Source organism: Zingiber officinale, chromosome 4A (genome assembly GCF_018446385.1).
Source record: "Zingiber officinale cultivar Zhangliang chromosome 4A, Zo_v1.1, whole genome shotgun sequence".
Taxonomy (NCBI): Eukaryota; Viridiplantae; Streptophyta; class Magnoliopsida; order Zingiberales; family Zingiberaceae; genus Zingiber; species Zingiber officinale.
The window spans coordinates 157,135,918-157,424,275 of NC_055992.1; the positions used below are offsets into that span (position 1 = coordinate 157,135,918).

Genomic DNA, 288,358 nt, shown 5'->3' on the forward strand with positions numbered 1-288,358 from the left:
TGAGTGTAAGTGGGTCTTTAAGAGAAAGATTGACATGGATGGACTTATCTATAAGGGTCGCTTGGTAGCTAAAGGTTTCAGGCAGATTCATGGTATTGACTATGATGAAACCTTTTCTCCAGTAGTGATGTTTAAGTCTATTCGGATCATGCTTGCTATTGCAGCATACCATGACTATGAGATATGGAAGATGGATGTCAAAACCGCGTTTCTGAATGGAAACCTGCTCGAAGATGTGTACATGACACAACCTGAGGGTTTTCTAGATCCACATCATATTAGCAGAGTATGCAAGCTGCATAGGTCCATTTATGGACTAAAGCAAGCTTCTCGGAGCTGGAATCTTCGATTCGATGATGCAATCAAACAGTTTGGTTTCATCAAGAACGAAGATGAGCCTTGTGTCTACAAGAAGGTTGTAGGGGATATAGTTGTCTTCCTCATATTGTATGTGGATGACATACTACTCATTGGGAAGGACATCCCTATCCTTCAGTCTGTCAAGACCTGGCTAGGGAGTTGCTTCTCAATGAAGGACTTAGGTGAGACATCCCGCATTCTAGGGATACAGGTCTATAGAGATAGATCTAAAATATTGCTTGGCCTAAGTCAGAGTACATATATTGACAAGGTACTCCTTCGGTTTGCCATGCAGAACTCCAACAAGGGATTTCTGCCGATGTCACATGGCATGAGTCTTTAGAAGACTCAAGGTCCCTCTTCTAGAGAGGAGAGAAACCGCATGGATCAGATCCCTTATGCCTCAGCCATATGATCTATCATGTACGCCATGCTATGTACTCGACCTGATGTCTCGTATGCTTTGAGCATGACGAGAAGATACCAGTCAGATCCAGGTGAAAGTCACTGGATAGTGGTCAAGAATATTATTAAGTACTTAAGAAGGACTAAAGAATATTTCTTGATATATGGAGGCAATGATGAGCTAGCTGTAAAGGGTTACAGTGATGCTAGCTTCCAGACCGACCAGGATGATTATCGATCGCAGTCAGGGTTCGTATTTTACATTAATGGTGGTGCTGTGAGCTGGAAGAGTTCGAAGCAGGACACAGTAGCTGATTCTACAACAGAGGCCGAGTACATTGCTGCATCAGAGGTAGCAAAGGAGGCAGTTTGGATCCGCAAGTTCATCACTGAACTTGGGGTGGTTCCTAGCATTGCTGACCCCATTGAGCTCTATTGTGACAACAATGGAGCTATAGCACAGGCGAAGGAACCTCGCTCACACCAGCAGACCAAACACATACTACGGCGCTTCCATCTCATTCGAGAGATTATCGAGAGAGGAGATGTGAAGATTTGCAGAGTACCCACAGAGGCTAACATCGCATATCCCTTGACCAAGGCTTTGGCACAGAGGAAGCATGATGGTCACACTAGGTCATTGGGGCTTTGAGCCTACACTGATTAGCACTAGTGCTAGTGGGAGATTATTAGCTAGAGCCCTAGAGCCAATCATTTGATGATTGTATTATGGACTTGTTGTATCATATTCTATATAAATAAAGACATTTGATTTTTGGTTATTATACTTACTTGTATTGGTGCCAAATTAACTAAGTATAATAACGTCCTTGAGTAGAAGGTTCTTACCTATATCAATCGATTGATTGAATCGATAGTGAGATGATATAGGGAACACTACTCTTAATCATTCCTAGTCGAGTATTAACATTCAGGGACAATGTTAATGCAATAAGACTAGCATGTAGGTCAACTCGATGACTTGATCTCACAAGTCATGGATATAGAGATATCAAGTTGACACATGGGTATGCATTAGAGAATGTATACTGAATGACCCGCCATGAGAAAGTATCATGGATCGTTATATGAGTGTCATATACTTTCTCATGTGGCTATTAGTATGACTACTAGTCCTTAGACCTGAAGTCACCATGGTTCCCTACATAAGGAGTTATGTACTTTGGTTTCGTCAAACGTCACCCGTAACTGGGTGGACTATAAAGGCGATTACCGGTATGTAACGAATTATGCAAAGGGATGCGAGTGATGTAGATGAGATCTATCCCTCCTATATGACGGGAGCGACATCGATATTCTTGATAGAGTGAGACCACGAAGTGCATGGCCATGCCCAAATGAGTCAATATGAGATATTGAGCTCATTTGATTTAGTGAGTCTACTTGGAGTTCAAGATTTAGATTGATTAGAGGATAACACGGTCTATGCCTCACATTGATCAATCTAGATGTCTAGGATAGAAGGACACTTGTCATATATTGTGAAGAGTCACAATTGGTAGTCACAAGGTGATGTTGGATCTCAACATTCTTGTAACTTGGGTAGTAATGATGTATTGCTAGATACCGCTCATTATTTATGCTTGTAAATGAGTTTAGGGGCATTGCCAACGTTACAAGAACCTATTGGGTCACACACAAAGAACAAGTGGATGGAGATTAGGTTCATATGATGAACCAAGAGGATTAGATTCATGTGATGAATCAAATTGGATTAAGAGTAATCCTAATTGGGCTAATTGAGTTGGACTCAAGTTGATTCATGTGTTCAATGAGTCTAATTTAGATTATGACTCATTGAATCAATTTAATTAAATGAATTAGATTCATTATATTAAATTGGTTTGAATTAAATGGTTGGATTAGATCAACCATGAGAGAGATTAAGTCAAGTTTGACTTGACTTGAGAGGAAGAGGAAGAGTCAAGTTTGACTTGACTTTATGCCACATCATTTGTGATTTGGCATTAGGAGAACTAATGCTAATGTGCCACATCATCACATGTGCCACCTCATGGAGGTTACAACTATTCTCTTTAGTGGCCTCCACATTAATTGTGATTAATGTGAAGGGGGTTACACCTCTTGTAGTGGTCGGCCACTCAAATTGTGATGTGAATGAAAATTTGATTATTCATTCAATTGCATTCATGTGATCTCTTTTCCTCTAGCCATTCTCTTCTCCCTCTCCTCTTCTCTTGGCCATGAGTTTCAAGGAAGAAACAAGGTGAGTGGTTTTGAGTTTAAAGAAGAAAGGTAGAGTGATTGTCACAAAGAAGAAGAAGAAGAGTGTTCTTGAGATTCATTCTTTTTCTCTTTTCTATCTTCTTTTCCCAATCTCATCCGAGAGCACCAAGAAGTGCTAGCACACTTGTGATGTTCTCTTCTCCATCCTTGTGTGTTAGAGAACACATCTTGTTCGTGTGGATACTTCTAGAGAGTTGTCTACATTGACAACTTCGAGATCTGGCAAGCCGTTGGACGAGCGAGAACGCGAAGGGCTTCGCTTCAAAGGTATAACCTTTTTCCCTTGTAGATCTAAGTGTAGATTTAGGTAAACTCGTACTCGTAGTTTTTCCGAAAATTTTTCTTTGCACGGATCCGTTGTCTAGGGAGTTTCGAGGTTTCCGCGATGCGAAAAAACGGTTTTCGTGGCCCAAAAAACCCAACAGTGGTATCAGAGCCACGTGCGAAGACGAATACGAGTTTATTTTGGTTTTTATGAAAAATAAACATTCTGTGAATTTCTGTAATTTTAAGTTTTTAATGGTTTTTATGAGTATTTTTCACGTAGAAGCGAAGCACAAGTGTTTTGACACTTGTAGGTTTCGACTACCGAGAAGAATTTTCAAAAACGGCATAGTTTCGCCCCAAAATTTTTTGGGACAGCGGGCTAAGGCGCTGTTGGATCGCAAAGGAACCCTCTCGATGGTTAGATCGCGGGTAGGGGCGCTGCCCCTGGCCTCGCAAGGGGATTCGTTCCGCGATTGCGCCCGAAAATCGCTAAATAGGACCGCCGGAAAATTTTACTCATAAAATTATAAAATTATGAAAATATATAATTTTGAATTATATATTATTTTTGTGATAGTCATGGCCCAAAAGGACCCAATATGATTGGATTTGTGTTGTAATTTATAATACGGCCTACGTGCCGTCATGTGTTTGTGTGTCCTGTATTTGATACGCGACCTGCGCATCGTGCCTCCCTATTTATATTCTGGTTGTAAATTAGATTTAGACTCAAATATAACTCGAGTTTCAAAATTGTAATGTAAATTTTGAAGCGGTGGAAGGTCCACTCAAGACGGAGTTACGAGGAAGGTGCGAGCAACACGAGGTGGTCAAAGGAAGGAGCTTGAAAAGTTGTCGACCATAGGTTGACCATCCGATCTTCTCATTGGCTTGAGAAGATCGTAGTAGGGCCATGACATAATCACAAAATTTAGTTAATTACTTGTGTATGTGATGCATGTTTAATTAAGGAATTAATTAGTGTCTAACGATTAAGATTAGATCTAAAGCGTGCACAAGATGCACCTTTACGATTATATTAGATCTACATCGTGTACAAGATGCACCCTATCGATTAGATTAGATCTATATCGAGTATATGATACAACATCGACGTTTAGATTAGATCTAAATCACGTCAACTCTAATGCCTACCGTGCCGTGATACCTATTACTACCTCGATCACATGTGTTGTTGAATCTGCTAAAGCAGAGCAACACATATTATCTTGGTAGGGTACGGAGGGACAATCTTGGTCCCGCCTATCAACGCATGGGTGAGTACAACTCAATTAGATTGAGTAACTAGTTAACTCGGTTGGATCGAGTACAACTATAGGCATTCTTCCAACGGTTGGAAAGGTAGGATAAAATCACGTTTATATTAATTCTCGGGCGTATTAGCCAAAGCTAACTCGAGTTTTAATATCAATGCGAATCTTGATCCTATAAACAAGAGTTGCATAGAGATGTAATTGGTAATCGTTACCTACCGATCATACTAAATCTTGGGCGTATTAGCCAAAGCTAACTCAAGGGTTAGTATGATGTGGATCTTGTCCCACATGAATTATAGAATTCAGTGGGAGCATCATTTAGTTGAAGGCCTAATTAAATGATTTAAAAGAATATGATATTTATTTCTACATTTATTTCTGTTATAGAATTTCCATGACGTTAAACACGAACAACTTCTCTCTGTGTTCTGTCCTTAAGAAGGACAAGCTCAACGGAGTAAATTTCCTGGACTGGTACAGGAACCTGAGAATAGTTCTCACTCAAGAACGTAAACTGTACGTTATGGAGCAGCCCATTCCGGAGGCTCCTCCTGCCAGCTCCTCCTGCCACTGCCACGCGAGCAGACCGAGATGCTTACAAGAAGCATCAAGATGACGCATTAGATGTGTCCTGTCTTATTCTCGCGACCATGAACTCTGAGCTTCAGAAGCAACATGAGTTGATGGGTGCTTACGATATGGTTGAACATCTTTGTCACCTATATCAAGGATAAGCAAGGCACTAGAAGAGGAACTCCAAAGAATACTTGGAATATCTTAAGAAGAAGAGAAATAAGATTTCTACTTCAGGTATACATGTTATAGAAGTCAACCTCTCTATTTCTTCATCGTGGGTATTAGATACTGGATGTGCTTCGCACATTTGTACTAATGTACAAGAGCTGAGAAATAGTAGGGCATTGATGAAGGGTGAGGTAGACCTACGAGTAGGTAATGGAGCACGGGTTGCTGCTATTGGTGTAGGAACTTACTATCTATCTCTACCCTCAGGGCTTGTACTAGAATTAGATGATTGTTGTTATGTGTCTACCTTGACTAAGAACATAATTTCAGTTTCTTATTTGGACAAGAAAGGTTTCTCGTTTACAATAAAGAACAAATGTTGTTTCGTCTATTTAAACGATATGTTCTATTGTAGTGCACCTCTGATAAACGGACTCTATATTCTAGACCTTGAAAGTCCTATCTATAACATAAATACCAAGAGGTTCAAGTCAAATGACCTGAACCAAACCTATCTCTGGCACTGTCGCTTAGGTCATATAAATGACAAGCGCTTATCCCAGCTCCATAAGAATGGTTTGCTGGACTCATTTGATTTTGAATCTTATAAGACGTGCGAGTCATGCCTACTAGGCAAGATGACCAAGACTCCCTTTAGTGGGTACAGCGAAAGAGCGACTGATTTGTTAGGACTCATACATAGTGATGTATGTGGCCCTTTCAATGTCGCTGCTAGAGGAGGTTATAGGTACTTCATCACATTTACTGATGACTTCAGTAGATATGGTTATGTGTACTTGATGACACATAAATCTGAATCCTTTGAAAAGTTCAAAGAATTCAAGAATGAAGTACAGAACCAGCTTGGCAAGAGTATTAAGATACTTCGATCAGATCGAGGTGGAGAATACCTTAGCCATGAGTTTCGTGACTACCTAGCTGAGTGTGGGATTCTATCCCAACTCACTCCTCCTGGAACACCACAGTGGAATGGTGTATCCGAAAGGAGGAATCGTACCCTATTAGATATGGTACGATCTATGATGAGTCACACAGATCTTCCGACATACCTTTGGGGCTATGCTCTAGACACGGCAGCTTTTATACTCAACCGAGTTCCATCCAATGTCGTAATAAAGACACCATATAGGATATGGACTGGGAGAGATGCCCAGGTGTCTTTCATGAGGATTTGGGGTTGTGAGGCTTACGTTCGACGTCAAGTCTCAGACAAATTAGGACTCAAATCCGACAAGTGCTATTTCATTGGATATCCCAAGGAAACTAAGGGATATTACTTCTATATTCCCAGTCAGCACAAGGTAGTTGTGGCAAAGACTGGGGTCTTTCTAGAAAGAGACTTTGTTTCTAGAAAGACTAGTGGGAGCATGTTCGATCTTGAAGAAGTTCAAGATGCGAACAATAGCACTGAAGCCTCGATGGAAGTTGAACTGGAACCACAAAGTGTTGTGGATGATGTTGTTCCACAAGGAGTTGAGAAATAACAACCAGTTCAAGTAGACATACCTCTTCGCAGGTCTGATAGGGTACGTCGTCAGCCTGAGAGATACTCATTTCTCTTGTCTGACCATGATGACATTGTGCTCATAGATGATGAGCCTACCACCTATCAGGAAGTTGTGATAAGACCAGATTCCGAGAAATGGCTAGAGGCCATGAGATCCGAGATGGAATCCATGTACACCAACCAAGTATGGACTTTGGTTGATCCACCTGAAGGGGTAAAACCCATTGGGTGTAAGTGGGTCTTTAAGAGAAAGATTGACATGGATGGACTTATCTATAAGGGTCGCTTGGTAACTAAAGGTTTCAGGCAGATTCATGGTATTGACTATGATGAAACCTTTTCTCCAGTAGCGATGTTTAAGTCTATTCGGATCATGCTTGCTATTACAGCATACCATAACTATGAGATATGGCAGATGGATGTCAAAACCGCGTTTCTGAATGGAAACCTGCTCGAGGATGTGTACATGACACAACCTGAGGGTTTTGTAGATCCACAGCATACTAGCAGAGTATGCAAGCTGCATAGGTCCATTTATGGACTAAAGCAAGCTTCTCGGAGCTGGAATCTTCGATTCGATGATGCAATCAAACAGTTTGGTTTCATCAAGAACGAAGATGAGCCTTGTGTCTACAAGAAGGTTGTAGGGGATATAGTTGTCTTCCTCATATTGTATGTGGATGACATACTACTCATTGGGAAGGACATCCTTATCCTTCAGTCTGTCAAGACCTGGCTAGGGAGTTGCTTCTCAATGAAGGACTTAGGTGAGACATCCCGCATTCTAGGGATACAGGTCTATAGAGATAGATCTAAGAGATTGTTTGGCCTAAGTCAGAGTACATGTATTGACAAGGTACTCATTCGGTTTGCCATGCAGAACTCCAACAAGGGATTTCTGCCGATGTCACATGGCGTGAGTCTTTAGAAGACTCAAGGTCCCTCTTCTAGAGAGGAGAGAAACCGCATGGATCAGATCCCTTATGCCTCAGCCATAGGATCTATCATGTACGCCATGCTATGTACTCGACCTGATGTCTCGTATGCTTTGAGCATGACGAGCAGATACCAGTCAGATCCAGGTGAAAGTCACTGGATAGTGGTCAAGAATATTCTTAAGTACTTAAGAAGGACTAAAGAATATTTCTTGATATATGGAGGCAATGATGAGCTAGCTGTAAAGGGTTACAGTGATGCTAGCTTCCAGACCGACCAGGATGATTATCGATCGTAGTCAGGGTTCGTATTTTGCATTAATGGTGGTGCTGTGAGCTGGAAGAGTTCGAAGCAGGACATAGTAGCTGATTCTACAACAGAGGCCGAGTACATTGCTGCATCAGAGGCAGCAAAGGAGGTAATTTTCATCCGCAAGTTCATCACTGAACTTGGGGTGGTTCCTAGAATTGTTGACCCCATTGAGCTCTATTGTGACAACAATGGAGCTATAGCACAGGCGAAGGAACCTCGCTCACACCAGCGGACCAAACACATACTACGGCGCTTCCATCTCATTCGAGAGATTATCGAGAGAGGAGGTGTGAAGATTTGCAGAGTACCCACAGAGGCTAACATCGCAGATCCCTTGACCAAGGCTTTAGCACATAGGAAGCATGATGGTCACACTAGGTCATTGGGGCTTAGAGCCTACACTGATTGGCACTAGTGCTAGTGGGAGATTGTTAGCTAGAGCCCTAGAGCCAATTATTTGATGATTGTATTATGGACTTGTTGTATCATATTCTATATAAATAAAGGCATTTGGTTTTTGGTTATTATACTTACTTGTATTGGTGTCAAATTAACTAAGTATAATAACGTCCTTGAGTAGAAGGTTCTTACCTATATCAATCGATTGATTGAATCGATAGTGAGATGATATAGGGAACACTACTCTTAATCATTCCTAGTCGAGTATTAACATTCAGGGACAATGTTAATACAATAAGACTAGCATGTAGGTCAACTCGATGACTTGATCTCACAAGTCATGGATATAGAGATATTAAGTTGACACATGAGTATGCATTAGAGAATGTATACTGAATGACCCGCCATGAGAAAGTATCATGGATCGTTATATGAGTGTCATATACTTTCTCATGTGGCTATTAGTATGACTACTAGTCCTTAGACCTGAAGTCACCATGGTTCCCTACATAAGGAGTTATGTACTTTGGTTTCAACAAACGTCACCCGTAACTGGGTGGACTATAAAGGCGATTACTGGTATGTAATGAATTATGCAGAGGGATGTGAGTGATGTAGATGGGATCTATCCCTCCTATATGACGGAAGCGACATCGATATTCTTGATAGAGTGAGACCACGAAGTGCATGGCCATGCCCAAATGAGTCAATATGAGATATTGAGCTCATTTGTTTAGTGAGTCTACTTGGAGTTCAAGATTTAGATTGATTAGAGGATGATACGGTCTATGCCTCACATTGATCAATCTAGATGTCTAGGATAGAAGGACACTTGTCATATATTGTGAAGAGTCACAATTGGTAGTCACAAGGTGATGTTGGATCTCAACATTCTTGTAACTTGGGTAGTAATGATGTATTGCTAGATACCGCTCATTACTTATGCTTGTAAATGAGTTTAGGGGCATTGCCAACGTTACAAGAACTTATTGGGTCACACACAAAGAACAAGTGGATGGAGATTAGGTTCATATGATGAACCAAGAGGATTAGATTCATGTGATGAATCAAATTGGATTAAGAGTAATTCTAATTGGGCTAATTGAGTTGGACTCAAGTTGATTCATGTGTTCAATGAGTCTAATTTAGATTATGACTCATTGAATCAATTTAATTAAATGAATTAAATTCATTATATTAAATTATTTTAAATTAAATGGTTGGATTAGATCAACCATGAGAGAGATTAAGTCAAGTTTGACTTAACTTGAGAGGAAGAGGAAGAGTCAAGTTTGACTTGACTTTATGCCACATCATTTGTGACTTGGCATTAGGAGAACTAATGATGATGTGCCACATCATCACATGTGCCACCTCATGGAGGTTACAACTATTCTCTTTAGTGGCCTCCACATTAATTGTGATTAATGTGAAGGGGGTTACACCTCTTGTAGTGGTCGGCCACTCAAATTGTAATGTGAATGAAAATTTGATTATTCATTCAATTGCATTCATGTGATCTCTTTTCCTCTAGCCATTCTCTTCTCCATCTCCTCTTCTCTTGGCCGTGAGTTTCAAGGAAGAAACAAGGTGAGTGGTTTTGAGTTTAAAGAAGAAAGGTAGAGTGATTGTCATAAAGAAGAAGAAGAAGAGTGTTCTTGAGATTCATTCTTTTTCTCTTTTCTATCTTCTTTTCCCAATCTCATCCGAGTGCACCAAGAAGTGCTAGCACACTTGTGGTGTTCTCTTCTGCATCCTTGTGTGTTAGAGAACACATCTTGTTCATGTGGATACTTCTAGAGAGTTGTCTACATTGACAACTTCGAGATCCGGCAAGCCGTTGGACGAGCGGGAACGCGAAGGGCTTCGCTTCAAAGGTATAACCTTTTTCCCTTGTAGATCTAAGTGTAGATCTAGGTAAACTCGTACTCGTAGTTTTTTTAAAATTTATCTTTGCACGGATCCGTTGTCTAGGGAGTTTCGAGGTTTCCGCGACGCGAAAAAGCGATTTTCGCGGCCCGAAAAACCCAACAATAACTACATTACAATCACTACAATCAATGCAAGTCTGCAAGACTATACACATGTACCCGGAGCTTACGAAACATCTATCAATATCAGGAGCTAATCCTTTAAATCGACATCTACTGTGGCCTTCCCATAAGACATATCAGTAGGGTGATGATTTACCCTACTGGACGAAGCGAATGGAGGTCTATCTGAAGACTGACTTCGACCAGTAGTTTAGCATCACCAGAGGATACAAGGCGCCGGTCAACAACTCCGGAAATCCACTGGACCCAGAACAGTGGAATCCTGACATGAAGAAGAAAGCCTAGACGGATTTCAAAGCACTCAACACTCTACGATGAGGGTTGACGAAGGAAGAGCTGAACCGGGTGGGCCCACACTAAAATGCGAAGGAACTATGGGACAAGCTCGTCGAACTACACGAAAGAACGAGCGACTCCAAGGTAACTAAACATGATCTTTTTCTAAATAGATTATTTAATATTAAAATGTAGGAAGGAGAAACAGCAAGTCTGCTCTACGCGAGGATCAAAGACATCCTCAACGGACTTTACGCGATAGGCCACCAAATAAAGAATCGCGAATTGATCAAGTACGCTCTAAACGCGTTTCCTCGAAATGCATTGTGGGCATCCATCGTGGATGCCTACAAGATTTCGAAGAATCTTTCTAAGTTAAAATTAGACGAGCTGTTTTGCGAACTTGAGCTACACGAGCAAACTAACGCTAAGACCGAGAAAGGTATCGCCTTGTTTGCAGGTTCCTCCAAGGAAAAGACAAAGGCCAAGTCTAAACCTGAAGATGAGTTTGGCCCAGATTCAGAAGGCGAAGAGTACCTAGTGAACTTGGCAAGGAAGATGTTTACCAAGAGAAAGAAGAGCTTCAGCAGAAAAGACCTGCAGAAGATCAACTCCACAACTGAACCAAGAAATGTGACCTGCTTCGGGTGCAACAAGGAGGACCACTACAAGAGCGTGTGCCCAAAACTAAAGAACGACAAGTCAAAGACGACCAAGAAGAAAGCACTCAAAGCAACGTGGGGTGACTCGTCTTCAGAAGAATCGGAGTTTGAAGATCAGAAGCACCAAAGTCACCTCGTGCTAATGGCCCGTGAATCAAAGGACAAATTGGAAGACGGGTCCAAATTCGAATCTACCCACGAGTCAAAAACAAACCATTTTAGAACCTACCAAATTAAAAGTCAAAATACAAACCTAGACCAACTAAACCAAAAATAAACTATTTTAGAACCTACCAAAAATCAGATTATCATCAAGTTAAATACAATTATAAAAGTAATCAACATAAACCCAAAATTAAAACCTAAATCAGATTAATAATTCAGGGGGAGGTTCCAAAATAGTTGGTACCTTCAAAAATAATCTACTCGACGGGGTAACCAAAAACTAACCTACCCGGTAGGGTAATTAGGACTAGTTTTAAAAGGGATAATAGTTTAACTTGACCTATGGTACTGGTGAAGTTTTTGGATGATAGTACGCTAGAGAAACTCTGTCTATGCATGTCTAGGAAGATATGACTTCGACCTAGTGTATTTTGGCTTAGTGGAACTAACCGAAGCTACCCTTTACGGATCCTAACTAGTTAGACCAAGGTTTTGTACTAAGTTCAGTGGATAGAACTATTTGGAAAACCTCGAAGGCATGGTTACTCTAATAATGTCCAAGTGACTCACCATAGCCCATAAGTTCATCCAAAAAATATCTATTTGTTAAGCTCAAAACTAAACCTGAATCTAACACAAAGTTAAACCAAACCAGAAAATTTGAACTTAACTTCATCTCACAAATATTATAGGTTTCCCTTATTGAAAATATAGATAGGGTGAGATTACTAAGGACTTCGAATCGAATCGAACCAAATCGAATCGAATCAAATCAAATCAAATCGAATTGAATCAAAACAAATCGAACTAAATTAAATTAAATAGAATTAAATTTAAATTAAATCTAATTAAATTTAATTAAATGAAATCAAATTCAATTTAATTGAAAATTCAATTTCAAATTATTTTAAACATTAATTTAACTTTAAAATTAATTTAAAAATTAATTTAACTTAAAAATTATTTTAAAAATGATTTTTAATTTAAAAATTAATTTAACTTAAAAATTATTTTAAAAATTAATTTAACTAAAAAATTATTTTAAAAATTAATTTAAAAAATAATTTAACTTAAAATTCTTTTAAAATTAATTTAGCTTAAAAATTATTTTAACAATTGATTTAACTTAAAAATTATTCTAAAAATTAATTTAACATAAAAATTATTTTAAAAATTAATTTAATTTAAATTTCCTTTTATAAAAATAATTAATTTTAAAAATTAATTTAACTTAAAAATTAATTTAACTTAAAAATTAATTTAACTTAAAAATTAATATAACTTAAAAATTATTTTCAAAATTAATTTAACTTAAAAAATATTTTAAAAATAATATAACTAAAAAATTATTTTAAAAATTAATTTAACTAAAAAATTATTATTTTAAAAATTAACTTAACTCAAAAATTATTATTTTAAAAATTAATTTACATAAAAAATTATTATTTAAAAAATTACTTTAACTTAAAAATTATTATTTTAAAAATTAATTTAATTTAAGAATTATTTTAAAATTAATTTAACTTAAAAATTAATTTAACTTAAAAATTATTATTTTATAAATCTTTTAAAATTTATTTTAAAAATCCTTTAAAAATTATATTAAAAGTTATTTTAAAAATCCTTTAAACATTATTTTATAAATCTTTTAAAAGTTATTTTAAAAATCCTTTACCTTGTTGCTAACAAAGATAACAAAAAAATACTAGGTTAAGGGGGAGCAAGTACCTTAAAAATATGTTGCACGTTTTAACATAATGAAACCCTAATATAAATTAAGGGGGAGTAATAAATTAAAGACGAGTAATAAATTCAGGGGGAGGATTAATATTTGTAACAAAATTATTTTCTCTTCTTTGAAAATATTTTACAAAATTATTTTTGAAAAGTGTTTTTCATCTCCTTGAAAATACTTTAGCAAAATTATTTTAAAATTGCTTTAATTTTGTAAAATTATTTTTAAAAATTATTCTGAAACTTACTTTAATTTTGTAAAATTATTTTTGAAAATTGGCTTTCACAAACTTGTTTTTTAAAATTGACTTTCATAAACTTATTTTTGAAATTTGACATTTATAAACTTATTTTTGAAAATTACATTAATTTTGCAAACTTATTTTTGAAAACTTAATATTTTGCAAACTTATTTTAACTTACAAAGTTAAGTTGATTTTTACCTTAATATTTTATAAAATTATTTTAGAAAATATTTTTTAAATTATTTTAGATGTTGAAAATTGTTTCTGATATCAAAAGTTTAAAGCTTACGTGTTTGCCTTAAAATGACTTTTTAAAATTATTCCACTAACTTATTTTTTTAAGTTTACTCCCCAGGTCAACCTGAATATTTTGAATTATCATAATTCTCTGGTCTTAAATTTTATTTCAAAGTTAACTTATTTTCCGTTGTCAACCTAAAACTTATCTATGCTTGCCATTTTTTTTTTTATGAATGTCAAAGGGGAGGGTTAAGTGGTTTAAGTTAGTTAGCAACAAAATATCAAACATAAAACAAAGCTAACTTAAAAATCATGTCTTATACTTGCTTATGTTTATGCATATTTTTTTTACTAACTTAACTCAGGTTGTCATTGCATCAAAAATGGGGAGATTGTTGGTGTGGCTAGCATTGACGGTCTAACTCAGGTTTTGATGAATGATAAAATAAGGTTAAGTTAGTTTCATTGTGATCTAACACTTTGACGAAGTGTGCAGGAGAAGCCCAGCTAGGTCGACGGATCGACCAAATAGCTGGTACGAAGCTCAGCTAGGTCGACAGATCGACCGGATAGCTAGCACGAAGCCCAGCTAGGTCGACGGGTTGACCTGATAGCTGGCACAAAGTCCAGACTGGTTGACGGGCTAACCGGATGTCTGGCACGAAGTCTAGTTAGGTCGACGAGCTGACTTGATAGATGGCACGAAGTCCAAACGGGTCGACGGGCTGACCGAATGTCTGGCAGGTAAGTTAAGGTAAGTCGTTGGAGGGGAGTGACTTGCTAAGGACGCGTTCCCCATTTGAGGGAACAATAGGCGTCGATCCAACTTAGAACCATTTCAGAAATCTAAGTTGAGATCTTGACTAGATTCCGATCTCAGGTGAGACGGAGTCTAATTACTACTCTTTTATTATATTTGTGCTAACTTTTGTTTTGCAGGGTAGTATAACTTTAATTTTGCCTCAAACTAACATTTTCTTGCAGGAGAAGAACTTTCTGAAAAATGGTGGTCCGGGCTCCCGGAACTGGTTCGGGCACCCGGAACGCAAAGACTTATCGCATCACAACGTGGAGCGCGCTGGTTGGCCGGACCTATGTCACAGTCCGAGCGCCCAGAAGGGATCCGAGCACTCGGAGCATCCTATATAAGGAGGTCTCACCCTGGAGCAAAACAACAACGTCTTCCAACGACTGCTCTACTACGCTGTGCTCCTGCGACGCTGCGACGCTGCGAAGCTTCTCCAACAACCTGCTGCTAAAAGTTTTCTTTCTTTTATTATTGTCGGTATTTCTTCTTTAAAGTTCTTGTACTTACATTTGTACCTATTTTGCGAACTACTAGTGAATTACCCAACGAAAGCACTCAACGAATGCAGGCCTTAGAGTAGGAGTCGACGAAGGCTCCGAACCAAGTAAAATTGGCTCTTGTTAGCATTGTTCTTTTTCTTTTCCGCTGTGCACTCGACTACAAATTTTTTCTGATCGCTATTCACCCCCCTCTAGCGCTTTCACGATCCAACACCTATAATCGTAGAAAGGGAGTAGAGTCCGTAGTGTACCTGATCGAGGAGTCGTGCCAACCGATTGAGGGTTAGTCTCGATCCCTTGACTCCCGAATACCCGTGGAGTTAGGGAAAATATATAATGGAAAAAACTAACCTGTCGGCCAGCTGAAGCTCCAACTCAATTCCTCGACTCCCAGCTGAATTCCTCGACTCCTGAATACCCGTGGAGTGAGGGTAGAAGATAATATTTTCGTCAGGATCCTCCAAGACAATGATAATAGCGAAGAACCTCCCGACGTCGTCCATCTTCACGTTCTAGAACAGGTGGAGAAGTTTCCCACAGATGGTGCCAAATTGATTCTATCTGAAATTTGAGTCAGATGGACCACCGGGTGAGGTGGATAAAATGTTAACCGAATCGTGATGTCCCGGAGGGAGGTATGCTGAGATAGCTTCTATGTTGACCAAGTCGTCAAAAGTCCTTTGGTCAACGCTATCTGCATCTAGGGACCGGGTCGCCCCGGTCCTTGGTACTCCGATGCTCGAGGCAGATCCAACGAGTATATAAGTAACAGACTAAAACATAAAATAATGAAATACGTATAGAATATGAACGAAGAACATACCCTGGCCCAGGGGGCACCCTCGGATAGGACGCTGCTCGAATTGTTATGACCCAGAAGAACAGATGACTATGAGCAGGCTGGATAGATGGGTCTAACGAAAAGGAGCCGGACACGGTGGTACGAAACTGGATGCGACCTCGGCACGCAGGTCGGGCTATGTCATCGACACGCATACTGGGATAAGATATCGGCACGCAGACCGGGAGAAAAATATCGGCACGCAGGCCAGGATGAGATATCGGTACGCAGGCCGGCATATAAAACGACATGAAGACCGCAATATAAAAACATCACACGAGTCAAGTTAGAACATAATGACAGCAAGAGCTCAGGGGCCCGATCAACATCGGGGGTGTACAACAATGTGGATCGAGAGTCGGAGAACTGGACTGACGGATTGGAAGGTGAGAATGTTGAGTGATAAGATCCAACAGTGGGGGTGTCGGCAGTGGTGCCGGCGACTGTGGAGTGAATGAAGACGCTGGACAGCAAAAGTACGGTCGGCGGTGTGCCTGACTGACGATGGTGGCTAGCCGTAGCGAGAGAGAAAGGTGGAGGCAGCTGCTGCGTGCCCCCTTGACAACGATGACCGGAGGCGATTGTGCAGGAGAGCAGGGAGAGGAGGTTGTCCACGTCGGGAGACAACGTTGCGTGCCTGGCAGCAGTTCCGGAGGCACGGGGTCGGTTGTGAAGCCGACGGTGGAAAGAGGCAGCCTGGACGCGAGAGAGATAGAGAGGAGACAACGCTTGCAGTAGGGGAGACGATGAGCGTGAGGTCCCTACGACGGAGAAGGAAACCAACGCAGCAACCCACTCTCTCTATGCGTGCAGCCTTGGCGGCGTCGGCCGGCGAGAGGAGAAGGAGAGAGGAAAGAGGTGGCGTCGAGTGGTGGGTTGTGGGAGGAAGGCAGCGCCAAAGGTAGAGTGGCCGACGATGGGCGTGCGGTGTGCATGCGGCATGGGCAGTCCGGTGAGCGACTAAGGCGGTCCAATTAGCGGAGAAGGCGGCGGGAGTGCCAACTCTCCCAATGCGCACAACCTTAGCTCGTTAGAGTGTGCTGCTGACCAGAGGAGTCGTCGGTGACGGCAACAGCATCCTCCCCCCTCCTGCTTGTGGCAGCCATGGCATCTAGCGTCCAAAGTGTTAGGACCAAAAGTAGCTAGAGGGGGGGGTGAATAGCTCGTCGCGTTCGCTCGGTGCTTGGCGTTGCTCGGTGTTGCTTGTTTCTTCAAGAATATGCAGCGGAAAATACAGAAACAAATACAACCACGCTAACACTAGGATTTTACTTGGTATCCACCTCCAAAGGAGGTGACTAATCCAAGGATCCACACCACGCACGCACCCTCCACTATGAAACACTCCTTTTCGGTAACTACCGAGGGTGGAGAAGCCCTACAAGACTCTCGGTACAAGAAGAAGGAAAGGGAAACAAAATACAAGCACAAAGCTTACAATGAATGCAGAAAACCCTAACCCTAGCTTCTCTTCTTGCCTTTGATCCGCCTCTTGACTCGGAGAGCTTCCAAGAACCTTTAAGAACTGGCGATCACGAGCTTTGAGAGTGCTGTGGAGGAGCTGGTGAAGATCTGAGATGAAACGGTGAAGTTCTACCGAAGGAATCGCACGGCTTAAAACGACGCTAACGGCCGAATCCCAATCGATTGGATTGCTCCCAATCGATCGGGAGGCTTTGGATCGATCCACGGATCGATCCGAGCTTCTGAATCCGGCGCCCGATCGATCCACGGATCGATCCGGCTCATGCGAAGCAGCGGCGTCCCAATCGATCCACCGATCGATTGGGACTTAGATCGATCCACGGATCGATCCGGAGGGGTTCTGCTCGGACTCACCGGATCGATCGGCGGATCGATCCAATCTTCTGGATCGATCCACTGATCGATCCAGATCTGCTGGATCGATCCACGGATCAATCCAAAGCTGCTGGATCAATCCACGGATCAATCCAAACCTGCTGGATCAATCCACGGATCAATCCAAACCTGCTGGATCAATCCACGGATCAATCCAAACCTTGGTTTTTGCCCAAAACCAAGTCCAAAGCCCCCTAAACCAACATCTAGTCAACCATGACTTGTTGGTACATAAGACCTAGCATCCGGTCACCCTTGACCAGCTAGGACTCTCTCACCAAGTGTCTGGTCAATCCCTTTGACCCACTTAGACTTTTCTCTTCTTGCCAAGTATCCGGTCAGTCCCTCTGACCTACTTGGACTTTTCTTTCTCGTGCCAAGTATCCGGTCAATCCCTTTGACCTACTTGGACTCTCACCAGATGTCTGGTCAACCTTGACCCATCTGGATTTCTCTTGCCTGGCTTCACTCACCAGGACTTTCCCAATTGCCTAGCTTCACTCACTAGGTCTTTCACCTGGCTTCACTCACCAGGATTTTTCTCCTGCCTAGCTTCACTCACTAGGACTTCCCAATTGCCTAGCTTCACTCACTAGGTCTTTCACCTGGCTTCACTCACCAGGATTTTCCTCCTGCCTAACATCCCAGTTAGGACTTCCCAGTCAAGTATCCGGTCATCCTTGACCTACTTGACTCTTCTTCAATCAACCTTGCATTGTCAAACATCGAAACCCAAACCAAGACTCAAGCTTGGTCAACTAGGTCAACCTTGACCTGAGGGATGTTGCACCAACAATCTCCCCTTTTTGATGTTTGACAATACCAACACTATCACTTACAATACCACATGTAAGTTAGGCTAATCCCATAGCCTAAACCTTCTTCATGCCACTAGGTAATGAATACATAAGTTAAGCCCTTCATTCTCCCCCTAAGAAGGCAAACTCCCTCTAGGTAATGAAAGCCTAACTTACTCCCTTTCATTCTCCCCCTATTGGCACACATCAAACCATCTTTGAGCACACATCAACCCGTGCCTCAATTTTGGGCACTCTTCAACAAATGCCCCATTGTTGAAAACTCTCCCCCTGAAGAGTTGCTCATCGTTGTTCACAACTTCACTCGTTGTGACCAACACGATAATGAAGGTCCCATACCCTTCAATAACCTTAACCCTACATTCTCCCCCAATGTAGGCAAATGTCCATCCTTGAGCATTATCCACTTGAAGCCACTTGAACAATGAGGATATCCACTCCCCATTAAAGTTCAAACGCTCAACCTTGAGCAAGTTCTTAACAGAAGGTTAACCACCTTCCAAGGTTCATGAAAATAATTTTTCATGTCTTTAAAGAGTCTCTCCCCCTAAAGACACGGTGGTAACTTCTGTCACTACACCAACAATGACTTGGAATCCCTAAACCTTTAGGAAACCCAAACTTTGAAGTTTTGAGGTTCAAATATTCAAAATTTGAAACAAACCTCAAACTAAACTTCAATGAAGTCTTCCTTAACCATTCCATCATTGTTTTCAACACGAAAACACCCTTTTTATGTATACAAATATATTTTGAGGGGTTTGGAATGGTTACATTGACTAAACAAGGTTCAAAGATGCTGAAATCAGGCCTTCCCAGCCAAAATCAGCAACTTGGATCGATTGGAGTTGGGATCCAATCGATTGAACCAACTGAATCGATCCACTGATCGATTCAGTATGTGTGGATCGATCCACTGATCGATCCAGCGAGCTTCTGCTCGCGAGATTTGCCTTCTGAATCGATCCACGGATCGATTCAGGCACTCCAATCGATCCATGGATCGATCGAAGTTCTGATAGTTGCTGAAATTCCATTTCAGTCAACTTCAGAGACCCCTAGAAAATTCTACAAAAATCCAAAAATCATGAAATTTCGTGTAGACATTATTTAGGGCATACTTAATCATGGAAAAATAGTTTTCTATGAAAATACTTCATATTTTCAAAGATTGACACAAACTTGAAAACTTGCAAAAACTTTAGTGCTTTCTTCAAGTTTGTGTCTAACTATTCAATGGTGATTACTATCAAAAGATAGCCTTCACCAAGGTTTTCCAAAAGCATTTTAAAAACATTTTCAAAACCAATATCCCATCATGTTCCTTGGGCATAATGCACATGACTTGTACATTAGCTTTCCCAATGATGGGAAAACACATAACTATGTGTTTTGATGAACCTAAAACTCAAAAGAATGCACTAAATCAACATCTTGAGTTTTGTTCATCATCCTAACATCTCACTTGTATCTAATGTGTACTAAAACACATACAAGTCATCTTATAGGTCTTTGTGAGATGTAGATTTTGGTTTTGCCCTAATCTAGGGATCATGCATATCTATCTAGGCATTTTGGAGATATTAGACACCCACCTAGGATGTCACTTGTTAATAAGTGTTGTTAAATGCCATTTGTCCTTAATTACAAGGAATTAAACTTAATGCATGATAATGTTATGGCATACATCAAAAGAAAATAACTTTCAAAAGAAAGATTCCTATAACTACATGATGTATGTATGACATGACATGGTATTTTTGAATTTTTCATAATAAAACATGAATGCAAAAATAGACATGATGTCATGGCATATGATGGGCAAACAATCATGGCAAGATTTAGCATAAATAAAATATACCTAGATTAACTATCTAAGTATCCTTAAAACCTTAGCCAAACTTACAACTTAAACCTAGATTGCCCTAAAGTGCTTCAAGAAAATGCCAAAGCCTAAATTGGCATTTCTAATTCCCTTGATTAATTTTTGCCAGTCGAAATTAAGCATATCCTCAAATGTTGGCATATTTCATTTTTCCACAAGAGTTGCACTTTTAACTTTAGGCCCGGATTGCCTTAAATTTCCGAAGAACATACCAAAATCCCAACTTGGTAGTTCTTATGAATTTCCCAATATGTGCCATTTAAGATTAAAATCAATTCTTCCACCATTAGGCACATTTTACTCTTTCAAGGAGTAAATAATAATTCCATTTCATTTTCAAAGGTTAACACAACCTTGAAAATGCTCCTTGAGTGTCAATTTCCTCAAAGTTGGGTTAACTACCCTTCTAATCGGAGTTGACACTCTCTAACCCATCTATGGGGTAGAGAAGATGCTCCTAGGAACCCAAAACCTATTGGTGCTCCTTGGATGCTCTAGGTATTCACTAGGGATAACCTCCCTAGATACCTTCCTAGTGACCTTGTTTTGCTTCTTAGAAGCCTTGGTCACTTTTTCTAGGTCAACCCTAGGGATTGCTTCCCTTGTGACCTTGTTAGTGACTTTCTTAGACTTCTTAGAAGTCTTAGTCACATTTATTGCAAAAATACTCTTAGGAATAACCTTCCTAGTATTTTTGACTTGACCACTAGACCTAGGGTTGGTTCCATAACTATATGGAACCCTATGGTAAGAGGGCACATCCTTCTTAGCCTTGGGTTTGTATCCCAACCCTCTATGGTCATTAGATGACCTTTGTGCTTCTAGAACTAGGCTATGCTCATGTTGCCCTTTTAGGATATTTTCCATCATTTTTAGGGTCTTTTCCATTTTATCAAGCCTTGACCTCAAGACTTGATTTTCTATCATTAAATCCTTAGATTTTGATTTTTCATTACACCCATGAGCATTTTTGTTTTTGGGTTTGTATCTATTATCCTTAGTGTTCTTGCCCAAGTGCCCATCTACCTTCCTAACCTTAGGTTGGGTAGTTTTGGCATGTAGGGCCACATGCTTTTCCTTAAAGCCCTCATGCTTCCTATTCTTATGGTAAATCGCATTAAAATGATAAAAATTAGAACTATCATGCTTTTTATCGTAATGTAAAGGAGTAGGCTCAATGAATGTTACCTTCTTCTTTACCTTGGAGGCTCTCCCTTGACTAATGCCTCCTTGAGCCTTGACCATCTTCTTCCCATTGAGGCATTGACTCCGGTAATGCCCCTTTTGATTGCAAGAGAAGCATATGATATGCTCCTTGCTCTTCTTTGTTCCGGGAATGGTCTCCTTGGGCTTCACCTTATCCTTTTGTGCCACTTGGCCCTTCTTCTTGGCCAATTTAGGGCATTTGCTCTTGTAGTTCCCACTTTCCCTACACTCAAAACATATTATATGATTTTTATTTTTAATTGAAACATTTATACCTTCTTGTATAGGGATGGCACTTGCTCCTCCATTTGATATTTCTTGAATTTCGGAGGTGGCACCATCTTCTTCTTCTTCACTTGACCCGGATGTAGAAGCTTCTCCTTCTTCTTGATCCGGCGTCACCAAGAATTGCTCCCCCTCAATCCTAGAGGTGGAGGCTTCATCATCTTGAACATGAAACAAGGAGTATGCTCCCTCCTTGTTCCCTTCGGTGCATTCCCTTGAGGATAAAGCTTCTTGGATTTCCTCTTCTTCGGAGGTTGAGCATCTCTCAACCTCGGAGTCCTCCTCTTGGTCTTGCTCCAAAGAGTCACCCTCTCTGGATTCTTCATGATCTTGTACAGTGGAGGGGATCTCTTCATGAAGCTTAGCCAATTTGCTCCAAAGTTCCTTTGCATCTTCAAATTCTCCAATTTTGCAAAGAATGGTGCTTGGCAATAAATTGACCAAAAGCTTGGTCACTTTGTCATTTGCCTCGCACCTTTGGACTTGCTCCGGGCTCCATTTGCTTTTCTTTAGAACTTTGCCCTTTGAATTTCTTGGAGCCTTGAAGCTTTCCATTAGAGCAAACCATTGCTCTATCTCCATCATAAGAAAATTTTCGATTCTTGATTTCCAAGAATCGAAACTCGTAGAAGTGTATGGTGGAGCCACCCTTGTGTCAAATCCAAGCCCATCTTGGAATTGCATCTTGAAGTTGAGCTTGATAAAGTCTTGAACTTGAAGAAATTGCTCCAACTTCTTCACCCTCTAGCTTTTCTTGATATGTTTGCCCCTTCCGGCGGTGATTCCGGTGAAGAGCAACCTCGCTCTGATACCACTTGTTAGGACCAAAAGTAGCTAGAGGGGGGGTGAATAGCTCGTCGCGTTCGCTCGGTGCTTGGCGTTGCTCGGTGTTGCTTGTTTCTTCAAGAATATGCAGCGGAAAATACAGAAACAAATACAACCACGCTAACACTAGGATTTTACTTGGTATCCACCTCCAAAGGAGGTGACTAATCCAAGGATCCACACCACGCACGCACCCTCCACTATGAAACACTCCTTTTCGGTAACTACCGAGGGCGGAGAAGCCCTACAAGACTCTCGGTACAAGAAGAAGGAAAGGGAAACAAAATACAAGCACAAAGCTTACAATGAATGCAGAAAACCCTAACCCTAGCTTCTCTTCTTGCCTTTGATCCGCCTCTTGACTCGGAGAGCTTCCAAGAACCTTCAAGAACTGGCGATCACGAGCTTTGAGAGTGCCGTGGAGGAGCTGGCGAAGATCTGAGATGAAACGGTGAAGCACTACTGAAGGAATCGCACGCCAACAGCTATAAACGACGCCAACGGTCGAATCCCAATCGATTGGATTGCTCCCAATCGATCGGGGAGGCTTTGGATCGATCCACGGATCGATCCAGAGCACCTCTGTGCTCTGGAAACATACCTGGATCGATCCACGGATCGATCCAGCGCTTATTGCGCGAAGCAGCAGCGTCCCAATCGATCCACTGATCGATTGGGACCTCTGGATCGATCCACGGATCGATCCAGAGGGGTTCTGTTCGCGGAGACTCACCGGATCGATCGGCAGATCGATCCAAATCTTCTGGATCGATCCACTGATCGATCCAGATCTGCTGGATCGATCCACGGATCAATCCAAACCTGCTGGATCAATCCAAACCTGCTGGATCAATCCACGGATCAATCCAAACCTTGGTTTTTGCCCAAAACCAAGTCCAAAGCCCCCTAAACCAACATCTAGTCAACCATGACTTGTTGGTACATAAGACCTAGCATCCGGTCACCCTTGACCGGCTAGGACTCTCTCACCAAGTGTCTGGTCAATCCCTTTGACCCACTTAGACTTTTCTCTTCTTGCCAAGTATCCGGTCAGTCCCTCTGACCTACTTGGACTTTTCTTTCTCGTGCCAAGTATCCGGTCAATCCCTTTGACCTACTTGGACTCTCACCAGATGTCTGGTCAACCTTGACCCTTCTGGATTTCTCTTGCCTGGCTTCACTCACCAGGACTTTCCCAATTGCCTAACTTCACTCACTAGGTCTTTCACCTGGCTTCACTCACTAGGATTTTTCTCCTGCCTAGCTTCACTCACTAGGACTTCCCAATTGTCTAGCTTCACTTACTAGGTCTTTCACCTGGCTTCACTCACCAGGATTTTCCTCCTGCCTAACATCCCAGTTAGGACTTCCCAGTCAAGTATCCGGTCATCCTTGACCTACTTGACTCTTCTTCAATCAACCTTGCATTGTCAAACATCGAAACCCAAACCAAGACTCAAGCTTGGTCAACTAGGTCAACCTTGACCTGAGGGATATTGCACCAACACAAAGGAGAAGGAAAAGGAGAGGTCGCGTGAGGAGCTGGCTGCAGAAGCCCAAAAAAACGAAGCCCCCCTCTTCACAAGCACCCCCTCTCCTTAAAGTCCTAATAGTGAAAAGACCTCAATGCCCTCCTTCTTCCCCATATTTCCACTGGGGGCCTTCTGATATCCGTATCATCAGGCATGCTAGCTTTATTGGTCATTCTCCCACCCTCCAATATACAGTTGGCCAGGTAAAAAAGGTGACTAATCATAGAGCTCGATATCCTTAGCCTCACTAAGCATGCCAGGAAATTTTTAGAAACCCAATCGAAATAATTGGTCGGGTCTTTTAAGGGCTCAGTTCCCTACTCTCCAGAAGCAAGGATCCCTCCACATGATCAGACAATCATAGAACCGTCCGGACCTAAGATACTTATTTCTCTACTATTTCACTCATCTTAAGCATCCCACCACATATACGCGGGTTGTCTTTATGCGGTCTTAAAGACAGTGCGTTCTTACAGAAAGTAGTGGCTCCATTATTCATTGATCTACCGCTCGATTAGGTGGTTGATCGGCTAAACTCCCGATCAAAAAGCATCCAGGGAACAACACTGTCAAAGATTTTCAACAACCTGTCAGAGAATAACAACTGTCTGTCAGAAAATATTCCTCTATGATAATATAAGTCTTCCATAGAACCTTCCTCGAAGGTGATTATGCTTTTTCACAGCCGACACATTATGATGGTATATTCCGTCAACTATTTCATTAATGATGTTAGTTATAAAAAGGGTGCACACGGGTAATAGAGATTCCTCGAACTACAACTACATGCCCTCCAGAGAGTATATATTCTGTTACCCGACAATTGACACTCAACATTCTCTATCATCTCATACTTACAGAGATTATAAGGGTAATATATAAATAGGGGATCTTCTCCGATAGAAGGTACACAAAAAATACTCTTCATTACACTTACACAAACTCTACTACTCAACTGTTGTTCTACTTTTCGCTCGGGCAATTCATTGATTTGAGCGTCGAAGGACCTTCGAAAGGGACCCCTTCCCTGATCATTATCCCTGACATTCTATTGGCTCGTTCAAGTCTATGTAGGGAGCTTATCACACCATCTCATAGTTTTTTTATTCAATCCGAAGGTCTTCGCACAGTCAACATTATGACCACCTACCCAATGCATCATCTTCGGCTTTCAGACAAGAACACCACATGATAAAGGTATTATTAGTTTCTAAGCTTAAGTTTTAGTATGGGTAATCATAAATACATTAGGAGATTAACTAGTCACATTTCCAATATGACTATGCTAATTAAATTATAAATTAAAAAAGGGTATTTCATGAAGAAATTAAAGGAACATAATAAAGTTCCTTTACTTGGCACACTCTTCCTTATGTCGAATGATACATTACTAAGGATAAGGGAGACAAGTTATGTAGAGGAGTTGGGATACGGAAGGGAATCCACTAGATCTATCTGTTAAAGATTAAGGTTATACGAGTGCTTAGGATTAAATTACGAGTATTTGAGGACTTATCTATGATTGTGAGGGAGTAGATGAACTGTTCCTACCCATTAAACCTTCAAAAGAAAAAGGTTTGTTGACGATGCTCGTTTGTCACAAGAAAATGGCGATGACACAAGGAAGGAAAGAGAGAATCGAGATTAAGTCACTAATGGAAATGCAATAAAAATTTATGCTTACTATGTGTTTTGTTGCCATGAGACAATATTCTATTGCACAAGTGACCAATGAAGAACAGGGCAGTCAATTTTTCCTCACTGTTTAGCTCACACACTCACTGAGAACTCACCTTCACCCAATTGAAAAGTCCCAAACTTATCTCCTTTTGCCACACAACATGTATTAATCAATTATATATCATCTCAAAAATTGATATGCAATTAAAAAAAAAAGTGTTCTTGTAAGTTCCATTAGCCTCACCTTATCGACGTTTTATTTATGAACAATCAAGAAGGGGCAGGCGGTCATCTTGTTTTCCGGCGATCTTGAAGCTTGATTTCTTCCGTCGGCGCGAGCACACTGCCACAGCTCTCTCGTTGACTTCCCTTCCGTATCTCCACAAGAAGTCCAAGCCGACGAGCAGCTCGACGATGGCTTCCTCCGTCTTCCTCTGGTTCGCGAAGTAGAGCGTCTGTACCAGGTAGACATTGTAGCTGGGGACCAAGCTCTCTTTCTCGAAGTTCCGCTCCTGGTGCCATTTGACGGTGTTTTTCGCCAGCGGCGCCAGCCACTCTAGTGTCCTGTCCATCGCTGCCCTCCGCTCCGCCGCCATGTCCGGATCGAGCGGAGTCGGGGATTTAGCTTTTGGCTTTAGGCTGACTCGCAGCGAGGTTTTCATGCTCGAGGTCAGCATGCTGTAGAGCTCGTCTCTCTCGTAGGGGTCGATCAGACATGGCGACGCAGCGTGCTTCTGGATCGCGAGGATGACGCGGGCGAAATGCGGTGCGAGGGCCGCGGCGCCGACGGTTGCCGGAGGAGCATTTGGCAGCCCGAGCCTCGGCTCCAATGTCGACGAGAGGATTTTGATGCTCCAGGGGGGAGGAAGCGAGCTCCCTCTGCCGGGAACGGGGAAACACTGGCCGGCGAAGACCTGATCCGCCGTTGCAACCGGCGAGCGTAATGAAACTGGAAGGCCGGAGGTAGAGGATTCCTCTGCTTCCAGCTGGCCGCTGAACGCGTGCCTGATCCGGCTGACGATGGAGAACAGAGAGCGGCACAGCAAGCGAGTGACGTAGTCGAAGGTACGAACCCAAAGCGAGTCGTCGCGAAGGAGCTTCACCTGCTGCTTCTGCCACAGGACTTTGTTCTTGAGTTCGGCGACGGCTCCGGGGTGGAGGCGGCGGCAGGCGTCGGGGTTGGCCACCGTCAGCCGCAGATTCTGCTTCAGTTCCGACATGGTCTGGAGCTCCCGGTGCAGGCAGACGCCGACCAACACGAACCGCTCCATCTTCTTCACCTTGCGCTCCATCTTCCGCCCGGCGTACTCGAAGCCGAAAGGGTCGGCGCCGTTCTTTACGAGATCGGCATACGCGGCGTCGAAGCCCTGGAGCAGGGGGTCGGTGCAGCGCCGGGAGAGGCGGGAGACGGCGCCGACTAGGAACGCGAGCGCGTCGGTGATCTCCGTAAGGACGAGCGAAACGAGCACGTCGTCCTGGTGGGAGACGAGGCGGCGGACGCCCTCCTGGCGGAGGGAGACATTGCGGAGGCAGGCGAGGCGGCCGTCCTCTAGGGCGCGCCAGAGTTGAGCGGCCTTCGACATGAGGACGGAGACCTCGAAGGCGAGAATCCCGACGGCGTTAGGCTTCTCCCTCCCGCCGGCGTAGCCCTTCCGCGGCCGGCGACCTCGCGCGAGGCGCCCCACCTGTCCCAGCAGCGACTCCGGCCTCCCCTTCCTCATGCACAAATCACTCGACCGATCGAGCAGAGGAGGCAAGCAGCGAGCAAAAGGCCCGACTATAAAGAATCGATCGAATCATTCGCCATGAGAACCAGCCGTCTTCTCTCGCTCGTATCGCTCGCAATAATCTAGAAACGGCCACGTGGTCGGGCGGCTCTGCCTGTGGCCAGATTCGTGCATGATCCAACAAACGCGATCTATGCAAGATTTTGTTTTCCCCGGGCCAACCAAATCGAAGCATAGATAGGTCCATAAACAATTGGCGAATATTCTCGGCATCTCGGTGCGGAGCAGGACGGACGGAGCTTGGTCCTTTCCGCAGAAGCAAGAGATGGAACGACGATGACGTCTCGCGTCGCGCCAATTCCGTTGCGCTTTGCTCGCGTCGCGTGCACGATCATGACGCGACTTCACGTCACCGATCGAGACTAGGGATGCCACGTGATATTTGTTCAATTATTCTTATAATCTTCTTTTGATACAAACTCGCCCATGAAACCACACAATCCAATCAATTGAAAAAAGAAACTCACTTCCAATCCATTAACGATACAATTGTCATAGATTTATCGAATAGAGTCGATTGTCTTGCTCAACTCCTCCAGCTTCTTCATCCTCAGTCTTTCACTCTCGCTGACCAACTACATTGCCATCAAGAGATTCAATCAGAGCTCACTCAGCTCCATGTTGGAAACAAAAAGGAAGTGTTAAAAGTTGAAATACAGGTTATCGATGAATTGTTCACCTCCATTAGTTTGTCGACTAGTTGCGCCTTCTCCCTGTTCTTGTCGCCGAATGCTTCGCGAGCTTGCATGTATTCTTTCTCCTTAATCCATGAGGTAATTAATATATGAAAAATGGCTACAACAGAAAGATGGAATTGATAGCAAATAAGAATTGGAATAATTCTGAACCTTCTTGAGGCAATTCTGGCTCAGAAGCTTCAGCTCACGGTTCACCATGTCGATCTTCTTGCGCATAGCTGACACTTGCTTCCTTGTTGGATCAAGCATTGCTTCGAGTTCCTGATGAAGAACAAGAGAAATGCTCATGGTCCAGAAATTTTATGTTACTTGTTGTAAAATATGCACTTACTTTTCTGATCACGGCCAGCCTTTTGCTCTCCTCCTCAACTCTGCCCAATTTCGCAAATACCCTCTCTTTGATCTCCATCTTCTTCCTCTCGATCTGCTCTTCCTTAGCTCGGAAAGTGGAGAGAGTTGTTCTGGATGAAAAGGCCTCGTCCTCATCTTCCCTCTCTTCATCTGATGTGCCATCTCTCTGGCTGTGTGTAGAACCCCTGATCCATAAACTCTGCTGCTGCTGCTGCTGCTGCTGAATTGGAGTTTGCATGGCTCACTTAATAGCCCTTGCCTCCTATCTTCTCCTCCTCTTTATATACACTGTTCTTCCTCATACAACTGGTTCTTAAAGCAATCCAAAGAACTGACAAGCCTCTACCTAATCACAAGTGTTCCAAATTCTTTCTTACTTGAAATCTTCTCATCCTTTAACAAAGTCTTGGTACAAATTAATCAATTTCAGTAGTGATTAAACGCCTTACAGTGAAGGGAATGAATGATGGTGTCAAAGTGTCTTGTGGAAGGAAATGAAAGGCTTGAGTGGAGTAGAATCTAAGTCTCTGTTGCCTGAGAACAAAACCGTAGAGGCCACGGGAAGCTGCAATCTGATCAGCTACCTAACAGATCTCGACACAGCTCCATAATTCCACTAGTGTACTACTCAAGTCTTTCAATTGTATCAAGCTTTACATCTTACTTGGGTTTTAAGAGAACAAACGACCTCACATAGATCGTTCATCTTTGTCTAATCGAGGACATAGATTCTGTTGGACAATCTGTTACAGGAGATATTAGGAAAATTATAGAATTAAAATTATGGAAAATTAATTCTAACTTATGTATTGAAATAATCTGAGCGGATAATCTCAGACTGCCAACGGGACTAATTTTGCCAAGCTCCTGATGGTCCGAGTTGCAGAGTTGATGTGGTGCATTGCAGAATAAGAAATCGATTACCAAATCGGGAAAAAAAATCGTTGACTAAGATACCGATGCTTGCGTTCAACACAGTTTCCTTGAAACAGATTCATCCCACCTCCGGCTGTCTTTCGAGGTTTTCTCAGGTCGTCTATTTCCCATGATACAACGATAAAATTACGTACGCAATCAAGCACTGGTTGTTCATGGTGAACTGAGAATGCACCCGAGTACTCGGATGCAGCCGAACGGATGCACAACTGAGAGAGTTTTGTGGGAGAACACAGGTGGACAGAGGTTCACTTCCTGCTCTTCCTCTCACTTTCTCTTTCGCCTATCTTCCGCTACTCTATATCCTTTGCTCAAGATCCAACCTCCTTATATAGGAGCTCTCACCTTGCCTGCAATGAATGACCAAATTATGGTCATTTAATGTTAAGTTTAATGTCGTCATTAATGAGTTTAATGTCTTCATTAATGTTAAGACGTTACGGAATCATTATTAATGGGTTTAATATCGTCATTAATACTAAAACGTTACGAAACCACCATTAATGAGTTTAATGTCACCATTAATGTCGAGATGTTACGAAATCGTCATTAATTTCATATAAATACTTCCGTTACCCTCTTGAGTAGTAACAAAAAGAAATTCAGGTGGCAAAATATTAGTTTATTTACTTGAGCAAATTTTGCCTTGACCGGTCCGGCATTCGAGGTGCACAGGTTATGATCGCACATGCGTCAACCTTGGTTTAGTACAATCTAGGCCCTGAATTTGCACTCACCTCTACATACCCACGCATGAGAGAGTCTCTCCCCATGCATATGTTTACAATATCAATGCATGTGTCATAATTTAAACCAATAATAAAGCCAAGAGACTTCTAATGTGAGACTAACAACTCATGCACAATAGAGCCTCTTCATCTCCACCTTTTTATTCCATTCATATTTCCAATAATCCCCCACATGAATGGAATACATGGTATGTGATAGCATTCAACAGTTGAGTCAAGTATAGGATAGGTAGGTTTTACTCTTTGAGCACTCTCTTGTGAAGTTCTGCTTGCTTACTGGCTGCCAGTAGACATGATGTCTTTAAATTGTTCTACTGTTTGTGTAAGTATTGACAAATTTCATCCAAGACTCTCCCTAATACAACTCAGTTCTCATGAGTGTGTTCGTTCTTGACCATGAATACACCTAGTTTTGTGAGAAACTCTAAGAATTGTGCCTCCAATTATTTTCAAAGCGACCCTACTTCATTCTCACATAGGTGATCCCTCGAGAGTAACCATTTACTCTTCTTGATCATTAAAAGTCCATTGGCTTAGCCTAGTCCGATCACTGTTTTATTGAGTTATCTCCCACAATGTGTCTAGTCAGTACAAATTAGTTGTCCCTTTGAACCTAATTCTTGGGATCTCTAGTCAGTATAGGTTCAGTGCCTTCTACACTGATCACTGACAATGACATCAAACTCATTCGTCATGATGAGCTTACAACTAACTCTTGATTTAACCCTTTGGTTAGCAGATCCGCTAGGTTATCCTTTGATTCACATAGTCAATAGTGATAACTCCCGTTGAGAGTAGGTGTCTAATGGTATTATGCCTACAACGTATATGTCTAGACTTACTATTATATAGATGGCTCTGTGCCCGACCAATTGCTGATTGACTATCAAAATGTATACAAATTGTCGGCACAGGTTTCGGCTATCTTGAAATATCTTCTAAGAATTGTCATAGTCATTCATCCAATTCACCACATTTGTCAAGAGCTACAAACTCAGATTCTATCATGAATTTGGTTATTACCGTTTGCTTAGAAGATTTTCAGGAAATGGTTGCACCTCCCAGAGTGAATACATATCCGCTCATAGACTTAAGAGTATTTTATGTCAGATATCCAACTCGCATCATTGTATCTTTTGATCATAGCAGGATATCTCGTATAGTGCAGTTTATATTCATGAGTATACCTCAAGTACCTCGATACTCTTGTTATCCCTTTCCAGTGCTCAACACCAGGATTACTCGTGTATCTACTCAGTTTACTTACTGCGTAGGTCAAGTCTAGTCGTGTACAACTCATCAGGTACATTAGACTTCCAATCACTTGAGAGTACTCTATCTGAAAGATACTTTCACCTCGATTTTCGATATATGTTGACTCGTATCTATCGACGTTCGTGCCAATACAGTATCACTCTTGGTGAATTTTTCAAAAAAAATTTCGACGTAATAGGACTAACTAAGAATAAGTTTTTCTATCATTCTAAGAATTTTGATTCCTAGAATTACATCAGTTAAACCTATGTCTTTCATGTCAAATCTTGAGTTCAACACATCTTTAGTGGATTTGATTATCTTATCATTACTTCTAATGATAAGTATGTCATCTACATATAGGTACAAGATGACATAGTCATTCTCTATGGCTTTCATGTAGATATATTTATACACTCATTGATCTTGAATCCACACATTCCTTTATGACATTATCAAATTTCTTATGTCACTATTTTGATGTTTGTTTCAAGTCATATAATGACTTTACCAATCTACAAACCTTGTGTTTTCTCTCCTAACACATAAAACCCTTAAAGTTACTCCATGTAAATTTTCTCTTCTAAATCCCCGTTTATAAAAGTTATTTTTACATTCATCTGATGTATTTTGTGATTCTATAGAGTGGCTATAGCCAACAATACTCTAATGGAAGTTATTCTCGACACCGAAAAATACGTATTAAAGTAATCAATGTCTTCTTGTTGTTGGTATCCTTTGATTACCAATCTGACCTTATACTTATCAATTGTGTCATTTGACTTCATTTTCTTCTTGAAGATCCACTTACAACCTAGTGGTTTACTTCCCGGAGGAAGATCCACGGGTTCTTAGATGCAATTGCCTCTCTCCAGTGAGGTCTGTCAGAAGAGCTTACGGCTTCAGAGTAACTTCGGGGGTCACTTTCTAACATGAAAGTGATCAAATCTAATCCATAAGATTTTTCCACCCGAGCTCTTTTGCTCCGTCTAAGCTCAACCTCGACTAGCTCATCATCATCTTCTTCACCTTGTATTTCATATGTCCGTTTTGAGGAGCTAGCATCCTCTTGGGTTTTATACGGAAACACATGCTCAAAGAACGAGGTATTTCTCGATTCTATTATCGAGTTCTTGTGTATATCTGGTATTTGTGACTCATACACAAAAAATCAATATACACTGCTATTATGTGCAGATCCAATAAATATACAATCAACAGTCTTTGGTCCTATCTTAATCCTTTTCGGATCAAGCACCAATACTTTGGTAGACACCCCCACATTCATAAATATTTATAGGACGGTTGTCTTCCATTTCATAACTCATAAGGGCTCTTATCTATCTTCTTTCGGGATACCTTATTTAAAAGGTAATTAGTTGTTAACACAGTTTCCCCCTACATGAACTTTAGTAGTTCAGAGCTCAATAGAAGAGTATTCATCATTTTCTTTAGAGTTTGATTATTTCGCTCAGCAACTCTATTTTGTTGAGGAGTATAAGGAGATGTTATTTTGTGTCTGATCTCATGTTCAGCACACAACTCAGTGAACGGTGATATATATTCACTGTTTCGGTCACTTTGAACCACCTTAATCTTCTTATTAAGTTAGTTTTCAACCTCATTCTTATATGGAGTAAATTTCTCTATAGCCTCATCCTTACTTTTGAGAAGATACACATAACAATATTTTGTGTTATCATCTACAAAAGTGATGAAGTATTTATTTTCACCACGTGTTAGTATACCTTTGAGGTCACACACGTCGGTATGAATTAGCCCAAGTGGTTCGTTGCTTCTCTCAACATGTTGAAAAGATGACCTTGTCATTTTTGCTTCAACAAAAATCTCACACTTGTGTTTTGGGCCAAAGTGGAATGTGTTGGAGCAATCTTGCCTCAAGATGGTCCGGGGTGACTATGGATTTTGATGGTTTGGGTAAAGGGTTTAAGTTATGTTTACCCTTGTATTTGATATGTGTATATGAGTATACAAGTTTGCAGGATACACATGCGACTCAACTTGAAGGCTTCAAGTCCGGTGAAAGATGGAGCATCCGAGGGACCGTGGACAAAACAGCAAGGACAAGAGCCGAGAGAAGCGACTTCGAGGTATACGCAAAGGATGACATTGGGACAAGCAAAGAGCTTGAATGCATCAGAGGGACAAAAGTCATAGGAAGTAGGCTTGAATGCAAGAGGTCAAGGTTGTAAGAAAGAGTCAAGTGAGTCGTAAGAGTGAGGGTCCGAGTGCTGAGAGACTGCACTCGGGGTACTAGTCGACTGATATTTTCATCAGTCGATTAGGTAGTCCACTGGGAGCGAACAGAATACTTTTGTTCGCTCGATCATTGTGGAGCAGTCGATTGATACTTTCACCAGTCGACTGGTATCGAGCCGTTGAGATGTAACGATAGAAATTCTATAGAGGGCAGTCTGTAGGACCGTTGCACCCGGCTAGGAGGGGATTGTTGGATAGTCTTGTAAACACAAAAGCAAACAACCCTTCTCGAACTCTTTAAGCTAACACTTACATAATAAAAGCAAAGCAGTAAATCAAAAATATAAAGGAAGAGACACAAGTATTTACTTGGTTACAACCGATGTGGTTGTTAATCCAAGGAAGATTAAACACTAAAAACTCCTTCAGGCGAAGAAGCCTCTTACAACGTTGAAGCGCAGAAACAGAAGCTTAACTACAACTCTAAAGCATACAAGCGTTAGAAATGATTACTTGGAGTTCGTTAAAAAGCTCCTGGACCAAAACTATATTTATATCCTTGGTCGGGGCGCCCCGAAGGGTTCCGAGTGCCCTAGAGGGGATAAAACTTTATCCCCAACGTTCAGATCGCATTTGACGCGATATGGTCAAGGTTCAATCTCCGGGCTCCCGGAAGGGTTCCGGGCGCCCCGGGCTGGTCCGGGCGCCCCGGGCTGGTCCGGGCGCCCCGGGCTGGTCCGGGCGCCCCGGACAGTTCAGGGCGCCCCGGACCTTAAGTCAACTCCGGTTGACTTTTTTCACCTCGGTTGGGTGATCTCTGCCATCCGGAAAAGGGCTCACCCGAACCCAACTTCCGGTCTTCTCGAGCGGGCTTCCCTCCGGCTTCTCGTCCCTCGGAATCGCCGCGTGTTTCCTTCTCGTCCGCCGGCGTACTCATTCGCAGTCTTCGTCCCTCGGACGCACCGCGTGCCGTCCTTCTCGCTAGCTGCGTCTCTTGCTCCCCGAGCAATCTTCCGCTCCAGCTTTCGTCCCTCGGAACCACCGCACGCTTCCTTCTCGTCCGCCGGTGTACTCTTCCGCAGCGCCTCGTCCCTCGGACGCACCGCGTGTCGTCCTTCTCGCTAGCTGCGTCTTCTGCTCGAGTACTTGTGCTCCTAAGCTCCTGCACACTTAGACACAAGGTTAAAACAACACAGGACCTAACTTAACTTGTTGATCACACCAAAACCACCTTGGGGTTCCAACAATCTCCCCCTTTTTGATGTGATCAACCCAAGTTAAGCTAGGGTTAAAATAGACATAAAAATGAAATAGTTTATATTGCAATAACATGCAACAAGATAGAAAAAAAATAATTTTCAAAAAATTCCAATTTTCAATTTCTTACCTCCCCCTAGACTTATATTTTTTCTTCTCCCCTTTTGATCACATAAAAAAATTAGGGTTGCAAGAAAAGATCTAAGGGTTGACACTTAGAAAAACATTGTGGAAATCTATTTCAATGATTTTTTGGAAAACATTTCTAAGTCAAGGAAAATTTCTAAGTTCAAAATATTTTCTTAAGCCAAAAACTTTATGCAAGAAAATTTAAGAAAAGTTGATAACATTTAAAAAAATTTCTATGTATTTATTTATTTATTTAATTTATTCTAATACTTTTATCAGAAAGTTTTAAATTCCCATTTTAATTTATCATAACTTCCTAGATCACACTTTTTCAGATTTATCGCAACCAATATTAAACATGTAAAAAATTGTATCATGTTAATTTCTATTATTAGTTTGTCGAAATTCTTTAATCGACAAGCTATTTCTTTTAACTTAATACTTTTTATTATATTTTGAATTTCATAAAAATATTTTGATAAGAAGAGTTCTAACTTGATAAAGTTTTTCGACAATATTTCTAATTCGTAAAATTCGTTCGACAAAATATTTTGTAATTTGCAAAAATCTTTCGAGAAAGTAATTTGTAATTCAAAAAAATATTCGAAGAAAGTTTTCAACAATATTTCTAATTTGCATAATTCTTTCGAAAAAATGTTTTGTAATTCACAAAAGTCTTTCGGCAAAATTTCTAACTTGCAAAGTTCTTTTGTCAAAATATTTTGTAATTTGCAAAATTCTTTCAAAATGATTGGTAAACCGAAACACTCTTTCGATAATTCAATTTTTAAATCGCAAAAATCTTCAGGCAACTTTTCTATTGAATTAACTAGTTGTTCAGAGGGTAGAGGTCATACCTTACTTACCTCGTCGGCCGTTGGTTCTCCCCCTGTTGAATCACTTGCTTCCGAAGACTCTTCCCCTTTATCGATGCTCATCTGGGATGAACTTTCTGTGGCTTTGGGATGGACTTCGGCTGTTTGGCCAGTTTCTTCATTCTCGGACTCTTCTGGCGATGAATCGGTGTTGGATTCAACTTTGACTTGTTCTTCGTAGAGTTTTAAGAACTTTTCCCAAAGTTCTTTTACGCTTTTATATTCGCCAACTCTATTGAGATCTTCATTTAGTATCACGGTTAGAAGATGAAATTCTGCCCGACCGTTTGCCATATAATCGTTACGTTGCTTCTCGTTCCAGAGGTGTTTATCGAGTTATTCTCCATTCGTTGTCTTTGGTGCTTCAAAACTATTTTTCATTATTAAAAGAATACCGAAATCAGAGTTTATATATACCTCCATTTGTTTCTTCCATAAAACAAACTCCCCCTCGAATGCTGGTGGGTAGACGCTAGCTCCGGCCATCGTTTTGTTGCTTCAGACGGTGGTTAGTCCTTCTGAGGCGTCTCGGCTCTGATACCACTTGTAGGACCGTTGCAGTCGGCTAGGAGGGAGTTGTTGGATAGTCCTGTAAACACAAAAGCAAACAACCCTTCTCGAACTCTTTAAGCTAACACTTGCATAATAAAAGCAAAGCGGTAAATCAAAAACATAAAGGAAGAGGCACGAGTATTTACTTGGTTACAACTGATGTGGTTGTTAATCCAAGGAAGATTAAGCACTAAAAACTCCTTCAGGCGGAGAAGCCTCTTACAACATTGAAGCGCAGAAACAGAAGCTTAACTACAACTCTAAAGTATACAAGTGTTGGAAATGATTACTTGGAGTTCGTTAAAAAGCTTCTGGACCAAGGCTATATTTATAGCCTTGGTCGGGACGCCCCGAAGGGTTCCGGGCGCCCGGGGGGATAAAACTTTGTCCCCAACGTTCAGATCGCGTTTGACGCGATCTGGTCAAGGTTCAATCTCCAGGCGCCCGGAAGGGTTCCGAGCGCCCCGGACTGCTCCGGGCGCCCCAGACCTTAAGTCAACTTCAGTTGACTTTTTTCGCCTCGGTTGGGTGATCTCTGCCATCCAGAAAAGGGCTCACCCGAACCCAACTTCTGGTCTTCTCGAGCGGGCTTCCCTCCGGCTTCTCGTCCCTCGGAATCGCCGCATGTTTCCTTCTCGTCCGCCAGCATACTCATCCGCAGTCTTCGTCCTTCGGACGCACCGCATGTCGTCCTTCTCACTAGCTGCGTCTCTTGCTCCCCGAGCAATCTTCCGCTCCAGCTTTCGTCCCTCGGAACCACCGCACGCTTCCTTCTCATCCGCCGATGTACTCTTCCGCAGCGCCTCATCCCTCAGACGCACCGCGTGCCGTCCTTCTTACTAGCTGCGTCTTCCGCTCAAGTACCTGTGCTCCTAAGCTCCTGCACACTTAGACACAAGATTAAAATAACACAGAACCTAACTTAACTTGTTGATCACACCAAAACCACCTTGGAGTTCCAACACAGTCGACTGACACTTTCACCAGTCGACTGGTAGGCAGGGTTTTTCAACCCGTGGCCTATATAAACAAAGCTTGGAAGCTTAGTTAAGGTTGACGAAATTAGTGGTGGGTAACCCTAATTAGTAGTCAACAAGTTCTCTAGTGCTCATTGTAAATTAAGAGTTTCTTGGTTAGTGTTGTGGTGAGATTTCTTCACTCACAAGGAGACTTAAGATAACCGGAGTTTACCGAGGGCTAATCCACCAATGGATAGGGATTGTTCACCTCAAGGATAAGCTGTGGAGTAGGAGCAAGCAATCTCTGAACCACGTTACATCGAGCGTACTAGTGGTTTGTCTTTCCTTTAGTATTTAGCTTGTTTGTTTTGTATTATTCCGCTGTGTAACTAACAAGTATAGGAAGAACCACAAATTTGGAGGTCAACGTCTATTCAACCCCCTTCTAGCCGACCACCAATTTCCAACAAAATGTAGGTATGCTTCACATATTTATTAATCTATGTAATACATCGTAGTTAACATATCCTAGTCTATCATGCCACAAACATGAAGACTCAAGCATATAAGTAGAAGAGCTTTCATCTTTATTTATCTTAGGCCTAATGGTCATAACATTGAGTTTGAACATCCCATCAGATACATAGCTCCTTCCTACAAACATTCCATTTTTTGACAGAACAACTCTATCTAACTCAAAAACAATGCGAAAGTCATACTTGCTTAACAATAATCCGGACACTAGAATCTTTCGAATCTCCGGAACATGCAACACATTGTTCAAAGTAAAATTCTTACCCGAGGTCATCTTCAGCACCACTTTTCCTTAGCCCATGATGTCCAAGGTTGCTAAGTTCCCTATGGATAGTTTGTCTCCATTGACTTCTTCAAAGTTATAGAGCAACTCCTTATTGCAACAAACATGTCTAGTGGCTCCAGTATCCATCCACCATTGTCGCTGATTTGAAACAACTAGGTTCAATTCAAAGACCACGGTGTAGAGGTGATCTATTTCTGGTCCCTCATTCAGGTTGGCCTCCTACTTCTTCGATTTTCTACATTATGAAGATTTGTCTAGCTTGACCACAGTTGAAGTACTTCCCAGAGAATTTCTTAATGCCTCCTCTGAGTCCCATCTTAGAAGTCTTTGGGTTCTTCCGCTTCGAATTTTGATCGTGCTTGACCACGTTAGCTTTCACTGCAGCCTGAGAGAATAGTTTTCTCTCTGAACTCTTGTTGTCTTCTTCGATGCGAAGTCTAACAATGAGTTCTTCCATATTCTTCTCATTCCATTTATGCTTTAGGTAGTTCTTGAAGTTCTTCCAACCTGGAGGCAACTTCTCAATAATAACAGCCACCTGGAAGATTTCACTCAGAACCATCCCTTCTGAGTGGATCTCGTGCAAAATCACCTGAAGCTCCTAGACTTGACTGATCACCGTCTTGAAGTCAACCATCTTGTAGTCCAGGAATTGACTCATGATGAACTTCTTGGCCCCTTCATCCTCAATCTTGTATTTCTTATCTAGGGACTCCTACAGCTCCTTAGTGGTTCTCTTCATACTATACACAACGTACAGCGAGTCGACAAGAAAGTTGAGGATGTAGTTTCGGCAAAAGAACTCAAAATGAGTTAATATCTCCACTACACTGATGGTCTACACATCAGCATCCTCAGCACACTTGGGAGAATCCTTGGTCAACAATTGGGCCATATTAAGCGTGGTCAAGTAGAAGAGTATCTTCTGCTGCCACGTGAACTTCTCTGGCCTTCCCCATGGTTGATTGGTATTGTTCTAATCGGGGTGGAGGGGGCCTTAAGGTGTTGAGTCTGTTGCATCTCAACACTTTGTTCTGAGGTCATCTCAACAGAACTCAACTCTATTTCAAGATTGTTGGACAATTTGTTGTCGGAGATATTAGGAAAATTACAGAATTAAAATTACACAAAATCAATTCTAACTTATCTGTTGAAATGACCTGAGCGGATAATCTCAAGCTGCCAGCGGCCAGCGGGGCAGGTTCTGCCAAGCTTCTAGTGTCCGAGTTATAGAGTTGATGCGGTACGTAGCAGAATCGGAAGTCGATCGCCAAATCGGAAAAAAAATTTTGCTAACTAAGATACTGATGCTTGTGTTCAACGCAGTTTCCTTGAAACAGATTCGGCCCACCTGGCTATGCTTCAAGGTTATCTCAGGTCGTCTATTTCCCATGATACAATGATAAAACTGTAGGACCATTATGGCTGGCTAGAAGAGGGGTTGGATAGCCTGCAAACATAAAAACAAAACCAACCCTTCCCGAACTCTTTAAGCTAACACTTGCATAATAAACAGAGCAAATAAATAAAACATTAAAAGACGAGGCACAAGATATTTACTTGGTTACAACCGATGTGATTGTTAATCCAAGGAAGATTAAGCACTAAAACTCCTTCAGGCGGAAAAGCCTCTTACAGCGTTAAAGCACAGAAAACAGAAGCTCAACTACAACTAGAAGTGCACAAGCGTTGGAATTACAAATAATGAGTTCGTTGAAAAGCTTCTGCACCAAGGCTATATTTATAGCCTTGGTCGGGGTGTCCCGAAGGGTTCCAGGCGCCCTGGGGGGGGGATAAAATTTTATCCCCAACGTTCAGATCGCGTTTGACGCGATCTGGTCAATATTCAAGGTCCGGGTGCTCGGAGCCATTCCAGGCGCCCCGGGCTGTTCCGAGCGCCCGGAATGGTTCCGGGCGTCCGGAGCACTATAGTCAATAGGGGTTGACTTTTCTCTGTCGAGACCTTCACTCCGGTTCAGTCCGCTTCGGTCCGGGTCTTCAACTCCGGATCTGCTTACTTGGGTGATCTTTGCCATCCGGAATAGGACTCACCCGAACCCAACTTCCGGTCTTCTCGAGCAGCCTTCCGCTCCGGTTTCTCGTCCCTCGGAATCGCCACGTGTTTCCTTCTCGTCCACCAGCGTACTCATTCGCAGTCTTAGTCCCTCGGTTGCACCCCGTGCCGACCTTCTCGCTAGCTGCGTCTCTTGCTCCCCGAGCAATCTTCCGCTCCGGCTTTCGTCCCTTGAAACCACCGCACGCTTCCTTCTCGTCCATCGGGGTACTCTTCCGCAGCGCCTCGTCCCTCGGACGCACCACGCGTCGTCCCTCTCGCTAGCTGCGTCTTCCGCTCGAGTACCTGTGCTCCTAAGCTCCTGCACACTTAGACACAAGGTTAGAAACACACAGGACCTAACTTAATTTGTTGATCACACCAAAACAACCTTAGGGTTCCAACAATCTCTCCCTTTTTTATGTGATCAACCCAAGTTAAGCTAGGGTCAGCATAGACATAAAATAAACTTAACTAAATTTGTAATTTAGTGCAAAAAGATAGAAAAAATTATTTTTGGTCTACCTCCTCCTAAACTTATACTTTTCCTTCTCCCCCTTTGATCACATAAAAAAATGGGGTTCTAAGAAGAAAATCTAAGGGTAAAAACAAACTTAGAAAATTTTGAGATAAAAAATATTTGCAATAATTTTCACATAAAACATTTTCTAAGTGAAATTATAAAAAGATTCTAACTTAGACAGTTTTGCAAAAAAAAAAAATTTAAGCAGAAATTTTTAATTTCAAAACCGTTTTTAACTTAGGTAAAAAATTATTTTCTGGAATTTTTTTTTAAGTATAAAAGAGAATTTTTCTAAGTTAAGCCTTTAAAAGGAATTTTCTAATCCAAAAACTTTATGCAAGAACATTTAGAAAACTTTTTTAAAAAATTTCTATGCATTTATTTATTATTATTATTTTTTAATTCTTAAGCTTTTAATAGAAAGTTTTAAATTTCTAATTTAATTTATCATAACTTCTTAAATCACACTTTTTTAGATTTAAAGCAACTATTATTAAACATACAAAGAATTGTATCATGTTAATCTCTATTATTAGTTTGTCAAGATTCTTTAATTGACAAACTATTTCTTTTGACTTAATAACTTTTGTTATTTTTTGAATCTCTAATTCACAATAATATTTCGATAATATAAATTCTAACTTGATAAAGTTTTTTGACAACATTTCTAATTTACAAAATTCGTTCGACAAAATATTTTGTAATTTGTAAAAATATTTTGACAATATAACTTTTAATTTGAACAAATCTGTTGATAATAGATTTTCTAATCCGAAAAACTCTTTCGACAATATCTTTAATTTGCAAAATTCGTTCAAAAAAATATTTCATAGTTTGCAAGATTTATTCGACAGAAGATTTTCTAATTCGAAAAATTCTTTCGGCGATTCAATGCAAAATTATTTCGGTGACATTTTTATTGATTTAACTAATTGTTCAGAGGTTGGAGTCCATACCTGACTTATCTTTTCGGTCATTGGTTCTCCCCTTGTCGAGTTGTTTTCTTCCGACGTTACTCCCCCTTTATTGATACTCTCGATGTTTATTGAGGAAGAGCTAATTGCGTCTTCTGGTAGATGCTCGGCGGTGAGAGATGTTTCGGCAATTTCCTTGATCTCTGACTCTTCTGTCGGTGACTCGATGTCTATTGAGGAGTTGGATTCGACTGCAAGTTGTTCTTTGTAAAGCTTCAAGAACTTTTCCCAAAGTTCTTTTGCGCTTTTGTATGTTCCGACTCTGTCGAGATCCTTAGCAGGTAAAACGCTCAAAAGACTGGATTCAGCCTTACCGTTTGCCATGAATTTGTCGTGCTGCTCGTCAGCCCATTGATGCTCCTTAAGTTCTTCTCCTTCTTTGCTTTTGGGCATTACAAAACCATACTTCATTATTAACAACATATTGAAATCAGTTTTAAAGTAAACCTCCATTCGTCGCTTCCAGAATGCGAACTCCCCCTCGAATGTTGGTGGATAGATGTTAGCTCTGGCCATCTCGTTGCTTCGATTGGCGGTTAGTCCTCCTGAAGCGCCTCTGCTCTGATACCACTTGTAGGACCGTTGCGGCCGGCTAGAAGGGAGGGTTGGATAGCCTGCAAACACAAAAACAAAACCAACCCTTCTCGAACTCTTTAAGCTAACACTTGCATAATAAACAGAGCAAATAAATAAAACATTAAAAGACGAGGTACAAGATATTTACTTGGTTACAACCGATGTGATTGTTAATCCAAGGAAGATTAAGCACTAAAACTCCTTCAGGCGGAGAAGCCTCTTACAGCGTTGAAGCACAGAAAACAGAAGCTCAACTACAACTAGAAGTGCACAAGCGTTGGAATTACAAGTAATGAGTTCGTTGAAAAGCTTCTGGACCAAGGCTATATTTATAGCCTTGGTCGGGGCGCCTCGAAGGGTTCTAGGCACCCGGGGGGATAAAACTTTATCCTCAACGTTCAGATCGCGTTTGACGCGATCTGGTCAATATTCAAGGTCCGGGTGCCCCGGGCTGTTTCGGGCGCCCGGAGCACTATAATCAACAGGGGTTGACTTTTCTTCGTTGGGACCTTCGCTCCGATTCAGTTCGCTTCGGTCCGGGTCTTCAACTCCGGATCCGCTTGCTTGGGTGATCTCTGTCATCCGGAATAGGGCTCACCCGAACCCAACTTCCGGTCTTCTCGAGCAGCCTTCCGCTCCGGCTTCTCTTCCCTCGGAATCGCCGCGTGTTTCCTTCTCGTCCACCAGCGTACTCATCCGCAGTCTTCGTCCCTCGATCGCACCCCGTGCCGACCTTCTCACTAGCTGCGTCTCTTGCTCCCCGAGCAATCTTCCGCTCCGGCTTTCGTCCCTCGGAACCACCGCACGCTTCCTTCTCGTCCACCGGGGTACTCTTCCGCAGCACCTCATCCCTCGGACGCACCACGTATCGTCCATCTCGCTAGCTGCGTCGTCCGCTCGAGTACCTGTGCTCCTAAGCTCCTGCACACTTAGACACAAGGTTAAAAACACACAGGACCTAACTTAACTTGTTGATCACACCAAAACAACCTTGGGGTTCCAACAAAAACCATGTACGCAACCAAACACTGATTGTTCGCGGCGAACTGATAATGCACCCGAGTGCTATCACGAGTAGTTCAGCCGAAAAGATGCAAGGCTAAGAGAGTTTTGTGGGAGAACACGAGCGGATAGAGGTTCACTTCCTGCTCTTCCTCTCGCTTTCTCTTTCGCTTATCTTCAGCTACTCTATATCCTTTGCTCAAGATTCAGCCTCCTTATATAGGAGCTCTCACCTTGCCTGCAATGAATGACCAAATTATGGTCATTTAATGCTGGGTTTAATGTTGTCATTAATGAGTTTAATGTTTTCATTAATATTGATACGTTACGGAATCATTATTAATATGTTTAATGTCGCCATTAATACAAACGTTATGGAATCACCATTAATGAGTTTAATGTCATCATTAATGTCGAGACGTTGTAGCAAAAAGATATTGACATTTGACGTGCGCAGGTCGTGCTCACACACGAGTCAACCTTAATTTAGTACAATCCGAGCCCTGGATTTATACTCACACCTGCATATCCATGCGTGAGAGAGTCTCTCCCCATGCATACGTTTACAACATCAATGTATGTGTCATAATTTAAACCAACAATAAAATCAAGAGACTTCTAATGTGAAACTAACAACTCATACATAATAGAACCTCTTTATCTCTACTTTATTTCATTCACATTTCCAACAGATTCCATATCTAGCCCACTATAGGCAAGAAGGAAGAAGGGCCTTACATGAACGTGTATGGGGAACTCCACATTTAGGCCAATGGATGGCTTAGTTTATCCCTATTCCTTGTTCTCTTCCAAATGTACTACATGATGGTATATCTATCCTGAACTAGTCATTTTATTCATTTACCAAGATAGCTCTTCAAAATTTAGCACAAGATATTCTTTCACCAACAAAGATCATACTTTCACAATCGTACTTGCACAAAAATATCCCTTCACTAATGAAAATTGTACTTGTACAAGTGCACTTACACGAGGTACTTTCAAGAGAAAAATACTACTAGGGAAGTGCCGGTTTTGTGTGTTAAACCAGCCATCCAAATTAATAGGATTGGAAAACAAAGTGGATGTTGACTTGGTACAGACATTCTATGGAGGGCAATATTAGTGCTCTACTTTTACCAACACACTGCAACATTATTCACTTACAGATACGAAGAAAATGATACTAATGCCCCTCACAGTGATGGTCATTGAAGGATGGGAAACACATGAAATTTTTGTACACACAGGCCAACTCTTTCTTGACTAAATTCCTATCGATCAGCTGGTATGTGCAAGAAGAGTAGGGTACAAAAGAGAACTGATGGAGCTCATTTTCATAAACGCATACGAGTTATGAACAAGGAATGAGAGCTTAGGCATACATTTTATAGAAGCAGAGAGGAACTGGAACACACCAGAACTCTTCCATTGAAAAGGACATCTTTTACTAAAACAACTCAAACTCCACATCATGTCTGTTCGATCTGAAATCGAGGCACTTGCCTTCTTTTTTCTTGCGAATAAGCACAGGCGTCCCAAAATCATTGCTTTGTGACTCGGGTGGTGGAGCGGAACGTATAAGTGCCCAATTTATCCCAGCAAAGAAAGGGTGTTGCTTAATCTCAGCTGCTCCTGTGACTGATCCCAACCTATTTTCTGGCTCCTTAGCTAGGAGAGCCCTAATCAAATCTTTAGCATGAAAGCTAACACATGGGTTCTCTGGGAAACTTAAGCTCTGCGTCACAACGTTGGTTAATGTTTCATCATTTCCAAGCCCTTTGAAGGGTGTTCTAGCAAAAAGTAACTCATATAATAAGATCCCAAAAGTCCACCAGTCCACAGCACTCCCATGTCCATCGCCTCGAATGATCTCAGGGGCTAGGTATTCATGGGTTCCAACGAAGGAATTGGAGCGTGCATCAGTGGGCTCCACCACAACTTGTGGAAGCAGTCTTACCTGGCCGCTCATGTCAGATTTTTGTTTTCCTGTACTTGCTGCTGTGGAGGCCATCAATCGGGGTGTGAAACAAGAAACTTGAACACAGTATGGCCGAAGACAAAGAGGGTCAATGCAGCTATTTTCCACACAGGGGCCTATGAGCTTCTTTGCGGACTCTTCTGAATCTAAGGATCTGAGCAGAGTGGGACTCACTGAGCATCTGAGAGACAAGTCAAAATCAGAGAGCATGATATGACCATCTTCACGGACCAGGATGTTTTCTGGTTTGAGATCTCGATAAATAACACCCAACATGTGCAGGTATTCCAAAGCAAGGAGAACTTCTGCAGCATAAAACCTGGTGTAATCATTGTCGAAATTGAGTGAGTAGTGTAAACAGATTCATGAAAACCATGATACTGTGAGCAAAAAAAGCAATGCGAATAAAAACTGCAGACTAACATCTGTCTTATATACAGAAATTGTTAGCGTAACTGCTCAGGTGCATCCAAAACTTTCAACTACAAGAAAAACTATGCTTTCAGGACCACATAAACAACATGATAGTGTTTCTCAACAAAAATCAGGTATAATTCCATGTAAATTTTCTTTCCAATCTAAGGAAATGGATACCACAGAAAAAGTAAAGATGGGCATGTAGTAGTTAAAGTTTTGAAGCAAACTGTTTGTTGCATGCCTGGATTTCTAGATGATCCATAGAGTATGCATTGTTAACAATGCAAATTAGGAATTTATTTATACGATATTTAAATTTGCAAAAAATTATGTTGGTAGATGCTATTATTGAAGGAAAATTAGTTGACCAAGATAGTTTTTGGTTAGATAATTATCTTTTTTAGATGATACAAGATTTAATTCCTAGTTTGATCATCATTTTAGGTATAATTCTTTCCTAGAACAATTTTAGTTTACTTAAAATTTTATTTGGGTTGGAGTCTGTAAAATGGGACACCCAAGCCCCATGTTAATCATCTTTTGCATAATAAAATTTCTTCTTCGTTAATTTGTTCTCTTGTGTGAGAATATTTGTTCTGTTTAAAGACTTTTGATCCTTGATGTTACAACAATTTTGGATCAAGGCGGCCTCATTCTACATCAAATGGTTTTAGGACCAAATTACTAATTCAGTTCATGATTTGGTGTTTGATACCTTCGACGTTCTCTTTTCTGTGTTCCAACTCCATTGTCATTCCACTTCCTGCTGCTCTAGAACCTACAAAACCTGCTGCCATCGTCTTCCCCATCAACATGCATCCTTCTCCTTTTGCATCAATCTGCAACTCACATCTTCTCATTCTCCCTTTGCTCATCTTGTCAGTTCCTCTCCTTTGCTCGTTTTGTTTCAATCGGCAATTCTCACAGCCTCTTGCAAAACCCATCACCAAGGAACAGACTCAAGACCCTCTTTTCCTTTAACCTCATCCACTTCTGCACTCCCGCTTTGGCCACCAAGCATCTGACACCTAAGGACTGGAACTGCCAACCCTAGAAGGGACCTTCCGCACTAGAGAGAAGGCTTCAACTTCCTCTAACTAAAAGTCTTCCAACTACACACGACAATCCGTGACAAATTACACCTATCCTCCATTTCAATCCTCTTCTAACCTTTTCCCTTCCACAAATCTGACTCACAACCAACTTAACCAAATTTGTTCATGCTCTAGTACAAACAAAGCCTTCCCAACTCTCAACTCATGAGAGGGGTGAAGGTTTCCTCTTTACGCTTCCCTCTACTCAAGGGAATTTTCCTTTTTCACTGGAAGGAAAGATGCAATTGGTAGTTCCTGCAAATCCACCATCTCCACTTTTGCAGCACCTGTAGCTCCCCAACAATCCATGCCTATTTTTTCCACTAATCTGTGCAACCCCAGTGAACCAACATCTCTATCGGACAGTTGTGGCCACCACCAGATCATCTCCACTTAGTCACCTTCTTCCTCCACAGCCTTTCCCTGTCAGGATAACCTGGCCCAAGAACCTTCAGTGTTCTTTGTTGGTGGTTGCACTCACAAGCAGCTTTTGACTATGACTGCAGACAATGAAACTAAAGGGCTCCTGCAACTACAGATTGATGTCAATGCTCACAGCTCCTATTGCAGCACCTTGCCCTCGATCAGAACCTTAGACCCCTACACACATCATCATGTAGTTGTCTACTACAAGCCATGTGAATCATCCCAGCCAAATCCACAAGATGGCATACCTCCATCCTTAATTGGGATCTTGTCCAAGATCAAAGATATATCCAAAATTTACTCCATTTAATCCCCAAGCATAGCATTATATCTTATTCATCAAGAAAATACCAGTTGCATATCTCTTTACCTTTGTCCAGTTTAGCCATCATCCATTATATTTTAGTACCAAAACTCATCATGTTGAAAATGAATTGACTGTCACTCTTAATTTATTGCACTATAGCGCCGATATTCTTATCCTGATATAATAAGAGAAAATGCCACCATTGCTAGTGAATGTATGAGAGATATAGCTTAACATTTAAGAGTGAGGAAAATAAAACCAATACAAATTATCCAGAGCAAGGATCATAAAACCAATTATACACTTGTATGAAGGATGAACCTAGATTCATGGGAACAATATTATGCCAGTAGACTGATTTTAATGAACACTATTATTTATCCACATAATTCAATGAATAGCATGCCCACCAGCTCACGATCACATTATTTGGTGTATTAGAGAAGAATCATATTATTGCCTAGAACAATATAGGCCTAGACATGTTAGGGTAAATGCCCCTAACTTTAATAGATGATTAAACTCAAATGCATTTCTTAACTAGCTATTTGAAATAGAAGACTATTTTAGAGATATATCATGACCCTTACTAACAAGCACAATGTGCCACTGTCACACTTATTACATCTTGTTCAGGCCTACCATAATAAGCTAGGAGTGGAACCCATCTTGTAATGGCTCGAGATTAAACATACTAACTGATAAATATATTCCAATTTTTTATGAGTCAATGCATAATAAATTGTAAATTTTTAAGCAATCATTTTTAAGTGTGACAAAATGTCATTCCTAGTTTTAAAAATTATATCACAATATTAGGGAAAGATGAAACCTCGACCATTTATTGATTCATGAGTGGACTTAGGCTACTAATTCATAAGGATGATAATTTAATTTCATTTACTTCCACAGAAGGCTACAATAAAGCTATAGATATTGAATTCTACCTTGAGTATAAGAAAACTATTTAAATAAAACATAAATTTTTACAAAACAAAAGAATAATGCTCAAATTGAAAAATATATCATCTAAAAGTGACACATATAAAATCAACACCCAAAGGCCCTTTGCCCCTCCAATTCACCTAAAAACAAAGGTCTTTAATTGAATCATGTGGTGAAAGTCTAAATACATCAAAGGATGATTTGGTCTTTTTTTACTAAGGTTTAAAGCATTATCTTGTACTAGATATTCAATCTGTATACATATTAGTACAATTACAATATCTTGTTATACTAACACTCAATGCACTTGAAAGGATACCAAGTTTGACTCAAATGAGTTTTAATTCTATAATCTCGCCTATTCAACTTATTTACCTTCAGTCCGGTGCATGACTTCCTCCAAAATAGGGTCTCAGGGAAGGCTCGGACCCCATTGGGTCTATTGTACGCAGTCTTACTCGTCTTACTCTGCATTGCAAGAGATTATTTCTATGACTCGAACCCGTGACCACAAGGTCACCCGGCAACAACTTTACCGCTGCGCCAAAGTTCCCGTTCGACTTATTTACCTCTACATATAAGCATATAACATTTAGAGAGTCACTTGAATTAAAATTTTAAAGCAATAAACTCGAAAAATAATTACATTCATCTCAACTAATCATTATCACCAACTAATATAGAATTGGTTCTTGTAACATTATAGTGAAATCAAAACCACAATTTTTAAAATTATTGTAATTGATTTCACCACATATCAATAAATACACCTTGCATAACCATTAGACATTGAACTTGGACTAACATCATTAAAATTAAAATAGGCATAGGTACAAGATATGGATACTTCTTGAATTCTTCAATCCGGTGTTACCTTTTGTTGGTGGTGGTGCTTTAGTTATTGTTTTTCCTCTTCTAATCTCCTCTCTTTTTATAGCATATAATGCCCTCATAGTGACCAATAGATGTAATTAAAGGACAAGACATAGGGCAAAATCTTTTGTCTCGTCGATTTTAAAGATGGGAACTATGTAAAAGCGGATGAGTGGCATTTATGGATGACAAAATGATACACCTTGATCAGCCAAGCGATATCAACCATAACTTAACTAAGAGCTTTTGGCCATAAGACCACCAACCTTATTATCCAACTAAGCAACTCTTCTCTAATAAGGAATAATTAATTAATTAAACCTCAGTACATTATCTTCAGAAGATCCCTCCGATGAATACATTGAATGAGTCCCTTAATGGCGTAATCTTAAAAGAACAAGAATATTCTATTTATGCTCACAAATTAGACTAATCTGCAATTCTTCTCAAGAGCTAAAAGAGGAAAATGGACACAATGAAATTAGACCCTATACCTCTATTTAATAATTACCAAATCAATTAAGACATTCATTCGTATATGTTCTTTATTATTATGATTCTAAAGCTTGTCATGCTAGAGAGTAAATCCTATTGTCCAATTATTTCAAACACTTGCCAAAACAAAGAAAAAAATAGATCAATTAATGATTATTATAAAGTACCTAGTGATATAGCAAACATTTTATGTTCATGATCTTAATTGTCTCATACAAATCACCTAAAAAAATCTTCTTGTCTAATTTATTTAGTCATATTATTAGAAAAATTAATATTAATGCATATTTATTTCACTTACTAAATTATTTTAAATATTAGTTTAATTTTCAACTAAAAGATAATTCATCGTTAATATTGTCATTTTCATACCATATGATTATCATGTGCAATGCATCCCACACCCTCTGACATTCGCATAACATAGCTTGTCTTCCTACTTGTTGTCCTCACCACCAACTACTTAGATGGTATGCAAGGCATGTTGGTGGGCACCTATCAACCTAAGACCCTTGTTGAGTGATTTTGTTCTTCTTTTCTTTAGTTTGTTGTGTGCTACTATATGTGTTGCCTCAAGAAAAATTCCAGTGGTGGGATTTATCATCTAGGGCCTTATCTCAATGCTTGACATTCCTTTCTTCTTTCCTTCTCTTTTTTCTATTGTGTGATGTTGTGCACACCATAGATTAAAATGTTAATTGAGTCTACACAGGCTAAATTTACCGTTCCCCACCAGTTGGCATGCAAATCATGATATTGTGACACGGTGGACAAAGGTGAAAGGTGAAAATTATGTCAGCACGACTGCGAGAACTGCATTCCTCCATGAGCGTTCATAGGTGACGAAGCACAACTAGGATTCCGCAACAAGACTTCTTCAAGGTACACCTTTGTACATCTCTTTCTCCTCCTTTGACACCAAGGCAATGACCATGACAACACGAGAAACCTTCCACTACCTCTTGTCCTTCCCCCTTCTTCTATCGCCTCTTTTGGTGTTTGACACACTTCTGGCACAGCACTCAGCACATATGGCACCATTTTGTAGAGAGTACAAGTGTTGTTAGGTTATTAGTGTAGTGGGTTTAGTCCCACATTAGGATTTAAGGTTTAGGGTTTTATATTAAGTGAAAACCAAATGAATAACATTGCTTCCATGGGTACCCATAAAGTACCAAAATGGTGATTGTTCAATATACTTTCAACTGGATTTTTCTACATTTTTTTTTTAATTTATGCAAATGATCTCTGAAGGAACCTTGACCAACTATTCTCTGTTCACATCTATGCAGAACATACATTTATTGAATTGAAGAAATCTTAATCAGATGGCATGTTAGAAAGACATCCATTCATGCCTAAATGCTCAAGTAGAGATGTGTCTATTTCTACATGTCCATCATGCCGTGGTTTAGATGAGGTTACATGAAAACAAAACAAAAACAATAGCTTTGAAGATGAAATGCATTACTGAAGTAAATCATGCACCAATTCAATCTAAATACCTAGCTGCTGGCTCAGAAAAACTCCTTCCAGGTTGTTTTTGTCGCAAAACATGCAAATCACCACCTGGACAATATTCCATAACTAAACATGAGAGGTTATCTGTTGTAAAATGAGAGTAGAGTGTAGGAAGAAATGGATGGTCTAGCATTTCCAATATTTCCCTTTCGTTTTGCGTTCTGAGCAATTTTTTCCTGCTAACCAGAAAGTCAATATCCATGACCTTCAAAGCAAACAAGCACTCAAAACCAACTAGTTCAGCAAGATAAACTGTTCCAATATCTCCACAACCAAGTCGCTTGAGGAGCTTAAAATCACTTAAATCCAATCTTGCTTGCTGATTTAAGATGTGACTAATGGCAACCCACCTCACATCCTTTGACATGTGAGGTCTACATCCTTTAACAATAATACCACTCTGATGGCTCTCTGCACTGAAGCTAGTGCTGCAACTATAATCGCAAGTGCTGCTTTTGGAACTATGGGAGCACTCCCCTTCCTCTTGTGACGTAGAGAATTCACTTACTTTCACTCCACCAACATGAGTACTACCGTAGGTATTTATGCTGGAAATAGTTATGTTTGCACCACAATCAATGTTTGTGGTGTTACTTTCTCGAACAGTATCAATCATGCCAAGTGCAGGGGTGATGGATTCTTTGGGACAACACAATTTCAATGCACATGAAGTAGTATCACTTTTATTAACTTCATTGCATTTGTTGGAACCACTAGGCACTGAAGTTGGTTTACACTTCGCTTTATTTGTAGTGAGAGTACTCCTATGAAATGAGTTTATTAAACGCGGAATCACAATAGGATTGCTCGAAGCAGTTACAGCCTGTGGGCTAAATATGGATGGTTTGGAAACTGATTTGCCCTTCTTATCCCTCTTCCTCGCTGCTGATGTACTTTCAAATGCTTCATCTGGTACAGATTGAAGTACATCTTGGATTCTGATTTTTGTTACAATAGGCTTATTGGGAACTACAGATGAGGATACTGAAGTAACATTCTGATTTCCTGACTCCACATGTTGCAGCTCACCATATAGAACTGGCTTATTTGATGAGTCTGCAGATACCTTCAGAGGTGTGATGGATATTTCAACCACATTTGTCTTTTCCCCATTTTGAGGAAAATCAGAGTCATTTGTTTGAACCAATACCGAAGCATAAAGCCTCTCAATTGTTACAGCTTCAGAGGCCCCTGATAACCTCTTCATAGCAGCCATCTCTGATGCCTGGGAAATGCATAATCTTCTCAAAGACTGTTTTAGGGTGACAGATTCCGGCATTCCTGTTCCTGAGGATCGAGGTGCACCAGCTCTGAGTGGCTTCTTTGAAACATTCTTATGCAACAAGTCAAACCCTGAATGACTAGAAGGACCAAGAACCCTTGATGTGGTCCTGAGATCTATTGCTCTTAAAAGTTGATTGAGTTCATCTTCCATATCTTGGCATTTACCATTTCGTAGATTTGGTTTGAGCTTAGTACTTGAAATCTTTGATTCCTCATAGTAACTAACCAAATTTGGGTCTTCATTTGTCTCAACAATCTCAGAAGTACAACCAGACATATTGGATAATGGCTCAACTGACTTGAGAAAGAACAACCTCAATGGCGAGATCAGATATCAAATGAATAGATCTTCTCCTAGTAATCCATCTTGCAGTGAAGTTTCGTTGTGAGAAACCAAGCAATGACCTAAATCTACTGTAAACAACGGTTCTGCAATAAGATAACACAGCATTAGTCACAAGAACATAGAATGTGGATCAAGAGATCCAGTGATTTTTTTTTTAAAAAAAAAGAGGCCTTTAAGTACATTTAAAAAAAATTTGTGGTAAACATGCGGCATGTGTACTTCCACACTTACCTTTCCAGTTGTCTGAATTGAGGCATTCTCACATCAAAAAGAATCTGAACAGAAGTCTCATAAAAAAAATGTAAAACGTCATCAAAACAAGAATCTTAAGCTTAGCTACAATAATAATGAAATTAGACGCCGAGATTTTTTTTCTCGATTCTTTGACAGATTTCCCCCCGAAATCTACACACAGAACAGCAGGCACCAAAATAAATCTACAGTAAGGCAAGCCGATTTTTCCAAACAAAATTTCCTTGTTTTGAACAGATCGATGCTGCAGCGGAGAATTTTTCATCGTACGAAGTTAGACAAATTACGAACAAATTGCAACTAACAAGTAAGGGTAGAAAAGGACTGCGTAGCCACTCACATTGCCATCGAAATTGAAACGAACGAGTCGAGAAGGAAGATATTGAAAAAACATATATATAAAACGAGTGAAAACCAGCTGGAAATAATCGATCGAGAGAGTAAGCGCAAGAAGAAAAGGAAGCATAAGCAAGAAGAATCCGTACAGATTCGCCGCCGATGCCGATCCTGGTACGAATCGAAGGGCCAACTCTACTGTCCCATCAAGAGCTCAAACCGGAAGCCGAGGAGGACTGCGATAGATCTTTAAGGAGCCGCTTGCTAGGGTTTTGGAGAGAGAGAGAGAGAAGCAGCAGGTGACTTAACGCATTTCACAAGGGCGAGCAGATCGCTGTGAAGGATGGAGAAGGGAAGAAAACAAATAATAATTACGAAGTAAAGAAGAGAGAGATGGTCCCTATATATATATATACATACTATTAATAATTACTAAATAATGTTTGCAAAATTATTTAACTATTAGTAAAAAAATGATAAATAAATTTAAGCATTCTGTTTTGGATTGACTAGTTTATCAAACAAACAGGGGCCGATCCGCAAAAGTGAAAGAAAATTTTATTAAAGGTGCACTTCAAATTTAATATTTTTCTAATATTCGTCAAAATTGTTAATAATTTCTTAAGCATGTGAATTAGTTCTTGATGAATTTAATGGTGCTTTTACATAAAACAGTTGAGAATATTTTAGTAGTCAAAATTTGACCATGGTATTTATTAATTGTTGGAGAAGAAAGGGGACGAGATATCATTTTTTTGCATTAAACATTGCATTTCACACAAAAACATTGATTGCTTGACTTGATTTAATTAAAAATGAATAAATGCAAAGTAAAAGGGAAGAGGTTGAAATGATTGCAATGTATGACACGCTAATTGTTTTTAGCTAACAGATAATTAAGTCCAACGAAGCACGAAAAAGACGTAATCGGCGGGACCAAATCAAGCCGCCGACTAAAGTTAATTAGGATCGTTTAGTTATTATTATTATTCATTTTATTAAATGAATTATGTGAGAGACATGATGCCCAAAGTTGTTATTTTTAAAATTTGAAAGAACCTTTTTGGAAAAGTTCATTTTCAATTATTTTTAAAATATCTTTAAATAATCAAACCAAAAAGTTAATTTTCAATTATTTTAAATACTACCAAAAATTTGTTGATACAGTGAAAGGGCCAATGATCAATAAGTCACACCGCGCAATGATCAATCAGCAATTATGGTTCAAATCTGTCGGCGCACAACAACTCGGAGACAAATAGCTTAGTTTCAACGAGCAAAATTAAAAACTAAGGACGACGAATTAAAATTTCACAATTTTTATTAATTTTTTTTTCCTAAAGCCAACAACAGTTTGTTTTTTACAAGACAAATAGACCTTAAATAAAAGCATGCTCTTCATCTATTGGTCTTCATTCTGAGTCATCATTTTTGAGGCAAGTCCGAGTTCTTGAGCTTCAGTTGGTCTACTTCATTTTTGCATAGTTGTATTCAGTCACATCCTAACCATCTGAAACCAAGCATAAAGAGATGGACTTTTTCAGTGTTCATTCTGAAAAGATTAGCTTGTGTAGCATGATAAAAGACACATAGAACATCTGTCAGTGGGGTACTTCCCTCGTACTTAAACTATCTTTGCTACACCTAATGAAACTTTTGAGTTTGGAAAGATCCTTCAGGTATCTTTGCCCGCTTAATTTCCGAAGGATCGACAAGACCTTCCAAGACGACAAGCTGATCCAGCAGAGCGAGCTTCTCATCTTCCAGAGACTTGACTTCTGCGTCCACCTCATCAAGCTCTTTATCCAGTGAGAAGCTTTCCTCCTCCAGGAAGAGATACCTGTGTTTCAATTGCCTGTACACATAACTCAATCCGGACGGATCAAGAAATGAAACAGAAGTTAATCGATCGGCCTGTCCGGACAGGTGGGAAACATCACTTTGCAGGCCTCGCTTGTTTCCCTTCTGTGGCCTTCTGGATAGATTGGATGCTTCTTTCGAGTCTCCCTTGACTTCAACTGCAGCAGAGCCATTTTGCTTCATTGATTTCTTCTTCTTTGCTGGCTTCAAATTGGAGGGTTCATCCATCATAATAATTGGTTGATCTTGCATCTGGCAGAAATTGATTAACTTAGTAGGGAGCTAAAAGCAAGCAAATGTCTAACAATATTAGAGAATGAACCCACACAAAGCTAAACCAGCATCAGCTCACTGCAAAATATCAAGCTGATGTTTTGATTTGTTTTCCATAATTTTGATAAAACAAATGGATTTATCAAAGGTTAATTTGAATCTGTTCCTTTAAAACATCTGATTTGCATAAGATCTAGAAAACTACACAGTACTTTTCCCTGCAAATACAAGAAGAAACAAAAAAACATCAGAGTATCTGCAGATAAGTACTGTGGTTTATTCAATTTGGTTTAGCATACCTATTGAAATTATCCAACTATTTGTCCCCCAAATGTACATTATTCAATTTGGAGCCACTCTCGCCCTACACCCATTTGAAAATTGCAACACCGATGAATCACCATACTAAGCACATTTGGGCAAGGAAGACACCCAGAATAAGAACAAGATAAACTAGTACTTCAAATTATCTACTCAAACAACTAAACAAGTAGCAAGTCCCAATCATTTGGGGTCAGTTACATAGAGAATATTGTTTGGTAAAAGAAACATAAAAGAAAAAAGAACAGCTAAGTTCAAGTGAACTTGTGTTCACTCCAACACATTTTTGCAAAAAAATAAAAATAGGAAAAAAGAGAATAGAGAAACAAGCGTTTCGTATCATATGCATTGCTTAGAGTAATAAGCTATTTCTATGAAAATATGAATTGGTTAGGACGATAAAGTTAAATATTAAGTGAGATATAATTTCATTGATATTGATTGCTTAGATTGATTGATTTGAAGTATTATATAATAAACGTGAAACCATATTTTTAAATACAGATTTTTGCACATTGTTGACAATACAACTACATTTGTATCACATACTGCATTTGCGCTATGAAGAGGCTCAACCACAAAATGCTTGCATAGTTTTTTAAGACCTTGACCGTGCTAATAATTAACAACCAAATACATGAATGGCTATTAAGAGAAATAACGATGAGGAATACAAACTCAGAAGGTAGATACAATATTTGAAGATAAACCAAAGAAAAGTTAGTGTACCAGTTGAAGGATCAGTTGACAGTTTGATCATGAAAGTAACATGATAGCAATGAGATTGTTATCAAATTGCACCGATGATATATGGAGGAGATTAAGCCAGCATTCATAATTAAAATGCAGCCCATGCCTTTTACTTTTTCCAACCCACTGCCATGCATACACATGAGCATTTGATATAGGAGAGGTTGCGACAACCACAGTGCTAAAACTTGAGCAAGGGCAGGGGTCCTCTTCATTGAAATAACCAAATCATGGCTATCAGTGTTACTTTTTCAGACCTTTTACTTTTCATCCATCATGTCCTTCCTTAAAATGGCATCAAATCTATAAAACTGCACCAACTCATTTATGGACTTTATAGGCAAGTAGTACAACAACAACAACAACAACAAGTCTTATCCCACTAGGTGGGATCGGCTAGGCAAGTAGTACAAAACAAAAAACAAAAATTAAGCTGTAAAACTCTATAATAGAATTCTCCAGGAAGTTTCATAATGCAGAAATGCAGCCACAAAAGAAATTTATTTATAAGCAATCTAGTGGAAGCAAGTTCAGAATAAATGTGTTTAAAGAGAACAAGAGTCTGTGAACTGAACAAGCAGTGGTAATAGAATACATACAAAAGGAGAAAGTAAAACCACTTTAGATTATGACAGATAGAAATGTATTTAAGCAAAAGTGGAAAGGTAGAAACGCAGTCATGTTATGAAATGCAGATGACACATTGGTAACTATCACTAAAAAACTAATCTTCAGGGTAAACCCTGCTTCATCAGCTGAGAGAAATATGTCATGCCTCATCCGATTTCAGTCCACCAAATAGTAGGGTAAACCCCACTCAATAACCAGCGTATAACAAGAGGTCAACAAAAACAAGGGGCATACAGTGGGCAACAATAGATATGCATGAACTTAAAAATCTACAAAAAGAATATCAAGTAAAATTATGAAGCACCATTTATAATCACTTCCATTTGAACTCTACAGCCATGTCCACAAATCAAAGTATCATCTAATACATTGGCAGAAGTATATAAATGGATGGAAGCCCCACTAACATTCATTCAGGCCGAAGACCCATCTCATAGACAAGAGAGAGTTTTTTTCCATCCCCAAGTAGATCTTTAAATGTCCATATGTATATGGCCTGTGTACCTGCATGAACCTCCCTCCATATCTGTGGGGCCGGCACTAGGGGGGCCGCTAAGATAGCGGAACTACCTTTTTTTTTAAATGTCCATATGTATGCCCTATGAAAAGCTAAAATTGTTCAAACCCAAGTGGATCTAAGCTTCAGAAAGGAAGATAAAAACACGCATAGAGACAAGAGAAGTGAAAAAAAAACCTATTAATAATGATGTCAGTGCATCTTCCACCTGTTTAGTCACCAGCAGCAACGCAATCAGTGAGTATGAGGATCAACAAACCAGATCAAGCAAGAAATAAGAATGGGGTAGGGCGGGATATCAATTTCCACCCCAGCTAATGCCGCCTAATATCAAATCATAGCCATAAAATCACAATGTGAATAGAATTACTATCTATTAATTTAGTTTCGACAAAATTTCTAAATTAGGTTACTATCTCTACTATTTCGGTCGAATGCTTTTTTCCTTATGAAAACTAAGCGAAACAAAAAAAAAAATGAAAGAACGCTGACAATCAGAATTCTTCACTTCTTTCAAAACTTATTAAGTTAAAAAAAACTATAGATATCTTAAATTTTGACTTCAAACCTCAATGTCTTCTCTCCATTCAGTTCGGTCAGAGGCCGCGTCGGATCCCCTCGTTCGGTGATCCAGCAGCAAGTGAGATCTGAAGAAGGCGAGGGAGGAGCATTAAGCTTTTGAGTGTGCGATAAACAGAAGAGGAACTGCAAGGATCTTGAGGAGGGGAATACAAAAACCTAGTAGATGGGATGAGGCCGAAAGGGAGAGGGTTTTTGAACAAGGCTAGGAGGACTCCGGCTGCGCAGCCACAGTAGAGTGTTCCCGTATTAGGGTTGCCCCAGACGGGTCCGTCAGTTTCGGACATAAAAAAAAAGAAATTGCAGTAAATTGAGTATTTATAGGTATTTTATGTTCAGGCAGGATCTCCTGCTCCCTACTTTTATGGACTAGAGGATGAATCACATAGAATTACGGTCGAATTATGACCGTGATCCGGTCGTAAATGGTTGTGATCTTTTTTTGGGTTCATCGTCCCCACCAGGTTATAGTTTTATTTCGGAGCGGACGGCCGGAGGCCGCCCGGAGGGCACCCTCGCTCGGTGCCCAGTAATCTGGCCCTTTATCCACCACCGGAGGTCTCCAAGCGGCCTTCGGCCATCTGTTCTGAACAAAAACTATAATTTGATGGGGACGATGAACTCAAGAAGGGATCGCAACTATTTACGACCGGATCGCGATCATTATCCGACCATAATTTTATATGGTCCATATCCTGGTACATAAAAGTAGAGACCAGGAGATCCCTGCTCTTTTATGTTGGCCTGTCATCTATGTTTTTTCCCGTATTTTTTTGTTATTTTAATTTACTCCATTTACTTAAAATAAATTGGGAGATGAAGTGATTTAAATTCTTCGGCAAATTACCGGATAAAGTTTTGAAATAAATCACGTACCCAAATGAGTCAAATTGATTTGTATTCAAGTGAGTCTTAAATCTAAATCCTAAAATTAATTAGTTTCAATTAAAATTAACTGATGAATCCCGAGCATTTGGAATGATATGGAACTATATTACTCTTAATCATAATTTGACATAATATATTCAGAACGATGATTTTTTAAATATAAATATATTCAAAAAAAATCTAATTTATATTAGAAAAAAACACTACTCTCAGTATAATAGGTTATTGTTATTTGAAAGCATAAATATAATCAAGAGAATTAAACGAATACATAGAACTTATTTTGTATCATTATAAGTTCTCTAGGTACATCAATCAATTTTGGTCGAAACGGATTAAAATCGACTGATGGACTTGAAGAGCTCGAAATGACATGAAATTAGATCTATGTGTTCATCTAATTCTTTTGATTATATGCATACCTTCAAACGTCATTTTTTTACATCATATGAAAGCAACAATTTTTTTAACATAAATATGTTCAAAAAAATTTAATTCGTGTTAAAAAATAACTGCTTTTAATATAGTGTGTTAAATTAATATTTGAATACATGAATATAATCATAAGAATTATATGGACAAATATGACAATTTATGTTATTCCAAATTCTCTAGGTTCATCAACCGATTTTAGTTAAAATCGGCTAACAGATCAAGAGAACTCCGAATGACATGAAACCAAGTTTTATGCGCTTGTCTAGTTCTCCTAATTATATTCATACTCTCAAACATCAATTTAACATACTATATTGAGATCAATAATTTTTTTTGAATACAAATTGAACTTTATAATATGTAGCCATCGATTAGGGAACCTATCATGCTGATAAATATTATCCCGAATCGATTACTATACTGTAAAAATTGATTAAGATAAACACATAGGGGCAAAATGGACATGGGATACATAATTTGGTAATTTTAAAACTTAGAATACGTGATTTTGAATATTCCAAAATTTTATGTATATGGTTATGTAATTTGTTGTAAATTCTTTAATGATAAACTATAAAACAATTGGTGAAATATCACCAACGTGTAAGCCCTAAATTTAGAGTTTGTTGTATATTACGATGTGTTGTATAAAAGGATGTCCACATATCTCCATAATGGTATGATATTATTCATTTTGGGCCTAAGCACTTATGACTTTGCTCTTGGGTTATCTCCAAAAGGTCTCATGCCAATGGAGATATCATGCATCATTTTTACCCCATGATCTTTACTAAATCTTTCCTACTTTGGGCCTAAGCGCTTATGATTTTGCTCTTGGATTATCTCCAAAAGGTCTCATGCCAATGGAGATATCATGCATCATTTTTAACCCCATGATCTTTATCAAATATTTCCAATGCAGGATTTAATTGAACCCAACAATTCTCCCCTCAAATGAAAGACCACAATTATTCTCATGGTTCGGGTCTCCCCGTGAGCATCTGGTCACACTGACCTGCTTTAGGCCTCCCCACAAGCATTCTTACCCGGTCACCTTGACCTACTATAGGCCTCCCCTGTGAGCATTTGGTCATCCTGACCTGCTCCCGGACCTCCTCGCGAGTATCTGATCACCCTGACATGTTTCGGGGCCTTTCTTGACCTGTTTCATGCCTCCCTGTGAACATCCGGTCATCCTGACCTACTTGCCTCCCTACAAGCATCTAGTTATCTTGACTTGCTCCAGACCTCCCCGTAAGCATGCAGTTATCCTGACCTGCTCCAGGTCCACCCTTTTTGCGAGCATCCGATCACCCTAGTCTACTTCGGGGTCACCCCTGACTTGCTTCGGGCCTCCCCGGGAGTATGCGGTCACCCTAATCTATTTCGGGCCTCCCTGCGAGCATTTGATTATCTTGACTTACTTCAGGTCTCCCCACAAACATTCAGTCATCCTGACCTACTCTAGACCCACCCTCAACTTCGTTCAAGGTCACCCCATATGTCATTTGGTCCGGACCATGACTCTAATACCATTTATTGTGCAAAAAGATGTCCACATATCTATAAAAGGCCTCATGCAATAAAAATATTATACATCCTTTTAATTTCATGATCTTTATTAAATATTTTTAATGTGGACTTTAATTGAACCCTAATGCCTACGCTTAAGTAAACCATTGGGTTCTCACTCACTTCCCATGACGTACCTTGATTGTCTAAGTCAAGTTTTCATTAAGTACATTGATTAGAAAACGATATAATTTGATTCAAAAGCTTTTGAATGCCCTCTAGAAGCAAGGACACTCTAAACTTAACCATGATGTTTAATGGTTTGACAATATGATTTAAGTATTATTTGACGTCGAGACATCAAATATATAGGATTTACCGATCCAACTTTGATCAACCAATATAAGTCGAAAGCTTAATAACTCGATATACAGTATAATTTATAGAACATAAAGGGTTATTTAAGTATTAAATTATGAATGAAGTCCTATTTTGATAATTTCTGAAAAAGAGATATTCTTTTAACAGAAGAAGAGTGTTATTCCGGTAAATTCCTGTTCTCTTCTCTCACAAATATCTGAGTGCCCAAATTATTTTCGGACCATCTATATATGATGACAAAAAATAAATACGTTTGTCTTTAGTGTTTTCGTCAATTCATCTCAGGCCAACATAAAGAAGATAAATTATAGACAGCTACTAACTTTTAGAATAGTAACTAGCACATAAGAGAGGTATTTATCTTGATTTTATTAGGATTCGAACTCCAGACCTCATAATGACAATACCTCATATGTTAATTATTAGACCGTCCCAAAAAAACTCGAACAATCTACACATCCAATTAGCAATAGGAGTAGGACGCCATATCAATCTCATATTCCCCTTAATCAGGACACTCTTAATTGTTTACCAATTTTAAATTGACCCAAAGAAAAATTATAAATATTTTAGAGTTCCATTAAAATTTACCATTTCAAGTGGCAAAAGGCGATTCGTTCGCTTCCAGCGCCTCCGCCAACTCACCCCTAGGGCAACACGGAGGAGGTAAATCACGGGTGACTACCATTTAAAGAAAAATAAACAGATTGAAATAATGAGGTAGAGTGAATCAGATGACTACAATTGAATGTGATACTTTTTGGGATTGACTTTGGCCTGCAGCTTGGCCACTTGCCCCACTCTCACCCAGCGTCTCGATCAAAATTATAATCTGACGGTCACAATTCAGCCGTTATTACGTTATTACGAGGAGCACAGATCTCCTGGACCACATTTTTGTGGTCCAGGGGATATGCCACTCGCATTTACTGTCGGATCACGATCGCGATTCGACCGTAAATAGTTGCGATCCCTTTTTGAGTTCATCGTCCCCAATAGGTTATAATTTTTATTCGGAGCGGACGGCCGGAAGCTGTCCGGAGGCCTCCGGTGGTAGATAAGTGATCAGATTACTAAGTGCAGAGTGAGGGTATCCTCCGAGCGGCCTCCGGCCGCCTGCTCCGAATAAAAACTATAACATATTGGGGACGATGAACCCAAAAAGGAATCACAACCATTTACGACCGGATCGCGGCCGTGATCCGACCACAAATACAAATGATACATCCCCTGGATCACAAAAAGTGGTCCAGGAGATCTTGCCTCTATTACAAGTGATCTATCCGTTTATTTATTTGGACAAAGATCTGGTCTCGATAAATAAGAGCATCTCCAATGGGGGATATTTGGAGGGGATATTTCTCCAAATATCCCTCTCTCTCAAATATCCCCCATTGTGGGGGATATTTGAAAGGAGAATAGAAATCACCGGGCACAAAGTTGTGCCCGGTGATTTCATTGTGGGTGGGTAGGAAAGTGGGCCCCACAAGTTGTGATTGAGAGATAAAAATATTTGGTAGGTGGGGCCCATAAATATTTGGTTGAGGGGATATTTTATTGTAAGTTTTAGGATATTTGATAAGTGAGATATTTGATTGATGATATGGAAGTGGGCCCCATAAATATTTGGAGGAAATATTTGGTGTCATTGTGGATGCTCTAAGGGGACGCAGGTGAAGGGGGATTGCCACTCTTTGTCACAGCGACTGAAGTCGTCAACGGGGTGGGAGGAAGGGAAGGGAAGTAGAGACAGCGAATCCATGGCGGGCCCTTCGCGGAAGATTTCGGCGGCATCAGCTCGATCTCACACTCGGAAGAAGGCGCGCGGTGGTTCCTCTTTCTTCCATCGAGGTATCCCTCTTTCGATCGGATTGAATACATCATTTTTTTGGTGTGTTTTGTGCAAGCTTCGTTTTTGTCACTTTTCGTGACCGAACATACTAAAAAGATGCAACTTGTTCACCCCGTTGTTTCGAATTGGTTTCTGTTGTGGATCGAGGTTGTGGCTTGTCAATCGGTGTAGATTCCATGACGAAACATCTATTTCTATTGCCTGTACGTTTCGTCTTGTTCATTGGCGACCGTGAGTTGGAACTTAACTAGTTCGGAAATGCTATTGATGGACCTTTAGGTTGATTCTAATTTGCCAGCCATGTCTTCTTTCCCATTCTTCTGATTGATGGATACTCAGATCTGTGAGATGCTTGTGTACATTTCTTTAAATATTTGCTTTGAAGCACATCCTTCGAGGTCTTTATCCAGTAAGTTTCATGTTGGATTTTATGTTTGCTCAAAATAAAAACAGATTTTTTGTGGATATGTAAGGATTGTGATGTCTGATTCCGTGAGTAAAAGTATAATACTTCTAAATTGATCTAAAATGATGAAATCCCGTTGAAATTTGGAAAAGATGCTAGATTCCCAGAGACATTATGACAAACTAAATTTAAGGAACAGATGCTAGATCCCTCATGTAAGATTGAACTGCTGATTCCACAACAACTTAACTGTATAGGTGATTCTGATGATACCATTGCTTAGAACTTGTGTTTTCAGATCTTCATTATCATCACCATCATCATCATCATCGTTATGAAGCCATATCTGTTGCAACTAGTAATATTCAAATTAGTTAAATCATCTTTATTTGATTTTTTTGTCACTGTCTCTACATCTCTGTTATTTTAATATATGTAACTATGCCTAATAGAATTTATTGTTGTCTTTGATCATACCCATACCTTCTCAATCTATTTCTTCCCATTTTATTATTTACTGGAATTACACAATTGCTCTTGAATATCAAGTACTTTTTTTTTCCTAGTTTCTCCACAATCATAATATTGTAAAATTTTCCTCATCCAACCCTACGCCTAATAGGTGCATACGACAACCTTGCTTATTGGTCATTTGGCTCGACAAATGCATACAATGATCTTAAGTCGGGTGGATGATCTAGTGCATAACTAACATTGCTTGCCTCATGTTCAACCTTGTGCCAACCACTCAAATAGCAACCTTGTTTATTGGCCATCTACTCTCAACGAGTGAATAGAGAGACCTTAAGCTGTTGGATTGATTTGACCAAATTTTGTGTCTAATCCTACCCTAGAGGGTGTGTATAGCGACCACACTTAATGGTCATTTCCCCTCCATGTACATACAACAACCTCAATTTGTTGAGACGGTCAAGTACGCACCTAACATAGTATCTTGCATCCAACCTTGCATTTAGATAGTGCTTAGAATGACCATACTTATTCAATGTATCAACCAAAGTTAGGTCAAGGATTGCCTTACAACCATGAATTGATAAGTGCATATTTTGCCCATCACTCGACATATATGTTTAGGTGACCTTGCTAGGTTGGCGGTAAAGTACAACATATGGTAGTGATTTCATGTTTAACCTTTCGCTCTTTGATGCCAACAGTGCCTCTACTATTCAACATACCACTTAAGTTAGGATAAGGATTCTCTAGGGATGAACACATTTTCATAAAAATCGAAAGGTTTATTGTGAGTATTTCTTCTTCATTTTGCATTCATTTTTTCCGTAGATTACAAATATTCCATGTTTGCATGATATTTATTTCTATGCTCTATTTGAGAGTCATACTCAAATTCCCTATCTTTTTATATTAATCATGGATGAACTCACGGGATACATACAAGATACAGTACTACAACTCATATTATTTGCAGATGATATTGTTTTGGTAGATGAGACACGTAAAAGAGTATATGTTAAACTTGAATCTTGGCGGGAAATGTTAGAAGTGAAAGATTTTAGACAATAGAGTAAAAATAAAATACATGGAATTTAAGTCTAACAATATTAGACGTAATAAGATAATTGTTAAGATAGAAGATAACGAGTTATCTACCGCTGAGAGTTTTAAGAGCATCCGCAGTGGGAGCTCCTTTGGAGCTCCCATTGCTGAGCTGGCACATGGGACGAACCTCCCTCCCATAGTGGGAGGGAGGTTCATCCCTTAAACGACGAAGCGGCTCCACATTTGCGGAGCTACTCCGTCATTAGTTTTTTAGTTTTTAATTATTTTTTTTTCTAAAATTTGTATATAAAAAAAACAAACGTTGAATATGAGATATTCAACGTTGAAGAAGATGAGATGTTAAACAACGACTAATTTGTTCAACGTTCAAAAAATTTTTTTAAATAAAAAAAATTCTATAAATACATCATGAACTCTTATTTTTTCATTCATCTCTTCATTTTCTATTTCTTTCATCCTTTCATTCTCAATTTGTATTCGAGATGGATGAAAATTTTAATACTTTTTTTACAAATCTTTTGAATTCTTCAAATGCGGAAGAAAATACATCTTCTCAAATTATCCGCATTTCTTCATGATGCCCAATATCCTCAATTTTTCTCTCACACGCAATATCGTCCAAATTTTCAAAATATTTCATATGTTCCACAAGGTCTTCCAAAATTTCCAAATTCCCAAAGTTCTCAAAATTTTTCACTCCCCCTTCAGAGTAACGCCGCCCTAGCTCCATTTGGTATGTATTCACGCCAAGATTGTTCAGCCATGAGCAACCAATTTGGGATGTTTTCTCTGCCTTTCGTATTTTCACCTCCTCAACCATCAGCCATGTTTTCGAATGAAGCAAGAAGGGCTAATATCAACCCATCTATCAACGACAACGAACCTCTAACGCTATCGTCTGTTCCAACATCTTGGCCGCCACACTCATCACAAGAAGAGCGTGAAGTTGAATCGGAGAAAGATGATTCGAAACGAAGATTTTGGTCTCTTGATGAAGACATGGTCCTTGCGAAGTCATGGGCAACTGACACAATTATTGGAAATGACCAGAAGGATCAAGCTTTCTGGAAACGTATAGCTGATCACTACAATAAGCACCGACCCATTGGAACTATGAAGAGAAGCTATTAGGTGCTAAAATCACATTACTATAAGTTTGCACCGATGGTAAATGAATTTTCTACAACCTATAATAATTTGTATACTTATTGTCAAAGTGGATGGAGTGACGAGAATGTGTTGGAGAACGCACTGAATATGTAGAAAGCCAACAATAAAAACAAAGATTTCAAGTATATGCATATGTGGAGGGTTCTCAGAATATGAGAAATATGTTCCACAATTCGTTGCTCATTCCTCTAACAAGAAGGCAAGGACATCAGAATCAGGGGGAACACTTCAGGATCAAATTCAAATCTAGATACGAGTGTTGATGTGGATGACTCTGAAGCCCGCATTCGTCAAAAGGCAGCGAAGAGGAAGGGCAAATCTAAAGTCAGAGAGCGCGACACAATAGAACAAATCCTCGACAGAGAATGACAAGATATTAAAGAATATCAGATGGAAAAAATGGCTTTGCAAAAAGTTGAGATCTTTCATAAGGATTATGAAATTCTTATGAAGGATACTAGTGAGATGACACCAAGACAACTTCGGATACATGAGAAAATGTTTGAAAAAAATTAAATAGAGACATGACTTGGAGTAGATGTGTTTAAGTTTATTTTTTATATATTATTATAATTTATGTATTTTTATTTGATGTATGGTAATATTTATGTTTTTTTTAATTATTAATGTTATTTCGGGTGTTAGCAATTTATGGATTTAAATTTTATAAAAATTTAATTATATATAAGGTAAAATATGAAGGAGAGATAAAAAATATATATAATGAAAAAAGTGGACCTACGAAGAAGTTGTTGAGAGGTTTTTTGATAGTGGAGAGATATAGGGATTTTACTTTGACGTGGCGTTGACGTGGCATTGAAGGAACTCCTTGAGGATGTCTATGACTGTGGATGCTCTAAGTATTTAGGATCATTTTTACAAAAGGATGGAGGGATTGAAAGAGAGATGTTTTACATAGAATACAAGTAGAATAATTGAAATAGAGGAGAGCGTTAGGTATTCTTTATGATTGTAAAATACCACTAAGACTTGACAAAAAATTTTACAAAACAATGGTTAAACCTGCTATGTTATATGGAGTTGAATGCTGGGCTATGACTCAAGCACATGAGCAAAAAATGAGAGTTGCCGAGATGAGGATGTTAAGGTGGATGTGCGAACATACAAAGATAGATAGGATAAAATATGAAAATATTAGAGAGAAAGTTGGGTTACACTTATTGAGGGAAAACTTCAAGAGACACATTTAAGATAGTATAACCATGTACTTAGACGACCAATAAATGTTTTAGTTATGCGATGTGAAACTATGAGAAATGTGTATATCAAACGAGAAAGCAAAAGTCCAAAAAAGACTTGGTTCGTAACAACAAAATAAGATAAAATTTATTTAAATATAAATGCTGATATAGTAGGGGATAGAGTCAATGACGTAGAAGATAGCTGACCCCACTTAGTGGGATAAGATTTGGTTGTTGTTGTATTTAGGAGTCATACTCAAACTTCGCAGGGACTTCCTGGGCAAGCAAGTCATGACCCTTTTCTTTATGCCATCCATGATGGTTCAATTTGTGACTTCAACTCACCTATTGGCTTGTGGATGATCACCCGTTGTTTGATTGGTGAAAAAGTCTGAAAAATATGATTGTCAAACTCAGTCTTCGACATGATGACCTTGGGTTGACTGAACTAGGAAATGATCGAGCTCGATACTTAGTGCTGGATTTGCTTGGTGGCCTTCCTTGTGATGACCAAACAGGTGTTTGACCCACTTTGTGAAATAATTCATGGCAATCAAGAGTTGTCTTTATCCAATCACCTTGGAGCATGGCCAAACTAGATAAATTTCACATTGTTTGAATGGCCATGCTATATGAATTGGCTTATGTTGCACTGTTGGAATGTGCTACATCTGAGTACACTGTTGGCATTCTTTGCATCCTCATTAACTTAACTGACTTCCTATCCAGTTGGCCAACAACATCTTATTTGAACAATCTTTTAGATGAACTAAACAAATTTTATTTTGAATTTTTTTGATGGCAAGAATGACCTCCTTGAGCGTTAAGTATCTCAACAGTACCTGAGCAAAGGACCTTCGATAGAATGACGGTCCACTACCACATATTTCTTTTCCTGTCTTTGCATATTAATGGTTTTGATAAAATTGTCGAGAAGGGTCCTATCAATTATGTACACAAACACTTCATTTAGCTAATAATCCTCTACCAAATGATTAGTATTAGCTTTGCGAATTGAGCACTTTCACAGTACTATTCCTTCAAAGGTGGTTATTGGGTTGGCTGCTAGTTTGGCTACTGGGTCCTCTCCAGAGTTTTGTTCCCTTAGAACATGGGCGTGGGTATATTTGGGACCCTTTTGATTAGCTGCTGATGTAGCTCAACATACTTTTTGAGAGTCAGGTTGCAAGTCTCAAACATCCCTGCCTATCTGGCATTCTATAGCTGGGAATCACTAAAGATTAATAGGGGCATACGTCAAAATCTGATTATCATCAAATATAATTCTAACTTGTTGCAGCTAGTATTGTTGCCTCCTTCAACAAAGACATCCCATTCGGGAGTGGGAGTGGGCTCGGTCTCTACAGGACTTGTCCATTTACTTGGTTGGGATGACAACTTCGAGATGAAATTGGAGAGGATCCATGACTTCTTGAGTGTTCATAGTCAATATTTGATGTCAAACTTAGAGACCGATTGACCAATTTAGGAATCTTCACTCAAGTTTTGGCTTCCCCATAATTTGCTGCCAAGGTTGGTTATCCATGACCCTGAAAGGATGAGTTCTTAAAGTAGGGTCAGAGTTTCCTCATAGACTAAATGTGTGAAAGTGGCAATTTCTCCAACGTGAGGAGATATTATAGCACCACTCCCTTCAAAGTGTGGCTAGAGTAGTAGACTGGCTACCAAACCTTTTCTTGTTTTTGTACAAGGAAGGAGGAACATACCATCCCATCCAAAGATGACAAGTATAGGCAACACATGACCATTAGGCTAATCAAGATAGGTCATTGAGTCTGATAGGCCTTCAGTTCTACGAAAGCCTAGTACCAAAATCATATAGTTTGGGTGAGAGATTGGAACTTCAACACAACACGAAATTTTAACCTTGCTTGGTTCATCATTCGTTGTTAGGTGGGTTGTTAGGTGGTGCTTATATTCTTCATTCTAAATGGTATGTCCATAGAGCAACGGATGCTCATGTTGGTTAATAGTTCATTCAATGAAGGGTTCATGATCCCTTTTCCATTAGATTCATTTGTGCCAAGGCTAATAGCCAAGTAATTGTTTCGTGTTTCTTGATGGTTGCCGTTGATATCCTTGGTTCTAACATCAGTTGGGAACTTCATTGCCATTGACATGATCTTCTGAAGTTGGTTCAGAGTGACAAACTAATAATGACATTGTAAGCCGTGGGAAGTTCCACGATGAAGAACCAAATGGTGACATCATGTCACCATGGGGCTTCTACAACATTGAGAACATGGATAGATTCACTAGTAAATCTTATAATGCAGCGCTAACCGAAGCAGTGTTGATTGGGTGCAAGTTGACTGTGGTGCAACCAATGTTAGTGATGGCAAAGTAGTATAATATGTCAGTTTAACTTTTTTGTATTGATGAGTACCTAACAAATGTGAGTTTGGGGCAATCTTTGTCATTTCTCTAGGTGCATTGTTGTGTTTAACCAAAACTCCATAGGCATTATCCATAAAGAAGATAAGGGATGTGTTCTTCTCGACTCAGAGGTGTTGGGTCTCAACTGGAGGAATACTCGGGCATAAGTTTGCTCATCCATGGACAATACCCCATAGCAAATGAACCTCCAAAATCACACGGATTATAGATTGTGAGGGGTGGAGGCTTTAGCTATACATCCTTCTTGGGTGCAAGTTGACTGTGGTGCAACCAATGTTGGTGATGGCAAAGTAGTATAATATGTCAGTTTGCCTCAGAGGTGTTGATTGGGTGCAAGTTGACTTGAGTACCTAACAAATGTGAGTTGGGTGCAATCTTTGTCATTTCTCTAGGTGCATTATTGTGTTTAACCAAAACTCCATAGGCACTATACATCCTTCTTTCATGTGCAAGCCACAATTTTCTTTAGATGCCCTTGCTGGATGAGTTTTTTTGTTTTTTAATTTTTGGCTTCAACCATTTGCACTCTTTTGTTGTCTGTCAGGTGTTTCAATAAATGAAGCTGAGATAACTTCTGGAAGTTCTGGTAGGAAGTGGGAGTTTGTAGAGGAGAGGATTTTGGAAGCAAATTTCCTCTTGGTTGGCATTAAGGGGTGCGAATTCAGTGGGAGCTATAGGCTCATCAAACATACTTCCTGTAAGGTGCAGTATTTAAAAATGCTCCGGATCCTTTTTCCTGAAATCTTCCTTGAATGACTGAGTGAATCAAATCTTCTCTCTCTTTATATCGTGAGCCCACTTGACTTCATTGAGTTACTTGATAAAGTGATTGTAGTTCCTTGTGGATTGGGTTGGGCATCAAAGATAAACTCTAGGTCCTAGAACTTGGCTAGGTGGCTAATAAGCAAATTCTAAATTTCTACTCCAATATAGACCTAGCTTTCGCATTGAATCAGCGGGTGTAGTTTTTGAGGAATTCTCCCTCTTTCTATCTGATGTTGCAGTGTCTCAAGTCTTACTTGAACATTGATATCTCATAAAGTGCTCAGCAAACACTGAGAGAGCTGAGAGAACCTTAAGATGGGCCTTCTTGGAAGTCCATGTTTCACTTCCCCATAATCCCATTAACAGATGGGGAACATTTGGCATAATAGGTCTATGGAATTATAGATGGAATCTGAGTTTGAAATCCCCTATATAGTCTTTGGATCTGGTGATCCATTGTAGATTGGGTTGGTGACCAACTGGAAGTTGGCTAAAACTTTTGCCTCCTTGATCCATTTAGCTGAAGGGATTTCTTCATCCCATAATTCATTTGTCTTATCACTTGAGGATGGATGATATGGGAACTTGGGTGGTTAATAAATTCACTATATTTCTTGGAGTGTCCATGGATGTTAGCTTTGGTGAGGGATGTCTAGTATCCTTTTACAGGTTTCCATAAATGATATTTGGTAACCTTTACATATTCTTAGCCATTACAGTGATGGATTCCAACATAGGGATGGTGGAGACAACGTTGGTGACATGAAGGTTAGCACACATCGAGCTAGGGCTCCAAATGTTACTTAAGTCCTAAAGTCACAATAGTCTGTGTTTCTTATTTGTTCTCTGCGTCACCAATTTCATCTTGTTGATAGGGGCTTTCTTTCTAGTGTCAATGTTAATGTTTGTGGTTCAATGGATGGCCTGACTCTGTGAAAGAATTGATTTAGGATGGCCTCAATGACTAGATAACAATTTCGTCCCTTGTTCTCTTCAAGACTGGACACTAGGTGCTCCACTAAATGAACTCTGTTGTTGTTTGAGTTCAATAGAGTGGGAATGAGCTTGACAGATTATGAGAGCAAGTTGATATAAGAAATGATGTTACTGGCCCTTTATAAATCTTAAGAAGGCAAGGTCGGAGCATCCTTTTGGTAGGAGATTGACATGGTCTGGCCATGCTGGAACGTGAGGTGAAGAATGCCTCTCTATCATTTGACTTGAGCATTGAATGCCACAATTAATTGTATCAATTGTGAGGCAAACTTGGTCTTGGGGTCAATTCCCATTGGATGTAAAATGCCCCGTTGGGTGCTTGACCTCCCCAATGCAAAGGGCCACTGTGCTAGGGCCAAAATGGCCCTTGTGATTTACCTGCCTGTATCGAGGTTTTTGGGGGGGGGGGGGTGCGATACTAGGTCATCTGGGGTGAGCGTTATCACCTTTTGCTCCAATTGTGAGGCAAACTCTCTTAATTAATGCATTGTATGTGAGACATGCCTAAGGTCATGGATGTCTTTAGCCCACAGGGAATCCGTGAGTTGGGTTTTTTTTTTCCCCTTTTTTTGAGAGAGATTAAAGTTCTTGGTTATCTGGAAGTATGGAGAGTCCATGTGAACCTTGTTAGTCACTGGAGGCCATGCTCCTTTTGACCAAGATGGTGGTATGAAAGGCATGCCTAAGGCCATGGATGTCTTCAGTCAAGAAGGGTTTCCATTAGTTGAGGCATTGGATTTCTTTAAGAGATTAAGTGTCTGGTTATTTGGAAGGAGCAAGAGCCCATGTGGGTATGTGAGGCATGCCTAAAGGTCATGGATGTCTTCTGCCTGGAGGGGCTTCCATGAGTTGAGGCATTTGTTTTCTTTGAGAGATTTAAGTGAGATGGTGTAGACTAGGCATCCAATTCAGCCCAACTTCTGCTATTAATTATTAGATTACAATATGTAGTAAACTTCAAAATTCTGTTATCCTTTTCATATTTTTTCACCAAATCTAAAACTTCCATGTGTGCTTAAATTTCATTATTTGGCATTCACTTGCACAACAGAAATATATTGCCTCTGCAAATTTTCTTTTGCTTCATTTGACTTCATGATATTTTTGTGCTAAGTGCATGCATGTGCTTTTCTTTTTCTTTCTTTGTTTCAGCATTTGTTTCCACACTTGCGGTTGCAGCTTTCATTTGTGCAGTGCTTAGTATTTCATGTTTTGATTCAAAGATATGTCACATGACCACTGAAGCATTATAGAACCTTCTTTTTTGAACTCGAGGTACTATTCAATCGTAACTATGAGAGTACATTCATAGATATTGTTAAAATTAGGTGGCAGATCTTTCCTAAACAGCAATTCCTTCCTATGATGTCTTTCATATTGTGTTTCAGTTTATGCTAGTGATTTGACTCTTTTAGTGGACACTGTGATAATAATACTGTATGTTCTGTAAGTTTTCATGTAATTCACACTCATGCAAATTAAATCTTGGAAAGTGGGTTAAAATAACTTTGGAAATCTTAAGTAAAAAAAAATGTTTCTTTGAAAAATTACTTTCCAGTTCTTTGGAAATAACCTTCCTGATAACTGATAAAATTTGTGTCATTTTTAAATTCATTATTGCTTCTTAGAAGACAAATTTTTCCATATGACGGAGGAACATAAATAACATGTTTCGGAATCAAGCATTTCTGTTCTTTGGTTCTGATCTGTTTCCTTTATTACTTCTTAAATTGACTAAAAACTGAATATGTCAATACAGGAATGTTGAAGACACTTTCATCTGTTCTATTCATTGGCATAATAGCCTGGTCATATCAAGCAATTCAGCCTCCACCTGCTAAGATTTGTGGTTCCCAAGATGGCCCTCGTGTTACTGCACCCAGAATTAAACTCAAAGATGGAAGGCATTTGGCCTACTTGGAGAATGGTGTTCCAAAGGAAACTGCCAAATACAAGATTGTGTTCATCCATGGTTTTGACTGTTGCAGATATGACGTCTTCTCAATATCTCCAGTATTGATCATCTTTCTATGTCTTTTAGTTTTCCAAAATATTCTCCTATGAGATATTTGGCCAGTTGTAAGGGTTATGGATTGTGTATTTTCAGGCACTGATTGAAGAACTAGGGATTTATCTACTATCATTTGATAGAGCTGGATATGGAGAGAGTGACCCTAACCCAAAGATGACAGAAAAAAACACTGCATTAGATATTGAAGAGCTGGCAGATCAGTTAGGACTTGGAACCCAATTTTTTGTAATTGGGTTTTCAATTGGAGGAGAGATTGCTTGGACCACTCTTAAGTACATTCCACACAGGTATGAACCAGTCAGTTCAACTAGTTTATGAATAGTTTTCTTATTGTATTCTAGCAACTTATGTGCTTTTTAAAAATGGGAAGCCTTACAAGAATCATTTCTCCTTTGTACATCTTTTCTCTCCAAATAGGATTTTTTTCTTGGCTTCTAACTACATTGCGTTCCATATTCTATAACAGATGCTATGTTAAAGGCTTAAAGCCTAAACATCCAAACTCTTTAAACTTTGGAACTTTTATGGTTCTCACTTTTCCTTGATATTCTATGATACTAAAACCATACCTAACTGCATACCTACCATTATAATTTTGATAAAGGACACAGTAATTTAACATAGTATCTATTAAGGACCTTTTTGTGAATAACATATATTATAGTGATTAAATGTAATATTTCAATGATGAATGATAGATATAAGCAAAATAAATACCTTACGATGATGAATGGTAGAAATAAGCAAAATACCTAATTAAAACCTATATTTTGTCATGATATTAGAGTCATCCTGTGATACCCTAAGTCACATCAATCTCCTCTTTCCCGCTCCTTTCTCCTACACTCTTGAGACAATGACACCGTCTAATGATAAGGGCAAGCCTCATGTGTTTTCAATATGTGCAATGAGATTTAAATTCTCATGCTATCCCTCTTCATCCTCCACCTTTGAATTTTTCTCACCCTCTCTCATTTTCAAATAATGCTTTGAATTTTTATCCAATACCAACCTCTCGTCGATAAACATCCACACATGTAACACACCTTTACACTGTTCCACTACATGATTGCTCACCTATTGTAGTCCTGTTGGCAACCTCTACATCGCCTCCTCTCATAAGTATATTATCTGCATTGATTGCCTCCGCGATGCCACTATGTGCAGGTCTCAGTCTCCCGTCTAAATTTGGGCTAGCCCCTCCATAGCTATTGTGGATCTTGATTAAAAAAACTTCTATTTAAAAATCTATCAATCAAATGTCAAGTTCCTTGGCAACATCATACAATCCTTAAACTTTTCTAGTCCCATGAGTATTACCATAGAAAAGTTTAATGGAAGAATTATGATTTATGGGTTGCAACCTAGTCCATTAGAGTCTCATAGGAGCAAACAACTGGGGCGGGTGTGTGGGGGTCAACAGGGAAAGTAATAATAATAAGGAGAAAGAGAGAGAACTCACAGATATTATTACTCTCAAGGATCTTCTTACAAACTTCCCAAGTAGGGTTCAAGTATCGCTTGAATGCCCTGCAAGGGTTGAGACCGCTCTAATTTATAGCGAGGATGCTGGGTGCTCATTGGGCCCCATCATCACATGCTCTGCTATCAGGATAAGAGGGAATCTTATCTTTATAGCACACTATCAGGATAAGAGGGAATCTTATCTTTACAGCACACTATCTTATCTTTATAACACACAAGGATCTTTCAGAGAACTTTATAGATAAGGGCGAATCTATTTTAGAGATTTGGGATGAGTCATTGGATTTGAAGGGTCCACCACTTCCGCTGAATCAAAGGTGGAAGGAGTTCATTCTAGAAACAACATCTTGCAATAGGTAGACAACCTGGGCAAGTTGTTCATCTGTTTGTTTGACAGCTGGGTACCAGTCGCCCCACCAATTATCCTTATAACTCCTTCGTAGGCATTCTTGTCTTTTTAATTCATGAAGCAACCTAAGCCGCTGGAGGGAATTTATTGCTTGGATTGCTGCTCTTTATTGCAATTCATGGAGAGTTTGTTCAATCCGTTATCCTTCATCAAACGTGATTGGGTATGAGTTGTGCAAGGAGTTGAGCTGTTGCTGGTATTGCTGAGCGAGATACAAAGGGCCTGTAGGGCCTTCATCATCTGGTCCTGTGCCCTCGGGTCGGGATGCCCCTTGAGCTCCTGTAGGGCTGGTGCTATAAGCTCCAATTTGCTCATTTTCTCACCTGGCCATTCTGTCATAAGAAGTAAATTGATTAGTCTAGAGAGAGCGTCAGCTACTTGATTGTCTTTGCCATCAACATGCTCAAATTGTATTGTAGGGCCGACTCCGGTAATATAATCTATAAAAGAATTCCACCGAACTCTAGATGACTTATTATGTGTTGATTTGCCGAAAAAGCTGATTATTGTTTGGCAGTCTGTTCTGATGAGTAACTCAGACTTATCTAAGTAATAAATTTTTAATGATTCCAGAGAATTCATTACTGCATGTATTTCAGCATCTATTGTAGATTTAGGAGGGTTAAATTTTCCGCTGGCGTATGCACACATTTTCTCTGTAGTTTTAGGATCATGCTTTGCCTTCTTCCATTTACAGATTCCTCCCCAGGCATCCATACATCCATCAACTTCTAAAATCATAAAGCTTTCTTCAGGAGGAATTTCTAAATCTGGGAGGCTTTGGATTTTTGTCTTAATTTGTTTGATTAAGGCCCAGTCCTGTTTATTTAATCTTTTGTCACCATTGGAGCTTGTTTTTGCATACAGAGGACTGAGTAACTTTCCCAGATTCGGAATATAATTACGTGCATAATTTAATAGCCCAAACCAGGATCGCAAACCTTTGGTGGTAGTCAGGTTATTGTCCTTGAAGTCTGCTACTTTTGTGATAATATGTGGTTGTAGCTTGATCCTGCAATTTCCTATCATGGCTCCCAAAAATTCTATCTCAGAGACTGCAACTTTCATTTTTATTGGACTTAGAACTAGCCCGTGCTCTTTGCATATGCTAAGCATTTTCTTTAGATGCTGCGCATGACTTTTTTCATTAGGAGAGAAAACCAAAATGTCATCAATGTAAACGGCTATATAATTTTCTGTACCCTTAAAACAATTGTCCATCTTACGCTGAAAGACTGCGGGTGCATTCTTGAGTCCGAATGACATAACTTACCATTCATATAGGCCTTCAGGAACCAGAATGCGGTCCATTCAATTGAGTCAGGATGCATAGCTATTTGATGGAAGCCGCTTTTTAAATCAAATTTTGAGAAAATACAGTTGCTACTGACCTTTCTTAGGATTGTATTTATCCCCGGAAGGCTATACTGATCTTTATGAGTAAGATCATTTAGGCGTTTGTAGTTGAAAACCAGACGCTCTTTGCCTTTTATTTCTTTGCCGGTTATTAGGTCAATGGAAGTGCCTGAGTTAACAATAATTGCCGTTGTTCTGTGCCTGCTTTTGTTTCAAGGGTCTGTCTTCAATAATAAAATCAGGATTTTTAATATCTAATTGACAGACAATTTTGTTCTTACTCCAGCGCTGCAAAGGATTTTCAACAATATAGCCTTTGTCACTTAGCTCCTTCAGTATTGCCCCAAATTTTTGTTGAAAACTTGGATTAGTCCTTCTAGCAGAGAAATTAATCATTCCCTTTATTTGTATATATTCATCTTCCTCCAATTCCAATTATTCTATGGCAGTTGCATTTACAGAGGGTAAGGTGTTAATGTTGTTAAATTCTTATAGAAAGTTATCATATTACCCTCCATTTGGACTCAAGAATGCACCCACAGTCTGTCAGCGTAAGATGGACAATTGTTTTAAGGGTACAGAAAATTATATAGCCGTTTACATTGATGACATTTTGGTTTTCTCTCCTAATGACAAAAGTCATGCGCAGCATCTAAAGAAAATGCTTAGCATATGCAAAGAGCACGGGCTAGTTCTAAGTCCAACAAAAATGAAAGTTGCAGTCTCTGAGATAGAATTTCTGGGAGCCATGATAGGAAATTGCAGGATCAAGCTACAACCACATATTATCACAAAAGTAGCAGACTTCAAGGACAATGACCTGACTACCACCAAAGGTTTGCAATCCTAGCTTAGGCTATTAAATTATGCACGTAATTATATTCCGAATCTGGGAAAGTTACAGCTCCAATGGTGACAAAAGATTAAATAAACAGGACTGGACCTTAATCAAACAAATTAAGGCAAAAATCCCAAGCCTCCCAGATTTAGAAATTCCTCCTGAAGAAAGCTTTATGATTTTAGAAGTTGATGGATGTATGGATGCCTGGGGAGGAATCTGTAAATGGAAGAAAGCAAAGCATGATCCTAAAACTATAGAGAAAATTTGTGCATACGCCAGCGGAAAATTTATCCCTCCTAAATCTACAATAGATGCTGAAATACATGCAGTAATGAATTCTCTGGAATCATTAAAAATTTATTATTTAGATAAGTCTGAGTTACTCATCAGAACATATTGCCAGACAATAATCAGCTTTTTCAGCAAGTCAACACATAATAAGCCATCTAGAGTTCGGTGGAATTCTTTTATAGATTATATTACCGAAGCCGACCCTACAATACAATTTGAGCATGTTGATGGCAAAGACAATCAAGTAGCTGACGCTCTCTCTAGACTAATCAATTTACTTCTTATGACAGAATGGCCAGGTGAGGAAATGAGCAAATTGGAGCTTATAGCACCAGCCCTACAGGAGCTCAAGGGGCATCCCGACCCGAGGGCACAGGACCAGATGATGAAGGCCCTACAGGCCCTCTGTATCTTGCTCAGCAATACCAGCAACAACTCAACTCCTTGCACAACTCATACCCAATCACGTTTGATGAAGGACAACAGATTGACCAAACTCTCCATGAATTGCAACAGAGAGCAGCATTCCAAGCAACAAATTCCCTCCAGCGGCTTAGGTTGCTTCATGAACTAAAAAGACAGGAATGCCTACGAAGGAGTTCTAAGGATAATTGGTGGGGCGACTGGTACCCAGCTGTCAAACAAACAGATGAACAACTTGCCCAGGTTGTCTACCTATTGCAAGATGTTGTTTCTAGAATGAACTCCTTCCACCTTTGATTCAACGGAAGTGGTGGACCCTTCAAATCCAATGACTCATCCCAAATCTCTAAAGTAGATTCGCCCTTATCTATAAAGTTCTCTGAAAGATGCTTGTGTGTTATAAAGATAAGATAGTGTGCTGTAAAGATAAGATTCCCTCTTATCCTGATAGTGTGCTATAAAGATAAGATTCCCTCTTATCCTGATAGCAGAGCATGTGATGATGGGGCCCAATGAGCACCCAGCATCCTTGCTATAAATTAGAGCGGTCTCAACCCTTGCAAGGCATTCAAGCAATACTTGAACCCTACTTGGGAAGCTTGTAAGAAGATCCTTGAGAGTAATAATATTTGTGAGTTCTCTCTCTTTCTCCTTATTATTATTACTTTCCCTGTTGACCCCCACACACTCACCCCAGTTGCTTTGTTGCTTGCACTCCTCTGGTAGTCCATAGCTAGTAGTAGCTTTATGGTCAGAGGTCAATTCTCAGGAACTGACGACTTAGGGTTTACCTCACCATGTGCATATGGTCTATGTACCTGCATTTACCTTCCTCAATATCTGTGGGGCCGGCATTAGGGAGGTTGTTAAGGTAGCGGATCTACCTTTTTTTTTATATAAGCATCTTTCAATAATTCTTCTCATGCTCAGAGACAAATATCACATGTATTAGTGGATTCGAGACTATTATTTTTCTAAAATGTCCTCTTAAGCACATAAGATGTAAGGGCCATGTATATCATTTTGACCAACTCCTCGTCTTTATGTTTCTTTGCACAATTCAGCTAGTGTTGGAACTCATGATGACATAAATTTTGGGAGGCACCTTCATTATGTTAACATGAGAATGCCGAGGACATCTACGAGCTTTGTGGCACCATCTAACTCTTCAGTGAGTTGGTATCCAGAGGATTTCATGACAATAAAGGCCATTAGATGAGTTGCTCAGGCTGTAATAGTTGACACATTAAGCCTAAATGTACACACTTCGGCAAATTAGGGTATATCAGGGACTTATGCTATGCTTTTCATGGCTATCTACTAGGCTATCCTTTTCATTTAACTGTACTCAGAATCGTTCATCTTCTTGATTCCCTTTGGCTTTAGCTTGACTGTCATAGTTCCTATTGAGAAGTATACCTGCCTTCTTCAGCACCAAACTTCCAAAGATGTCACCTATCATAAAGAGGCATACTTACTGCATTATGATATATTACATTAACCCTTCTATTTGAATCCTTGACTCAATGCCTTTGGTCACGTTTGGTAACATCTATTTATTTCCCACACTTACATCACTCAATTCACGTACAAATACCATACTTTGAAATACATTGGCAAAAGGCATTGGGTGGCTTTTGTTACTCCATCTGTGCCATTGCTCTATTCGTGTGGTTGATTTCCCTTTAAATTTATTATTAGTTACTAAGCTTGCTAAATTTTTACATTTCTGGGCAATATTTAATAATAACTCTATTTTTATTCTAGATTAGTGAATGAGAAAGGTGATTAGCAACAAGCATGAAACTTGGTGGCTAAATCAACTATCTGCACCATATTCTTGTGGTTGAACACACTCATCTTTCTCTTTAAACTCGCTTTGGTCATCTGAGTATTCCTATTATTCAGAAGATGATTTCTAGTTTGTCTCATATTAAGTATTGAGAGTTAGTTGTATCAATTAGGCAAACATCTTTGGTTTGTATTTCCCATTATCTATAAATATGCTTGTGAATCATCTTCTTTAGTTCATTGTGATATTAGGATTTTAGTAGGGTGTATTCCAATCTTGGTTTTAAATAGTTTATTACTTTTATTATGATTATTCAAATATAATTTGTTTTTTTCTTGAAAAAAGTTTGTTCTAAAGTCTACTCTTATTTCTTCCTTTCGTTGAGATATGAATCCACTCAAACACTTCTCATTAACACGGTGCATGTTATCGTATAAACCATATGATTTCTTCTTTGTAGTTAGGTGCTTTTTACTATTTCATAAACCCAAGCTATTTTAGTATATTTGTTTTATTCATTTCTTATCTCTCGACATAAATAAATTTAGAGTACTCTAATGTGTCTTCCTTTACCATTCTTGGATATAAAAAGAGGTACCATTGGTACTCTCTTAAGGTATGTGTTTTTGTTTCTATCGATGTTGCTTTCTTTGAATCCACCCCATTTTTTCATACTTTTCATATGCTTCTAAGTGTATGACCGAAGTGCCTCTAGTTTTTTTGTTTTGCCTTTATCATTCCATTACCTTTTCTTACTAGCTTGCTCACACTAAAGCTCTCATTGTTGAGGACTTATTTAGTACACAACCATAAGTTTCCACTATTCACTCAACACCATCTCTTATCTCTTATTCTATATTCAAACTTTGACTTGGATCTTTGTATTTTTCTTTGAAAAGGTACTCATAACTCTTCTACCTATTATTATTTTTTCTTGTTTCCAATCTTATATTGCATGCATATGTTAAAAAATGCTTCAATGTTGGGCGACTCTGATAGTTTAACCAAGCTTTAGTCTTTGACTGAAATGATACTGATTTAGTATTGTGCCAACATTTTGATGCATGGTACCGATAATGGATTAGAGGTTGAAGGGGGAAGGAGATAAAGTAGAGGAAGGAGACATTGTTGGTACCAAGTGGTATCAAGTTTCGATAATTTTGTAGAACGATACATATCAACTGTTTCTCCCAGCATAGCACGAGATTTCAAATCATGATTTTTACCCCCTTCCTCCTTTGTTCCTTGGGACATGACTTCACAACTTCCACCCAACTCAATCACATGTCTTGTTTTGGTTGGGACTAACTCAACTCATAACAAGGTTTCTGACCTTGTCTGCATGCTACCTAATTATTTTATCTTTATATCTTCTTTGGTTCCTTTTGATTCAAATCATATTTTGAACATATAAATCTGAATATAATTAAATTTTGGCTACCTAAAACTTTTTATGTATATATTTGACTTTGAATAATCATATCACATGTTCTAAACTTTGTAGGTGACATTCTTAAGATTGTTTTCACATCCAAATAGATATACTATGGCCAAAGAGGTACAAACGTCACATTTTAGTACTACATAGGAGTTACTACCATTTCCTTTAGTGAGCCCACAATAGGTTGCACACGATTATTCACAATGAAGAGATCATCTACAAGCATTATGGATCAATTGAAGGTTTAATGGTGGCTAAGAGATGCACATAATTAATAGTGATGAGTTATAATGGTGTATTTTGTCTCTATAATTGATCTCATCATATAATCTACCTTTTGCTTTTCTAAGATATCATATCCACTTTTAAAAGGATATAATATTATGATCTAGATTGCTTAATTGTGGAGGAAATTGTCCAATGTGCATTATGTACACTATAATATAAAGACCTCGATTGTGACATAGGACCTTGCTTGGAGCATTCTTAAAATAGTAACAAATCATTATGATGGCCTGCCAATGACAATGGAAGTTGAAAAATTGACCGATACACAACGAATAAGATGTTATGCCTCATAATTATATGATATTTAACTTACCAACCCATCTTCTGTATTTCCCCAGGTTATATAGTGAACTCTTGCACAAGTATTAGCTTGGCATTTGGAGTTTATCTACAGTTCTAACACCTAGCATACCATTTTCTTCAAACACATCAAGTATATGTTTCCCTTGTGAGATATGTCTCCTAGTAAACGAGTGACCTTTATAACTAGAAAATATTTATGATCATCTAATCTTTAGTTTGAAAGTGCAGATAAAGATAAAATTTCAACCTTGTGATTCCTCATCTCACTTGATAATGTTAACTATATAAACAATAAAAAGAATGCATTTTCAAACTGAGAGGTAATATGAAATGAATGATGTGAAATACTCCTAGTGATACCAACTAGAGATGACCAAAACTATATTTTCCAATTCATGTTCTAGGAATTTATTTCAATCCACACAGAAGATTTTCAATTTTACACACTAAAAACCATACTCTGTATGAGCAATATATCAGCTGCTCCTAGCGGTCAGCTATAAGTTGACCCCGTGATTTACCTTCCTTCATATTCATATAACCTGGGGAGGCTGTGAGGGGAGCACTGGGTGAGCGTAATCACTTTTATGTTACAATATATCAGCTCCTCCATGTACATCTCCATATTCAGAGCATGACGGAGAAAAGTATTTTAGCTATTCAATTAATATAATCACCCTTGGTATATAGCTGTCATGTAACTAACCGACATACATAAGTAATCTTAGCTATACAAAGGAATGTGTTCACATAATCAAAATTATGGATCTATGCTTATCCCTTGCTGCTAATCAATATCTAACTTTGTTAATTGAACGATCAGGGGATGTTGTAATAGCAGCCAACTGAAGATTTGCCATAAGAAAAGTGCTTTGTTCAGTGCAAAGCTGTCATCTCATTTATCATAGTTCTTCCGAAATCTTAGAAGAATCTAAAGATGAAATAAAATAGACAGATGAGGAAAAATAAGAATGTAATGAGAAAGGATGTAAGGTGGTGCATTTATGAGTAATTTTCCTTGCAGCATAGAAAGGTTAGATTAGAAGTAGGCCTGAGTCATGGAGGGTTCTAGTAGGGTACTAGGATTGTGAAGAGTGATTATAATAGGCTTGGATCATGGTCATCTGTTATAGGTTTGTGATGGTAGAGTTTATGATGTTTAGTCGTTCTAAAGTAGAAGATGGTTGGACATGCACAGTATAGCAAGTACCTCAGCTATAGACATATTTGGTAGGTGTGGTAGAGAAAAAGCAAAAAGAGTGAACACAGTTAAATTACAATCAAGTCTCAACAAAGATAAATGATAGTTTAAGTAGACGATGATTACATACTATTTTATTTTTCTTAGTAGAGCAATTTCTTTCTTATCTGGTAATTTATGTTTTGGCCTTTCTAGTGAAACATCTAACTTCTTTTGACATCTTCCATTGCACATATTAACAGGCTTGCTGGAGCTGCAATTGTCGCCCCTGCTTTCAATTACTGGTGGCATGGTTTTCCTTCCAATTTAACTACAGAAGCTTATAACCTGTTGTTCCCACAAGATAAATGGGCACTTCGAGTAACTCATTATGCTCCTTGGTTAACTTACTGGTGGAACACTCAAAAATGGTTTCCTGGATCAAGTCTTATATATAAACGTACTGATAGTCTTTCACCTTCAGATCTAAAGGTTTCGCCAAAACTTGAATCTAGAGAAAAATATAGGGTAATACAATCTTCCGTATATTCTTCTCCATTTATATTCCTTAGCACTAGGCACTGGCTTCTAGCTCATTTATGGTTCTTTCATGATTGAAATTGCTTTGATTTATTTATTCTCTCTTTAATGGTTTGATTGTTTTGTGATAATAATAGTAATCGTCTCCTCCGGGGATAGCTATGTTGAGTCGTTCTCTAAATTCTATCATCAAATTTGAACTAAATTTTCTCTGTTGCTCTGGGGCTTGACATACTTTAGATTCCTATACACAAGCATCTTGTATATATGTAATATAAAGATGATTAGTACTAACAAATGTGAATCTGGATGATTTAACATACTAAATATAGAAAAAAGGGAATATATCTTTATATTATCGCAGAGAGAAGATTTTGCTTAAGCTAGCATAGATGCTACACTTCTGTTTATCTTTCACCCGGCTGTGATACATGATACTTGCATTTGCCTCTTATATTTTAGCAATCTTTTACCATAAGGGCATGTTTGTTTTGATTGCGCTTCATGCTCCTAATGTGGATCACTGTTAACTTTTTCTTTGCCAATTTTAAGAATTACAATGATGCCTTAAGCTTGCTGTGTAACTGACCAAATTGTTAGGCCACTCCCATTATTTGGAGGTCTTTATTTTGTCTCTTTTCTAGTTTTCTAATCACATACAAAGTCCAAGCATCCCTCAAAGTCAGATTTTGTCGAAGCAACAGTTTGGCTGATACAACTGTGTATATCTGCATTCTAGGAAGAAATAAGGCAGCAAGGAGAATATGTCTCTCTGCATCGTGACCTGATGCTTGGCTTCCAGTGTTGGGAGTTTAGCCCATTGGAACTCGATAACCCCTTTCCTAATAATGAAGGATCTGTTCACTTGTGGCATGGCGTAGAGGATCGCATTGTGCCAGTGATGCTATCACGATACATCAGCCAAAAGCTATCCTGGGTTCACTACCATGAGCTTCCAGATGCAGGCCATATGTTCCCTGTCGCAGACGGCATGAGTGATGCTATCGTTAAGGCTCTTTTGCTGGGAAACAATTAACTTTTGCACATCTCCAGAGTCGATTTCAATTTCCTTTCATGCCAAAAAGTTAAAATGGTGAGCAGTCCAATTTCCCATATCACTAGTAAATGTATTTGTTTTCAGGGTGTTAATTACTGTAAAATATTGCCTAGAAAAAAAGACAAATTTTGGAGAATGACTGGATTATTTTTAGCATGAGTATTTCAAGGGAAGTTGTATCATGGTATTTTGATCAGTAATATATATTTGTTTCCCAAGGCACGTTTAGTTTATTGATAGTTGAGATGGTGTCTCGATGAGAAGACCTGAAAAATTTCTTTTATTGATTTCCTATTCAACTTTGCATTGCACTGAATATATATATTTTTAAGCACGATGATATAATTGAATAGGGTTAGGGGCTCTTCTAGTGAGGGTTAAGGGTTATGTTGACCATACTAGGAATAAACTTGAATTTGATTTGGATTTGTATTGTAATCTTTTGTTCTTTTTTGGCATTTTAAACCTAGCATGGATTAGGGAAGTTTTGGTTTAGCTCATTTGGTAGTGATGGATCAGTGACAAACAAGGTGGACTATGTAACCTAGCACGGAGACGAGGAACATGTTTATAACCTTATTCTCCTAATGTTCTTTTATAGTAAAAGGTGATTACGTTCATTTCAAGTATCCTTCACAATTTGTCCTTAGATTATGTGAAAAAAGGTAAATTGGGGGATCAATTTATAGTCGATCATCAAGTTGGTTAGGGGTGAGAAGAGTTTATTTTTTTGAGGGCATGCACCTGTCGAAAATTGATCTTACTCTATTATAATAAGTCTGTCATCCTCTAACTAACTGAGCATTCAGTGGGAACATGAGAACATTCTTCTTATCTTCTTGGACAAAAGGCGATAACGCTCGCCCCCAGCGTCCCCGTGGACCTTGCCCAAGGTGATCACGAGGGGGGTTAATCACGGTAACCGAAGGGGTTAAGGGCACAGTGGACTGAGGGACACGGGGATAAGGGATTTACGCCCTTGCTGCCGCCGCGATTTGAACCCACGGGGGAGGGAGAGATCTTCTTGCAATGCCATAAGGTGGAGGGAGAGTTCTTCTTATCTTCTTGGTGGCAAAAGGCGAAACCCTCGCCCTCAGGGCCCCCGCCGCACCCTGCCCAGGGTCATCACGAGGGAGGTAAATCACGGTAGCTCGGTGGCAAGTACGCAGTGGGCCGAGACTTTTTGCACAGGGATAGAGAATAAATCCCCGTTGCCCTGCGGACTCGAACCCATGTTCTCAGTGGCAAACTTCCACGCCTTTACCAGCCGAGATAACCCCGTGGGGCGTTCTTCTTATCTTCTTGCAATGCCATATGGTGGAGGGAGAGATCTTCAATCCTATTCCTTTCTCTTCATGCAATGATACAAGGTGGAAGCTATTTGCCTCAATCTTTCATTGCATGCATGGTTTTTATTGGACGAAGTCTTCCGTGATTTATCTCCCTTATTTGAGGAGGTCATTTTAAAGAGGCTGTTGAGGTAATAGTTTCACCTTTACTGCCAATGATACAAGGTGGAAGAGGTCATCTTCCCATATAAGATGATGCGAAAGAGAATTATCCTCTATGTTTTTTTTTATATAGTTGATATTAGGTATTTAGCTTATGTTAATTAATATTGGAGTGACCGATTCGACTCTATGATAATTTTTCATCGACTATTAATGTAAATCGAAAAGTCCATCAATCTGACGTTCTTATGATAATCATCTATTAAAAAATTTATCTGTTAATTTATCGAAATTGAAATTTAATTCTTAAATACCTAAGAAATTAAGAAGACACAGCTGCCCATTGTCCCTCCCCTCTTCATGCAATGCAAAGAGGTCATTTTCCTTCTCTTATCCACGCGAGAACTCCAACTACGTGAAACTTCTATCTCAATGGAAGAACATTAACCTGGCAAATTACTTAACACTCTTCATATTATTTTAGATTTATATGGGTAGAGCTATTGTAATTTATAGCTTCTGGATAAGATTATTATTTAGGTCAAAAGTAGATCAACCTAAGTCTTTATCCAAAATTTAAAGGTAACCCGATTCGAGCTTTCAGTAGGTCAGCTTTGAAAGTCCTTCTATATGAAGATAGGTTGACCTAAGATTTGGGGCAAAGGTTTCTCCTTGGAAGAGTGTTATCACAAATCAAAAAGATATTATACATTAACGTGTTTTGTGCCCTATAGAAAATTTCCCATTCACCACAAAAATGAATTAGAAAGTGCTAACAACAAATGATTTATCAATTCCTTATATCAACCGTCCATTAAAAAAAATTATCTATTAATACATTAAAATTGAGACTTAATCCTTAAATGTATGAAAAATTAAAAAGTCCATTAAAAAAATTATCTATTAATACATTAAAATTGAGACTTAATCCTTAAATGTATGAAAAACTAAAAAGACATTCGTTGCACTATTACCCCGGAGACAAGTCATACATATCATTGGCTCAAGCATATTGCATTCTGACTAGGAATATGGATAAAGCTTTAGACTAGATGATGGTTGCCGTCATTCTCATAGAGCACAAACATAAAATAACACTCCGTCCAAACATCCTACATTCTTTTACCGGCTCTTATCCTGGTTTATGAAAAAGCCTATAAATTCAAATCCACCTAAAATAAATAACCATTTAAATTCTTTTTTGAGAATGAAATTTACACTAATGGACGTACAATGTCAAGAGACAGACCTCAAGTTCTAAATGAGAATCTCTCCGAGTTAAAACTTTATATAATGATTTGAGCTGCTCTTTCTCTATTCTCTTGGTTTAACTCTGTTCTGACTGATGAATGGCAGGTTGGCTTTCCTACTGCATCTAACAATACAAGTGATTTAAGCAATAATGATGTCGATAAAACTATTGTTATATTGATGACATCTATTAAGATAGTTCCTGCTCGTGGAGATTTTGGTCATAGAAGTTGAGGCTACTAAATGGAGAACATTAGACATTGAACACAGTTCTTCAATAGCAGAATTAACAATACAATGCTTCACAATAACGCCAAAAAGGGGCCTAATATTAACAATCAGTTTGAGAGAACTAACTAAACTACATAAATGGTTATCACCTAGCGGAAATATTTAGAAGAATAACATGGGAGAAAATGGAAAAGCGGGGTGCAAGTGGGAATAAAGAAAGCATATACAACAAAACTGCTACAAAAAAGAACATTGTTAGTAATAGAACACAAGCTGCGTGCAAACAGGTTACAGAAGAAAAGAGCTGGTCAAAGTTCAGAAAGGATGGCAGGAATGTAGTGTGATAGCTCAGCTGTAAGGGACTGGAACCCATTTACAAGCTGCGTGTGGAAGTCTTGATCTTCTTCGCCAATCAGTCTAAAATGTACTCGGATTGCCCGTTTGCAAACGGCCATAAATTCAAGAAGGGCCGCAATTAGTTGCTGCAATTCTTGTGATCGGAGCCTCGTGGCAGGCTCACCTGACAAAAAAGCTTTGCATACACTAAGGACTCCACTGTTCACCTGCATTACACAGTTCTAAACTGTGATAATGTGTATATGAAATGAAGCCTTGAAGAAAAAAAGAAAAGATTCTCACTTCCTACAGGATTTATAATAGCGAATTGTTATTACCTGCACTGCAACACTTCCTTGGAGTATCCTCTGTAGACTTTGGAGCCGTGGGAGTTGGTCGCTTTCTGAGCTACGTGGCTCTTCTAGCTCATTTCTTAGTGCAGCTGTCCTGGTTTCTATCATTCCAATAGCATTTTCTACTGGAGAGAACTCCAAGGATTCAGACTTAACAACCAAAAGCCTATTCACCAAAGCAGGAAAGGAACCCTCAGTTTGGAGCACTGTTCGTCTTTTCCATTGATCCTCTAGGCCTCCTTGTGTCTTCCCATTTTTAGTAAATGGGGTATCAAACAAGAACCTGTCAAAAACTTGGGTTCGCAGACTTCCAGTAGACAGAGAAAATATTCTCTCCCTTCTACTCTCGAGGTCCTCATCCTCCATAACAGGATCCACAGCTGTAATTTGTAGATAACAGACATCAGGTTGCAATTCTTCGGCATTGACTTGTCTAGAATCTGGTATAATATGCAGGGTATGGCTTCCAACAATTTTGGACTCATATATGTGACTAAGTTTCTCCATTATGTCACCTAGACGAACATCTCGTGGCTCCCGATACACATACTCCTTTCTGTCCAGCTTCCCAAACCAAGTTCCATAAAATCCAACTCGGTAGTAGGTGGCATCTATAAATGTTATGGGGCTTGATTCCTGCTCGAGTATTGAATCATAGATACTGGAAAGGGATGTGTGACACTTGGCAAGTTGACCATAAGCCCTCCTGCTTTTATAGACTGGGATTATGAGTTCCAAAATGTTGGCACAAAAATGGTAAAGCTCTGCCTGTGAGAAAAGCTTGTTAGCAAGCTGAAGGTATTTAACTGCGGAATCCACAGTGAGTTTTGATGCACCATATCCTTCCACCTCGGCTGCAGATGAATCGGAGGCAACTGCATTGCTAACCATAGGGCAAATCTTAGACAAAGAAGCTACATGTTCTCTATTCCAAACTGCATCGTTCCTCCCGACAAGGGCCTAACCAAGGGAAAGTCATCAGACAAAACAAGCCAACCAAGGTAATCAACCGAAGGAACTCTCACCTGCAAAATGACACTAGCTACAGCTACTGCACATTGAGCTGCTTCCGCCCATGATTGCATCTCCTGATGAGCATCACATAGATGCAGCAACCACATAATGTGAAGATCGGGAACAGATGCATAAGCCATCGCAAGCTTATGATAGCTTTCAGCAGCTGCATATCTATCTACAGTCATAACAGAAGCCTGAAATTAATCCAAAATAACAAACGTCAGGAAAAGGATTACAAAAACTTAAAATTTGTTAAAGTTAACTGGTTGCTTACTTATTCCTAAAACTTGAGAAGCAAGCAAAAGAGTTAGTCATGACAATTATGGTTAACACTCCCCATTTACATATGGGAAAATGAAATGGTTCAAATCCAACAAACGACTCCAACTAATTAACAATATATGTTTCTTAATTACTAATATCAGCAGAGCACAGGGTATCATATCATAATACCATGAAAGGTTGACTGACTTGTTATCTCGAGCTTGAGTTAGGAAAGATATTTCTTTATTTTTTTTATTAACAAAATTCATAGGGAATGATAAGTAGGAAGAACCAAATAGCAACGGAGATCTCATCCACAAAGTTTGTGACCAAATTTTTAGAATTTCCTAGCATTTTTTAATTAATGTTTAACTAATTTTTTGATTCAATTTAGATTTGCCAGCTTAGATCTATTTTAATGGATTTAATTGTCAAGGGCTAAAGGTGTATATGCAATCTCTTTAGAATCTTGATATGGGCCCAGCTAGACTTGGAACTCAATGGAAAATGCATGTTGTCCATCCCAAATCTTAACTAGAGGTCTAGTTGACTTGAGCAGGGATTGAAATAGAATTGGTTAGGAGTGACCCATAATAGAGGGGTAATTTTGTCAGTACCCAACACACGCTGGACAGGTATGAAAAGGGTACTGGAAGACATGACTATTTAAGATAACTAAACATGAAATTTTGACCAAAGATTTAAGTATTATTTATGTAGAGCTAAAATTTGCAAAAATATTGGCAATTAAAGCACCAGTGAATCAAAATTAATGACCAAAAAAATATTGTAACCAATTTGGTTAACAATTAAAGGCATTGAAGGACAACTAAGGAAAACTAAAGAGTAAAAAAGGGCAAAAAGATATTATGCACACTATTTAGGTATATAAATAATGTCCGAATTGACAAAAAAGGTGACACCCAAAAATTCTAATTAATTCAAATGAAATACTCAAAGACAGGTTACCTGACAGGTTGAGTATTCCATGAATGGTTTTAGCAAGGCACTTAGACAGTTCCTTAGGTGTTATTTTTTTAAATAGACAGGCTAGATAGTTTGTCGAGCCATCTATGCAGTAAAAGGAAATTACTAAAGATATTTTGACTAAAGGAACTTACTGAAGACTTTAGGTTGAGGACCTTTTGAGTATGGATCAACTGTTCTAAAGTCCACAACTCTTCCCAACTTCTATAACTCCACGACTCTTCTAAAGATGGCGACTCTTCCTAATTCATCTTCTCCATGGCGTGTTGGTCTTTTGGTACGACATCAACATCATCTCATTCTAGTAGGGAATCGAGACCCTAACTCAAAATGAAATTTCAAACATTTCTTAGAATTGCTAGAGTGGGAGTCGAAAGGGATGTTTAATTAGCAAGGGGCATGTAACTAGGGATAACAGCGTGTGGCTACAGATACATGATTTGTATTTAGGGATTTGTGACATATGATTATATGGATAGACAGTTTTGCATCGATAGAGACAAAACATGCACATGCATTGTATTTCATGTTCTTAGTATGCCTACTAGTCACTTCTTCACTAAGCATCCTTATGTGTTTCATGTTATTTGCAAATACATCTGGGATGTGATAAGTATCCTGGTGCTTTTGGTGGATCTATAAGTCAATAATGTGCAGTCGAGACAAAAAAAAAACTCTCCTAATGGTTGTTTGTTTGATGTGATGATAATTAAGGTGAGTCTTCCTCTAAAATGAAGAATCTTTAATTTTAAGAATAATGTAATGAAAATAAAGTTGATACTTTATATTTGAGTTCCACTAAAGTGGGTTTATCTTAGAAGGCGATTCTTGAATATTGCTAGTGTATCCTGTACTTTAATTTGCTGTGATTGTTAGACATTTTGTAAAAAGGTGAAATTTTTACAGTACCTTACTAATTCACTAAGCACTTCAAAGTTGAAGTTCAGGTATTTTATTGATGTATTATATCTGTAAAATCTGATAATTTGTTGCTTTTATGGATTTTATGCTTGAGTGACATTAAGGCTTCAAAAGAACTTTTTTGAAGGATTTAAAATTATAACTACTGTTGCACTCTGAATTGCTTATATTGAGAAAGAGAAAAATGTTATTGTGTTTCGTATGAGTCTTCCTCATGTGTTTGTTTCTCATCCTGAGACAATTGTGTCTTATGCTATTATGTAATGGTTTAATAAGATAATTCATTTTATTGAAGAATCTATGAAGAGATTAACAATTTAAAATCATACCAAAACTGCATGTTCGAGGGCTGCATCAAGGGCCAGAAGAAGACTGCCTGATAGATATTTGACCTCTGACCAGGACCAAAGATTATCTGTTGAATTTTCAGGAAATGCCTCAAGTGCATTTCCAGGTAGTCCACAATCATTTATAAGTTGCACATTCAACCTTTGATCTGCCATTTCCTCCAATGATTTCCTAAGACGCCATGCTTCACCACTCTCTTCGAGATTTCCATTAGGCTTCATCTGAGCCACTTGAATATCAGACATCAACTCTGACAAGGTAATTGTCAGCATAACTCTCAATCGTGTCGTATTTGTGAAATAGTAAAATGAATTCTGCATGAGGAAAGTGAATATTAGGAACAATTAAAATGGAGAGATACGATTAAAGTAGTCAGTTCCAAATAGTTGGGACAAAGATGGCAAGATGTTGAGTAAAAGGAGGAAATTAAATACTCGAGCCAGATAATGCAAACTTTCAAGATGCCATCTGAAATCACTATCCTACCCTGATAAGTATCTGTAGTCCAAGCACAGCTCTTTTCCTGATGGAATCATTACGAAAAACTGCAAGGCGCAAAAGATGAAATGCTACTTGCTTCATGAAGCGATCATTCTCTCTTGCCATCAGTGTTGCTCCATGAACACTGAATATATTGTTAAACACAGAAAAGAAGGCCTTCCAAAAAGCCAATGGTTGACTCCGGGAGAAAAGACCTATCATCATGGATGTGATGCAATCTAGTTTCCCATAGTCAGTAGCAATACTTTGAGATGCTGCAGCAACCGAGAACTTGTTGGTAATCTCAAGAACCTGAAGACTGACTGCTGTGCTCAAATTTTCTTCCCAAACTTCCTACAAGAATTTGTAAGGTGAAAGAAATCATACACTCAATTTGAGAAACAACTATTAGGAACTTCAAGACGTACCAATTTTTGCCTCAGTATAGGATGAAGAGACTCTCGCAAAGCTCTAGTTGTTGCTCCAATTCTAGAAGACTGTGCTTGTGCAAGAGCTTCCCTTAAAGAATATGGTTGGTTAGATGAACTTAACTGAGGACTGACTTTGTGCCACAGATATCCATTTTCAGGTGTTCCCTGTAGAAGAAATAGAGATTCCGACTATGCATTCAGCAGTGTAAATCACTAAATGATTTTTTTGTGCAGTGGTTACAATGCTGATAACAGAAGCAATTGCCATCACAATTGGCACTGAGAACATCACAGCTGTTTTCAAGAGTTCCACTATTTCATGATGTTAGGCAAACATCGATAACTGGTATTATAAAATGGTGACATCAGATAATAGCAAAATATTATCTGATATCACCTTCACCTTTATGTCCTATACTTTCTTAATACCAAATAAATGTTGTGCAGCGAACAAGAGCATTAATTCTTGTATCATCCTACTAAGATTAATCTTATTTTCAAAGACTCGAAATTTATAATTAGAATTGAATTTTCCTATGTCCACAAATATATCTCATTAAACCATTGGGAGTTGGACTCTAGCATATGATACATCTTGGGGTTTCTGACCATGGCGTCCCTCTTTGCTACTATCAATGCTTCATTTTGTGAACCCTTCCTTTTTTTTAGTGTATCATCGTCTTTCCATAACTTGGATGGAACCAATGGTTAGCCATGTGAAGAAAATCTTTGAGTCTTGGATGGTACCATTGTCAATTGGTGATTTTCTTTCTTCCCCTATTATTTTAGTATTTCATCTTTTCATTGTATTCGAAAAACAAGAAATTTCATGTCTCAGTCGGTATCATTGAAACCATATTAGCATTGACAACAATGATATTTACTCATAACAATAGAATATTGGTATCGATTGACATGTGGAATGACACTTTGTCCATGTTGAGCAATGTTGATCAACACTTAAAATCATAGCTCAAATCAAAGGAAAAATATTAAACCGATTTGACAAGAATAGAAAGGGGTTGTTTCCAATTTATGGGTCAAGTTGGGCTTTTGTGCCCATCCACAATAGAAGGGCGGTCCCAGTCCAAGAGGCCCCCATTATATGGTTTCTATGATATACGATTTCTTATCCTTGCATAGGAAAGATGCTATTCCTATGTCTTGAAACTTGATTGCCCAAGTGGCAAACCAGATAATGCAAGGCTCACCGTTCACAATGGGTAACTGGTTAAAACTTTGTTAGACAAAAAAAACACACAAAATAGATGATGGATTGTTCCTTCCTAAAGAATGGAAACTACTAAGATAATATTAAGTAGAACATACTCTAAATTCTTGACGAGATGCTTCAGATAAATATGTATTAATTGCTGGCGAAAGAGAATCAGAGTACTTTGGAGAATCATGTCCTTCATTGTCAGGGAGACGTGAGCTACATCCCAGTAACATGTTATCTGTTGGTTTTTTGTGCTGTAGACAAACAGAAGAAATAATAAAAAAATGATCCACATTGTATTTGAACATTAATTACCACAATCGCCAATATCATTGATTGATAAACAACATTCAGTCAATAAGATAAAATTGGGATATATGGCAAGCTAGCCAGATTGGCTCAAAGATTAATTTTGGATGAACTGAAGAAGAAGAATCCAGATGGTAAATTGAGATAAAAAGAATACATACACTTTAGTGAAGGGTGGGACATATTTATATATAAACTAGAAATCTAATTTAGAAAATTATAATTAGGCTAATTGACAATTAGCCTAATTGACCCCCATATATTAATTAATTTGTACTGTAACTAATATACATAAATATGATCGCTAATATATACTGAAAATGCTCCCCCTCAAGTTGAAGCATAGATATTAATCATACCCAACTTGTTATACAGATATTCAACCTGAACCTCATTTAAAGCTTTTGTGAAGATGTCCCCGAATTGTTCTCCTCTCTTCACATACCCAGTAGAAATCAAGCTTTGTTGAATTTTCTCACGAACAAAATGACAATCAATTTCAATGTGCTTAGTTCGCTAAGGAAACACAGGATTTGATGCAATATGAAGAGCAGCTTAGTTATCACACCACAGTTTAGCTGGTATTGAAATTTTAAATCTTACTTCAGTCAAGAGTTGATATATCCATATTATCTCGCACACAAACTATGTTATAGGCCTATATTCTGACTCTGCACTAGATCGTGACATAACATTTTGCTTCTTTCTCTTCCATGAAACTAAATTTCCTTCAACAAAGATACAATAACCTGAAGTAGATCTTTTATCCATTTTAGAACCTGCCCAATCTGCATCTGAAAAACATATAATATGAGTGTGCCCATGATTCTTATATACGATACCCCGTTCGGATGCTCCCTTTAAGTAACACAGAATTTGCTGTAACACTGCCTAATGTTGAATGGTTAGAGATGACATAAACTGACTAACAACAATGACCGAGTATGCAATATTTGGACGAGTCACGGTAAGGTAATTTAACTTCCCAACCAACCTTCGATATCTCTCAGAATGTTCAAATAGTTCTCCATCTTCTATGAGATGCATGTTCTGAGTCATTGGAGCACTACAAGGCTTTGCCCCCAATTTTCCTATCTCAGATAATAAATCGAGGACATATTTTCTCTGAGATAGAAATATACCATTTTTACTCCTCACAACTTCAATACCCAAGAAATACTTAGTCTTTCGTATGAAACTGAGTATGAATGAAAGATTTAAGAGAGATTCCCGTAGTATCATTTCTAATGATAATAATATCATCTACATATACAACTAATAGAATGATACCAACTCTTGACTGCTTGTAGAACACAGACTGATTAGACTTGCTTTTCATCATACCAAACTTTCTAATCTGACTAAATTTTCCAAACCAAGCACGAGAACTTTGTTTCAAACCATACAAAGATTTTCGAAGACGACAAACTTGCCTAGACTCCCTTGAGCAACAAACCCAGGAGGTTGCTCCATATACACCTCCTCCTGAAGATCACCATGAAGAAATGATTCTTGATATCAAGTTGATGTAGCCAATGATGAATAGCGGCCATTGAAATAAACAATCAAACCGATGTCAATTTTGCAACAAGTGAAAAAGTATCAAAATAATCCACCCCATAGATCTAAGCATAACCTTTAGCGATAAGATAAGCTTTTAATCTAGCAACTAACCTATCCGGATTGACTTTAACTCCGAATACCCATTTGCATCTAATAACTCTTTTCCCTAAAGGTTGATCGACCAAGTCCCAATTGCCATTGTCATCTAAAGCATTCATCTCCTCTATCATTGCATCTTTCCAACCAGGATGAGATATGGCCTCACACACAGTCTTAGGAATAGAGATAGAATCAAGTGAAGTAATAAAAGAATAAGAGGAAGACGACAAGTTGTTATAAGAAACAAAAGAAGAAGTAATAAGTGCACTGTCGTTTACCTTTACATAACGCAATAGGAAGATCATTGCTCGGGATTGGATTTGATGATGAAGTAGTAGGTTTAGGACATGAATCTAGAGGTGACACCTGGAATAAACTTGAGTAATAGGAGGCTTAACAGGATCAAGTTCCGAGACAGGTGCCGAGGGTGTGATCGAATGCTGGGAAATAAGGTGAGGAGAATACACCAACAAATCATCATCCTCCCTTTGTTGAGTCGGAATAGGTGAGGATGAGAAATAAGGTGTATCTTTCATGAAGGTAATATCTATTGAGATAAGATATTTGTTAATACTGGGGCAATAACACCTATAGCCTTTTTGAAGACGAGAATAACCAAGGAAGATACACTTCAAAGACTTGAGATTTAATTTAGTGACATGTGGACGAACATCCCGAACAAAACAAGTGCTACCAAATATCCTAGGGTTAATATGAAACAATGACTTATTGGGGAAAAGGATTTTATAAGAGATCTCACCATGAAGAACAGAGGATGGCATGCGGTTAATTAAAAAACATGTTGTAGAAATTACATCAACCCAAAAGGATTTGGGAACATTCACTGAAATAAAAGGGCTCGTGCAGTTTCTAGAAGATGTCTATTTTTTCATTCGGCTACACCATTTTGGGATGGAGTGTCAACACAAGATGTTTCATAAAGCATGTCATTCTGACCCATATACGACTGGAATACATTGGACATGTACTCCTTAGCATTATCACTCCGTAAAGTACGGATGGATGTATTGAACTGAGTTTTAATCTCAGCACAAAAGGCACTAAACAGAGAAAATATCTCAGAACAATTTTTCATTAAATATAACCAGGTTACACAAGAGTAATCATAGACAAAAGTAACAAAATACCTAAAACCATTTTTAGATAAAACAGGACAAGAACCTCAAATGTCGGAATGAACTAATTCAAAAGGAATAGTAGCACGTTTATTTACTCTAGGACTCTAACTAAGACGATGATGTTTTGCAAACTGACATGACTCACAATCTAATAAAGACACCTTACCATATTGTGGACAAAGCTTTTTGAGCAAAGATAAAGATGGATGTCCCAACCTATAATGAGCCTCAAACAGAGAAGTGATACTCAAGCAAGCAAAAGAATTCGAGAGTGGTGTGCCAAGAATGTAAAGTCTTCTAGACTTATGCCCTTTACAATAATCTTCTTCGTCAAAAGATCCTGAAACAAGCAATCAGGAAAAAAGTGAGATGCAACAGTTAAGATTACGAGTTAATTGACTAACAAAGAGTAAATTAAAAGATAAATTAGGTAAATGTAAGATAGAGGAAAGAGGAAGCAAAGGCGTAAGATTGATATTGCCAAATCCACGAACACAAGATGGAGACTCATCAGCTAAATTAACAGTATGAGTATTAGTTTTGAACTGAAAAGTAGAAAATAGACTAGAATTACCTGCCATATCGGTTGCACCTGCCATATCGGTTGCACCAAAATTAATGACCAATTTGGAGGATGAGGAAAGAAGACATGCATTTTGTTTACCTCAATCAGCAATAACAGTGATAGAGGGAGATGACGACTTGAGTGATTCATGATATTTTGAAAACTTGGCAAATTCATCTACAGAAATGAGGACCGATTTATTAGAAGTATCATTAGTGGATGCACTGAAGCTTTCTACACTCAAACTTTGTGTGACCTGGCTTACAACAGTAATTGCATACGATACCATCAGAATTATGCGTTCGAGTTTGAAAATCCTGACTAGTTGATCTTCCAGGCACATAATTAGTATCGCGACTTACTAAAGCACCACAAAGCGGAGTGGGTTTAGTATTTTTTGTACAGAGAATGTGACTAAATACATCTTGTAGAGAGGAGAGCTCAAAACCAGAGAGAACTTGTGACTTAGCAGACTCAAAGTCAGGAGATAAGCCAGTAAGGAAGCTCATGACCGTCATTTGCTCTCGTAGGATTTGTTGAACTTTCACATCAAGGCTAAAAGGTAGCAATATATTAAGTTCCTCATATGTCTTTTTGAACACCATAAAATAACTGAGGCTGATCTTGTTTTTCCACATTGTAAACGGCTTTGCAAACCTTATACATGTAGGAGAGATTCCCTTTTCCATAAAAAAAAAGGGCAGCCCGGTGCACGAAGCTCCCGCCATGCGGGGTCCCGGGGAAGGATCCATTGTACGCAGCCTTACCCTGCTTTTTGCAAGAGGCTATTTCCAGGATTCGAACCCGTGAAATACAAAAATTCTAAATAATCCATTAGTTCTTTAACAAATTCACAATGATTAATTAAACTAATTATCTCACTATCAATACAATTCTGAATATGAAGGAACAAGAAAGCATCCTCTCTTAGCCATGTCTGTTTTAAATCGTCTTTAGGAGGATCATCAGTCAAATGCCCATCTTTATCAATACTTCGTAGATAAAGACGAACAATCTTACTCCAATCCAAATAGTTTGAACCATTAAGCTTTTGGCTTGTGATCTTAGACATCATGGGCACTACATCCGTCACAAGATAGAGTTTATTATCAGTCATACGATTTCTCTCATGGGAACATAGCAACAGAAAATAGAGTGCACAGATCTGTAGCTTGTGTTAGAAAGACAAAACGCAGTAAGTGGAAGAAAGCACAGCAACAGGGGACTGATCTCTTACTTGCGTCGAGAGGATCTGAGGGTAGACACTGATGGTGGTGAATTAGGACAAGAGAACGCAGCAACAGGAAGAAAGCACAGCTACAGTGCCGAGAGGGTCTGAGGACAAATCAGCGTTGCTTCCTGTTGGACGATGGCGGCAGCAGGGAAGACCTTCCTCCTTGTCACTGTCGTCCGGCGACTGTTCTCTCTGGCAGCTTGGTGGCTAACACAAGGCAGCAAGGAAGGTAGTCGAAGGTTGGTTGGCAGCAGCAGGCCACCGAGGTGGCAAGGGCAGCAGCTGCTGCTGTCTTCTTGCAAGGAGATCAAATCTCCTTGTATCTGTTGTCTGGTTTGCCAGCTGGCCAGAGGGACCTACTGGCTAGCCAGCAGCAAGCAGTCCTCAAAAGGTGGAGGCAGCAATAGGGAAAAAGGAAGCACCCCTTTTTCCTTCTTCATGATCACCGGAAAACGGCGAAAGAAAAAAAAAGGGAGAAACCTAATCAAGAGGCCGTCGAAGGAGAAACCTCATACGATGCTATGAGTCGATCCATGTTTTAGCGAAGGGCGAGAGGGCATCAACAGAGAGCGTCAGCAGCAGGAGCAGAGGGCGTCGAAGGAGAACTGTAGAGGAGGAAGTGCAGCAGGAGCAGGTTGGTTGGGAGGAGGAGGAAGTGTTGCCGACGAAGCTGATCCGTGTCTTGGCTAGCGAACGAAGAGCATCGAAGGAGAAAAGGAAACAGGGGTGAGGGAAAAGGAAATCTAATTTAGGAAACTATAATTAGGCTAATTGACAATTAGCCTAATTGACACATATATGCTAATTAACTAATTTGTACCGATAATATGGTAATTAATATATAGAGATATAGGAACTAATATACACAAATATGATAACTAATATATACCGATAATACAAACTAACACACAACATAGACAAGCATACAATTACAAATATGCAACATTTGGTTATAGAAAACTGAAAATCAGTAACTAGACATCTAGAAATCAGGAATGGTCAATGATTACTATAAAGAATGTACCAACTACATTAACGTGAAAGATATGGAGAACACAACTACAAAACAGGGCAACAAGTAGAAATACAGTTAGTAATATCACCCTTTTCAATAAGCACAATACAAACCTCAAAATGAATAAGACACTCTTCAAGGAGTTTAAAGAATAATCTGGTTCGTGCAATACTTTGTTGCCATGCTTTAACAAGTGATGGATCATCCAAGTTCCTTATGATTTGCAATATCACAATTAAAACTTCACGTTTTTCAATGGCATTTAAATTATAGAACACCGGCATCTCATCCAATATCTGCAGGATAATATATATAGTGTAAGCTGTTATCATAGTTGCAGAAAAAATTAAAGCAAGCTAGAAAAACAGGCCAAGAAACATATTGAATCTTTTTTAATCAAAATCTGTATTCTCTATTTGTTTTCCCAAACATATAGCACAATGACCTGAAATCACATTTCTAAACTAACGTAGTTTAGGACTCTTAAAGTTGATGGACTAACCATTTATACCCAAAACTCGAGCTTTCAAAAAAGGAACTTAAGAGACCAGATGAATTATATAGTTTTCTCTTTAAGATACCCTTAAATGAGTGGTAATACTTGTCCAAGTCGAGCTTTAATAAAACGGATTTAAGAGACCAGACCAATTATATAGTTTTATCCTTAAGACACCCTTGTATGGGTGGTAATACTTGTCCCAAACCTAACAGCTTTGATGAGATAATATTTTTTTTGTCCAGTTAGCAATCTGGGTAATGAAAATCGCAATGTTGATCTCACTTAGATGTTGCAAGAATAGAAACTCTCTAGAGCTTGAAGACATTATTACATAAATTATATTCTGATTATAACTTCCCCAGTCCTTTTTTTAGAATTCTGTTGGAATATTGTCCATCTTTTCTCCTAAAATTCTAGTTGATGGAATCATACACTATCATCTACCCCAATCCAATTGGATTTTCATGAATAATGTGGTATAAGCTTACTTAATAATAGAATAAAAAAATTACTATTTGAAAAGCTAGTTATAGTTAATGATGACCTCCCATTGATTCACCATAAATCAGCCGCCGCTAAGGTTGCAAAATAAGAGCTTAAATACCACTTGCAAAATATAGGAACTACTAGTTAATGTGGACGTCTAAGCATCCTCTAGTGTCATGGGTGGATATGTGCACACCTAAGGATAAAGGTGGCCTCAGTTGTGGAACTTGTGAACTTGGAACCTAACCCTCCTTGCTAAGGTCCTTTGGCAGATATAGGCAAAGGAGAACGCCCTTTGGATCAAATGGGTTAATTATATTTACGACAAGCTGACATATGGACATGCGAGGCAACCCACTTAAATTCTCGATCAGGCCACTACTGCAAATACGAGATCTTATATAGATCCCCGAAGGCTGCTGGATAGAGGTTAGCAAATTTGTGGTTGGGGACAGTATACTTTCTATGCAAGGTGCTGGTGACACAGGAGCATCTATTCTTTGGATGCTCCCATATTGTTGGATTATGGAGGAGGATTAGAGATGTTTGCATATGACATCGGAGATGTCCATCTATCGGAGATCAATGAGTCTTCCGTAGACATTACCATAGGAGTAGGGTGTTGACAAGACTCGTTATCTAGCCTTGTCATTTGTTATTTATTATATATGGCGAGCTAAAAACTCTAGTTTCTTTGGAGAGGGATAGTTAGACATTGAAAGGATTTTCAGGAGTGTGTAACTTCATGTATACTGGTCCTTAGGAGTTTACTTTGATTTGATACTTTGTTAGACATAAGTAACTCCCAAGGTTCTAAAATCCGTTAGGCGCTAGGCGGGCACCAAACCAACGCCTAGGCCACCTAGGCGGGGACTAGGCATCGCTAGGCCGATTCCACGGTATCAACATATATGACATAATAAATCACATTCTATAACTTCAACTCAATAACATCAAATTTAAAATGAGTTTAAAATTACACAACTAATAAAATATCACAAATTTATTTTACTTCTCCATAATTTTCAACGACTTGTTCTTCATCGGACACAAATTCAATATCATCATTGTGATTCTCCTCTTCTTCTTTGGAAGTAAAATCATCCACATGAAGTTCTCTCATGTTGTGACCAAAGGATATTCACATATCTCCACAATGACATGATATTGTCCACTTTAGGCATAGACCCTCATGGCTCTGCTCTTGGCCTCTACCCAAAAGGCTTCATACCAATGGAGATATCATACATTTTTTTAAACCTTGATCTTTTCCAAATCTTTTCAATATGGGACTTTGATTGAATCACAAACAATCCTCCCCTCAAACAAAGGATCACAATTACTCTCATGGTCCGGGTCTCCCCGCGAGCATCTAGACACCCTGACCTTTTCTCGCGAGCATCCAGTCACCTTGACCTGCATTGTCTCCCCGCAAGCATCTAGTCAACCTGACCTACTCCGGGCCAACCCGCAACTTCGTTCAAGGTCATCCCACATGACATCTAGTCTGGACCATAGCTCTGATACCATTCATTGTGACCAAAGGATATTCACATATCTCCACAATGATATGATATTGTCTACTTTGGGTCAATGCCCTCATAGCTTTGCTCTTGGGCTCTACCCAAAAGGCCTCATGCCAATGGAGATATTATACATCCTTTTAAATCCATGATCTTTTCTAAATCTTTCCAATGTGAAACTTTGATTGAATCCCCAACATCTCACTCTAGAGCTTTTTCGGAGTTCTCTAATGAAATGATTTTTCCAAAGGATTAGGCTTTGGCCAACTTTCAATTTAATCCCTTTCAAGTCGCTCAATTGAGGAAATATCAGACAATAAATTTTTCTTCAAATCGTTTTCTCCAGCCTTTTAACTCTATGATTTCTCTAAAATGTGGATTTCTTCATTTGCTATGATGAAAATGAAGTTTGGTGCTAGCGGTTAGGGCTAGCCAACAAATCGATATTCTTGCTGAACCAAAGTTTAGGGCTTATAAAACTTAAGTCCAACATAAAAAAGGGTTATAATTCAGTTTTTTAATTGGATTTTAACTTTAAAAGCCTAAACTAAAAGAAATCATGAAAACCCTGCATTATTTCCGCGGTGACTAGACGATTAGACGGATTAGTTGGCGCCTAGGGCCGCCTAATTCACCTAGGCGCCAAGGCCACCTAGGTTGACCGGTGCGGCTGGTTGGCGCCTAGCGCCTAGGCGGCGACCTAGGACAATTTTTAGAACACTAGTAACTCCTAAAGAACTAGCTCTGACACTCTTGGTTAGTGCTATACAATTTTTTACTTATCAAAAAAAAAAAAAAAAGAGAAAAAAGAAACAAGTAGATTAATTCATGGGCGAATATACAACAACAACAACAACCAAGCCTTTTTCCACTAGGTGGGGTCGGCTGTATGAATCCTTTTACGCCATTGAGCTCTATCTCCTATTATATCATCATCTATATTTAAATAAATTTTATCTTGTCTTATTGTTGTTAACCAAGTTTTTTTTGGTCTTCCTCTTCCTCATTTGATATGCATGTTTATCATAGTTTCACATTGACTAACTGGAGCATTTATTGGTCATCTAAGTACATGTCCGTACCATCTTAAACGCGTCTCTCGGAGTTTTTCCTCAATAGATGCAACTCCGACTTTCTCTCTAATGCTCTCATTTCTTATTTTGTCTATCTTCGTATGTCCACACATCCACCTTAACATCCTCATCTCTGCAACTCTCATCTTTTGCTCATGTGCTCAGAGTCATAGCCCAACATTCAGCTCCATATAACATAGCAAGTCTAACTGCGGTTTTATAGGACTTACCTTTAAGTTTAAGAGATACTTAACGGTCACATAAAACACTCAACGCTCCCCTCCATTTCACCCATCCTGCTTGTATTCTATGTAAGACATCTCTCTCAAGCCCTCCATCATTTTACAAAAATGATCCTAAATATTTAAATCTTTCGGTTGCAGGCAACTCATCCTCTCCTATTTTAACAATTGTCTCATTACTTCTAATATTGCTAAACTTAAATTCCATATATTCTGTCTTTAATCTACTAAGCTTAAAACCTTTCCCTTCTAGTGTTTCCCTCCAAGATTCTAGCTTAGCATTTACTCCTTCACGTGTCTCATCTACCAAAATAATATCATCTGCAAATAGATAAGTCTTTTTATCTTTTGTAAATAAGGTGATGCTTAGGGTTATGTGGCTATATAAGCATATGTAATTATCCTGAAATATTATGAATATGAAGTCTTTTTACTCCATCAATACATATTCTTAATTAGTTCAATATATGTTACACTAACACCTCTCTTTTCTAGAATTCTCCATATAATTTCTCTTGGGACTCTATTATAAGCTTTTTCTAAGTCAATGAATACCATGTGTAGATCTTGTTTTTGCTCCTGATATTTTTCAATTAATTGTTTAAGAAGATGTATAGCTTTTATTATCGACCTGCCAGGCATGAACCTTAATCTTTTTTCTATTATTTTTTTCCAAAGTTTCATAGTATGACTCATTAGTTTAATACCCCTATAGTTTGCACAATTTTGTACGTCTCCCTTATTCTTATATAAGGGAACTAGAGTACTTATCCTCCATTGATCAGGCATTTTTTTCTTTTCAATATCATGTTAAATAATTTTGTAAGTCATTCAATACCTTACTTCCCTAAGCACTTCCATACCTCTATCGGAATATCATCTGGTCCAACGTATTTTCCATTGTGCATCTCATTTAAAGTTTGTTTTACTTCTGAATTTGAATTCTACGATAAAAATTAAAGTTTCTATGCTCATTTGACCCAATTAAATTACCTAAGTTAAGTTGGTCACCTAAACCTTCATTAAAAAGTTGATGAAAATACTTCTTTCACCGCTCTTTTATTTCTCCATCGTTTACTAATACCCTATTACATTCATCTTTAATACATTTTATTTGGCTAAGATATCTTGTTTTTCTTTCTCTCACTTTAGCTATTCTATAAATGTCTCTTTCCCCTTCTTTTGTATCCAATTTTTGATATAACCGTTCAAAAGTTTCATTTTTTGCTTCACTTACTACTTTCTTAGCTTCTTTCTTGGCTATTGTATATTTTTTTAAGTTTTCCTTGTTCTTACAAATATATAATTCCTTATAAGCTATTCGTTTTTCCTTCACTTTCTCTTGTACTTTCTCATTCTACCACCAAGATTCTTTACTTAGTAGTGCATGTCCCTTTGCCTCACCGAGTACACTCTTAGCTACTATTTTCAACTTTGATACCATCTTATCCCATGTTGTATTAGAGTCATCGTATATTTCACCTAATGCTTGTACTTTTACCTTCTCCTTAAATATATGTTGTTTCCCATCCTTTAATTTCCACCACTTAATTCTAGGAATTGTATATATTTTCTTTCTATTGATACTATGTTTGAGATGTATATCCAACACTATTACCCTATGTTGGGTAGTTAAGCTTTCTTCAGGGATGACTTTGCAATCTTTACAAATCTTTCTATCCTTCTTCCTAACCATAAGAAAGTCAATTTGCGATTTATTATTCCCACTTTTGAATGTGACTAAGTGTTCTTCTCGTTTATTAAAAAACGTATTAGCTAATATAAGGTTATATGCTATCGCAAAATCTAATATAGCTTTCCCTTCCTTATTCCTCGTTCCAAACCCATAACTCCCATGTACTCTCTCATATTCCTCATTTTTTACTCTGACATGCCCATTTAGATCACCTCCTATTAAAATCATTTCATTTGGTGGAATATTTTGTAATATTTCATCTAAGTCCTCCCAAAACCTTGATTTGGTAGCTTCATCTAATCCTACTTGTGGTGCATATACACTAATTATGTTCATAGTTTCTTTTGCCACTATTATCTTAAGGGTTATAATTCTATCTCCTTTTCTAACTACTCCTATAATTTTATCCTTTAACAAACTATCTACAATAATATTCATGGGCGAATATATTTATGAAAAATCAAAAATTAAGAGAAGCTTAGAGGTTGAAGCAGGCTTGGCAAGCAAAATTAATTTGAAGTAAAAATAATTTCACAAGAAGAATGTGAATTTTTCATTTTGAAAATAACTATTGAGAAAAATTAGGAATTAGCTCATAATTGAATAAGATCCAAGGGTCAAGATTAAAAGTTAATCTTTATAAATATATAACCTAATATAAGGTCGACATGAATAACATACGAATGTCAGAATTGGACATTCTTTTAAGCCACACACACGCTCTCTCTCTCTCTCTCTCTCTCTCTCTCTCTCTGTTGTGTGCCGACATTGTTGGTAATATCGGCGATGCGCTAACATCGTTGTTTCCTTTCTAGAAGGATGAAAACACATCCGTGTTGCAAGAATCTAGTCACGCGGATGACATAAGAGTTGGATAATCTTTGTGTTAATTTTATAAGACAAGAATGAATCTAATTTTGTTCTAGTAATTTGTTATGGTTTGATTTAGCATTGCAACGAAGGAACATTATAAAATATTTTTTTGTGTTACTTTATATTGTGACCGTCACAACACATGGACCACTTACTTTGGCTAGTCTATATGTAAAACAAAGATTTTAAAAATCAAAGTTGTGTTGGAGTTTAAATCTCTAATCAGAACAATATGATTCTGAAATTTACGATTATGCTGACATCAATTGAATTAAATTTTAACAATCCTCATCCATTTGACTTTCTTACTTCTAAATAAAGTCTATAACAAATAAAAAATCATTTAAATTTCAATTTTAGAATAATGAGCTACAAAGTATTACATTTATCAAGACTAATATTTACACACCTTGCTAATACCAAACAAGTATCATGCATTGGATGAGAGTAAGACTTAAACTATTGGCTATAAAAGTTTTGGTAATCATTTAAAATTAGTACAATTTCGACATATATTAAGATTTGGCACATTTTGGCACATGCAAACACTCAAAGCACTTTAAAACTATAACAATTAAATAATGAATTAAATTAAAATATTTATTGTGCTATACAATATTGAAACTTGACATGCTTTGGCATATGTTGAGTGTATCGCAATGAATTAAGATGGGTATTACTCATTTAATCTTCTTTCATCTAGATTTTCTACCTTTTCAAAACTATATCAATGAAATGATTGAACTAAAAATATTTTTACTTATTTTTATTTCAATATGCAGTATAATGAATTCATATAAATTTTACTCGTAATCTTCTTCAACTTAATTCAGTTAAATACATAATGAAATTAGAATTAAAAAAGTTCCAAAAAAAACAATGATTATATACTTCATCTTGACATATGTCTAAGTGTGCTCGAGTGTTGGCACAGTTCAATACTAAAACAATCAACATGGAGGCATAGGCGACATTTTTGTATCAATCAGTATCAAATTTCAGTAATTTAAAGGAAGAATTGTACGTTTCAACCAATTCACCCAACATGGCACCAAATTTCAAGAATGGTGTAAACCAAGCATACTCTGTAAACTGAATACTGAATAATAAGGGGACAAGCAATCTACAACAGGAAAGCAAAGCATCAACCTGAACCGTTTAAGGATGTATGTGTATAGATTCATCTATATAGGTATGTACATGGGAATCTATTAACGTATATTTGTATGCATATTTATAAAAGATGTATTATTTGATGGATATAAAGATATTTTAACTTAACTAATATTTTTTATTATTTTAAACCAAAATAGAAGTCTAAATTCAAATCCAAGCTCCTCAAGCTCTCTTCCCAATTGGAAATAAAGGGAATTAGATGAAGGAATGTGTACAACAAATAACTGTGTCTAGCAATCAGTTAACTAAGCCTTAATTATTATCACACAAATTCATTTATAACGACTGAATGGAGAAAATAGAAAAGGAAATTTAAGCATTTGCCTACCTGGCCAATAAGAGGGAAATACAGCTGGGCAATATATAACTTATCCTCCAGTTTTTGGTAACGGGAATCAAACTCATGCTTACACATGAGAACCACTAAGATCCGAGCTGCCTATATATATCGAAACAAAGTAGTTTAAGTGGAAGTTCAGAATTGTTGAATTAAAAAAAAAAATCAAGAAAAATAACATACTTTTGCCCGTTGTAATAAATCATCATGATCCAGGGTAAGGAATATTTCCTGGATTAGAACTGATGAAAGATAATTTCTGTCCAAAAAAATATTTAAGAATTATAAGGTTAAATATTAGATGCAAAAACAAAACACCAATATCCTAGATTATTAGGTAATCTAAGTTACAAATACACCACATGTCCAGGTTTTCAGAGTAATTGGTTCACCACAGCTAGTCTGCATAGAATTTTATGTTATGTTCATTTTAAGATTTGTGGCAAGTACAAACCTAATACTCCACAAACAAAATATTCTTCACAGGACAAAAAGAAGTAGCTTATTCGTCTCTGCATCACTATCAACTATCAGACTGGCAATAAAAGATGGCAATTTCTGCATCATCATGACCAATCAGATTGGCAATAATATCCAAGTTAGATAAATATTGTGGGAATTATATACAGCAAAGTATACGTGGATACTTTTTCTAGTTTCCACTATAAGAAATTTCAAAACACACATTCAATGGTATATTTAAACTTAAGATTGGCAAATATAAAACAACAATCAAGTCTGATCCCACTAGATGGGGTCGACTATATGAATCTTTTTATGCCATTAGACTCTATCTCCTATGATATTCTCATCTATACTTATATAAATTTTATCTGGTTTTATTATTTCTAACCAAGTCTTTTTTTGGACTTTCCTCTTCCTCGTTTGATATGCGTATTTGTCATAGTTTCACATCACCTAACTGGAGCATTTATTGGTCGTCTAAGTACATGTTCGTACTTTCTCTCTAATGCTCTCATTTCTTATTTTGTCCATCCTTGTATGTCCACACATCCACCTTAACATCTTTATCTCTGCAACTCTTATCTTCTGCTCATGTGCCCGAGTCATAGCCAACGTTCAGCGTCATATAACATAACAGGTCTAACCGTCGTTTTGTAGAACTTTCCTTTAAATTTTAAAGATACTTTACGATCACATAAAACACCCGATACTCTCCGTCATTTCAACCATCATGTTTGTATCTATGTAAGACATCTTTCTTAATCCCTCCATCATTTATCAAAAATAATCCTAAATACTTAAATCTCTCCGTTCTAGACAACTCATCATTTCTTATTTTATTAATTATTTCATTACGTCTAATATTGGTAAACTAAAATTTCATATATTCTATTTTTACTTTACTAAGCCAAAACCTTTCATTTCTAGTGTTTCCCACTAAGATTCTAATTCTTTCATGTGTCTCGTCTACCAAAACAATATCATTTGCAAATAACAACATACACTACGATAATGTGTCTTGAATGTGTCCAATGAGTTCGTCCATAATTAGTGTAAAAAAATAAAGACTTAGAGTTTGACCAATTTTGAAATCGTATCTTTATTGAAAATGCTTCAGAAGTCTTCACTCTAATCGTTACATTCTCGTATATATCCTTGATTAGTTCAATATATGTTACGCTAACACCTCTCTTTTCTAGAATTCTCCGTATAATTTCATTTCTCTTGGATTCTATCAAAAACTTTTTCTAAATCAACGAATATCATGTTTAAAACTATAGTCAGTCGCAAGCCTAGATAAAGGAGGGTTGTGTTAGGTTACCAGTCGCGTTAAAACTATGACAAATATTCAATATATAGATCCAACGTCTCAGCAAGGACTGCTACATCTCCAGAACACGGATGTAGTGTTAAATATGCAAGAGTTTGCATTGCAAGATCCGACTATAACGTATCAGCAAGGACTGCTATATCTATGTGAGAACTTGGATGTAGTGTTAAATAGGCAAGAGTGCTCGCATCATAGGTTGAATAAGAACAAATATGATAGGAAAACTAATAATATAAAATTTGGAACATGGAACATAGGAACCCTCACTGAAAAATCAATGGAGGTAGTAGATACGATGATTATAAGAATAATTAGTATTTTGTGTGTACAAGAGACAAAATGGGTAAACGAAAAGGCAAAGATGATAGAGAACTCGGATTTTAAGTTATGGTACACAGGAAAGAAAAGAGTAAAGCAAGAAATGGAGTCGATAATGTTGTAGATAGTTCGTTAAAGGATAAAGTTATAAGAGTAGTTAGAAAAGGGGATAGACTTATAACCCTTAAGATAATAGTGGCAAAAAAAATTATGAGCATAATTAGTGTATATGCACCACAAGTAGGATTAGATGAAGCTACCAAATCAATGATTTTAGACGACTTAGATGAAATATTACAAAACATTGCCAAATAAAATGATTTTAATAGGAGGTAAACTAAATGGGCATGTTAGGGTGAAAAATAAGGAATATGAGAGAGTGCATGAGGGTTATGGGTTTGGAATGAGAAATGAGGAAGAGAAAATTATATTAAATTTTGCAATAGCATATGACCTTATATTAGCTAATACATTTTTTTAAAGAAAAGAGAAAAATATTTAGTCACGTTCAAAAGTGAAAATAGTAAATCGCAAATTAAATTTCTTATAGTTAGGAAAAATGATAGAAAGATTTGTAAAGATTGCAAGGTCATCCTTAGAGAAAACTTAACTACCCAACATACATTAGTAGTGTTGGATATACACTTCAAACATAGTATCAATAGAAAGAAAATATATACGACTCATAGAATTAAATGGTGGAAGTTAAAGAATGGGAAATAAAATATATTTAAGGAGAAGGTAGAAATACAAACATTAGGTGAAATATATGGTGATCTAATACGACATGGGATAAGATGATATGTTGAAAACATGCACCACTAAGTAAGGAATCTGGATGGTGGAATGGAAAAGTACAAGAGAAAGTGAAAAAAAAATGAATAGCTTATAAGGAATTATATATTTGTAAAAATAAGAAAAACTTAAAAAATATACAATAGCCAAAAAAGAAGTAAAAAAAGTAGTGAATGAAATAAAAAAATAAAACTATTGAACGATTATATCAAAAATTGGATACAAAAGAAAGGGCAAGAGACATTTATAGAATAGCAAAAGTGAGAGAAAGGAAGACAAGATATCTTATCCAAATAAAATGTATTAAAGATTAATGTAATAAGGTACTAGTAAATGATGAAGAAATAAAAGAGCAGTGAAAAAAGTATTTTCATCAACTTAAATTTAGGTGACCATCTTATAACAACAACAACAACCAAGCTTTTTCCCACTAGGTGGGGTCGGTTGTATGAATCCTTTTACGCCATTGAGCTCTATCTCCTATTATATCATCATCTATATTTAAATAAATTTTATCTTGTTTTATTGTTGCTAACCAAGTCTTTTTTTATCTTCCTCTTCCTCGTTTGATATGCATGTTTATCATAGTTTCACATCGCCTAACTGGAACATTTATTGGTCGTACATGTCCGTAACATCTTAAACGTGTCTCTCGGAGTTTTTCCTCAATAGATGCAATTCCGACTTTCTCTCTGATGCTCTCATTTCTTATTTTGTCCATATTCGTATGTCCACATATCCACCTTAACATCCTCATCTCTGCAACTCTCATCTTCTGCTCATGTGCTCGAGTCATAGCCCAACATTCAGCTCCATATAATATAGCAGGTCTAACTGCGATTTTATAGAACTTGCCTTTAAGTTTAAGAGGTACTTTACGGTCACATAAAACACTCAACGCGCTCCTCCATTTCACTCATTCTGCTTGTATTCTATGTAAGACATCTCTCTCAATCCCTCTATCATTTTGTAAAAATGATCCTAAATATTTAAATCTCTCGGTTCCGGGCAACTCGTCCTCTCCTATCTTAACAATTGTTTCATTACTTCTAATATTGCTAAACTTAAATTCCATATATTCTGTCTTTAATCTACTAAACTTAAAACCTTTAGGTGATCATCTTAACTTAGGTAATTTAAATAGGTCAAATGAGCATAAAAATTTAAATTTTTATCGTAGAATTCAAACTTCAGAAGTAGAACAAACTTTAAATAGATGTACAATGGAAAACTCATTGGACCAGATGATATTTTAAGGTATGGAAGTTCCTAGAGAAACAAGGTATTGAATGTCTTACAAAATTATTTAACATGATATTGAAAATGAAAAAAAATGTCTGATCAATAGAGGATAAGTACTATAGTTTCCTTATAAGAACAAGGGAGACGTACAAAATTGTACAAACTATAGGAGTATTAAACTAATGAGTCATACCATGAAACTTTGGGGAAAAGTAATAGAAAAAATATTTAAGGAAACCACAGTGATCGAAAATCGATCTAGGTTTGTCTGGAAGGTTGACAATAGAAGTTATACATCTTCTTAGACAATTAATTGAAAAATATAGAGAGCAAAAATAAAATCTACAGATAGTATTCATTGACTTAGAAAAACTTATGATGGAGTCCAAGAGAAATTATATAGAGAATTCTAGGAAAGAGAGGTGTTAGCGTAATATATATTGAACTAATTAAAGATATGTACGAGAATATAACAATCAGAATAAAGACTTCAAGCAGAGTAACTGAAGCATTTCCAATAAAAGGGTTACATCAAGGATCAACTCTAAGTCCCTATCGTTTTACACTAATTATGGAAAAACTCACCGCACACATTCAAGACACAATATCATGACGTATGTTGTTTGCAGATGATATTGATTTGGTAGATGAAACACATAAGTAAATGCTAAATTAGAATTTTGACGGAAAACACTAGAACGGAAAGGTTTTAGGCTTAGTAGAATAAATAAAGAATATATGGAATTTAAGTTTAGCAATATTAAACGTAATAAAACAATTGTTAAGATAGAACATGACGAGTTGTCCCGAGAACTTTAAATATTTAAGATCATTTTTACAAAACAATAAGGGAATTACATAAGAGTTGGATAATCTTTGTGTTAATTTTATAAGACAAGAATGAATCTAATTTTGTTCTAGTAATTTGTTATGGTTTGATTTAGCATTGCAACGAAGGAACATTATAAAATATTTTTTTGTGTTACTTTATATTGTGACCATCACAACACATGGACCACTTACTTTGGCTAGTCTATATGTAAAACAAAGATTTTAAAAATCAAAGTTGTGTTGGAGTTTAAATCTCTAATCAGAACAATATGATTCTGAAATTTACGATTATGCTGACATCAATTGAATTAAATTTTAACAATCCTCATCCATTTGACTTTCTTACTTCTAAATAAAGTCTATAACAAATAAAAAATCATTTAAATTTCAATTTTAGAATAATGAGCTACAAAGTATTACATTTATCAAGACTAATATTTACACACCTTGCTAATACCAAACAAGTATCATGCATTGGATGAGAGTAAGACTTAAACTATTGGCTATAAAAGTTTTGGTAATCATTTAAAATTAGTACAATTTCGACATATATTAAGATTTGGCACATTTTGGCACATGCAAACACTCAAAGCACTTTAAAACTATAACAATTAAATAATGAATTAAATTAAAATATTTATTGTGCTATACAATATTGAAACTTGACATGCTTTGGCATATGTTGAGTGTATCGCAATGAATTAAGATGGGTATTACTCATTTAATCTTCTTTCATCTAGATTTTCTACCTTTTCAAAACTATATCAATGAAATGATTGAACTAAAAATATTTTTACTTATTTTTATTTCAATATGCAGTATAATGAATTCATATAAATTTTACTCGTAATCTTCTTCAACTTAATTCAGTTAAATACATAATGAAATTAGAATTAAAAAAGTTCCAAAAAAAACAATGATTATATACTTCATCTTGACATATGTCTAAGTGTGCTCGAGTGTTGGCACAGTTCAATACTAAAACAATCAACATGGAGGCATAGGCGACATTTTTGTATCAATCAGTATCAAATTTCAGTAATTTAAAGGAAGAATTGTACGTTTCAACCAATTCACCCAACATGGCACCAAATTTCAAGAATGGTGTAAACCAAGCATACTCTGTAAACTGAATACTGAATAATAAGGGGACAAGCAATCTACAACAGGAAAGCAAAGCATCAACCTGAACCGTTTAAGGATGTATGTGTATAGATTCATCTATATAGGTATGTACATGGGAATCTATTAACGTATATTTGTATGCATATTTATAAAAGATGTATTATTTGATGGATATAAAGATATTTTAACTTAACTAATATTTTTTATTATTTTAAACCAAAATAGAAGTCTAAATTCAAATCCAAGCTCCTCAAGCTCTCTTCCCAATTGGAAATAAAGGGAATTAGATGAAGGAATGTGTACAACAAATAACTGTGTCTAGCAATCAGTTAACTAAGCCTTAATTATTATCACACAAATTCATTTATAACGACTGAATGGAGAAAATAGAAAAGGAAATTTAAGCATTTGCCTACCTGGCCAATAAGAGGGAAATACAGCTGGGCAATATATAACTTATCCTCCAGTTTTTGGTAACGGGAATCAAACTCATGCTTACACATGAGAACCACTAAGATCCGAGCTGCCTATATATATCGAAACAAAGTAGTTTAAGTGGAAGTTCAGAATTGTTGAATTAAAAAAAAAAATCAAGAAAAATAACATACTTTTGCCCGTTGTAATAAATCATCATGATCCAGGGTAAGGAATATTTCCTGGATTAGAACTGATGAAAGATAATTTCTGTCCAAAAAAATATTTAAGAATTATAAGGTTAAATATTAGATGCAAAAACAAAACACCAATATCCTAGATTATTAGGTAATCTAAGTTACAAATACACCACATGTCCAGGTTTTCAGAGTAATTGGTTCACCACAGCTAGTCTGCATAGAATTTTATGTTATGTTCATTTTAAGATTTGTGGCAAGTACAAACCTAATACTCCACAAACAAAATATTCTTCACAGGACAAAAAGAAGTAGCTTATTCGTCTCTGCATCACTATCAACTATCAGACTGGCAATAAAAGATGGCAATTTCTGCATCATCATGACCAATCAGATTGGCAATAATATCCAAGTTAGATAAATATTGTGGGAATTATATACAGCAAAGTATACGTGGATACTTTTTCTAGTTTCCACTATAAGAAATTTCAAAACACACATTCAATGGTATATTTAAACTTAAGATTGGCAAATATAAAACAACAATCAAGTCTGATCCCACTAGATGGGGTCGACTATATGAATCTTTTTATGCCATTAGACTCTATCTCCTATGATATTCTCATCTATACTTATATAAATTTTATCTGGTTTTATTATTTCTAACCAAGTCTTTTTTTGGACTTTCCTCTTCCTCGTTTGATATGCGTATTTGTCATAGTTTCACATCACCTAACTGGAGCATTTATTGGTCGTCTAAGTACATGTTCGTACTTTCTCTCTAATGCTCTCATTTCTTATTTTGTCCATCCTTGTATGTCCACACATCCACCTTAACATCTTTATCTCTGCAACTCTTATCTTCTGCTCATGTGCCCGAGTCATAGCCAACGTTCAGCGTCATATAACATAACAGGTCTAACCGTCGTTTTGTAGAACTTTCCTTTAAATTTTAAAGATACTTTACGATCACATAAAACACCCGATACTCTCCGTCATTTCAACCATCATGTTTGTATCTATGTAAGACATCTTTCTTAATCCCTCCATCATTTATCAAAAATAATCCTAAATACATAAATCTCTCCATTCTAGACAGCTCATCATTTCCTATTTTATTAATTATTTCATTACGTCTAATATTGGTAAACTAAAATTTCATATATTCTATTTTTACTTTACTAAGCCAAAAACCTTTCATTTCTAGTGTTTCCCACTAAGATTCTAATTCTTTCATGTGTCTCATCTACCAAAACAATATCATTTGCAAATAACATACACTACGATAATGTGTCTTGAATGTGTCCAATGAGTTCGTCCATAATTAGTGTAAAAAAATAAAGACTTAGAGTTTGACCTGTTAGAATGTATATTAAAAGCCTAGCTTTTGGTATAAAACATTTATCTAGAAATAAGAATCACATTGGTCAAATGTCTACATTTGTGATAAATATAGTTGTTCAATTAATTTATATTGTAGATAACATGGTGTGTGGTGTCACACACAGAAGATCATGTTATCAGTACCTTATAAATTATAAACAGTAGCTCACGACCAAGATGGAAAGGAACAAACCATTGGAAGGTCGTAGTGTAATTAGGTATTAGTTTATCTTAACTATATAATTACACTAGTACACTTAGAGTGTATTGAGTAGGACCATTTGAGGTCGTTCCTTTTATACTGACTTTATAAAGGAACAAAGACCTCAGTTATTATGGAAGTGTGTACTCTTAATCCTAATATAATAACAAGCACATATATTTGATATTTATTTCTTTAATTTATCAATGGGTGAGATTTAGTTCGATAAATCGATAAGCGATAAGTTGGAAATGATATCACTTATAGTGTGTGTTGTTGATTATAGAAGGAAGCGTGTCTAGAGATACTAGGTTGATAATGTTCTCAAGAGGAGCTCATAAGGATTGTCGTGTTAAACCCTGCAGGTGGACCTAGTCCGACGTGATGATAAGGTTGAGTGGTCTACTCTTGGACTAAGATATTAATTAAATGAGTTGTCGATAACTCACTTAATTAGTGGACGTTCGATATCTTAAACACGGGAGACTAACACACTCATAATAGAAAGAGCCCAAAATGTAATTTGGGATTGTGCGGTAGTTCGATAATAGTTCTCTAGTGGAATGAATTATTATTCATAAAATTAAGTTGTGTGTTAAGGGCGAACACGGGATATTTTATCGGAGACCAAAGTCGATTCCTCCTCTCGGTCCCTATCGTAGCCTCTTGTTTATGAATACTATACCCACCTATACTCACCTTCTAGGCCGGCCAAGCTAGCTTGGGAACCAAGCTAGGACGGCCTAGGTATAAATTGGGCTGCAACAAGCTAGAGGGCGTAAATTAAATTAAAAGAATTTTAATTTTAATTTTTATTATGTGGAAGATATAATTTATTAAAGAGAATTAAAATTAAATTATCTCTCTTGTAAAAGATCTACAAAGATTAAAGAGATTAGATCTCTTTCTTATTTGTAAATTGGTGAGATATTTTATTTTCTCTTTAAAATTATTCATTGTTGTAAAATTAAAATTATGGAAATTTCTTTTATCAACCGTGAAGAGATTTTGAAGAGAAATTTTATTTTTAAAATTTAGGAAACAAATTAGGAAGTTTTAATTGTTGATTGAAACATGTCTAATTTGATTTCATGCAATGTAGAATTTAATTGGAAATTTTATTTTATTTTCTCAATTAAATCATGTATCGAAATTAAGGAAATTTTATTGTAATTAAATTTCCTAATTTACAAGGAATATAAAAGAAGGGGTGAGGTGCCTTCATGAGATAGAACCTCTATTATTTCTCTCCTCTTTGTTCCTTGGGCTGGCCATCATCATCCTTTCCTCTCTTCCTCTTGTGGTGGCGAACCTCTCTCTCCTTGGAGCTCTTGTGGTGGCGGATACTACTTGGAGAAGAAGAAGAAGGAGAAAGCTAGCGTCTCTTGGAGCTTGGTTGGTGTTTTGATCTTCTTCCTGGTGAAGCTTCCTTATTGTTGGCGAACCTAGCTAGGAGGAGAAGAAGGTGGTTGGTGGTTTCTCGTCTGGAAGATCGTTACCCACATGACCAGAGATTAGAAGAGAATCTGATGAAGATCGAGAGGTCTTTCAGAAGGTATAACTAGTAATTTTTCCTTTCCGCATCATGCTAGTTATTTATGGAAATAATACCAAATACAAGAGGCTTACGTTCTAATATTTCGAATATGTTTTTCGAAGTTGTGTTCTTTTGTTTTTTTTTCCCTTGTGATTTGATTGTTCTTTTTTGTTAACCTAAAGTTATTTTAGAAAATTAAATATTAGATTTCTATAAAAGGTTTTGTCTAGTCGGTGGTGGTTGCTCCCATATCCAAGAAGGCCATGTGCCTCGCCACGTCAGTACTGGGAACCAATTATGGAAATTAATATTTAATGGAATTAATAACTTAAGGTGACTTGGGTCGAACGTGTTAAGTTCCGCAGGAGATCTAAGTTAAAACCTAAAAGAACAAATAGATTAAGTTTTGGATCAAACGTGTTAAGTTCCGCAGGCGATCCAAAATTTAATTTAAAAGAACACATGGTAGCTAGGAAAAGGTTCAGACCTTTGTACAAAATTTTTGTATAGTGGAACCTCTAGATTTTCCGAGTAGCAACCAACATGACCAATTTTGTAATATTATCTTTATTGAAAATGCTTCAGAAGTCTTCACTCTAATCGTTGCATCCTCGTATATATCCTTGATTAGTTCAATATATGTTACGATAACACCTCTCTTTTCTAGAATTCTCCGTATAATTTCATTTCTCTTGGATTCTATCAAAAACTTTTTCTAAATCAACAAATATCATGTTTAAAACTATAGTCAGTCGCAAGCCCAGATAAAGGAGGGTTGTGTTAGGTTACCAGTCACGTTAAAACTATGACAAATATTCAATATATAGATCCATTAAACTATTATGCTAATGCTAGGTTGTTCCCCGAAAGGAACCCGTTGCAGGATCCGACTGTAACATCTCAGCAAGGACTGCTACATCTCCAGAACACGGATATAGTGTTAAATATGCAAGAATTTGCATTGCAAGATCCGATTGTAACGTATCAGCAAGGACTGCTATATCTCTGTGAACTTGGATGTAGTATTAAATAGACAAGAGTTCTCACACCATAGATTGGAAAAGAACAAATATGATAGGAAAACTAATAGTCTAATATTTGGAACATAGACATAGGAACTCTCACTAGTAAATCAATGGAAGTAGTAGATACGATGATTAGAAGAAAAATTAATATTTTGTGTATACAAGAGACAAAATGGATAGACGAAAAGGCAAAGATGATAGAGAACTCGGATTTTAAGTTATAGTACACATAAAAGAGTAAAGCAAGAAATGAAATAGATATTGTTGTAGATAGTTCGTTAAAAGATATGTTGGAGAATTAGTTAGAAAACGGGATAGAATTATAGCCCTTAAGATAATAGTGACGAAAGAAATTATAAACATAATTAGTGTATATGCACTGCAAGTAGGATTAGATGAAACTACCAAATCAATGATTTTAGACGACTTAGATGAAATATTACAAAACATTGCCAAATAAAATGATTTTAATAGGAGGTAAACTAAATGGGCATGTTAGAGTGAAAAATAAGGAATATGAGAGAGTGCATGAGGGTTATGGGTTTGGAATGAGAAATGAGGAAGAGAAAATTATATTAAATTTTGCATAGCATATGACCTTATATTAGCTAATACGTTTTTTTAAAGAAAAGAGAAAAACATTTAGTCATGTTCAAAAGTGGAAATAGTAAATCGCAAATTAAATTTCTTATAGTTAGGAAGAATGATAGAAAGATTTGTAAAGATTGCAAGGGCATCCTTAGAGAAAACTTAACTACCCAACATACATTAGTAGTGTTGGATATACACCTCAAATATAGTATCAATAGAAAGAAAATATATACAACTCATAGAATTAAATGGTGGAAGTTAAAGAATGGGAAACAAAATATATTTAAGGAGAAGGTAGAAATACAAACATTAGGTGAAATATATAGTGATCTAATACGACATGGGATAAGATGATATGTTGAAAACATGCACCACTAAGTAAGGAATCTGGATGGTAGAATGAAAAAGTACAAGAGAAAGTGAAGAAAAAATGAATAGCTTATAAGAAATTATATATTTGTAAAAATAAGAAAAACTTAAAAAATATACAATAGCCAAAAAAGAAGTAAAAAAGTAGTGAATGAAATCAAAAAATAAAACTTTTGAACGATTATATCAAAAATTGGATACAAAAGAAAGGGCAAGAGACATTTATAGAACAGCAAAAGTGAGAGAAAGAAAGACAAGATATCTTATCCAAATAAAATGTATTAAAGATTAATGTAATTGGGTACTAGTAAATGATGAAGAAATAAAAGAGCAGTGAAAAAAAGTATTTTCATCAACTTTTTAATGAAAATTTAGGTGATCATCTTATAACAACAACAACCAAGCCTTTTCCCACTAGGTGGGGTCGGCTGTATGAATCCTTTTACGTCATTGAGCTCTATCTCCTATTATATCATCATCTATATTTAAATAAATTTTATCTTGTTTTATTGTTGTTAACCAAGTCTTGTTGGTCTTCCTCTTCCTCATTTGATATGCATGTTTATCATAGTTTCACATCGCTTAACTGGAGCATTTATTGGTCGTCTAAGTGCATATCCGTACCATCTTAAACATGTCTCTCGGAGTTTTTCCTCAATAGATGTAACTCCGACTTTCTCTCTAATGCTCTCATTTCTTATTTTGTCCATATTCGCATGTCCACACATCCACCTTAACATCCTCATCTCTGCAACTCTCATCTTCTGCTCATGTGTTCGAGTCATAGCCCAACATTCAGCTCCATATAACATAGCAGGTCTAACTGCGATTTTATAGAACTTACCTTTAAGTTTAAGAGGTACTTTACGGTCACATAAAACACTCAACGCTTCCCTCCATTTCACTCATCCTGCTTGTATTCTATGTAAGACATCTCTCTCCTAAATATTTAAATCTCTCGGTTCAGGGCAACTCGTCCTCTCCTATCTTAACAATTGTTTCATTACTTCTAATATTGCTAAACTTAAATTCCATATATTCTGTCTTTAAACTACTAAGCTTAAAACCTTTAGGTGATAATCTTAACTTAGATAATTTAAATAGATCAAATGAGCATAAAAATTTAAATTTTTATCGTAGAATTCAAACTTCAGAAGTAGAACAAATTTTAAATAGATGTACAATGGAAAACTCATTGGACCAGATGATATTTTAAGGTATGGAAGTACCTAGAGAAACAAGATATTGAATGTCTTACAAAATTATTTAACATGATATTGAAAACGGGAAAAAATGTTTGATCAATAGAGGATAAGTACTATAGTTTACTTATAAGAACAAGAGAGACGTACAAAATTGTGCAAACTATAGGGGTATTAAACTAATGAGTCATACCATGAAACTTTGGGGAAAAGTAATAGAAAAAAGATTTAAGGAAACCACAGTGACCGAAAATCAATCTAGGTTTGTCTGGAAGGTCGACAATAGAAGCTATACATCTTCTTAGACAATTAATTGAAAAATATCGAGAGCAAAAATAAGATTTACAAATAGTATTCATTGACTTAGAAAAACTTATGATGGAGTCCAAGAGAAATTATATAGAGAATTCTAGGAAAGAAAGGTGTTAGCGTAACATATATTGAACTAATTAAGGATATGTGAAAGAATATAACAATCAGAATAAAGACTTCAAGCAGAGTAACTGAAGCATTTCCAATAAAAGGGTTACATCAAGGATCAACTCTAAGTCTCTATCGTTTTACACTAATTATGGAAAAACTCACCGCACACATTCAAGACACAATATCATGACGTATGTTGTTTGCAGATGATATTGATTTGGTAGATGAAACACACGAGTAAATGCTAAATTAGAATTTTGACGGAAAACACTAGAACGGAAAGGTTTTAGGCTTAATAGAATAAATAAAGAATATATGGAATTTAAGTTTAGGAATATTAAACGTAATAAAACAATTGTTAAGATAGAAAATGACGAGTTGCCCGGAACTGAGAACTTTAAATATTTAGGATCAAAACAATAAGGGAATTGAGAGAGATGTCTTATATAGAATACAAGTAGGATGGTTGAAATGGAGGAGAGCGTCGGGTGTTTTATATGACCGTAAAGTATCTCTAAAACTTAAAGAAAAATTCTACAAAATCAGCTATTTTATATGAAGCTGAATATTAGGCTATGACTCAAACACATGAGCAAAAGATGAGAGTTGCAGAGATGAGGATGTTAAGGTGGATGTGTAGACATACGAGGATGAACAGAATAAGAAAATGGGAGCATTAGAGAGCAAGTTGCATCTATTAAGAAAAAACTAATGCAACTATCAGAGTTGCATATCTTTTCTTTTGTGTGATGACACTCATAGCAATACTCTAGAACTTATTTTGCTTCTTTTTGAAACCATAGTAACATATGCATGTATGAAAATGATAGAGGATATTTTTCATTCTTATTTCCTTATAATTTTCAATTTCCTTCCCACAATTTTCTTCAAAAGAAAAAAAACAATTTCATATATCATTTCTATCTTTAATCATCTCTCTGCTTGCCCTATCTCCTTGAGAGTTTGGCTAATAACTCGATATGTTTGTTTGCCTGAGATGGACAAATCCTAAGTGTGGGGGAGGGGTTAGGATATGTTGGAGATTGTGGATGTTTTCATGAGCATTGAAGTGTGGGATTTTTTAGCATGATGTGAGAATCTCAACCAAATTTGAGGATTCTATTTAATCATTAGGTTGGCTCATAGTTTTGTGGGATTGAGTTGTTAAAAGATGGAACATTTGGAGAATTTAGTTCAGTTCAAGAAGAAGAAAAGAAAAAAAAACATAGTGATACAAGAGCTTTGTATTAATTTGAATTTGTCTGTGCCAATGTTCCTTACAAATTTTCTGAACAGTGATTGGTCCAAGTCAATGACTTGGTTTAAAGAGTCATTTGATGTTTCATTTGTTTGTGAAGGCTACATTATGTTGACAGGGAAAGAAAAAAAGAGAAAACAACAAAAATTGTGAAAAAAAAAACCAAGAAAAAATTTAGAAATGAAACAAGTTGCAGAATTTGAGAATAGAGTTGCAAATTGGAGATCTGGCACTTGTAGGTTAAAAGGATGAAAAGCTGCTGTTGTGGGACATCAAATCTGTTTGTCTTCCCAATCACATGAAATGAGTTCATTTCCCTCTTAACCAAGGAATAGGTACCAGCTACAAATGAGGGAAACACATCTTAATAAGCTGTTACTAGAATTCTAGTTTTATGTTTTGAAATCTGTACCAAAACAGAAATGCAGTTAGAAATGCAGGAATTGAATTGCATTTCCAGTAATTCAGAGCTGCTAATATGGAATTCTTATTGCCGACCTCCAAGAGATGCTTGATTGAGATTTTTTTTTAACAATAAAGGAGATGCAGAAATGAAGAATGCTGAAAGCTGCAGCAGTGAGACAATATACAGGAGATGTGCCCGTTTGTGCCAATCTTTCAAGCTGTTTTCTGATCCGAAATGAATTGAATTCAAGCCCCTATTGATTTGGTGTTAAATGAGATCTTCTTTCGATATTAAACCTCATAGCTTGACCTGAGATTCCAGGGAGTCCAGATCTTGAAACTGAAGCCAGTTCTTGAATTTGAGATTGGAGTCCAAAATTGATCCCTAAAATCCTTGAATTCCAGCAATTCTACTAGAATCAACAGAGAAGCATCTAAGGTGGATTATTCTCTGAAATTCTGGAAGAATACCAAGTTGATTCATGGCACAAAAAAAAAGGACAGAAAAAAAATTCTGTGAGTTGCTGTAAATTGAGTTGGGGGGCTGTGATTTTCAAAAGCTTAATTTTGGTTCCCAATTGATGCAAGTTGATGCCAATCTCAAGATATACTAGAAACAAATGTTAATGGCACAACAGAAAAAAGAAAAAGAAAAAAAAACAGGGCTCAAGAGAGATTGAGAAGTTGAGCTGTGAAAAATTCTGAGTATGCCAAAATAAATCTGTCCTGGTTTTGATAAGTCAAGTTTTGTTGCAATTTTTTATTAATGACAACCTCAAGGGAAGCTCCTACACATTTATTATCAATCGGTGTCATTGTTTTTTTCAATTCTTTCATTATTAGAAGCTTGAACCACAGTAAATATTGAAACTGAAACTCAACTCTTAGCAACAACAGCCAGTACCTATGATTTGGATTTGAAATTGCTGGACTGTATGGTTCTTTGAAAATGAATCAAATGTGATCTCATGGAAGCTTACCTACAGTAGTGCTACGAAATAATGAATTTGAATGGAAAAGAAAATTGCAGTGTGGTGTATCAATCTGAAATGCTTCATGCAAACTTCTTTTACAGTCATATAATCAGTGAAAAACTTAAGGTATTGATCTGAGGAAGTAGCAGGGATTGAAATGTTGAGTTTAAATACTTGACCATTGCAGTTTGGGAATGATTTGGTTCAAGTTTTCAGAGCTAGCTACCTCTGAGGTTGATGTAATTGTGGTTACCTGCTGAGCTAATTGAAAAGCTGGTCGGTTTAAGAGATGTGAAGTGTGGAGGTTAAGCTAGAACAAGCCAACAAAGTGAAGTACATTTGACCAAAGACATGGAAGATAAGTATTGAGTAGGCTTCATTAGTGGATGTATATTTATATTCATCATTAGGCTAACTCATCAGGTTTATTCTTCCAACTCTCTAATTCTTGCATTGAAATCTTTCCTCTCTTACCATTTTGTTTGTTTAGCTCAATTTCCTTTTGAATTTATTTCAATTCTTAATATCTCCTTTTTAATTCATGTATGTTATGTATTTACAATGGCGGAGAAGTAGAAAATAAGTAAGTTTATGGTAGTGAAATGTTATGAGTAGGCCCTTGAGTGGAACTCCACATTTGCACATGTTTTTAGAGCTAGAAATGAGATGTTACCTTGTGAAGCTTTTTTCATGCTTAGTCAGTAGTTTGATATCACCATGCTTGTTTGACTGGTGTAAGTTTGGATTTATGAATGTTTTAATCCTTGTAAATTTGATGGTCCTAGGTAAATTTCTTTTACTATTTTCAAAGTATTGTTCGGGGATAATTGGGAGATGTTTTAATTGTATTTAGTTTTCTTTGCTTGCTCGGGGCGTGCAAGAATAAGTGTGGGAGAATTGATAACACCATTTTTTGCATATTATTTTAGCCTTAATTTCCACGTTTTAATCTTCTCATATGGTTAATTGTTAATTTATATCATGTTATTGAGTTAGATTCATTTTTAGGGCTTTGGTATAATTCTTCCTATTTTTTTATGTATTTTTACTTAAATTTGTGCAATTATTATTTGTAGGGAATCAAGATGACAATTTGATTGAACCCAAGTTAGATCAAATTGGGCTTAAAGGCTTGGGTCAATGGTGGAGCCAAATCGGGAAACGTTTGAGCCCTTCATCAAGATCTGAAGCAATTTAATCAAAGGGGTCCGATCTGATCCATTCCAGCCGTTCATTAAAGTTCTGATTGATTCTGAGCCATGAATATAGATCTGGATGATCTGAGTCACCCATTCTGATCCAGTCATCCTGACCCTCTATCGAGATCTATTGATCTTGACCATCCACTTAGATCCGATCTCAGCCACTCCATCAGATCTGGATTAATCAGAGCTGTCTGATCAAATGGGACGAGGAACAATTATGCCATTTCTTCGGATCATCGTCTTCAATCACGCATCTTCTCCAATCGACGCACAACATCCTCTTCTCCACCACCAAGCCCGACAGCTCCACCACCTTCTCACCGCCACCGGCCGATCATCTATTCTCCGATCAGCCTCCATTAGCCTCAGTTCATCCTAGATTATGTCCTTCCTAGCTCAATACAGGTCCTTAAAAGTTCCCGACACTAGCGCATCCATCCAAATCGTAACATCCCTTCTTCAGGAAGCTTGGATTTGATTGTTTGTTGTGTTGCTTTGTTTCATTTAGTTGTTGGTTGATCTCCATATTTGATTGATTGTAGTAGATCCAATGTTTCATGCCTAAGATGTCATGTATTAAGTTTGAATTGTTTGACGCTTGCCAAGTGTTCGATAAATTCCCCCAAACACTACTTGAAGTCGATTTGATCTGAATTAGTGCATTACTTTGATGTGTTGATCGCTTGAATGAATTCATGTTTGAATGCTTGTAATTGATTCGGTTCACATGATTAGGATTTCATGTATTTGGTTCTAATAGGATGATGCATGCAAGTTGTTTGATGGAATGTTTCTCTAAGTGGTTAGGCTTTAGTTTGGTAATTCCTTAGTTAGTTGTTTCCCTTGCTTTGTTAGTGTTCAACCCATTATGTTTAAGCTTTTCATTTGAATGCAATTAGTTTAGATTTTGTTATATGCTCTAGGTTTCGTTTTGTCATATGTTCACTTGATGTGTTTTTACTTTCCTGTGCAATCGTAGTTTAGGTTAGGCTAGATTTCCTTTCCTTGCATTGTCTTTCATTCATTAGATTTCATTTCATACTCGCTTTGTTATTTCATTTCTTAGCTCCCCCCCCACTTTGATATAAAAAAACCCTAAGCCATAACACATCAATGTTAGAGTTATCATCCTATCGTTACATTCGTTGAGAAACGGCCTGAGTCATCCCTTTGCTACATTAGCATAGAGATGTTCGGTAACTTTAATTGTAATTTGATACACCCATAGTGCGACATTTAGGGTGCTTGTACCAGTCTCTCTCCTTGATCTCTCTCCGTTCCTTTGTTTTCACTACACACACTACCACCACTTGGGAATTCTCAAGTGAGAAGACCAGTCAACTTGCAAGTCTCCAGTGTTGAAGTCTACTTGCACACAAGTCAATGGTTGGAATGGCAAATTATGTTTGTTCCGGCTGACAGATCATGGCACTTTAAGCCATGGGAAGAACAATGCATATCTATGCAAAATCTTGAATCATATATTTCTAGAAACATCTTCCTTATCATCACAATTTTGTAAACATTATAAGTAAAATAGTGGAAGAAATCTAGAGGCATAGGTTCAATATCAATACATAAAACTGTAATTATGGAGAAACCAGCTCATTCTACCTGTCCGAAGGATCTCTCCCAGGCATTTCCACAAAGAGATCATGATCACATATAATTTGCAAAAATGTCAGCTTGCAATCATGCAAAATTGATTGGCAAACACCAGCAAATTTGTCAATATATAATGAAACCTGAAAAACCATAAAGAAAAAGGAATTAGAGTAGAATAAAACCAAATAAGAAGGGGGAAATGTGCTTAAATCATTTTTTTAGTAAGAAAAAAGAGATTAGACTGATTAGGTATGTCAGTCTAGAACAAATACAAAAGTCATTGTCACTTAGTTCAATGTATTTGTTATGGTCATTACATTAATTAGGGCCATTATCAATGAGTTGCAATATGTATAAACCTATACATGAAAGGATCTTTGCTGGTATACATGACTCGTGTTAAAAGACAATACCAAATTCAATAAAATGATCCAATATCTAACAGGTCTTTTATACAAGAAAATTCATGCTAACTGAACCTCACCCAAAGTAGAATTATCCACCACAAAACTATCATCAGCAGGAAAGATATCAGCAATGTTCAAAATAGTGGATGAAGCAGTAGGATTTTAGAGCAGACCAACATAGTGAGTTGGTATGAGGTGTTGTATGTTATAAGAGTATTAATATTAATAGTGTTATTAGTCTAGCAGGTTCAGTTTTGCATTAGTAGTTTGGGTTTAGGGTTATGTCCAAATCCTATACGTATCCATTTAATGGTTATCCATTAATATAAGCAATCCAATTATTCTAGTTTCCATAAATTCTACATGATATCAAAGCTACCCATTTATATTAGGGTTTTTAGAAAATGGTATTCCTCTAAGACACATCTCGTGATCTTCTCTCCTCACTTTCTCTCCACCTAGAGGTGCAACCTATGAGAAGCTCTGATCGTTCCAGACTTCTCTCACACAAAGCCTAGCTGACCTCCCTGTCAATGCATTTGAGGCTCAATGCTCCAGTCACAACTCATGAAGTCTCATGGTGCCCAATCATCCACCATGTTCATGACTGAGCATCTCCTCTCCAGTATGCACAATCAACCCATCTTTCCACCTCTTGCTGATGCTCAAGATCATCCATAACCACCTTTCCTCAACAAGGATGCTTGCCTCCCCAATAGCCATGATGCATCCAGCTCAGATCCTATGCCTCTATGGCAGCTGCATGCCTGCACCTGTGTCAAATTTCCCCAAACTTTGCCACCCCACCTCCGTGGTCCCCTCACCCACTGGCAGATCCAGCAAATTTGAGGGCATTTCCATCCCTTGCTTCCTAATTATGACTATGACTGCACGGGATCCATGTACTGCCTCATTTCTCTCTCTTCTCACAGATCCCTCGGAGTCCAGTTGAGACCCAACCCACCATAACAACTTCTTTCCTTAATTTCAGAATCCCATGGAGATTGGATCAGTTGTTGTATGTACAAGCCACCATATGTGCCAACAAGGTTGCTATCTGCTTCCCCAAGAACTGGTGATGATCCCCATTGACGACAAGTTCAACAGTCTTATAGTTATTTCCTAGTGTACCAATTGTGGTGGTGCATACTTCTCCATCAATCAACATTCCATCTGTTGCATGTAGGCAGAATATCTGAGGCTCATAAAAGAATCGTCACCACCTTAAGTCTGATTATTCCTCATAAGTTCTACAATCAATCTGATAACTGTTGGATTGATTCTCCGCATTCTCTATCGCAGATGCTTTTCTGACTGCTCTTACTGCTTTTACGGGTGGGGCCTCCAACCTTGCTGGGCAGACGTAGTTTTAAGTTTTCACATCCATTTCTGTTTCAGGAGCCGAAATTAGTCTATGCAACATTATAGAAACAAAATAAAAGCATAGTTCTTGCTTCTCTGCAAACACAGACCTTAAAAGTGATTGCCCACCCCAGTTGTTATCAACATTACAATCCACAGTCAAAACCTGCCAAAAGCTTTTGATATCTTTTTCTGGACACCATCAAAATACTATCTTTAAAGAAACATTTTCATGGGTCGTAGATTCTTAGTTCGCCTATTACCATGTCTACTTATTTTCCTACCACTAGGAGCAGTATCACCCTCACCTTCTCCTTCATTATGAGCAGTTTTTTTTCTTCAATTTCAAGAAACATAATCTACTGTTGTTTGTCCATTCCAGGAATCGGTATAGATCTACAAAATTTCCACAAAAGAGAATTATTTATTCCAATACTTAATCTTCATTTCTTTCGATACATACTCCTTATTAGTTAACAATTCTAGAACTTGTATGTTCGATTTTATGGTTAGGGTTAAATGATTATTCATCAAATTTATTGTATTTTCATTAAACAGGAGGTGTGTATATGTTAAAATGGCAGTGCAATTTTTTTTTGTTCAAATGACAAGTTAGAACATAGGCGTGGGCTAAGTAATCAATAAATAGTGTTAATAGTATTTGGACAAGCAGATAGAAGCGAACACTGTTCCTCATCATTTCTGTCTTGGGTGATTGCTAGATCAATTTGCATCTTCCAAATTGCAGATATTCGTCTGTTATTATTTACTCAACTTCTTCAAGCTGTGCATCATGAGGAGTCTATGGGCAACTTCTGTGAAGCAACCAATGTTCATGTACATCTGTCATAGCAGTGAAACCAGGAGGGGAGAATTACTATTAGAGATTTTTTGGAATAAACTAGGTCACTATTTTATGAAGAATTAGTCCAATTATAGTTTATAAAAACGATTAGGAACCCATGTAATATTCATCCTCCAATTTATGAATTTTTTATTGGTGAGTTTGAGTTTCTTGTGGTGTACTTTTCATGCTCCAGCATAGCGGCTTTAGCTCATTTAGTACAGAACTCGGGACTTTAGCGCATCTTTATATTATTGCTAAGCTTTGGACCCTTGTGCATGCGGCAACAAAAGCTTTTTTTTCTCAATTTTTTTTAGTTGGCACATGTATCCAGCTTACGCCAACTAATCCTGGGGTGATTGATCCAACCCCACAGAAGTTTCCCATTGGCCACCCGGATAAATCGGGAAGCGCTCACAGCAAACGACCCATCAACCCAGCACTTTTAGGTCAACTGTCCATTAAAGGAAATTCATCCGTTAATTCACCAAAGCTGGGACTCAATCCTTAAGTGCCCGGAGTTTGAGAAGGTGCTCTGCCGCTGCACCAATGCCCCAGGGGTTCATCAACACATTTATAAATATGCTTCAGCTTTTGGGGGGCATCAGCCCATGTATCTTTTGTTGCTGTTATGGTCAGTGGATATCATCTTATGATACTATTATGATTGGTGGATATGACTATTATATTTCACCATATTAAAGAGATGAATTTCACACAAATCTTGAAAAATAATGATATCATAAGTTGGATAAATGGTGATAGTTTAGAATTAAATGATTTGAAGATGGTTAAAATACATTTAACATGTTTATATTTCTTGAAGTATGTCTAAAGAGATAATTCCTACAAATCTATCCTGAACCTCCTTGTGCACAATTGTGCTCATTCACTGTTTTATTTAGGCTACATATGCACAGGCAGAGATGGAATTTTAAGGTTTGGTTGCTCAAAGATATCCACAAACTATGCTGAAAACTGGTTTTATCTTGAATATTTGTAGTTGATTTTAATTTCCTTCCACACATATTCCTTTTTAGAACAAAACATGTTCTTAGTTTTATGAGCGAGCAAATTTTACTAATATAGTTTTACATAGAAACTTCGAAGGATGTAATAACATAGTGCTTCATCTTAAATGAATGGAATTCAATAAAATAAGTTGTTTTTACATCTATGTACTCTTCTATAGTGCAGAATTACCATGGTTAGTTGACTGGATTTGCAGATTGTGATAGACACTGGCAAATATCCTTTCTTGATTGTGTACCAGGATCCTCTAGATTGTGCCAACATAATACTTGTATTTTTGCCTAATCTAGGCGAAAGCCAAATGGTGAAAAATGGGAGAAAACTTTCCCTCTTCCTGAAGAAACAGAGAGTAACTCGTAACCTGCCCCACTTTTCCTACACCCTCTCGTTTTTCTCCACAAGGAAACAAGCCCAAAGGTTCCTGGGTCTCTTTTTCCATCATGGTTCCTTAATTGCCTTCTTTTACAAACAATAACTTTCTAAATATGTATGTAAAACAAAATTACATTCATGAAATTCCAGACACCTTATGACAAAAACCAACTACTGATCCTGGATAATATTTTAATGGTTCAGAAATAAAGGAAAAATTACTTATCATCCATGCATATCTGAATAAGAGAAAAATTCTAGATAGTAATTGATCACCATTTCATTAAATAACAAACACCACCTTACCAAGGAAAAGAACACAAGGAGATACATACCAGTTCAAAAACTTGGCGTGGCTCAATTATGGACAACAAGTCATAACAAAAGAAAGCCAGACTACTATTCAAGAGTTTTGCAAAGCTTAAACCCTTTTTGCAACGTTCATGGACCTCTGTCAGGAGGCAATCATAAAGCTGTATGATACACCGAAAAACACCTTCCTTTAACTGCAAGGGTGGTACATCTTCACCTAAACAAAATGTAGCAAAGTAAAACATTTGTGAAAAGCCTCATAACACAAGTTGAACTTCCTGTTATAACATCTTCAACAGCAATGATGTTTAAAAGTCAATGACACATAGTGATAAGGCAATGCATATCTATGATGAACACTTGAGGAGCTGGATCCACCAGTACTGCACAAAACAAAACATAGATATGTCTGGTCCCACAATCTAATATATTTTAATCTAAACTTAATATGTATTAAATTGACGTAAATTTGATTTAATTGGATCTCAGTTTAATCAAATTTAGTAGCATCTAATTTTAAATGCTTAAATTAAATCAATAAAAACAAATGTGATTTATTTTGACTTAATTAAATTAAATATAATTTTATTTTCATATATTAAATTAATTAATTTAAATAAATTCTATTTTAATTAATTATAAAAGCAGATTTAATTAATCAAATTTTAAACAAAATAAATTAAATTAAATTCGTTTTTTGCTAATTTTAATTAAATCATAATAAAATTAAATATGTCTTTCAATAAATTTTAAATAAATAAAATAAATCAGTTAAGCTAAATTCGACTTAATCTGATTTAGTTAAATCTAAGTTTTTTAATACATAATTAAATTAGTTACAATGAATCAGCTTAATCAGAGTATACCTTTATTAAATTAATCAGATTTAAGTTAATCAAATTAAATTAAATCCTAATTTTGATTTTAATTGAATAATATATAACTAAACTAAATATAATATTGGTTAAATTTTAAATAAATAAATTTGATTGATTCTGATTTAAATTAAATTTAAACTCATGCAATTAAATCTATTTTTTAATAAATAAATTAAATTAGTTAAAATGAATACCTTGATCTGATCAAATGAGTACATTCAATCAAATTAGTATGGAACCTGATTTGATCTTATGCTAACTGTAGATAGGAAGTAGCAACAGGATGAAAAGCAAGATATCAACCTAGAAAAATCCTATTCAAGGCCCAACTGTGCCTTAGAGCCTTTTATTTAAGCTTTAATATACTTTTATATTCATCCAGCAAAAAAAAAAAACATTGGATATAAGCTGTTTTTACAGCCTACAAACGGAAATCAATTCAATTAGTAGTCCACCAGCATGCAACAAGGCAGAGGAAGAGAATCAATGCCCTACCTATATACTTCACCCAGGGGGTTTTATTCAAGTTCTTGAGGCTAACCATTGAATTATATCTATGTTAAATTGATCTCATTAATATGGTTTTAGTTAATCATATCAAATTAATCTAAATCAAACACTTAATCTGATATTAGTTACTGATTTAGTAAAATTGAGTTTAATTTAATCTAATTTTGATCAATTACACACCTAATTAATTAGTTTCATTAAGTGATAATTGTTAACTAATAAATGATTTATTTACCTCCTTGCGTTTACTAATTTACTAGAGCCTTCTCAAATCACACGATGCCTGAAAAAGGAACCCCAAAAGGAACCCAAGAAAGGAAAGCAAGTTATTGATAATCACACCTTGCGTCGCCATGAAAGAATGTCTTTGATTTGCTGCTAAAGGAAGAAGGCAATCGGTGGATCTGAGTTTTTTTCTCCTCTCCCTTCTAGATTGAGTATCCTTTTACCCTTCTCTTTTTCTCTATTCTTGACCCTAATTGTTCGTTTGAAAGGATTTCAATTTCAGTCATTAGGTTGGCAAGAAACGTTTCTATTTTGGTTGACTAAAATCCACCAATATTGACTTCCTGATTCCTTTCAAATTTTGCACAATTCAATCAACTTTAGATAGGATGTAATAGATTTAAGCTTTCAATTTCTGAATTCTAGCAACCCTCAACAATATGTTTAAGATGAAATATATTAAGGTTCAGTTTCATGATTATAGCAACTCTCAACCTATTCCCAAGAAATTGGAAGCTGATCCCAATACAGCTCAATCAATCTGTTACAGTATCAGCTGAGTTTGCCAACTATAAAACAATCTGTAACATTCAAGCAAGATTACTTGTGTCAACAAACAATGGCACAAGATGTTTGATTTTACTTAAAATCTCTCTAACATCGTTAAAGTACCTGAAGGAAGACTGTGGTAGACCAGACGACTTTGTTCTAAGGCCATTGATTTCACAATCAACTCCAAGAAGAACCATGCCATTGCCAACACATCATCATAGACAGGCCCAACCCTATAGCCCTTGGCCTGTTCAGGAAAAAAAAAACATATGAGGACTTCATCATGAATAATGACTAAATGAAGTAGAATAGTTCTCAAAAGTGCATCTTTAGTAACTTTTAAAAATACAGATGACATACTAGAAAGAAATGCTTACTGAATAACACAATCACTGTAGCTAAGGTACAGCTAGTTAAAGAGAGATATACAAAAAGGTTCCAGATGGCTAGCAGCAGAAGTAATTCTCATATTTAATAGCAGAATTTAAAGCTTGCTTTCATGAATCAAATTTACAAACAGTGAACCAAAACCAGCATCTTATTTTAGCACTGTCACTCTAGCAATGTACTGGTTGAATTTGATTGCATATTCATTAGTTGTAGTGGCCAATTCCTCTCTTTTAAAATACAGAGTCGCTTAGGAGATCTAGGCTTGAATATTATAGAAGGTCCCAGGTTCTCAAATCTTCAAAAACTTTTTCAGTGCTTTTTCATAGTCAGTTAATAGATTAAGTCCACTCTGATATTCTGGGTATTGGATACTGGTAGTATTCCTTTAAAATTTGAATTTAGGTACCTTGACACCATCAATTATGACTATTCTTGTATAATATGGATCTTCTTGATGACGAAGAATATGAACATTTCTTTGTTTTATCTTTTCATTATAAACAGATAGAAACACAATTTGGCGCTTTCATATGCAAGATCTTAAAGGTGAATGCAAGTAGTATTTAGTTGGCCTACTGTATAGCACATATGCAGTATGCATACGCTTTCGAAATAATAAAAAAATGACTAAACTATATCAAACAACGTATGTTAATCGAAATTTCTAATCTATGGTTAAACAAAACAAAAGGGCAGCCCGGTGCACGAAGCTCCCGCCATGTGGGTCCCGGGGAAGGATTCATTGTACGCAGTCTTACCTTGCTTTTTTGCAAGAGGTTGTTTCCAGGATTCAAACCCGTGACCTTTTGATCACATAGCAACAACTTCATCGTGCGCCAATGTAAAATAGGTAATTTTATAACTAATATCTTAAATGCCAATCACTTGCTAAGTATTTAAGTTAATACTTAGAAGTTACATGCTAGGACATCAAAATTTAATTTAATGTTTCATACTCAGAAAAATTTAGTCCGCTCTAAGAGAAAAAATATTAAAAATAAAATTTCATAAAGTTCCTTTTTATTAAATGAATCAAGCAAAAATTATTTCTCACATTGCAAATCTTTATAGGGCTACCATGGGAACTATCTTTCTTATTGAATTCCTTGTAATTCCATGTCACCATAACATTCTACCTTTAATTCCTCTCTAGCTTGTGTTATGATTTTCCAAACTATATGCTCTATTTGATCCAAGCTGGAAACAATTTATAGTAGATGAAATCGCAGATTGCATTTTACTGATATACAAGAATTAGTTACTCTTTCTTCTACTAAACCTTTCTTGGTTGCAATTGAATGTTTATTATTAAAACATCCATCGGCGTATCACATAAACTCAAAGCCAAATTAGTGCTAAATGTGTACACAAATATATGTGCAAACACATTCCCTATTGTGCTAAGATTACATAGTTCATCTCTTTCCCACAATGGCCAATAAATCTACATATCTACAACCGCTCATGTTCTTAATGAGCACTTTCAAGTCGAGCATTTTTAGATAATGCAAAGCATGGTTAGCAGAATCAGTTGATCCTATTTAGAATCAGCTGAAAAAGATCAATTGGCAGATATTGATCCTCTTTTGAGCGAGAAATTGGTCGCCCCAACAAGATTTGTGAACTTTAGATTATTCAAAGGGAAATTGATATGGGAAAAATGACCATATTTGAAAGAAATAAAGCTCAACATGAGAAAGATCAGAGATTTAGTAGCGGTGAAAGCGGAGAGGCTGGAGTCTAATATGCAAATCGCCATTCTCATCGTTCATAAGGAGAAATATGAGTGGCATTCTATGTCCTCTTTGAACATTCACACGGGCAGCAGAGTCCTGCATCTTCATTGTTGTTGCAAGTACAAAATAGGAGGGGTGCTTGGGATGAGCGTTATCACCTTTTGCCACCAAGTACAAAATAGGAAGTCACGACTCCTACCCGCCACACATATGTATTAATTATTACTTTAAAAACTATATTATTAATTAACATTAAATTAATATGTAACAAAATACGTATCAAGTTAATATCTTTAATTGTTATTAGTAATTTATCGATAACTAATCATTTTATCTAATTAATTAGACTAATTTAAATAACTTAATTAATTAAACTAATTGAATTTAATTAATTTTACCAATTAAATTATGTTAGATTTTTAATTAACATTGGTTAATAATTATAATAATTAAATTAAATTCTGATTTTAAATTAATAAATGAAATTAATACAGATTTTTAATTAATTTAATTGAATTTTTTAAAATAATTTAAATATTAAATTCTAATTAAATTAGTTACAATGTATTTTAATCATATATTGAAGCTAAAACTAGTTAGATTCATTAAATTTAATTAGAATAATGAGATTAATTAAAATTAAGTTAGAATTAATTTAGTTAACTAAAATTAAGTAAATTAATTAAAAGATTTGATCAAAATTAAACTGATTAAATTAGAATTGATTAACTAAAATTAATTTAATTAGTATTACATTGATTTGACAGAATTAAATTAACTAAAATTGATTTGAATCATATTTAAAATTTAATTTAAACATAATTAATAAAGTGAGGTAAGGGTGTATCGATTTATTCATAATGTAAGAAAACTAACATTTCATAGTATTCATATATATACATCAAATATAAATGCATGATTTTTTAGGTTTTTATATACTTTCTATGTTAATTTGATCTAATTATTCTATTTTATTGAATTTTGAAATTTTTTATAGTGAATCCAATCCCACAGATCCAATATGGTCAATATTCAAGTTTTTGAATTTCTAATATTGATATCAATATTGTCAACCCATAATGTGAATTATTTTTTAGACAGAAGTTGTCCATTCAAGTGGAAAAATTTATACACTTATATGTTGGAAGATGTTATATGGTAGGTACAAGACCTTGTGATGCTCTTATGGCCCAAATATCAATCGAATAGCTGGCCAAGATGTGCTATGTGCTCGAGGAGGTAATGCAGCTTAGTTGGTAAACTAAACTCTCTTATAATTATTAAAACTAGTATCTAATTTGTTGAATGTAATCAACCAATTCTCACAACTTTGTGCTATGGCAATTGGGAGGTAGCTCTAAAACGAATCTTTGATAGTTGAAGAATACCTTAGGTGAGGATCTCCTATATTACAATCTAGGTGATCATGTACAACAATGTAGATATACACGGGCAAGTTCTTGATGTTATGCAGGCTCAACGCATGTTGAAGCCCAATATGGATCTTCAAATTTCAAACGGACATAATTTTTAAATCGGGACTCAGAATCAGGCTCTGCCTGTCGTCACACGTGCAGAATTCAAAAGCCTAGGTTTGTTACTGGTGAAACCGTAACTAGCAAATTTTCAGCCCCAAATTCCCTCGTTTAAACCCTTTTCAGGGCTTTTTTGCTATTTTTGATAATTTTTTTTTTGATATTTAGGGTAATTTTCATATTTCTGATATTTTTTAGAGAGGATTTGCCTTGATCCGTGTTTTGATTTGAGTTAAGATCATTAAGTTAGTTACTTTCCTTTTCGGATAAAAATCTATTTTCTTTCTTTACAAGATTAGAATTAAGATCTGTTAATTGTAATTTCTTTCCTTATTTGAGTTTTAGGTTGTGGTATATATAAGAGTCATATTTAGATTTGAGGAATTAACATCTAGTTTTAATAAAAAATTTCTTTTCGAAGGTTCCTCTTGTCTTCTTCTCAATTTTCCTCTTCTAATTAGTCCGCAGGATAATCGCTATTGTATCCAGCGTCAGTTGGTATCAGAGTCCGAGAAGGTCATCAGCAGATCCAATGGTAGGTCGTCGTGGTTGCAACAATAGGCAGGCTTCGATGGAGGAAGCTGAGCACCGTGGTCGTAGCATCTAGGACATAATGACGATTGAGGATTTACAGAGACAAGTTGCAGATTTAACCCAGCGTATGGTGGCATGAGATCTCGAAGATCGTGAAATTTTAAATCGTGGATCTGAGTTTTCCTTCGAGAACCCATTAAGACAGGAAGCGAGATCAATCAACGAATATACAGAAGAGTTTTTCCAGCCGATGGCCCAAAATGACCTATCCGAGACGGAGGAGCAACAACAGGTGACACGTTACTTAAGGGGTTTGCGCTTGGCCTTACAAGATACCCTCAGTCTTCATTCACTCTCGACGGTGTCAAAGGTCTTTCAGCGTGCACTGGTGGCTAAAAAGCAACAAAATAGGAAACCAGTGGGAAAGGCGACCAGAACAATCGGCCAGCTCGCCCTTAAAATTCTCGTCCTTCACAGGAGCCATCGTAGCGACCACCGCAACGGTCACCACAGGTTTACCCTAGGCCCTTGTCAGATGTTATCAATGTGGTGAACAAGGACATGTGGTGCACCAATGCAGGAAGCTCTCTTCTACTTATCCGAAGGACAAAAACTTGTTGATCAAGGAAGAATAGAAGATACAACAACAATTGGCGATCCGATGTCTTAAGCATCTGACGAAGTGATTTATGGCAATGGACATGAGACTTTAATCGTTCGTAAGAGTCTACTGACTCCCAAGGGCGATTCGGGAAATGATTGGTTAGAACTAATATTTTTCATACTACCTGCATCATCGTGGATAAAAGCTACAAGATGATTATCGACAACGGCAATTGTAAAAATTACAACTGAAGACAGACCGTAGTCCTAAACCCTACAAGTTATCCTAGCTGAATAAAAAAAAGCGAGGTAACACTAGACCGGTAATGCCTCGTTTCCTTTTCAATTAGCAAATATTTTGATAGTGCTTGATATGATGTGGTGGTCATGGATGCATGTCATGTATTGTTGGGGCGACCTTGGCAATATGATCGCAATGTTGTTCATGATGGGCGGAAGAATACCTATACCCTTAATGTTAAAGGAAAAAAAAATTATGTTGGCGTCGTGACGGAAAGGAACTACTCCAATTCCGATAGCTAAAAATACTAATCTGCTTTCTATATCTAAGTTTTTAGATGAAGTGGAGCAAGGAGTTGTATATGCTTTGCTACCATGCCAAAGCATTGCTCCGACCATAGACACTGAGTTACCAGCTAAAGTACCTGTTAACGGATTTTGATGAGTTGATGTTTGAGGATCTTTCTTCTGGGCTACCACCTATGCGAGATATCCAACATCAGATTGACCTTGTTCCAGGGTCGAGTTTACCCTATCGGCCGGCTTATCACCTTAGCCCTAAGGAAGCAGAAGAATTACAGCATCAGATGGTGGAGTTGCTAGAAAAGGAACACATCCGAGAAAGCATGAGCCCTGTTTAGTTCTTGCCCTACTAATATTGAAAAATGATGGCTCGTGGCGTATGCGTGTCGATAGCAGAGCCATCAACAAGATTATAGTGAAGTACAGGTTTCCAATTCTCCGCTTGAACAATATGTTGGATCAACTATCCGGTTCTAGAGTCTTCTTAAAAATTGACCTTAAAAGTGAATACCACCATATCAGAGTAAGGTTGGGTGATGAATGGAAGATGACATTCAAGACACAGCATAGGCTATATGAGTGGGCGATCATGCCTTTTGGACTGTCCAATGTGCTCAGTACCTTCATGGGGTTTATGCATCAGATATTATGGCCCTTTATGGGAAAGTTTTTAATGGTATACTTTAATAACATCCTCGTTTATAGTTCGACATGGGCATCACACTTCGATCTTCTCCATGTTGTCTTCGAAAAGCTAAAAATAGAGTGTTTATTTGTAAACAAGAAGTGCTCTTTCTTTATTACATCGATAATTTTCCTCAACTTTATTATGTCTACTGATGGTGTACATGCAAATCAAACAAAGATAGATGCAGTCATGGAGTGGCCTCAACTGAGGACCTTGCACGATGTCAGAAGCTTCCATGACTTAGCTGCTTTCTACTGCTGGTTCAAAAATTTTAGCACTCTGATTGCTCCTATCATCGAGTGTCTCAAGGGAAGGGATTTCAAGTGGTCTGAAGGAGAAGATGCTCGCTTTCAATTGGTCAAACAGAGGATGACTGAAGCACCAGTTCTGACCCTTCCTGATTTTAACAGATTATTCAAGCTCAACTGTGATGCATCCGGCATAGGTATCGGGGGTGTTTTGAGTCAATCTAGGCGACCAATTACTTTCTTCAGCGAGAAGCTCTCCGGGTCCAAGAAAAATTATTCTACCTACGACTTGGAGTTCTATGTCATTGTGCAGTCCTTGAAGCATTGGCGACATTACCTAGTACAGAAGGAATTCAACCTGTTCACTAATTATAAAGCATTAAAGTATATCAATGGTCAACACAAGCTAAGCAAGTAGCATGCCAAGTGGGTGGCTTACTTGCAAAAGTTCACCTTTACACTAAGGCACTAAGCTGGAAGTCTAAACCGTGTCGCAGATGTCCTGAGTTGGCGTTCTTCATTACTCACCACTATGAACATTAGAGTTTTGGGCTTGAGGTTTTTCTAGATATATATGCAGTTGACCCATCATTCGGAAAGATATTCCAAGAAATACATGATGGTTGCCGACATGATTTTATTTTGCATAATAGTTATCTATTTCGTGGGTTGCAGTTATTCATTCAAGACTGCTCTCTAAGGCAGCAAATTATGAGTGAGTTTCATAATGAGGGGCACTGGACGTGATAAGATGTTGGCCCTCATCTCTCCCAATTTCTATTGACTCAAGTTGACTAGTGATGTGGCTTACTTTGTTGATCGATATTTTGTATGCGAGCAGTCTGCGAGGGTTCTAACCAATGCAGGCTTGTACACTTCCCTACCCATTCCTAAAGCTCCTTGGCTCAATGTCAACATAGATTTCGTATTGGGATTACCCGCACCTAACGAACTTCAAACTCAATTCTTGTTGTCGTTGACAAATTCTCAAAGATGGCGCACAGCTTGCAGGAAGACTATGGATGCTACTCAGATTGCCCATCTTTACTTCAAGGAGATCGTGAGTTTGCATAGCGTTCCTCGGTCCATGACTTCAGATCGAGAAACCAAATTCATCAGTCACTTCTGGAAGAGCTTATAGGGGAAATTAGAAACACAGTTAGACTTTAGCAATGCTTACCACCCTCACATAGATGGACAAACCAAGGTGGCGAATCGAAATCTGGGCAATCTTTTAAGATGCCTTACAGGAACTAAACCAAAGCAGTGGGAGTTACCTCAAGCAAAGTTTGCCTACAGCATATCGAAAAATAGGACCACGGAATTGAATCCTTTAGAGATTGTATGGCCGGAATCCATCAGGAGTTCTAGACTCAGCCCCTATTCCACATGTAGGGCAAATTAGTCCTAAAGCAGATGAGATGACAGAACGTCTTTAAGGTATTCATGAGCAGATGAAACTGGCAAATTATGGAAAATAATACTAAGTATAAGGCTCGGGTCAATCGTCATCGTTGACAGATACTTTTTGATATTTGAAATTTTGTCTGGGCTGTATTGACACGTGATCGTTTCTGGAGAATATATTAAACTAAAGAATTGAAAAATCGGACCATACGAGATATTGCAGAAGATTAACGATAATGCCTACAGTTGCGCCTTCCTAGCCATCTGAAGACTTCTGATATCTTCAATGAAGCATCTAACTTGTTATTCGATGGTTGCTAATAAAGGAGATCCTTTATTTTTTGATCAAAAATTAGCAACCATCGAATAACTATTTTTGATCAATTTTATTTTTTGAGTATTTAGAGTAATTTTAATATTTCTGATATTTTTTTAGAGAGGATTTGTCTTGATCCGCGTCTTAATTTGAATTAAGATCATTAAGTTAATTACTCTCCTTTTCGAATAAAAATTTATTTTCTTCCTTTATAAGATTGAAATTAAGATATGTTAATTGTAATTTCTTCTTTATTTGAGTCTTAGATTGTGGTCTATATAAGAGTCATATTTAGATGTTGAGGAATTAACCCTCTAGTTTTAATAAAAAAATTCTTTCTTGGAGATTCCACTTTTCATTTTCTCAATTTTCCTTTTCTCGTCAGCCCGTAGGATAATCGTTATTTTGTCCGACGTCAGTTCTTCAATAGATATATGTAACAACGTATAACAATATTATAGTATTTTCTTTTAGTAGGGAATATGATGTATTGGAAAGCAAAAAGGCTAATTGTAAGGATAATATCAAGAGTAAAAGTAAAATATAGGATATGACTCTACTATATTTAAGCTTCTTTTACTCAAATGACAAGGATGAAAGGTAGAAAAGTGGTTTGACAATGAGGGTGAAGGGAGGACTGAGGGCATCTCGTAAGTTTTTTGATAAGCTTCTCTTTTTAAAACAATATGTCAAAAACCTGTAACTATTATAAAGGCAGGTTTTTTTTTTGAAACCTTTGCCTGGATCAATATTTCGAACCCAAGTTTTTCATAGACAGCGAACCCACCATTAATATATATATATATATTTGTTTGACATTAATTAACCATTAGCATTGGAACCGAGGTTTCTTGCCCTTGCAAATGGCTAGTTTTGGCTGCCTATATATCTCTATCATCTTTTAATTTTTTTCATTCATCATATACCCAATCAAGTCACTCCATTCCTATTATTATCTTTGTTTTTTTCTAGTCCATTTCATCCTTTATTCTTCCTAAATGAATCCAAATAAAATAGTGGATATTTTAGAAAAAAAATTCAAATCTGAAAATGATGAAGAAAATGCAATTTTGTAAAGTTCACGCAATCATCTTGATGTTCAATATTCTTAATTTTCTAGTTTAATATTCTCAAGTTTTCACTTCCATACAATTTTTCAAATGTTCAATATATTCTATAATTTCCTCCAAATTTTTAAAGTTCTCTAAACTTTAAAGCTCCTCTAAGTAATGTTCCTCAACCTCCATTTTATATGTACCCGCCCGAATATTGACGGTCCATGGCAAGTCAATTCATAATGTCACTCTCTTCTTATGGAATTTCTTCGCCACAACCGAACGAATCAAGGAAGGCTAGCATAGACATTTTCAGGACTGACAAAGAATCAGTAATACCATCTGAGGTTTCGCAATGAAGCGAGTTTGGGTGTGCATGATACCAAACGAAAAAAGTGGTCAATGGACGAAGAGATACACCTTACAAAGGCATGGATCAATATTAGCACCAATCCAATCATTAGTAATGATCAAAAGGAACAAACTTTATGGAAACGAATCGTAGATTACTACAAGTATCGGCCTGATAGATTTGTGGAGTGACCTTGGGTGAAATTAAAATCAAATTTCTATAGGCTTCATCCGATGATGAATGAATTTACAACCATATACAACAACTTTTATACATATCGTGAAAGTGGGTGGAGCGATGAGGATGTGCTCCTGAGAGCACATAAAATGTGGCAGGAAAATCATGACAAAAAGTCCTACTATGAACATGTTTGGCAAGTTCTATGCTCCACAGAAAGGGTATAAAATCTTTATGAAGGATACTAGTGGGAGCTTAATTTACATTCTAAATTCTGTGAAAGTATTAAAAAGAGATGTGGTATGTAGATGTTTTTTTGATGATCTTTATAAAAATGACAAATTTTTATAAATATGCACTTGTCAATTTAGGTTTCGACTGAACTTCTCTCAATGTCGTGGGGTACTACATTTTTTTCTAGGCGTTCTATTCTCCCAATTAGTGGAGAAATTTTTTTGGAAGATTCAGATGACTTGGATCAAATGACGTTGATCATGAGAAAATGAAACTTCTAGCAGCTCAAAGTTCTTCCAGAGGAACTCATAGAAGATATTTAAATCGAGATCGTGAAGTCGGACATGATCATCTCTTGAATAAATACTCTTTTGATCAATCGGTATATCCCGATGAAGTATTCCAACGATGATTTCAAATGCAAAGAAAGTTATTCCTTAGCATAGTCAATGCCTTGTGAAATCATTTAAAATATTTTGAATAGATGGTTGATGCAATGGGAAGACATGGTTTGTCACCCCTTCAGAAATGCACAGTTGTTACCCGTCAATTGGTGTATAGATCCCCTACATTTGTAATGATTATCTACAAATAGGTGAAACAACTGCCCTAGATTGCTTGGTCAACTTCTGTCGTGTGTGGTTGAAGTATTTGGGCCACAATACTTAAGAAGGCCTAATGTTTATGACATCCAACGTTTGGTTGAAATACATAAACAGAGACAACTTCCCTGGAATGTTGAATAGTCTTGATTGTATGCATTGTGAATAGAAAAATTGTGTCGTTGCTTGGAAAGGTCACTTTACTCGAGGTGATCATAGGGTCTCAATAATTGTGCTTAAAGTAATCACATTTATAGACTTATGAATATGACACTTTTTTTTTGGAATCGCAAGATTGCGTATGATATCAATATGCTTAACGAATCACCTTTATTCAACAACGTTCTATAAAGAAATGCACCGCAGGTTAATTTTATAGCAAATATACAAAAGGGTACTATTTAACTAATGGGATATACCAGAATGGACTACTTTTGTCAAGAGCATTTAGGGTGTTCCAATCTCTTAGGCAATGATCAAAGGGTCAGGACAATTTTGGTACATGAATAACTTAAAGGATATCATGCATATGTATATTATTTCGCACAATGCAATAATCAATTGGTCTAATAATAAAGGAGATCCTCCGACACAAATAATTCAGGCCACTCCCCAAGAGTTTAAAGAATACCTTTGGAGAAACTATGAGCTACGTGATAATTAAGTACATTATCAACTTTGAGCCGATTTGGTTGAGCACATTTGAACATCGGTGAAAGATTCATTTTTATAAATTATTTATAATAATTCATTGGTGAGAACACTTGGTTACGTTCAAAACTGGAAATAATAAATCGCAAATTGACTTTCTTTGGTTAGGAAGAGAGATAGAAAGATTTATAAAGATTGCATGGTCATCCCTGAAGAAAGCTTAACTATCCAACTAGGTTAGTAGTAGGGATGGCAATGGGGCGGGGCGGGGTCGGGTTTGCCATTCCCATCCCCGCCCCATTCTTATTTTTTCGGGTTCGGGGATTCCCCATCCCCGCCCCATTTCCAAATTGACCCAAACAAACCACAGACACCAGAAACAGTAGAATATTAACCCAAACAAATCACAGACACAGAAACACCAAAATGGTAGCCATTGTATCATCAATTGCAATCCATGGAGGTGAAAGTTTAACTGCCATGTATTAATACCAATATTAATATTAATATTAGTAGTGTTGGATATACGCCTCAAATATAATATCTATAAAAAGAAAATATATACGACTCATAGAATTAAATGGTGGAAGTTAAAAGATAGAAAGCAAAACATACAATGACTCTAATATGATATGGGATAAAATAGAATTAAAGTTGAAAATACTAGCTAAGAGTATACTCGGTGAGTCGAAGAGATGCACCAAGGAATCTTGATCGTGGAATGAGAAAGTACAAGAGAAAGTGAAAGGAAAACGAACAGCTTATAAGAAATTATATATTTGTAAGAACGAGAAAAACTTAAAAAAATATACAATATCGGAGAAAGAGGCTAAGAAAGTAGTAATGAAGCAAAGCATGAAACTTTTGAACGGTTATATCAAAAATTAGATTAAAAAAAAGGGGAAAGAGACATTTATAAAATAGATAAAGTGAGAGAAAGGAAGACAAGGATACTAGTAAACGATGGAGAAATAAAAGAGCGGTGAAAAAATATTTTCATCAACTTTTTAATGAACGTTGAGGTGGTCAACTTAACTTAAGTAATTTAAATAGGTCAAATGAGTATAGAAATTTAAATTTTTATCGTAAAATTTAAACTTCAAAAGTTGAACAATTTTTAAATGGGATGTACAATAGAAAAACCATTGGATCAGATGATATTCCGATAAAATATGGAAGTGCCTAGGGAAATAAAGTATTGAATGACTTCCAAAGTTATTTAACATGATATTGAAAATGAAAATAATGGTAAGTACTCTAATTCCCTTATATAAAAACAAAGGAAATGTACAAAATTGTGCAAAATAGCAGAGTATTAAACAAATGAGTCATACCATGAAACTTTAAAAATGAGTAATAAAAAAAAAGATTAAAGTAGGAGACCACGGTGACCGAAAATCAATTTGGGTTCATGCTTGGAAAGACAACAATATAAACTATATATCTTCTAAGCAACTAATTGAGAAGTATCGGAGCAAAAAAACAAAATCTAAACATGATATTCATCTTAGAAAAAACTTATGATATAGTTTCAAGAGAAATTATAGGGAGAATTCTAGAAAAGAAAGATGTTAACGGTAACATATATTGAACTAATTAAGGATATGTACGAGGATGTAACGACTAGAGAAGACTTCAGGCGGATTAACTAAAGTATTTCCAATAAAAATAGGATTACAGGATTAACTCCAAGTCTCTATCTTAACACTAATTATGGACGAATTCACTAGACACATTGGTGTATGTTGTTTGTAAATGATATTATTTTGATACATAAGACACGTGAAGGAGTAAATGTTAAACTAGAATTTTAGTGGGTAACACTAAAAATAAAAGGTTTTAGGCTTAGTAAAGACATAATAGATAAAATTTAAGTTTAGCAATATTAGACGTAACGCGACAATTGTTAAGATAAGAAATGATAAGTTGTTTGGAATTAAGAGCTTTAAGTATTTAGGATCATTTTTGCAAAATAATGGAAGGATTGAGAGAGATGTCTTACATAGAATACAAACAAGATGGCTAAAATGGAGGAGAACGTTGAGTGTTTTATGTGATCGTAAAATACCTCTAAAACTTAAAGAGAAATTTTATAAAACGTTAGTTAAACCTACTGTGTTATGACACGGAATATTGGGCTATAGCACAGGAGCAGAAGATGAGTGTTACAGAAATAAGGATATTAAGATGGATGTGTAGGCGTACGAGGATGAACAGAATAAGAAATGAGAGCAATAGAGAAAAAGTCAGAGTTGCATCTATTGAGGAAAAACTTCGAGAGACAAGTTTACAATTGTACGAACATGTACATAAACAACCAATAAATGCTCCGGCAATGTGAAACTATGATAAATATGCACATTAAACGAAGAAGACCAAAAAAGACTTGATTAACACTAATAAAACAAGATAAAATTTATTTAAATATAAATGATAATATAATAGGGGATAGAGCTCAATGGTATAAAAAGATCCACATAGCCAACCCCACCTAGTGGGATAAGGCTTGGTTGTTGTATTTGTAATAATTCATTATTTAATGTTGTACTTTTTTTTTAAAATTTATAAATTTTCAATAATGTCTTTTTAACAAATTATTATTTTCAATAAAAATTATAGATTCATTATATATAAAATATAAATAATATATATTAAATATACATCATGATAAATTATACATATATACATCATTAAAGATAAATGAAGACATGTGATATATGAGTAGGGCCCGTAAACAAATAATTGCGGATTTTTTAAAAGATTTGTGAATTGTTGAGTGTGGGGGCATAAAAAGTTGTAGGGAGGTTTTTTTTTATAGTGGAGAGAAGAGTGAGATATTTTACTTTTGATATGGCATATAGAAATCATAAAAAAAACAAAAAAAAAAACACTTTTGAGGTTCTTACATTGGAGATGTCCTAAATAACAGGCATAGAGAGCAAGAGGAGGCTCATAGATGAGGCTGGACTATAGAGGAGATATTATAAATGATAGCAAAGGCTTGTGGAAGAGAGCAAATGTAGGGTTCAGTTGCAAGGGTAGAGAAAGAGCTCAATGACATGAGCAAAGGACTCATCGACAACATGCGGATGACTAGGAGAAAATGATTTCCACTTATTTTGAGAACACATTTCTATCTAAATGCTCATTTTTTCATTGGAGAATTCTCATTGACATGATTTACATCATGATAGAAAATCCAAAAATAATTCCAAAAGAATAGTGTACATACAATTATTGTAAGAATTAGTATTTGTTGCTAAAAATTTTAGCATTCACATCTGAAAGGTTAACAACATTAATTTGAACCAATATAAATTCCTAGATGAAACGTGTCAGTGTCGTACTAGCATGCTGACACTGTGTCAAGGGTACCGATTACAAAGCAGAAGGAAAAGGAAACGATGGAGAAGAATCTCACATAGATGAGAAAACCCTAGTCGCCTATAGGATTCATCCCTATTCGAGGAAGGAGAGATCGAGAGAGTTGTGGGAGGAAGAGGGATAGAGATTAGGATGTAGGGATAAGTTTAATATGTTCATGGGTTACCGGTAATAATTTAGGATATTAGTTTTAGGTTAAAGTCACTCATTTTCTACAAGTTTACTGTAAAATATAAATGGCCAATGACATTAGAGCTAGTTCATAGACAATCGACAAGGAGTGACCAAGAAAGGATAATGCATGAAGATTAACAACACGGTTAAAGTAGGTCTCATCCATGCCAATAACATTTTGGTTTCAGCCTCCAGGTGAAACAAAATGTTCGCTAATGCCAACCAAAATAGAATATCATTTTCTACCTAACATTCTACAATCTAAGAAAATTTGATGTCAATCATTGCAATCTTGCATAAATGTGAGGAACTAATAACCCATTCAATTAAAGAATCAAATGAATTTGATTTTGAATCGAAGTTCAATAAGATAATAGTAAGTCAACGGATTCTTCTTGTTCAGCAATCAACATTGTTTCCATGTCATAAATAAGTGAAGAAATTAGCTACTAGCAATACTAGATAAAATTGCATAGCATTGAGAATTTCTCAATTTTGAAAACCAATTGAATGCATGTATCATTTCAAAAATGGAAGATTGAAACATGATTCTTATGTTAACTAATACCAGTGCATGAGATTGAAGCAAATATAAGATATAAAAAATACAAATTATTGTTACCTTACTACGTGCCAAGCTACCCCATACTGTAGACAAACCAGCATAAACAGGTGCTTGCCGACCACCAAAATCATTAAATGCATAGTCAACATATTTCACTAGAAAACTATTTCTATCTGCTCCATCAGATGACTCTTGTTGTACTCTGCACAATAATCCATAAATCATTATGTTAAAACAGGAAACATACAGTATCTCTGAAAAAGACAGACAAATACTGAATCTTTTAGCGAATGTTTAATCGCATTTTGTGTGGGTATGGGATGACTATCTTTCAAATAGTGAAGTTAAAATAATAAATTCAAGAATCAAACCAGATAACAGAGATGTTATGAAGACACCGCAATAGTCACTAAGTATTTGTATGCTATATATTATTATTATTATTATTATTATTATTATTATTATTGCCAAGGGCAATCATCTAGAGGGCAGATCCTTTGATCCGCTTTTTGCGGACCGGGAGAGGACCACTTACATGCATTGGTGGGGAGTCATGGCTCCACCTATTTTACAGGTGGGGCTGACTCCCCACCAATACATACAAGTGGCTCCTTCTCTGGTCCACAAAAAGCAGACCAGAGGATCTAGGCTGAGTCACCTAGGCAGATTACAACCAACGCATCAGATGAGGAAATAAACATATCATAAAACAATTTGCAAGAACAAGTATGAAGAGCATACATATTCACTTGTGCATCACTTGAGCCAATATAACAATGATAATTTATAAATCAATTCCAACAACTTTTGTTTTCCTGAGCACAACCATTTTATATATGTAGAGAGAGAGATATGATATGCTAGGTGCCTGAGTGCACGCAAGACGCGAGGCATCTGGGTGCCCACCATTTTTAAAATAGGTACCAAATTAGTTAGAAAAAAAACAACAGTAGAGTGTAGAATACAATTGAACATAAAATATATTTCATTGGTGTAACAAGGAAAAAACAGGGTTCATCTACAGGTAATCTATGTGATCTTACAATAAACATCTTATATTAATATTGAGTTTCTAACAATCTTCCTCCAGATGGCTCAAAAATATCATGCAAAATTCAGCTTGTGACAATATACTCTATCGTAAGACCTCTCAAATACCTAGTAAGCAACAACATTAACTCATCATTGGAGCTAACAAATTTTAAAGCAAGGTTTAAAATTTCGAGCGATGGCAGAATTTCGATTTATGATCAAGACGATATAGTTTCAGAATTGTATCATATCATACTATTACGGTTTCGGTACTTTTTTAAATTTAGAATGTATTAATTAAAAAATAATAAATTTTTTATTGCTATATATGTTTACTATTAAGTTATATATATTTGAAATGTTAAATGTGTTGGTAACCGAAGGTGGTTTTGATGTGATCAACTAAGTCAGGTTAGGTCCTGTTGGTGTTTAATCCTGTGTCTAAGTGTGTAGAAGCTTAGGAGCTTAGGAGCATAGGAAGTCGAACAAAATGCGCAGCTAGCGAGAAGGACGGCACGAGAGAGAGTCGACAGGCTCGGGGCATTCGAGGGACAAGGTGCTACAGAAGAGTACGCGGGCGGACGAGAAGGAGACGCGCGACGTTCCAAGGGACGAGGAGCTGGAGCGAAAGCTTGCTTGAAGGTCGGAAGTTAGGTTCGGATGAGCCCTATTCCGGATGGTCGAGATCACCAAGAGGAGCAGAGCGGAAGACCCGGACCAAGGCTAGTGAAACCAGAGCTGAAGACTGGACCGAAATTCAACAAGAGGTTGACCTTCTTGGTCCGGGCGCCCAGAACACTTGGACTAGGAGTCTTATTTGGAATGCGTCAAACGCGATCCATTGCGACAAAGATAAAGTTTTATCCCCCTTTAGGCGCCTGGAATCCTTCCAAACGCCCCGACCAAGGTTATAAATACAGCCCTGGTCCCAGAAGCCGAGATAGAACACTTGTAAACAACAACTTCTGTCTAGCTTTGATTTCTGAGTGTTGTTATTCTTGTAAAGAGGTTTCTCCGCCTAAAGAAAAATTTAGTGCACTTTTCAACTTCCTTGGATTAACAACCTCCCTGGTTGTAACCAAGGGAACTCTTTCGTGTCTCTTCTTTTCTTTATTTGCTTAATTTATATCATGCAAGTGTTTAATTAAGCTATAACGTCCGAGAAAGGTTTAGTTTTATTTTTTCAGGACTATCACCTCCCTCTAGCCGGCCGCCAACGATCCTAACAGAATGTTAAGTTCAAGTTTTGATATTATGGGATGGGATGTTTGATGCTTATTGAACCTTTTCCAACAAGATTCATTTTCAGCAATTTAAGTTTTATGCAGAGGCATCATGATGCAGCACCAGAATCACAAAATGCTGCAACCTGAATAAATAAAAGATACATGGTAAGAAACTTATAAAAAAACAATACAGACACACACCTGGTTAGAATGTTGACCATAGCACGAAATGCTGCGACCTGAATAAATAATAGTTAAAACAAGAAATTGCATTCAAATTGACTGCAGGGAGAGAATAAAGAAAAGATAACTCTTTACACTAAAGAAAATGGTATTTAGTGAAAAAAGATTAGAGATCCATATATGCAATCATGCATTTATTTCCACAAGGCTAAGAAAAAACAACCTGCAGAGTTTCACCACCATCACCAATAAGACGGAGGAGCAAATTAAGTATTGGATGGAGAAATTGTAATAAGGCAGTGGAATCAACATTCTTGAAGCTGTTAATTGCCTGCATCATCATTGGATATAAACAAGAAATTAGAAGAGAACTAACAAATTAATCAGAACTTTCCCTTCCCATAAACACAACTTAAGTTTTTAACGGCTTAAGGAAATGTCAGAAATCTGTTAGGGAACTAATTGAAGGAATAAAATAGTCAGAGAGGACTACCATGGGTAATAAACATACATTATCAGTACTCCTAAGATAGTATTAGAGCAACTGCCATGATACCCATACATGTCATCAGGATTTATAGTGAAATCAACCTCCAACAATGACACATCAATTTGCTTTCGTCTTTGACCATTATCTACATGTTATCCTCCTATCTGCAATTGTCAACAACCTCCTGCCTAAGGTTGCTTCCTATATGTGATGCCTACGACCAAGAACCCTACTTTGAGAAACCCCATGTACACCATCTCCACACATGACATTTCCTCAAAGCTCAAGCAACATCTCCTACACAACACCCCCACTGCATAGTTTTTTTTTTTTTTGGCATTGTTGTCTTTTCTCACACCATCTATTAATCTACATGTAACATCCTGACTCTTGCCACTATATCCTGACTAGTGCGGCCTCATCCTGCAAATTTTCTGACAACACTGATCAGCAGCACATTATCACCAAATCATTTTTTTTCTCTGTAGATCTTCTATCAAGTTTTTTCTGGATCTCCACATCTTCATCTTTTGTCCCAATTTTGGGGAGACACTGAGAAAAGAAGAAACTTCCTCTTCATCTTTTTGTCTACAATTTTGTCTTTTTGATAGCAGCACAACTCATGCACCTCTTCCCACGTTGCCTTTGCAAATCTCAGCAACAGCAGCCAGTCCAATGCCGAGTAGTTGTTAGCCTTCATTGGTGATCCCAATGTGATTAGTTTAAATTGTGAAAAATTTAATAGAAAAGGCCTCATAGTGCAAGATCATGGAGATCGACAATCACCCTGGTGGATATAACTTCTAGTGGATAGAACAGGTACAAATGCAACCACTAAAGAAAATTTGTCATGTCAACGATATATATTACTCCCTTTATTACTATCATAGTGCACATGCAGCAACCAGCCATAACTACTTACGATAGTCCATATGTTCCTATGGACCATTCCATCTCCTCTAGCTCTAATTGTTATAATATCACAGTGCTTCAATCTATTATCTCATAGAGGTACACTTTCCACTAGTGCCTTCTAACTAGATCATTCAGTAAGGTGCCTCTAAATTCATGTATAGTAAGCATCCATTAGTTCTCTAACCTTACCATGGTTTGAAACTCGCACCGTGCCAGCCAAAATAGTCGAACTATATTATTCTGAAAAATTACTAAAACTCGATACTACTCGGCACAACAATACCGCTTATATTGTTGTATCAATCATGTCGATAAGTATATTTCATGCCAACACTCAACACCCCTTGTCAAAATCACACCATTTCAAATGGAAAACAAAGTTTGAATATATAATTGTTTTATTTCCTTCTCTTTCTTCTTCCTACCTCCAATTCGCCACCGGTACCATGCATAGGAATGTCGGCACAATACCAAATTAGTATCATTCTAATCAAAGACCAATAACTTGATATTTTGAACCTTGACTCTTACATCACATGCAGTTCTCAAATGAATGTTATGTTATGGTTGCCAATACTTCTTTTAAAGTTGAAAAAGAGCATTGAGTAAGTAAGTTACTATTGCTCCATCTTGCTTTGTTCTTTGTGTTTGATTTCCCTATTAGTACTAAATCTTAAAATTGCCCGACAGCATTTACCAACAATTATATTTCCATTTAAGATTCACAAGCAGGGCAACTAGTGTCAAGCCTAAATCTTGGGGTCTGTGTCAACTATCTGCACCACCCCATCTACTTTTATGGATGAACCACCTTAGTCATATTAGCCTTTTAAGAGTTTTGGTGTCAAATAGTTAATTCATACTATAAGTAGTGAAAATATGTACACCCTATATTGCATAAGAGTGTTTATAGAGATCATGTTTCTAGACCATTCTCTTTAGTTATATAAATATTTAAGGTCCAAGTAGGATATATTTCAAACTTGGTTCAAAATTTTGCTACTCTTATATAATGACTTGGATCTTATTAATGAACATTTTGAAGCCTATTCTATTTTTCTTTCCCTTTATATTAAAATACAAACTTAGTTTAGTGTATCCATTAAGATGTTACGTAACCATATGCCAAGAAATATTTTTTTCACTTTTTTAATATTTCATCTATAGCCAAGTCATTTTTTATCAATCCAAAAAACAAAAAATGAGATAGTTAAAAGAAAGGATCATTTGTTGAGATAACTCATACACTTACCATTTACACGAGTGTTAATAAGTTTTGAGATGATGTATTCTTCCAGCCCACTACCTTATAAAGTGCATACCCTTTTTTATTCTCCATGTTCAAGCCTTTATTATATTGTTCTTATGAAAGTTAGTCAACTATCTTCAACCTAAGGTAATTTGGTATACTTGTTTGTCCATTATTTATTTCTTGACAAAGATGAATTCCCCTAAAGTAGTTAAATGTTTCTTCCTTGGCTATTTTAAATTGTGGGATTATCATTGCTACTATTTTAAGTTACAATGTGTACTTATCTTCGTGAATGTCACCTTTTTTATGTTAACTCCCTTCTTTTGAAACTTCTCACCTATTTAAGTTTGTGATTACTTATGACATGGGAGCTTCCAATTCCTTAATATTTGTCTACTCCATTACCTTCTCATCACAACCACTAGAGTATCCACCGTGCAAGACCTATAGCAGACAACTATAAAACGTGTCTTATTCTACATCTTTGATCCTTCACACGTTATGTTATCTTTGATCCTTTGTCCACAAGAGACTATTTCTTTAACAACGGCTCATTGTCTATTATGACCCTTTGCTCATTAAAGTTTGCTTCTTCAATAGTGACATGCTATCCTTAAACCTTATTGGATATCTCTCAAACTGTTGAGCTTGTTCGACACTTTAGTGACTTCCTCCTCACTTCCTCCTAGGGGTGTCAATTCGGGTGGGTCGGTTGAATTTTTTTTTTTAACCCAACCCGAATCTGAATTCAACCCAAAACTCCTAAACCCGAACCATACCCGGATAACCCAAAAACCTAATTCAAAATGACTTTTTTTAGCTATTTTCCCTATAATTCTTCACTTTTATCTCAATACTCCATCATTATCATACTAACATTGATATTAAATATACATAAAAACATCTTAATTTTCACAATAAATTTGATTTAATCCCAAAAAAATCCACTAAACCCTATATTTTGGTCAACCCGGGTCAACCCGAATCCGACCGGAATTCGAAAATGCCCAACCCGAACTTGATTTTTTTTGGGTCGACTCATGTTGGGTCGTGGGGTCCGGTTCATTTTTGACACCGCTACTTCCTCCTCATGTGTCATCAATCAAAGGATAACTCTTAATGCTCATCCTCAACCACCAATCATCATTAGGGGGCGTGTGACATTTGTATTCCTTGAGCATTTTCAATAATCAACATCAACTAACTAAAGGAAGTATTCTATCCCTAGTCATCAACAACCCTCATCCACATCTATATTCCTTAAGTGTCTACGACCAGAGAACATCTTTCCTCCCTCTATTGTCCTCTACAATCCAAATGTATTCCTTAAGCCTTTTCAACTAGAAGATGATTATGATGTCACTCAGTCCTTATCCTCAGTAACCAACGTTGATTACTTGCTAACCTATTGAGCAACTTAGAGGCTTATTATTATTGAGGAAGAAGTTCAAGACAAAAAAGAAGAGGAAGAAATGGTTATGCTAGAGCAAGATGAGGATGATGGCATTCCTTGAGTGATTGTGATGTATATCTTGATAGTTATATATAGAGAGAATATTTCAGAGATTAATCTAATAATATGGACATTTAACTCTTCCATTACATAATGCATTTTATTGTTTGTGACAATGTGAATCATACTATTATTCTCGGAAATTTCAGTAAGCTTTTTTTTACATATTTATCTTTTCAACGTGAACCTTATGGTTCACAATTTGATATTATTCACGATTCATAAATTCACCAAAATGATTTACAATTTGAATCTCGATCTGACAACCTTGGGCATGCCCTATTGGCATTGTGCTTCAACTGAAAACTTAAAGAGGAGATTGGTATGTTAGGAGCTAAGAATATGGATTTGAATGTCAAGTTGATGCCACAATAAGAGGAGCCATTGATTGATCCAAGAAGATATAGGAGCCTGTTAAGGAACTAACTACCTTACAAGTACAAGATCAGATATGTCATTTGAAATGATATCATTCACAATGAGAATAATGAGTTAGTCTGTTAAGACTGCATCATGATTATATGGAGGAAGCCTTGAAAATACATGTTAGCCCCAAGGTCCTTTGCATTTTGATTAAGGTGTAGGAACACTAATGTTGACTACGTAGATTCTCCTATAGACAAAAGAATCCACAACATGCTACTTTGTCCTAGGAAGTATTCTGATTTTCTAGAAAACTTTCTGTCTTGTTCTGGGTCATACTTTTGACATAAACAAGGGTAGGAATATGGAACTTGAAAGTAATGTAAGTTACTGACATTGTGTCAAGAACAATCTACAACTGTATTTAAGCAAATTTTCATTATAAAATATTTTATTTTATTTAGTATAGTGAGTAATGACATAAACTAATGAAAAACAGGAAGTATTAAGTTTGCTAATGACATGAATCAAATTTCTTGCCTCTTATAATTTATCAAAACTAATTCCAAAATAATTCTTTATGAATAACCATAAAATCAGCAAATAAATTTTGAGCAATCAAGATGGATAACTATTGAAATTTGGCTTATGAGCATGATAAAATGAGTCTTGAAAGTATGGGTGCAAACTGACATTCTTAATAAATTAAGCATAGGGGCATAACTTAATTTCTAGTCCAAATTTAAGAAGCCAAAACATAACTCTAAGTGCAAGAATGTACCTCGAGAAGTTCTGATCCCCAAGGTGGACTTGTCCGAAGATTATGCCGGTCATACTCAAGAAAAAAATCACGGATTCGTTCATTAACAGGAATCAAAGAAGAGCACAACCTCAAGCGTAATTTGAAAACATTTTTTCCATCCTCTAGAAAGTCAAATCCCTCCTGAGAAAAAAAAATCAAAGTAAAAAGTCAAAGGTCAAACTATGCAAAATTCAGCATGAAAACTCAAGGCGACTCTGATGACATTGAAATGATAAAAAAAAAACTGACATAAATTTTTTTAGCTTGAATATTACAACAGGGAACAATGAGGCAAATGTATACCTTGCTATTTACTTGGAGATAATGAGGAACCAGCTCTCTTAAAATAGGTAAAGATACGTCAGAGAACAGCCTAAAAAGAGAGAAGGAAATTTTAAATGAAGAAACATATTTTTACAATTCAAGGGAAACACAATCATGTTATTGGACAGCAAAAATATAAGTTAAAGTAATACTGATACAGCTCAGTCTGTCAACATTGGCAAGATAAAGAAGTCAATCAATAATACAAATTGCTTGAGACAAAATTCTTCATGACTTTCCTGGCCTAAAATACCACCATAACCATCTTAGTATTTTGCCTTATGCTTGAATCATGTATATAGCTAATTGAAATGAGCATGTCTGAACAGATAAGCTGATTTAGAAGCATCTAGCCATCACATAACTTTATGCACTCATTCAGAAATCATTTAGTTATAATAGTGGCTTAATACAATCACATTCAGCCTAATATTAATGTAAATGCACCTCCAGAAGTAGCACATACAAGTTACTAGACTATCCAACAGAATCTTGACTCGAAAAACAATTATATGTTGATGAATACATTTAACAATGGTGTCCATAATCAGACTAATCCAACTCCACATGGCGTTGTGGTAAGCTGAGTGCAATCCAGATACCACATTTTATCAATCATCACAAGAAATCAGAAATTTTGCCAAGCCAGTCAATTTTATTTATAATCAAACTCAGCATTCTGGTTACTGGCTACTGTCATGTCAGTAAAATATCAAATATCATTAAACTATGAAAACCTAAATATGGTGAACATTAAAAGAAGCCATGTCAAAGAAGGTAGAAACTCCATCCCTTTACACTCACATTGTCACTTATTTAGCATGCTTCAATAAAGATCCACTTCCTAAGTGCCTTAGCATTTTGGGCTAGACTGGGCTCCCTAAGAAATTGTAACACAAACAAACATAGAACCAATACAAGGATCTATCGTAAGCCTTTCCATTGTATTAGCTAACATCATGGTTTTTTATAAACTTGCAAATAATTTTCTACAATTTAGCTTGGCAAAAGATAACAAACAAGTACGAATCATGGTCACTAACCATTACTTTCGTTAATTAGTCTTTATATTTGATCTTGGATTACGCTTTTATCCAGGGGCGTAGCCACATGAAAAAGAGGGGGTGCGACCGCCTCCTCTCACATTTTGTTAAAAAAATAATATTATATATTTAAAAGTCTTCCATCACTTTGATTGGTTGACTCATCACCGTTTGTTGCCGGGAACTAAAATTAATCACATATTTGAAAAGCCCACGACCCAAGCTATCCATTGATACCACTTTTATTAGAAAATATCACAGAGTGAAATATTAAATATTGATTTTTAAAAATAAAATATATAATAATAAACGAATGAACTAAATCGTAGAACACAAAGTGAGGGCACTAGATTAAAATTGAATCGGGTTCGAACTAACTCCAACGGGTAGGTGCGAAGATAAGGATTGTGTTGGTTCAAATCAGTATTGATTTGGAGTTGATTTGGTCAAGTTATGGCCGAACTAACTCCAACGGATTCAATCGATTTAAAACGAATTATGATATTTTTTGAGTAAATATTCTATTTTATTTTTTCTCTCCCTTTTCTCCGTATGCATGTTGCAACCCCGCCATACAATATGTCACCCCTTCATCCATCCCTCTCTTTTATTTTTCTCTTTCTCTTCTTCCCCATTTGCTTCTTCTCCTTCTCATCTCCAACAGTAGTAAACCTACCAATTTTTCCTCTTCTCTTCTCGCGCACAAGAGTTCTCTTTTCTTCTCCGTTCTCTTCTCCAGCAAGCAAGAAATGCGGCACTAACTGTTGCCCTCTTCCAATAACAAGAGCAACCCTCATCCCTCCATCTTCTTCATCTTCTCATGTTTTTTAGGATTTTATTCGCACCGCAAGAAAAGTCATGTTTTGCCTTGCCTTGCTCTCTTTGTGTTGTTGCCGAGCTCACCAAAACTAGTTGAGGTTGCTAAAGAAGACGATAAAGTTCTCTTTTGCTTCTTCCTCCGTGTCGTCTCTTCTCTATTTTACTCAAAAGCAACGGTCTTCCAAGAGGAGTAATCTATTCCTTTCTTTTTTAATGTTTCATTAATTAAATGAGAGTTGTAAAATATAAACTTTATTTTATTAGGTTTTAGATCGCAATGAATGTTTCATAGGAATGCTAAATATAAGCAAGATCACAAATGATTTTTTTACTTTGAGTCATAAGCTTTGGGAATCATTGTTGTTTCATCTAGAACCAAAGGCTATGGTCGAAGTTTTAGAATTTAAGTTCGTTTCAACTCCTTAAATTCAAAATTTGGGCTTTTGGATGGTGAAAATCGATCTACACTAATATTTGAAATTTTTTAAAATCGCCCATTGAAAATTTTGGCTATGTCACTGCTTTTGTCCCTTTTGGAAGATTTATATTTTGGCATGTAAGATTACATTACACAAAGGGAGCTTTGGCCCAATTATAAAGTTGTTGTCACATGTCGAGTCGCAGAAAGAGCCTCTTGCAGTACATGATAAGGTTGTATACAATAGACCCAATATAATCTGACCCTTCTCCAGACCCTGCATTAGCGGAAACTTTATGCACGGACTGACCCTTAGACTACATTACCACCTTTTGGTAAATTGAATTTCAATCCATCCTGCGTGTTCATCTTTAACGAAGACCATGATAAACTACTACAAAGAAAATTTCTTATTTTACAGTTTTTCATTAGAAAGAAAAAGGAACATTAAGAAAACAAGATGGGATATGGAAAGTTGAGTGCAAAAACTGCTCTTTTATCAAGATTGTATCTCAAAATCAGCATTTATTAGTATTTATCACAAAATATATTTCTTGGAGTGTGCATACCTTCTCATCTAAAGATGTATTAGCTTCAAAGTAAAATATTAATATAGCAGTTAGCAACACATGGTTATGTTTCTCATGTTCAAGAAAAATGCCTAGGTATGGCACTTAAAATCATGAAAATGTACATTCACTAAATCCTTTATCGTTCATAGTAGGCTCCCACAAAATTGAATGTATAGCTCCCTCAACAAACAATATAAATACAAATAGAATGCTCAAAACCACTTGTGTAGGATAACAGTTCAATCCAATGTGATAGTTACGGAACACCATAGAAAAATAGCTATAATTTTGCAAAAGTCAAAATTTTGAAAATAGCTTTTAAAATGAAATTATATATGCAAGAGGAAATATCTATACCAAGCTCTACATTCAAATTATTGTTATAATTATACCTTGCAGTACATTAATGACCTGACTCAAACATCAGTTATACAATAGGGGAATGTGTTTTTAGCAATAGAATAGAAAAGCTTGAAACCTTCATTCCAGAAAACCATAAAAGAGAAAGACCAATAGATATCTACAAGATAAACAAGGTTGAGGTACTTAGAAAATCATATTGCAAGTTAATCCAAATAAATAATAATAAGTAGGATCAATATGATGTGTCTTAACTAAAAGCATGTTAAGCTCAGAAATATGTAACAGGCATAGTGTATTAAGATACGCCACACTTACTGAATATGGGAAGTCAAAGGAAGTGCAGAATAACCAATAATCACCTACATAATGAACAACTATCAGCAAAGAATGGGAATATTATTCTACACATATTAATCAATAGATAATAAAGAATCCACCGATAAAACTAACCAAAAGCATGATTAGCACTTACAGGCTTGGGAGCTTCGAGTTTCATTTGAAGATCGACATGAAAAAAGGTAAACAAGAGATGGTGCTGGGATGTCAAAATAGCAGGGAGGCAAAGTTTAACTTCATCATGATAGCAAGCCATTCTAGCCCCAAACGCAATTTGCGTATGAGCATTGTTTTCAAAAGTATGGCCTTGGTCCTTTGGAAACACAGCCTGATCAATCAAACAAGTAGCTCATCAAGCTGAAGAATTCTAAAGTGAAAGTGATAAACAAGAACCTAACACTTCTCATCAACACAAACCTCTAGTGGCTGCTTTTGAATGTCAGCATCATCCTTTCTCATTTCTATCCTAATGAACAAATTTCTTTTGCGACTCAAGCTAACAGTTAAAGGATAAACATAAAGACAATGGAACAGTTGTGAGAATGGCTCACTTCTAGTCATCCTCCGGAAATCAAAAACTTCTAACTGTCACACACGTGTACATTTAATGTCAGACTGTCAGTCTTGATAAAATCACAAAATATAGCGAGAAAGATAGCTGATAGGAATCTAAATAAACTGGACTAACTAATCATGTGTGCGCCTAATGAAAAAAAATCCTTTATACATGAAATTCTGATATGGAATAGAGGTAACTAAACAGATGCAGATTGGGACTGCCTAAGGATGAAATAAGAGAAAGAGGATATTAAACGAAGTGAATGATGGATTATTCTGCTAAATGAAAGCTGACTAGGAGAAATAGTAGCTAATTTTATTCAATATTCCAAAAGGCTATAGCAACCTGAAAAAAATGAAAATCAGTTAAAAATAAGCTTCCAGGTTGAAATAACTAAGTGCACAGCTAAAGAAAAAAAACTCAACATATAGAGTGTTTTTTACTTAATACAAGACACCAGAATCTCTCCAGAAAATAATGTTCACGAGTGAGAACAGAAAATTCAAGAGGATGGCATACAGACCAATTTTAAGAATCAGGAATCGTGGTGTCTCTAAAGAAAATATGATAAAACAATACTAGGAAAGTAGCATCTCCAATTTACAAACATTATGCTTTTGAGAAAAGTGAGAGAAAAAATGGTGTTGAACTTCCTAGGCACAAAGAGAAATAGAATAAGTGATAAACTAAGGCAACAGATCAAATACTGATAAACAGCAGACAAAATACTACTTACATCATCACTGAAGTTCAGATGATCTTCTCCAGATGGAGTTAACACATTCCTATGAATATTTATTCGATTGGTGCCAATGAACTTCAAACTACCATTCCCCAGGATATCATGATTGTGATGTTTTCTTAAAGAAGTTTCAGTGAAACGATCACCAATATCATTTGAGTCTATGATTCTGCCTCCACCTTCAGAGATATAGTCCGCATCAACAAGTGTAATATGAAGCTTTTCAACCTCCAATTTCAGTACACCTTTCACAGGCTTATGTACCTTTCTTTTAGGATCCTAAAGAAATCACTGGAACAAATTAATTATCACAAACATCTGAATCCATCCAATATACACAGAAGAACATTGCTTACTTTCCTTTTTTCAACAGTGAAACAACATGCCAAAAAATCTAATCATTATAACTACCAGCAAAAGAATAACTAAAATCATGAAGAGTTTGTGCAGAGAAATCACCAGAAATAAATCCTCTGTATAGCTCTCTTTGACCATGTTTAAATTTGATATCTCCATAATCACAGAGTCTCCAGTTAAATTTTGAGCCTGTTTCCCATCCAAAGCAATTTTTGAAACATGTTCAGCAAAAGTATCTAGAGAGGTTGGGCCTGATGCATTTGGAGTAAGAGGACTACTAGGAGATGCAGAACCACCAATGGCAGTGCAATTGTTGCCTTCAAACAACGGAATAATTGTCCATGCAAATGATTGTCGACAAGGCATGATTCTTGACCAAACTTGGAGCTTCTGCTTTTCTCTCTCAGTCATATGAATCTGACATATGAGATAGCTTACAAGTTAAAAAACCCAAAATATTTCAAATCATGAGTGCCAGACTCCTTCATAAAGTTGAAGAATGACCAGGATCATAAGCAACGGAAATCTAGCAGTGGCTTCCCTAGCACCAGTTGAATTTCTATTATAGTTAGGGAGTGACGATTTTGCAAATTTCAATGCTCAACAAAAACCAGGAAAGAAAACAAATTTTTAGAAGATTGAATTTTAACACAGCAAAAAAACAGTGAATCCTGTTTCAATTGTCTTCAAAGTATGAATAAAACACAATATAATAAAATATGTAAAAGATCAAAATTTGCAAATTTCGACTTACAGGTTCCTTATGAGAATAAACAGAAGCTGTAACTCCCCCTTCCTCGGTAGCTGTCTTCTCAAGTTGAATAAGTAGGCAAATTGACATCGATGGTGCATCCAAGGAGAAAACAGCACGACGTAACAAGGAAGTGTTACCCTACAAAAGGAGTTTTGGTAAAAGGAAACATCCTTTCAGATAAATGAACCATTGTCATAACAATGTAGTAAAAACTAGCAAAAATAGGTCCACTGATAGCTTCACTTAACCACAAATCAAATTGAACAAGCAAAGCTTACATCCTGTCCTTCAGTTGGCAAAATACAGAAGTGAAAGTCCTCAGACAATTTTTCTTTCCTGTCTCTGTTATATAAACAAATTGTGCCATAAAAGGGCTCTGCAAAAAGAATCCCCAAGGATCAAGAATTAACATAAACGGACCAAAGATTAAACATAGATTCAATGAGTACAGATGTAGATTGGCATATGAAGACCAATCAATAAGATGCACTCACCAATCAGTCCAGCTTGGAATGATAATGACATCACCTTTACAGTTATCTTCAATCTACTGGGACCAACAACACAGATTTATCAAAGCAATGGCCAAAAAGTGAGAAAGCATATTAATGCTATGTTTCTAATCTTGATACACCCTTGGAGTTATGTGAACCTGGTATGGGTTGGAAGAGTTTCAGGAGTTCTTTGGCCAACTATTAGTGACCTTTCATTTTCCCAGTCAAAAGTTGGTTCATAAGGTGGGAGAGGAGATTCACCAAAATGCTGGAGGACAAGTGAAGATAGTAAGGACTAGCAATGATAATGGAAAATCACAATCCTTGAAATATAAATTAGACAAAAAAAGTGACAAAATTCAACTAGAGGATTTAGAAAAGCATAACAAAATAGAGGATAATGATTAGCAAAACCAACAAAAAATTCAAAGAAATATAAAAAGGCATTAGTGCTCAATATCACTTCAAGAGATTCAATAAAAGAAGAAGAGGAGGGCTTGGATGACTCAATGAAAATAAAAGAATACACTAAAGCTCAAATGTCCAATCACTGGAAAGGGAAAAAATGCGGAAACCAAAGCACACTGAGCCATGTTACATTGTTGCAAAATAATTGTTTACCTTTGTTATTTCTAATTTACTATTAACTCAGTAGGGCACAACATGAAAGACTGATATTTTGCAATATGGCAAAGTGTAAATTGTATGGCAATACATTCATGAAAAACAAGAAAAAAAATATTTTATGTTTCATTAAAGGATAAAATCTACTTTTCCCTGAATGTAATTCCTTTTCAAGGATCATTAATTCCAACAACTTTCTCTTCGTGCACATAAAATTACACAAAATCATGTTAACTACCAACACAAAAAAGAATCCATACTGCCCCTAAAATGCAAAAGAGACAACACACGTCCTGTACTGATTTCCAAGAAAACTTCATCATGTTCAATTTGAAATTACTAATTAGTGGGAAGAAAGGAGTTTTTCCTTCTATGTGTTCCTCTTTAAGTAATCTTCATAAAGAGCAAATAATGCCAAACCACCTATGAGCATTATATTACATTAGACGCTTCAGTTTACTGTTAACCGTGTAGACACATGTTATGCTGAATAAGACAAGGATTGTCTTGGATAAATGAATTTAACCTGCACCAAAAAAGGTTTATTTTCAGTATCAATTTAAATTGACCATGATCCCCTATACCTTAATTCTTATTGTACAATGCATAGGAAATATCTTCAGAATGCAGCAACATAGTAATAGGATGTAAAATACTTCTGAACCTGATGAGGACCATACAGGTTATAAGTTTGTGTAGTGTGCTAGTCTGTAAGACAATAATGGAAAAAAAAACAATTCAATGGCTAGTATGGCATGCTATTGCCTTCGTGATTGTAGATAACTTAATTTCCCTATCTAAGGGGACCCTGTCTTCCCCATCACCCCTTCTCTTAGGCATATATGTGCCCTTTGTTGTGTGTCGGACATATTTCTTAAATGCAATTTTAATCCTCAATCTAACTTTGCAATTACTTTCTTTTATTGTTAATATTATGTCTTAATAATCATCAGATATTTTATGAAACATAAATGCATCCTTCTTATTGTGATAAAATATCATCCGTTGTCTTGTATGTGGAATACTTATATTTTACTTTTCATTTTTAGGATTATTTTTGCCAATTTTATTTTATTGATCATAAAGATCTGAAATGACCAGCAGATCTTCTAACCATCCAATCTCAAAACCAATATCAATTTTGAAATTATGATGTTCATGATGCAGCATAAGTAGCCTTCTTGCTTCCAAATTCATGTAAGTTTGATTCATATGTTGGAAGTATCAATGTCGTATATCCTCAGATTAGATATGGGTATTACAAACTTGTAGCTAGATGCATTGTTTTAAAAGTTCAATCTAGTTACAACACTTATTTAGGCTGAATAAGACAATCAGTCCATGAGATAAACTCTAAAAATTTATCATATCTTTTTAAAATCACCATTTAGCTCAAGACTTTTCCTTATTAACATCAACAACTAATGGAAGATAACGCAAAATCATCTTTTCCTGCCCAGAACAGAATACATCCATTAAACATATATCTAAGGCAAAAATATAAAAGTACCATGTCCTGACAATTGAAGGATGACTTATGTAAGCTGACTTCAGACATTTGTCTGCCTGAAGTACTAGGGACATCATCACAAGTAACATTGTCATTCTTGGGAAGTCTTTCACTGGCAAGGTGCATCTCTGTACAAAGGATAAAATCATTACAAATGAGGATTTACAATTAAACATATTTAACAAACATGTCGCACACCAGTTTCCATATCAGTGTCAGGCCCTTCAAATATTTGATTTTGAAAAGATGATGGTGCAACACTTTCATAATGTCCATATTTGTTTTCATCCACCTCCCAATCAGCTTTGTAGCACTGTAACAACTCATTAAGATGTGGCCATTGGTCGATATTTTCATTTAGCTGAAAACAAGGAAAAAAAGAATTATTTCTCATATGACAACATAGAGTAGTGATACAAATCAAAAGAAAGCATGAAAACTTCAAATTTATCAGTTTTGTATCATAAACCATTGGATACATAGGACTAAATTTTGAACATCAAAGTTGCATATTTACAGACACAGATAACTAGTAAGTATGATTAAAGAAATTGAGTAACAATAAAGTTAATAATATAGTTTTTGCAGTATTGATCAAACTAGTGATTATGACCCAGGTACAAATAATACCCAAGCCAAATAACACTTCAGCAACTAATTGGGAGTGAGACTAAACCATTTGTTTTTTCTAAAACTCTCCCTGAGTTGGAGTATGAATATAATCCCTGAGTTGGAGTATGAATATAATCCATAGTTCCCAGGTTGCTATGCAAAAACATAAATGTAGGCCGAAAGATACTTGGTAATTATAATATATCAACACAGTGTCCTTTAGGATAGTTTGTCAATCTTCTTGGCTGACAACATCACAAATGGAGTGGCATCAACTTCCTTCAATGAGTTTAATGCATTCATAAAATACTAAATTGCTTGCAATGTAAATGGCAGCTTGATTATCACATTTTGATCCATCATCTCACATGTTGTATATGCCATAATGTTAGATATTATGTTGTTCTGGGCAAAATGTCTCCCATGATTTATCTACATATATCTTGTCATGGGTCGGCGATACTGGTCACTTAGAGTGAGCGATATCACCTTTTGCTCCAATAATGTTAGATATTGAGTTTAATCACATTTAATTTTTTATGTTAAATTAATATTTAAGAAAAATTTAGACAATGAAATAAGTTGAACCAAATGGATAAATTTAATTTTCATGTTAAATATAACTATTTAATATTTACTTAAAGTTACCTAGTGTATATACTTAAATTTAAGTGCTTAATTAATTGAATATAAATATAATATTATTAATTAACTATAAAATATTCCAATTAATTTAAATTAAATCATAAATTAACTAACTATATAATAGCCTATAAAGATATAATATTCATATGGAAGTTAATATTAATCTATAAAATTATATTGTATTACATTTAATTAATATATTTAATTAATCTATATTTTTCAAATAGCATAATTAATAATATTTATATTATATATGAGTTTGTGACTATGCTAACGAAAAAAAGCTATTAATCATTAAACAAAGTAATATCTCAACATACATATCAAAATTAATTAACAAACTTATGCACAATTAATTAACTGACCAATTATACATTAGTAGCATTCAATTTATAAGGCATTAACATAAAGTTATACCCTTTGAGTTAACTAATATTATATTTTAATTAAAATTTAGATGACATAATATAACTTATAATTATAACTAATACTTATAATATAATTTGTTAAATTGACTTATAATTATCAATAATATAGAAAATCTTCTTACACGAAAAATTATTCGTACTCACCCCACAACCCATGGAATTGAACCCAACATACTAAAATCAAAGCCTTTTTGTAGAAATCCAAGCCTTTCTGTGTTGACCATCACTTTAGTTCCCCTAACCCTCAATCTTACTCCTTTTAATCTCCACTTTGTGAACCCCCACCCCCACCTGAATTGGGGCAAGCTCCAACAACACTTCCTTAGATTTCTTGGCTTATGTTGTTGTTGATCTTCATTGCTACTACAAGGTCAATGAGATCTCCTCAACTTTTGATAATTGACTTGTTCTCATATCAATTATCTTTATCTCAACCACTACCAATAGAGACATGGAAAATCTCATCCAGTACCACGTGATATCAATTAGCATGAGTGATACATCAATAGAATGTCAATGCCAAGACAGTATCCATTTTTCTCAGTAACAGAAACAAAACTGTAGCCCAAGCCAAGCAAACTGGCATAAAATTTCAACCAATGACTACTACTTTAGTGTGTGAAATCTCTTCTCCGCACAATTATTTATATCTGACTCATAGTTGTCTCAATCGATACAGGTCAAGACATGAAGAATCTCATTTTGTATCATGTGATACCAATTAGCACATGTTATGCTATGTTTTAAAAACCAAGACCCAACCTGAAACCATTTACCTCAATTTGACACAAAAGTTAACCCTAATCTCTCTCCCTAGCACAATCTCCTGTGATTTTATGTTGTATTGCAGATGACACTCTCCCTCAGCTCTGGATTCTATCTGCGACACTCTTTAAGCTTTATGGTGGCAATTCCTCCATCAAGTCAAACCAAATCCTTTCTATTGGAAAACAATAGTGAATCACACAATTCCCTTCCTCTAGCAGATGACAGATAAGCATTGCAAACACAACAATAACTGTGACATGGATATTGACTTTTCTCAGTTTTCTTCTAAGTTTCCATCTGTGTGATGCAGCAATTTCTCCCCCTCACCCTCCAGCTTCAACTTCAGGCGAAGGCTTCATGTGCTGAGGTTTCATCCATAGCTAAGAAAGCAGCAGCAAGTTAATCATCCTCTCATATCCATGCCTGCAATGGACATCATGTGAAGCATTGGAAATCCCCTTCTTCGTGTTTGGAACTTGGAAATGACTAATAGTGTTTCCAGTCACAAGAGTTTTTCCCTAGCACAATCTCTCCCCCTTCGGGACCCTTGAAGTTTTCCCTAATCCTTTGTTTTCTTTGTGCTTGAGATCAGCAATTGCTCTGGGTTCTTGAGAGCTTCATTTCAACAGCAAATTCCATCTTGAGAAGAAATCTTTATCTTTGTCAATTGATCTCTCCTCTGTGATTATGTTGTTCCTCCATCAATAGATTACGTTCGAAACTCAGTTGCACGGATGATGGTTTTCTAGAATCCCATTAAACCTATGATCTGAAACCTATTTGTTTTTAGCTTGAATAGAAATATTTACAGATCTACCTCTTATAATCCTTGAGTTGTGGGATATTTGGAAAAGTCAGGGGGCAAGGAAGTGCTTGGGGAACAAAAAGGGGACTGGGTGCAAATAATGCATGGTTATTTTGAATGAGTTTTGAGGAGATTTTCATAGTGACTTCATCTTCAATAGCTGCTGTACAGTTACAGATAACAAGTCTCTCGAGCTATTTTTTATTTATATTAGCCTCAAATTGCATCCGAGTGTAGTAATATTGACTTTAAGTGTTATGGCTTATCAAAATCGGTTGATTTTACATTTGAGAGTTAGCAAAGAAATGGCTAGTGCCCTCACCATGATGTCTATCCATATAACTTGAACCTAAAAGTAAGGAGGAGGATTCATGATGCCAGAATTGGGAAAGCATAATCAAGGAAAAGGTTACCTATATTACTGTTAACTCCCTTATCTACTTGTTGCTTTGAAATTTTATTGAATTCCATGTTTATCTTCTTTGTGCATAATATTTAATGATTTTGCATGAAGATCTGAAACTACGCATGCCAACTAATTTGAATAGAATCAAATGCTTGGTGATTTTATGTGATAGTGAATTTTTGAGCAAGTTTATATACCATTAGTGTATCACTAAAAGCAATACCTTGGTAGTAGCATGAAATAAAGCTATAAATTGAGTTGTGAAAATGTTGGAGAAAAAGAAAATTATAATTATGGCGAACATAATTAAATTTTTACATGATCCTCTAGTTAGCTCATTATATAAGAATTATGTCACTAGCAAATTCGACTAATGGATGGTGAATATACATCTAAAAATGCTAGCATTTCAATAGTCATAGTTGTGTTTAAGCGCGCGAAGCACCTCTACATAGTGTTGGGGAGCTAGGAAAAACCACAAGTCCAACGCTCGATATATAAACAAGTGGCACGCCTACAGAGTGTTACTAATGCTTATAAATACAATAACAATAATCAAATTTCATCCCACTATGTAGAGTCGGTTATATGAATCCTCCTACGCTATTGAGCTCTATCCCCTAAATATATCATCATCTATATTTATCTTATTTTATCATTGCTAACCAGGTCTTCTTTGATCTTCCTCTTCTCGTTAAATGTGTATTTGTCATAATTTCACATCGCCTAATTAGAACATTTATTAGTCATCTAAATACATGTCTATATGATCTTAAACACGTCTCTCAGAGTTTTTCTCAATAAGCATAACATCAATTTTCTCTCTAATATTCTTATTTGTATCCTATCCATTCTCATATATTCACATATCCACCTTAACATTCTCATATTTGCGACTCTCATCTTCTGCTCATGTGCTCAAGTCATAACCATTATTCAACTTCATATAATATAGCACAACTAAGTACCATTTTGTATAACTTTTCTCTAAATTTTAAAGATACTTTACGATCACAAAGAACTAATATTCTCCTTCATTTCAATCATCCTACTTGTATATTATGAAAGACATCTCTCAACCCCCACCCTTTTGTAAAAAGAATCCTAAATACTTAAATCTCTTAATTATAGGCTCCTCATCATCTCTTTCTTAATAATTGTCTTACAATATCTAATATTACAAAACTTAAATTTCATATATTCTGTCTTTACTCTACTAACCCTAAAATTTTTCAGTTCTAATATTTTCCGCCAATATTCGAGCTTAGCATTTACTCCTTCCTTCACGTATCTTACTTATCAAAAAATATTATCTGCAAACAACATACATCATGGTAACGTATCTTGAATATGTCTAGTAAGTTCATTCATAATTAGTGTAAAAGAATTTATCCTTTATATAATCCTATCTTTTCAAAAACGTTTCAATCAATCTGCTTAAAATCTTCACTCTCTTTATTATATTCTCGTGTATATCCTTAATTATTTCAATATACGTTACACAACCACATTTTTTTTTAATAATTCTCCACATAATTTCTCTTGGAATTTTATTATTCGCTTTTTCTCGACAAATATCATCTTGCTTCTTTTCCTCATACTTTTTTATTAGTTGTTTGGAAAGATATATATCTTTGATTATCAACCTTATACTTTTTGATTAGTTGTATGGGAAGATATATAACTTCGATTATCAACCTTCTAAGCATGAATTCAAATTAGTTTTTGATCACTATGGTATCCTTCCTTAGACTTTTTTAGCATGGTGATAAATAATTAGAAAATGGTTATAAATTATGTTGATAAAATTATGTTGCATGTGTTATGATACTCCTCACCTTTAAAATCTTGCATTGTGTCGGACAAAACATTCAAAACATATCATTCCAATAAATAATTGAAACTCGATACTACTTGACACATTGTCTCTTGTGTCGTTGTCTCAATCATATCGATGAGTGTCATTTAATGTCAACATTCAACATCCCTTGGCAAGGTAAAATTAAGATAATGATATCACCTAGCATTGAAACAATATATCAGGTGTCATTGTATTAATTTTGTCGACAAGTATTATTTCATGTCAACACTCAACATCCATCAGCATCCTAAAATTAAGATAATATTATTTTTTTTATAGTTTGTCTCTATACAATCCAATGTCAAAATCGTAGCATTCCAAATGAAAAGTATACATTGAATTTAATTATATAATTAGTATATCTTTTTCTTCTTTATCTCTTTCCTCCTTCCACCCCCACTTGAACCATACATTAGATCATCGATATGATACCAAAGCAATATGGTTCCTATCAAAACCTAAAACATCAACACAGTTTGAGATTTAGAACTTTGTTTCTTGGTATTTCATATTATTGCATTCTCATTTAGCTTTTTCCTAGTTAATGCACTTTTCTTGGTGCTTCTAAATTCTCTTGAGACATGCTAAGGACGACTTGTAGATTCTCAAACACATTTTTGTTGTTGGGTTTGGAGTTTCTCTTTGACCAAACTTTCAAAGCATGTGTTTGTGTAGCTACTCTCAGCTACATTTAAATTTTGATCATTTTAGTTACTTCCATATTTTACTTATCATAAATTTGAAAGAAGTTTATGTTGCTCTGGTTATTTTCTAAACTATTGAATAAAAATAAAGAAATTGAATAGGTGATTGCTAATGGATATCATCATTGGTCTAAAAGTAGGTACACAGGGAGAATAGAAAGGGACTACTTTTCCCAGTAATTAAGAAGTCTTCAAAAAGTGGTTCAAACAACTTCATTAGAAAAAAAAGGGTTTTGGTTTACAAATCGATTCACTTGGAAAAAAAATATTAAACCCCTAATTACCCAATCGACCATTCAAATTGTATGTCTAATGTCACTATTTGCTTGACATCATCAAACGACTTATTTGCCAAACACTAGCATTCAACAACCATTTTTTGTCATCTGCCCTTTATTCTCTTCTATGGGTGCGTCCATTATCTTCTCCTTTTTATTTTTTTTTCTCAACCATTTGTATATTTTTCCTCATTTAAACTCAACACAATACCATGCGATCTTCCAAAGCTTTGCTAGAGAACTAGACTTGTTTTGAATTCACTAGATTGCAGCATCACACTAGTTACACATTCTTTAATATGGATTATAACTTAAAGGGTTGATCACCTAAAAACGCATTAATACACCTTCGATTTAATCGTTGTCAAGGGAAAGGGTCAACTTGGGGTTTATAAGTTGGGTCGTGACAACATAATATCAATTTTTATTTGCATGAACGTATAAATCTAGTCGAGTCAACCAAAACAACAAATGATTTTAATTGATGGTTACAAAACTTTGTTTTTATTCTTCCAGATCATTAATTTGCACCAACATATATGCTTAATAGCAAACCACTATTTTTGTTATCGTTGTTAAGCCTTATTTTGATCTATGGGTTTGATGCACTAATGTTAGATTATTCTTCATAAGGAACGCTGATCCTGTCCGAATCGCTGAACCAACGGACGCTGGGCACGTGGCGCTCTCCTAGTTGCTGACGTAGATCTCCAACTGGTCATAGAAGATGTTTTTCTAAGATGGGAAGCAGTTACTAAAAATGTAGTAGCCTTACAGAATTTCACAGACACTCAAGACAAGGCTGACTATATTAAAAACTTACTGGGAGAAACAGAAAGATTAACCTGGATACAGTGGCGAATGGCCTACCCAAATGAGTATCAAGAGTTAATCAATTCTAGTGACGGAAGAAATGGCACGCAGAATATTATTTCCCAGATAAGAAGAGTATTCTTACTAGAAGATCCATTTCAAGGATCAACTGATATGCAAGATAGGGCATATAGAGATCTGGAAAGACTTAGCTGTCAACAGGTAAAAGATCTCATTCCATTTCTAACTGATTATATGCATCTTGCTTCAAAAACAGGAAGGCTATTTACTGGACCAGAACTATCTGAAAAATTCTGGCTCAAACTTCCTGGAGAATTGGGTCGTCGTATTAAAGCAGCATTCGAAGAAAAGTACCAGGGCAACACTATGGGAGTGCATCCCAGAGTTATATTTACCTACAAATATCTAGAGGAAGAATGTAAGAAGGCAGCTTTTAGCAGATCTCTTAAAGATTCATCCTTCTGCAATTAAATGTCCATCCCTGGATATTATAAAGACCCAAAGAAGAAATATGGATTCAGGAAGTCCACCACTTATAAGGGCAAGCCTCATCAGACACATGCAAGAGTAGAGAAAAAGAAGCATCTACTACGAAACAAGAAGTGCAAGTGTTTCCTTTGTGGTGAGGAAGGTCATTTTGCACGAGATTGCCCTAAAGAATTCAAGAATACAAAGAGAGTGGCTCTTTTTGAAGGATTGGAAATTCCTGATGACTATGAAATCTTGTCTGTACAAGAAGGAGATGAGCCCTCAGACGCTATATTTAGTATATCAGAGGGAGAAGACCACCAGGTGAACACTGTTCTTAATCAAGAATTTCTATTTGTTTTTATAGAACAAACAAATTCCTACATGATAGGAAAAACAGAAGGGTGGCAACCTATGGTAAAAATACCGAAGGTTCAGCATGACTGCAATCATATATGGGAAATCAATGGAGAGATAGCATCCCCCTACCAAAAATGTACGTGCTGCAAAAGGGAGACGATGCAGAGGCACCGTATGCACTGTAGTACTTGCCATAAACTTCATGGGGTATGTGTACAAGAAATTATTTTGACATGAGCATACCTATAGAAAGGTCAGTACCAATTCCTTTCTCTCCCACTACATTGATCCAAGAGCAACAAAATTATATTGCATGGTCAGCAGCAGAAATTGAAAGGTTAAAGCAAGAAGTTATCAGTACCAAATTATTAGCAGAAATTCAGATTGAAGCATTAAAGAAAGAGTTTACCGCTGAAAAGGAAGAAATGCTGAGGATTAGTAATGGCAACACCTTAGAGGTATGTACTGAAAATGAAGAACTTCATTTTAAAATTGACCGCCTGGAATTAGAAAACAAAGATTTATTAAAAAGATTGGAGAAAGGCAAGGAATTCTTCAACCCTGAGGAAGAAGATGAAGAAATATGTGAAGAAGAGATACATGTCCTGATTGATTCAGGAAGAGAGAAAATATTCTCTATAGAAGAGGCAAAGCAACCAAGACCCAAGACAAATGGCCTTTTTAACTTGGTTGTAGAGCTTTCTATCCCAGGGGTGGATAGCTTCAAAGTAAACGCCATCCTTGACACCGGCGCTACCACCTGCTGTATTGATCAGGTATCCATACCTCCTCTTGCCATTGAAGATAATACTTTTGTTGTAAATTTCAGTGGTATAAACTCAAAGACAACAGCTAACAAGAAGTTGAGGTACGGAAATATGAAGATAGGGGAACATCAATTCAGGATACCCTATACTTATGCTTTCCCACTCACATTGGGAGGAAACATCACTATGATCCTAGGCTGTAATTTCATTCGAGCCATGCACGGAGGAGTTCGTATTGAAGGAAACGAGGTAACATTCTACAAAAATGTTACAACTATACATACTCAACAAATTGTTCCTGCAGCTCCTATTATTGAGGAACTGGAGCTAGAAGAAGAAGAATATAATCAAATCCAGGAACAGGTATGTTTATGGCAACCTGGACAGCATCTTCAAGACATGATTGCAGAATTAACCAATACGGGTTATATTGGGGATAATCCAATGAAGTATTGGGAGTCTAACCTAGTAACCTGTAAGCTTGAAATCAAGAATCCAGATCTGATTATTGAGGATCGACCACTTAAGCATGTTACCCCTCAAATGCAAGATTCTTTCCGAAAGCATATCAGATCTCTGCTGGACTTAAAGGTTATCAGACCTAGCAACAATTGTCATAGAACTACTGCAATTATTGTCTACTCAGGAACCACTGTGGATCCCAAAACAGGAAAAGAAACTAAAGGAAAGGAAAGAATGGTCTTCAACTACAAGCGACTGAATGACAATACTCACAAAGACCAATATAGTCTCCCGGGTATTAACACTATAATACATAGAGTTGGGAGAAGCAAGATCTTTTCCAAATTTGACCTCAAAAGTGGGTTCCATCAAGTAGCCATGGATCCTGATTCGGTACCATAGACGGCCTTCTGGGTACCTGACGGGCTTTTTGAATGGCTCGTTATGCCCTTCGGACTCAAAAATGCTCCTGCGGTTTTTCAGCGCAAAATGGATAATTGCTTTAAAGGTACTGAAAAATTCATAGCAGTTTACATTGATGATATTCTTGTTTATTCAGAAACTGAAGAGGAGCACAGGGAACATCTAAAGGCCCTTCTCAAAATATGCCAGAAAAATGGGCTGATACTAAGCCCAACAAAGATGAAGATTGGCAGCCCGACTATAGAATTTCTGGGAGCTACTATTGGAAATTCAAAAATCAAACTTCAACCCCATATTATCTCCAAAGTAGCCAATTTCAGCAATGAAGAGCTACAGACCACCAAAGGGTTAAGATCTTGGTTAGGGATCTTAAATTATGCCCGTTCCTATATCCCTAATCTGGAAAAAATCCTTGGTCCCTTATATTCTAAGACATCTCCAAATGGGGAAAAGCGCATGAATTCTCAAAACTGGGCGCTAGTTAATAAGGTGAAATCCATGATTAAAGACCTTCCAGATTTAGCAATACCTCCTGCAAATTGTTATGTTATAATTGAGTCAGATGGCTGCATGGAAGGATGGGGAGATTAAAATATACTATTGACGCGGAAATCCATGCTATAATGAATTGCATGAATAGCTTCAAGATATATTATCTTGATAAAGAAAAGCTTCTTATTCGCACAGATTGTCAGGCAATTATAAGTTTCTTCAACAAAACCGCGCAAAATAAACCTTCTTGTGTCCGATGGATAGCATTTACGGACTTTATTACTGGACTTGGCATCCCTGTCCACTTTCAGCACATAGAAGGTAAAGACAACACCTTGGCTGACACATTATCTTGATTGGTTTCTGTTATTGTAGGACCATGGACTCCTTCAAACGAAGACGAATTGATAATGCAACAATGGGAGGAAACAATTCAGCAGCTGCAGGCCAAGCCCAGCAACAAGGCGGCTTCATATCTGGAGAGCCTTATCACTTTTTGGCTCAGTACAAAGAAGTCTCCTGTAGCCGCGGCCCAAGGGTATGCACTATCCTTGAAGAAGACGCCAGAAGACACTTGGCCGACATCGAAAAGACCGTTGCAGACCAGCTCATCCACAACATCCTGGAGCTCAAGCTTATCCACGACATTAAAGAAGCAGATTTCAGCATCAGAAGTGAACACCCCAAAGGACTTTACTTTAAAGATGCCTTACCCAGCGTCTCAGCTGTAAAGACGTCCTTATTCACAGCTTTTCTGCAACTACAAGACATCATCCAGAATATGGTGGACACACCACCATAAGAAGACAGAGCGTGGTGAGCCCAATAAATCCAAAGTAGATTTGCTTTAATAAAAGCAGATTCGAATTCACATGGACTGAGCCTCGGGGAGTCGTCCAAATGAAAAAGAATCTAGCCTTAGCTGTAAAGACTATAGGCTGTGTTGTAAAGCTTGTAAAGGGATAAGAAAGAGGAACAGATAAGGATACCCATGAGTGATGACGAGGCCCACAAGTGCACTCAGCTCATCTCTATCCTTCTCCTTCTCTCTTCTATATAACCCTCCAGTTAGCTCATTGCAGAACACACACCGCTTCACGGTACAAGTTCTACTCTGAGAAGTCTAAGTTTGTAAGTCTTTAAGCTAAATTCCAAGTTCCTTTTCTTATAATTTAGTCATGTACTTTTCTCTTTGGTACATTATCTAAGTTATTGGAAAACAAGACGTTTCCGCACTTTATGGTATCACTGTATATGTTCTTCCCAACGTCTAGACATAGACACAATTATAACTGTACCCTATAGTCTATCATTCTTAAGTGTTGTGGCTTACAACTTAGGAGGTTCTAAAAACTTTCTTGCTCACACAGGTGTGCCCTTGGATTTATATCGGCATCCCTTGCCTTGTTACCAAGTTAGGACCTGTTCTTTTGCAATCCACTCGTCGTTCCCCGGTCGCCTTATCACCACTAGACTTTTAGTTTGATAAACTTTAGGACCCTGTTATTCAGACACTATATCAGTTCATGTTTTCGCTATAACTGATCAACAGTTGCAATTCGCTAGACATGCCTTCGGAGTTTGCTATAACTGATCAACAGTTGCAATTCGCTAGATCCGAGTTTTAAAGAAAGATGTCTTTTATTGTTTGAAGAAAAACACATAAAGGAAATTACTACTTTTACCCATCCTCTCCCCTGTGAATATCCTGAGTAGGGTTTACTCAGCCATAAAAATTAGCTCTGATACCATAAAGTGCGGAAACGTCTTCTTTTCCAATAACTTAGATAATGTACCAAAGAGAAAAGTACAGGACTAAATTATAAGAAAAGGAACTTGGAATTTAGCTTAAAGACTTACAAACCTAGACTTCTCAGAGTAGAACTTGTACCGTGAAGCGGTGTGTGTTCTGCAATGAGCTAACTGGAGGGTTATATAGAAGAGAGAAGGAGAAGGATAGAGATGAGCTGAGTGCACTTGTGGGCCTCGTCATCACTCATGGGTATCCTTATCTGTTCCTCTTTCTTATCCCTTTACAAGCTTTACAACACAGCCTATAGTCTTTACAGCTAAGGCTAGATTCTTTTTCATTTGGACGGCTCCCCGAGGCTCAGTCCATGTGAATTCAAATCTGCTTTTATTAAAGCAAATCTACTTTGGATTTGTTGGGCTCACCACGCTCTGTCTTGTTATGGTGGTGTGTCCACCATATTCTGGATGATGTCTGGGTAAGGTATCTTTAAAGTAGAGTCCTTTGGGGTGTTCACTTCTGATGCTGAAATCTGCTTCTTTGATGTCGTGGATAAGCTTGAGCTCCAGGATATTGTGGATGAGCTGGTCGGCAACGGTCTTTTCAATGTCGGCCAAGTGTCTTCTGGCGTCTTCTTCAAGGATAGTGCATACCCTTGGGCCGCGGCTACAGGAGACTTCTTTGTACTGAGCCAGAAAGTGATAAGGTTCTCCAGATATGAAGCCGCCTTGTTGCTGGGCTTGGCCTGCAACTGATGAATTGCTTCCTCCCATTGTTGTATTATCAATTCGTCTTCGTTTGAAAGGGTCCATGGCCCTGCAATAAAAGAAACCAAACGAGATAATGTGTCAGCCAAGGTATTGTCTTTACCTTCTATGTGCTGGAAGTGGACAGGAATGCCTAGTCCAGTAATAAAGTCCGTAAATGCTATCCAACAGACACGCGAAGGCTTGTTTTGCGCGGTTTTGTTAAAGAAGCTTATAATTGCCTGGCAATCTGTGCGAATAAGAAGCTCCTCCTTATCAAGATAATATATCTTGAAGCTATTCATGCAATTCATTATGGCATGAATTTCCGCGTCAATGGTGGATTTTAGTGGGGAAAATTTTCCGCTTGCATAAGCACTTATTAATTCTGCAGTCTTGGGATCATACTTATGAGGTTTCCATTTCAGAACCCCTCCCCATCCTTCCATGCAGCCATCTGACTCAATTATAACATAACAATTTGCAGGAGGTATTGCTAAATCTGGAAGGTCTTTAATCATGGATTTCACCTTATTAACTAGCGCCCAGTTTTGAGAATTCATGCGCTTTTCCCCATTTGGAGATGTCTTAGAATATAAGGGACCAAGGATTTTTTCCAGATTAGGGATATAGGAACGGGCATAATTTAAGATCCCTAACCAAGATCTTAACCCTTTGGTGGTCTGTAGCTCTTCATTGCTGAAATTGGCTACTTTGGAGATAATGTGCGGTTGGAGTTTAATCTTTGAATTGCCAATAGTGGCCCCTAGAAATTCTATAGTTGGGCTGCCAATCTTCATCTTCGTTGGGCTTAGTATCAGTCCATTTTTCTGGCATATTTTGAGAAGGGCATTCAAATGTTCTCTATGCTCCTCTTCAGTATCTGAATAGACCAAGATATCATCAATGTAAACTGCTATAAACTTTTCTGTACCTTTAAAGTAGTTGTCCATTTTGCGTTGAAAGACCGCAGGAGCATTCTTGAGTCCGAATGGCATGACTAGCCATTCAAAAAGTCCGTCAGGTACCCAGAAGGCCGTCCATGATACAGAGTCTGGATCCATGGCCACTTGATGAAACCCGCTTTTGAGATCAAACTTTGAGAAAATCTTACTTCTTCCAACTCTATGTATTATAGTGTTGATACCTGGAAGGCTGTACTGGTCTTTGTGGGTGTTGTCATTGAGCCGTTTGTAATTAAAGACCATTCTTTCTTTTCCTTTGGTTTCCTTCCCTGTCTTGGGGTCTATAGTAGTACCTGAGTATACTATAATCGCAGTCGTTCTGTGACGACTGTTGCTTGGTCTGATAACCTTTAAGTCCAGCAGAGATCTGATATGCTTTCGGAAAGAATCTTGCATTTGAGGGGTAACATGCTTAAGTGGTCGATCCTCAATAATCAGATCTGGATTCTTGATTTCAAGCTTACAGGTTACTAGGTTAGACTCCCAATACTTCATTGGATTATCCCCAATATAACCCGTATTGGTTAATTCTGCAATCATGTCTTGAAGATGCTGTCCAGGTTGCCATAAACATACCTGTTCCTGGATTTGATTATATTCTTCTTCTTCTAGCTCCAGTTCCTCAATAATAGGAGCTGCAGGAACAATTTGTTGAGTATGTATAGTTGTAACATTTTTGTAGAATGTTACCTCGTTTCCTTCAATACGAACTCCTCCGTGCATGGCTCGAATGAAATTACAGCCTAGGATCATAGTGATGTTTCCTCCCAATGTGAGTGGGAAAGCATAAGTATAGGGTATCCTGAATTGATGTTCCCCTATCTTCATATTTCCGTACCTCAACTTCTTGTTAGCTGTTGTCTTTGAGTTTATACCACTGAAATTTACAACAAAAGTATTATCTTCAATGGCAAGAGGAGGTATGGATACCTGATCAATACAGCAGGTGGTAGCGCCGGTGTCAAGGATGGCGTTTACTTTGAAGCTATCCACCCCTGGGATAGAAAGCTCTACAACCAAGTTAAAAAGGCCATTTGTCTTGGGTCTTGGTTGCTTTGCCTCTTCTATAGAGAATATTTTCTCTCTTCCTGAATCAATCGGGACATGTATCTCTTCTTCACATATTTCTTCATCTTCTTCCTCAGGGTTGAAGAATTCCTTGCCTTTCTCCAATCTTTTTAATAAATCTTTGTTTTCTAATTCCAGGCGGTCAATTTTAAAATGAAGTTCTTCATTTTCAGTACATACCTCTAAGGTGTTGCCATTACTAATCCTCAGCATTTCTTCCTTTTCAGCGGTAAACTCTTTCTTTAATGCTTCAATCTGAATTTCTGCTAATAATTTGGTACTGATAACTTCTTGCTTTAACCTTTCAATTTCTGCTGCTGACCATGCAATATAATTTTGTTGCTCTTGGATCAATGTAGTGGGAGAGAAAGGAATTGGTACTGACCTTTCTATAGGTATGCTCATGTCAAAATAATTTCTTGTACACATACCCCATGAAGTTTATGGCAAGTACTACAGTGCATACGGTGCCTCTGCATCGTCTCCCTTTTGCAGCACGTACATTTTTGGTAGGGGGATGCTATCTCTCCATTGATTTCCCATATATGATTGCAGTCATGCTGAACCTTCGGTATTTTTACCATAGGTTGCCACCCTTCTGTTTTTCCTATCATGTAGGAATTTGTTTGTTCTATAAAAACAAATAGAAATTCTTGATTAAGAACAGTGTTCACCTGGTGGTCTTCTCCCTCTGATATACTAAATATAGCGTCTGAGGGCTCATCTCCTTCTTGTACAGACAAGATTTCATAGTCATCAGGAATTTCCAATCCTTCAAAAAGAGCCACTCTCTTTGTATTCTTGAATTCTTTAGGGCAATCTCGTGCAAAATGACCTTCCTCACCACAAAGGAAACACTTGCACTTCTTGTTTCGTAGTAGATGCTTCTTTTTCTCTACTCTTGCATGTGTCTGATGAGGCTTGCCCTTATAAGTGGTGGACTTCCTGAATCCATATTTCTTCTTTGGGTCTTTATAATATCCAGGGATGGACATTTAATTGCAGAAGGATGAATCTTTAAGAGATCTGCTAAAAGCTGCCTTCTTACATTCTTCCTCTAGATATTTGTAGGTAAATATAACTCTGGGATGCACTCCCATAGTGTTGCCCTGGTACTTTTCTTCGAATGCTGCTTTAATACGACGACCCAATTCTCCAGGAAGTTTGAGCCAGAATTTTTCAGATAGTTCTGGTCCAGTAAATAGCCTTCCTGTTTTTGAAGCAAGATGCATATAATCAGTTAGAAATGGAATGAGATCTTTTACCTGTTGACAGCTAAGTCTTTCCAGATCTCTATATGCCCTATCTTGCATATCAGTTGATCCTTGAAATGGATCTTCTAGTAAGAATACTCTTCTTATCTGGGAAATAATATTCTGCGTGCCATTTCTTCCGTCACTAGAATTGATTAACTCTTGATACTCATTTGGGTAGGCCATTCGCCACTGTATCCAGGTTAATCTTTCTGTTTCTCCCAGTAAGTTTTCAATATAGTCAGCCTTGTCTTGAGTGTCTGTGAAATTCTGTAAGGCTACTACATTTTTAGTAACTGCTTCCCATCTTAGAAAAACATCTTCTATTCTATGTAGCTGAGGTGGGAGTGTAAGGATTGCCCCTGTTTGTTGATGAGCTGTAGGTAAATTCCACCATTCATTTTGATCATTATGCTTGAATTTTGTCTTAGCTGTGGGTGGAACTGCAATGCTTATGGGCTCATCTTTGGGAGCACGGTTTGGGGGGTAACCAACAGGATTCATCGTTGTGTCAGCAGGTGGCCTGTATGCAGATTCTGCTTGAGAATAGATTTGTTCTTGCAGCTGCTGTAACTGTGGATAATCAGAAACCCAATCGTTGGTTTTGTAATACCACTACTGCTGCCAGCGGCTATTACTTCTTCCCCACCATCTTCCGCGAATGGATTGATAAATTCATCTTCAGAAATTGGATAATGAGGTGAATCCTGCAAAGCTAGATATTGCAGGTAATCAATATAATCATTATCATCAGTATCAGTGGTTATTTCTGTAAACATACACAGAAACTGCCCTGAATTTGATGAAGCTTGTGAAGAGGATGGCATGGCGTCAAGTTCTGCTTGTAACTGTCGTCTATATTCCCTTGAACTTCTTAATTGCCGTCGGGAAATAGCGAAACTGCGCTCCATTGATGGAGGGTCGTCTAATAAATTCAAATATGCCTCTTCTTCATAAAATTTATGCTGCTCTATTGCATACTGTCTTGCCTTCTTTTGCATTGCTAATATTTGTTCTTCAGAGACAGATTCCTTTTGTTTTTGAGTTTCAAAACAAGGAGCCACATATTTATCATATTCTGCCGCATAATCTTCATCACTGTAACAGTAATGACAACCAAGGCAGTTAGGATTAGCTTTATGACTAGAGCAAACCTGGTTCCTCGTTGTTGAACCAAATCCGGATGTTCCTCTGTCCGTTGAACCCAATAATTCAACCTCCCTTACATCTGGTGTAGCAATATGCTCTATGATAATCTGAGCAATGCATTCCTGTTTGTTAAGAAATATATCTTCATTTGTTGTGTTGAAGGCCATAACCTTGACTTCTCCTCGGTAGTCTGAGTCGATGACGCCTCCTATTATAATAATGCCCCTTAAGGCAGTGCTTGATCTGGGAGCTATTCGTGCATATGTGTTTTGTGGAATTTGTATACAAATGCCAGTTGATAATAAAGATCTGCCAAGAGCAGGTATATCTTGTGCATGAGTAATAGAGATATCATACCCCGCAGCTCCTGGTGTTCGTCTAATAGGAAGTTGTGCGAGCGAAGATATTCTTTTGACCAATAATTCAGGAGAATCTCTTTCTTCTTCCACAAGTACTGCAATAGTATGGCTCGTCAACTCTTCTTCATCTGATTGTATCTCCTCGTCCCTTGAATTGAATTTGGGTGGAGATGATGTGGTTGCTGCCTGATATTGATTAAACTGTAATGACACACTTCCATCAAGCATGTTCCTTGTGTTGACTTCTATAGGCTGCAAAGGCAGGTTAACAGTTGATTGCCTTATAACCCAGTTATGCCCTAAGACATCTCTGGTGTTATAACTTCTGCCTGGGAGAGCCCTTACACCATGGCTTGCTAAGTAGTCAACTACATTCTGTATTTCATATGCAAAGCCAACGTTAGGTGTATTAGATAATCGACCTACCAATCCTCGTGTGACTAGTAAGTTGGCTTCTCCATTTCTCCAGTTTTCATATCCTCGTGTCAGTATCGATACCTGTATATTTCTGTAGAAATCAGAAATTGTAAGCATTGTATCAGGTATTACATAAACCAATTGACTCCCATGCGTTAAGTCAATTTCCATAGTTGCAAAGATGGCCTGATCACCCTGCCATCTGTTATCTCTAAAAACAACCAGTGCTAATGTTCCTTCTTCTTGTCTATGCAGGATTTGGATTCTTACTTGTATTACCCCTCCTTTGGAGTTGAGTAAAACTTTCTGGTTGTATGAAGGCTCTATCAACTTGATTGCTGGTGACAAGTATTGCTTCTTCTGATCTATGAACATACACCCTATGGTGTATATCATCTCTTCGTGAATGGTATAAGACTTCAGCTGGTACTATTGAGGCTCTTTCTTGCATAGAAAGTCGAAGCTGAGTCTGAGGGTCGAGCTGTTGTTCTAGGGCATTGTTGTAGCTTCTACCAGTCATTCTTCTTGTTACTCGCTGTATGGCTCTTTGTGCGTTATATCTACGCCTTTGACCTTGTCTGTATTCTCGTACTTGGTCTTCAAAAAGCGGCGCCCCTTCTGTTCTGGTGATTGTTGTTACAGGAGGGTTTCTATTTTGCGTAGCCATCACTTCTTTGTAGTTTTTGCTTGTTCTTCTTTCAATATTTGAAAAGGATATGTAAAAACTCTTAGCTTTCCTTTTGCCTCCTTCGGCTTTTCGTGAATAGAGATGGCTTGGATTCTTTCAGAAAGATTTTTGACAATCTCCTCTGGAAGAGCTTGTTGGGCTGGAGCTTCTTTTGCTTCAAGTTTCTTGATTCTTTCTTCTAGAGATTCAAGTTTCTCTAGGATTGTGACTAAAAGCTGTATCTGTGTATTAGCTTGTTTAATAAGAATATTATTGCTGCTAATACCTCCTTTGTAGTCGGCCGGTTTACAAAAGCCTACAGCTGGTGCTTCTATGCCTTCAGTAGCTTGAAGTGCCTCTTTGTATGAGTTTGTGGCTTTAGTGTTTATATAGCTCATGAAAACACCCAACCTTCAACCTTTTGTAACAAGGTTTCTACCTTGTCAACCTTTTGTTTCAATTCTTCTGATAACTGTAGCACTTGTTGTTCTTTTCGTTTTGGCTGTTCAGTTATCTTTATGATAAGATCCTCAAGTTGCTTTTTGGTTAATGGTTTATTTTCTAAAACCTCCTTAGTGATGTTTTGTACGGCCTCACTAAGTTTTTGGTTTTCCTTTTTCAGCTCTTCTAGTTGTTCCTGTATCTGTTTAAAGTTTTTGAGGTGGATTCTACAGGAGAGACAAACTCTGTCGTATATTACTGAGAGGTTGTGAGCTAATTCTCTTTTTGTAGGCTGCTTCTCTGTTTTTGCTAGATCAAGGTATTCTAGGTTCGAGGTATGGGATTTAGTATACCATTCCTGTATATGTTCTTCCCAACGTCTAGACATAGACACAATTATAACTGTACCCTATAGTCTATCATTCTTAAGTGTTGTGGCTTACAGCTTAGGAGGTTCTAAAAGCTTTCTTGCTCACACAGGTGTGCCCTTGGATTTATATCGGCATCCCTTGCCTTGTTACCAAGTTAGGACCTGGACGACGGTCTTTCGCTCGGAGGGTTTATAGACGTCGGCTCGTCTCTCGATTTTTAACGTCGGAGCTCGACTGTGGAGAGCATCACCGAGTGCTGTCGTCCAGCTTCGTCCATTGCTTCCAATCGGATGCAGGAGCGTTCCCACAGACGGCGCCAAATTGATCCGGCCGAGCTGCTGCCCATGACGACCCCCCTCTACGGGTTTACGGGCAACGAAGTTCAGCCGGTCGGACAAATCCGACTGGTTATCTCGCTGGGAGAAGAGCCACTCAGGAGGACGCGGACAGCAAACTTCGTGGTGGTGGACTCTCCGTCGACATACAACGTCATATTGGGGCGACCAGCTGTCAGTGAATTCCAAGCGGCCGTCTCCACTTTCCACCAAAAGATCAAGTTCTCCGTCGAGGACAAAGTGGGAGAAGTACGAGGAGATCAACTAGCAGCTCGGCGATGCTACATCGAGATGGTCCGAGCAGAAGCCAATGCCGCTCGGAAAACGCACCGGATCAAACGCATTACAGAGTCTAACAACAACATCTCGACAAAGACACTATATCTCTATAAGAACTAAGGTGTAGTGTTAAATATATAAGAATTCTCACATCCTAAATTGAATCAGAACCGACATTAGACATTATAAGAATACCAATTGTTTTAGATTTGGAACATAGAAACGTATAAATGCTCACAAGGAAACCAATAATAGAGAATCCAAATTAGGTATTGTTATAAATAGTTTATTAAAGGACAAAGTAGTAGGGATAGTTAGGAAGGAAGATAGGATTATAGTTCTCAAAATAATGGGAGTAAAAAATACTATTAATGTAATTATAATATATGCATCCCAAGTAATATTTATTAAAATTTAAAAGTATTTAAAAATTTTGAAATAATTTTTAATATTTTATAATTATTATTAATAATAGTTTATTTATAAAAAATAGATATTTAAAAAATAAAAAATTAACTAAACCAAAAAGACTTAAAAAAATTGCGGTCCCTCCGGCTCGATATCTACGAAGGATTTTAGGATTATATAATATTTTATTAGAATTTTCTAAAATTTTAAATTAATTTTTATATATTTTAATGGATTAATTTAATTAGAACTTTAAAAAATTGATTATTTATTTAAATTAGAGATAATTAGATTATTAAAAAATAAATAAATAAATAAAATATTTATTATATATTTTAAAATTAAAAATAAATAAAATATTTAAATAAATAAATAATTTTATTATGATTTAATTAAACCTCTTTGAATTATCTTCATCGACCATAGGAATTGTTTTAATTTAAAAAAAATATATTTAATTTAAAAAACTAACCGAACGCAACTATAGCCCCTCCAGTGCGGCTGCAAGGGTCGCGCGGCCCCTCCTATGCAGTTATGGGCATCGCAACGCCCTTCCTGTGCGCCTGTTAGCGTCGCGACGCCCTTCCTGCGCAGTCGCAAGCATAACAACGCCCATCTGAGCGATCATGGGCATCGCGACACCTCCGTGGATGGTGTTGGGTTTGTGTCGGTGCCGATCAACAGGCGGAACGAAATGTTTCACCTCGGCACGAGATCTCAAACCCTAGGTAGTACAAAAAAATCTGACAAACAAGATGATATTAAGAGGAGATCTAAATAGACATATAAGAGCAAAAAATAAGGAACATACAAAAGTGCATGGGGACTATGGTTTTGGAATAAGAAATGAAGAAGGAAAAGTTATATTGGATTTAGTGACAACATATAGACTTATAATAGCTAACATATTTTTAAAGAAAAAAGAAGAACACATAGTTACAAATACATATTACACACAAAAGTGAGAATAATAAATCGCGCTTTCTTATGGCCAAGATGAGAAATATAAAAAATTATAAAAGATTGTAAGGTTAGCTCAAGAGAAAACTTAAGTAACCAACATAGATTAGTGATATTATTTATCAATAGAAAGGAAAGCATGTATGACTCATAGGATAAGTAGTGGAAGTTAAAGGAAGAAAAACAAAGAATTTTTTAAAGAGAGAGTAGAAGCACCGATAATAGAAAAAAAACATAGTAACTCAAATATAATATGAGATGAGATGATATCGAATTTTAAAAATGTGACTAAGAGCGTACTCGATGAGTTAAAATGATAAACACCACCAAATAAAGAATCTTAATGGTGGAATAAAAAAATATAGCAGGTAACGGAAAACAAACAACCTATAAATTACTATACACACCAATAATTTGATAAAAAAAAAAAAAAGAAAGGAACGTGTATAGAATAACTAAAGTAACAGAGAGGGAAAAAAGGATCGTATCCAAATAAGATACATTGATGGGGAGCCTTGGCGCAATGATAAAGTTGCTGTCATGTGACCTAAAGATCACGGATTCGAGTTTCGAAAATAGCCTCTTGCAAAGAGGAGTAATGCTGCATAAAATAGACCTTTCCTTGACTCATAGGATAAGTAATGGAAGTTAAAGAAAAATAAAGTATTTTTTAAAGAGAGAGTAGAAGCACCGATATTAGAAAAAAACATAGTAACTCAAATATAATATAAGATAAGATGGTATCGAATTTTAAAAATGTGACTAAGAGCGTACTCGGTGAGTTAAAAGGATAAACACCACCAAATAAAGAATCTTAATGGTAGAATAAAAAAGTATAACAGGTAACGGAAAATAAACAACCTATAAATTACTATACACTTGTAAACATAAAGAAAACTTTAAAAAATATGTAATAGCCAAGAAAGCAATGAGTGAAGCTAAAAACAAAAATTTTCAACACCAATAATTTGATAAAAAAAAAAGAAAGGAACACGTATAGAAAAACTAAAGTAACGGAGAAGGAAAAAAGGATCGTATCCAAATAAGATACATTGATGGGGAGCCTTGGCGCAATGGTAAAGTTGTTGTCATGTGACCTAAAGGTCACGGATTTGAGTCTCGAAAACAGTCTCTTGCAAAGAGGGGTAATGTTGCATAAAATAGACCTTTCCTATAAGATGGTATAGAATTTTTAAAATGTGGCTAAGAGCGTACTCAGTGAGTTAAAAGGATAAACATCACCAAATAAAGAATCTTAATGGTGGAATAAAAAAATATAGCAGGTAACGAAAAACAAACAACCTATAAATTACTATACACTTGTAAAAATAAAGAAAACTTTAAAAAATATACAGTAGCCAAGAAAGCAATGAGTGAAGCTAAAAACAAAAATTTTCAACACTAATAATTTGATAAAAAAAGAAAGGAACATGTATAGAATAACTAAAGTAACAGAGAGGGAAAAAAGGATCGTATCCAAATAAGATACATTGATGGAGAGCCTTGGCGCAATGGTAAAGTTGTTGTCATGTGACCTAATCGAGTCTCGAAAATAGCTTCTTACAAAGAGGAGTAATGCTGCATAAAATAGACCTTTCCTTGGACCCACATTAACGAGAACTTTGTACATCAGGCTACCCTTTATCCAAATAAGATGCATTAAAAATGAATCTAATAGCATATGAGTGAAGGATGAGAAAATAAAGGAACGATAGAAGAGGTCAATTTTTAATGAAAATTTAGGTGACCAATTTACATTAGGATACTTAAGTAAATCAGATAATTATATAAATTTAAATTTTTATTAGAGAATTGAAATTTCAAAAGTAGATGTAAAATGGGATAAAAATGAAAAAGACACCTGATAATATTCTAATAGAAGTATAGAAGTGTTTAGAGATAAAAGGTATAGAATGACTTACAAAATTATTCAACAATATTGAAAACGAAAAAAATATTTGATTAGTGGAGGGTAACTACTCTAATCCCCGTATAAAAACAAAGAAAATGTACAAAATTATGTGAATTACAAGGCATTAAGCTTATGCGTCATACCACAAAATTTTAGTAAAGAATGATATAAACAAATAAAGAAAGGAGAAAGGTGACCAAAAATTAATTTGGTTTCATGTTTGAAGGGTGGATGATAAGAGATATAAATCTTCTCATAAAATAGATTGAAAATTATTAGGAAAAGAAGTCTTACACATCACAGTCATTTACCTAAAAAAAGTTTATGACAAAATTCTAAGAGAAATTATATGAAGAATTCTAGAAAATAAAGGTGTAAACCTAGCATATATTAAAATAATTAAAAATGCGTACAAGAATGTAAGAAAACTTCAAGCGGATTAACAAGAGCCTTTATATAAACAAAGAGTTACATCAAGAATCTATAAATTCATATCTTTTTACTCGTCCTAGATGAACTCACCAAGCACATCCAAGACATGTTATCATGGTGCACGTTATTTGCAGATGGCATTGTTTTGGTCGATGATATAAGGTGGATGTAGCAAAAAGTAAAAGTTTGCGAATCTTAAATCTTAGCTAGAAACATTAAAAGTAAAAGGTTTTAAACTTAATATTGTAAAGTCAAAATATGTGGAATTTAAATTTAGTATTAGTAGTAGATGTAGCAAAATGCAAGCCTTGTGTAACCATAAAGTTGTTACATGTGACCTTAAAGTCAAGAGTTCAAGTCGCGAAAATAGCCTCTTGCAAAATGTAAGATGAGGTTGCATACAATAGACTCAATATGGTTCGACTCTTGCCCAAGACCTCGAATTGGCAGAAGCTTCGTATACCGAGCTGCCCCTTTAGTAGTAAACATAGCAAGGCAATTTCTTGTAATTAAAAGCTTTAAGTATCAAGGATTATTTTTTGCAAAAAAGATGAAGGAGTCGATAGAAATGTTTTACATAGGATATAAGTAGGCTTATTAAAATGGAGGAAGGCATCAGTGCTCTTTGTAATCGTAAGGAATCTCTAAAATTTAAAGGAAAGTTTTGCAAAACGATAATTAGACTTGCTATATTATTTGGAGATGAATTGTTAGGCTATAAATTGAGCACATGAGCTGAAGATGAAAGTCGTAAAAAAGAGAATGTTTTGGTGGATGTGAAAATATACAAGGATGGACAAATAAAAAATGAAAATATTAGAGAAAAAGTACAGATTGTGCCTATTAAGGAAAAATTCTGAAAAGCGCATTTAAGATAATATGGATATATACGCGACCAACAAATACCCAAGTTAGACAATATGAAACCATGACAATATGCACATTAACTGAGGAAGAAGGGACCAAAGAAGACCTGATTAGTAATAACAATTCAAGATAAAATTTGTTTAAATATAAATGAGAATATAATACGAGACCGGGTCTAATTATGTAGGAGGATCCATATAGCCAATCTTAATGCGTTAAAGATTTGATTGTTGTTGTATACACATTTGTTTACTAGTGTTGTCTCTAGTGTCATGATATGTATCAAGTTGCTCCATTAGATGCTCATGCATTGAGTGTTGTTTATGGATTATTGATTGAGGCATGTTATTAGTGTAGGACCAAAAGGAATTTAGATATCTCCATAATTATATGATGTTGTCTTACTCCAAAGGCCTCATACCAATAGAAATATCTTTCTCTTATAAACCCATGATTTTTCCCATGTGTTTTCAATGTGGGACTATGTTACAATCTTGCAACCCCAACAATCTCCCCCCTTAGACAAAGAACCACAGGATCCCCACGTCCGATTTTCGACCCACCAGGTCTTCCTGCCCTTCAGTCCAACCGACCTACTAGGACTTTCTTGCCTAGCCGCAACTAAGACTTTTTGCCTGGTGTCTAGTCCTCTTGATCCGGATATGGGAGCTCCCACTTCCTTTGTTCGAGGTCAATATTCTACTTACATGGCTCAATTAGACCATATCTTTTGTGCAGGTTAGATCTTCTGGCAGTCCGAGCTCTGATACCAATTATAGGACCAAAAGAAATTTAGATATCTCCACAATGGTATGATATTGTCCACTTTGAACCTAAGCCCTCATGGTTTTGCTCTTGGGCTTTACCCAAAAGGCCTCATCCAATGGAGATATCTTTCTCTTATAAACCGATGATTTTTCCCATGTGTTTTCAATATGAGACTATGTTTGCAACCTTGCAACCCCAACAATCGGTTATGCTTTTACTCTAGCATTATTGTGGATCACAAACATTGATCAAAGTTTGCCATTTGGCATATCAACATGGTGTTATTTATCAAATATTGATTGAGGCATGTTATTGCTTATGATTTTGCTCTAACATTATTGTGGATCGCAAATGTTGATCAAAGTTTGTCATTTAGCATATCAACCTTCGGAAGAACATGGCATAATACTTCTCTAAACAATAATGCATCTTACCTATCAATTAACTCAACCAATCACTACATCATAACAAACTCAACCAGTTCACCTCTCATATATAGCTATAATATAGGAGCATTTAAGATCCATTTGCTTTTGTGAATAATTGAGTGGATGGATGTCAGAGTGGATGAATCACTTAAGCTTTGATCCATCCTGTTGTATACTTAGGTTGGAAGTGAAGGAAAAGTAGGCGTGGCAGCTCCCACTGTTGCCTTTGATCCATCTTTAAATTTTTATTGTTTCTTATCCCTCCTTATCCCTCCATACAAGTAAATAGCATGTCGGGAACATTTGTCTCTCATTCGTCTTTTCTATCATCAATCCTATAGCATAATTTATCCACTGTTTTTATTTATCTATCTAAATAAATAGACGGTTTCAAAAGATTATATTAACTGTTCATATTATAACAAGAGAAGTTGGATTAGACAAAGTTTAGCATAAACCGGGAATGGTGGCATTTGACCCCATTGACCAATTGATGTTTTAAAACTAGAGAGGATGCACATATCCTATGATGAAAATATCCATTCTGCTTTTATCCAAAAGAAAATATAATTCCTTAAATGAAAAGAACAACAAAATGTTGAAACAAAGTTTTTCAACCAAACTTTTGGCACAACTACAAGTCATTCAGAAAAAATAAGTGGAGTCACTTTATCTTGGTTCATTTAGAACAACCAAACCACCTAAAAAATGAGAAGCATTTAAAAATTCTACAAGAACATCCAAAGTGCAATCAAGTCGCCTAATCTTTGGCACAACTGAGTAATGTAAAGGATGGACCACCATAACTATAGATACAAAATAGATATGAGATAGACTTGCATAAAAACTGCATTAATTCTTCTAAAGCAATCTATAAATAATCGCATCCATTCAAAATCTGTAGTCAGTCAGCCAAACTGTGTCAAGTAGAAGTTTTCATCCATCAAGATAAAAGAGACAAGTTGACCAAATAAGCTTTCAAACAAAATATCTATTGTGGTACTTAATTAAACAGTTTTTTAATGAATGTGGGTAGTGCCAGAAACCAAAAAGCTTCTACCAGAAAATAATAAAATGAATTTAATACAAAGATTAGACAAACCAATGGCTCCAACTCTGAATTAGAAGCACACAGCCGGTGTTGTATCCTTTTAAAACGATAACCACTGCTTGATGTGTAATCTTCCATTATCTGCATACAAGTTTCTGAGAAATGTAATAACCATAAATCAAATAGATATATCTAAACCAATAAACAAAATCAAACATGAAGTTCTGCCATCAACATCAAGTCCCACTCAAGTTTGATCCACCAAAAGGCAAACTTTGCAAGGCGTGTGCCATCTGAAGCAATATCAAAGCAAACAAACTTAAATAATAGATGTATATGAATTAAATTTCTACTACAAATACTAATTAAGATTAACAAGCATTAAGTTGACACCAATCTCAAGATGTCACCAATTATCAATCCTTAAGTTATCAATAATTTACCCACTTTGAGATATCACCAATGATCAAGCTTTAAATCATCACCAAGTATCACTTTATCACCAATTATTAATTTTAAGTCATCACCCATTATTAATTTCAAATTATCATTGATTACATCTCTTATATTGGGTAAAAGACACTATAGTCAATCAAAAGTGTATCATCTATGCCCTTGCAAATGCACTATATAGATGGATTGAAGCCCCTACTAATGTTCATATGGTCTGAAATCCTAGCACACTCACAAAAGTGCTGAAGACCCACCAAAAATATTTCAATGGATGAAGCTCCAAAGATCCACTTACGTGCTTATGGGCCAAAATCCTATATCAAATGGCTTGGCTTTTAGGTCTCACCATTACCAATTATTTATTTGCTAACATATTTCTTGTATAACAATCACCATTTAGTAAGTTTTTACCATTTTAACTCTACATTTTTATCATATATGCTATGATTTGCAGTTTCATACAAGGACAGCCCGGTGCACACATTCCATGACTCAGAACCCGTGACCACAAGGCTTACCCCTGCTCACAACTAACAGATCATAATCGATAGACACCCACCAAGAGGAGAGGGGCTGTTGCATCTTTACAGCTATGCCCCAAATCGAGAAGTGATAGCACCAGACAAAAACCACGAGAAAACACTCTTTACGTGATCTAAGAAGGGTAGCAAACACCAATGCACAAATACAAACACTCACGTGACGGAAAATTATGCATTCAGATGCAGAGGATTGCCAAGATTAGATCAAACCTCTTACACAAACATGGAAACGACTCTTCCGCCGACTGAGAAGAAAGTGCAATGGTTGCTCGGTAAGTAAAGCAGAGGAAACAGGGAAAACTTACGATGAAACCTTACTCGCCTACTCTAGATCGCAAAACGGAGAAGCTCGGATAGGAGTCACTGCCGGATCCCACACGAGAGGCTGCTCAGATCTAGAGAAGGAAGGCTTCGTCTAATGCTCACAGACGGGGAAGAAGGAACAACATCCCCGCTTCAGCCTTCATGTGCGCTCGCTCGCGGAGCCACTGTCAGATCGAGAAAAAGGGCGGCTCCGTCTTATGCTCACAGGTAGGTAGGGAGGGAGGAGGCAGTAGCTTAGCTTAACTTTATAGCCGCTGGCACGCGGACGGGGAACAAGAGAGGAGGGTGGAACTCATCTCCATGATCGACCCGTGAAGCGGAACATTAATCGATCAATGCGGCGAGAGATCCCTGGGTTGGAGGCCCGAAGGGGTATAATGCGATTGATTGACTAGGGTGCAGTCGAGGCGGGGGCTAGTGTACGGTGTACCTAGGCAGATGAGGCAGAGAAGTCGCGGTGTCGATAGATGGGATGGTTTCGGTTCGGATTGAAACGAGATTTTAATAATCTGAAAATTTTAAATCCGAATTTATCCATTAGAACAAAATTATCATCATCGAATATGATATTTGTAAAAACTTTTAGATATCTATATAACTAAAAGGACTCTTCCTTATTAAAAAAATTTAATTTAATTTTTTATATTAAATATTAAATTAATAATAATAGATATTAATAGATGTTATACTTAATTAGCACATGCACTTACGTCAGATGTGTAATATAATACATTGAAATCACATTGATCTTTTATAATGAAATTATATTAATTAAAGTATTTTAGTATTAAAATACTAAAGTAGAGTCAGGGTAAAATAACTAACTTTCGAAAATCCGAATTATTTGGATTTTCGAGTGTCACCCTTACGGCTTCCCTATGAAAAAAAAATTAATTTAATTTAATATTATACTTATCTTAGTAAAAAAATAAGAAAAGTATATTTTTTAACATTGTCGGCCTAAAATATTTATAAAAACTTCTTTGATCATAGTGTTGTCAATTCTAAGATGTGGGACTAAAAAGAATTATATTTTTTTTATATAAAACAACCAGAGAAAATTAATAATGAGAAAAATTCATAATAATATGTCGTAGCTAAGTCTCAAATTCTAGATCACTGATTGTTTCGCTTGTGGAATTACTAATAAACCTTAAAATTATTTGTAATGTGAATAGAAAAAAGGATATTAACGTAAATTCATTTTAGGCTTCACCAAAGTTAGTTAGTAAAAAGGGAAGATTTTTAATAAAATAGTAAGATTAAAAGGTCAAGAAAAATATATTTTTTAATATTATCGATCTAAGGTATTTATAGAAATTTTTCACTCACGATGTTACCAATCCTAAAATATAGGACTAAAGGGAATCATGACAGTGCATATTTTTATATAAAAATAATAAAAAAAATTACTAATAAATCTTAAAATTATTTTTAGTGTGAAAAGGAAAAAACATTAATATAATTTCATTTTAGGCTTCACCCAAATTAATTAGTAAAGGGTACAGATTCTTAATATAATTCTTAATATATACTAGTGTGATCGTGAACGCGTTGCGTGTTTAATATAATAATATATAAATTATTTGGGTCTTACTATTGTAATGGGCTTCCCTATGTAAAAAAATATTTTAATTTAATATTATACTTATCTTAGTAAAAGAAACTAAGAAAAGTATATTTTTTAACATCATCGGCCTAAAATATTTATAGAAGTTTCTTTGATCATAGTATTGTCAATTCTAAGATGTGGGACTAAAGAGAACTATATTTTTTTATATAAAACAATCAGAGAAAATTAATGATGAGAAAATTTCATAATAATACGTCGTAGCTGAGTCTCGAACTCTAGATCATTGATTGTTTCGCTTGTGGAATTACTAATAAATCTTGGAATTATTTTTAGTGTGAATAGAAAAAAGGACAGTAACGTAAATTCATTTTAGGCTTCACCAAAGTTAGTTAGTAAAGGGGAGAGATTTTTAATAAAATAGTAAGATATATATATATATATATATATATATATATATATATATATATATATATATATAACACTTCGTGCACGACTGTGAGCGATACGCATACATGGCATTGCCAGCTATTTGTAAAAAATATTCCTTTTATTCTCTCTCCCCTTTTACCTTCTATTCAAAATGGCAGCGAGACTTTCTCAAATCTAAATTTCACTCGCTCCTTCTTTCGTCGCTATCTTCTATAACAGTTTGCTCCTGCCAGCAAGCAAAGCAAAGGCGCTGCAAGCTAAACACAACTTATAGTTGCATACTTGTTCTCGAGCTAGCTAGAAGCTCTCCAAACTACCACCGAAAATATAGCCGACATTGCTTTGCTTAGCACCTCTCTCCATTCTCGATCGTAAGCTTTTCCACTCCACTGTCTGTTTTTTAGCTATGTACAATATTTTTTTAGTTCTGATATATCCTACAACATACAAGCCTTGGCTGTTTTCTTGCTAGTCTTTACTTATATAATTTGCAGGGAACTTGCCAAACATCAATTCTCACATTTCATAACCAATGGTAAGTCGTTTCATTTTAAGTTGTAATTACCTCTAATCCTAATATATATTAGAAGGATTTATACTACAATGTACAAGATTGATGCTTGCTTCAACATGTAGCAGCCACTTAGACATTTAGCTGCTACAGAAATGTTACAGCTACTTGGACACTTAGCTGCTACACGTTGTATCAGCTACTTGGACATTTAGTTTCTACACGTTGTAGTAGATAATGGTTCAAGTAGTTGCTCCAACGTGTAGCAGTTACTTAGACATTTAGCTGCTACATGTTGTAGTAGCTGCTACAACGTGTAGTAGCTAAATGTCCAAGTAACTGCTACAACATGTAGCAGTTAAAAGTCCAAGTAGTTGCTACAACGTATAATAGCTACTTGGTAAGTTATTTCATTTTAAGTTGTAATTCCCTCTATTCCTAATATATTCTTTATAAGCGATTCTAAATAATCTATTTAATTAATATAAGGGAAAACATATATTGCCTTTATTAGACGTCAACCGGATATTTATGACACCTGAATAGAAGCCTTTACATAAGTTAATCTTTTTAAGGGCATTTATACACCAGTCCTTTGAAAGTAAATAAGATGCAATAAGAGCTTTTGAAGCCTACAACGTACTATCTTACAATGTTAATAATCTTTTTTTGATAAAATTTAACTTTTTTTGTTATATAATTTGAAACAAATTTGCCAATTTGGGGAGCTTTAATTTCCCACATTTTATTCGATGATAAGTCGTTTCAATTTTTTCTAATCCAGATATATTATAAGGATTTAGGCTACAACATAAAATCCCTGCACCAGCTACTACAACGTGTGGCAGCTATTTCAGTTAGTTGCTACAACGTTGTAGCAGCTACTTCAACGGTTAGCTGCTATAACATTATAGCGGCTACAGTTAGCTACTACAACGTTATAACAGCTACTTCGATGATTAGCTACTACAACGTTATAGCAGCTACTTCAATGGTTAGCTGCTACAACGTTGTAGTAGTTACTTTGACAGTTAGCTATTAAACGTTATAACAGTTACTTCGATAGTTAACTTCTCCAACGTTGAAGCAGCTACTTCGACGGTTAGCTGCTATAACGTTATAGCAGCTACTTCGATAGTTAACTGCTATAACGTTGTAGCAGATATTTGGATAATTAGTTATTACATATTGTAACAGCTACTTCGACAACTAACTACTATATGTTATAGTAGCTACTTCGACACTACAAATAATATTTTCTTACCATTATTGGTTATATAATTTGCAAGATTACTAAACATCATTTCCCATAAACCATTCAATGATAAGTGATACGGATGTGGCCTTTATGGCATAAGAGTAATTAGGGGATGAGTGAAGGACATTTTGGTCTTTGAGGAGGGGGGGTTTAGGTTTTAAGAAGGGAGAAAAGAGGAAGCGATGGAGGGCCTTTTGGGACCGCCGCCAGCCAAGGAGGGAGTTGTTCCTTGCGTACTTCGCCGGCGCCTGACTCAGCCACCGGCGCTGCCTTTCTTCTCTACCCTACCTCCTTTCAGCGCCGGTGCCGACGCTGATTGTCGACCACCGCATACCTCTGGTCTCCATCTCTTCTCCCCTCCACAGAGAGGTGGTTTTTGGTTGAGCATCTCCGTCAAGCACAGGAGGTGCTTGGTGTCCTTCGGGCCGCGACCGCCGCGAAACAGCATCGACTTCTTCTCTACCGTGCTCCACAGCGCCGGCGACTCCTTCCTATCGCTGAGTCCAGCAGTCCGCACCGCCGCCTATAGCGGCCGCCGCTGCCCCTTACAGCATCTCCGGCACCCAGCGTCTCAAGGGGTCCAGCACCGCCCCCTCCCGTGGCCGACACATCTGCCAGCCGCTGCCTTAGCCTCTCGTAACCATCGTCGTTACAGCCATTTCTGGCGAGCCTACAGTAGACTCCGGCACTCCCATAGTTGACTTTGTTGGCTGTATAGTAGTTGTCTCCACTGCTTTTGGTTTAGATCCGGCCTTCTGCGGTGTCTCTGGACTTCCATCGTGTTTTCCGGCCATCGAGCCGCGATGCTCTGCTATTTGTATTGCTGCTATGGTGATCCGGCTCCATTGCTGACTCATATCCATCCATCCGGCAGGGCCGCTACGACTCGATCAGTAGTCCGAGCAGCTCATCCATCCATCCGAGGGCGCCCCCCTGGGCTAGGGTAAGTTCTCGTACTCGATATCTGTTCATTTTATTGCTATACTATTATGCGGTTACTTATATGTCTGTGGGATTCGCCTCGAGCATCGAGGTACCAGAGACCGGGGAAACCCGATCGCTGGATACAGGTACAGTTGACCGGAGGAGGACTTCTGACGATCTGGTCAACGCAGCGGACAGATCGCCACCGGGTCAAGAGGATGCGGTCAACCCTCCAGACACGTCATACCGGCAGGTTCGTCTTCTCAGCTTCCAGACAAGAACAATAAGTCTTTTCAATTTATGTTGTAATTCCCTCTAATCCTAATATATATTATCATGCACGGCATAAAAGGAAAATTATATTATATAATTATCATTTGCCCTAATGGTTCCAGCCAAAGTTTTAATCCCTAAACCGGGCATGCGACAAATACTGTGAAAGATTGTCATTGAAAGTAGATCGATCACCTACGGTGTCTTCGCAAATCAACCTCACCGCGATGACTGTTGGTTAGTCCTAGGAAAATGTACCGGTTCCACTGTACAAAATTTTTGTACAAGTGTCGAACCTTTCCTTAAATAACCTATTGTATTCTTTAGAAGTTAAATTAGGAATCGCAGACGGAACTTAACATCATTGATTCCAAATTTAACTTATCTATTCTTAATGGTTTAGATTTGAATCGCAAGCGGAACTTAACACTATTGATTCAAATCCACTTATGTTATTAATTCCATTAAATATTAATTTCCAAAATTGACTTTCAGGACTGCATGGTGAGGCACATGGCCTTCTTGGATATGGGAGCAACCACCACTGCCTAGTCAAAGTCTTTTAAGGAAAGCTAATATTTAATTTCCTTAAATAACTCTAGGTTAACCAAAAAGAACAATCGAATTACAAATTCGAAAAAGAAGAAAACACAAACTCGAAAAATAAATTCGATAAACTAGATCTAATTGCCTCTTGTATTTAGAATTCTTACAAAGAAAATAACTAGTATGATGCGGAAGAAAACTACTAGTTATACTTTCTCTTTGTAAGCTAATGACCTCAAGATCTTCTGTCGTATTCCTTGCCTCGCCTTGGACGTCGTGTGGGCGACGATCCTCCAAGATGAACACCACCCAAAAGCTTCTCCCTCTTCTTCTAAAATCCGGCCACCACCACCACCAAGGAGAAGAGAGCAAAAGGGAAAAGAGAAGGGAGAGGGTCGGCCATACCAAGAGGGTCTCCAAGCAAGAGAATAAGAATTGTGTCTCATGAGGCCTCCTCACCCCTTCTTTTATATCACTTACCCAAGGTAAATAAGGAAAAACTTTTTACAAAAAATAAAATCATCCTCTAGTTTTTCCTTTTCCCTTTTAATTTTTCCTTTTCTTTCCTCTTGATTGAATCAATCACCAAAATTAATTGATGATGATTTTATTTATTTTAATTATGGCCGACCCCTTGGTTGGGCACCAAGCAAGGTGGCCGACCACCTCATCAAGGGGAAAAAGGAAAATTATTTTTTAAAATTTTACAAGAAGAAATCCTCTTATAAAATTTAAAGCTCTCTTTCCTAAAGTAGGAGTTAAAAAAGGAAAGTTCTAAAAATTAAAACCATGTTTTAAAATTTAAAACTTCTCTTATAAAATTTCCTTTTTTAACATGATGATAGAAAATTTTAATTTTAAAACTTATCTTCCTTTTTTTTCTTAAACCATGAGGATGGTTAAAAAAGGAAAGTTTTAAAACTTTTAAAACTCTCTATTAAAACATGTTGCCTAATTCAAATAAGGAAAGTTTTAAAAATTAAAATCACTCTTTTAAAACTTATAGTTTTCTACAAAGAGAAGATTTTTAAAATTCAAAACAACCCTCCCCTTTTGAATTATTGTGGTCGGCGCCTATTAGCTTGGTCACCAAGCAATAGGGCCGACCCTTTAAGAGGAGATGTGGCCGGCCATTGCTTGGTCACCAAGCAATGGACCAGCCCCCTTCTTGGACACCAAGATGGGCCTTTCTTTGGATGGACTTGAGGTTATAATGAGGCTACGACAGGGACCTAGAGGAGAAATTAGTTTTGGCCTTCCGATGAGCTTGAGTATCCCGTGTTCGCCCCGAACACACAACTCAAGTTCATCGATAATAACTCATTCCACTAGAGAGTTATTACCGCACAACCGCACCAATTCTAAATTATATTATGGGCTCCTTCTTATCATAAGTGTGTCAGTCTCCCTGTGTTTAAGATAACGAATGTCCACTAATTAAGTAAGTTACTGACAACCCACTTAATTAATATCTAGCTCCAAGAGTAGTACCACTTAACTTTATTGTCATGTCGGACTAAGTCCACCTGCAGGGTTTAACATGGCAATCCTTATGAGCTCCTCTTGGGGACATTCTCAACCTAGATAACTAGGACACAAATTCCTTCTATAATCAACAACACACATTATAAGTGATCCGGTAGTAAGAACAGGGGACCCCACCCTGTGGAGTCAGCGCCACGTAGAAGTCACAGTGGCAGTTGTCCATCCGGAGAGGGTCGGGTCCGACCGCACGACAGGGCCGGGTCCGACCGAGCGGCAGGCCGGGTCCGACCGGGCGGCAGGCCGGCCGTTCGGTGGAATCGAACGTCCCGATCAGACCATAGTCGGCTGATAGTTAGAAGGCACCCTGTCGAAATCAGGGTTCCGGCGCTCAGTGGAAAAGGTCGTGGTGCCGAGCGGACCTCACGCTCGGCCAAAGCCATAAGGTAACACTGCTAATAGTCTCCACAAAGTATATGATGGAAAATCTCCCCAAGTAAACCACCGCATATGTCCGGCCGGATGTTGAGGTTGCTGTCCGCCCGGACGCCAGATCTGGAGCAATGGGGAAAAGGACAGGGGACGTCTTTTTCTGACAGCAGGTATGTTTCACGTGTAGGCCATGCTCCAAATCCTGTGACAGGGGATTTCGTTGTCCCATCGAGGACATGCCGAGACTGTAGCAGTATGGGTTAGGGAAGCTCACTGACAAGTCCTTACTGGGGTATGGGCCATGGACACGTGTACACCTCGGCAGGTGTACACTCACTTCTTCGCCGCCCTATATAAAGGCCCTCATTCTTCGCCGGAGGTATGCATTCTACGCGTTTTGAAGCCATTATTTATTCCTTGAGCTTCGCCTGACTTGAGCGTCGGAGGGTCGCCGCCGGGAACCCCTTCCCGGCTCAACTTCTGTGCAGGTTCGCCGGAGCTTCGTGCCGCCGTCCGAAGATCCACACTAGCAGCCAGGAAGCGCCACGTGCCCAGCGTCCATTGAATCAGCGTTCGGGCAGGATCAATTTAATATCATTTCCCAACTTATCGGGCATATTGATTTATCGAGCTAAACCTCACCCTTTGATAAGTCAAAGAAATAAATATTAAATATATGTGTTTGTTATTATATTAAGATTAAGAGCATACACTTTCATAATAACTAAGGTTTAGTTCTTTTATTAAGGTAGTACAAAAAGGACTTATCTAAATGGTCCTACTCAATACACTTAGAGTGTACCAGTGTAATTTATTAATCAAGATAAATTAATACTTAATTACACTACGACTATTCCGATGATTTGTTCCTTTCCATCTTAGTCATGAGCAACTATTTATAATTTATAAAGAACCGACAACATGATTTTCTGAGTGTGACACCACACTCCATGTTATCTACTATATAAATTAATTGAACAATTACATTTAACAAATAAATGTAGATATTGATCAAATGTGATTCTTTTATTTCAAAAATAAATGTTTACAAAAGCTAGGCTTTTAGTATATACTCCAACAATCTCTCACTTATACTAAAAGACTAAGCTACCATATCTGTTGCCATACATCTGATTCTCATCCCCTCCACATGCCAATCAAAAGCTTTCGCCGGAAGGGCCTTAGTGAAAGGATCTGCCAGGTTATCTGCTGATGCAATCTTGGCGACCACAACTTCTCCTCGCTTGACGATGTCTCGTATCAGGTGGTACTTGCGCTCTATATGTTTACTTGCTTTATGGGCTCATGGTTCCTTCGAGTTTGCAACTACACCGCTATTATCACAATAAATTGTGATGATCTTGGGCAAACTAGGAATCACATCTAAGTCCATTAGAAAGTTTTTGAGCCATACAGCTTCTTTGGCTGCCTAAGAGGCTGCCACATACTCAGCTTCCATGGTTGAGTCCGATACGCATTTCTGCTTAACACTCCTCCATGCAATGACTCTTTCTGAGTGTACCCTTTCGTAACAAGCCTTGCTTTGAAGGTTTCTACCTTCCCATCTGTCCCTCTTTTCCTTTTGTAGATCCACTTGCATCCAACGACTTTTACACCATCAGGTGGTTCTACAAGCTCCCAGACCTTAATAGAGTACATAGACTCTATTTCAGAATTTATTGCCTTTTGCCAAAATACTACATCTATATCTTGGAGTGCTTCATTATATGTCCGGGGATCAGGTTCATGTTTACCCGGAATCAAGTCTGAAGACTCTTCTAAAAATATGAATCTCTCAGGCTGCCTTACAACCCTCTCACTATGACGAGGCACCTTCTGTGGTTATGTATCATGTGTGACACGTGTTGCAGTCTCTTGTGGTACTTCATCTTGTATTGTTGGTACTGAAGTAGACGTGTCCTCTCTAAGTTCTTCTAGAACAATTTTGCTACTGGGCTTGTGATCCATTATATAGTCTTCTTCTAAAAAATAGACATTAGTGCTAACAATAACCTTCTGGTCTTTAGGACTATAAATAAACCACCTTTCGTTCCTTTGGGATAACCCACAAACACACGAACTTCTGTACGAGATTCTAACTTATCAGCATCTGGTTTCAGCACATGTGTTGGACTACCCCAAATCCGAATATGTCTTAGACTGGGCTTTCGCCCATTCCACAATTCTGTGGGAGTAGAAGATACTGATTTAGAAGGTACTAAGTTCAGAATGTGTGTTGTCGTTTCCAGAGCATATCCCAAAAATGAATTTGGTAATTCTGAATAACTCATTATCGATCTAACCATCTCCATAAGAGTCTTATTCCTTCATTCTGCCACACCATTCTGTTGGGGTGTACCAGGTGCGGACAATTGGGATTGAATCCCGACTTATGATAAGTAATTCCTAAACTCTCCTAAGAGGTATTCGCCACCACGATCAGACCATAGTGTCTTGATACTTTTACCTAAACGTTTCTCCACATCAGCCTTGTACTCTTTGAACTTATCAAAGCACTCAGACTTGCGACACATCAGGTAAATGTATTCATATCTTGAATAATCGTCTATAAAAGAGACAAAATATTCAAAACCACCTCTAGCCTGGATAGACATAGGACCACACAAATCAGAATGAACCAATTCTAATGCTTCTTTGGCTCTATACCCCTTGGCCTTAAAAGGCCTCTTGGTCATTTTACCTTCCAAGTAAGATTCACAAGTTGAAAAATTTTATAACTCTAATGAACCAAAGAGTTCATCAGCTATAAGCCTTTGAATCCTACTTAAGTTAATATGATCAAGCCTTAGATGCCAAAGATACGCTTGGTTCATCTCCGAAGGTTCTTTTCTCTTATTGGAATTAGAAGATGTGTTATTAATTTTCATCTGTTGCTTTGTGAGAAAAATTAGATTTTAAAGTATATAAATTGTCAACCAATGCACCAGAACAGATAATAACCCTATTTCTCTTTATAACCATATTGTTATTAAAGGAAACAGAATATCCATCCAAATACAGTTTAGAAACTGAAATTAAATTCTTTCTAAACTGGGTACATAAAGACAATTTCTTAAAACCAATTTTCTATTTCTATCAAAAGATAAGTAGACGTCTCCCACTGCAACAACCGCCACCTTTGTAGCATTGCCCATGTAGACGGTAATCTCTCCTTTAGATAGTCGTCGGGTTTCCTGGAACCCCTGCAAGGAATTACAGACATGATCAGTGGCTCCCGTATCTACACACCAGGTGCTGGTAGATAACACCGCTAAACATGTTTCAACAACTAGAGCATGAGATATACCTTTATTGTTCTGATTCCTACGAGGACAGTCCACCTTCCAATGCCCTATTTTCTTGCAGATAAAGCACTTGTCTTTCGGCTTCTTCATTCTAGCTTTTTGTCCTGTACTCTGAGGTTTATTCACCTTCTTTACTGAAAAGACCTGTTTTTTCTTCTTCTTGCCTTTCGGCTTAGAAGTAGAACTATTTTCAGTATAGTGAATCTGAGAACTTTGACGACATATACCTTCTGCTGCCTGTAGTTCTGTCAGAAGTTCCGCCAATGTATACTCTCTTTTGTTCATGTTATAGTTCAAGCGGAACTGCTCAAAACTTCTGGGTAGCGTTTGGAGAATTATATCGACCTGGGTTTCCCCATCGATTTCTCCTCCAAGAACTTGTATTTCATTCAGATAGGCCATCATTTTGAGGATATGATCCCTTATGGGTGTCCCCTCAGACATGGTGGCTGTCATTAATTTTCTCATTGCCTCTTGCCTAGCAGTCCGACTCTAGTGCCCAAAGAGTTCTTTGAGATTGTTCATTATATCATAAGCTATTGGTAAATCTTGATGCAGATGTTGTAATACATTTGACATTGATGCCAAAATATAACACCGCGCCATCTCATCAGCTTTTACCCATTTCTTATGATGTTTGTAGTCACAGCCTCCTTTTATAGGAGCTTAAATGAACGACAAAATTAATGATCGATTAATGATCATTATGTTGGTGCGGTTAGCACTAACGACTTAACCCAGGTTTTGATGAATGACAAATCAGGTTAAGTTAGTTTGTTTTTGTCTGACACTTTGATCGAGTGTGCAGGAGAAGTCCAGACTGTTAGAGTGTATACTAAAAGTCTAGCTTTTGGTATAAACATTTATCTAGAAATAAGAATCACATTGGTCAAATGCCTACATTTGTGATAAATGTAGTTGTTCAATTAATTTATATTGTAGATAACATGGTGTGTGGTGTCACACACAGAAGATCATGTTATCAGTACCTTATAAATTATAAACAGTAGCTCACGACCATGATGGAAAGGAACAAACTATTGGAAGGTCATAGTGTAATTAGGTGTTAGTTTATCTTAACTATATAATTACACTAGTACACTAAGAGTGTATTGAGTAGGACCATTAGAGGTCGTTTCTTTTATACTGACTTTATAAAGGGACAAAGACCTCAGTTATTATGGAAGTGTGTGCTCTTAATTCTAATATAATAACAAGTACATATATTTGATATTTATTTCTTTAATTTATCAATGGGTGAGATTTAGTTCGATGAATCAATAAGCCCGATAAGTTGGGAAATGATATCACTTATAGTGTGTGTTGTTGATTATAGAAGGAAACTGTGTCCTAGTAATCTAGGTTGAGAATGTCCCCAAGAGGAGCTCATAAGGATTGTCATGTTAAACTCTGCAGGTGGACTTAGTCCGACATGACGATAAAGTTGAGTGGTACTACTCTTGGAGCTAGATATTAATTAAGTGAGTTGTCAGTAACTTACTTAATTAGTGGACATTTGTTATCTTAAACACAGGGAGACTAACACACTCATAATAAGAAGGAGCCCAAAATATAATTTGGGATTGGTGCGGTAGTTCAATAATAGTTCTTTAGTGGAATGAATTATTATTGATGAAATTAAGTTGTGTGTTCGGGGCGAACACGGGATGCTTAATTTCATCGGGAGACCAAAACCAATTCCTCCTCTCGGTCCCTATCGTAGCCTCTAGTATATAGAGATTTATACTCACCGCATACCCACCTTCTTACCCATCCAATGGGGCTGGCCAAGCTAGCTTGGAACCCAAGCTAGGGCCGGCCAAGACAAAGTGGATGAGTCATGTAGGTGGCCGGCCAAAGCTTGGGTCCCAAGCTTAGGTGGCCGACCACTAGAATATTTAAAAGGATTTTTATTAAAATTATTTCTTATGTGGATATCATGATTTTAAAAGAGAGTTTAAAAATTAAAAATTTCCTTTTATAACTTTCTACAAAAGATTAAGAGAAGAGATTAATCTCTTTCCTTATTTGTAGTTTAAAAGGATGGTTTTAATTTTTGGTAAAAACTTTCCTTATTTGTAAATCATCTACAAAAGAGAGTTTAAAATTTGAAATCTTTCCTTATTTGTTGTTTAAAGGAGGATTTTAAATTTTAAGAAAACTTTCCTTTTTAACCATGTTCATGATTTAAAAGAGAGTTTAAAATTAAATATTCTCTTTTATAAGTTTCTACAAAAGATTAAGAAGAGATTTGATATCTTTCCTTATTTGTAGATTAAAAGAGATTTTAATTTTAGAGATAACTTTCTTTTTATCCACATGTTAAAAGAAAAATTTAATTTATTAAATTTCCTTTTTATAAACCAATCATGAAGGGATAAAATTATTGGAGAAATTTTATAAATTTCCGGAAGCAAATAAGGAAGTTTTAATTGGTGTTTAAAATTTTATTTGCTTGGAAGTTTATTGTTGTGGCCGGCCATTGAAATTTGAAAAGAAAAAATTGTTTTAATTAAATAAAATTTCCTTTTCAATGGAAAAAGAATTAAGGAAATTTTTATTAAATTTTCCTTATTTGCCAGGATCAAGGATTATAAAAGAGGGGGTAGAGGAGGCTTCAAGGCTAACGACTCTATTCTATTTTTCTCCCTCTTTTCCTTGGTGGTGTGGCCGACCTATTTCTCTCCTCTCCTCTTGTTGGCCGAAACTTATCTCTTGGTGGAGCTTTTGTTAGTGGCCGGATCAAGGAAGGAGAAGAAGGAGAGAAAGCAAGCCTCGTTTCTAGTATCCCTTGAAGCATGGTGGTGGTGGCCGAACCTCTTCATCCTAGAAGATGTTTTGATGGCCGAAACTTGCAAGGAAGAAGAAGGTGATTGGTGGTTTCTCATCTCAGAAGATCGTTGCCCACACAACGTCCGAGGTTAGAAGAGGAATACGGTAGAAGATCAAGAGGTCTTTCTAGAAGGTATAACTAGTAATTTTTCCTTTCCGCATCATGCTAGTTATTTATGGAAATAATACCAAATACAAGAGGCTTACGATTCTAGTATTTCGAATATGTTTTTCGATGATGTGTTCTTTTGTTTTATTTTTCCTTGTGATTTGATTGTTCTTTTCGGTTAACCTAAAGTTATTTTAGGAAATTAAATATTAGCTTTCCATAAAAGGTTTTGTCTAGTCGGTGGTGGTTGCTCCCATATCCAAGAAGGCCATGTGCCTCGCCACGTCAGTACTGGGAACCAATTATGGAAATTAATATTTAATGGAATTAATAACTTAAGGTGATTTGGGTCAAACGTGTTAAGTTCCGCAGGAGACCCAAGTCAAAACCTAAAACAACGAATAGATTAAGTTTTGGATCAAACGTGTTAAGTTCCGCAGGCGATCCAAGATTTAATTTAAAAGAACACATGGTAGCTAGGAAAAGGTTCAGACCTTTGTACAAAATTTTTGTACAGTGGAACCTCTAGGTTTTCCGAATAGCAACCAACACAGACAGGTCGACGGGCTGACCGGATGTCTGGCACGAAGTCTAGCTAGGTCGACGGGCTGACCGGATAGCTGGCGAGAAGTCCAAGCGGGTCGACGGGCTGACCGGACGCTTGGCGAGAAGTCCAGCTAGGTCGACGGGCTGACCGGATAGCTGGCGAGAAGTCCAAGCGGGTCGACGGGCTGACCGGACGCTTGGCGAGAAGTCCAGCTAGGTTGACGGGCCGGATAGTCAAGAAGTCCGAGACGGCCGACCGGACGTCTGGCGGTAAGTGAAGTAAGTCACCGGAGGGGAGGATCATGAGGACGCGTTCGGGAAGGGAACATTAGGCGTCGATCCGGCTTAAATCCATTTCGGATATCTAAGTCGAGATCGTGACTAGATTCCGGTCTCGGAAAGACGGAATCTAAGTCATACTAACTTATGCTAATTCATACTATTATAAATGTGCTAATAATCTGTTTTGCAGGATATATATTGCCTCGGACTAACTTTGTTTTGCAGGAAAATAGGGTCCGGGCGCCCGGAGGTCCGGGCGCCCGGAAGGCAAATTATATCCAGCCGAGTCGTTGCCACATGGAGCATCACGGTTTGTGCATCTACGTCGCATTCCAGGCGCCCGGAAGGGATCCAGGCACCCGGAACAGCATATAAAAGAAGCCCCGGGCAGGAGCTTCATCAAGAATTGATCTAAGAACTCTTCTACTGCTGGTCTTGTCGGCGTTCGATCGTAACGCTAACAACGCCCGACAAAGTGCTCCTTCGTTTCTATTTAATTTCCTTGTCGGTATTGCTTTATTTTCACTAGCATTTCCTATTCATTCTGTAATCATATTTCGATTTGTTAGTGATTGCCCACGAAAGTGGTCGAGGACCACGGGCCTTCGAGTAGGAGTCGTCACAGCTCCGAAGTAAAAACATTTGTGTCTATTTTTACTTTTCCGCGCATAATTCTATATTTTGAATCGATATTCACCCCCTCTATCGAATCTAACGGTCCTACAAGTGGTATCGGAGCGCGCCTCGATTTGGTGCAACCACCAATCAGGCAAAGGGGGGACTTTTTGAAAGAAAAATTAGATATCGTTTGTCTTTAAAATACATCGCCATCTTTCAAAACTATTTAATATACGCCTTTCGTTTTTTTCCCTCCAAAACTATTTTTGAAAAATACATCGCCATCTTTTCACCATTGCTTAGTATTGACAAGATATTACATTTTCAAAAATTTGAAATCATATTTTTTATTAATATTTTAATAATATTTTATTATTTTTTTTGAAAATAGTGAAATATTATTTTTTTTCGGCACTACTAATCCAAGACCAAGTCTTGGGATCTTTTGTTTGTTTCTCTGTGTGCAAGAAATTATGACTCTTCTAGAAGGACGGAACCCCTGCGAACCACCACCATACGATCATGAAGACTTCAACTACTGGAAGCGATTAATGGAATGCTTCTTAGGAAGCGTAGACATCGATTATATGCTAATTTTGAGGAAACCTTCTCAAAACTCGGAACTGAACAAAAAGGTAAGTAACATTATTTGTAATGTTTTACCTAACAATATTTTATGCAGATTAGAAAAGTACAAGAACGCATATGAGCTGTGGACCCAGTTGATCAAGCTTCACGAGATGCCGATGGAGCTAGAAGATCAAGTTAAAGTCGAATCCGGACTCAAGTCAGATCCAACGGAGAATCCTGCTGAATTAGGGGTTGCGCTCAAGGTTAGTAATATTTACCAAAACACCCTTGCTAGTAGTAGTTTAAAATATGTGCCTGTTAATTTGGATATGTCTGAAAGTATATGTGAAAATAGTGTATATGACAATACTTGCAAAAATACTTCTAGGATATTTTCTGATAAAACAAATATAATTACTTTAGAAAATATAGAAAATCTGAAAATAATTAATAAATCTAAAAATTTGAATTTAAACCTAAACAAATTTGAAAATTCAAACAAAAAAGATGACAAGGTCAATATTGATCTAGATAAAATTAATAAATTATTTAATCTAGACAATATTAATCTAGAAAATGCTATCCAAAACCAAGATAATTTAATTAATAAGAAATTAAACTTTAAAGATAAAACTAATCCAATAAATTCAATTAACCATATCAATTTAAAAGGCAAAGAAAATATAAGGATAAAATCAAATACTTTGATAAAATCAAAACGGAATTTAACAAACTTAAAATTAAATGTTAAAGATAACATATTAAACAAAAATAATCTAGAAATTTCAAAATTAACAATTAATAAAAAGCTAAAAGATAAACCGTTAAGAAAATATAATTCAAACAGTTTAGTTAATTCAAATTTAAAAATAAATAAAAACTTAAACTTTAAAAATAAACTATTAAAGAAAGATAATTCAATTAACCCAATAAAATTGAAATTGAAAGAACATTCAAATATTAAATACACTCTCTTAAAGAAAGATAATTTGACCAATTTAATTAATTCAAAATTAAAATTAAATTACAAATTAAACATTACAACTTAACTAAAACCAACTCTAATTATAAAAAAAAAAAAAAAAAAATCTTAAATTAAAGACCTATGATTTAGGGGGAGGCTCCAGAATAGCTGGCACCTCAAAAACTAACTTACCCGACAGGGTAACCCAAACAAACTAACCCGACAGGGTAATTAGGATTAGTTAAAAAGAGACCAAGTTTAACTTGAATCATGGTACTGGTGAAGTTTTTGGATGATAGTACGTTAGGGAAGCTTGGGCATCGCATGTCTAGAAAGATATGGCTTCGATCTGGTGCATTTGGCCAAGTGGAACTGACCGAAACTACCCTTAAATGGATCCTAACTAGTTAGACTAATGTTTAATACTAAGCTCCGTGGATAAGACTATTCGGAAAACCTCGAAAGGTTGGCTACTTCTAATGACGTCCAAGTGACTCACCAAGCTTAGAAGTTTATCCGAAGAATGCCTATTTGTTGAGACCAAAGCTAAACCTGAATCTAACAAAAGTTAAACCAAACTCTGTAATTAAATCTAATTCATCTCACAAAATTATAGGATTCCCTGATTGATAATCTAGATCGGGAGAGATGAATAAGGATCAAATTAATTTTCAAATTAAATTAAAATTAATGAAAATTAAATTTCAAATTTCAAATTAAATTAAAATTAATTAAAATTAAATTTTAAATTTCAAATTAAAATTCAATTTTAAATTAATTAAAAATTAAATTTCGAATTAAAACTAAATTAATTTTAAAAAAATTAATATTAAATTAATTTTAAAAATTATTTTAAAAAAGTCTTTTAAAAATCATTTTAAAAACTTTAAAAAATTCTTTTAAAAAACTCTTTTAAAAATCATTTTAAAAACTTTTAAAAATTCTTTTAAAACATTTTAAAAACTATTTTAAAATCATTTTAAAAACTTTAAAAAATTCTTTTAAAAATTATTTTAAAAAACTCTTTTAAAAATCATTTTAAAAACTTTTAAAAATTCTTTTAAAACATTTTGAAAAATTATTTTAAAAAACTATTTTAAAAATCATTTTAAAAACTTTAAAAAATTCTTTTAAAAATTATTTTAAAAAGCTCTTTTAAAAATCATTTTAAAAACTTTTAAAAATTCTTTTAAAACATTTTAAAAATTATTTTAAAAACTATTTTAAAATCATTTTAAAAACTTTAAAAAATTCTTTTAAAAATTATTTTAAAAAACTATTTTAAAAATCATTTTAAAAACTTTTAAAAATTCTTTTAAAACATTTTAAAAATTATTTTAAAAACTCTTTTAAAAATCATTTTCAAAAACTATAAAAATTCTTTTAAAAATTCTTTTAAAATCTTTTAAAAATTATTGTTATTTAAAAAATTATTTTAACATAAAAGTTATTTTAACTTAAAAATTATTTTAACTTAAAATTATTGTAATATAAAAATTATATTTTTAAATTATTTTAACTTAAAAATTATTTCAAAAATTATTTTAAAAACTTTTAAAAATCATTTAAAAACTATTTTAAAAATTATGTATCATTTTGAAAAATTCTTCTTATTTTTTTCACTAAAATAAAATTCTTTTAACTTAAAAAATAGTAATAATAATAAATTATTTCTATAGACTATTTTCACTTTAAAAATTATTATTTTGACTTTAAACTCATTTTTAATCTTAAACATCATTTTAACCTTAACATTATTTTTTAATTTAACTTAACTGAAAATTAGATCTTAAATTAAAACTCATTAAAACTTAATTTAAACATTACTTTTCAACTTAATTTAACCTAACTGAAAATTAAAACTTAAAAATTTAACTTAAACTTAAAACTTAAAGCTAAATTAATCACTGATATTAATTTTAATCTAAAATCAAAACTGAATTGAACGTATATTAATTGTCATTAAATAATTATAAAAATCATTTTAAAATCCTGTTAGAAATCCCTTAAAAATAATAATTATTATAATTCTTTTAAATTCATTTAAAACTTAGACACCTAACTTAAAAACTTAAATTCCGTTAACTTTAACTTTAAACTTAATTATGTAATTAATAAGTAGAACTTAACTATTTAAGTTTAACTTTATTTGAGGACTAAGTTTGATTTGATCAGAACCTAGGTAAAAATAGTAAAATTACTCTAAGTCATTTTTCTTAATCAACCTTTAAAATATTAATTATTTTTATTAAAACATAATTAAAGTTTGACTTAAATTGAAGCTTACTTAACCTTGTTTAATAACGAGTTTAACTTCAAATTACCACCAACTTTAAACTAAGTCAATCCAACTTAAAAGGAAGTAAAGAAAAGTTAAATTATAACTAATACCTTCATCAATTAATACAAAATTTAGATCATAGCAAAATTTAATCAATAAATTATTAATATTGATCAATTATTGAATTAATAACAATTTATCTTACTTAACATTACACTAAAGGTTAATTTATTTCAACTTAATCTAACATTAATTACGGTTAGTCAAATTTAAATGAACAATTTTATAAAGATAATTATACAATCGTCTAAAATACTTAGGTACGAAAATATGTTACGGTTGTAAAATTTTATATTAAGGGGAAGTAATAAATAAGGAAGATTAATAAATTAAAGGAGTATCAAATTAAGGGGGAGGTTTATTTTTTAATTATCTCCTTAAGTGCTATTTTTTAATCTTCTCTTTAAAATTCTACCTCAATTTAAAAAAATATATATATCTACTTTGAATATTTTTAGCAAATATTTTCAAATTTTATGTCAGGTTCAGGGGAGGAATTAATTAAAAATTTCCCTTTATATAAAATATTTTAATTTTTTTTAAAAAATGTTTTCTTAAAAATTTCTTAAACCTACTTTTGAAAACTAACTCTTATAAAACTAAGTTGTTTTTAAGAATTGGGTTTTACTTTTTTTTTTATTTTGAAAATTAGATTTAACTTAGTTTTGAAAATTGTGGAAATTAGATTTTTCAAAACTTAAGTTTACAAACTAAGCTTCTCAAAATCATTTTCCTTAATTTTGAAAATCAAAGTTTAAAAATCAATTTTCAAAATCAACTTGCTTAAAATTGTGAAAATTTTTAAATCAACTCAAAATTGTTTGTTTTAAATCACAAACTTTTTATCCTTTTTACTTAGTCTTTGAAAACTCAACTTTTCAAGTATTTTAAACCATGGTTTTGAAACTAATACTTTTGAACTTTAAAATTTTGATTTTTGAAAATTAGATTTAATTATTTTACTTTATCAAAATTAGTTCTACCAAACTCCTTTGAAAACTAAAAGTAAAGTTCAAAATCAATATTTGCAAACTGAAATTTGATTTGCAAAAACTCAGTGTTGAAAATTATGAAAGTTAGATTTTTCAAACTTAAATCATTGTTAAAACTTAAGTTTTAAATTAAATCGTTTACAAACTTAGTGTTGAAAAATAAATCAGTTTTTGGAAAAATAAATTTTTCAAACTTAGTTTTGGAATTTTGGTATTTGAAAACTTATGTTTGTAAATGAAACTATCTAAACTTAGCTAGCTTTCTAAAAGCCAAAAGCTAATGCTTTAAACAAATTTTCAAAAGCTTAAACTCCCCCAGATTAACTTGACATTTTTTTTGTCTAAAGTCTATAATTACTTAATCCATGCTTATTTTTGATGAATGCCAAAGGGGGAGGGTTAGGTGGTTAAGTTAGGTTAAGTTAGCTGAACCTAATTGAAAATTCAAACTAACTTAAAAACCACATAAATGCATGGTTCTTGCATATGCTTTCACTAACTTAACCAAGTTGTCATTCCATCAAAAAGGGGGAGATTGTTGGTGCGGTTAGCACTAACGACTTAACCCAGGTTTTGATGAATGATAAATCAGGTTAAGTTAGGTTTTTTTGTCCGACACTTTGATCGAGTGTGCGGAGAAGTCCGACAGTCGGCCGGATGTCCGCACGAAGTCCGCTAGGTCGACAGTCGATGGATAGTGGCGAGAAGTCCAAGCGGTCGACGGCCGACCGGACGCTTGGCGAGAAGTCCGGCTAGGTCGACGGGCTGGAGTCCAGGCGGGTCGACGGGGTGGCCGGACGCTTGGCGAGAAGTCCTGATGGGTCGACCGAGTGTGCGGAAGAAGTCCAGACGGGTCGACGGGCTGACCGGACGTCTGGCAGGTAAGTGAGGTAAGTCACTGGAGGGGAGTGACTGCGAGAACGTGTTCCCGGGAAGGGAACATTAGGCGTTGATCCGTCTTAGATCCATTTCGGATATCTAAGTCGAGATCGTGACTAGATTCCGGTCTCGGAAAGACGGAATCTAAGTCATACTAACTTATGCTAATTCATACTATTATAAATGTGCTAATAATCTATTTTGCAGGATATATATTGCCTCGGACTAACTTTGTTTTGCAGGAAAAAGGAGATTTCTAGAACAAGGTGGTCCGGGCGCCCGGAGGGGATCCGGGCGCCCGGAAGTGATCCGGGCGCCCGGAAGGCAAATTATATCCAGCCGAGTCGTCGCCACGTAGAGCATCACGGTTTGTGCAGCTACGTCGCATTCCAGGTGCCCGGAAGAGATCCAGGCACCCGGAACAGCATATAAAAGAAGCCCCAGGCAGGAGCTTCATCAAGAATTGATCTGAGAACTCTTCTACTGCTGGTCTTGCTGCTCGACGTTCAGTGCAATGCTAACAACGCTCCGACAAAGTGCTCCTTCAGTTTCTATTTAATTTCCTTGTCGGTATTGCTTTATTTTCACTAGCATTTCCTGTATTCATTCTGTAATCATATTTCGATTTGTTAGTGATTGCCCAACGAAAGTGGTCAAGGACCACGGGCATTCGAGTAGGAGTCGTCACAGGCTCCGAACGAAGTAAAAAACATTTGTGTCTATTTTTACTTTTCCGCTGCGCTTATATTCTGTATTTTCGAATCGATATTCACCCCCCCCCCCCCTCTATCGAATCTAACGGTCCTACACATTACTCACCAAGTTACGAAACATCCTTCATTAATCTTCCTTTAATGCATCTGTTACACAATTAACAAAAAGGTTTACGTGGCAAAATGTTGGCTGTTCTACTTGGGCGAATTTTGCCCCGACCAGTTCGACATTCGTGTGCGCAGGTCGCGCTCACACATGAGTCAACTTGGTTCAGTACAAATCCGGGCCTTGGATTTGCACCCCCCCCCCCTTGCACACCCACACATGAAAGAGAGTCTCTCCCCATGCATTTGTTTATAACCTCAATGTATGTGAATCAATATATACCAACAAAAGTGTCTTGAAACTTCTAATGTGGGACTAAAGTCCCATTCACAATGGAGCATCTTTCCTATTCCATTTCTTCTCCATTCACTTATTCAACACCGTGGGGTCAACATGCATTCTTCTCGGTGATGGAGGAGGTGGTGGTTCGAGGCCTATCCCTGGCGAGGCCGCAGCTGAAGGGTCCGTCAGAGAGGAGACACTACTCTGTCTCCACCACACTGCACTTCCTCCGCGGCGATGGTAGGGACCCGGACACGACCTGTGGCAGCCGATTGAGAGGTAGTGGTCAAAGTTACAGCTAATCGAGCGATTGACAAGCATTCATCCCGGAAGGGAGGTCCTCATGCCGCTCGCGGAGTGCCCCCAACGCGACAGGCCGGAGGGTGTCGGTGGCTCGCGGAGGGAAGGGTGGGGACATTGGGTCTGGGGCCATCTCACCCGGAAGCCCTCTGTTGTGTTCGCAACGTCATTTCGCCGCTCCGACCTCCTCCTACTTCTAGGAGTCATGGCGGCGTCGCTCGCCCTTGTTCATGTCAACGCTAGCAATCCGCTCCCCCACCTTAGCATCAAAGATACTCCCATTGTAAGCCTCGATCTCGACCACTCTCAAGTGTTGTTAATTTCATTGATCTCGTTGTTTTGTTCCTCTGTTCTAGAGCAAAAGATCCAATTTTATGTTTGTGTTTCCTTAATGATCGATGCGTTTATGTTTTCTCAGGAAACAACGTCGATGCAGTACATCCTACAACATGGGCAAGGTGTGGATGGTGGTGTTAGAGTTCGAAACAACCACCAAAGTGGTGAAGAAAGGCGACGCTTCGATCCGATCGAGTCCGACAGCTTCGTCCTCTGGCAGATGGCCCTCGAAATGTGCTACGTCTAGCTCGTCGTCGGCGAAAGCAAGGTCCACGCCAGCTCCAACGACAATCTCGTCTAGCGGCACACCCCCTGGCTTGGCTCCCACGAGATTTTACAAGGATGTGCTCGAGTAGGAATGTTTTGATTGAGTGTATAAACATAGCAAGGATGTTACCTATCAAAGATGTTCTCAGAGATCGTATGAGCATTACTGGGATGTTCTCGATTGTGTATGTTTCCAAAGATAGCATGTGAACATTGCGAGTGTGTTCCTTGTTGGGGATGTTCCCAAAGAACGTATGAGTATAATGGAGATGTTCCTGATTAAAGATGTTTCTAGAGATAGCATGTGAGCTTAGCAAGATGTTCCCAAAGAATGCATGAGCATAATAGGGATGCTCCCAATTAAGGATGTTTGTAGAGATAGCATGTGAGTGTAGTGGGGATTTTCCCAAAGAATTTTTGGTAGAGGATATTTCTAGGGAATGTATGAGTCACAATCCACATCCGGCGGAGTTGTCTTCTTTGCTGAGTTGGTTGAGAGAGCATGATCCCCTTAGAGCATCCGTAATACTTTTAACCTACAAATGTGTTTATATATATATATATATATATAATCTGTAGCATTAACACATTCAATGATTTGAACGCGTTATCTTTGAACGCGTTAATGCTACAGTACCCAAAAAAAAATGTCCACGTCGGTGTTAATGTCTCAGGCATTAACGTCGTTGTGGATTCCCTTATATATTTAGATGGTGTTTGCAAGAATGAGAATACTGGAAACAATCTTTTGTAAAAAGTAGGGTAAGGTTATATACAATGGATCCATTGTAGTTACATTGTAGCTCTAGATAAAATTTTAGGATAAGAGAATATAATAATTATAATTAATATGTAATTAAACATAGTTGTCATGGAATTAATTGAAGAGCACGACAGAAATCAAAGCGAGCAAACTCTGAAGTAAAATTGTGTATTGGAAGCAAGCAAAATTTGAAGCAAAATTTGAAGAGCACTAGAGTGGAAATTGAAGCGAGCAAAATCTGGAGCAAAATTTGCACGCGTGCATGATGTAGCCTGGGCATTGGGCAATAGGGTTGTTAAATGTAAATATTAGTTATTAAATATCTTTAATTTTTTTAAATAATAATGGGCCCCAATAAAATTGGGGCCCTAGGCATAGGCCTTAATTGTCTATGCCTTGAGTCGGGCCTAGTGACAACAAAGATATCCTGATAGATAAAGTTTTGTTAGATATTTTGGTTGTGTAGAAGATATTTATCGGATATATTTATGGAATGATGCGGAGGATAGTAGAGGCTTACACATGGTGAGGTCCGTCGTCCTTGCTGTTGGTTGGTCCTAGGAAGATCGTACCGGTTCCACTGTAAAAAAAATTTTATACAAGTGTCGAACCTTTCCTAAACAACCTATTGTGTTCTTTAGAAATTAAATTAGGAATCGCAAACGGAACTTAACATTATTGATTTCAAATTTAACTTATCTGTTCTTAATGGTTTAGATTTGGGTCGCAATCAGAACTTAACACTATTGATCCAAATCAACCTATGTTACAAATTCAATTAAATATCTATTTCAAAAATCGGTTCCCAAGACAAAACTGGCGAGGCACATGACCTTCTTGGGTATGGGAGCATCCACTATTGCCTCGACAAAACCTCTTAACGAAATTAAATATTTAATTTCCTTAAATAACATTAGGTTTAACAAAAAAGAACAACCGAATCACAAATTCAAAAAATAAAAAAAAACACAACTTCGAAACAAATCCGAAACTCTAGAATCATATACCTCTTGTGTTTGGAATTCTAACAAAGAAGAACTAGTATGATGCGGAAAATAATGACTAGTTATACCTCTTCTTTGTATGCTAATAACCTCGAGATTTTCTGCCGTATTCCTCACCTCCTCTTGGACGTCGTGTGGGCGACAATCCTCCAAGATGAACACCACCCAAAGCTCCTCCTCCTTCTCTAGTATTCAGCCACCACCACCACCAAGGAACAAAAGAGAGCAAGGGAAAAAGAAAGAAGAGAGTGGTCGGCCACAATGAAGAGCTCCAACAAGAGAATAAGAATTGATAATTCATGAAGCCTCCCCTCCCCTTCTTTTATATTACTTGCCCAAGGCAAATAAGGAAAAGATTTTTACAAAAATTAAAATCTTCCTCTTGTTTTTCCTTTTCCCCTTTTATTTTGCCTTTTTATTCCTCTTGATTGATTCAATCATCAATCATTGATTGATTGATTGGCCGACCCCTTGCTTGGGCCAATTTTGCACTTTGGTCCCTGCAAGATATGTTAAACATAAAAATACCCTACAGTACAAAGTTAGCTCATAACACATAAGTGATAGTATAAAGGTGAAAGTTTGACAGTCTCTAGACTGTCCGAGTATGACTTCGGGTTTCCTACTGAAAACCCTAGGTCGATCCGACGCCTACTGTTCCCTCTACGGGGAACGCGTCCTCACCTACTCCACTCAGGAGATTTACCTTTTGCCAGTTCGGCCCTCCAGACCGACTGGACTTTTGCTCAGCGTCCGTTGCTTCCGGTCTTCATGTTGGACATCCGGTCCTCGACCCTTCCAGACTTCTACCCGGTTCGCAACACCAGGATTTTAACCTAGGGTTACCACCCCCTAGGATTTTTGCCCGAAGGTTCGACCCGCCAAGACTTTTCGCATAGGGTTACCACCCCCTATGACCTAGGGTTACCACCCCTAGGGTTTTTCACCTGCCTAACCGCAGTTAGGACTTTCCTGAAACACTCACTCAAATACATTAGATAACAAGTAAGCTTAACTTTGAACCCTTTGCCATTATCAAAACTTAGGTTCGATTGTCGGATGCTTCCTGCACCAACATGTTAGTCTCCCTGTGTTTAAGATATCGAATGCCCATTAATTTAATTGAGTTACTGGCAACTCACTTTAATTAATGTCATAGTCCAAGAGTAGTACCACTCAACCTTATCGTCATGTCGGACTAAATCCACCTGCAGGGTTTAATATAACAATCCTTATGAGCTTCTCTTAGGGACATTCTCAACCTAGATAACTAGGACACAGTTTCCCTCTATAATCAACAACACACACTATAAGTAATATCATTTTCCAACTTATCGGGCCTATTGATTTATCGAGCTAAATCTCACCCTTTGATAAGTTAAAGAAATAAATACTAAATATATATGCTTGTTATTATATTAGGATTAAGAGCATACACTTCCATAATAACTAAGGTCTAGTTCTTTTATTAAGTCAGTATAAAAAGAACTTACATAAAATGGTCCTACTCAACACTTAGAGTGTACTAGTGTAATTTATTAGTCAAGATAAATTAATACCTAATTACATTACGACTATTCCAATAGTTTGTTCCTTTCTATCTTAGTAGTGAACAACTGTTTATAATTTATAAAGAACTAATAACATGATATTTTGTGTCTGACACCACACACCATGTTATCTACAATATAAATTAATTAGACAACTACACTTAACAAATAAATGTAGACATTTGACCAATGTGATTCTTTTATTTTAAAAATAAATATTTACAAAAGCTAGGCTTTCAGTATACACTCTAACAATGCTACCTAGTCAATGGTCTGGTAGAGATGGAAGTCAAAGTAGACCCTGATATTCGATTCCTTAGACTCGGTTCACCCTAACACTAGGAACTTGGCCTGCTCGACTCTTTCAGCTTAGCTCCACGACCCGACAAGCCAACGTCATTCGGCTTGACACATCGACTTCTTCAACTCAGCTCCACCGACCCAACAAGCTAATGCCATTCAGCTTGACACATTGACTCCTTCAGCTCAACTCCATTGACCCAACAAGACAACCCCATTCGGCTCGGTACATCGACTCCTTTAGCTCAGCTCCATCGACCCGACAAGCCAACGCCATTCGGCTCGGCACACTGACTCCTTCAGCCCAGCTTCACCAACCCAATAAACCAACGTCATTCGGCTTGGTACATCGACTCCTTACACTTAGCTCCCACGACTACTTCAACTCTGTCTATCCAATAGGTCAACACCACTCAGTCAGCTAGTCTCCACTGACCTGATGCTCTACTCATCCTCATTCGGCTTGTCTTTATTCATTCGGCCTCGCTGATTGGACGCTTAGCCTCTATCCACTCGGCTTCACCGATCGGATGTCGATCCTCTAATCCCGTTGAACCTCTCGATCTGACGCTTCTTTGCCTATCAAGCCACGCCCTTTGGCTCAACTACCTTAGTATCATGTGGGTTGTCCTAGAACGTGGGCTGGCAGATCATGTGGGATAGCACATGGATTGTCAAAACACGTGAGGTAGTATGATTGTCGTAGCATGACCCACAAGATCTTTTATAAATACAGAAGGTTGACAACATGATTGTATGATATGGTGGTGTTGCGACATGATATTTTTCCTACTAGGATGTGACATTCAACTCATGAGGAGAGAAGTACTATTCTAGAAGTTTTATAAAAGGAGTCTGCATTTGCAAGTGAAGGTACGCAAACATGCACACATAACCGCCCATAAACCATTGCATCTTCTACTCGTTGTTAATCTTCTCCTTCTTTCTCGTCGGAGATTGACTTGAGCATCAGAGTAGCTAAACTGGGGCACCTCTAGCATCCATTGTAACTCTCCTTTTCCTGTGACGTCATTTATGAGAACACTAAGATCCTGAGCTAAGACATTAAAATAGATGACACTGAAAGACCTACCATCATGACACAAGAAGACTTCAACCAATTTACGACAGCCAAAGTGCAAAAGGAGTTGCAGAAGCAGCAATTGTCAAATCCTTCGCCTTCAAAGATACCCTTGGTAGTAGTTGAAGTACATCAAATTCTCCATCGGAAGCTACTATGACCAACTAAAAACCCTGAAGCTCTGATCCCAATGTTGGTGCGGGAAGCATCCGACGATCAAACCCAAGTTTTGATAATGGCAAAGGGATTCAAAGTTAAGATTCTTTGTTATCTAACGTGCTTAAATGAGGTCTTAGGAAAGTCCTAACTGCGGTTAGGCAGGTGAAAATCCTAGGGGGTGGTAATCATAGGTCTTAGGGGGTGGTAACCCTAGGTGAAGGAAAACCCTAGGGGGCGGTAACCCTAGGTCCTAGGGGGTGGTAACCCTAGGTGGAGGAAAACTCTAAGGGGTGACAATCTTAGGTCTTAGGGGGTGGTAACCCTAGGTGAAGGAAAATCCTAAAGGAGGGGGGGGGGGGTAATCTTAGGTCATAGGGGGTGGTAACCCTAGGTGGAGAAAAACCCTAGGGGGCGGTAACCCTAGGTCTTAGGGAGTGGTAACCCTAGACTGAAAAGTCCAGTCGATCTGGAGGACCAAACTGACATCAGGAAATCTCTCCTAAGGGGAGTAGGTGAGGATGCACTCCCCGCAGAGGGAACAGTAGGCGTCGGGTCGACCTAGGATTTCCGGAAGGAAATCCGAAGTCAGACCCGGACAGTCCGATGACTGTCAATCACTTGATTTATCCATTTTTTATATCTGTTCTAACTTTGTCTTGCAGGGTATGTGGTTGTTTTGGGACTAACATGTCTTGCAGGTATAAAAGGAACAAACTAAGCCTCGGATGAACAGTGTCCGAGGCGCCTCCGTGGAGCTTGGAGGCGCCTCGGGCACAAGGCTGGAGTTGTCTGCGCAGTGAACTCAGAGGCGTCTTAGAAGACAGTGGAGGCACCTTTGACTGCTTCTTGGAGGCGCCTCCATGGGGCATTGGAGGCGCCCTCAAGCGGATAAAAGGCAGCGGCGAAGGCTTAATCGCAGCGGTTAACTCGGGATCATATTTCATGTTGGAGGCGCCTCTATGGGGCGTTGGAGGCGCCTCCAGGCGCCCTCAACAGCCAATAAAAGGCAGTCTCGAGGCAGCAACACAATGACAACCTTCTAAGACATCTTTGAGCTACACACTACTAACGAGATGATCCGGCTGAGCTACGACAAGTCCCTGACGACCAGGAGCTTCCAGATTTCTATTTTTGAGTTGTCGGTGTAGTTTCTTTTATTACACTCATTGTAATACTCAATTGTATACTTTGTGATATTATAGTTGTTTCCCACCGAAAGCGACCAACGATCGCGGGCCTTGGAATATGAGCCACCCTAGGCTCCGAACCCAAGTAAACCCTTGGTGTCTCTCTGTGTTTGTGCTTATTTCGTTTATCATTTCCGCTGCTTTAACTCGAACGTTTTCCGAATACGAAATAAGTGAAAGCCACGAGCGCTATTCACCCCCTCTAGCGCTTCTCGATCCAACACCTGACTCCTGTTGGAATGTCCATGAGACACGAGCATTCTCTTAAGTATTCAATGGGAGAAACGCCTCCTCGAGACCCTCTTCGAAGTAAAGGGCCTACCATAATGAAAGTGAAAGTCTCTGAAGGCACTCCCTTTTCCAATAATGTCCTTGAAGATGAATTGCAATGTCATTTCTAACTGTTGCAGTTCGCTAAGTACACAGGAGCAAGCAACCTAGAATATCACTTGTGTCGGTTTGAAAATGCTACCTTATCGCAACAGTATATTGATTGCATCATGTGTTGAGTCTTCTTAGCAATGCTTTTTGGCTTGTCTCAAAGATGGTTTAACTGACTCTCTACTTCCTTCATTCGGTCTTTCAAAGATTTCAATACCACCTTCTTACATCATTTTGCTAGTAGCAGAAGGTACCACAAAACCCCACTTAACTTGTTCATTTTCAAGCAAAAGACAAAGGAAACTTTGAAAGAGTATATTCAATGATTCAATTAGGTTGCTTTAGATGTTCCCTTGGCCACTTCAAAATCGCTAGTGAGTGCTTTCTCTTAGGGGTTAGTGGAAGGGGATTTCTTTCGGTCTGTGGTGAAGAAGCTTCTGATAGATTTTGATAGTTAGTTGGGTGATAACCAAAATTAGTGTCGTTAAAATCTTGGTTTCAAATGTTAACTAAAGTCTCTTTCAACCTAAATTGGTAAGTAGACTCCAGGATCGATTCGCAAAGACTTCACAGTGCTATTAATTCATTAATCTGATTTATTTCACAGCTACTATGGAATTTTCCTTGATAATGCAAAACCAATTTGACTAGAAATTCCTACCCGCATTTAAGTTTCCACGATTAACATTTTTAAAAGATGAATGATTATTAAATCCAAGTTCTGGAAGCATCTATTTAACCAAAAACATTACTTATAAAATTCTGCTTAAAACTGAGATTGAATCTGACGGATTAAAACCAGAAGAAACAGATTAAAATCACATAGTAATTACAAAACTCTAATTCAAAGTCAAATGGAACCAAGAGTGGAAGTTTTGCATCTAAGATCAGATTATTGCCTACAACCAAAAACAAGGATAAGATAATCCACGATATTAAACCAAAATGACGCAAGTGAAACTAACAGAAAATTCTTACGAAGAAAGGAATCGAATTAAATCTAAAGAAAAGAAATAGAGTATAGATCTAATGAGCTAGGATCCCCCAAGCACTCACAAAGCTAGGAAACATACAACCAAACTCTGATGAAGTATTTTGATCCAGATCTGGATTGTAACTAACCCAGCCCTTCCAACTCCAGATCGGGAAAACGAGTCTCAGTGGATCTGCATTTTCTCTTCCGGATCAGTGGCGACTGCAGGAAAGTTGTTGAAGATGAACTCCACTCTACACTCCGTTCTCCCGTTCCTTCTTTTCCAGAGAAAAATCACCGATCCCCTTTTCTGCGGCATCCCTCTCTAATTTATAGTGTTTTCGGAACTTAGATTTCTTATACGGCCTAGATTCTCCAAAGCTCGAATCCCACGGTCCAGAAACTCCACAACTTGAATCTGAATGAAAACCTCCTCTTCAATATTCTACAAAGATTAATTAAAATTTGTCAACAAAATACCCCGTACTTGCATTTCCATATCATAATTCCAAATAATGACTAGAGTTATTAAACATAATGAAAATGCACTTAAAACTTGATGAAAGAATAAGATTCCAAAGAAAACAACTAAAAATGATTAACCACAAATAAACTCTATCAAATTCCCCCACACTTGCTTTTGACCGTCCCGACAAATTAAAATGACTCTGAAGAAAACTCAGTATCACTTCTTTGAGCCATACTGACAATGTATTAAAGAATGTAAAAAGTAATTATCTATGTCCATTAATCTAATCAAAACATTCAAGTCCTACAACCTTCATAGTTCAATCAGAAAATGAGTTCAGATACTCAAATAGTCGAGAACAATTCATCCTTCCCGGTTGAGAATTAATCTCCAACACTCTCCTAATCTAATTCTGAAGTAGAGTTCCACTCTATGCTACTTACACACTTCATTACCATATGCTTGCCTTTTTCCTCATTCTCTACTACTCTGATATAACAAAACATGAATCAAAAAGATTTTAACAATGAAATTAAAGTCAAAAGAGTAATTGAAATTGTATTAGACACTGATTGTAGACCATGAAGATAAGGAAGAAATAGTAGTGCTGGAAACTATCTTTGATAAATTCCTACTTGTTCTTTTACCACTCTAATTACTAGAAACATCATTCCTCTATCAACTAACTCTTCCACTTAAGGATTTTGTTAAGTAACCAAGATTCGTGATCAAGCTTGCCGTTCCCATTCAACAACAACCCATAAAATTCAAATCTAGATATCCAACTTTCTGAATAATATCATCTGAAGTATACAAACTCAATGAAGTTTAAACTTCCTAAATGACTAAATGAATAAATTCAACTTGTAATCTCCTTGCACCTCCAATCTTGGTTCTACATAATAACCCAATCCTCTTGCTTAGTTTTCACTTTCCAACTTTACTTTGTATAGAAGAATCCTTCATCTGTTTCCAAACATTCAATTGTGACTTAAATCACATTCTTTATCAACAAAACATGAATTCCCTGAACTGAATCCAGATTTAAATTCAAAATTCGAATAATACAGGATTGCAACAATTGAAACTTCCCAACAGTTCTTGTTATAAAGCTTCATTATTTAATTCTCTACCTCCTGGAACTAGAAATTATCACTAGAATATCCAAATTAATACAATGAAAAACTTTATTGAACATCCAATTCTCAGCCTACAAGACAATGCACATTCCAGAATTCATTCAAAAACTCTTCTTGTCCAATTATAGTTTTCCTTTTCCTTCTCAAATAGTTTGCATAATATCACCCAAGTTAGCTGCACAAACTATATAGCTTCAAAGAATTCCAAGTCCAAATTTCCAGAAAAATATAATGAAATGATTACCCATTCTAACTAACTACCACATCCAAAATATTTGACCAAATTGATTACAAAAATTTCTAGAATTCAAAGATTTTTTCTTTTTTCTTTTTTTTTTTAAACTGGACTAAGAAAAATTGAATCCCTTGGTCAAAACTTAAATCTCTTCCAGTTTACTACAATAGCACTTCTTCCAACTCAATATTTCTCTAAAATTCATTGCTCAAAATTCCAACTTAATTCTCTTGGTACCAAAACTCCACTTCTTACAGAAATCAACTACAACAGCTTAAAGTCAGCAAAAATCCAAGCATTCCCTATAGCAAAACATTTGTATCACATGCACCTCCCCTCACACTTAGAATGTTGTTCGTCTCGAACAAAGAAACTCATCAAAAACAATCCCAACACACTAAAGAAATGTATAGAAGAATAAGAAAATAGAAGATAAGGTAAAAAGATTCAAGAAAAACAGGACCAAGAACAGAAAATCTTTCATCATCCTCATGCTTAATGTATAACAATTACAATTTTGAAAAGGAACAAGGCAAATTCTAGAGATCCATGTTGAAGTGCATATCACATAAAATTTAGTAGATAGGCTACCAGAATGATCCTCACTAGGTATTAAATGAACTCAACTACTCAAGTTAAAATCCACCATCTTACTCATTGAACTCATGAAGTTATCCAACAAGATATGTAAAGAATTTAGCACTGATAAATCATATATAAAACCCTTTACAAATCTAAAACAAGAATCATCAGTACTACTTAAAGAAACCATTTATTTGCACAAAGTGAAATAAAAAACGATTAAACTACAAAAAACCAAAACAATTGCAAACTAACAGAATTAAAAGGAAAGACAAACAAACCACACTTCCCTTATTTTTCTCAAGATATATATGCAGCTTCTTCAAAATACAATTTCTCCTTGAATCCTCCCTCAGCACCTTCAAAGAACACTTTGAGACGATGTCCATTCACCTTGAAAACTCTCCCAGTAGAAATTTCCTAAATCTCAACAACATCATAAGGAAACACATTAGTAACACAATAAGGTCCCTCCCATCGAGACTTCAACTTATCCCGTATCAATTTAAGTCTAGAATTAAATAGCAGAACCTTGTCTCCCTTATGGAATTCCTTTCTCAATATCTGTTTATCATGAAAAGCTTTTGTTTTTTCTTTGTAAATCCGGGAACTCTCATAAGCCTCTAACCTAAGCTCCTCAAGCTTTTGCAACTGTAACTTCGTCTCACCACCAGCCTCTCCCAGATTCATGTTACAAGATTTCACAGCCCAATATGCTCTATGCTCTACCTCAACCGGCAAGTGACAAGCCTTTCCAAAAACGATTCGATATGGAGACATCCCAATAGGTGTTTTGTAAGCTGTTCGATAAGTCCAAGGAGCATCATCAAGTCTCCTACTCCAATCCTTCCTATCCGGTTTTATTGTCTTTTCAAGAATTTGCTTAATCTCCCTATTAGAAACTTCGGCTTGACCATTTGTTTGTGGGTGATAAGAAGTAGAAACCCTATGAACCACACCATACTTACTCATGAGTGTCCTCATATACTTATTACAAAAATGAGATCCTTGGTCACTAATAATAGCTCTAGGCAATCCAAATCTGCAAAATAGATGGGACCTAACAAAGTTCACAACAACAGAAGAATCGTTAGTTCTGGTGGGAATGACCTCCACCCATTTTGACACATAATCAACAGCTAATAAAATGTAAACAAAACCAAATGAAATAGGCAAAGGACCCATGAAATCAATACCCCATACATCAAAAATTTCACAAAACAAAATAGGTTGTTGAGGCATTTCATGTCTACGTCCTATATTCCCCATCTTTTGACAATTCTCACAAATCCGATGAAACTCAAAAGCATCCCTGAATAGAGTAGGCCAATACAATCCTGAATCTAAAACTTTCCTAGCTGTACGTTGAGGCCCAAAATGCCCCCCACACGCAAGTGAATGACAAAAGGAAAGTATAGACTGAAATTCATCATCAGATACGCATCTCCTTACCACCTGATCACTACCAAATTTCCAAAGGTAAGGGTCATCCCACACATAATACTTTGCATCACTCTTAAGTTTATCACATTGAATACTTGAAAAATGCACAGGAAAAACACCAGCAACCAAATAATTGACAAGATCAGCATACCATGGCAACCTACCTTGTAGCCGGAAAAGATGTTCATCAGGAAATGCATCTACAATTGGTATAGTATCCATTTCACTCCCAATCCTACTCAAATGGTTCGCCATCGAGTTCTCTTTCCCACTCCTATCTCGTATTTCAATGTCAAATTCTTGAAGTAGGAGCATCCAACGAATCAATCGAGACTTTGCATCTTTTTTCTTGAGAAGAAACTTGAGAGCTGCATGATCAGAAAAAACAATAACATGAGAACAAAGAAGATAAGACCGAAATTTATCCAAAGCAAAAACAATAGCTAAAAGCTCTTTCTCAGTTGTTGTATAGTTGCTTTGAGCAGAATCCAATGTTTTTGATGCATAGCTAATAACATGAGGCGCTCCATTAACCCTTTGAGCTAGAACCGCTCCAACTGCAAAATTAGAAGCGTCACACATAAGTTCAAAAAGTAACAACCAATTAGGGGCACACATAATAGGCGAAGAAATAAAAACTTCCCTGAGTCTATCAAAAGCTTCCTTACATTTTTCATCAAACACAAACTCCACATCCTTCTGCAACAACCGTGACAAAGGTAAAGCAATAATACTAAAATCTTTGATAAATCTTCTATAAAAACCTGCATGCCCAAGAAAAGAACGAACCTCCCGCACACATGTGGGATATGATAAAGCAACAATCACACTAATCTTAGCTGGATCCACTTCAATACCCTTTTTAGAAACAATATGACCCAAAACTATACCATGCTGGACCATGAAATGACACTTTTCAAAATTCAAAACAAAATTATTTTCTACACATCTATGCAAAACACAAGACAAACTATCCAAACATGCATCAAATGAAGAACCGTAACAATAAAATCATCCATAAACACTTCCATGCAATGCTCAAGAAGATCCGCAAAGATACTTACCATGCACCTTTGAAATGTACTTGGGGCATTACACAGTCCAAACGGCATCCTTGTATAAGCGAAAGTCCCAAAAGGACATGTAAAAGTGGTCTTCTCTTGATCCTCAGGTGCTATGCAAATCTGAAAATATCCTAAATATCCATCCAAAAAACAATAATGTGTCTTCCCCGCCAACCTCTCCAACATTTGATCAATAAAGGGTAATGGAAAATGATCATTCCTTGTTGATTGATTAAGTCTCCTATAATCAATGCACACTCTCCAACTATTTTGTACCCTTGTAGGAATCAATTCATTGCCCTCATTTGCCACCACAGTAATTCCTGATTTCTTAGGCACCACTTGCACCAGACTTACCCACTTGCTGTCCGAAATAGGATAGATAATCCCAGCTTTTAGCAACTTAACAACTTCTTTTTTAACTACATCAAGAATAATTGGGTTAAGTCTCCTTTGTGGTTGTCGTACAGGTTTAGCATCTTCTTCCAGCAAAATCCTATGTGTACAAATAGAAGAACTAATCCCTGTTAAATCTGCAAGAGTCCACCCAATCGCCTTTTGATTGTGCCTCAAAACATTCAACAATCTCTCCTCCTGTACAGCATCAAGATCTTTAGAAATAATGACTGGTAGTTGTTCATCCTTCCTTAAATAAGCATATTTCAAATGGCTCGGAAGAACTTTCAACTCCAACTTTGGTGACTGCAAGACAGAAGGAAGTGCTTTTCCATATTCAACCTCAACTACACAGACTCCCTCACAGTCCTTTGTCTCTGAAGCAAAAACATACTGATCCAAACTGTCACTGTTGGTGCGGTTAGCACTAACGATTTAACCCAGGTTTTGATGAATGACAAATCAGGTTAAGTTAGTCTATTGTTGTCTAACACTCTGATCGAGTGTGCAGGAGAAGTCCAGACAGGTCGACGGACTGACCGGATGTCAGGCACGAAGCCCAGCTAGGTCGACGGGCTGATCGGATAGCTGGCGAGAAGTCCAAGCGAGTCGACGGGCTGACCGGACGCTTGGCGAGAAGTCCAGCTAGGTCGATGGGCTAACCGGATAGCTGGCGAGAAGTCCAGACGGGTCGAAGGGCTGACCAGACGTCTAGCAGGTGAGTAAAGGTAAGTCACTGGAAGGGAGTGACTGTGAGGACGCGTTCCAGGCAAGGGAACATTAGGCGTCGATCCAGCTTAGATCCATTTCGGATATCTAAGTCGAGATCGTGACTAGATTCCGGTCTCGGAAAGACGGAATCTAAGTCATACTTTTTCATGTCAAACTCATGAACTGTGCTAACACTTTGTTTTGCAGAAAATTTATTATACTTGCCTAGGACTAACCTTGTCTTGCAAGAGAAGGACCTGTTCTGGAGAAAGGTGGTCCGGACGTCCAGAGGGGATCCGGGCGCCCGGGAGGCAAGTTTTATCCCGATTGCGCGTCGCCACGTGGAGCTCACTGGTTGGACCTGCCACGTCTCACCAGGGCGCCTGGAAGGGATCCGGGGCGCCCTGAGCTTCATATAAAAGAAGGGGCAAGGGTAGAGCTTCGACATGAACTTAGAATCCAAGATCTGCTGCTCTTTGCTCTTGCGACGCCACGAAAAGCTCTCCGACTCAGTGCTGGTTTTGTTTTAATTCTATTGTCGGTATTTTCTTTATCTGTCAATTCTTGTACTTAACTCTGTAATATTCGAATTGATAGTGATTGCCCAATGAAAGTACTCACGGAGTACGGGACTTCGAGTAGGAGTCGTCACAGGCTCCGAACGAAGTAAAAACATCGTGTTCATTTGTCTAAGTTTTTATTCCACTGCGCTTAACTCTTATTAACGCTGTTTTTCGAATTGATATTCACCCCCCCCTCTATCGACGTTTCACGATCCAACAGTCACTGCATTCTGTACTCAGATCATCCCCAAAGTTATTAAAAAGAGCAGCACATTCCAGCAAGTAACCATCTAACCTATCTTCCAGTTCATCAAATAACTCTATACTCGACAAAGAGTGATCCTCTACTGGATATTTCATAGCATCCAAAATGTTATACTGAACTATAGTTTCACCAAATTCCATTGACAAAGTTCCAGCATGAACATCAATTTTAGTCTTTGCTGTCTTCAAAAATGGTCTTCCCAAAATAATTGGCACATGACTTGATAAGGCATCACCCTCCATATCCAAAACATAGAAATCTGCAGGGAAAATTAATTCCTTAACCTTGACCAACACATCTTCAATCACTCCTACTGGATGAGCAAAACTTTGGTTTGCCAATTGGATCACAACCCCTGTTGGCTAAAGAGGACCAATTCCAAGAGTCTGAAGCACTGATTTTGGCATTACATTAATAGATGCCCCAAGATCCACCATAGCATCTTCAAAACAGTTTTCTCCAATTTTACATGGAATAGTAAAAACTCCCGGATCCCTGCATTTTTGTGGCATAGCCTGAAATAATGTAGAAATACTTTCCCCTGCACTAACCAGCTCATCACCCTTAAGCTTCTTCTTATTAACACATAGATCCTTCAGAAATTTGCATACTTTGGAATGTGTTTGATTGCTTTCAGTAGAGGGATGTTTACTTCTACTCTACTAAAAATTTCTATCATCTCTTGAAATTCTCTAGACTTTACAATAACCTTACCCTTCCCAGGTTTTACCAACCTTTGAGGAAATGGTAGCTGAATCTCTGTCTGCTTCTGTTCCACCACTGGAATCTGCACTGCAACGGATTTAGGAACAGAACCAAATTTAATCTGCAAAATTGAATCCGAATCTCTTGAACGCTCAGCTGAATCTTCCTGTTTATTCTCAGAAACGTTTTTCCCATTCCGTAGAGTGATAGCACTCACATTTCCTCTTGGATTTGGAATAGTTTGGGAAGGCAGCTGGCTCGAGGTCTGTAACTGAGTTTGTCCCTGTGCAGACACCAATTGACTCACTTGTCTTTCGATGTTCTGTAATGCTGCATCAGTCCTCTGTTGTTGCTGAATTGAATGAGTACACTGCAATGAAAACTGTTGTTGATGAAGCATCATTTGTTGCATAATCTCTTTCATGTCTTGTACTGAAAAATCAGCTTGAGTTGAGGGAAAAGACTTTCTTAGCTGCTGAAATGATGGAACAGGTTGCTGAAACTGCTGAAACGGTTGTATTTTGTTCGGAACTGTGCTATTGTAAAACCCTAGTGGTCTCTGATTTCCTGAAAAATTGTTATTCTGAATTTGTTGTGGAAAAGGCTACTGAGTAGCTGAAATATTTCCATACCTCAGATTTGGATGATCTCTCCATCCTGGATTATAAGTAGGTGACATAGGATCGTACTTAATTGGTTGATTACTTTGCTGATATTGTGGACGATTAGGGAAGACACTAGCTGCTGCTACAGATTCAACTAATAGATTCAACTTCTGGATGTAAGGTCATCTGTAAAATGTAAGTTTACAGAAAATGTAAGTTTACAGGCTTTAGACCAAGATTATCATCAAATTCCTTTAGCTCTAGAGGATCAAGAAAATGTAAGTTTTGTCATCTCTGATAGAACTTTTTCATATAATATTATGTCGTTCAAACTAAAGAATGCATGAACAACTTACCAATGACTAATGGATCAAGTGTTCAAGCATCAAGTTGACAATAATATTGAAGTATACATGGATGACATCTTGGTTAAGATTGCTTGAGCTGAGAATTTAATCTCGAATGTTGAAGAAACTTGCAGTACACTGAGACAATAAGGACTCAAGATGAATCTTAGCAAGTGCTTATTCAGAGTTAAGAGCAGTCAGTTTCTTGGGTACATAGTGACCGAACGCAAGATTGAAGCCAATCCAGAGAATTCAAGCGCTCAGAATATGTCCCCTTCCCAAAATCTCAGAGAAGAACAAAGGTTAGTTGGTTGGATCACAATGCTATCCTGGTTCATCTTCTGATGGGTTGATTAGAGTCTTTCATTCTTCAAAGAGTACCTAGCCCACTTGCCCCTTTTTTCCAAACCAGTAATAGGAGAGATACTATGGGTGTACCTATCCACAACTGGGAAAGCAGTCGACTCAGTCCTCCTATGACAAGAGGCAACACACAACACTCCATTTATTTAATTTTCAAGTCATTCGTTGAAGGATGTCGAGAGCGAGAAATTGGCCTTAGGACTCGTCCTAACTGTTGGTGTAGTTATCACTAACGATTCAACCCAGGTTTTGATGAATGACAAATAAGGTTAAATTAGGTTTGTCGTTATCTAACACTCTGATCGAGTGTGCAGGCAAAGTCCAGACAGGTCGACGGGCTAACCGGATGTCTGACACGAAGTCCAAATGGGTCGACGGGCTGATCGGACATTTGGCACGAAGTTTAGCTAGGTCGACGGGCTGACCGGATAACTGGAGAGAAGTTCAGACGGGTCGAAGGGCTGACTGGACGTCTGGCAGGTGAGTAAAGGTAAGTCACTGGAAGGGAGTGACTGTGAGGACGCGTTCCCGAGAAGGGAACATTAGGCGTCGATCCGGCTTAGATCCATTTCGGATATCTAAGTCGAGATCGTGACTAGATTTCGGTCTCGAAAAGACGGAATCTAAGTCACACTCTTTTTGTCAAACTATAAACTGTGCTAACACTTTGTTTTGCAGGATATACATTGCCTCGGACTAACCTTGTCTTGCAGGAAAAGGGACTTCTGGAGAAAGGTGGTCCGGGCGCCCGGAGGCAAACTCTATTCCAAACGCAGCGTCGACACGTGGAGCTCGTTGGTTGGACCTGCTACGTCACACCAGGGTGCTCGGAAGGGATATGGGGTGCCCCGAGCCTCATATAAAAGGAGGGTTAGAGGTGGAGCCTAAGGACAACAACTGACAAGAAGATCTTCTACTGCTTGCTCTGCTACTCTGCTCCTGCGATGCTAACGAAGCTCCGACAACGCGCTTTTTCCTTTTCGATTTATTCCTTTGTCGGTATTGCTTTATTTTCATTAGCATTTCAACACTTAGTTTGTAATAATTTTTGAACTGCTAGTGATTGCCCACCGAAAGCACTCAACGGGTGCGGACCTTGGAGTAGGAGTCGACACAGGCTCCGAATCAAGTAAAATTGGCCTGTATTAGCATTGCTTACTTTTTCCGCTGCGCTTAACTCTTTTCGAAAGAATTTTCGTAATCGATATTCACCCCTCCTCTATCAAAACGTCACGATCCAACAAGTGGTATCAGAGCAGGTACTGCTCTGATTTGGTGCAACCACCAATCAGGCAAAGGGGGTGTTTTTTAAAGAAAAATTTAGATATCGTTTGTCTTTAAAATAAAACCTTACGCCTTTCGTTTTTTCCCTCCAAAATTGATTTTGAAAAATACATCATCATCTTTTCACCATTGTTTAGTATTGACAAAATATTACATTTTCAAAATTTTGAAATAATATTTTTATTAATATTTTATTATTTTTCTCGAAATTAGTGCAATACTATATTTTTTTTCTTCCCGCACTGCTAATCCAAGACCAAGTCTTGGCACCACTTTTTAAGTTTTCCATCTTCAGCATTTAATGAATCTTCTAGAAGGACGGAACCCTCACGAACCACCACCATACGATCAAGATTTCAACTACTGGAAGTGATTAATGGAATGCTTCTTAGGAAACTTAGATTTTGATTATGTGCTAATATTGAGAAAACCCTCTCAGGACTCGAAACTAAATAAAAATGTAAGTAAAATTATTTGTAGTGTTTTACCTAACAATGTTTTATGCAGACTAGAAAAGTGCAAGAATGCGTGTGAGCTTTAGACCCAGTTGATCAAGCTTCACGAGAAGCCGTTGGAGTCAGACGATCAAGTCAAAATTGAATCCGAACTTGAGTTAGATCTAACGGAGAAGCCTGCTGAATTAGGGGTTGTGCTCAAGGTTAGTAATATTTACCAAAATACCCTTGCTAGTAGTAGTTTAAAATATGTGCATGTTAATTTGGATATGTCTGAAAGTATATGTGAAAATAATGTATATGACAATGCTTGCAAAAATACCTCTAGGATATTTTCTGATAAAACAAATATAATTAATTCAGAAAATACCCTACGACATTTTCTGATAAAACAAATATAATTAATTTAGAAAATACAGAAAATATGAAAATAATTACTAAATCTAAAAATTTGAATTTAAACGTAACAAATTTGAAAATTCAAACAAAAAAGATGACAAGGTTAATATTGATCTAGATAAAATTAATAAATTATTTAATCTAGACAATATTAATCTAGAAAGTCTTATCCAAACTCGAGATAATCTAATTAACAAAAAATTAAATATTAAAGATAAAACTTATCTAATAAATTCCACTAATTATATCAACTTAAAAGGTAAAGAAAATATAAGGATAAACTCAAACACTATGATAAAATCAAAAATAAATTTAAAAAATTTAAAATTAAATGTTAAAAATAACATATTAAACAAAAATAATCTGAAAAATTTAAAATTAAACGTTAATAAAAGATTAAAAGATAAACCTTTAAAGAAATATAATTTAATTAATTCAAATTTAAAAATAATAAAAACTTAATCATTAACGATAATCCATTAAATAAAGACAATTCAATTAACTTAATAAAATTAAAATTGAATGAAAATTCAAATATTAAATACATTCTCTTAAAGAAGGATAATTTGACCAATTTAATTAATTCAAAATTAAAAACTTAAATCTAAATTACAAATTAAACATTAAATCTTAACTAAAACTAAAAAATCTTAAAAGGAATAATTTAGGGGGAGGTTCCAGAATAGCTGACACCTCCAAAATAATCTACCCGGCAGGGTAATCAAAAATAATCTACCCGACAAGGGTAACCGAAACCAACCTACCCGGCAAGGTAATTAGGACTAGAATAAAGGATAAGGTTTAACTTGATCAACGGTACTAGTGAAGTTTTGGATGATAGTACGTTAGAAAAGCTTTGTCTATGCATGTCTAGGAAGATATGATTTCGACCTAGTGCATTTGGCTAAGTGGAACTAACCGAAGCTACAATTTATGGATTCTAACTAGTTAGACCAAGGTTTTGTATTAAGTTCAGTTGATAGGACTATTTGGAAAACTTCGAAGGCATGGTTACTCTAATGATGTCCAAGTGACTCACCAGAGCCTAGAAGTTTATCCAGAGAATGCCTATTTGTTGAGCCCAAAGCTAAACCTGAATCTAACACAAAGTTAAACCAAACCCTAAAACTGAATCTAACTTATTTTACAAAAATTATAGGTTTCTCTGATTGAAAACATAGATCGGTGAGATGACTAAGGACTACAAACTGAATCCAACCGAATCGAATCAAATCGAATCCAATCAAAACAAATCAAAACAAATCGAATCGAATCGAACTAAGTCTAATTAAATTAAAATAAGTTATTTGCAAAATTTATATTAAAAAAAACCTTTTAACTTAAAATTTATTTTAATCCTTTTAACAAAAAAAACTATTTTAAAAATTATTTCAAAACTATTTTAAAAATCTTTTTAAAAATTATTTTAAAAATTAATTAAAAATCATTTTAAAAACTATATTAAGAATTATTTTAAAATTATTTAAAAACTCTTTTAAAAATCATTTTGAAAATTAGTTTAAAACTATTTTAAAAATTATTTTAAAAACTTTTAAAAATCATTTTCAAAAATTCTTTAAAAAATTAATTTAAAAACTTTTAAAACTCATTTTAAAAATTCTTTAAAACGTATTTAAAAAACTTTTAAAAAATTCTTTTAAAAATTAATTTAAAAACTTTTAAAACTCATTTTAAAAATTCTTTAAAAAGTATTTTAAAAACTTTTAAAAATCATTTTAAAAAATTATTTTAAAAATTAATTTAAAAACTTTTAAAACTCTTTTTAAAAAATTCTTTAAAAAGTATTTTAAAAACATTTAAAAATTATTTAAAAATTCTTTTAAAAATTTTTAAAAATCATTTTAAAAATTCCTTTTAAAAAAATTATTTTAAATTTTTTTTAAAAAATAACTTTAAAAATTCTTTTAAAAAATCATTTTAAAATTTCATTAAAAAAATCATTTTAAAAAATCTTTTAAAAATTATTTTTAAAACTTTTAAAAAACATTTTAAAAAATTCCTTTAAAAATTATTTTTAAAACTTTTAAAAATCATTTTAAAAAATTCTTTTAAAAATTAATTTAAAAACTTTTAAAACTCTTTTTAAAAAATTCTTTAAAAAGTATTTTAAATACTTTTAAAAATTATTTTAAAAATTCTTTTAAAAAGTATTTTAAAAACTTTTAAAAATCATTTAAAAAATTCTTTTCAAAATTCTTTTAAAAACTTTTAAAAATCATTTTAAAAAATTCTTTTGAAAATTAATTTAAAAATTTTTAAGACTCTTTTTAAAAAATTCTTTAAAAAGTATTTTAAAAACTTTTAAAAATCTTTAAAAAATTCTTTTCAAAATTCTTTTAAAAACTTTTAAAAATCGTTTTAAAAAATTCTTTTAAAAATTAATTGAAAAATTTTTAAGACTATTTTTAAAAAATTCTTTAAAAATTATTTTACAAACTTTTAAAAATCATTTTAAAAAATTCTTTTAAAATTTAATTTAAAACTTTTAAAACTCTTTTTTAAAAATTCTTTAAAAAGTATTTTAAAAACTTTTAAAAATTATTTTAAAAATTATTTAAAAAATTTTAAAAATAATTTAAAAAATTCTTTTAAAAAATTTTAAAAATCATTTAAAAAAAATTCTTTTAAAAATTAATTTAAAAATTTTTTAAACTCTTTTTAAAAAATTCTTTAAAAAGTATTTTAAAAACTTTTAAAAATCATTTAAAAATTCTTTTAAAAATTTTAAAAATCATTTTAAAAATTCTTTTAAAAATTCTTTTAAAAAATTTCTTTTAAAAATTAATTAAAAAACTTTTAAAACTCTTTTTAAAAATTCTTTAAAAAGTATTTTAAAAAACTTTTAAAAATCACATTAAAAATTCCTTTAAAAAATTTATTTTAAAAACTTTTTAAAATTCCTTTAAAAATTATTAATCATTTTAAATATTCTTTTAAAAATTATTTAGGGAGTCATTTTAAAAACCTTTTAAAAAGTCTTCTAAAAATTATTTAAAAAACATTTCAAAAACCTTTTAAACATTATTTAAAAATCATTTAAAAAAAACCTTTGAAAAATATTTTTAAAAATTATTTAAAAAATCATTTTAAAAACCTTTTAAAAAGTATTTTAAAAAATTATTTAAAAAATATTTTAAAAACCTTTTAAACACTGTCCTGTTAGAAATCTCTCAAAAAATAATAATAAAAATTCTTTTAAAACCATTTAAAACTTAAACACGTAAAAAAAAAAACTTAAATTTTATTAACTTAAATTTTAATCTTAATTTTAAATTTACAATTAAAATTAAAATTAAATCATCTTTAAAAATTATATTAAAAATCCTTTTTAACTGAAAATTTTTTAAAGAAAACTTAAAGTTAAATAAAATAAAATAAAATTCAAATTACATTAAGGTTACGTTTGGTAGGGTATAAATTGTCTTGTAATTTAATTAGGATTACATTATAATACTGATTATTTGGTTTCCTTTAACTTTAAACCTGTAATGTAATGTAATGTCGATTATAAAAGAGAGTGAAGTTTTGTAATCTTGATTACAAAGTAATACTATGTAATCCGATTATATTACGAGGTCGTTGTTTAATCAAAATTTGAATGTCGAATATAACCCTAGTTAGCCAACGGCCGTCGGTCACCGCCCGCCCATCGACCACCCCTCGCTGCTACCAATCGCTAGCCATCGCCCATCGCCGGTCGTCGACCGCCGCTGTCGGTCGTCGACCGCCGCTGCCGGTCGTCGACCGCCGCCGTCGGTCGCCGCCGTCGGTCGCCGTCGCCAGTCGACGGCCGCCAACGCCAAGCGGCCGCCATCAACGAGCCATTGATGCCCGGCTCGATAATGGCCGGCTGATGACAATTACGGATATATTCGCCCTTCATTTTAATTAGATCGTTTATCATCGCATTATATTACATTGCCGATCTCATTGCCGATCCATCATTGCAATCGATTATATTCTGCCGCTTGCTTGCCGCTTTAGTCGCCGATCATCGCCGTCGGTTGCCAGCCGCCACCGTCGGTCGTCGGCCGCCACCGTCGGTCGCCAGCCGCCGCCGCTGGTCGCCGTCGCCGGTCGCCGACCGCCGCCGTCGGTCGCCGGTTGTCGCCTTCGGTCGCCGGTCGTCGCCGGCCGTTGCCGATCGCCGCCACCGATCGTCGGCCGTCGTCGACCGCCACCACCGGTTGTCGACCATTGCCGCCACCGATCGACGGTGCCCGCCGGCCGCCACTGCCGTCGGTTGCCAGCCGTCGCCGGCCGCCACCGTCGTCGGTTGCCGATCGCCACCGGTCGTCGACCACTGCCACCACCGATCGACGGTGGCCGCCGTCCGCCACCGCCGTCGGTTGCCAGCCGTCGTAGGTCGTCGGTTGTCGGTCGCCGTCGTCGTCGGTCGCCGGCCATCGACGACCGCAAGCTCCGTCAGAGGTGTGGCAGCCGTCGGTAGATGTCGCAGGATATTTTTGTCATTTTATAATAATATGAATTACATTACTTATAATAAATAATAGATACCAAACAAAAGAATGTAATCATCCTTGTAATCAAAGATTACATACATTATATTACCAAACGTAGTAATGTAATCAAGACTACATTACATTACATTACAAATTTGATTACATTACAAGCTCGATTACATTACACCCAACCAAACGTAATATATTAAACTAAACCTTAATAATATTATTAACAAATAATTAAGTTTTGATTAACTTAAGATTATATACTTAATTAAATACTTAATAAGTGAATAATTGAAACAAGAACCTCAAAAATTCATTTTAACTTACACTAAACAGTTAATTAATTCTTAACCTTAATTCAACTCAATAAATCTTAATTCTAACATTAATCAATATCTTACTTTTACTATAATTAAATCACAATTTATCATTATTAACGATTGATTCAATAAATCAACTCAATCAATTAATATGAAATTTAAATTATTTTAAAAAGTATCAAGTAAAATTTAATCTATAAATTATTGATAATGATTAATTGTTATTAAATTAATAACAAATTATCTTATTTAACTTTCAACTAGAGGTTAAGGTTAATTAATTTTAGAATAATTGAGTAATTAAACTTAAATAAATAATTATACCAAGTACATAAAGATACTTATGTAAATAAAAAGGTGTTAGAGTCTTGAAATTTAACACACCCAAACCTTAGCATTATATTAGGGGGGGTAATAAAATAAGGAGGATTAATAAATTAAAGGAGTATCAAATTCAGGGGGAGAAATAAATTAAGGACGAGTAATAAATGAATAAATAAAAAATATCAAATTCCGAGGAAGTTGACATCTTTTTATATTTACTAAAAAAAATCTTTTTATTTTCCTAATTTTTTTCTTAGATTTTTTTAAAAAAATTTCTCTTTAATTTTTTTTTAGAAAATCCTACCTCAATTTTATAAAAAAAATTAAAAAAAAAATCCTACTTTGAATATTTTTAGTAAATGTTTTCAAAATTTTATGTCAGGTTCAGGGGGAGGGTTAATTATTTTCATATTTATTTTAAAAAAAAACTTAGTTTAAAAAAAAAATTGGACTTGAAAATTAAATTTTACAAACTAAGTTATGTAAACTAGATTTTACAAACTTAATTTTGCAAATTGAATTCTCCTTCTTGGCTTTGAAAATCAGAGTTTACTTACTTTTGAAAATTTAATTTTAAAGTTTAAGTCTACTCTGTTTTAAATATTTTAAGTTTGCAAGCTGTGATTTTAAAAATTTCTCTTTGAAAAATTATTTCAGAAATTAAATTTCTCAAAATTAGATTTTTCCTGTTTTTGAAAATTTCAGTCTACAAACTATATTTTGGAAAATTATCGAAACTTAGCCTTTAAATCTGATCTTTGGAAATCTAATTTGATAAATCTATTTTTGAAAATTAGCTTTTATAAAACTAAGATTTTAAATTAGATTTTATTAACTAAAGTTTTGAAAATTGAATCCTTTGTAAACTTAGTTTTGAAAAAATAAATTTTAATTATTTTTGAAATGTAGATTTTTCAAACTTAGTTTTGAAATTTTGGTTTTAAAAACTTATGTTTGAAAAGTGTTTCAAAGTTGAAACTTAGTTTGAAAATTTAAAACTTGATCTGGAAATTTGGAACTTATACACTTATGTTTGAAAACTAGACTGTCTAAAACTTTTTTTTGGAAACTTTTTTTGGAGTTTACAAATTCATTTTGAAAATTAGATTAATTTTAAAAAATTTATCTTTAAAAGTTACTCAAAATGTACTAACTCAAAATGCAAAAACTAATTTTACTCAAAATTATCTTGCTACAATTAGCCACTTTTCATAAACTTAGCTATTTTCTAAAGGCTAAAAGCTAATGTGTTAAACAAATTCTCAAAAGTTTAAACTCCCCCAAGTTAACTTTGTTGGTCCCTTTGGAGGCCGGCAAGAGGGGAGGGGTGAATTGCCCTACAAGATAAAACAAAAAAAAACCCTTCTCGGATATTCAACTAACTTAAAAGAACTTGTAATTAAAAGGGCAGAGACTAATTAAAACAGAAAATAGACACAGAGGAATTACTTGGTTTGCAATCAGAGGATTGCTAATCCAAGGTAAAGAAGGCGCACTAATTGATTCTCCTCTGGGCGGAGTAGCCTCTTACAGCGTTGAAAGCACAGAAAGAAATAACAAATGAAAGCACTGGATTACAAGTAGTTGTTCTTGATTAATTTCTTTGCTTCTGGACCAAGGCTTATTTATAGCCTTGGTCGGGGCGCCTGGAAGGGTTCCGGGCGCCTTGGGGGGATAAAACTTTATCCCCCAACGTTCAGATCGAGTTTGACTCGATCTGGTCAAAAACTTCTCGGCGCCCGGAAGGGTTCCGGCGCCCCGGGTCCGGCGCCCGGATGGTTCCAGGCGCCCGGACCCAAAAGTCAACTGGTTGACTTTTTCGTCGGACCGTCGCTCCGGTTCAGCTCGTCTCGGTCCGAGTCTTCAACTCTAGCTCCGCTAACTTGGGTGATCTCGGCCATCCAGAATATGGCTCACCCGAACCCAAGTTCCGGCCTTCTCCTCGAGCAGCCTTCCTTCCCGGTTTCTCGTCTCTCGAACGTCGCGTACATTATTCTCGTCCACCAGTGTACTCTTCCGCAGTCACCTCGTCCCTCGGACGTACCTAGCACGTCAGCTTTCTCCCCGTGTCATCCTTCTCGTTAGTCGCGTCTTCCGCTCGACTTCCTGTGTTCGTATGCTCCTGCACACTTAGACACAAGAGTTAGACAAAACAGGATCTAACTTAACTTGTTTGATCACATTAAAACACCTTGGGGTTTCAACAATCTTCCCTTTTTTGATGTGAGCAACCTAAGTTAAGCTAGGGTAAACAAATACAATAAAAACAATTAATTTGCAATTAAGTCCAAAGATATTTCAATTTAATAAGTATATACTTCCCCCTAGACTTAACATACTTCTCCCCCTTTGATCACATAAAAAATAGGGGTTCTCTAAACAAGTCTAAGGTAAAAAAAATTTAAGTGAAAAAAAAAAAATTTCTAAGGCAATTAATATTTATTTCTAAGGCAATGTTTCAAAAGAGAATATCTAGTTTAAAAAAAAATTCTAAGTCAATATTCAGAAAATTTTAAAGTGAATTTTTATAAAAGATTTCTAAGGCAATTTTCAAAGGAAAATGTCTAAGACAATATTCATAGAAAAATTCCTAAGTTAAAAAAAATATCTAAGTTAATTTAAAAGGATTTAAGTCAATTTCCAAAAAGAATTTCTAAGTCAATAATTTTCAGAAATTTTCTAAGTCAATTAAAAAAAAAATTTAATTTCCAAAAAAAATATTATAAATTAATTTTAAATATATAAATTGAATAACTCTTTTAAAGCATTAGGTAAATTAAATTAATGCTTTTTCAGTTAGTCAATTAAACTTTTCATTTCGATACTTGGCTTCCAGGTCGTGGCGAGGCACTAGGTCTTCTTGGTTATTGGAGCAACAACCACTTTCTTAGACAAAGCCTCATAATGAAATTAGTCGTTTAATTTCCTTGCTGAAAATGCTAAGTTAAATTAAACAGGTTTTTGGAACCCAGTAGAGGTTCCTACCTACAGGGTTAACCAAGTATTTCCTAGGTACATAGATTTTTGATATATTTCTAATTTGACTTTGATGAAATCTATAATACCAATTTAAACCTCTATAATTTCTAAAAGTAGAAATATTTGAACTTTTATATTTTTTCAATCTTTCTATTTCTTCTTTTAGTTTTTCATTGTGAATTTTCAATTTATCAAAATCCTCTATTAGACATGATTTTGCTAAAATTCTTTTTGTTTCCAGAATTTCATTTTTTAATTTGGTATTTTCATTTTCTAATCTATACATGGATTTAGTCATTGCCTTAATGCCAGAGTAAAGTTGATCAGGGGGTAAGAGGTATACCTCACTTATCGGACTTGAAGTCCGAATCTCCCCCGCTCACTGCTTCCATCCGAGGTCGCTCCCCTTCATCGATGCTAGGTTCTGAGGCTTTGCCTTCGTAACTTGCCATCGCTATCCCGGCATATTCTTGAGCTTCGATTCGGATGAAGAAGTGTCGTCCCAAGTTGCTTTTAGGTTGTGTTTCTTGGGTGTCTTCATTTTGACCTTCTTGAGTTCTGGCGTCTTCCCTTAGGTGTCCCTCCTTCTGACACTGGTAGCACCGCACCTTTCTTCTACCTTTTTGATTCTTTTGATTCTGCATTTTAAATTTATTAGATCTAAAAAACTTTTTAAAGTTTCTTACCATGTATGCTTCTTTGTCGTTTTCGGAGTCTGACTCGGGTTCATCCTTGTTGGTTGCGTTTAGCGCCATAGTCTGGGTTGTGTCCTTTGATGTCTCTGCACATCTAGTTTCGTGTAATTCAAGGGTAGAAAAGCATTCCTCTAATGTACTTACCTCCAACTCTTTTGAGATGTAGTAGGCGTCGATGATTGAAGTCCACTCCGGAGTTCGAGGAAATGCGTTGAGCGCGTAGCGTATTGTATCCCGATTTGATACCTTTTCTCCGAGGTTTTTGAGACTAGTAATTAGTTCTTTTACCTTCGCGTGTAGACTGGCTACTTTCTCACCTTTTTCCAGACAGATGTTCATCAGTTTGTTACGGAGGATGTCCCTTCTAGCGAGCTTTGCTTCAGACGTGCCTTCGTGGAGTTCCAAGAACTTCTCCCAAAGTTCTTTAGCAGACATATAGTTTCCGATGCGATTGACCTCTTGAGGCGGTAATACACTCAGCAGGTGATGTTCCGCACGGCTGTTTGCTACCGACTCATTCTGCTCCTTCTTTGTCCAATCGCTCTCTTCTTTTTCTTTTCCATCTTTATCTACTGGAGCTATAAAACCATATTTCATAATAAACCGAATTTCAAAATCTATTTTTAGGAATACCTCCATACGACGCTTCCAGTCTGCGAAGTTCCCCTCGAATTTTGGTGGGACGATACTTGGTCCGGCCATCTTGTTGCTTCGATCGACGGTTAGTCCTCCTGAAGCGTCCTTGCTCTGATACCACTTGTTAGTCCCTTTGGAGGCCGGCAAGAGGGGAGGGGTGAATTGCCCTACAAGATAAAACAAAAAAAACCCTTCTCGGATATTCAACTAACTTAAAAGAACTTGTAATTAAAAGGGCAGAGACTAATTAAAACATAAAATAGACACAGAGGAATTACTTGGTTTGCAATCAGAGGATTGGTAATCCAAGGCAAAGAAGGCGCACTAATTGATTCTCCTCTGGGCGGAGTAGCCTCTTACAGCATTGAAAGCACAGAAAGAAATAACAAATGAAAGCACTGGATTACAAGTAGTTGTTCTTGATTAATTTCTTTGCTTCTGGACCAAGGCTATATTTATAGCCTTGGTCGGGGCGCCTGGAAGGGTTCCGGGCGCCCTGGGGGGGATAAAACTTTATCCCCCAACGTTCAGATCGAGTTTGACTCGATCTGGTCAAAAACCACATTCCGGGCGCCCCGGAGGGTTCCGGGCGCCCCGGACCCCAAAAGTCAACTCTGGTTGACTTTTTCCGTCCGGTCGCTCCGCTTCGGTTCAGCTCGTCTCGGTCCGGGTCTTCTGTTCCGGCTCCACTAGCTTGGGTGATCTCGGCCATCCGGAATAGGGCTCACCCGAACCCATGTTCCGGCCTTCTCCTCGAGCAGCCTTCCTTCCCGGTTTCTCGTCCCTCGAACGCCGCGCACGTTCTTCTCGTCCACCGGTGTACTCTTCCGCGGACACCTCGTCCCTCGGACGCACCGAGCTCGTCGGCTCTCTCCCGTGCCGTCCTTCTCGCTAGCCGCGTCTTCCGCTCGACTTCCTGTGTTCCTAAGTTCCTGCACACTTAGACACAAGGGTTAAACTACGCAGGACCTAGCTTAACTTGTTTGATCACATCAAAACACCTCGGGGTTCCAACAAACTTGACATCATCTCTTGTCTGCAATATTGATTACTTGATCTATGTTCTTATTTGATGAATGCCAAAGGGGGAGGGATAGGTGATTAAGTTAAGTTAGAGCAACAAAATGAAACATTTTAAAAGTAACTTAAAAACCTTGCTTGTTATACTTGCAATTGTTTTACACTAACTTAACCAGGTTGTTATTCCATCAAAAAGGGGGAGATTATTGGTGCGGTTAGCACTAACGATTCAACACAGGTTTTGATGAATGACAAATAAGGTTAAGTTAGGTTTGTCATTATCTAACACTCTGATCGAGTGTGCAGGTAAAGTCTAGACAGGTCGACGGGCTGACCGCATGTTTGGCACGAAGTCCAAATGGGTCGACGGGCTGACCGGACATTTGGCAGGAAGTCCAGCTAGGTCGACTGGATAGCTGGCGAGAAGTCCAGACAGGTCGAAGGGCTGACCGGACGTCTGGTAGGTGAGTAAAGGTAAGTCACTGGAAGAGAGTGACTGTGAGGACGCGTTCCCGGGAAGGGAACATTAGGCGTCGATCCGGCTTAGATCCATTTCGGATATCTAAGTCGAGATCGTGACTAGATTCCGGTCTCGGAAAGACGGAATCTAAGTCACACTCTTTTTGTCAAACTATAAACTGTGCTAACACTTTGTTTTGCGGGATATACATTGCTTTGGACTAACCTTGTCTTGCAGGAAAAGAGACTTCTGGAGAAAGGTGGTCCGGGCGCCCGGAGGGGATCCGGGTGCTCGGAAGGGATCCGGGTGCCCGGAGGCAAACTCTATCCCAAACGCAGCGTCGACACGTGGAGCTCGTTGGTTGGACTTGTTACGTCACACCAGGGCGTCCAGAAGGGATCCGGGGCGCCCCGAGCCTCATATAAAAGGAGGGTTAGAGGTGGAGCCTAAGGACAACAACTGACAAGAAGATCTTCTACTGCTTTCTCTGCTACTCTGCGCTCCTGCGACGCTAACGAAACTCCAACAATGCGCTTTTTCCTTTTCGGTTTATTCCTTTGTCGGTATTGTTTTTATTTTCATTAGCATTTCAACACTTAGTTTGTAATAATTTTCAAACTGCTAGTGATTGCCCACCGAAAGCACTCAACGAGTGTGGGCCTTGGAGTAGGAGTCGACACAGGCTCCGAACCAAGTAAAATTGGTCTGTGTTAGCATTGCTTACTTTTTCCGCTGCGCTTAACTCTTTTTGAAAGAATTTTCGTATTCGATATTCCCCCCCCCCCCCCCCCCCCCCCTCTATCGAAACGTCACGATCCAACACTAACGACTCGCTGATTAACATCCTACTTCTTGTTTCATATGGTCACCGCTTTTACCAATAGTACATTGGGGTGGGTGTTAATATATCTGGAGCCTTAGGAGGATAAATCAAATGGACCACGGAGCTAAGTGAGTATGACATCCAATATCAGCCCCGAACTGCCATTAATGCTCAAGCCTTAATGGGCTCCTTAATCGAAGTTCAAGGTTAAGAGTCAAAAGGTATAAGGAAAATCTTTGTGGATGGATCAACCTTTCGGCAGGGCAGTGATGTTGGAATATTACTGATTTCGCAACAAGAGAATGTGCTCCACTATTTGGTTGAATTTCTGAGCATCTAACTATGAAGTTAAGTATGAAGTTTTTCTTGTAGGCCTTTAAGCAACAAAACGAGTTGTTGCTTTCTGAGTCATTGTACCAAATTCTCAATTGGCAGTTCAATAGTTGGAAGATAGTTTTGAAATAAAAAATGACCAATTGAGATGCTATGTTGAAGCTTTTAAAAGACATAGAGTCGATTTCCAAGAAGTTAGTCTTTAAAAGATTCCTCTAGCCGAGAATCAGAAAGTGGACAAATTGGATAAAATGGCTAGTTCGCTGGCTACGTGCACCTTGGATGATTCAGTCACCCAAATGTAAGGTAATAGGTTGCTAAACACGCAAACGCGCAGCGGAAAAATCTATTACCCCAGAAGATCCATGCGAAGGGAAATAAAACTTTATACTAAGTTAGATCTAAAACATGATGAAGTATACCTTTGGTGCGTGCTCACGGACTCCCGACAGCTCGGATCACAACACGATCTCGCGTTCGCGCCTCTACGGTATCCATACGAACAAGTGTTCGTTTGTCTCACAAACTCACAAAAGGAGAAAGGTTGTGCTAGCAACCTTGAAGGTGGATTTCGGCCAAGGAGAAGAGGAGCAAGAAGAATGAAGATTAAGTCCAAAATAAAGAGCAAAAAGCTTAAGTATTTTCATCCAATGAAACACTTAATTAGCATTAATGGCCTTAATGAACATTTACACTCCATTAAGGATCAAACTTGTAACTCTTCATTTTGATTGAGTGTAACTCCTCATTTCAATTTCGAAAATTGAATGGGATAAATAATCATTGAATTTCGAAATTCAATGATTATTTCCATTAATCTTCACTTGAGTCAAACTCAAGTCTCCTCACTTGAGTCTAACTCAAGTCTAATTCACTCGAGTCTAACTCAAGTATAATTCAATCGAGTTTTACTCAATTGATCTCATGCAATTCAAATTCAATAAATCACTATTTCATTAATTCGAATTGACTCCTTGAGTCTAGTTTGAATTGGACTTAATCCAATAATTAGATCCACTTGAGTCCAACTCAATAAGTCCAATTCGAATTAGACCTAATCCAATGATTCATCATATGAACCCATCTCCAAATCTACTTGTTCTTTGTGTGTGACTGATTAAGTCCCAATTTTGTCGCGAATTGGGCATCAAATGATGAAGTACCAAACCCCTCCTACACTAATGTAGCATAGGAATGACTCGGGTCGTCCGCCAACGAAAGCAACGATAGGATGGTAATCTAAGATCGTATATTATTTCTATTTTTGGGGGTTTTCAATATGGAAAAGGGGGTTTGGATTTTGATTCTAAACTTAACAAATTAAAAGCAAGACAAGTAGGAAATTACCCTAATGCGGAATGAAATCTAACTAAGTGCGAATAATTAATCCACAACGCATTGTCACACTACATTATGGGTTAATCATCAACACGATTAATCTAGGGAATGAAATAGCAAAGCATCAAATGAAACCTAATCTAGTAAATGAAAGACAATGCAAGTAAAGAAAATTATGTCTACCCTAACTAACCATTGAAGATTTTCCTACATCGCATTGTCACACTACGATATAAGATTATCTATCAATGGATAGAATTAAACCTAGAGCATTTAAGAAATCTAATCTAACCTAACGGTATTCAAATGAAGACTAGAACTTGATGAAATTGAAAGAGCAAAATAAAGCAAGAATTAACCAAACTAAGATGTATCAAAATAAACCTAACTATTGGTTGAAGCATTTCATCGAACACATTGTATGCATGTAACTAATTAAGCATAGTAAGTACAATTTAAACATGAAAGGTCAAATTAGCTACAAGCATTCAACAATAGAACTTCAACACAAGCAAATTAACAAAATTAACATAATTAAACTAAGAAAATCTAAACTAATCCAACCACAATCCACATTTCCGCTTCCGATTACCAATGACTACCCTTGCCGTCACACAAGGACCCGGCTCGGAACCCCCAAAGCCGGTGAACAGTTGCCCACTGCCGGAATTGCTGCTAGCTTCTACGACGATGATAGGATGAACGAATCTTCCACCAAGGAACCCCCTCGAATGGAAGTGGCTGGAAATGAAGGTGCTGTGAATGGGCTGCCGGTGCTGCCTTTTTCTTGCTGCCAACTGAACCCCAGGTGGTGAAGAACTGAAGGAAGAACGCCGGGAGGTGGAGGTCTCACCGGAGAACCCCTCCGGTGAGGTGGAATCGTCGCCGTCGCTTGCAACCGCCTGGAAGAGTGCCGCTGCCGTCGCCGATTGGGATCTAGAAGATGAGGTGATGGGCTGTGGATGGCCGGCCGGCGGCAAGGGAAGACAAGAGAGCCGCCGGCTGGAGAAAGAAAGGAAGATGTTGGTGCTGTGTGGGAGGAGCGTGCCCTAGCTGCTGGAAGAGGCGAACAGAATGGTTCCCCCCCTCCTGTGCCGTGCGTGAGGAGAAGAAGAAGGGTAGGTTTTTTAATGGGTTTGGGTTTCGGGTTTGGAATCCGAATCCAATAACCAATAGGATTAAAAGTGGACTTTTGGATTTTGGATATTGGGTTGAGAAGTTGAGGTTTTGGGTTAATGGGATCCGGATCCATTAAGAGGATGAAATTGGGCTTGAAGAGTGGATTTTTGGATTGGGTTTGAATTAGAGCTCCACTTCTTGGATGAACCCTTGGATGCCTTAAGCTTTAGATCAACGGTCCAGATCGCTTTAAATCATGATGAAGGGTTGGATCACTTAGATCTGAATGAAGGGGCAGGATTTCACTGGATCTTGATCAACGGTCCACATTAATTCAGCTTGATCTCCTCCGTTTGACCTCCAAATCAAGCCAAATTCGATTCGCCTCGACCCTCATCAATGGCTCTTTATATTTCCTACAAAACCACATAAAAACATGAGATTAAATTCCATAATTATAGGAAATTTACATTTAAGTCCAAAATGAATTCCTACTCACAAAATATAATATAAACACCAAATTAAACATGTGAGAAGGTAAAAATGCTAAGTCTAAGAGCCAAAATAACCAATAAAAATGCACATTATCAGTGACCCAATAGGTTCTCGTAACGTTGGCAATGTATCCAAATCAACATTTAGATACATAAGCAATGAGTGACATCTAGCAAGACATCATTGCTACCTAAGTGACGAGAAGGTCAAGATCCGACCTAACCTGTCTATGGTTGTTATCTTGTATGACTTTGTCCCTCTATCCTTGATATCTAGGTTGATCAATGAGGCATAGACCGTGTCATCCTCTTATCAACCTTTGTGTTTCTTGATCTCTAAGTAGACACACTCAATCAAATAAGCTCAATATCTCATATTGACTCATTTGCGCATGACCATGCTTTCTTGTGTCCTACTAATCAAGGGGCCCACAAATATCGCTTCCGTCATATGGAAGGGATAGAACCCATCTACATCACTCACATCCCTCTGCATAAATCATTGCATACCCAGTGATCGACTTTATTGTCCACCTTGTTACAGGTGACGTTTGCCGATACAAAAGTACACAACTCCTTATGTAGAGAACCGTAGTGACTTCAGGTCTAAAGACTATTCATACCAATAGTCACATGAGAATGTTTATGATACTCATATAACGATCAATGAAATATTCTTATGGCGAGTCATTCAGTATATATTCTCTAATATATACCCATGTGTCAACCTGATATCTCATATCCATGACTTGTGAGATCAAGTCATCCGTTGACCTAAATGCTAGTCTCAACGCATTAATATTGTCCTTGTATATTAATGCTCGACTAGGAATAGTTAAGAACAGTGTTCTCTACAATATCTCACTATCAATTCAACCAATTGATATACTGTAGATAAGAACCTACTACCCAAGGACATTATTATATTTTTTCAATCGACACTAAACTAAAATAAATATAATAACCAACTTTGCCTTTTTTATTTATAATGAAATATGATACAATAATGTGTCCTTTACAATCATCTCATAATTGGTACTAGGGCTAATACTAATACCAAACTCTGTTGATTACTCAAATTAATCAGTTCCTGAGTCGGGAGGAACAGTCTGACTAGCGAATTCCTCTCATTTCCTTCCTCCATTAAGGGACTTTGCCTGCCGATTCAAAACATGCTCGATTATTTAAAAGGAGTGTCGCTCACTTCACACTCATCGACGATAGTTTATACCAACAGCTTTCTCTTGCCCTCTAGTCAACTACCTTGACCTAGAAGATAATGATTATGTTATGTAAGAAATTCATCAAGGCTTTTGCAGAAATTATGTTGGTGGTCGGACAATCGCTTGAAGATTCTACTAGTTGGATACTTTTAGTCAACCTTACAAGCCAACATTGCTTTCCTCGTCTCCACCTACATTCATTGCTAGAAACTTCCTCTTATTGGTCGCTCAAAAACAAAACTACTTCATCCTTCTAAATTGTTCTTTTGGTTTTTGATAAGTACATCTTTCTGGACGAATTGTATTGATCTTGGAAGTGAATTTTATAATTTATGCAATCATACTAGAGATCTATTCTTGCGTTAGGCTATGTTTATCCTCGTAGGAGGGAGAGGAAAGTAGAGTATAGGAGTGCACACAGTAAAGTTCTAGGATCCTGTAGAGCATTTTTGAGGTTTTTGCATTGGCCAAAAATTGGATGAAAGTGTGCTCCCTCAGGCAGAATTGCTGTGAAATAACTTTTTCCCTCCATGGTCATACTGTGAAGGTGCAATGATGCTTAAAGGTAGTTCAGAAGGGTGGTTGTAGTTGATGAGGAGCGACAATCAGGCTTGGGGCTCAAACAAGGTCAACCAGGGGTGATAGGCATGGGTGGTGGGATCAGACAAGGTCAACAAGTGTGAGGTTGTGATCACTTCAGGCGAAAGATACAATAGTGCTGATGAGGTAGCTCAAACGAGGGTGGTTGAGGTCAACAAAGGGTTGTGGGTCTGGATGAAGGAAATAGACGAGGGAAGGCAGTGCAAGAGGAGGAGGAGGAGGAGGATGAGGACAATCTCATCATATACCCTCTTTTCCTTTTCTATTTTTCTCCTTTATCCAGGTAAACAAAGAGGAGGATTAGATTTCCCTTTCCTCTCCTCTCCCTTCCATGAGGGTAAGCATAGCCTTAAAAATGAGAATAATCTATTATATTACATTAGAAGCAATGTGGCTATGTTGCATACAACTTAAAATATGACATTAATTTGTTACACATTAATTTACTGCATTTTCTTAATATTTTCAATTGACTTAAGCATTTTATTAAGACAATGTGTATGCTATGTTAATAATTAGTGCATAGTTTTGCACAATAATTCATTGGATAATAAAAATGTAAGCCAACCTCAAATAATAGGTAGAAATATTGCTTGATGATGATCACAATGATTGATAATGATTATGATGAATTATATGATTAAATGGTCTTTAATAAAACATTTAACGTAAGCCCAAAATCCATATTAATCATTTAAGATATAAAAGTTAAACCTTATATATGATTCTTAACCACTAGATTTCACTAAGTTCTAGGGAATCTAATAATCTTGATCAATAGGAGTCTGACTAAAAACTTGACAATGGACCCAAGATTATATGGACCTGAGTCTCACGTTTGTATACTGCAGCCAGTCATTGTAAGGATGACTTCAGTTCCTTAAAAACATGACTGATGCTAACTTATATTGTACAGATTGAGCTTCATAAAGGTGCACATAGTAAACTGACTGATTTCCCATATTAGGTATTGTCCACTTTATGTACTATTCAATCAATTAACCTGTATTGTATACTGACATTTGGTTCTCATTCTTCATTTGCTTATCCTATGGTAAAAGTCAAAATCGCTCGTCCCCAGCGCCTTTGTCATACTCGACCCCAAGCAATCATGAGGAAGGTAAATCACGACAGTCGAGAGGGCAAGTGGTGGTGGGGTGAGGTGCACAGGATCTGGGAATTTATGCTCTGACAACCCTGCGATTCGACCCCGCGACCTCACATGTAGAAAGCAAATCACCACTTACCATCTCAGATGACCCATGGGTCTTCATTTGCTTATCCTGTTTCTATTGATCGTTGTCTTTCTTTTAGGTTGATGTGTTCAAGCAACAACTTGAACTTGCAAAAGTGTTAGAGAAACCTGTTTCTGTCCATTGTGTTGGTGCATTCGTAGAACTTCTAGATATCATGTCGTAAGGTTTAATTTAATTATTGGCAATTAAAAGTTTCTAAATAATGTTTGTTTACGAGAAGTTCCTTTCCAAGAAACTAAACGCAATAAGTTGGTTGATTGGAACAATAATGTATGCATAAGCTCACTGAAAGTTAACGTTTGAAATCTCATTTTAAATTAGGATTTTGGCTCGCTGGTCAAATGAGAAGAATCAAGCATGTCAGGTGTTAGTGCCAGTAGTGTGTCAAACTGTAGAAGATAAGCGGAAAAAGAGAAGAAGTGGGGAAGAGGTTGGACATGTGTTGTGCCAAGGGGACGATGTACGTCAACGTGTGGAAGAGAATACAGAGGAAGACCATAATTAATGATGGAAGATGAACATAGAGATAGATGAAATCACATATAAAGATGACATAGAGTCAAGTGTAGTGTTAACATTGTAAAACGACACAGAGGAAGGCTAGAACGGATGCTAGAAGATGGTATGGAGACGAACAATAGTTCGGCTTTTGTTTAATTTGATGTTGGAAGGTTGCCTCACCTTCACCAAAAGTTCACCTCGTGTTTGATTCAATGTTGGAAGCCCTCTTTGTATTCAATTTAACTTCAGAAGCTTACCTTATGTTTGATTTGATGTCTAAAAAGGAAAACACATACGATTTCTTAGAGGAAGAAAGGTTCGTTGTATTTAGGTGTTTCATGTGTTGGTTAGAAGGTGAAATTAGAAGTTTTGCTTATGTCAATCGACAACAAACGAGATTTTAATACATGTCACAAAGGAAAAACAAAGTAATTGTAAAATTCTTTGCTTCTTTTCTCCTTCCTTCATTTGGATTATTTTAAGGAAAATGACATTAAATATCGTGCTGACCGATCGAAATGGACAAAATATTTCGTTCCACCGGCTGACCGACACCCGCATGATCTGGCACTAGGCCCAACGACAGCCGTGGAGGACATAACAGATTAAGTCTAGGGTTTAGAGGACATAATCCTCTTTTTATGAAATTTAATAAATAAAAAGTATAAAAGGTAAATATATAATTAATATAAGAAAATAGAAAACATTAATATAAGCTATTTTCTAATATTGTAAGGTTTAGCTTTAATAGCGTTCTGTCCTGTTAAGAACAAGGTGAGCTAGCATGACAAACTTGTAATAGACTTTGAGGGACTACTAGATATCCAATCTGTTTACTTTGTCCAGTCTATGTGCCATGATGGCATAATTGACTGTAAACTATCGGTTTAAGATGGACTTGGAGCTACAGGCAGAATTTCCACCAAAAGCTGGATATCTTTGAAAGTTGATCAGCATACTGGGTGGAAACTAGCCTTCAAATTCAGTAATCTAGGATTTTCTTTGCATTCTTTGTGATAGTCCTCTATAATTCAGTATTTGTTAATGTACTGAAAATGAAATGGAGATCATCATTGCTTTTAAATCGTTTAAGAACTTGTTTTTTCTGATAATGGTTCTTAGTGTATTTATTTATATCTTTCGATATCTTTACCTATGCTGTAACATCTCAACATTGATTTTATGTGAATGACCAGCTGTACTGGGCCTTTCGAAGCAGGCGTTATTCTACATTCCTATATAGGGTCGGCTGAGTTGGTCCCCCGTTTAGCAAAGTTGGGCTCATATTTTTCATTTTCTGGGCACCTCACATCCATGAAGCCAGAGAAAGCAAAGAAAGTCATCCGGTCAGTTAGTATTGCATTTTAATGTTTAATGCTAGTACTAGGCAACTCCTTCAGAAGCAGTTTCTGTGATCACTGATTTCAATAAATAAATCTAATACAAAAATTACACAAAAATATAAAGGAAAAAAGAACAATTAAAATTAACCCAAGAGGAGTCTGTTTTAAGGCGAGATGTTGGCATTTCACATAGGGTTACCTAGATCTATGTCCTACAAGTGGAATAACGCCTATGCCAACTACAAATGGTTATCTAGTCATAGATTCTAGAAACCTAAGTAGCATATTGTTTTCAAGAGAGCCAACTGTGAAAGATATTTTACATATATCCAATAGGTCGTTGACTTGAATCTATCCAAACCTAGTCAAATTCAAATATGATAAGGTTCAAGTTGGTTTAGTAGGTAACAATGAATGAATCATGAGGACTAAGCTTACATAATAGAAGTATGCCTTGTTTATTTTGAGAGTAAATCCTGACCGGAGATCATATTATTTGGATAAATATAAATAAGATGTTAACTCAACCTAAATTTATTTGTTAATATAAAGGATAACAGAAATAAACATATTGAAATTAAAAATAATAATTAATTTGAAATTAAGCTCAAGATATGTTTTTGATCTTCATATCTTGATCTTGGAAGTGGAGCTATAGCATGGTGTTCAAAGAAACAATCTACTATTGCACTTTCTACTACAGAAGCATAATACATTGCTGCTTCTTTTGCAAGATGTCATTTACTTTGGTTGCGTGGAATTTTGAAAAATCTCAAGCATGATAAAGAAGGTCCAACAACCTTGTTTTGTGATAACAGCTCAACAATTTCAATTTCGAAGGATCCAATTCTTCATGGAAAAACAAAGCATATTCGAATTCGATATCATTTCTTAAGGGAGCTTGTGAATGAAAATATTGTTCATGTTGAATATTACAAGACTAATGAACAAAAGGCTGATATCTGCACTAAACCACTTGGAGGACCTACTTTCATAAAAATTGTAGCAAGCTTAGGAATGAAGAGCAAGTTTGGTTTATGGGAGGCATTGTTGGAAGTCTAAACTAAATTGCATATTGCTTTGAAGACTAAACCAAATTGTATTGTTGGATCGGAACTCAAAACCAAATTGATTTGGTCTTCATCAAGTCAAGTTGGATTGAATTATCTAGTGTCTAATTAAGTTAGCATAATGAGTTAAATTGTCAAGTACATGTATTTGATATAACAATGTATTTAATGTAGGAAGAACCAAATTGTTTATGGACTTCATGTTGAAGTTTTAATTCAAACTATTTCCTTTGGTTTTTAGTCCCACATTGCCAAGCTAAGAAGGTTGGAAGGACTTATATATGGAGCTCTTCCATCGATGCTTAGCAATGTTAAGGGGGCCTATACGCATGCGTGGGCTGAACCCAAATCAGGTGATTTCGGGGGGTTCGAGCCGGAAATCCATAAACCGGGCGTGACGCACGCGATTATCGCGCGTAGGGGGGGTGCAAATCCCCAGCTCGTGGGCCTCACGCTTGCGGGCCGCCCGATTTGTTTTTGCCAGTCTGGTTTGCTTACTTGGTTTATCTATTCCGGTTTGGTTCTATTCCCGTGAGAAAGCAAAACAGCGCGACACACTGTTTCTGCCCGCGTGAACGAAGCGACGCGGTCCTGTTCTCATGAGGAAGCAAAGCGACGTATGCTTTGGTGCGTGCACTGTTTCGAAGTGTATTTATACACTTCCTTTGCTCCTTCTCAAATCACTCTAAAGCAAAGCATTCCTCTGCTTTCTCCTTTCTTCTTCCCGAATTCGAGTTCTGAGACTTGATTTCTGCGATCTGAGGTTGAGTCCGAGTGCGGCGTTCGTCTTGGAGTGCACCTACGAATGGCGCGAGCGGTTGTCGGATCTTGAGAGGATTTTGCCGGAGAGCCTCTGCACCGTGGGCGACAATAAATTCTCTAAAGACAGTCGGCAAGCCCGACGCTTCAACCGGAGATACACAAATTCTTAACCCTACTCTTATTACCGTTTATTGCATGCTCGTCATTTATTGGTGCAATTATAGATTAGATTACTGTGTTACTGTAATCATATCATTACAATTTTAGAGAATTTATTGTAGCATCAATAGACATGATGAATGATAGGGTAACAGGGTCTGATGAGGCTAGCTCCCAACCCGAAAAATTTTTCGAGCAAAACTTCAGACGTTGGCAACAACGGATGAAATTTTGGCTTACTATGCTAGGGCTATTCTCCGTTATAGAAACAAATCCTCCTTCACCTAATGAAGAGGAACCTGCCCGTAGTGCTGTCATAGAGAGGTTTAAGCAAAGGGATTATCTCTGCCATGGGAGGATCCTGTCTGCCCTCTCAGACGCACTATTTGATGTGTACTGCTCAACCTCTTCAGCTAAAGAGCTGTGAAAATCTTTGGATAAAAAATACAACTCCGAAGATTCTGGTTTAGAAAAGTACACTGTGGCAAAATTCCTAAACTTCAAAATGGTTGAAGGCAAATCTGTAATTGAGCAGACACATGAATTCCAAGTTCAAATTCATGGTCTTGCCGAAGGAGATATGCCATTACCTAAAAAATTTCAGGTCTTATCAATCATCGAAAAATTGCCTCCGAGTTGGGAAGATTTTGGCATGACTCTTAAACATCGGAGAGGTAAAATCTCTCTAGAAGATTTGATGATTGCCTTAAATATCGAAGAAGAACATCGGAAGCAACATAAAAATGATGATACAAGAATGCCTATGGATTTTATTCCAAAGGCAAATGTAGTAGTCTCATCTGATAAGAAAAAATTCAAAAATCAGAAAATGAAGAACAAGATAAAACCCAAACCAAAGGTTCAAAAGAAAAATGTAACCAAGTCGTGCTAGGCATGTGGACAAATTAGACATTATGCCAAATTCTGCCCTAAGCAGAAGGACAAGGAGAAAAACCAAAGCAATACGTCCAACATCAAGGCACAAGCAAATATCGTGACTGCTAGTGACGACACCAGCAATAGGTTTGTTACCTTCAAACTCGAACTAAACTTGATCTATCAACCTAATGAATGGTTAGTTGATAATGTGCACTGTTGTGCTGATCGCTCTCCCTTCCTTACTTATCAGGTAATTGAAGGCACTTCCGTGACCATGGGGAACCATTCTGCAGCCAGGGTGTTTGGGATAAGACAAGTTGACCTGAGGTTCACCTCTGGAAAAGTCCTGTCACTGCATGAGGTGCATCATGTTCCAGCGGTCTGTCGGAATTTGATTAGCGGGTCAAAGTTAGTCCGTGCTGGTTATGAGTTGAACTTTAATTGTAATAAAGTTGTAATATTACATTTAGGAACCTTTATTGGAAAAGGTTACCTTAATGAAGGTTTATTTAAACTCAATGTAGAAAATGCTACCTTAAATAAATCTACTGATATTGGTTGTTTATATAACATTGAGTCGTATGATATATGACATGACAGATTAGGACATGTCAATTTTAATACCGTGAAAAGGATGATGAACCTAGACATGATTCCTAAGCATGCTATAAATGATAAGAAAAAATGTGAAGTTTGTGTGCAATATAAACAAACCCGAAAATCCTTCAAATCAGTTGAGAGAAATTCTGATATTTTAGAATTGATCCATACTGACTGTTGTGAGTTTAACGGTGTAATAACGAGAGATCATAAAAGGCATTTCATCACCTTCATTGATAATCACTCTCGTTATTGTTATGTTTATTTGCTGAAAACTAAGGATGAAGCTTTAGATAAATTTATAATTTTTAAATCTGAAGCTGAGAATCAAACAAATAAATCTTTTAAGAGACTAAGGTCTGATAGGGGTGGAGAGTTTACCTTGAACCTATTTCAAAAATTTTGTTAAGATACAGGTATAATTCACGAGGTAACTGCTCCATATAGTCCTCAATCCAACGGTATAGCAGAACGAAAAAATCGAACCCTTGAAGATATGATTAATTCCATGTTAGGCAGTTCTGGGTTACCCAACTTCATGTGGGGGGAAGCTCTATACACTGCATACCATGTGTTAAATAGAATCCCCATGAGATCTAGGGATAAAAGCCCATATGAGCTTTGGAAAGGCCGGAGGACAAGTTTGAAATACCTTAAAGTGTGGGGGTGCCTTGCAAAGGTACTAGTACCTGAACACAGAAGGAAAAAAGCTTGGTCCAAAAACTGTAGATGGTATCTTCTTGGGTTATGCTCAAAATAGTATTGTATATAGATTTCTGATTATTAAATCAGAAATTTCTGGAATAGATGCAAATACTATTGTCGAACTTCGCGATGCTATATTTTTTGAGGATATATTTCCTATGAAGACAAGAACACCTCAGTCTATATCTAGTATTCCTACTAGAGATAAGCCTACTTCCGAAGAGGCCCCATTATCCGTAGAAGGTATACCTTCCTCAAGTCACTCTAGACTAGATGAATCTAGTGAGTGTACAGAACTGAGGAGAAGTAAGAGGCAACGTGTGTCTACGGATTTAGGCCAGGACTTTATCACCTATAATATAAAAGGTGACCCTGTGACATATAGAGATGCTATGGCTTCTCCTGAAGCTAAGCACTGGAAAGAGGCCATTAAAAATGAAATGGACTCTATTATCTCTAATGCCACTTGGGAGTTGGTAGATTTACCTCCTGGGTGTAACACTATAGGATGTAAATGAGTGTTTAAGAGAAAACTAAAACCTGATGGGTCAGTAGATAAATTCAAAGCCCGCCTAGTTGCTAAGGGATTTAAACAGAAAGAATGGATTGACTATTTTGACACTTATTCTCCTGTTACTAGAATTACTACAATCCGAGTGTTGATAGCATTGGCATCTATATATCATCTTGAGGTTCATCAAATGGATGTCAAAACGACATTCCTTAATGGAGATCTTGAAGAACAGATATATATGGATCAGCCTGAGGGACATGTAGTTTCTGGAAATGAGAATAAAGTCTGTAGGTTAGTTAAATCTCTTTATGGTTTGAAGCAAGCCCCAAAGCAGTGGCACGAAAAATTTGATAGTGTTATGCTATCGTTTGGCTTTGAAATGAATGACTCTGATAAATGTGTGTATGCTAAAATGAAAGGTGATAGTTGTATTATCTTATGTTTATATGTAGATGATATTCTACTTTTTGGTTCTAACCTTTCTATTATTAATAAGACTAAGACCCTCTTAAGTGGTAAGTTTGATATGAAGGATATGGATTGTGCTGACATGATTTTAGGGCTGAAGTTGACTCAATCAACTGATGGAATAGTAATTTCTCAGTCACTCTATATTGAGAGAGTATTAGAGAAATATGGCTATAGCCAAGTTAAATCTGTAGTCACACCGTATGATCCTTCAAAAACTCTCCACAAGAATAAGAGTGGTGTGGCAGTGTCTCAATTAAGATACTCACAAATAATAGGTAGTCTAATGTATTTAGCAAATTGTTCTAGACTTGATATTTCTTTTCCTATATCGAAATTGAGCAGGTTTACCAGCTGTCCGGACAGAACGCATTAGGATGCATTAGACAGAGTACTCAGATACCTAAAAGACATTATATCCTTGGGCTTGTGGTATGGGAGATTCCCTGCAGTTCTGGAGGGATATAGTGATGCTAGTTGGATAGCGGACACTGCTGAGTGTAAAGGCGTTAATGGTTATGTCTTTACACTTGGAGGCGGTGCAGTTGCTTGGAGGTCTGTTAAACAGACGATTATAACCCGTTCTACATCTGAGGTAGAATTGTGTGCTTTGGATACCACAGTAACTGAAGCTGATTGGCTGAAGGGTCTTCTTTCTGAAATTCACTTGATGATGAAGCCAATACCTTCTATTTCAGTACACTGTGATAATCAAACAACAATAGCTCAGATTAGAAGCTCCAAGTATAACCAGAAATAGAAGAGACATGTACGAATACGATTAAAGTCTATTCGTGAGTTAGTGTCTCTTGGAGTGGTGTCATTGGACTTTGTAAGTTCAAAGGACAATATTGCTGATCCACTCACTAAAGGGCTTGATTCTGAGAAAATCAAGAGATCCAGTAAGGGAATGGGACTGAAACCTGTCCTGGATTCATCTATAGCAGCAACCCAACCTATCTGATTGGAGATCCCAAGAAGTAGGTTCAATGTGGTATAAACAAGCTATAAGGATGAATCGTAAACATCAAATTGATTGAGATGTAATCTCATAGTCTCTTCCCTGGATAGATGCTTGACTGCTAGTAAGGATGAGCTTAGGAGCTCTTAATGAGTTCAAGGTCTTAATGACAGGATGCTTGCAGTACATCCTTGGAGAACTCACCTATGTAAGTGTAACTGTGGGGCCGCAGTGTGGGGGATCTAGGCAACTCTCCTTAGCACTTATGAAACAAGATTCGGTGGCATGGTCGTAATGCACCAACCCAGAAGGATTCAACCGTCACCAGTGATGAGTTGTTACCAATTGATCTTCACATATAAAAGGTTTAAGATCAAGACTTAGTTCTCTTCAAACCTATGTGAATAAGATTGGTGTACTTAGGTGAAAATTCAAACAGGAAGGTATTTTCACTAAAAGCTCATTGCAACCAAGCCTCAGAACATATCTTTATTTTCGATCAAAATAATTTGAATTAGTGGGGGATTGTTGAAGTTTTAATTCAAACTATTTCCTTTGGTTTTTAGTCTCACATTGCCAAGCTAAGAAGGTTGGAAGGACTTATATATGGAACCCTTCCATCCATGCTTAGCAATGTTAAGGGGGCTTACACGCATACGCGGGCTGAACCCAAATCGGGTGATTTCGGGGGGTTCGAGCCGGAAATACATAAATCGGGTGCGACGCACACGATCATCGCGCGCAGGGGGGGTGCAAATCCCCAGCTCGTGGGCCTCACGCTTGCGGGCGGCCTGGTTTGTTTTTGCCAGTCCGGTTTATTTATTCCGGTTTGGTTCTGTTCCCGTGAGAAAGCAAAACAGCGTGATGCACTGTTTCTGTCCACGTGAACGAAGCGACGCGGTCATGTTCTCATGAGGAAGCAAAGCGACGTACGCTTTGGTGCGTGCACTGTTTCGAAGTGTATTTATACACTTCCTTTGCTCCTTCTCAAATCACTCCAAAGCAAAGCATTCCTCTGCTTTCTCCTTTCTTCTTCCCGAGTTCGAGTTCTGAGACTTGGTTTCTGCGATCTGAGGTTGAGTCCGAGTGCGGCGTTCGTCTTGGAGTGCACCTACGAACGGCGCGAGCGGTTGTCGGATCTTGGGAGGATTTTGCCGGAGAGCCTCTGCACCGTGAGCGGCAATAAGTTCTCTAAAGACAGTCGGCAAGCCTGACGCTTCAACCGGAGATACACAAATTCTTAACCCTACTCTTATTACCGTTTATTGCATGCTCGTCATTTATTGGTGTAATTATAGATTAGATTACTATGTTACTATAATCATATCATTACACTTCCTTTGTTACGACTATATAAGCCAAATTGTATCATGAAAAATAGATAGAGAAAAAAAAGATTATATTTCTTTCTTAGCTATAGTTCTCCTCTAAATTGTTACACTCCTCTTCATCTTATCTCCCCACCCCCCCTCAAACCTTTCAGGTTTTGAATTATGTTGCGACGTTGCTGGAAATGCCTGAGGAACTACTAGCTGAGCTAAGTTTCCAAAATGCCTCTCGCTTATTCTCCTATCCCGGTTCAAAGGTTGGATGTGATGGATGAAGCTTGTTCAACTTCTAGTGGGTAGCTGCTAAGCCAGTACTGGAACCATCCGCTTCGACTCATGGTTATTTGCAGGTCTTAATATTAACTACTCCTGGCCTCTTGTAAAAATATTATGCAAAACTGACTGCAGTTCTTTTTAAATAAAATCTATTTACTTGCCCATGAAAATGAGTTTTTGCCTTTAATAACTAAGCTTAGTGCACGTACGAAGTTAAGTTCATTGGAAAGTAATGAAATGGTGAAAACGGATAAAGAAATAGAAATAAGTAATGCCTTTTTTTGAGGTTCTATTTAATCTAAGATTTGTTATTTTTATTGCCTGTTATTGAAATAATTTTATACTGTGATTAAATTTTAGGATAATAATTAAATTTTTAGACATTTCTGTTTTGTATGCTTTCTTACATTTTAAAATGATTTATCTGATAAACTTAATTAAGACATCTTCATACATTTACTACTGCACTATGCTATTATTATTTTTAAATTTAATATAGCGTTTACAATTCGTATTAAAAATTAAATACCTATTAAATATTGATGTGATGCCCACGTGACGTATACCGACTCAGTAAAAATAGTGAATTTTAACACAAATCAATAATTCAATCGATCGCGCGCGAATTGCTATTTTGCTTAGAAGGAGCATAATACTATGTGCTAAATTGTAACTTAAATTGAAAATATTATATTAGACTATTTTTTTAAAAAAATAAAACAATATATTAGATTTTAATTTAACAATTAGCTGTATCAATCATGCGACCTCTAACTTGTTCTTATCTACTATTTGCTTCGAGTAAATACGAACCGGAGTCAGCATCTGAGCGATCGAGGAAGATTCCGCTCAATTAAAGACTCCGGCAAAACACACCATCGTCTAATTAATGCCTGCAGAAAAATCGCGATGCGCATGAACTTCAATTGGTTCAGACCAGCTAGCTAGCTAATTCTCTTGCAATTGGGATGTCGATGACAAATAACATCAGCGTCGAGCACCAGAAAAGATAGCCATCATTGCCGACGACGATCGAGATGAAATCAAGGGGGCACAAAATGGACACATATTTAATACGTAGCAAATATTTTCTCTGTCTTATCGATGGATTGAGGTGACAAACGTCGGCGTCCAGGACCAGGAAAGATCACCCCCGGCCAACATCCGCAACGAGCGAGATGAAACGGATGTCTAAGGTACAAAATGAACACTGATCCTATTCGGAATCTAAGTCAAACGAAGATCGGATGTGTTGTCATTGATGTTGACGAGAGGACAGCTGAAACTCCCTTTTCGTAGGCGACCTCGAGAACAAATCTCCACGTGATGCTGACGGGCGGAGATGGCCTAACTGGAGGTACCCGACCTTTGCGCACATTTAGACAAGTGCACCCGACGTTAGAGACTAAGAACCAGGAAAAAAGTCTCCGGAGCAGGTCCTCCGATGTACTTTTCCCCCTGAAGAACAGTGTACGAAAGAAGAAGAAAAGTAGAAGACAAGTACAAATATGTGAGTGAGTGTACCTGCATAAGAGAGAGGACATCCCTTTTTATATGATAGTGCGTATCTCTATGATCTGACGAGTGTCAGGGAATGTTGAGTGTCAGAATCTGTCTGGTGGTGGATGACACGCGACATCCTTTGATAGGCTGGAAGAAGGTTCCGTTGGCAGAGGTCCACAGACCATTGGAATATTCCTTGTCGTGCAGCAGTTATTCTCTGATAGGCGGTTACGATTCCTTGGCCTCGTCGTCGTGTAGCGCCTTCCCGACCGGGTATGAATGGGAGAAGCTTAGGATGATCGGTAATCAAAGGACCAGGCTTGGATATAGTTGAGCTGTGGAAACCCGACCAGGCGAAGCAGATCAGGCGTTATCTGGATTATGCCCCGGGTTTTAGTTATGGGTGCTCAGATTGGAGGTCTTGGCTTGCGAAATCCCGCTCGGGAGTATCAGGTTGGAATATGCAGACTAAGTTGAGAATACCCGACCGGTAGGAATAATCCAGACCTTTCCCTAATTGTGCCTCATACCGCAGATCTAGGATCCTGATATGTAAATCCCGAACTGACATTATATGACTACCGACACCCGATGACACTACCTCGTCTTTTCCCATCTGTTGACTGCTACGTTCTCTTGACTTCTGATTGCTACGTCCTCTTGACTTCTGATTGCTACATCCTCTTGACTTCTGACTGCCATGCCCCTACCATAATGCACCGTATCACAAACCTCCCCGAAAGTCTAGTCGAAGGAGACCCAAGTTCAACTGACTAGACTCAGACCTAGATTTCATTTATTCCGCCATTATGCCTCTATATCTTTAAATGTTGCTCCCTTTTCCTAGATCCTCGGTTGTGTAACCTATTTAATCACCCAATCAACCTCGAGGGAAGGGCCTCGCAATCCCTTCGCCAAGGTCGACCCTTCGCATCTTCCGTTATAAAAGGGGTTGACTCCCCTTATGCCCTTGCACTTTTCTTACTAACTTCTTATGATTATGGAATCTAGCTTTCAGTATGATGAGATACTACTTCTACGCCAGCGACTGAGCCATCTAACCCAGTTACTTACTCAGAAGGATATTGCTTTAGTTGAGATGACGCAGGATCGGGATCTTTAGATTTCCCTCCGTCGGAAAATCGAAGAACTTTGGTTAGCTGCCAAATCTCGAGTCCGAGCTGAAGTAGCGTTGAAACAGAAGGCTTACTCAGACTTGGAAAGCTAGGCCCAATTCCTAATCTATTTGAAAGATAAACACGCTGCTTCTGTAATCCTTCTTCAAGAAGAAAATCGGCTTAAAGACGAAATCATTGCTCAGCATCGTCACATTATTCAGTACACCAAGGCGGAACTAACTCAAGCGCAAGCTCGTCTGGAACAAGTAGGTCAGACGGAGCACTTCTGCCCGAGGTGCCACCCAGTTGTCGATGTTAGAAGAGATCTCTAACTACTTAGATGTCTTTAATGTAAAAAATGAGATTTGTAGCTTGTCAAAAAATGCAAATCTAATTGGGTTCCGACTTTTGTTCATGTTTCTCTTCCCTTTCTTTCGTGGCACTTTTCTTACTTTACGCAGACCTATGAATTGGTAGGTGTGAGAGTATGTTTGCGTAGGGTGAGGGTCTGGTTTCTTGACTGAAAGGTCATCAGGTGTGAGAGTTGACTCACTTATAACTCGTGCTAAGGCGAGAGTCTGGAATATCGACTGAGAGGTCATTGGGCATGAGAGCAAGCTCACTTATAACTCGCACTGAGGCGAGAGTCTAGAATACCGACCGAGAGGTCGTTGGTCATGAGAGCATGCTCACTTACAACTCGCACTAGTCTAGAATACCGACCGAGAGGTCGTTGGGTGTGAGAGCAAGCTCACTTATAACTCACACCGAGGCGAGAGTCTGGAATACTGACCGAGAGGGCGTTGGGCGTGAGAGCATGCTCACTTATAACTCGGACTTAGGTGAAAGTCTGGAATACCGACCGAGAGGTTGTTGGGGGTGAAAGCATGCTCACTTATAACTCGTATTGAGGCGAGAGTCTGGAATATCGACCGAGAGGTCGTTGGGCGTGAGAGCAAGCTCACTTATAACTCGCATTGAGGCGAGAGTCTGGAATACCGACTGAGAGGTCATTGGGCGTGAGAGCATGTTTACTTATAACTTACATTGAGGCGAGAGTCTGGAGGTGTGAGAGCATGCTCACTTATAACTCGCACTGAGGCGAGAGTCTGGAGTACCGACCGAGAGGTCGTTGATCGTGAGAGCATGCTCACTTATAACTCGTACTAAGGTAAGAGTCTGGAATACCGACCGAGAGGTCGTTGGTTGTGAGAGCATGCTCACTTATAACTCGCACTTAAGCGAGAGTATGAAATAATGTCCCAGAATCAATTTGGAGATGTGCCCGGGTTAGGTTCTAGAGACCTGACCAGGAAACATTCTGGAGGTTTGACCAGGTGGTGCTCTGGAGACCTGACTAAGAAATAATCTGGAGGTCTGACCAGGGAGTGCTCTGGAGACTTGACCAAAAAATAATCTGGAGGTCTGACCAGGGAGTGCTCTGGAGACCTGACCAAAAATTTATCTGGAGGAATGCTCTGGAGACTTGACCAAGAAATAATCTGGAGGTCTGACCAGGGGGTGCTCTAGCCAAGAGGCAGCTTTGAGTGAGCAGCATTTGTGGCTTGAAGGGATTATGCTTCAAGATTTAGCCTAAAAGCTCCTGCAGTCACAAAATGCAATACATAAGGCTTTAATCAAAATTTGGAAACCTTACTTTGATTTCGAGGAGGAGGAAAGGCATAATAAAGGCGTCGAATTTTGATCGACACTTCCCGCTGTCTTCTTCTTCATTTCCTGAGGTTCGTGCATGGAATTCCTAATCCTCGAGGCATGGTCTTCACGAAGTAAGGCACTCTTGTACGCAAATCCCCTCATGATTTTCCTATCACTTCCATCATAAATACCTTTTATCGGGGAGCGACACGTGCCCCACAAAATTCATTCCTCATAATGTATGATGCACACTTTTTGCAAGCGACCCTAGATAGCTTCCGCTTCTCGATCTGACGGTTGACGTGTGCTTTGCCGCCTCAGTCACCCGACTTGCTTTTCGATGTTTCCTAGGGATTTTGATTTATAAACCCTAAAGGTCGTCCGCCGCTGCTTCTTACCGCTTCGTCTTCCTCTGACCTTTCCTTACCTTCTTGCTTTCGTCTGCTCGCTTTCTTCTTCATGCTTTTCCCCTGTAAGTACTCTCCCTTCTTCATCTCCCATTTCCCTTCTCGTTCTTTTAATGACTGGAGAAGTGGAAATGCCTTGGTACGCATACTTCTGCTCGGACTTGGATAGGAGCGACCTTAGGGCAATCCAAGCGAGTTTACAACTTCCTGAAGCCTACAGGCTCTGTCCTCCGGGGTGTGATGATCACCCTTCTTCTCCTCTTGTCGACTGTACGACTTTTTTCAAGGATCAGCTTACCGCCAACCTTCGCTTTCCCATTCATCCATTCCTTTCTACCGCAAGTCAATATTTCGGCATCCCTTTATCTCAGTTTGCTCCTAATGCCTTCCGCGCCATGTCGGGAATGGTGATCCTTTGTCTCTTATATCAGATTCCCCTTACCCCCAGCTTTTTCACCATTTTTATACCCTTAAGCGCTCAGAACCCGACGTCTTTATGATGCAATCCCTTCCCAATTACAAGTTCTTTGATGATATGCCTTTAACAAAGGCTGAAAATCTCGATTTTTTTATATCCAGTTACCTAAGGTGGTATCAGGGCCTGTTGAATGGCGCTATACTCTTTCAACTCCCGCTGAGCTACATGATCATCAACATCAATCAGTCTGCCTCTCAACTTGGGAGAAACTGGAGAGTGTGTGGCTTAAGCTCTCTGTGATATTATGAGAGAGCATATTATATGCTTTTAGGCTCAGCCCTATCCAGTCACATACAAGCACTCCTTTTGGTAAGATTTCACATCTTCCTTTCCAACTCTTCTCTAATTGAGGTATCTCCCGCTTGTCTTGCAAAGACTACCATGTTTCGTGCATACTCCGTCGATTCTTCCAAGTTGCCCAGTGATGTCTTGAAGAAGATAGGGGAGACATTGTGAGGGGCCTAGAGGTTACTCAGGCCACTCAAGCCAGCGCATCAACAGGGCGTCCGCCCAACCTTCCGAGGAGCCTAGGACTTTGGACACCAGATCATTACCCGTGGAAGCGGACGAGGATGAGAGGGCCCCTTCTCCACCTCCTGAAAAGCGTTTGCACCCGTAGCGCAAAAGGAAACGCGTAACCCCCTCAATCCAAGTGTCTCCATCCAGGCCTTCTATCGCGCAAGCCCCCTCCAAGGTCAAGGCCAAGACTCTCGTTTGGGTGTCCTCTTCTTCCGTTACAGAGGCTGGGGTCTCTTCTCCAACCCTAATTTTTGTCCCCCCCCCCCCCCCAGGCTAGTTCCTCGACAGTGGACTAGCCCGAGGAGCTTCCCAATCTTGCTCTTCCACCTTCTGATCCTCCGGCAGCTCCAACTTCTTCTTCCCGCACTAGGGATCATCCAAGGAGCAAGTATGCTTTCACCTCCATCTTCCAACTGCCATCTCTGCAAGGGTCGGGTCCTCTTCCATCGGCCAACACCCCTCCTCTTTGTGGCCAGGTGTAACTCCATTGGGCCTTGGCCCACTCCTTGGAAGACATCTACCGATCAGATTTGGGAAGGCTCCCTACTGAAGTCGATCGACTCATTTTCTCAATGGCTGGTTTCAGTATGTTTTCTCTATTTTCTGTTCAGATTTTTTGGATAACACTAACCCTCTTCTACTTTTGACAGGCCTGCGCCATGGGTATGAGCATATCTCACTTTGTGGTCGGTCTACAGTAAGAGATTGAGTCTCTGAGGGCTCGTATTCGGGAGCTTGAATTGCCTGCGACCCCCAGGCAAGTTTTTGATCCAACCTCTTCAGATGTTCCAATGCAGTCTTGCCTTCAAGCTGTAGGGGAGAAGGACCAAGTGGCTAGGATCCTGACTCAGGCAGAGTCGGAGAGAATAAAGACTTTAGAGACTGCGCTGAAGACAAGCGAGTCTAAGCTTAAGTCGGAGGGGCTGCGACGTGTCCAAATTTTGGCCGATCTGGATGAAAAGGAATCGGAAGTGGCCACCCTCTCTTTGAAATTGAAGGATCTACAAGAATCTTATGCGGCTCTAGAGAGTGAACTGGCAGACACCAAGGCAGACTTGGCTACCAGCACTAATCGGGAAGCAACCCTTCAAAAATAATGGTAAGTCGGCAAAATTACCCTCAAATTGCCGCAAGCAGACCTCTCCAAGGCTAAGGATGAGGCTAATAACACCCATCAAGAGCTGACCTTAGTTTGGGTTGACGCAGATAAAGCCAAAGGTGAGCTGGTAGAATATTAGGCAGGTGAGGCTGCCCGTCTAAAAGCTTATAAGATCTCCTACATATCCTCTAAGGAATTTGGGATGAAGATGTTAAGATGTATACTAAAAGCCTAGCTTTTGGTATAAACATTTATCTAGAAATAAGAATCACATTGGTCAAATGTCTACATTTATGATAAATGTAGTTGTTCAATTAATTTATATTGTAGATAACATGGTGTGTGGTGTCACACACAGAAGATCATGTTATCGGTTCCTTATAAATTATAAACAGTAGCTCATGACCAAGATGGAAAGGAACAAACCATTGGAAGGTCGTAGTGTAATTAGGTATTAGTTTATCTTAACTATATAATTACACTAGTACACTTAGAGTGTATTGAGTAGGACCATTTGAGGTTGTTCCTTTTATACTGACTTTATGAAGGAACAAAGACTTCAGTTATTATGGAAGTGTGTGCTCTTAATCCTAATATAATAACAAGCACATATATTTGATATTTATTTCTTTAATTTATCAATGGGTGAGATTTAGTTCGATGAATCAATAAGCCCGATAAGTTGGGAAATGATATCACTTATAGTGTGTGTTGTTGATTATAGAAGGAAACTGTGTCCTAGTGATCTAGGTTGAGAATGTCCCCAAGAGGAGCTCATAAGGATTGTCATGTTAAACCCTGCAGGTGGACTTAGTCCGACATGACGATGAAGTTGAGTGGTACTACTCTTAGAGCTAGATATTAATTAAGTGAGTTGTCAGTAACTTACTTAATTAGTGGACATTTGTTATCTTAAACACAGGGAGACTAACACACTCATAATAAGAAGGAGCCCAAAATGTAATTTGGGATTGGTGCGGTAGTTCAATAATAGTTCTTTAGTGGAATGAATTATTATTGATGAAATTAAGTTGTGTGTTCGGGGCGAACACGGGATGCTTAATTTCATCGGGAGACCAAAACCAATTCCTCCTCTCGGTCCCTATCGTAGCATCTTAATTATAGAGTACTATATCCACCTATACCCACCTTCTTACCCATCCTATAGGGGCCGGCCAAGCTAGCTTGGAGACCAAGCTAGGGCCGGCCATGGGTATGTTCATGGGAGAATTCATGTGGCCGGCCCTATTAAAATAAAAAGGAATTTTAATTTTTAAATTTTTCTTATGTGGATAATATAATTTAAAAGAGAGTTTAAAAATTTAAATCCTTCCTTTTATAAGATTTTACAAAAGATTAAGAGAAGAGTTAAAATCTCTTTCCTTATTTGTAGATTAAAAGGTTGATTTTAATTTTGGTAAAAACTTTCCTTTTAATTATATTCATGATTTAAAAGAAAGTTTAAAAATTAAAAATTCTCTTTTATTAGTTTCTACAAAAGATTAAGAAAAGATTTAATATCTTTCCTTATTTGTAGATTGAAAAGAGATTTTAATTTTTAGAGATAACTTTCCTTTTTGGAAATTATCCACATGTTTAAAAGAAAGATTTTAATTTATAAAATTTCTTTTTATTAACCAATCATGAAGGGATTAAAATTATTGGAGAAATTTTATAAATTTCTAGAAACAAATTAGGAAGTTTTAATTTTGTTTTAATTAAAACTCTCCTTGTTTTGGGGAGAAGAGTGGCCATTATTATAATTTGAAAAGAGAAAATTATTTTAATTAAATAAATTTTCCTTTTCAATGGCAAAAGAATTAAGGAAGTTTTTATTAAATTTTCCTTATTTGCTAAGACCAAGGATTATAAAAGAGGGGGTAGAGGAGGCTTCAAGGCTAATGACTCTATTCTATTTTTCCTCTCTTTTCTCCTTGGGTGTGGCCGGCCCTTTCTTTCCTCTCCTCTCCTTTGTGTGGCCGAAACCTTCTCATGGTGGAGATAGCTTTGGTGGCCGGATCTAAGAAGGAGAAGAAGGAGAGAAAAGAAGCCTCTTTTCTAGCATCCCTTGGAGCATGGTGGTGGTGGCCGAACCTCTTCATCCTAGGAGAAGTTTTGATGGCCGAAACTTGTAAGGAAGAAGAAGGTGCTTGGTGGTTCTCATCTCGGAAGATCGTTGCCCACACAACGTCCGAGGTTAGAAGAGGAATACGGTAGGAGATCAAGAGGTCTTTCTAAAAGGTATAACTAGTAATTTTTGTTTCCGCATTATACTAGTTATTTTTGGAAATAATACTAAATACAAGAGGCGTACGATTCTAGAGTTTCGAATTTGTTTTCGATATAGTGTTCTTTTGTTTTTCTTTCCCTTGTGATTTGATTGTTCTTTTCGGTTAACCTAAAGTTATTTTAGGAAATTAAATATTAGCTTTCCATAAAAGATTTTGTCTAGTCGGTGGTGGTTGCTCCCATATCCAAGAAGGCCATGTGCCTCGCCACGTCAGTACTGGGAACCAATTATGGAAATTAATATTTAATGGAATTAATAACTTAAGGTGATTTGGGTCGAACGTGTTAAGTTCCGCAGGAGACCCAAGTCAAAACCTAAAAGAACGAATAGATTAAGTTTTGGATCAAACGTGTTAAGTTCCGCAGGCGATCCAAAATTTAATTTAAAAGAACACATGGTAGCTAGGAAAAGGTTCAGACCTTTGTACAAAGTTTTTGTACAGTGGAACCTCTAGGTTTTTCGAGTAGCAACCAACAGAAGATATGTAGTCTCATTGACCGGATGGTCTGCTACGGAGGTGTGGGCGCCCTGCGACAGCTCCACGAGCAAGGTCTCCTCCGATCAACCCCCAGGGAGGACTTCTTGAACCGGACTCACCTTCTTCAAGAGCTCCTCGACGGCGCCTTTCCTACTTTTGATGACTAACCCTTGCTTTTTCTATATCTTTTATTGACAAGCATATGAACACAGGTTTGAACATTATGAGAAGTATGCCTTTGGTCTTACTATTCTGGTGTGCTGTGTGTATTGCTAACTCAGTATACTCTCTTATAGTCCCCATTACTTGTGAATGCCCTATCGAGTGTTTTCCTTTTTACCTGAGTAAGTCCTTTTACTCGACCGGGCGCTATCTATGATTAGTTAATTAATATCTTGACCAGGTCATTATCCTGATTTATTGGTATCCTGATCGGACTTATTGACTAGGCCATTCAATCACCTATTTTCCTTGACTGGTCCATTATCCTTATCTTACGCCTTGATTCTTGCAAGTTTGTTAATAGGCCTAAGGGAGCACTATTGTAACATCGCCTATTCCCGAGATTGCAATAAATTCTTATTCCCCTCATGTCCTTTGTAGTAACTTTTTCTGACACGTTCTCTTGGATCAATTTTTTAGGATGATCCGACGACCATCATTGCTCTGATGACGCCAATTACCTGAGACGTGAACAACCCGATGGGCGAGGATAAAGAGGCCAATTGAGCCTATCCCTTAACAACGACTATAAATATCTTTCCCCCTTTTCTTTGTTGAACTTTTTCGTCTTCGACTCTAGCCTTCTTCCTGGTTCCGTTGCCGTGTTCTATCCTTTGCACTTTGCTTCTACCGCTCTCATGGATTCTCCGACATCTACCTACACCCCTGGGGTCTCAACTTTCATGGGTGTGGATTTGGATGATCTTCGCTACTCCAATGAAGTCCCCAGAGACGTGCACATCATTATACCTTCTGAGATCCATCGAGTTTCCTCCCCTCCTGTGGGGTATGTAACCTTTTTCAAGGAGCAATTTGTCGCTGGTCTCCATCTCCCTGTCCACTCTCTTTTCTCCGTAGTGAGTTGTTACTTTCGAATTCCTCTTGGTCAACTGACTCCTAATCCCATGAGGACCTGTGCGGGTTTGTTGTACTCTGTGAAGTGTGTGACATTCCCTGGTCTCCTTGCCTATTCCACTGCTTTTTCACTCCCGGACGGCACAGTGAGGGCCTTTTTCACCTCCAGGCCCGCCTCCGCACTACTTTCTTTGCTCACCTCCCTTCTTCGGATGCTGAATAGAAGGATAAGTACCTTTTCCTGAAATTCCCTTCCATCGTGGAGTGGCCTACGCAGTGGCAATCAACTCTCCCCTCGCGCCCTATTTGGGAAATTTTCAAACCGACCCTACCTTTATGGAGGCCTCTCTGGAGTTGGCAGGCTGGCATTTGGACTTTCTGACGCTGTTGGTTGAGGACGTGTTGTTTTTATTCCGACTGAGTCGAATCCCTTCAGAGCTACCTCACTCCTTGGGTAAGACCGACCCTACCTTAACTTGCCTTTGATGTTTGCTTCTGATTTTAGAGTTTCTCATACAGCTGACACCCTAGTTTGCGCCTCCAAGATCCATCCTCTTCCCTGGAGTGACATGGAAATAAATCGACGGGGACGTATCATACTGGATCAGAGAGGTCTCTCACATTTTGCCCCTCTTCCCATAAGGGCAACTGCCTCAACTACCCCCCATTCGGTCGCCTGATGAACTACTCTAGTTCGCTTTGCTACCAGTCCAAGGCATATTCCTCCCGCTTGTTGGCCCCGAACTCCACCGGAAGAGTCAGACTCAGATGACCAGCCACTCTCACGCAGGCCTAAGCGTCGATCTACCGGGCCCGACCCTATACCTAAGACCCAGGTGTTAGAGTGTATACTAAAAGCCTAGCTTTTGTAAACATTTATTTTTGAAATAAAAGAGTCACATTGGTCAAATGTCTATATTTATTTGTTAAATATAGTTCAATTAATTTATAAAATAGATAACATGGTGTGTGGTGTCACACACAGAAGATCATGTTATCAGCTCTTTATAAATTATAAACAGTTGCTCACGACTAAGATGGAAAGGAACAAATCATTGGTAAAGTCGTAGTGTAATTAAGTATTACTTTATCTTGGCTAATAAATTACACTAATACACTCTAAGTGTATTGAGTAGGACCATTTTAGGTAAATTCTTTTTATACTGATTTAATAAAAGAACTAGACCTTAGTTATTATGGAAGTGTGTACTCTTAATCCTAATATAATAACAAGCATATATATTTAGTATCTATTTCTTTAACTTATCAAAGGGTGAGATTTAGTTTGATAAATCAATATGCCCGATAAGTTGGGAAATGATATTACTTATAGTGTGTGTTGTTGATTATAGAAGGAAACTGTGTCCTAGAAATCTAGGTTGAGAATGCCCCCAAGAGGAGCTCATAAGGATTGTCATGTTAAACCCCGCAGGTGGACTTAGTCCGACATGACAATAAGGTTGAGTGGTACTACTCTTGGACTTAGATATTAATTAAGTGAGTTGTCAGTAACTTACTTAATTAGTGGACATTCGTTATCTTAAACACAGAGAGGCTAACACACTCATGATAAGAAGGAGCCCATAAATGTAATTTGGGATTGGTGCGGTAGTGCAACAATAACTCTCTAGTGGAATGAGTTATTGTTGATGAACTTGAGTTGTGTGTTCGGGGCGAACACGGGATACTCAAGCTCATCAGAAGGCCAAAACCAATTTCTCCTCTAGGTCTCTGTCATAGTCTCATTAAAGTCTCAAGTCCATCCAAATAATAGCCCATCTTGGTGTCCAAGAAGGGGGCCGGCCCAATGCTTGGTAACCAAGCAAGGGCTGACCACATCCTCCTCTATGGGGGCCGATCCTTTTGCTTGGTGACCAAGCAAGTAGGGGTCGATCATGATTAATTCAAATAGGAGGGGTGTTTTGAATTTTTAAAATCTTCTCTTCGTAGAAATCTACAAGTTGTAAAAGAGAGATTTTAAATTTATAAAACTTTCCTTATTTGAATTAGGCCACATGGTTTAAAAGAAAGTTTAAAAGTTTTAAAACTTTCCTTTTTTACCATCCTCATGGTTTTAAGAAAAAAGGAAGAGAAGTTTTAAAATTTAAATTTTTAATTTTTGTAACCATGTTAAAAAAAAGGAAATTTTTAGAAGAGAAGTTTTAAATTTTAAAACATGGTTTTAATTTTTAAAAATTTCCTTTTTAACTTCCACTTTAGGATATTGAAAGAGAGCTTGTAAAATTTTATAAGAGCATTCCTTCTTTGCTTTTAAAATTTTTACAAAAGATTTTATTCCTTTCCTATTAGGGCCGGCCACCCTTGCTTGGTGCCCAAGCAAGGGGTCGGCCAAATCAAACCAATCAAGGTTTGATGATTGATTCAATCAAGAGGAAAGAAAAGGAAAAATAAAAAGGGGAAAGGAAAAACAATAGGAAGATATTTATTTTTATTTAAAATTCTTCCCTTATTTGCCTTGGGCAAGTAATATAAAAGAAGGGGTGAGGAGGCCTTATGAGAACACAACTCTTATTCTCTTGCTTGGTGATTCTCAAGTGGTCGGCCCTCTCTCTCCCTATCTTCTCCCTTTGGTCTCTTTTTCTCTTTAATGGTGGTGGCCGAATACTAGAAGGAGGAGAAGTTCTTTTGGGTGGTGTTCATCTTGGAGGATCGTTGCCCACACGACGTCCAAGGCGAGGCGAGGAATACGGCAGAAGATCTTGAGGTCATTAGCTTGTAAAGAAAAGGTATAACTAGTAATTTTCTTCCGCATCATGCTAGTTATTTTTCTTTGTTAGAATTCCAAACATAAGAGGCATTAGATTCTAGTTTTTCGGATTTACTATTCGAATTTGTGTTTTTGTTTTTCGAATTTATGATTCGATTGTTCTTTTTGGTTAAACCTAGAGTTATATAAGGAAATTAAATATTAACTTTCCTTAAAAGGCTTTGTCTAGGAAGTGGTGGTTGCTCCCATATCCAAGAAGGCCTTGTGCCTCGCCATGTTTAACCTGGAAGCCAATTTTAGAAATTAATATTTAATGGAATTTATAACGTAGGTAGATTTGAATCAATAGTGTTAAGTTTCGCTTGCGATTCAAATCTAAACCATTAAGAACAGATAAGTTAAATTTGGAATCAATGATGTTAAGTTCTGTCTGCGATTCCTAATTTAACTTCTAAAGAACACAATAGATTATTTAGGAAAGGTTCGACACTTGTACAAAATTTTTGTACAGTGGAACCGGTACGATCTTCCTAGGACTAACCAACAATTGGTATCAGAGCTAGGGTTTGCCTCTGTGTGTTTTGGTTTTCAAATTAATTATGCACATGTCATACATAATTTAGGCAGGATAATAGTAGGATGTGCTAACTTTGTGGTTGCAGGCTCTAACTATTATGATATATAGATATTGTGTGTGATTGGACCCTTGGACATGTCAAGGGCATTATTTTGTGTGTGCATGATTGTATGTATTAAATACAGCAGGAGCTGTATTAATTTTATAATTTTACTTTTTTGTTCGATCTAGAATACATGTACATTCCTTTATGGAATATAGGATCGAGATATGTAAAATTCTATTTTTGTCGCGGATCGTATCTTTGTGAAGCGTGGTGCTATTGGAGGACCAGAAGCGCAGCGGAATAAGAAGCAAGATAGATGCGACAACTCGACCCGATGACGGTAGCTAAAGATGGCAGCAGTTAGGGTTGGAGCATACTGAAGATAGTGATGGAAAAGGCCATAATAGTTGGAAAATTAATTTCCAAATTTATTGCTTTTATTTACTGTGATGTATATATGCATGTGATGTATGCTAGCATAGGTTAAAATTCCTCACCTTAAATAACTAAGTGGGAGAGGGATTTTTAAATAAATTTCATGGTCTCGATTACTGGTTTATAAGTGATGCAATAAGCTTATGTGTTGGCTCTGAGTGCCTCCCTCCACAACGGATGAGTTTGTTGCGGATCACTAGATCAAACTTCCTTTATGGATGGTTATAGGAAATTATTTAGGAGCGTGTGATCTTCTCTAACTGAAGGGGCACAATCCTATTTAATGGACTAAGTATCAAGTAATGGTATACACTTAGACGTATTCAATAGTATCCTCCCTAACGGAGTCACTGCTATTGTTTTGCATGACCAAAGTAAAATCAACTATTAATTTTATTTGTCATAAAGTTAGGATGACAAGATAATAAAATTAATGGGTTACACCCTCCTCTTACAAATGTTGAATTTGTATATGTTCACACTAACGTGACATGCAATATTCACGGTGATTTGAGATGTTGGTTAATTGAAAATAGTATTGTTTGAGGAATCAATATTATTCTAAATTTAGAGTCTTGACCAAAGTTTATTTTTTTTTTGTGATTCTTAGGATGACTTTCAACCCACTAACCATTGTTCTGAAAGAGAATAGACTTATTGGTCCCAACTATATAGATTGGAAAAGAAACCTGGATATTGTCTTAACTGCTGAAAGCTATAAGTTTGTACTGTCAGAGGTATGCCCAGATACACCTAATGGTGACTCTACCCCAGAGAAGATTGAGTATCATAAGAAATGGGTAAAAGCAGATGAGATGACGCGGTGTTACATTTTGGCTACAATGTTAAATGTATTGCAACATCAGCATCAAGATTTACCAACTACTTGATATAATGAACAATCTCAAAGAACTCTTTAGGCACCAGAGTCAGATTGCTAGGCAAGAGACAATGAGAAAGTTAATGACAGCCACCATATCTGAGGGGACACCCGTAAGGGATCATATCCTTAAAATGATGGCTTATCTGAACGAAATACAAGTCCTTGGAGGAGAAATCGATGGGGAAACCCAGGTCGATATAATTCTCCAAACGCTACCCAGAAGTTTTGAGCAGTTCCGCCTGAACTATAACATGAATAAAAGGGAGTATACATTGGCAGAACTTCTGACAGAACTACAGGCAGTAGAAGGAATATTTCGTCATAGTTCTCAGATTCACTATGTTGAAAATGGTTCTACTTCTAAGTCAAAAGGCAAGAAGAAGAAGAAATAGGTCTTTTCAGCGAAGAAGGTGAATAAACCTTAGGGTACAGGACAAAAAGTTGGAATGAGGAAGCCGAAGGGCAAGTGCTTCATCTGCAAGCAGACATGACATTGTAAGGCAGACTGTCCTCATAGGAATCAGAACAATAAAGGTATGTCTCATGCTCTAGTAGTTGAAACATATTTAGCAGTGTTATTTACCAGCACCTGATGTGTAGATACGGGAGCCACTAATCATGTCTGCAATTCTTTGCAGGGGTTCCAGGAAACCCGACGACTATTTTGAAGGAGAGATAATCGTCTACATGGGCAATGCTATTAAGGTGACGGCTGTTGCAGTGGGAGACATCTACTTATCTTTTGATAGGAATAAAAGTTTGATTTTAAGAAATTGTCTTTATGTACACAGTTTTAGAAAGAATTTAATTTCAGTTTCTAAACTGTATTTGGATGGATATTCTGTTTCTTTTAGTAACAATGTGGTTATAAAGAGAAATAGGGTTATTATCTGTTCTGGTGCATTGGTTGGAAATTTATATACTTTAATCCAATTTCTCCCACAAAACAACAAATGAAAATTAATAACACATCTTCTAACTCTAATAAGAGAAAAGAACCTTTGGAAATGAACCAAACATATCTTTGGCATCTAAGGCTTGGTCATATTAACTTAAGTAGGATTCAAAGGCTCATAGCCGATGGACTCTTGGGTTCATTAGAGTTGGAAAATTTTCTAACCTGTGAATTTTGCTTGGAAGGTAAAATGACTAAGAGACCTTTTAAGGCCAAGGGGTATAGAGCCAAAGATGCGTTAGAACTGGTTCATTCTGATTTGTGTGGTCCTATGTCTATCCAGGCAAGAGGTGGTTCTTGCTTTCCCTTATTGATTTCCTTTTTTTCTTCACTCTAACCCTTTGTTTTTCTGCATAGACTTTTGCTGAGTTCCTGGTGTTGAGTCAGATGCTCTCCCTCCTGTATCAACAAAACAAAATTCTGAAGGATATAGTGGTCGATCTGGAATCTCAACTGTCTGACCCTGCTTTAGTTGGGTACCAATTGAGGGCAGAAATATTAACTTTGAAGAGGGTAAACACTACCCAGGAACAAACCCTAGGGGAGACCCAACTGGAGATCGGTCGCCTCCAAGATAAAAAGAACAAGCTTGAAGCTCTACTCAAGACATCTGAGGCAAAATGCCAAGAGGCCCACTCAGAACAAACTTAGTGATTAGTCGCTTTGGATAACCTGAAAGTTACACATAAGCATGAGATGGAGCGTATGACTCAGGAGCTAAGTTCCCAGGATTTGCTGAATTGTGGACCAGAGTGTTGGATCGAGAAGCGCTAGAGGGGGGGGGGGGGTGAATAGCGCTCGCGGCTATTTCGTTCGATTCGTAAAACTGTCGGAGTTAAAATACGCAGCGGAATAAAGAAACACAAACACAGGGACACAGGGACACAGGGGAATTTACTTCGTTTGGAGCCTTGATCGACTCCTATTCGAAGGCTCGCGATCCTTGATAACTTTCCGTGGGCAACAACTAATAGCTCGAATAGAATTACAAGTGAAGTACAATAATCAATAAATTATACCTACGACAATATGAATAACTGAAGATTCGGAGCTCCGGGTCGTCGGGGGACCGTCGCAGCACTTCGGGATCGTGTCGTTAGCAGCTAGTCGCAGAAGGATTGCTTGGAGTGAGTTAGATTAAGCTACTGTTCGAAGTGCCCTTTTATAGTGTGCTGGAGGCGCCTCCAAGGCTGTCCGAGGCGCTTCCAGGCACCGAGTCTGCCGCGGTGATAAGTGCAGAACAAGTCGCGCTTTATCCTGCTTGAGGCGACTCCAGGCTGCTCCAAGGCGCCTCCAGCGTCTGGTCCAAGGCACCTCTAGCGTCTGGTCCAAGGCGCCTCCAGCCACGTCTGAGGCGCCTCCAAGTCTTCTGCGCAGACATGTGCTAGCTTGCACCCGAGGCGCCTCCAAGCCCCATGGAGGCGCCTCAGACATTGTTCATCCGAGGCTAAACTCTGAATTTTGGCCCTGCAAAACATGTTAGTCCACAACTACAAAACACGTCTTGCAAAACCAAGTTAGCACAGAGATAATATTAGATATGATAACAGAATATAATGACAGTCTCCAGACTGTCCGGGTCTGACTTCGAATTTCCAACCGGAAACCCTAGGTCGACCCGACGCCTACTGTTCCCTGTTCGGGGAACGCGTCCTCACCTACTCCACTCAGGAGATTTACCTGATGCCAGTGCGATCCTCCAGATCGACTGGACTTTTGCTCGGTGCTCGATGCTTCCGGACTTTCTGCTGGACTTCTGCTTCCCGGCTGGTCCAGTCTTTCACCTAGTTCGCGACACCAAGACTTTCCACCTAGGGTTACCCCCCTCTCCTAGGACTTTTGCCTGAAGCACTCGACCCACCAAGACTTTCCACATAGGGTAACCACCCCCTATGACCTAAGGTTACCACCCCCTAGGGTTTTTACCTGCCTAACCATAGTTAGGACTTTCCTGAAACACTTAGTCAAGCACGTTAGATCACAACACACCTTAACTTTGAATCCTTTGCCATTATCAAAACTCAGGTTCGATCGTCGGATGCTTCCCGCACCAATAAGGGGCTCCTCCTAGATGACGTGGATGTCGCCATTCTGGATTTTTTGAGCTTTGCGAGCCTCCACCCTCACCATGTCGATGTAGCATTTGTGGGAGACTAGTTGCTCACCCCTGACTTCTCCGACCTGGTCTCCCGCCGGGAACTTAATCTTCTGGTGAAAAGTGGAGACTGCCACTTGGAATTCATGCAAGGCTGGTCTCCCCAAGATGACGTTGTACGAAGACGGTGAATCTACCACTGTGAAGGTGCTTCTCCTTGTCTGTACTAGGGGCTCGCTACCTAAAGATATGGCCAGCTTGATCTGGCCCATGGGTCTCACTTCATGGGCGGTGAAGCCGTACAGTGAAGTAGCCATAGGTTAGAGCTCACTAGCTTCAATCTGCATGCCCTCGAATGCGCTTTTGAACAGCACGTTGACAGAGCTTCTAGTGTCCATGAAAACCTTGGCCATGAGACTGTTGGTGATGACGACCTTGATTATCAAAGCATCATAGTGCGGGAGCTCCATCCCCTCCAAATCTTGTGCCTAAAGCTGATAATGGGCCCCACAGCTTGTTTTTGGTTGCCTCCTATAGCATGTACTTTTAAACGACGCCCATGACTTCCGAGCCCTGGTGGAATCTCCATCCGTGGGCCCCCCGGAGATAATGCCGATCTCTTGGATGACAACATTGCCCCTGTTTTCCTCCTCCCGGGCTTCTCCTAGTTCTTGGTCGTGACTGAATTGCTGAATACCCTACCCAACATGATCTGTTCGGGGTCTACCAGTCTAACAGGTTGTGACCTGTTGGCCATCTACCAACCTCTGGAGTTGAGGAGCAAGCTCAGGTGGAGATAGGCCCAGCTTAGCAGCGCGCTAGGAGTCACGGGCGAATTGGAAGCAGTCGTTGGTGGCATGAGTGTGGGATCGATGGTAAATACAATAACGTGGGCCCCACGAACTAGGTCTGGAAGCTTGGACAGCCGTTACACGTTGGGCTGGCCAAGGATCTTGATCGAGCGAGAATGGTGGCCTGGCCTCCCGGGCGCGAGGAAGAGGTTGAGCTAGTGGTTAGGGTGCCCTTTTCTCTGGTTTGTTGGCGGGAGCCGGCGCCTTGTCCGCTTTCCGCCTAGCTGCTTGAGCCTCTTCCACCTTGATATAACTGGCCGTCTTTCCCAGCATCTCATCAAAGTTCTTAACGGGATCTCGAATGAGATCTCGGAAGAATTCCCCTTCCACCAGTCCATGGGAAAAGACGCTCATCAATATTTTCGAAGTAGCGGACAGAACATCTTGGACTACCTGATTAAAACGTTTGATATAGCTCCTTAGGGGCTCAGCAGAGCCTTGCTTGAGAGCGAAGAGACAGTGATCCGTCTTTTAGTACTTCCTGCTGCTGGCGAAATAATGTAGGAAGATGGTTTTGAAGTCCTGGAAGCATGTGATAGACCCATTCGACAATCCATCGAACCACCTTTGTGTCGAGCTAGACAGAGTGTTTAGAAATACTCGGCATTTGATGGCATCGCTATACTGGTGCAGCAATGCAGCGTTCCTAAATCTGTGAATATGGTCCTCTGGGTCCTTGCTACCATCATATTCTCCTATAGCGGGGGGCTTGTACCCCTTAGGCAACTTTTCCTCGAGAACTCTTGGGGAAAAGGGCACTTGCTCCTCGGATTCCCCTCGGGGCTCCTCCTTAAGGATCAGGGCTTTCCCTTTCCTGGAATCCCTGGGCGGGGAGCTCTCGGCCATGGAAGCCGGTAGGTGCTCTTTTTTGTTATAGCCCCTTGGGCCCCAGTGATAATAGTCCAGGTCGGGTTCCCTAAAGAAGGCCGGGGGGAACTCCTCGGGCTGCTTCCTTTTAGATCCTCTGTCAGAAATATGAGTCGGGTCTTTAGAAACTTCAGGCATCTTATGTGGTCTGGAAGCGGTGGTCTGTTTGTCGGGAATTGCCCGCCTCTTGGCTTCCTTGAATAGTTCATACTCCCCATGGTCATGGCCACGTTGATTTTTCCGGTATCCTCCATCTTCACTCTCCAGAACAGGTGAATATGTTCCCACAGACGATGCCAAATTGATCATGTCTAGAATCTGGGTCAGATGAAGGTTAGATGTGCTGTCGTTGGCATTGACGTTGACGTTGACGTTGACGAGGGGGTGGCTGAAACTCCCTTTTCGTAGGAAACCTCGAGAACAAATCCCCACGTGATGCTGACGGACGGTGATGACCAAACTGGAGGTACCCGACCTCTGCGCACACTCAGAGTACACCCGACGTTAGAGGCCAAGAACTAGGGAAAAAGTCCCTGGAGCAGGCCCTCCGATGCTCAAGTCAGGTATTTTTTCCCCTGAAGAACAGTGTACGAAAGAAGAAGAAAAGTAGAAGACAAGTGCAAATGTGTGAGTGAGTGTACCTGCACAAGGGAGAGGACCTCCCTTTTTATATGACAGTGCGTACCTCTAGGATCTGACGGGTGTCAGGGAATGTTGGGTGTCATAATCTGTCTGGTGATGGATGCCACGCGACATCCTTTGATAGACTGGAGGAAGGTTCGATTGGTAGAGGACCACAGGCTATTGGAATATTCTCTGTCATGCAGCAGTTATTCTCTGATAGGCGATTACGATCACTTGGCCTCATCGTCGTGTAACACCTTCCCGACCGGGTATGAATGGGAGAAGCTCAGGATGATCAGTAATTGAAGGACCAGGCTTGGATATAGTTGAGCTGTGGAAATCCGACCAAGCGGAGTAGATCAGACGTTATCTGGATTATGCCCCAGGTTTTAGTTATGGGTGCTCAGATCGGAGGTCCCGACCTGCAAAATCCCGCCTAGGAGTATCAGGTTGGAATATGCAGACTTGGTTGTGAATACCCGACCGGTTGGGATAATCCAGACCTTTCCCTAATCGTGCCTCATGCCGTAGATCTGGGATCTTGATCTGTAAATCCTGACCTGACATTATATGACTGCCGACACGGTGGTATTACCCCATCTTTCTCCATCTGTTGGCTGTCATATCCTTTTGACTTTTGATTATCACATCTTTTTAATTTTTGATTGTCACGTCCCTATCATAACACACCGTATCAAACACATAGTCAATACGATAGTAAATGTAATTGTCTCCGTCTCTCTCGTCACAGTCGCAGTTTGGTCCCGTGCATACGCACGCTGCCCTCCCAACTCGGAGCAGTCCACCGGAATGGGCAAAATCTGAAAGCAACGAAAGCAGAGCAAGCATCCAGTGGTGTTTGTTCTAGGGACGCATTAAGGGAATATAATGTCCTGTGTTTTTCTCCTGTTTTCTCTGGATTCTGTTTGTTTGTTTTCATGGCGCTGGCAAATCGTGGAGAAAAGAGCCTGCGAGTCTTCGGAATCGTAACCAAGGGAGGAGGAGGAAGTGATGGGACTAGAAAGTGAGAGATAAATGTGGCCCAGACACGCCATGTTGCATGCACCTGGAATTGCCAATTGTCTGCGTGCCGACACAACATTATTATCACGGCGGCGATTGAAATTTAAGGATATGATTTTGCAGCTAGCTACAAGGACCAACACAACAATTGACCATCTTCATTGCTCAATAATTGTTTGGACGAATTTAAATTTATATCGTAACGTTTGAAAGTGATAAATCTATCATAAGATTTAGATTTTGCATAACAAATCATTGGTCTAGTGAAACCATCAATTATTGTGGTTTGCTGCTACTGCCACCACAAGCTTAAACGGCCGGGATAATTGACCTAGTTATTGGAGTGCCATTGCCAATTGTGGAGCCAAGTACAATTGACAACGCTAGCTGTGAAGGAATTAGAACATATTAATTAAGATGAAAAGTAAGTAGCCTCTACTGCTCGAAGAACGGGACCACTCGCGCAGGCCATCTGCCCTCGTTTGCGGTCCAGAGGATCTGTCCTCGTTTGTTGGAACAACCAATTGAGGTTGTAGCAGCAAGCCATGACGACGCGCGCTGGAATCGGCGCAGGAGGCTACAAGAAAGGGAGGAGGTTGAATTACTATTGAGTGCCCCTTCTTTAACAAGTTTTCTTTAACAAGTTTTCTTTAACAAACTTGTTTAAATGTATTGATAAATGATTCGATGGATATTATTATCCCCTATTTCATATGTATTTGTTGGTCTCTTTTTCTAAACTATTAATTGGGATTTATAATTGTCTTCACAACATTAATTATTTTTGTAGAAATTGAAAAAAGAATTGTGTCTTACGTCTTTTAATTTGTGACAACTTGTTGCTCTAAATTTATCACATATGTTAGATGAAATTTAATTTTTATCACCTTGTCAATTCACATCCATCCGTGGTTAAATGATGATACTTCAAAAATATTAACTCATTAATTTAAGCTTACTTATCTATGCCAATTTATCCACTCAAATAAATATTTAGAAAAATAACATAGTTTATTTCTACTGCTTCGATAGTATCCCATACCATGCTTACTAGAAAGTAGTGACTTCCACTTAAACACCAAATGGATTTTTGAGGTTTGATTTGAACTATTATTACTTTAGTATTTTCTTTCCCATCAATAATTATCAATTCAAATTATTATTTTCCATTTCCCCTTATATTTAGGCTCTGTTTACTCGAGAGAGTGGAAAGTAACATTAAGGAAAAATTTTCATGATGGAAAAATTTTCGTCGTTACTTCATTAAAATTTTCCGAAGGAAAAGTAACGTAATCCATCAACGGATAATTTTGGAGCAAAAATCGATCACCTCAAAATCGGACGGAAAGCAACGGATGGAAAAAAATGACGCATGCACCCCTTTTGCATTCACAAAATTACACCATATACAAAAAAAAATGACGCATATAGTTTTTTTAACTCACAAAATTACACTATGTACAAAAACAAATGATGCATGCACCCTTTTTTATTTACAAAATTACATCATAAGTATTCACCTTTCTCTAACAAGGTAAACAAGTGTGCAAAGGAAAAGATTTCTTCACCCTTTCTTTTCTCTTCTTCCAAAGATAACTTTCTATCGTTGATTCTTTTCTTTTCTTCATCCACACTCTAGAGTAAACATAGCATTAGAATTCCAACGAAACATCCCTGCATACCTAATCATTTTAGTAAACATACCATTAGAGTCAAAAGGTAACGCCATTACCTTCCTTCAAGACAATCTCATAATTTTTAGAAGAGGATAAATTATAGGGATATTTGTCCTATGTAACGACTCTTTACTGGAGAAATATTAAGCATCCAATAAGACATTTTACACTCGACACTCGTTAAGAATTGACTTCAAAATCTATTAAAGTAATTATCCATATATATATCAATTACGATAACTTATGGGGGCAAACATACCATGGCTAAAGAGACGGTACCAGAGGTTTTGGTTTTCATATATGAGCTCAAGCTGAGTCAACAAGTCATGAAACAAATAGATGAAATGCAATGGTAGATGTGGTGATGAAAGGGTCAAAGCAACTAGGCAAAGGCAATGCAGAGGGAGGGTTAGGAGTCAAAAGATGGTGCATCGATCAAAGTGATTGGTTGGACACGAGAGCAGAAGACCCTTAGAAAAAGGAGATCCAAAATGTTTTTATACATTATCATTTTTTTAATAATTTATATGTATATATCGAAGGGGAATCTTGATGCAATGATAAAATTATTATTTTATAATAAAAAGATTACGGGTTCGAATCCTAGAAATAAATGCTTGCAAAAAAGTAGGGTAAAATTACGTACAATGAATCCTTCCCCGGGATCCCGCATGGCGGGAGCTTTGTGTTGGTTAGTTCTAAGAAAATCATACCGGTTCCACTGTACAAAAATTTTTTGCACAAGTGTCGAACCTTTCCTTAAATAACCTATTGTGTTCTTTAGAAGTTAAATTAGGAATCGCAGACGGAACTTAACATCATTGATTCCAAATTTAACATCATTGATTCCAAATTTAACTTATCTGTTCTTAATGATTTAGATTTGAATCGCAAGTTGAACTTAACACTATTGATTCAAATCTACCTAAGTTATTAATTCCATAAATATGAATTCTCAAAATTGGCTTCCAGGACTGCATGGCGAGGCACATGGCCTTCTTGGATATGAGAGCAACCGCCACTGCCTAGGCAAAGCCTTTTAAGGAAAGCTAATATTTATTTCCTTAAATAATTCTAGGTTAACCAAAAAGAACAATCGAATCACAAATTCGAAAAAATAAAATAAAATAAACACAACTTCGAAACAAATTCGAAAACTCTAGAATCATATGCCTCTTGTGTTTGGCATTTCTAAAAATAACTATACAAAGAAAACTAGTATGATGCGGAAAACAATTACTAGTTATACCTTTCTTTGTAAGCAAAAATAACCTCTTGATCTTCTACCGTATTCCTCTTCTAACCTCGGACGTTGTG

General features: G+C 37.4%; 6 protein-coding genes across 8 annotated transcripts; 1 reads left to right on the forward strand and 5 right to left on the reverse strand.

Moving 5' to 3' along the window:
- Positions 1 to 26,372: 26,372 nt before the first annotated feature.
- On the reverse strand, positions 26,373 to 27,833 carry LOC121972967 (protein PSK SIMULATOR 1-like). The gene has a single exon (XM_042524575.1). It carries the CDS (start codon positions 27,831 to 27,833, stop codon positions 26,373 to 26,375), a length of 1,461 nt encoding a protein of 486 aa, XP_042380509.1.
- A 489-nt stretch (positions 27,834 to 28,322) lies between these two features.
- Positions 28,323 to 29,353, reverse strand: LOC121973836 (RAB6-interacting golgin-like). Of its 2 annotated transcripts, none has more exons than XM_042525181.1 (4): positions 28,929 to 29,340; positions 28,748 to 28,858; positions 28,579 to 28,659; positions 28,323 to 28,474 (listed from the first exon to the last, which is right to left on the reverse strand). In XM_042525181.1, exons 1-4 carry the CDS (start codon positions 29,184 to 29,186, stop codon positions 28,400 to 28,402), a joined length of 525 nt encoding a protein of 174 aa, XP_042381115.1. In that variant the 5' UTR covers positions 29,187 to 29,340; the 3' UTR covers positions 28,323 to 28,399. The 2 variants fall into 2 exon arrangements, with proteins under 2 accessions (XP_042381115.1, XP_042381116.1); XM_042525182.1 differs by having other exon boundaries at positions 28,414 to 28,474; positions 28,579 to 28,652; positions 28,929 to 29,353.
- Positions 29,354 to 44,783: 15,430 nt separating this feature from the next.
- LOC121971852 (serine/threonine-protein kinase D6PKL1-like) lies at positions 44,784 to 54,473 on the reverse strand. Its single transcript, XM_042523322.1, has 3 exons — positions 54,254 to 54,473; positions 51,871 to 53,599; positions 44,784 to 46,127 (listed from the first exon to the last, which is right to left on the reverse strand). The coding sequence occupies exons 2-3, from the start codon at positions 53,445 to 53,447 to the stop codon at positions 45,278 to 45,280; spliced, it is 2,427 nt and encodes an 808-aa protein (XP_042379256.1). The 5' UTR covers positions 53,448 to 53,599; positions 54,254 to 54,473; the 3' UTR covers positions 44,784 to 45,277.
- Positions 54,474 to 55,405: 932 nt separating this feature from the next.
- On the reverse strand, positions 55,406 to 59,315 carry LOC121971853. Its single transcript, XM_042523323.1, has 3 exons — positions 59,194 to 59,315; positions 59,024 to 59,102; positions 55,406 to 56,216 (listed from the first exon to the last, which is right to left on the reverse strand). Exon 3 carries the CDS (start codon positions 56,214 to 56,216, stop codon positions 55,749 to 55,751), a length of 468 nt encoding a protein of 155 aa, XP_042379257.1. The 5' UTR covers positions 59,024 to 59,102; positions 59,194 to 59,315; the 3' UTR covers positions 55,406 to 55,748.
- Positions 59,316 to 63,912: 4,597 nt separating this feature from the next.
- On the forward strand, positions 63,913 to 86,258 carry LOC121971854. 2 transcript variants are annotated; one of them, XM_042523325.1, is made up of 6 exons: positions 63,964 to 64,101; positions 73,751 to 73,873; positions 74,358 to 74,611; positions 74,706 to 74,917; positions 84,703 to 84,967; positions 85,719 to 86,258. In XM_042523325.1, exons 3-6 carry the CDS (start codon positions 74,360 to 74,362, stop codon positions 86,013 to 86,015), a joined length of 1,026 nt encoding a protein of 341 aa, XP_042379259.1. In that variant the 5' UTR covers positions 63,964 to 64,101; positions 73,751 to 73,873; positions 74,358 to 74,359; the 3' UTR covers positions 86,016 to 86,258. The 2 variants fall into 2 exon arrangements, with proteins under 2 accessions (XP_042379258.1, XP_042379259.1); XM_042523324.1 differs by lacking the exon at positions 73,751 to 73,873 and having other exon boundaries at positions 63,913 to 64,101.
- A 2,781-nt stretch (positions 86,259 to 89,039) lies between these two features.
- On the reverse strand, positions 89,040 to 195,058 carry LOC121971855 (guanine nucleotide exchange factor SPIKE 1-like). Its single transcript, XM_042523326.1, has 32 exons — positions 194,669 to 195,058; positions 193,585 to 193,661; positions 193,420 to 193,509; positions 166,628 to 166,790; positions 166,430 to 166,557; positions 164,454 to 164,563; positions 164,296 to 164,351; positions 164,080 to 164,177; positions 163,802 to 163,939; positions 163,150 to 163,464; positions 162,685 to 162,969; positions 161,807 to 161,974; positions 161,526 to 161,717; positions 161,369 to 161,412; positions 157,818 to 157,887; positions 157,494 to 157,655; positions 152,403 to 152,510; positions 152,198 to 152,235; positions 149,796 to 149,940; positions 134,665 to 134,791; positions 132,403 to 132,596; positions 128,060 to 128,190; positions 115,869 to 115,944; positions 115,677 to 115,787; positions 101,363 to 101,545; positions 95,436 to 95,579; positions 94,104 to 94,271; positions 93,682 to 94,029; positions 93,177 to 93,509; positions 90,684 to 90,869; positions 89,644 to 90,618; positions 89,040 to 89,532 (listed from the first exon to the last, which is right to left on the reverse strand). Exons 2-32 carry the CDS (start codon positions 193,603 to 193,605, stop codon positions 89,278 to 89,280), a joined length of 5,562 nt encoding a protein of 1,853 aa, XP_042379260.1. The 5' UTR covers positions 193,606 to 193,661; positions 194,669 to 195,058; the 3' UTR covers positions 89,040 to 89,277.
- Positions 195,059 to 288,358: the final 93,300 nt, after the last annotated feature.

Coding starts and splice junctions, on each gene's coding strand:
- LOC121972967 (XM_042524575.1), bottom strand. CDS start 27,833: ATGAGGAAGGGGAGGCCGGAGTCGCTGCTGGGACAGGTGGGGCGCCTC.
- LOC121973836 (XM_042525181.1), bottom strand. CDS start 29,186: ATGCAAACTCCAATTCAGCAGCAGCAGCAGCAGCAGCAGAGTTTATGG. Junction 28,859..28,928: donor GGCTGGCCGTGATCAGAAAA/GTAAGTGCATAT, acceptor GTTCTTCATCAG/GAACTCGAAGCAATGCTTGA. Junction 28,475..28,578: donor TAGTCGACAAACTAATGGAG/GTGAACAATTCA, acceptor ATGGCAATGTAG/TTGGTCAGCGAGAGTGAAAG.
- LOC121971852 (XM_042523322.1), bottom strand. CDS start 53,447: ATGTCTGGTTGTACTTCTGAGATTGTTGAGACAAATGAAGACCCAAAT. Junction 46,128..51,870: donor TTTTCTGAGCCAGCAGCTAG/GTATTTAGATTG, acceptor TGATTACACCAG/GTTTTATGCTGCAGAAGTTC.
- LOC121971853 (XM_042523323.1), bottom strand. CDS start 56,216: ATGCAAGATCAACCAATTATTATGATGGATGAACCCTCCAATTTGAAG.
- LOC121971854 (XM_042523324.1), top strand. CDS start 64,011: ATGGCGGGCCCTTCGCGGAAGATTTCGGCGGCATCAGCTCGATCTCAC. Junction 74,918..84,702: donor CTTAAGTACATTCCACACAG/GTATGAACCAGT, acceptor ACATATTAACAG/GCTTGCTGGAGCTGCAATTG. Junction 84,968..85,718: donor AATCTAGAGAAAAATATAGG/GTAATACAATCT, acceptor TCTGCATTCTAG/GAAGAAATAAGGCAGCAAGG.
- LOC121971855 (XM_042523326.1), bottom strand. CDS start 193,605: ATGTTGATGGCAGAACTTCAT. Junction 164,178..164,295: donor ATTCCAAGCTGGACTGATTG/GTGAGTGCATCT, acceptor TTCTTTTTGCAG/AGCCCTTTTATGGCACAATT. Junction 128,191..132,402: donor CACGCCAAGTTTTTGAACTG/GTATGTATCTCC, acceptor ATGGTTTTTCAG/GTTTCATTATATATTGACAA.